The 264,379-nt window shown below is 36.2% G+C and overlaps 52 protein-coding genes, 2 long non-coding RNA genes and 1 pseudogene across 84 annotated transcripts in view; 36 read left to right on the plus strand and 19 right to left on the minus strand.

Annotated features, from left to right (window-relative positions):
• Positions 1–2,721: 2,721 nt before the first annotated feature.
• On the plus strand, positions 2,722–5,334 carry LOC114516352 (homeobox protein EMX1-like). Its single transcript, XM_028535795.1, has 2 exons — positions 2,722–3,047; positions 4,880–5,334. Exons 1-2 carry the CDS (start codon positions 2,798–2,800, stop codon positions 5,113–5,115), a joined length of 486 nt encoding a protein of 161 aa, XP_028391596.1. The 5' UTR covers positions 2,722–2,797; the 3' UTR covers positions 5,116–5,334.
• A 3,299-nt stretch (positions 5,335–8,633) lies between these two features.
• On the plus strand, positions 8,634–22,753 carry LOC114516049 (disintegrin and metalloproteinase domain-containing protein 9-like). Of its 4 annotated transcripts, none has more exons than XM_028535403.1 (31): positions 8,634–8,733; positions 11,342–11,440; positions 11,659–11,792; positions 12,151–12,221; positions 14,750–14,816; positions 14,940–15,022; positions 15,340–15,403; positions 15,479–15,533; positions 15,707–15,771; positions 15,840–15,905; positions 15,991–16,053; positions 16,221–16,396; positions 16,487–16,568; positions 16,669–16,753; positions 16,821–16,872; positions 16,953–17,049; positions 17,150–17,221; positions 18,589–18,687; positions 18,852–18,932; positions 19,096–19,146; positions 19,221–19,290; positions 19,450–19,558; positions 19,643–19,759; positions 19,969–20,041; positions 20,187–20,270; positions 20,398–20,515; positions 20,746–20,922; positions 21,165–21,221; positions 21,308–21,404; positions 21,886–22,049; positions 22,132–22,753. In XM_028535403.1, exons 2-31 carry the CDS (start codon positions 11,377–11,379, stop codon positions 22,161–22,163), a joined length of 2,625 nt encoding a protein of 874 aa, XP_028391204.1. In that variant the 5' UTR covers positions 8,634–8,733; positions 11,342–11,376; the 3' UTR covers positions 22,164–22,753. The 4 variants fall into 4 exon arrangements, with proteins under 4 accessions (XP_028391204.1, XP_028391205.1, XP_028391206.1 ...); XM_028535404.1 differs by lacking the exon at positions 8,634–8,733 and adding an exon at positions 10,939–10,992; XM_028535405.1 differs by lacking the exon at positions 8,634–8,733 and having other exon boundaries at positions 11,190–11,440; positions 21,168–21,221.
• Positions 22,754–23,584: 831 nt separating this feature from the next.
• On the plus strand, positions 23,585–25,989 carry LOC114516055 (homeobox protein Hox-C6-like). Its single transcript, XM_028535414.1, has 3 exons — positions 23,585–23,809; positions 23,937–24,256; positions 25,383–25,989. The coding sequence occupies exons 2-3, from the start codon at positions 23,992–23,994 to the stop codon at positions 25,643–25,645; spliced, it is 528 nt and encodes a 175-aa protein (XP_028391215.1). The 5' UTR covers positions 23,585–23,809; positions 23,937–23,991; the 3' UTR covers positions 25,646–25,989.
• On the minus strand, positions 25,919–29,304 carry LOC114516053 (polycomb group RING finger protein 5-B-like). The gene is made up of 9 exons (XM_028535408.1): positions 29,116–29,304; positions 28,089–28,200; positions 27,253–27,355; positions 27,097–27,152; positions 26,931–26,987; positions 26,696–26,810; positions 26,466–26,595; positions 26,316–26,396; positions 25,919–26,230 (listed from the first exon to the last, which is right to left on the minus strand). Exons 1-9 carry the CDS (start codon positions 29,128–29,130, stop codon positions 26,177–26,179), a joined length of 723 nt encoding a protein of 240 aa, XP_028391209.1. The 5' UTR covers positions 29,131–29,304; the 3' UTR covers positions 25,919–26,176.
• A 97-nt stretch (positions 29,305–29,401) lies between these two features.
• LOC114516054 (polycomb group RING finger protein 3-like) lies at positions 29,402–36,003 on the plus strand. 4 transcript variants are annotated; one of them, XM_028535413.1, is made up of 11 exons: positions 29,402–29,690; positions 31,079–31,131; positions 34,146–34,263; positions 34,374–34,470; positions 34,660–34,715; positions 34,809–34,868; positions 35,107–35,224; positions 35,291–35,318; positions 35,393–35,491; positions 35,615–35,695; positions 35,811–36,003. In XM_028535413.1, the coding sequence occupies exons 3-11, from the start codon at positions 34,158–34,160 to the stop codon at positions 35,856–35,858; spliced, it is 693 nt and encodes a 230-aa protein (XP_028391214.1). In that variant the 5' UTR covers positions 29,402–29,690; positions 31,079–31,131; positions 34,146–34,157; the 3' UTR covers positions 35,859–36,003. The 4 variants fall into 4 exon arrangements, with proteins under 4 accessions (XP_028391214.1, XP_028391211.1, XP_028391213.1 ...); XM_028535410.1 differs by lacking the exon at positions 29,402–29,690 and adding an exon at positions 31,200–31,232 and having other exon boundaries at positions 29,864–31,131; XM_028535412.1 differs by lacking the exon at positions 29,402–29,690 and adding an exon at positions 29,865–30,924.
• A 387-nt stretch (positions 36,004–36,390) lies between these two features.
• Positions 36,391–44,937, plus strand: LOC114516048 (zinc metalloproteinase-disintegrin-like jararhagin). Its single transcript, XM_028535402.1, has 28 exons — positions 36,391–36,568; positions 36,870–36,994; positions 37,252–37,328; positions 37,943–38,003; positions 38,124–38,209; positions 38,494–38,557; positions 38,632–38,692; positions 38,868–38,938; positions 39,019–39,084; positions 39,405–39,467; positions 39,734–39,909; positions 40,061–40,142; positions 40,215–40,299; positions 40,402–40,453; positions 40,736–40,832; positions 41,071–41,142; positions 41,228–41,326; positions 41,408–41,488; positions 41,573–41,626; positions 41,740–41,803; positions 41,911–42,013; positions 42,166–42,279; positions 42,687–42,762; positions 42,843–42,932; positions 43,061–43,196; positions 43,335–43,476; positions 43,604–43,731; positions 43,797–44,937. Exons 1-28 carry the CDS (start codon positions 36,502–36,504, stop codon positions 44,378–44,380), a joined length of 2,976 nt encoding a protein of 991 aa, XP_028391203.1. The 5' UTR covers positions 36,391–36,501; the 3' UTR covers positions 44,381–44,937.
• A 714-nt stretch (positions 44,938–45,651) lies between these two features.
• Positions 45,652–49,053, plus strand: LOC114516051 (annotated as a pseudogene).
• Positions 49,054–49,885: 832 nt separating this feature from the next.
• Positions 49,886–51,163, minus strand: LOC114516056 (transmembrane protein 128-like). Its single transcript, XM_028535415.1, has 4 exons — positions 50,999–51,163; positions 50,745–50,910; positions 50,493–50,654; positions 49,886–50,303 (listed from the first exon to the last, which is right to left on the minus strand). The coding sequence occupies exons 1-4, from the start codon at positions 51,075–51,077 to the stop codon at positions 50,201–50,203; spliced, it is 510 nt and encodes a 169-aa protein (XP_028391216.1). The 5' UTR covers positions 51,078–51,163; the 3' UTR covers positions 49,886–50,200.
• LOC114516050 (Hermansky-Pudlak syndrome 1 protein-like) lies at positions 51,140–54,844 on the plus strand. The gene is made up of 9 exons (XM_028535407.1): positions 51,140–51,495; positions 51,632–52,014; positions 52,110–52,545; positions 52,705–52,893; positions 53,068–53,232; positions 53,319–53,632; positions 53,817–53,998; positions 54,085–54,241; positions 54,341–54,844. Exons 1-9 carry the CDS (start codon positions 51,238–51,240, stop codon positions 54,516–54,518), a joined length of 2,262 nt encoding a protein of 753 aa, XP_028391208.1. The 5' UTR covers positions 51,140–51,237; the 3' UTR covers positions 54,519–54,844.
• Positions 54,845–55,006: 162 nt separating this feature from the next.
• On the plus strand, positions 55,007–56,894 carry LOC114516372 (cathepsin Z-like). Its single transcript, XM_028535826.1, has 4 exons — positions 55,007–55,324; positions 55,774–56,009; positions 56,101–56,301; positions 56,389–56,894. Exons 1-4 carry the CDS (start codon positions 55,194–55,196, stop codon positions 56,739–56,741), a joined length of 921 nt encoding a protein of 306 aa, XP_028391627.1. The 5' UTR covers positions 55,007–55,193; the 3' UTR covers positions 56,742–56,894.
• Positions 56,895–56,960: 66 nt separating this feature from the next.
• LOC114516371 (rho-related BTB domain-containing protein 1-like) lies at positions 56,961–60,587 on the minus strand. The gene is made up of 4 exons (XM_028535825.1): positions 60,485–60,587; positions 58,545–59,981; positions 58,009–58,216; positions 56,961–57,622 (listed from the first exon to the last, which is right to left on the minus strand). The coding sequence occupies exons 2-4, from the start codon at positions 59,892–59,894 to the stop codon at positions 57,387–57,389; spliced, it is 1,794 nt and encodes a 597-aa protein (XP_028391626.1). The 5' UTR covers positions 59,895–59,981; positions 60,485–60,587; the 3' UTR covers positions 56,961–57,386.
• Positions 60,588–60,783: 196 nt separating this feature from the next.
• On the minus strand, positions 60,784–70,013 carry LOC114516370 (leucine-rich repeat serine/threonine-protein kinase 2-like). 2 transcript variants are annotated; one of them, XM_028535823.1, is made up of 16 exons: positions 69,926–70,013; positions 69,369–69,583; positions 68,999–69,279; positions 68,472–68,823; positions 67,607–68,296; positions 66,760–67,423; positions 64,750–66,662; positions 64,477–64,681; positions 64,102–64,336; positions 63,807–63,993; positions 63,438–63,733; positions 63,149–63,370; positions 62,710–62,904; positions 62,363–62,617; positions 61,910–62,146; positions 60,784–61,803 (listed from the first exon to the last, which is right to left on the minus strand). In XM_028535823.1, exons 2-16 carry the CDS (start codon positions 69,574–69,576, stop codon positions 60,826–60,828), a joined length of 6,918 nt encoding a protein of 2,305 aa, XP_028391624.1. In that variant the 5' UTR covers positions 69,577–69,583; positions 69,926–70,013; the 3' UTR covers positions 60,784–60,825. The 2 variants fall into 2 exon arrangements, with proteins under 2 accessions (XP_028391624.1, XP_028391625.1); XM_028535824.1 differs by lacking the exon at positions 69,926–70,013 and having other exon boundaries at positions 69,369–69,658.
• Positions 70,014–70,163: 150 nt separating this feature from the next.
• LOC114516373 (polycomb group RING finger protein 1-like) lies at positions 70,164–72,194 on the plus strand. The gene is made up of 10 exons (XM_028535829.1): positions 70,164–70,253; positions 70,355–70,454; positions 70,601–70,697; positions 70,796–70,851; positions 70,930–70,998; positions 71,097–71,205; positions 71,281–71,305; positions 71,379–71,477; positions 71,586–71,666; positions 71,749–72,194. The coding sequence occupies exons 1-10, from the start codon at positions 70,248–70,250 to the stop codon at positions 71,866–71,868; spliced, it is 762 nt and encodes a 253-aa protein (XP_028391630.1). The 5' UTR covers positions 70,164–70,247; the 3' UTR covers positions 71,869–72,194.
• Positions 72,195–72,278: 84 nt separating this feature from the next.
• LOC114515919 (MMS19 nucleotide excision repair protein homolog) lies at positions 72,279–76,167 on the plus strand. The gene is made up of 18 exons (XM_028535237.1): positions 72,279–72,397; positions 72,494–72,542; positions 72,793–72,896; positions 72,969–73,054; positions 73,142–73,286; positions 73,374–73,435; positions 73,515–73,578; positions 73,667–73,728; positions 73,825–73,911; positions 74,003–74,077; positions 74,187–74,264; positions 74,342–74,371; positions 75,306–75,362; positions 75,450–75,498; positions 75,587–75,670; positions 75,755–75,825; positions 75,902–75,974; positions 76,109–76,167. Exons 1-18 carry the CDS (start codon positions 72,280–72,282, stop codon positions 76,165–76,167), a joined length of 1,353 nt encoding a protein of 450 aa, XP_028391038.1. The 5' UTR covers position 72,279.
• A 158-nt stretch (positions 76,168–76,325) lies between these two features.
• LOC114515920 (MMS19 nucleotide excision repair protein homolog) lies at positions 76,326–82,021 on the plus strand. The gene is made up of 15 exons (XM_028535238.1): positions 76,326–76,363; positions 76,451–76,551; positions 76,634–76,801; positions 76,870–76,935; positions 77,829–77,951; positions 78,042–78,151; positions 78,243–78,299; positions 78,395–78,508; positions 79,974–80,046; positions 80,209–80,291; positions 80,393–80,560; positions 80,631–80,690; positions 80,830–80,930; positions 81,016–81,609; positions 81,930–82,021. The coding sequence occupies exons 1-14, from the start codon at positions 76,344–76,346 to the stop codon at positions 81,041–81,043; spliced, it is 1,272 nt and encodes a 423-aa protein (XP_028391039.1). The 5' UTR covers positions 76,326–76,343; the 3' UTR covers positions 81,044–81,609; positions 81,930–82,021.
• A 1,629-nt stretch (positions 82,022–83,650) lies between these two features.
• On the plus strand, positions 83,651–85,158 carry LOC114515983. The gene is made up of 3 exons (XR_003686259.1): positions 83,651–83,856; positions 84,719–84,850; positions 85,072–85,158. It is a non-coding gene; the product is annotated as an uncharacterized LOC114515983 (long non-coding RNA).
• LOC114515982 (arylsulfatase B-like) lies at positions 83,861–86,434 on the minus strand. Its single transcript, XM_028535312.1, has 8 exons — positions 86,190–86,434; positions 85,748–85,853; positions 85,495–85,654; positions 85,314–85,426; positions 85,043–85,189; positions 84,782–84,952; positions 84,350–84,519; positions 83,861–84,238 (listed from the first exon to the last, which is right to left on the minus strand). The coding sequence occupies exons 1-8, from the start codon at positions 86,210–86,212 to the stop codon at positions 83,872–83,874; spliced, it is 1,257 nt and encodes a 418-aa protein (XP_028391113.1). The 5' UTR covers positions 86,213–86,434; the 3' UTR covers positions 83,861–83,871.
• Positions 86,435–86,582: 148 nt separating this feature from the next.
• On the plus strand, positions 86,583–90,396 carry LOC114516259 (E3 ubiquitin-protein ligase KCMF1-like). Its single transcript, XM_028535683.1, has 6 exons — positions 86,583–87,108; positions 87,753–87,920; positions 88,061–88,200; positions 88,352–88,459; positions 88,685–89,100; positions 89,372–90,396. Exons 1-6 carry the CDS (start codon positions 87,093–87,095, stop codon positions 89,634–89,636), a joined length of 1,113 nt encoding a protein of 370 aa, XP_028391484.1. The 5' UTR covers positions 86,583–87,092; the 3' UTR covers positions 89,637–90,396.
• Positions 90,397–90,649: 253 nt separating this feature from the next.
• LOC114516289 (clarin-3-like) lies at positions 90,650–94,683 on the plus strand. The gene is made up of 4 exons (XM_028535720.1): positions 90,650–91,206; positions 93,063–93,242; positions 93,482–94,502; positions 94,592–94,683. The coding sequence occupies exons 1-3, from the start codon at positions 90,924–90,926 to the stop codon at positions 93,751–93,753; spliced, it is 735 nt and encodes a 244-aa protein (XP_028391521.1). The 5' UTR covers positions 90,650–90,923; the 3' UTR covers positions 93,754–94,502; positions 94,592–94,683.
• A 208-nt stretch (positions 94,684–94,891) lies between these two features.
• LOC114515922 (39S ribosomal protein L43, mitochondrial-like) lies at positions 94,892–95,550 on the minus strand. The gene is made up of 3 exons (XM_028535239.1): positions 95,456–95,550; positions 95,267–95,373; positions 94,892–95,133 (listed from the first exon to the last, which is right to left on the minus strand). The coding sequence occupies exons 1-3, from the start codon at positions 95,548–95,550 to the stop codon at positions 94,910–94,912; spliced, it is 426 nt and encodes a 141-aa protein (XP_028391040.1). The 3' UTR covers positions 94,892–94,909.
• Positions 95,551–95,818: 268 nt separating this feature from the next.
• On the plus strand, positions 95,819–106,093 carry LOC114515811 (titin-like). Its single transcript, XM_028535128.1, has 40 exons — positions 95,819–96,157; positions 96,959–97,021; positions 97,200–97,258; positions 97,354–97,419; positions 97,546–97,583; positions 97,745–97,785; positions 97,886–97,948; positions 98,038–98,124; positions 98,701–98,773; positions 98,851–98,904; positions 99,710–99,789; positions 100,002–100,062; positions 100,405–100,467; positions 100,567–100,706; positions 100,883–100,904; positions 101,099–101,163; positions 101,242–101,281; positions 101,394–101,443; positions 101,621–101,648; positions 101,756–101,781; positions 101,943–101,967; positions 102,335–102,381; positions 102,470–102,503; positions 102,601–102,650; positions 102,725–102,758; positions 103,016–103,065; positions 103,138–103,180; positions 103,263–103,303; positions 103,449–103,538; positions 103,688–103,721; positions 103,888–103,913; positions 104,008–104,056; positions 104,134–104,434; positions 104,530–104,569; positions 105,043–105,073; positions 105,168–105,196; positions 105,358–105,447; positions 105,612–105,700; positions 105,840–105,891; positions 105,966–106,093. Exons 1-40 carry the CDS (start codon positions 96,089–96,091, stop codon positions 106,065–106,067), a joined length of 2,445 nt encoding a protein of 814 aa, XP_028390929.1. The 5' UTR covers positions 95,819–96,088; the 3' UTR covers positions 106,068–106,093.
• A 424-nt stretch (positions 106,094–106,517) lies between these two features.
• Positions 106,518–107,508, minus strand: LOC114515812 (transmembrane protein 53-like). The gene has a single exon (XM_028535129.1). It carries the CDS (start codon positions 107,490–107,492, stop codon positions 106,548–106,550), a length of 945 nt encoding a protein of 314 aa, XP_028390930.1. The 5' UTR covers positions 107,493–107,508; the 3' UTR covers positions 106,518–106,547.
• A 174-nt stretch (positions 107,509–107,682) lies between these two features.
• LOC114515810 lies at positions 107,683–113,269 on the plus strand. Of its 2 annotated transcripts, none has more exons than XM_028535126.1 (8): positions 107,683–107,830; positions 107,932–108,070; positions 108,298–109,304; positions 109,391–109,774; positions 109,895–110,116; positions 110,220–110,669; positions 110,753–112,551; positions 112,868–113,269. In XM_028535126.1, exons 1-8 carry the CDS (start codon positions 107,695–107,697, stop codon positions 113,171–113,173), a joined length of 4,443 nt encoding a protein of 1,480 aa, XP_028390927.1. In that variant the 5' UTR covers positions 107,683–107,694; the 3' UTR covers positions 113,174–113,269. The 2 variants fall into 2 exon arrangements, with proteins under 2 accessions (XP_028390927.1, XP_028390928.1); XM_028535127.1 differs by having other exon boundaries at positions 109,391–109,773; positions 110,038–110,116.
• Positions 113,262–113,722, minus strand: LOC114515814 (small integral membrane protein 8-like). Its single transcript, XM_028535131.1, has 2 exons — positions 113,606–113,722; positions 113,262–113,503 (listed from the first exon to the last, which is right to left on the minus strand). Exons 1-2 carry the CDS (start codon positions 113,714–113,716, stop codon positions 113,360–113,362), a joined length of 255 nt encoding a protein of 84 aa, XP_028390932.1. The 5' UTR covers positions 113,717–113,722; the 3' UTR covers positions 113,262–113,359.
• A 68-nt stretch (positions 113,723–113,790) lies between these two features.
• On the plus strand, positions 113,791–114,820 carry LOC114515813 (transmembrane protein 53-like). The gene has a single exon (XM_028535130.1). It carries the CDS (start codon positions 113,855–113,857, stop codon positions 114,710–114,712), a length of 858 nt encoding a protein of 285 aa, XP_028390931.1. The 5' UTR covers positions 113,791–113,854; the 3' UTR covers positions 114,713–114,820.
• Positions 114,821–114,951: 131 nt separating this feature from the next.
• LOC114516023 (succinate--CoA ligase [ADP/GDP-forming] subunit alpha, mitochondrial-like) lies at positions 114,952–117,700 on the plus strand. The gene is made up of 12 exons (XM_028535371.1): positions 114,952–115,023; positions 115,427–115,539; positions 115,621–115,737; positions 115,932–116,075; positions 116,163–116,231; positions 116,309–116,366; positions 116,470–116,553; positions 116,632–116,709; positions 116,959–117,099; positions 117,180–117,229; positions 117,337–117,408; positions 117,503–117,700. Exons 1-12 carry the CDS (start codon positions 114,996–114,998, stop codon positions 117,527–117,529), a joined length of 981 nt encoding a protein of 326 aa, XP_028391172.1. The 5' UTR covers positions 114,952–114,995; the 3' UTR covers positions 117,530–117,700.
• A 2,755-nt stretch (positions 117,701–120,455) lies between these two features.
• Positions 120,456–121,358, minus strand: LOC114515925 (coelenterazine h 2-monooxygenase-like). The gene has a single exon (XM_028535242.1). The coding sequence runs from the start codon at positions 121,356–121,358 to the stop codon at positions 120,456–120,458; it is 903 nt and encodes a 300-aa protein (XP_028391043.1).
• A 3,951-nt stretch (positions 121,359–125,309) lies between these two features.
• Positions 125,310–126,720, plus strand: LOC114515926. Its single transcript, XM_028535243.1, has 4 exons — positions 125,310–125,373; positions 125,424–125,770; positions 125,888–126,017; positions 126,102–126,720. Exons 1-4 carry the CDS (start codon positions 125,310–125,312, stop codon positions 126,551–126,553), a joined length of 993 nt encoding a protein of 330 aa, XP_028391044.1. The 3' UTR covers positions 126,554–126,720.
• A 489-nt stretch (positions 126,721–127,209) lies between these two features.
• On the plus strand, positions 127,210–132,271 carry LOC114515726 (protein O-GlcNAcase-like). The gene is made up of 15 exons (XM_028535009.1): positions 127,210–127,401; positions 127,496–127,547; positions 128,050–128,147; positions 128,393–128,523; positions 128,613–128,784; positions 128,881–128,979; positions 129,248–130,042; positions 130,153–130,412; positions 130,504–130,678; positions 130,841–130,932; positions 131,002–131,109; positions 131,200–131,291; positions 131,422–131,560; positions 131,692–131,850; positions 131,941–132,271. Exons 1-15 carry the CDS (start codon positions 127,296–127,298, stop codon positions 132,133–132,135), a joined length of 2,673 nt encoding a protein of 890 aa, XP_028390810.1. The 5' UTR covers positions 127,210–127,295; the 3' UTR covers positions 132,136–132,271.
• A 206-nt stretch (positions 132,272–132,477) lies between these two features.
• On the minus strand, positions 132,478–133,705 carry LOC114515927 (melanopsin-like). The gene has a single exon (XM_028535244.1). It carries the CDS (start codon positions 133,703–133,705, stop codon positions 132,620–132,622), a length of 1,086 nt encoding a protein of 361 aa, XP_028391045.1. The 3' UTR covers positions 132,478–132,619.
• A 1,045-nt stretch (positions 133,706–134,750) lies between these two features.
• On the plus strand, positions 134,751–135,752 carry LOC114516247 (spermatogenesis-associated protein 24-like). Its single transcript, XM_028535670.1, has 5 exons — positions 134,751–134,864; positions 134,984–135,046; positions 135,138–135,268; positions 135,361–135,431; positions 135,514–135,752. The coding sequence occupies exons 1-5, from the start codon at positions 134,751–134,753 to the stop codon at positions 135,720–135,722; spliced, it is 588 nt and encodes a 195-aa protein (XP_028391471.1). The 3' UTR covers positions 135,723–135,752.
• A 104-nt stretch (positions 135,753–135,856) lies between these two features.
• On the plus strand, positions 135,857–151,084 carry LOC114515724 (cilia- and flagella-associated protein 46-like). The gene is given in 64 exon segments (XM_028535006.1): positions 135,857–136,117; positions 136,330–136,461; positions 136,596–136,660; positions 136,809–136,973; positions 137,394–137,517; positions 137,648–137,742; positions 137,816–137,989; positions 138,111–138,207; positions 138,325–138,423; positions 138,491–138,568; positions 138,641–138,753; positions 138,893–138,989; positions 139,074–139,205; positions 139,337–139,513; positions 139,516–139,586; positions 139,716–140,037; positions 140,130–140,260; positions 140,427–140,639; positions 140,719–140,932; positions 141,056–141,205; positions 141,285–141,392; positions 141,520–141,701; positions 141,784–141,921; positions 142,046–142,223; positions 142,317–142,447; positions 142,625–142,834; positions 142,924–142,999; positions 143,095–143,202; positions 143,276–143,371; positions 143,450–143,510; positions 143,592–143,797; positions 143,906–144,001; positions 144,102–144,182; positions 144,351–144,416; positions 144,487–144,635; positions 144,715–144,813; positions 144,985–145,207; positions 145,307–145,360; positions 145,433–145,540; positions 145,647–145,769; positions 145,855–145,961; positions 146,031–146,103; positions 146,183–146,407; positions 146,508–146,654; positions 146,751–146,821; positions 146,897–146,975; positions 147,097–147,180; positions 147,293–147,442; positions 147,567–147,656; positions 147,721–147,810; positions 147,936–148,112; positions 148,244–148,344; positions 148,565–148,650; positions 148,721–148,914; positions 148,991–149,041; positions 149,123–149,199; positions 149,301–149,464; positions 149,586–149,692; positions 149,768–149,828; positions 149,970–150,105; positions 150,216–150,328; positions 150,395–150,476; positions 150,553–150,689; positions 150,790–151,084. Coding segments are annotated over 64 exon segments (8,091 nt in total). The 5' UTR covers positions 135,857–135,955; the 3' UTR covers positions 150,975–151,084.
• Positions 151,085–151,160: 76 nt separating this feature from the next.
• Positions 151,161–157,847, plus strand: LOC114515725 (histone-lysine N-methyltransferase NSD2-like). 2 transcript variants are annotated; one of them, XM_028535007.1, is made up of 8 exons: positions 151,161–151,661; positions 152,336–153,773; positions 153,888–154,093; positions 154,167–154,279; positions 154,365–154,620; positions 154,741–155,049; positions 155,140–155,301; positions 155,533–156,755. In XM_028535007.1, the coding sequence occupies exons 1-8, from the start codon at positions 151,343–151,345 to the stop codon at positions 156,429–156,431; spliced, it is 3,702 nt and encodes a 1,233-aa protein (XP_028390808.1). In that variant the 5' UTR covers positions 151,161–151,342; the 3' UTR covers positions 156,432–156,755. The 2 variants fall into 2 exon arrangements, with proteins under 2 accessions (XP_028390808.1, XP_028390809.1); XM_028535008.1 differs by lacking the exon at positions 155,533–156,755 and adding an exon at positions 156,770–157,847 and having other exon boundaries at positions 151,190–151,661.
• Positions 157,848–158,360: 513 nt separating this feature from the next.
• Positions 158,361–164,950, plus strand: LOC114516331 (deleted in azoospermia-like-B). Of its 3 annotated transcripts, none has more exons than XM_028535774.1 (8): positions 158,361–158,510; positions 162,469–162,501; positions 162,829–162,900; positions 163,271–163,362; positions 163,558–163,732; positions 163,833–163,884; positions 163,961–164,046; positions 164,124–164,950. In XM_028535774.1, exons 2-8 carry the CDS (start codon positions 162,499–162,501, stop codon positions 164,247–164,249), a joined length of 606 nt encoding a protein of 201 aa, XP_028391575.1. In that variant the 5' UTR covers positions 158,361–158,510; positions 162,469–162,498; the 3' UTR covers positions 164,250–164,950. The 3 variants fall into 3 exon arrangements, with proteins under 3 accessions (XP_028391575.1, XP_028391573.1, XP_028391574.1); XM_028535772.1 differs by lacking the exon at positions 158,361–158,510 and adding an exon at positions 159,670–162,105; XM_028535773.1 differs by lacking the exon at positions 158,361–158,510 and having other exon boundaries at positions 162,155–162,501.
• Positions 164,951–165,776: 826 nt separating this feature from the next.
• LOC114516390 (U5 small nuclear ribonucleoprotein 200 kDa helicase-like) lies at positions 165,777–177,329 on the plus strand. Its single transcript, XM_028535851.1, has 46 exons — positions 165,777–165,944; positions 166,255–166,418; positions 166,500–166,731; positions 166,814–166,940; positions 167,011–167,066; positions 167,189–167,281; positions 167,412–167,795; positions 167,881–167,949; positions 168,033–168,209; positions 168,327–168,620; positions 168,700–168,921; positions 169,024–169,236; positions 169,336–169,517; positions 169,593–169,800; positions 169,901–170,062; positions 170,182–170,284; positions 170,454–170,545; positions 170,640–170,726; positions 170,847–170,999; positions 171,074–171,154; positions 171,449–171,532; positions 171,611–171,717; positions 172,015–172,233; positions 172,305–172,549; positions 172,630–172,803; positions 172,881–173,041; positions 173,115–173,213; positions 173,290–173,418; positions 173,497–173,598; positions 173,673–173,762; positions 173,854–174,032; positions 174,102–174,159; positions 174,245–174,349; positions 174,433–174,530; positions 174,638–174,788; positions 174,869–175,016; positions 175,088–175,164; positions 175,293–175,380; positions 175,514–175,635; positions 175,705–175,848; positions 175,926–176,015; positions 176,085–176,171; positions 176,264–176,347; positions 176,423–176,499; positions 176,580–176,711; positions 176,834–177,329. The coding sequence occupies exons 1-46, from the start codon at positions 165,900–165,902 to the stop codon at positions 177,030–177,032; spliced, it is 6,393 nt and encodes a 2,130-aa protein (XP_028391652.1). The 5' UTR covers positions 165,777–165,899; the 3' UTR covers positions 177,033–177,329.
• Positions 177,330–177,403: 74 nt separating this feature from the next.
• On the plus strand, positions 177,404–185,297 carry LOC114516391 (poly [ADP-ribose] polymerase tankyrase-1-like). Its single transcript, XM_028535852.1, is given in 34 exon segments — positions 177,404–177,734; positions 178,420–178,488; positions 178,696–178,851; positions 178,931–179,026; positions 179,096–179,132; positions 179,227–179,302; positions 179,376–179,470; positions 179,549–179,615; positions 179,690–179,760; positions 179,838–179,953; positions 180,030–180,151; positions 180,381–180,551; positions 180,626–180,809; positions 180,981–181,212; positions 181,310–181,376; positions 181,480–181,578; positions 181,650–181,743; positions 181,816–181,862; positions 181,938–181,992; positions 181,995–182,015; positions 182,094–182,203; positions 182,280–182,402; positions 182,521–182,586; positions 182,712–182,919; positions 183,011–183,096; positions 183,203–183,326; positions 183,472–183,569; positions 183,637–183,711; positions 183,804–183,860; positions 183,960–184,008; positions 184,091–184,168; positions 184,234–184,342; positions 184,482–184,638; positions 184,710–185,297. Coding segments are annotated over 34 exon segments (3,492 nt in total). The 5' UTR covers positions 177,404–177,547; the 3' UTR covers positions 184,800–185,297.
• Positions 185,298–185,357: 60 nt separating this feature from the next.
• LOC114516290 (protein FAM160B1-like) lies at positions 185,358–190,015 on the minus strand. The gene is made up of 20 exons (XM_028535721.1): positions 189,281–190,015; positions 189,106–189,206; positions 188,934–189,002; positions 188,696–188,800; positions 188,504–188,626; positions 188,309–188,416; positions 188,130–188,240; positions 187,961–188,043; positions 187,777–187,885; positions 187,563–187,639; positions 187,386–187,465; positions 187,187–187,320; positions 186,734–186,954; positions 186,567–186,657; positions 186,427–186,490; positions 186,283–186,359; positions 186,067–186,207; positions 185,866–185,972; positions 185,705–185,759; positions 185,358–185,618 (listed from the first exon to the last, which is right to left on the minus strand). The coding sequence occupies exons 1-20, from the start codon at positions 189,420–189,422 to the stop codon at positions 185,565–185,567; spliced, it is 2,052 nt and encodes a 683-aa protein (XP_028391522.1). The 5' UTR covers positions 189,423–190,015; the 3' UTR covers positions 185,358–185,564.
• A 160-nt stretch (positions 190,016–190,175) lies between these two features.
• Positions 190,176–191,115, minus strand: LOC114516237 (nuclear receptor-binding factor 2-like). The gene is made up of 4 exons (XM_028535659.1): positions 191,074–191,115; positions 190,908–190,992; positions 190,790–190,830; positions 190,176–190,679 (listed from the first exon to the last, which is right to left on the minus strand). The coding sequence occupies exons 1-4, from the start codon at positions 191,092–191,094 to the stop codon at positions 190,179–190,181; spliced, it is 648 nt and encodes a 215-aa protein (XP_028391460.1). The 5' UTR covers positions 191,095–191,115; the 3' UTR covers positions 190,176–190,178.
• Positions 191,116–191,236: 121 nt separating this feature from the next.
• LOC114516216 lies at positions 191,237–220,401 on the plus strand. Of its 4 annotated transcripts, none has more exons than XM_028535633.1 (12): positions 191,237–191,352; positions 197,870–197,921; positions 205,945–206,046; positions 207,084–207,149; positions 212,160–212,829; positions 213,031–213,285; positions 216,760–217,186; positions 217,387–218,231; positions 218,317–218,419; positions 218,502–218,554; positions 218,652–218,749; positions 218,905–220,401. In XM_028535633.1, exons 5-12 carry the CDS (start codon positions 212,788–212,790, stop codon positions 220,310–220,312), a joined length of 3,231 nt encoding a protein of 1,076 aa, XP_028391434.1. In that variant the 5' UTR covers positions 191,237–191,352; positions 197,870–197,921; positions 205,945–206,046; positions 207,084–207,149; positions 212,160–212,787; the 3' UTR covers positions 220,313–220,401. The 4 variants fall into 4 exon arrangements, with proteins under 4 accessions (XP_028391434.1, XP_028391435.1, XP_028391436.1 ...); XM_028535634.1 differs by lacking the exon at positions 205,945–206,046 and having other exon boundaries at positions 212,160–212,407; positions 212,626–212,829; XM_028535635.1 differs by lacking the exon at positions 205,945–206,046 and having other exon boundaries at positions 212,160–212,273; positions 212,626–212,829.
• On the minus strand, positions 191,627–204,347 carry LOC114516215. Of its 3 annotated transcripts, none has more exons than XM_028535629.1 (3): positions 204,209–204,347; positions 199,381–199,442; positions 191,627–195,561 (listed from the first exon to the last, which is right to left on the minus strand). In XM_028535629.1, the coding sequence occupies exon 3, from the start codon at positions 195,388–195,390 to the stop codon at positions 191,959–191,961; it is 3,432 nt and encodes a 1,143-aa protein (XP_028391430.1). In that variant the 5' UTR covers positions 195,391–195,561; positions 199,381–199,442; positions 204,209–204,347; the 3' UTR covers positions 191,627–191,958. The 3 variants fall into 3 exon arrangements, with proteins under 3 accessions (XP_028391430.1, XP_028391429.1, XP_028391431.1); XM_028535628.1 differs by lacking the exon at positions 204,209–204,347 and adding an exon at positions 202,507–202,670; XM_028535630.1 differs by lacking the exons at positions 199,381–199,442; positions 204,209–204,347 and adding an exon at positions 202,507–202,670.
• Positions 206,331–211,598, minus strand: LOC114516217 (GPI ethanolamine phosphate transferase 1-like). The gene is made up of 8 exons (XM_028535636.1): positions 211,212–211,598; positions 210,750–211,034; positions 210,262–210,624; positions 209,991–210,170; positions 207,728–209,905; positions 207,478–207,589; positions 206,916–207,039; positions 206,331–206,761 (listed from the first exon to the last, which is right to left on the minus strand). The coding sequence occupies exons 1-5, from the start codon at positions 211,585–211,587 to the stop codon at positions 208,326–208,328; spliced, it is 2,784 nt and encodes a 927-aa protein (XP_028391437.1). The 5' UTR covers positions 211,588–211,598; the 3' UTR covers positions 206,331–206,761; positions 206,916–207,039; positions 207,478–207,589; positions 207,728–208,325.
• A 1,509-nt stretch (positions 220,402–221,910) lies between the features above and the next one.
• Positions 221,911–223,963, plus strand: LOC114516031 (BRISC complex subunit Abraxas 2-like). Its single transcript, XM_028535380.1, has 10 exons — positions 221,911–222,015; positions 222,089–222,179; positions 222,447–222,483; positions 222,577–222,643; positions 222,722–222,833; positions 222,899–222,995; positions 223,140–223,265; positions 223,335–223,419; positions 223,488–223,611; positions 223,699–223,963. The coding sequence occupies exons 1-10, from the start codon at positions 221,944–221,946 to the stop codon at positions 223,941–223,943; spliced, it is 1,056 nt and encodes a 351-aa protein (XP_028391181.1). The 5' UTR covers positions 221,911–221,943; the 3' UTR covers positions 223,944–223,963.
• An 80-nt stretch (positions 223,964–224,043) lies between these two features.
• Positions 224,044–224,922, minus strand: LOC114516032 (28S ribosomal protein S18c, mitochondrial-like). The gene is made up of 6 exons (XM_028535381.1): positions 224,786–224,922; positions 224,622–224,701; positions 224,472–224,546; positions 224,334–224,400; positions 224,207–224,266; positions 224,044–224,135 (listed from the first exon to the last, which is right to left on the minus strand). Exons 1-6 carry the CDS (start codon positions 224,898–224,900, stop codon positions 224,077–224,079), a joined length of 456 nt encoding a protein of 151 aa, XP_028391182.1. The 5' UTR covers positions 224,901–224,922; the 3' UTR covers positions 224,044–224,076.
• A 222-nt stretch (positions 224,923–225,144) lies between these two features.
• LOC114516038 (triosephosphate isomerase-like) lies at positions 225,145–226,467 on the plus strand. Its single transcript, XM_028535388.1, has 6 exons — positions 225,145–225,314; positions 225,413–225,536; positions 225,670–225,754; positions 225,817–225,949; positions 226,014–226,187; positions 226,286–226,467. Exons 1-6 carry the CDS (start codon positions 225,197–225,199, stop codon positions 226,402–226,404), a joined length of 753 nt encoding a protein of 250 aa, XP_028391189.1. The 5' UTR covers positions 225,145–225,196; the 3' UTR covers positions 226,405–226,467.
• Positions 226,468–226,925: 458 nt separating this feature from the next.
• On the plus strand, positions 226,926–234,932 carry LOC114516379 (STE20-like serine/threonine-protein kinase). The gene is made up of 23 exons (XM_028535837.1): positions 226,926–227,315; positions 228,615–228,779; positions 228,878–228,926; positions 229,102–229,160; positions 229,255–229,348; positions 229,418–229,490; positions 229,590–229,647; positions 229,714–229,850; positions 229,950–230,031; positions 230,161–230,268; positions 230,509–231,472; positions 231,561–231,613; positions 231,778–231,929; positions 232,099–232,222; positions 232,301–232,429; positions 232,724–232,786; positions 232,894–232,974; positions 233,050–233,179; positions 233,388–233,512; positions 233,588–233,776; positions 233,852–233,977; positions 234,154–234,267; positions 234,356–234,932. The coding sequence occupies exons 1-23, from the start codon at positions 227,166–227,168 to the stop codon at positions 234,518–234,520; spliced, it is 3,390 nt and encodes a 1,129-aa protein (XP_028391638.1). The 5' UTR covers positions 226,926–227,165; the 3' UTR covers positions 234,521–234,932.
• A 428-nt stretch (positions 234,933–235,360) lies between these two features.
• LOC114516382 (ubiquitin domain-containing protein 2-like) lies at positions 235,361–236,686 on the minus strand. The gene is made up of 3 exons (XM_028535841.1): positions 236,512–236,686; positions 236,135–236,362; positions 235,361–235,831 (listed from the first exon to the last, which is right to left on the minus strand). Exons 1-3 carry the CDS (start codon positions 236,588–236,590, stop codon positions 235,443–235,445), a joined length of 696 nt encoding a protein of 231 aa, XP_028391642.1. The 5' UTR covers positions 236,591–236,686; the 3' UTR covers positions 235,361–235,442.
• Positions 236,687–236,750: 64 nt separating this feature from the next.
• Positions 236,751–242,890, plus strand: LOC114516380 (bromodomain-containing protein 8-like). 2 transcript variants are annotated; one of them, XM_028535839.1, is made up of 28 exons: positions 236,751–236,834; positions 236,905–237,001; positions 237,352–237,436; positions 237,616–237,665; positions 237,752–237,783; positions 237,876–237,966; positions 238,174–238,254; positions 238,405–238,514; positions 238,637–238,724; positions 238,808–239,117; positions 239,189–239,341; positions 239,548–239,724; positions 239,878–239,944; positions 240,085–240,233; positions 240,407–240,467; positions 240,565–240,596; positions 240,664–240,702; positions 240,777–240,885; positions 240,963–240,991; positions 241,059–241,097; positions 241,230–241,393; positions 241,471–241,557; positions 241,693–241,761; positions 242,024–242,066; positions 242,143–242,228; positions 242,356–242,404; positions 242,506–242,578; positions 242,671–242,890. In XM_028535839.1, the coding sequence occupies exons 1-28, from the start codon at positions 236,813–236,815 to the stop codon at positions 242,688–242,690; spliced, it is 2,412 nt and encodes an 803-aa protein (XP_028391640.1). In that variant the 5' UTR covers positions 236,751–236,812; the 3' UTR covers positions 242,691–242,890. The 2 variants fall into 2 exon arrangements, with proteins under 2 accessions (XP_028391640.1, XP_028391639.1); XM_028535838.1 differs by having other exon boundaries at positions 238,402–238,514; positions 242,671–242,889.
• A 31-nt stretch (positions 242,891–242,921) lies between these two features.
• LOC114516381 (histone RNA hairpin-binding protein-like) lies at positions 242,922–244,390 on the minus strand. The gene is made up of 5 exons (XM_028535840.1): positions 244,161–244,390; positions 243,780–243,962; positions 243,598–243,690; positions 243,334–243,501; positions 242,922–243,242 (listed from the first exon to the last, which is right to left on the minus strand). Exons 1-5 carry the CDS (start codon positions 244,244–244,246, stop codon positions 243,071–243,073), a joined length of 702 nt encoding a protein of 233 aa, XP_028391641.1. The 5' UTR covers positions 244,247–244,390; the 3' UTR covers positions 242,922–243,070.
• Positions 244,391–244,476: 86 nt separating this feature from the next.
• On the plus strand, positions 244,477–247,217 carry LOC114516383 (serine/arginine-rich splicing factor 12-like). Of its 3 annotated transcripts, XM_028535843.1 has the most exons (8): positions 244,478–244,632; positions 244,708–244,812; positions 245,785–245,888; positions 246,053–246,104; positions 246,562–246,585; positions 246,666–246,695; positions 246,769–246,980; positions 247,133–247,217. In XM_028535843.1, the coding sequence occupies exons 1-7, from the start codon at positions 244,565–244,567 to the stop codon at positions 246,965–246,967; spliced, it is 582 nt and encodes a 193-aa protein (XP_028391644.1). In that variant the 5' UTR covers positions 244,478–244,564; the 3' UTR covers positions 246,968–246,980; positions 247,133–247,217. The 3 variants fall into 3 exon arrangements, with proteins under 3 accessions (XP_028391645.1, XP_028391644.1, XP_028391643.1); XM_028535844.1 differs by having other exon boundaries at positions 244,477–244,632; positions 246,053–246,095; positions 246,769–247,213; XM_028535842.1 differs by having other exon boundaries at positions 244,479–244,632; positions 246,769–247,213.
• A 702-nt stretch (positions 247,218–247,919) lies between these two features.
• On the plus strand, positions 247,920–251,600 carry LOC114516153. The gene is made up of 8 exons (XM_028535552.1): positions 247,920–248,071; positions 248,990–249,056; positions 249,162–249,325; positions 249,695–249,890; positions 249,960–250,079; positions 250,393–250,515; positions 250,846–251,067; positions 251,141–251,600. Exons 2-8 carry the CDS (start codon positions 249,003–249,005, stop codon positions 251,189–251,191), a joined length of 930 nt encoding a protein of 309 aa, XP_028391353.1. The 5' UTR covers positions 247,920–248,071; positions 248,990–249,002; the 3' UTR covers positions 251,192–251,600.
• A 41-nt stretch (positions 251,601–251,641) lies between these two features.
• Positions 251,642–254,653, plus strand: LOC114516155. Its single transcript, XR_003686274.1, has 3 exons — positions 251,642–252,244; positions 252,359–252,406; positions 254,361–254,653. It is a non-coding gene; the product is annotated as an uncharacterized LOC114516155 (long non-coding RNA).
• A 265-nt stretch (positions 254,654–254,918) lies between these two features.
• LOC114516154 lies at positions 254,919–256,527 on the minus strand. 4 transcript variants are annotated; one of them, XR_003686272.1, is made up of 4 exons: positions 256,468–256,521; positions 256,172–256,254; positions 255,686–256,099; positions 254,919–254,961 (listed from the first exon to the last, which is right to left on the minus strand). XR_003686272.1 is itself a non-coding variant. In XM_028535555.1 (4 exons), exons 1-4 carry the CDS (start codon positions 256,514–256,516, stop codon positions 255,834–255,836), a joined length of 312 nt encoding a protein of 103 aa, XP_028391356.1. In that variant the 5' UTR covers positions 256,517–256,521; the 3' UTR covers positions 255,082–255,833. The 4 variants fall into 4 exon arrangements, 2 of the variants coding, with proteins under 2 accessions (XP_028391354.1, XP_028391356.1); XR_003686273.1 differs by having other exon boundaries at positions 254,957–255,042; positions 256,468–256,527; XM_028535555.1 differs by lacking the exon at positions 254,919–254,961 and having other exon boundaries at positions 255,082–255,905; positions 255,992–256,099.
• Positions 256,528–256,979: 452 nt separating this feature from the next.
• LOC114516159 lies at positions 256,980–258,427 on the minus strand. 2 transcript variants are annotated; one of them, XR_003686275.1, is made up of 5 exons: positions 258,054–258,427; positions 257,885–257,967; positions 257,707–257,787; positions 257,455–257,594; positions 256,980–257,303 (listed from the first exon to the last, which is right to left on the minus strand). XR_003686275.1 is itself a non-coding variant. In XM_028535558.1 (4 exons), exons 1-4 carry the CDS (start codon positions 258,221–258,223, stop codon positions 257,572–257,574), a joined length of 357 nt encoding a protein of 118 aa, XP_028391359.1. In that variant the 5' UTR covers positions 258,224–258,427; the 3' UTR covers positions 257,337–257,571. The 2 variants fall into 2 exon arrangements, 1 of the variants encoding a protein (XP_028391359.1); XM_028535558.1 differs by lacking the exon at positions 256,980–257,303 and having other exon boundaries at positions 257,337–257,594.
• A 699-nt stretch (positions 258,428–259,126) lies between these two features.
• LOC114516136 lies at positions 259,127–263,908 on the plus strand. Of its 7 annotated transcripts, none has more exons than XM_028535522.1 (8): positions 259,127–259,648; positions 259,763–259,857; positions 260,158–260,197; positions 261,264–261,419; positions 261,724–262,793; positions 262,923–263,056; positions 263,400–263,575; positions 263,739–263,908. In XM_028535522.1, the coding sequence occupies exons 5-8, from the start codon at positions 261,746–261,748 to the stop codon at positions 263,764–263,766; spliced, it is 1,386 nt and encodes a 461-aa protein (XP_028391323.1). In that variant the 5' UTR covers positions 259,127–259,648; positions 259,763–259,857; positions 260,158–260,197; positions 261,264–261,419; positions 261,724–261,745; the 3' UTR covers positions 263,767–263,908. The 7 variants fall into 7 exon arrangements, with proteins under 7 accessions (XP_028391323.1, XP_028391320.1, XP_028391321.1 ...); XM_028535519.1 differs by lacking the exon at positions 259,127–259,648 and adding an exon at positions 259,943–260,052 and having other exon boundaries at positions 259,657–259,857; XM_028535520.1 differs by lacking the exon at positions 259,127–259,648 and adding an exon at positions 259,952–260,052 and having other exon boundaries at positions 259,657–259,857.
• A 253-nt stretch (positions 263,909–264,161) lies between these two features.
• LOC114516137 (HMG domain-containing protein 3-like) overlaps positions 264,162–264,379 on the plus strand; it is a 1,496-nt gene continuing 1,278 nt past the window's right edge. The window contains exons 1-2 of one of the 2 annotated variants that reach the window (XM_028535527.1): positions 264,162–264,229; positions 264,335–264,379. The exon at positions 264,335–264,379 is cut by the window's right edge and continues 81 nt beyond it. In XM_028535527.1, the coding sequence (XP_028391328.1) occupies positions 264,341–264,379 (39 nt within the window). In that variant the 5' untranslated portion in view covers positions 264,162–264,229; positions 264,335–264,340. Of the gene's footprint in view, positions 264,268–264,334 lie in introns of both variants that reach the window. The other variant, XM_028535526.1, reaches the window with a different exon arrangement.

The following is a 264,379-nucleotide window of genomic DNA, read 5'->3' on the forward strand; positions in this document are numbered from 1 at the left end:
CTTGCTAAGTTCTCGCCAGGAACTTGGTATGTTCTGTATCTTCTGCAATCAACAGGCTCTTGTAAAAGTGAGACGTTGTGGTTTCTCCAGACTTTTTACTTATCGCTCCCACGCGATACAGCTATAAGTTTCAGCTTGAAATCAACAAATTCACAAATCTTGCTAACCCTCGTAACAAGAGCACTAAAGCAAGATAAGAAGAAATTGTTTTGAATGTGGCTCACCAACGTGATTGTGTTGACAAACATTCATTGAAATTAACTTGTGTATCGCGCTTCACGCGTTGCTTTTGTTCTGTCTCTTAGTGTTTGAATGTTGTATGGGAGATTTTAATATCCAAATCTCGAGAAATATGCTGAAGAAGCTCCGTTCTCCGTTTCTTGCATCAAATGCCATCATTATTGTCTGCTCATTGTATCGTATTTGAAGTGTTTTTAAGTCCAGGAGAAACGCAGATAATATTTCCTCCTCTTAAATTTCCCCCACCGGAAATCACAATTGACCTTCCGTGTTTACGTCACTGTTCTTTATCTTAATATGCTTCCAACACGCAATTTATGCAAGAAATCTCGTCAAGTGTACTTGGTCGTTTCCCGCGCACTTGTCGTGGGATTCAAGACCCGTGTCTTTTTGCCCATTGACATTATACAGACCAGGTCTTGTATTTTGTATGGAGGCGTGTAAATCCTCTTCAAAAATTATCTTGGAACTGGAGACCACGCAGATTTATAATACCCTTTCCAAGTGCAAGAATATCTTTCGTGCCATCTCGAGGAACATATAAATGTATTTTTAAGAATTTTTTTTCTTTCTCGGCACATTGATTTCCAGTAAGGAGATATCTAATTGTGTTTCATTGTGCTAACACCTTAACATGATTAGTAACAGCGTGAAATGAAAAACAGGCTTAAACAAAGTATAGACACTCCGCCATGCAGGTTAACCTTAAGAGCAATTAACTTGCTTTGATGTACTTTATAGATTGCCTTTTCACTTCAGATTATAATTGCCTGAATGGCCATTTATGTTCAGATATGGTCATCCATTCACCTTTTCCATTTCATTGAGGTAGCTACTGCTACGAATTGATTATGAGAAATAAACTCATAGAATTTGGAATTGGAATTTGTTGAAATTGCATAACACCATTGACGATTTGCACTTTAAAGTGCTATGCAAAATAGTTATACAAATCAGAAAGAGGTATAGAAATCAAGAGATATTTTTAGACAATTGATAATATTATGTTTTAAAGAAGGAAATTGAATCTCCTAGTTTTACAACAGATTTTCAAAGGCTTTTTTGCACTAGCTGAGGACATTTTCCGGGTAAAGATTATTGTTAACACGCTTATTAACGGACCAGATGCTGCTAAAAGTGTGCTTGTATCATTCAAGTCTCCGTAATTTGCAGCTGGGAGAAAAATAGAGAACAATTCCGTTGCGCTCAGCACTGCTTGGAAACGTGTATTTTTTTATTGATCAAGGATCTCTTGTCTATTTGTTCAAAAAAAATGTAATGAGAAAGTCAGATGAAATGCAGGGAAGTATGCAATTATCGAAAATTTCTGAACTATATAAGTGATATTGCATGCCTGCAGTCGCCTAACTAACCGCTTGTTCTCGCAAGTACGCGATAAAATTTATGATTATAATTCTTCTTGACAGATTGTGGCATTGATGTGAATAATATCGTTCACCATTTTGGCAATATTTGCGATAAATTGCGCTTGTAAAGATCAGTGAAGATATACAAAGAATTTGTATCATTTTGAGAGGATCTAGTGCAACGCATTAATAACATTTATTATGATAAGCACCACGATAACTGTAAAACGACCTGATCATTTGAATAATGCGTTCATGCCATCGGCATGTGACCTTGTGTTCACAGGCAAGTACACACACCACGTGTATTCTTACAACTCTGATTCCTAGCTCTAATACAATGAACAGGAGATAACATTATCGTTGGCTGATCAAGATTTGGCTAAAGTCCAACAGCAAATGAAGATAGACTTACCTGTTAAAGAGTTAGGGAATAGGGATTACTGATTGATTTAAAAAGATCATTGTCTGCATATAATGCACAGTCTCTTAAAATTTCACCAGAGGCTAGTCTACGAATCACTTAACTTTAGCAAAAATTGCCAGATTTAAATCTGCTTGTACGAAGGGAGAAAAAAATAGGTATAGGCTTTTACCGTAATTCATGCAGAAATTGCATTGATTTGTTTAAAGTTGCGCGTAACTTTATGGAATATATTACGTGTTATTCCCTGTGTAAATAAAGGGAAAACAATGAGAGTCTATTAATGATGAACAAGAACAAGGAACAGTTTTTGCGTCAGAATGTGCCAATAAGTGTGCGTCAGTTCTCTATGGCCTTGTTTCAAGGTTGTAAACAACATTCCACGCAATGTTTCAAGATTGTATGGTCCACCCACATAATATAGTTACATTGAAAACCATTGACGTCTTGTTGATGGATTGCTCATTGCTTTCTACAATCATTTCCCAGGGTTTTTGTGCCTGAGAAGTTCGTAAGATTCGGCAAAAAATTGGAAAAAGAAGAATTATTTTGGACGAAAGCTTTCATGATTTTGGGTTCCGCTGCAGCGCATAGATAACCGGAACCGGTTTTTCACTGCTCTTAACCCACCACGATCAGGCTTGATTGATTACATACCGTGCACGAGGGGTATTTAAGCTCTTCTCGCAAGCGATTCACCTACTTTAATTACTCCAGCTGTAACAACGAAGGTCGCTACATATGTAAAAAGCATTATAGAGAATTTATGACGGATAAACGAAACATTGATCACAAGAATATGCGCAATTCAGAAAATGATTACGTGCCACCACCAGTCAAGAGACCAACGGTTATATTCTTTCATGGACTTAATGAGAAACCGATCGAGTTGGATGCTCGAGAGATCCTAGCTACAACTCCAAGAGGAGTAAAAAGATTCTTGAATGCACAAAATGAAGAGTTGACGAGGAAAGATGAACGGAAGTTAGATGAAAATACAAAAATATTCACACGAGGTGAGCAGAATTCAGTATTTAATGGTTTACTTTATAGAGTGTGTACTCTTTACGAACCAGTTGTTTTGATTCAATGGTTATTGCACTTGCATTCTAAATAAATAATGATGTACCTAGACACAACGAAGCATGAATAAAATCGTTACTATTATTATAAATTCACAGAAATTTGATTGCAAAGGTTTTAGTGTAGTGTACATATTTGTTATTGTACAGGTTTACTATATTGCGCTGGTAGAAATGATAAATTATCAGGGAATCCTATGCTCTGTATAGTTCCAAGTTATTTGTCAGTCTTGTCTGTTCAATGTCAAACAATAAGCTCGTATATAATTCTCTCTATTAAACAGATACTGACTTGAGGTATGCAATATTCTATGAATACAATGGAGATTGATTTCATTGCTACTGATGTTTAGAATAATCCAATAGTAGGCCATACAGTGATATAACATTGGGAACAAATTATGATGTTTGTTAAACGTTTGCTAAACGAATCAACTGTGTTTTGGTCGTTATGTTGAAGAATAAGATACAAGAAAAAGATCAGATGATTTGTAATGGCAATTGTACACAATGAAACATTGTACGCTGTATGTATATCACGCTTTTATGACCTCTTGTGGAGCCTTTTGCTTCGGTGGTTACAAGCAATGCGAGAGAATGGTTCGATAGTACATGCTGTCAAACCTTCATTTAGTTGTTCAGAAGTCGACAAGTGTTGCTCAATTTTTCTGCAGGCTAGAAATGCATGACTAAGAGGTGCGTCTTCTGAGCCCATTATAACCCCATATTGGTCACTTCGCTGTATTCACATCAAGCGTAATAATCAATGTCCTATTTCTTTCATATAATAAGATAAGTTTTCATTGCTTCAGCACTCGACAAGCATTTTTATCCACACGACGAAGTAAAATAACGTAGAAGCTAAGTCGTAATTTTGATCCTCCATAAGGTACAAACTGACGTGCCTCACCGTAACGACTGAACTGTTTATCACTGGTGCTTAGCTTGTGGGGTTTAAAAGCCATTTAAGGCATTGGTCAACATATTTTTCTGAAATATAAATATTTGTTTTAATAAAAATATCTTGAGTAAGGCTGCTTGACAGTATATTGTGTTTCAGACTTGTATAGTTTTGACTATATATATTATCGATTATAACAGAGCAATGCTTGGTATTTTTCTAATTCTATGGATCAGTTCTGCGATAGATATTCTCCCGTCTTGAGGTATGCTCAAGGTTATATCACGAGCATATGCATTGAGTTAAATGTCATTTATACCATGCAGTATCCTTAATTTACCATATAAACATGATTCTTACTGTGAATCTTGAGGCGAAATCAAGGTCCGCAAATTATGTTAATGTTGCAAGTATTTACATGATTTGGGAAACCCGCAAAATTTCTACGAAGTCGATCAACTAACGTTTAACAATATAACTGAATAAAATGTTTTGTAGTTGATTCATTTGTAAGTCTAAAAATGCATTTGTAATATTAAGCATTCGCATATATCTGTAGACCCTAAAACCATATAAATATCTTAAATTCTTGTATAAGCTGTTGTCTAATACGTTCCTTGCCAACGGTGTGACTTACGTTTTTGATGTCGTTTTAATAACGTTGTATATCTGCTTTCAGGATAACCCTTGTGGCCTCAAAACAAATTGAAATCAATTTCTCACTTCTATAAATCTATTAGTTATCAACCCGCATTAAACTCGTTAGAATATTAGTTTATATGCATGATTATAATTCAACCTGCTCCCGCGACCTCTTCAGTAAATTATTTGCATTTTAGATAATTTAAACATTTAATCTTTTCAGATAACGAATATTCGGAAATGGAGGAAGATTCCTTACGCAAACGTCATCGAACGTCGTTCTCCTCTTTCCAACTGAAACGACTTGAGGAAGAATTTGAACAGGACTGTTATATCGTTGGAATGAAAAGATGGCGTCTTAGCGAAGAACTAGAAATTCCTGAAAAACAAATCAAAATTTGGTTCCAAAATAAAAGAACAAAAATGAAGAAACATTGTATAAATTGCGAGCATAAGTGATATGCTGTGCTCCCGTAGATTAATTTGAATAAAACGCTCATGATAAATGAGACGGTTTAGTATATATACGCCTGTAAATTATTGTATGACACCAGAATGCCTCATGAGCATCCTAATTTTATTGAGCAGCTTGCTTTCATTTATTAATTGTTATAGATTTTTGCAAAGATTTTGAAGGGGTTTCTCCCGTTGTGGGAATTGTGTTTGTAATAAAGTTCAACGATACAAAATATGTCGTTTTTGTGTCAAAAGGCTTATGTATAGTTGCGTAATATACAATAAACAAAACCTACCTGTAACACTTTCTGCGTGCACAACTACAGAAGTGTTCATATTTTATTTATATCGTAGAACGCAAGTGCCTTGAATTGCGTTTTCTCGGTATTTTTGCAGACTCGTATACGAAGTTGTTTCTGTACGTGCTCTTGGGCCCAAACAAACACAGGAAATTGCATTGAAATGATTGGAACATCGATTCAGAATCAGCTTGCATGGACTCGGGCTTGTTCGATCATATGCATGCATTCAGAGATGAATAAAGATAAATAAACATTTGTTATAAAACCCCTTCGTACAATCCGTAAGTGAATGTTTAGCTTTTGCAAAATTACGCAATGCAATGGTAAAATCTACTTTGCTAAGAGTGTATTAACTTCTTAAAGAGCATGGATGGATAAAAAGATGAGATACAAAATGAGTGGGTGGGAAAATATTGCACAACTGGAAATCTCATGACTCTATTTGGTTAAAATCCGCTACCAAAAGCATGGAATTTTTATGATTAATGAGAACCCATACAACGCTGGGGCTTCAATTTAAGGCCCTCACTCCAACGACTTTACTCCTACGCACTCAGCAGATGAATCGAGTTAATGATGTTCACATAGTTGAATGATTTGTACCATCAATTAGTTCGGTTCCATAGCGGGTTCGCCGACCAAATGTTCATTTGCAGCGCGTTTTGTAACCCAACAAAACTGCAAAACATGTGTCCTGCGTCAATAACAATAAACAAAAGCAGACAACAACGCATTAACGAAGATATCCACGGATAAGTTTGAAATTCTTGAATTCATCACTTAACCACTTACGATTCTTATAAGTACACTTGCATGTAAAAGCTGGTATCATCCATTACGTGTAGAACGCCGTTAGCATTCTAGAATCCAAATGTTTCAATTTTTAAGTAGCTGTCATTTAATTTGCGCACATAAAATATGTATGAGAACGTATGACCACAAGGTCATACCCCTGTGAATAGTTCTTATAACTGCTTGTGCGCGTTGAATGCGAATATCCAGTCGCAAGTACTTTACTTGGAAACTAATGCAATGCACTAAAATCTTTGCGCGCTTTTGCGCGTTCAAAAAAGCCATTTGCTTGGTAAAGCATAATTTGCGCCGCACGTCCGGTAGCTTGTGTAGAAATTACTCATCATGCAGTATTATTGCTGTACTAGTAATAGTTATACTTTATCTTCCAAGAAATGGAACATGCTTCTAGTGTTTTATGTGCACATACAGTGAGGTCAACTTGCAAAAGGTATAAACCAAATTCCAGTTATTGAGATGCGCTGCTGGAGCCATCATTTCTAAAATTAGTACGAGATGTCATGGTGTTAGCCTGTTTATAAATAGATCAAGAATGTACAGGACCATGCACGCTGAGTTTCCTGAACCAATTAACGTGCGCAGTTCCCTTATTTGCGCAGTGTATGTAAATGAGACGTGAATATTTGCAAAATTTCTTGGAGCTTGCGCTCCTGACATGGCTGGCGACGAAAGCTGACGTCAAGACGTCAAAACATTTTTCCCCTGCGGGTAATGTGTGACAAAGTATTTGACATTAAGCTCGTATATCGTTGAATAGAAAAACAACGGTGGTACAATGCATCTTTTATGAACTACTTTAACCATCACAACCCGACTAATGGGAAATAATATTCAGTACTGTTTCAGACATTATATTTCAGAGCTTCATGCGGTCTTAGCGTTCAATGTTTTTCCCTTGAGTATTTCAGGAAATGATTGCTTGCAAAAAAAGCTTGCAAGTGTTGTGTTGAAAGCTTTTCGTTCTACTTTTGTGCTCATAATTCCAGAAATCGTAGTGTCCTATTTCATAGTGTCTCTAAGTTGAAATGGGGCTGTAAGCTTTGCAGCATGTTGAATATATCATTCGGGGTTGTCGAGTACATTCATTTGCACCATCAGGACATCAGCCTTGGTTTAGATAATTTATGACCACATTTCATAAATTCCATTCTCACTCGTAAACAAAATTCCTTTCTCTGAAAAGAAATAGCGTAATTGTCTCACCGTGTTATCTTCAGATTAGATAAACGCCTTATACCACATTACGTTTGTTGATAGATAAATAACGCACACTTTCAGCGGTCTGATAAAACACAGCTACTCTCCATTGAACGAGTTATGTGGAAGGCAAAACAAAGTGCATAATATTTTTGTTTGTACTAAATTCAACATCAACCTCAATCATCATGCAAAGATCTCAAGCCTGCGGTTTTGCCGTTGTGAAAGTAGCATTGCGAAAGTGGCTATCAACTTCGGGTCTGCATAGGATCAATCTCTTAAAATATGAGAAGAATCTCAACGGTTTAAGAAAAGGTTCTTCGTCTGGTCACATCTATAATGTTGTACATGAAGTTGGAGGGTAACGCATAGCGAAACTTCGTTTCTGTTAAAGAGACGCTTTCACCAGGAGTATTTTACCAGTAGAAAAAAGCACGTCGACCCTATTAACTCCGCCCATTTTGTTTGTAAATCCTACATAAAGTATAACATTGTGTGCTAGTTGGAGCAAGGATTGAAGTGAATTGCATTGATGATCTACCAATCCCAATATTGCAATAAAAAGAGACCTTGTGGAATATCATCTAGAATTTCTATAAATCCGTCTGATATAACTTCTCAAATAAAAAATCGAAGAGCCCCATTACTGTTCTACAATAAATTATGTTTGACACATTCCAATAGCATTCAGAACATTCACATTCAAATGGAATTTCATAGAAATTTTCATTGCTTTGATTAACATCTTCTGTTTGATGACAATCGGACTGGCCACGGGTACACTAGGACAACAAGCAACATTAAAATTTGTGGAATGACCGCTTCTGCAATCAATTAACATTTCCAAGACATGCACCATGCTTTAAGTGGTAGTTCTAGGAATTTTAATTAGCAATTGACTTGTCATTCTCCCTGATTCACGATTGATAACAGCTGGAAAGCAGCTCGGCAGCTCCAAGGAGTGAAGAACAGCTGTTTCTATGCCGAACCCCAGCAATGACATAAAAAAAGATAAAAGATATTTTATCTTTTCCAAATGTCTCATAGAGGTGATTTTCAGGTCAGATTTCTACAATTGCCAGCATGTTTTATCTCTTATTTCAATCCGGCGCGCAATGCTCTGGTTTACGCCCTTTGAATACGGTTACGCCAAAAAAAATTTGATTTACTTCTAGAAATTGCAATTGTAACATTTCTCTTTCCAGAATGTTCAACGCCGTGAAATATGCTAATACATCTTCGTACTTTTATTCCGGATATGCGGTGAATGTTCCAATGTCGACAAGGAGATTCCTCTGGAATTTGTCTGGTAAGAGACTGGGGAAGAAATACCTGTATACACGGAGTTTAAATTACTTAGGATTAAAATTGGGATTATAGGCAGGGCCGCCGAAAGGAGGTGTGGGGCAGGGAGGACAAACCTGAAGGGGGCCCCCGAGTTAAGAAAGAACCTAAATTTAAAGCACCATTTTCCGGCGAATTCGACCATGGTCGTATGAGCCGTTTTCCGGTGGACTCGACCAAAAACGCCGGAAAACGGCGTATAGGCACTAACGAGAATGCAGAGTTGACTGTCTGAATGTCTTTTTTGCTGTTTTACTGCTCTAAGGTTAATGAAAATGTTGATAATAAATGTTTGACGGTTTATGAATGATCTCTGGTATCGTTTCTTTCAGAGACTCAGCCATGCAGAGACTGGGGAGAGTATTCAGGGGTTAATTAATGTGGTTTTTAGTCGATATAATTTTTTTTTCGAACCCTATTCGGTCCATATATGTTTAATAACAGCATTTTCTTGTATGTAAAAGAAAAACTTGGAAAGCACGCCAAAAAAGAAATTTGGAAAGAACGTAAAAACACCCAGCAAAAGAGATCATCCAGCCTATGCCACAATCTAACCTGGTTATACAACTGGCTGCAATATTCAGCATAGTTACAACTACGAAAGGTGCAAGGACAGTTGCTATAGGAAGAACTCCCCCCCATAACTCACATCTTAACGGCCGTCTAAGGGGGAGATGCACTACGGCCCCCAGACCATGATGTATGTGCACCTAACCGTTACGTCTCAGTGAGAAACAGAGTATGCATCGCCACAAGCCTAGCGTCATAGACGAATCAGCTACAGTGGCTAGCCCTGAGAGCGAAGATAAATTTAACGTATTTAAGCTTTTCCTGGTCTCGGGGGGCGGTCCCTGACAAGTATATGCATAGAAAACGACTAATAAGACACACGCTTGGAAATGTCAAGATTTAAACGCCTAAACGTTTTTTAAGTGATTTTAGCGAGAAATTTTAGTCTTTTTATATTCTTTTAGAAATTTTAGTGTTTTGAAACAATCCTTGTTGGTTTTTAACGTCCAAATAGTCATTTTCTCGAAAGGAAACTCAATATAAATGACTGAACGACTTAGTTTACTAAAATGGTTTTTTTTACTGATTTTGTGTTTAGTATACGCCGACCATGTTCGAATACGGCGTTCTCCGGCGGACTCGACCATGGTCGAATACGCCATTTTCCGGTGTATTATTCGCACACTAGTCGAAAGTACGAGTGACAGTCATTGTTATTTTAATTTCTAAGATATGTTGATATTATTTGTCCCGGGCCCCACAATTTCTCTCGGCGACCCGATTATAGGGATTACGATTTAGGGGGTTTCGCTTTGAGCAAGGTTAGACCGATAGGGACGAGGAAGGTACATTTTGGGTAAAAGCGGTCAGGACGGGATAGAATGGAGTGTTATCCCCTAAAACGCGACAGGTATATCATGTTACCAACCTATAGTTAGCCTTCAAAAATAGGCATGTAGCTATAGTTATCCTTTATTCAGACTTCAGAGCGATTTTGCATTTTCATGAATCGTGGATGCTTAGGTAGATATTTATGAATGCATTGGCAAGCCTGATTCGACACTTCTAATCACATTGTTTAATCCTAAATCAAGATCTTATTATCGTTCGTCACTACTCTGAAACTAACCGTCTAAGACGACTACGTGTTAGTACATGAATACGGAATACCATACATATGATATGTGATATCTGAAGTGATCTCTGCAGGCTACTCGTGCCCATGTTGTGCGCTGTCTGATGAAGTTAATCCAGGTTTGGTTAAAAGCAGATCCCAAAACACAATTTAAAGTAAAGTCGGCCATTGACAGTTTCGTATATTGACTCTCATTTAAGATCTTCTGTCTTTTCGGAATTTTTTTTTTAACTTTTTTAAATTGTCGCCTGCTCCTGGGTTTCAGCTGGGTTTTTACTCAATTTCCGATTAATATTTGTATTTTTGTCAGCAAACTTGAATGTTTAACTTGACTTGGTCTATAGGCAAAAATTAGTATTCAAAGTTTCAAAATTGGTCTGTTCAAAATTCCTTTCTTGTCAGATTATTTTTTGTATTTTTTTTACTGCATTCATTTTTAATCTCGGTCCATTGCATCCGTTGACGTTGCTAAAGTATTTAATGATATATCCATGGATACCCTGAGTTACGGGGTGACGTTAGACAGGAACATGGACTTGCTAGTTTGAAAACAATTCTTTGAAAATGATTTCCCTTGAGGTAAGATACGGAAATCTGAGCAAGAACGTACCTGCCTGTTCATATGCGAAACATTCGTCCATTTAAATCACGTAGCTATGACTGACTATGTATAAGTAATGTGCCACAGTTTCCCAGCAGGTGTCAAAGACGTGTTATTATTTTACAATACAAATTACCACAGATTGTGTTCAGTGTTATTTAATCTAATTCTTATGTGCCCATGCAGTCATAACAAAATCGGAACTACAGCGTGATCCTGAAATGATCTGCGACGAACAGAAATTTATCAAAGTCACGCGCGATATTGCATGAGAACTTAACGTCCCTAAGTTCCGCTTAACTTTGTTTACTTTTTGTGCTTTTAAAGCCTGAAATACAAACACCTCAACCTACGCAATACAGATGGTTCTTGATCGCTGGAATATGGAGAACTCCGTGCTTGTCTGCCTTTGTATTCAAATTCTTTGTAAGTAGAATCATGGTTTTCTCAGTGAGTATTTTGAATTAATCGTACCTCAACTGTGGCCTAATTCAATTGGCATATCATCTATACAGTCATATATAGTTTCTGACGTTTAGAAGTGCAGTATCAAGTACCCTGAAACATATATCCATAACTATTGAACATAACATATTTTTCGACGATGAATTTCACCTTCAAATATAAAATAACTTAAATTTTAGGTGCAATATTTACCCATGGAGAGACTTTGCAGACGAAAGATCAACAATTCATTGACAGCCTACAGCAATATGAGTTTATTGAACCAATGTTTAGTGAACCTGTGAAAGATGAGATCGACGCTAACTACATCACGGTATGTTTAATTTCCCGTTTGTTAAAACAGTGAAAGAATTCTTTTTTATTAAACATCCAGACTACATGAATGTTCAGCTCAACGATTGTTCTGCTGTTTTGGTTTTATATAATGAGGATTTTATTATAGTCTTTTAAATTATTGATCATATGATGAGACAAATGAAATTCCAATAACAATTATGCTTTTCAAAATATTCGTAAATCTTTCATTGTTTTATTTCACGAAAGATAAGGAATGATATTCATGGATTCATAGATTGTTGGTTTTAATTTCGTTGACAACAAGGTTGCAAACCTCACTATCCAACGCCCCAGAGCTCAGTGATGACAATCTCTTTGTCGTATAATCAATTTAGGCCGAAGAAAAGAAGGTTCTCTCTTTCCGTTTTCAAGGACAGATCATTAAACTACTTTTGACGCTTAAAAGGTAAAATGATGAATTTCATTTCATTTTCGTTTTCAGTTTACATGGGCCCTGCCTTTGCGTAAGGCGTGTTCCTCATTAATCCTGGCACCTGATTATCCATCCCACAATATTTCACAGGTCCAATTTTAATAAGTTAGTTAACTATAAGCGGATATTATAAAGCTGTGTTTATCTAACAACAATGTTTGTCTTCGCCCAGATAAATATTTACAAAAATAAACGAAAAAAGGCACCAGTATTCTGTAACAAACTTGATGCTCTCATTACTCTGCATCAGCAAATCATTTCAGAATTTCTTTCAAGTTTTTTTACCGGGACTAGAGCCACCTGCATGATTTTTTGATAATCTTCTACGTGTTATATGAAGGTGTTTGTAAGCATTTGTCCTGAGAGTCTGAGACCAAGTCATATGATTGTTATAACTCACGAGAATTCCTTGGTCGTTTGGGAAGAATCAATTTAAGACACGGTCAATCGTAAGGTGCTCATTCGTTTAAAGGATTAACGTTTATTTATATACGTGATGAAATGAAATCGTTTAAAATGAGTCTTTGTTTGTTTAATCCCGTTAAAGACATTTTAAAAGCACCCCACGCCAGAGTTTTCGCATGACCTCATGAACTGCGCTCTACCGTTCAAAATATTTCCAATCCATGCATTTTCCAAATTAGAAAGTCAAGAACTGGTTTATTTAACTGAGGCATATTATTGCCGAGTCTGGAACAAACAATTCTTTTTTGTTTTAAAGCATAAGTCAAGATTCGACAAGTTGAGAGAATTCTCCAGCGTGTCTGGTCCAGCTCTGAGGAGAGTTTTCTCAAATAGAATCTGATGTATTCCTGAATATAAATTGGTGCATTTTAACGCGCGCTGGTAGACATATATATGATATACAAAAACTGATTTAATTTCGAATTGCTTATGTGATATCATAATTATTAATCCTATAAGCCTAATCGTTTACGAAACAAAGGATTGGCACTAGTGTTAAGTTTGTCGTATTGAGAAAGGTCTAGCTAATATAGATCACAATATATTATTCATATATTGTCGGATATGCTCTTGGCTGGTCTAATGTGGCCAAACTCATCATCTTGTGGGTTATGACCTGAAGACCGGGCGAAGATCATGTAGGGACTAAGACGTACATGACAGGGTGCATGCTAGTGAGCTCAGATTAACCGTAAAAAGAATTAGCACAGAAAAGAAGGAACAATTCTTTAAGTATAGTGACGTGTTTTAGCAGGAAAATTGCGTTGGTTATCATCCTGGTTATGATATGAAGGAAGTTCAGTTTTTAATAAATTGTCAGCCTCGAAACTATTTAGTTTTAATTCTTTTCAAGAATTTTTACAACTGTTGAAAAAATCCGCATCAGGTGGGAATAGCGCTATCAAGTCCTTTTCGCTTAATATACTGAGTTTTCACGTAGTAATTTACTGCTTTCATTTATCATCTCCTGAAAAGTGACAGAAGCGCGGCATTAGCTAATTTAGCTTGCCAAACAACAAACAAATTGTTATTTGAAGAAGTGGTCAACATCACGCTGGTTAATCCATATTCATATATAGCTATTAGCTGAACGAAACGTCTTAATTGGAATTTGGAAGCAAAAGTATATTTTATACTACATGACATATTGGCAGGTCACTAGTACATCATGTGCCTTATTCTTAACATTCCTGAATTCATGAACATATCAACCAATTTGAAACCATTTAAGAGATTGTCAGCGAATATACCAGTTCAAAAATACGTTTGTTTCGTTTCCAGAGTGTATAATACGCATTTAAGACATCATAGTCCGCCTTCAATGCCTTCAAAGCATAAAATCCTCCCAGATCTTTTAATCTTCCGATGAAATTCCATAAATAAGGTTTTGTTATGACGAGTTATTTTATCAGAATTATCGTCAAACAACGCATAAATATCAAAACAACACGTCCATTTAAATGACTATTAAATGTGACTGTTTCAAGTGGTGTGTTTGAATGTTTTTTTAAATAAACAAGTCGTTTTCAAATTTTAAAAACGTTCCCAAGCTTCTCGTATTTCTGTTGTCAATGAGAATATGTTTTTAAGTTTAAGTTTTCAAATTTCCAAGATATTTCCGCATTTCCTTATTTTGAATAACATTGTCCCTTCCACACTCTTTAGCATATGGCTATTAAAACCTGCCTATTCCAACATGAATATTGTTTAAATGTTCTCAATCCATCATTGTAGAGAAATATTGCTTCAATCTCTCACTAAGGAAGTAAAAACATTTAAAAGCTGACATGCGCCATAAGCCATAAGCCATGACGCGAGCAAACGTTAAAAGTCTGATATCATTGTTGTGTCATTGGGCACATCAGTTCCGTGTGAGGCAGAAATTCCCAACACAATCAATACAATGCATGCCGAGTCATGTATTGCCAAGAATACAAATCTTAGATCACACAGGTTTAATTTCATAGTCATGAAGTGGACGAGTAGGTATGTTTGAGGTGTATTTTAAAGGACATTTCCTACATCTTCTCTTTCAGAAATTTGTTTTCTCCAAACTTTTTTGAAAGATACGTCACTAAAGATGGATACGAGATTGTTAACGAGGTGTGTTATGCGTTATACACAGGTCCTTCTCAACGAGTTGTGTGATAAACAACATTGAAAATAACCGAAAAAATCAACTTCTCAGCAAAGGCATGAAAAACAACGTGTTTGTTATTTTACCAGGTCCCACGAAACTGCTATTATCACGGACATGTGGATGGACACAAAGATACGATTGTAGCACTTTCCACTTGTCATGGGATTGAGTGAGTTTTCTTGTTTTTCTTAACCTGTTTATTTTTGGGTTACATATGACGTCATAGATTGCAGTGATGGTAATTCCAGACTCAATATAATTGAACTGATTAAGATCTTGACTTGTGTGTGTTGTCCTTGTTTGCGAATATGCAAAGTTTCGTGTCAATAGTTGCTCTGTTGCATAATCGTCGAAACATTTCAGGCAGATCATCGCTCCAAAATCTGATTAAAATTTTGAGACCCATTGATAGCAATGAGGCATGAAAACAAACATTCCAGTCTTCCTTCTTCTCTGTATTTGTTTTAAACTGATTTTATTTCCCAGAGGTTACTTTACGTTGAATGACAAGACATTTTCAATTCATCCTGTGGAAACACTAGAAGGCGAGGTAAAGAGTTTTCCATACCATCCTCCTGTAGTCACTTCCTCACATGCAATTATTTTATTGTCATCGTTTCTTTAGAAACTGCATATTGCGTTTGAAACTGATGACCTTGAACTGCCAAAATATACCTGTGGTAATGGCCAAGTTTCAATCTTTGGTGTACTTTTTTCATAAACGGCCAAGTTTCAATCTTTGGTGTACTTTTTTCATAAACTGACAAAACGAAGTCGATCGATATACAGCATCTTCTCAGTTTCCTGATTGATCAATTGTGATGAATCATACCAAACATTTCTTTTCATTTAGACCACCACAGAGAAAATGTGTCTCGTGATACTTACGAGAGAAGTATTTCGGTAGAAAGACATCGGGTATGCATAACTTGATACAACTAAACATCTTGAAATCCACAACCTAACTCACTTTTCAATCTTTCCAGGTACGTCGCGATGTTTTAAGTGAAACCAAATATGTTGAACTTGTGATAATCAATGACTTAAGTCAGGTAGGAAGATTTCCTGTTGCAACTCGCACTGTTTTACTCTCACTTGGATCATATTTTTAAATGTCTTTATTTCAATATATTTTAGTACCAAAGACGTGGTTCGGAAACATCAACTCGTGCAATTAAAATGGCTAACTTTGCAGACTCGGTAAGAAGCATCCCTGGATAGTTGTACAACGTATCATCTGCGTGAATTTGTTGAGCTTACGACATGAAATTCTTCGTGAACAGTACTATATCTTGAATAAGATTCTTTGTCTCAAAAGTTCTCCCGAAACATACAATATTTTTTTGTTCTGCAAACTATTTTTCTAGACGTATCGCGTTCAAAATATCCGAGTGGTTTTAGTAATGATTGAAACTTGGAAACATGCAGATCAGATCGCCAGTTCCTCAGATAACGATCAATTTCTGGCGAATTTCGTTGCATACAAGGATAAGGTTTTGGATAAAAATGAAACAACTCAAAGTGATCATGCCGTATTAGTTACGTGAGTGACAGAACTTATTCCCTCGAATCAAAAGATTTTTAGCTTTCAATACATGCAGGAGAAATCTCACAAGCTTTTCTATATTTTCAGTCAAAAGAAATTGCAAAATGACCGCCATGGGTGGGCGGTTATTCAAGGAATTTGTTCTCCAAGTTCAGCGTCTTTACTTTATGTAAGTTGTCATGTAGTTGGTTTAAATAGATGTATACCCTTCGGTTGCTTGCATTGTGATTGGCAAAGATATCACCCAGCACTACATTTTGACGTTGCAGGATGCTTACGACTCCACCAATCTAGCTGGATCAGTTATTGCGCACGAATTAGGACACAGTTTTGGTTTCACACACATTTCATCCAGTAAGATGGTTTATTTTTCCCCCCATTTCACGTCGTATCAAAACTGAATGTTTTATTTACCCAACAGCTTGTTCTTGTGACGCTGAACCTTCAAAATGCCTCATGAATGCTGATGTGAGGTACGGTCAATTGTTCGGTTCTTCAGTCATTTAACTTTTAGTTTTAACAAAGAATGCTCTTGTTACTTTAATTACAAAAGCTATGGTCCGTTAAAGTGGTCAAATTGCACTAAAGCGAAGTTAAAAGATGTTTTGCTAAGAGACTATGGAACCTGTTTATTTAATCTGCCAACTGAAGTAAGTTGAAAACGAAGATCACGTAAACTTCATTCAGATATTTCCAAATCAACGTGAGTCGCATTGCTTGCGTCTTCGTAAGAACATCTTGTTTCTTTAGCATTATATAACACCGAAATGTCAAAATGGTTTGGTTGATCCTGGAGAAGAGTGTGACTGTGGAACGAAAGAGGTGCGTACAGTTTGACATGGCCGCCGAGAGAAATTGTGGGGCCCGGGGCAAACAATATCAACATATCTTAGAAATTAAAATAACAATGACTGTCACTCGTACTTTCGACTAATGTGCGAATAATACGCCGGAAAACGGCGTATTCGTCCATGGTCGAGTCCGCCGGAAAACGGCTTATTCGACCATGTTTAGCGTATACTAAACATAAAATAAACAAAACATTTTAGTAAACTAAGTCGTTCAGTCATTTATATTGAGTTTCCTTTCGAGAAAATGACTATTTGGACGTTAAAAGCCAGCAAGGATTGTTTCAAAACACTAAAACTCCTAAAAGAATATCAAAACACTAAAATTTCTCGCTTAAATCACTTAAAAAACGTTTAGGCGTTTAAATCTTGACATTTCCAAGCGTGTGCATTATTAGTCGTTTTCTATGCATATACTTGTTAGAGACCGCCTCCCGAGACTAGGAAAAGCTTAAATACGTTAAATTTATCTTCGCTCTCAGGGCTAGCCACTGTAGCTGATTCGTCTATGACGCTAGGCTTGTGGCGATGCATACTCTGTTTCTCACTGAGACGTAACGGTTAGGTGCACATACATCATGGTCTGGGGGCCGTAGTGCATCTCCCCCTTTGACGGCCGTTAAGATGTGAGTTATGGGGGGGAGTTCTTCCTATAGCAACTGTCCTTGCACCTTTCGTAGTTGTAACTATGCTGAATATTGCAGCCGGTTGTATAACCAGGTTAGATTGTGGCATAGGCTGGATGATCTCTTTTGCTGGGTGTTTTTACGTTCTTTCCAAATTTCTTTTTTTTTGGCGTGCTTTCCAAATTTTTCGTTTACATACAAAAGAATACTGTTATTAAACATATATGGAACGGATATGGTTCGAAAAAAAATTTATATCGACTAAAAACCACCTTAATTAATCCCTGAACACTCTCCCCAGTCTCTGCATGGCTCAGTCTCTGGGATCATTGATATACATCAAACATTTATTATCAACATTTTCATCAACCTTACAGCAGTAAAACAGCAAAAAAGACACTCAGACAGTCAACTCTGCATTCTCGTTAGTGCCTATACGCCGTTTTCCAGGGTTTTTGGTCTAGTCCGCCAGAAAACGGCGTATTCGACCATGGTCGAGTCTATCCGAAAACGGCGTATTGACCATGGTCGAGTGTACCGGAAAATGGCGTATTCGACCATGGTCGAGTGTACCGGAGGTACAAAATTCATTCTAAAGGTCATTCCTCATTTAACCAAACCTCTCGGTTATTAAAACGCCTGGCCTTTATTTAATTGTTTGCCTTACGGAGAATGCTTCTTATATTTTCTGGAACCTGGTGAACTTGTTTGTTAGGAATGTGAAAGAAAGCCGTACCATTGTTGTAATTACACAACTTGTAAACTTCATCATGGGAATGAGTGTGATAGTGGAATGTGTTGTGACAACTGCACGGTATGATATTATTAGAAAACATTGTTTTCCTCAAGTTCATAGGTTAGTTCATAGAGTATCGTATTTTTAATCCTATTATACCCTAGAAGTGATTTTTCCCTCAGGCTTTCACCCTAGAATTCCCCGTGTGAAAACAGACTATAGTGATACAAATTATTTGGCAGATAAATGCAAAAGGTTCATTGTGTCGAGATAAGGTTAATGACTGCGACCTCCCAGAGTATTGCGATGGAAAGCACTCAATGGTAATTAAGCGTTTTGTGATCATTGCACTATATGTTAACTATTTTTACTATCTTTGCAACTAGTAAATTTGCGTAATCTTATCATTCTTATGAACTAACCTTACTGATTATATGATGTTATATTTTTCACCTCATGTTTCTACCTCGTTTTATTTCCTTGTAGTGTCCTCCCGATATGTACGTTCACAATGGCAGATCGTGTAGCGATGTCAATGTATGTTCTTTTACATCTTCGCTAAATATTTCAAAACGTCTTTATAAGTCTACATAAATTTTCGATGTTTTAAGGACACAAGCCTCTGCTATTTTGGAGTTTGTCACACTCATAACAAACAGTGCGAAGCATACTGGGGGTCAGGTACACTCGATGATAATCGTTGAAACGATACGAAATGATATCATTCAGTAAACTGAATGAATAGTTAATGAATATGTTAGATACGCTCGTTACTTTGTCTTTATAATAGAAGTATTTATGTTCTGAAAGGCTTTCTTGTATTTTATATTGCTTGTTTAGATGGATTTTTTTCCGAAAGGTGTCATAAAAAAATTAACATATTAAAAAATACCAAGTATGGATTCTGTAAGCTTCTTGGTGAAAACCAATACGTGAAGTGTGCGAAATCGTAAGTGTCGGCTTGCTGTGAAAACTGGGATATACACATGTGTAATGTATTTCCCCTTTTCGTTTACTCTTTTCCTCTTCACAGGGATGCTCTCTGCGGAAAGTTACAGTGTGAAATGAAAAATGAATTTGAAGACAGAACAACATTGGATGGTAACGCCGCAATTTATATCCAAGGAAAGTCCTGGTCACACAAGTGTTGGTATGTTTTTACGCTCTAAATTAAACCATAAAGGAGCAAAATGGCAGCGAAGAATTTTCATCAAATGTGAATTATAGAACGTTCTAACGTATACAAAAAACCGGCCTCTTGAGCCGTAGGTCAGAACGTCGTGAACTTTTGTGGTGCATCTTAAACACTTGCCTTGCCACATTTATTGAGAAGTTTATTTTGTGTACGTCTCTTTTCAGGAGTGGAGAGTTAGATCACCGTGTTCCACATATTGGTATGGTAGAGACTGGGACAATGTGTGGTGAAAACAAGGTATACGTTTTGCAAATCAAGCCACTGCCCTTGAGGAATGAAAACTATTAAACTATCGTTTTCCTCTATCATCGGCGCACGTTCTCTTTTCTAATGTTAAACACGGTGTTTTATTTGAAAACAAACACGATTGCTTATTTTTTAGGTTTGTTTCAACAACACATGCATAGATATAAAAGAGGCCTACGCAGATCAACCTGAATGTCCAAATAACTGTTCAGGAAATGGAGTGAGTGTTATACTTCATTTAAAACGACTGTTAGATGAGTCTTTCTTCATACCTGCACGTTCTAGATTTAAGTTAATTTCTAAGTTAATTTGTTTAATTGATTGAGTTATGAATCATCTCTATTTAGATCTGTAATAACCTTGGTCACTGTCATTGTAATCCTGGTTACAGCTGTCCTAACTGTTCAGAGAGATGTAATAGTACTGGTGGCAGCATTGACAGTGGCAATGATTGTTATTGTCCAGGTTGGTGCTCAGTCCCATGCATATTCTATAAACAAGTTTGACTAAAATTTCATGCTTGGAAAATCGACATAGGCGTGCGGGAAATAAAAAAGGAAACGGCAAGTTTGTAGTCTTTTTAAAAGCCGGCTTCCTGGTATAATAACCTCCTAGTTCGACGTTTAGAAAATAAAGCAAAAATGTGTTGAACGGAAGTAACTTTATAATCACTCTTTCTTTCTGTTTCACACAAGTTGCAACAACCACTGAGTCGACACAACAATCTACTTCTTCGATGACTGAAGAAGCCAAAACTACCTCCGCTGGCAATGAGAATGGTGAAACATCAACTTCACAAACAATTGAAACAACTCATAAAACTACTGGAGAAACAAGAGAACGTTCTTCGTCAACTAAAAAAGCCGCAGAAGGTGAGTGCACGTCTTTTTCATGTAAGATGATTTAGGGAGTTTGTCAAATGAATTTTTTGTTTCATGTCATTTTATCTTTTTCTTTGCGTCGACGAAACACGAAAGAACTCCCCACTTTCCAGAGTGTTGATAAGTGTTTTTGCAATGCCGTTTGACGTAACAACAAAATAAGACACCAGCCATAAAGATCGCTAAATTTTCATCAGCGTTTCATCAGTTTATTTAACCTTTTTTGTTACAAGAAGGTACAAAAGCTAAAAAAGAAACAGCAGACAGCGAATCCCAAAAGCAAAGCCAAGGTATATCCGCGTATTCATATTCGAATCAAGCAAGTGTGTTCTTCAAAATTTTTGCTTGAATGTGGTTTTAATATTTATTTGTGTAGACGACGTTCTAATTATTGTTCCTACGGTGATTGGTGGTTGCATTGTTCTTTCCTTTTTACTGATAATTTTGATCCGCCAAAAACGAAAAAAATTGCAGTAAGTGTTTTTAACTGATCATGATCAAGTAATATCAGTGCTAGATTGATAAATTTGTCTGATTCTAAATAACGCACTTCCTTGCTGACGGATTAGCAAAGATATATCCAGGGAAAAACCAAACCTACTCTAATTTGCACTAGTCTGATTCGTAACTATAGTTAACTGACTAGCTCCTGCATGGTAATTGTCTTGTTTACAGAATACCTGGAAACTACTTTTCCAATGTCGTTGTGACACTAAATTCTTCTGTAGGGCGCATTGTAAAGAGACAAAGAAACTGCCTAAATCTTGGCACCTGCATGCTAGCCCCTCCACTTCCGAGCAAAATTAATTGTCGTACCTACGAACAGGGGCAAAACCAAGCATTCTTATACCTGTACCTTAGTACTTAAACTTGCCCAACCGAAGTAGAGCTCTGTCGACTTATCCTTTTCTGCTCTTAATGTGTGGATTTATATATGAATGTAATTTTTACTAGAAAATCACGTTCTAATCCCGGTGATCCTCGCGTTGTTTTCTCACAATGTGAATTGGATGCAGGAGAATCCTTCTCTCAACATAATATCATAGATCAAGGGAAAGAGTCTGGAGATAAAAATATTCAGTTCACTTCGTTGTCTATTATGCCTGAGAGCAAAATTGGTAAGGCAATGCCCAGGATTTATTATCCTTGTGTTTATTATTTTTTCATCGTCTGATTTACCAAATATGCTTTTATCCACAGGTTCAACAAACACCGGGTCCTCGGTGTCTTAATGTCAACTAGAATCTTGATTAAACTATAAGATTTATGACCTGCTATGATGTTCTACCAACGATGTTTAACTGGACTGTTACAAGCTGAAAATTCAAAATTTTCATGCAGGATGCGATTTTGAATAGGTATTAAAAAGTAGTTGCTTTCCAATCATTAGTCGACCAGCTAAAATCCGATCGATTCTGCCTGGTTTTAGTGAAATGAACCAGAAAAAAAAGAATTTTATAGTTTTGTATGATCAAGCTGTATAGTATTTCTTACAACATTCGTAGTTCGGACATTTTTATGTCGTTAAATAGGGATATTAATTTATTGGTATTGTGGAAAAAATACTTGTAATTTTCTTAGCGTGAAACGCGATTTGTTACGCTTATTTTTAGCTGTGTGTTAATACTCGTGTCCCAGTAGGTGTCTGATCTAGCCTTTTCATTGATACAGGTATTTTCAGCGTGCAGTTTTGCCTATTTTTGGCGATGTGAGTGTGTAAACATTCTTCACATCTGTAACAATTTAAGAGCATTTCGCCCACGTCTTTCGCACAACTCCATTTTTAATGATCCAGTACGCGAGCTCTAGCAACACTCTCCTTCCTGTTTACGGTAACTGTAATGTTGCTAACTTGTCCAATTAAATGGGAAAATATTTTCAAATAAATCATGATAAGAACACTTCATTTACACTTAGTGTGTTCTTTATGGTAAATAATGGTCCTTCGATACCACTCATACCAGCCAGATTTGTTTAAAACGAATTCTTTCTTTGTTTGCAGAACAGATACAAAATGAATTAATCATGCTAACTTGTAGTTTTTGGCAAAAGGCGCAAATATTTAACATTTATTAGTTGTTTTTTCGCTGGGCGAATGAGTTGTGATCTATTCTTGTTATGCGTGGGTGATTCAAAAAATGATTCAAAATGTGGCTTAAAAACAGCCGCGTCCCACCTTAATTACGGCTCATCCTTGACGTCACTCCTCCGCTGGTGCTGACATACTGTGTCTCTCTGGTGTTTCTGTTTAGGACGATGACGCATGATTATTTTTAGATGAATACGTTTGAGGACAACTATCTAACTCTGATGCTATAAATTCCTTAAATAAATACCAAGCCTCTTGGAGACGCACCCATATTACAGACAGTTTCCAATATCTAGTTACGTATATTTGCTGCATATGTTCTTTTAAACCTTTTACTTCAACTTTTTACTTCTCTATCATATTAGAGAATAGACTTAGGAAATATGCATTCGTGACAACGCCCACGCGTGTGTTTGACACGGCCTCGATGAAATTTGAAGAATGGTTTTTTGCTGACGAGCAAAAAACCTCCCATTTCACTGTCGTCATAAAAACAACAGAATTCTCTTCCGTTCCATGTGCACACCTTATTGAATCGTGGAAAACCAACTGAGAGTCACGGAAACCGCGATTTATTCCGCTTAATTAACTTTGCGCGTTCGGCGCATGCAATCCTGAAGCCTTGCGTGCCTTATGCTAAATAACATCTCGAGATTGCTTTGCAGTATTCTCAACTGTGTAGTCTGTGTTAATCTAAAGAACAGTTTCATTATTGGTTTGTTTGTTGGGAGAACTAAAGAAGCGAAGGTGAATACGTCTAACCAAGTTAGTAATCAAATCTGTCAAGAAGTAAGTGCGTTCATTGATGATATAAATTTGGCTCTTTTCGTGTTATTAATTTGTTGTATTATTGGCTCTGTCTCGGGGCACTTCCTTGTTTAAAACTAACAATAGGTTTTATTAATTGTTTTCCCAGGGAATTTAAACGAACCGCAAGGTACAACTAACCAGTGTCCATTTACTATCAGAGGATGAGCTTCAATAATTTTCAACCAACTTGGTTTTCTTATCAAGCTCAGATCAGCGAAGACATGAGCAGTAAAAGTCTTATGGTCGGTCCAGATTCCGCAACAAGTCCGTTTATAGACCTTCAAGCTGTTGGAAGACAGACGAACTTGGGTCAATGCTTAGGAAATTACTCTAATGAAAAAGGAGTAGTTTATCCGCAGTGTGAGATGGAAAAGTCGAACCAAGAACCAATGATATGCTTAACGGAATGTAGCACTCATACAAATGGTAAGTTACCCTGAATTTTGACTTATATTCTTGTATAAATATTTACTCTCTGGAGTATCTGCCGTCACCTCAAACGTGAACGCAGTAACGAGGCGCAAATCAGTAAGTTATCTGAGTATTCACTCTAAGTTATCCTAGTATTGATTGACTTATTGCACGTTCAAAGGTATCGCGTGATAGTATCAGACATGAGTTTTCCTTTTTGCTAAGTATATGTTCCGGATTCATTATCATGAGCACGACCTTTACCTGTGTAATTCTTCTTTTTTAGTTGTAACTCGCTATTGAGTTGTTTTTACAATGAAACACTGCGATATTTATAAGAAAAACTCCTCCGTTTGAGAACTTACGTTTATAAAAACAAGCCGAATAATCGTGTGCGTCATGATGAATCCTGCAAATATTTAAATGTGAGTTTGTCTTAGAGGAGCTGTCATCACAAGCCGGGCAATAAAACTGCGGAATAAAACAGACCAGTTAGGATTAGATTATTTTGCAAGGAAAGGAAAGTGAACGAGTTCACAAGACAACCCAGCCAAAACATGGCGTTCTCTCAAAACATGAAGCAGGGTTTAACTTCTATCTGTTGTCAGGAAGAACTGATCTATTATTCTTTGGCCGAGACAGCAGAGAAAACTCATGAGTATTTAACTTGTCTTCTGTCGTAACTGATTCTTGGTCGTTGATTAATTGAAATGAAATCTTAGGTCAGTCAAATTCAAAACAGAGCCATGCGAAGAAAAACATGTTAGACGCATGTTATGTAAATAATTATTTGGTAAAAACCGCGAAATCCATAACTCTGTTTCCAGCTGTTTTCTTGGCTGGACATCGGAGACCCCCGCGGTGTGACGTCATACCACATGCCGCCTGAATTAACCCGCAAACAGCCACGCCTTATACACCGCTTCCCTTGAATGTTAAGAACGATCAAACCACTGCGTTGCGAGCGAAGGAGGCAATCGGTCGGAATGACTCAATACAACATTGAATATTAAAAATGCCTGAACACTTGTGCAAACCGTCCAATTTTCCAAATATTTTACTAAATCTACGTTATTTTCGACCAGGACGTCAAATCAAACGTTGAATTACATCTTCTGATTCTGTATAACTGATTTTCTAGATCCTAACCAGCTAAAGCAAGATTCACCTCGAAAACGTTACAGAACGACATTTTCTCCCTCGCAACTGAAACGTTTGGAAGGAGAATTCAGCTGTAATATGTACGTTGTTGGTTTGAAACGACTGCGGTTGGCTCAAGAGTTGAAACTTGAAGAACGGCACATCAAAATCTGGTTCCAAAACAGAAGGATGAAGTACAAACGAGATCAGAGATTGAACGAAAGAAATGCAGGTTTGGCGTTTCAGAATTATTGCTTCTATTGACCAATTCTGGACACCAAGTTTGACATTGCAAAATTGGAACTAAGATTTTGGAAAACTTAGTTGAACCTTGATGCAAATGATTTTGACGACCCTTCAGTGGGAAAACGATATGGTCAAGAATATCGACATTCAAGAAGACGTGTCTCACTGGTTCGAGACCATCTCTGCATCAGACTCGCAATTTCTCGCGCAATGGTAAAGGTCGATCTTGTGTTGTGGCTGGTCCACACTCAATTTATTATTAGACCTCAAAACTACGATTCGTTTAAACCATATTCATATATTTGTTTATACTATATTTCATTGATCTATACTATACATATGTCATACAAAATTTTTGGATTACTATTTCATAAAATATAAATATTTATAAGGTTATCTACAGCGGGCTAGAAGACTCAGGTAATGGGGAATAATATGGCAGTATTTATATCGTCACCGCTGCTCTTACAAGCTAAGCTCAGTTTGTAACAAACGCTAAGCAAAGATTATGAGCGGGAGTATATATTTGAATTACAATACAATCTTCGTTCACGTCAAAAGAACTTCTTGTGATCTGTATTGCAAAGTTAGCAAATGTTCACTCTACTAATTTAATACAAAGACACGGTGAGTTAGTTGTATGATGGTGTGGCATAATATGCATGCTAACTGAATGATAATTGTCCACCTTCAGTCTCCATCTTGTCATGTAGATAAATTCTAATGTGTGATCTTTACCCATGATTTCACCATTGCATAAAATATCAACCTGAAACAGCAATACATCAAGTTATTGTAGTTGCAGCCAGAAAAATAATGAAATTCATCTTACGCTTACTTCTTTCTTGTGAGGAAGATTCAGTTTTAGACGAAGATATTTCTTAAGATGGCCGATGGTCAGGCGAATTGACGTTTTTATGAATTTCTTTGCAAGAGGTTGAATATATTTGCTCGAAACGTTGTCATTGCTGGAAAGAAGGAAATATTTTGTTTCATTCAAGAGACAAAATTGCAGGTTTCAAACAGTGTTGCAGTTTCAAACGGTGCCGTTTTAAACAGTCAACTTACTTTATACAATCCAAACAAAATGCAATCTGTGGGTCGTTACGATGGTCGCTGTATTGATGCTCATCTTGAGTTCCTCTTTGTCGTTTATACGCCGGTTGTTGATCCGACTCATCTTCTGTTTTAAGAAGTCAGTTTTGAGAAGATTTTCTCTTGATTGGGCAAAGACAAAACGAGGAAAACAACAAGCCTAGCTCTTTAATCTGGTTTTATACGAAAGTATTTGAACTGTTTTTACCTTTTTCTTTCCTTCTCTTCTGAGCAAGATTGAAGTTAGTCTCACGTTGCTTCTCACCTAGTTATTGTAGATAGACTTTTGTGTTGATTCTAGACGTCTCTAGTTTCAAGGACAAAATCTTAACAAAAGTTTTGACATTAAATACAAGACATACACCAATACATACTTTCCTGAAGGTGTGGAACTAATTTAAAAATAATATCTTCTAGTGTTTGGTCAGCTCTAAAATTCAAAAAATTGCCAAAATATAAATTTCAGTAAAAATTGAATCTTTCGTAAAAACTTTGTAGGTGAAATATAAAGCAAGAAGACTTTTTAATACCTGAGAAGTTCTAAAGGGTTAGTTTCATGAATAACTGTGCTGCATCTTGGACACTCGTTTTCATCAGAATCATCGAGATATCGTACGATGCAACTCCTACAAACTAAGAAACAAGAGCCTTGGCAACATTTTCACACGCAAGAACAGCTTGATACCGAGGCATCCAACTCGCTAGGAGCCTTCATTTGGGTCATGAACGAGGCATTCTAGTTTGAAACTTGCATTCAATCAGCTTTTGTGCGAAATTGAGTGCGTGATATGCTAATATATATTACTTTCAATATGATATTTTATTTTTCATTGATAGTATTGAACATCCATGTTTCAAACGATCCTAATTATGATAATCATAACCCGCTGTTCACTAAATTGATCTATTATAATCTTCTCTTTTGATGTTTACGTTTTCTGGGTCAGCTGCCATTATGAGGTGACAGAGGTCTGCCGACATGACGCTTAACACACAGTTCCTTTAATATTTTACTCCTCATGTCGTTGTGTTGAGCCTAATTTCTCCGAAACTATCACAGCAAAATGAAGACAAGATACGAACTCTAAAATTCTGCCAAACATTCGTTATTCATACAAAAGACAAAGAGTTCAATATCTTCTACCACTTGTTATTACAAAAGCCTAAATTATCTATGCATACAAAACATCTGCTCTGTTTTGCTCAGGGAGACGCTTGCTTGACAACAAGTTTCTTTTATATTATACCTCTAAACTTAAACGTAACTTATCCGATCTAAACATAAAGTAATAAATAATATATTTTGCTAGATATACGACTGCATGCGGGTGATATTTTATTATCATCGGACTAGAGGTCAACTTACATGTATGAAGACATTCGGCGATAGTTGTGGGTCGGATCCAGTAACCTTTGCATAAGTAACACGTCAACAAGTCGTTCAATTCACGAAGTTCAACAGTGATTGTTTTATTGGACTAAAAAACGAATGTAAGAAGATTTCTTCTGAGTGAGTCAACAGACTCGACACGATACAAAAAAAGTCAACATGTCATTGGATTCTTACGACATTGTTTTTAAATGTATATACATTACATGATACCGGCGCGGAACTTTATTAAACTCGTAGTTATAATCTGCACAGAAATATATCTCCCAGTTGTTAAAAGAAGATATTATTTCGTAGTTGTTGTGCTTTTCGCCTTAGATGAATCAGCATCATGCAAGGTTATCAATTTATTGCGACAATTTCTCGCGATCTTTATTACACCAAATTAGGAATCCGAATCAGATCTGTTAAAACTCGTTCAGTTGAAGATAAGTCTATCTTTAAGTTATTCAAATGATTATCGCGATCACGTCTCAACGAATCGTTGTTAAGTATGGATTAGTATAGTTTACTAAAACACTCCATACTGAAAGACAGTTATATAATCCTAGATTTAATGCTTTGTTCATCTTTGCTGGGAACACTATCGACTCGTGAAATCATATTCTACGGACTGGAATGTACTGTTGCCTTATTCAAAACATTCATCAAGTCTTAGGATTGCAAACATCATTATTATATTCCTTTAACTCAAGGGCTATTTTGCTCATTCAAGACTGACGTCTTATTAAAAAAATTCTCATAAATGTAATATTAGTCGTATGTCTATTGTAACATTCTCATTGCCTGATCAGTTAAAGACGCAATATTTCTCGTATTTCCTGATAAATTTTACCCAATCGCTAAAGCGAATTTCAAATACAAAAGATTATTTATATATTAAAGTTCCTAGACAATGAGATATGCTAAATCAAACCGCATTTTACATGGCCTGAAGTCATACAACGTCTTGTGTGTTCTTTTGTTATACGAAGCTTCATTCTTGGCTTCTGTCCCATATTACCTGCAGAAGATCCATTGTTCTTCACCCGTGTCTACTTCCTACACTGTATGTCTTACTGCCAATGTCTGTAATAATGGCGTCAGTCCTAGGTCCAGTGCCTTCGCTGTTATTTAACTACACAGCCACAAGACTATATCCCGGATGTCAGCGTCTACATTCATTTGTCAATATTGTTGCGAGTGGTCCTATAATAAACTGTCAATCATCTTCATGATTATAATCGAGGGATTTCATGCACACTCCCGTACCCCAAACCTTCTTACTAAATACAAAGTCTGGATTAGATTTTCAACACCGTTTTTATAAAGGGGAACAGCAAGGCAGCTTCTTCAAGCCATCTTCTTACGAGGCCACGAAGAAAATACAAGAAATCTCCAGAAATGCTTCTTGAGATTTCGACGTAAATCTTGCTCTCTGTCAGAAAAGGTGACTTCGCTCGAAACTACAGGCAGTGGCTGAACCAATTTAATGAGAACAAACGTGAAAATGATTCACTGATTCGTTCAAGCACTCCGTGCCAAGAAACACACCTGACTGCATGTTGTGCCGGGTAAACTAAGCATAACTTGCTCTAGGTAAGTGTGATATCAGTGTTTCGTAACGAGTGGAAGTTTAGAACGCAACAATTGTTTCTACTTAATCACAGCCACATGAAGAGCTTGCTCTGAGAGCTTGTTAAAAATTCCTCTTTTCAAGATTGGAACAATTGCAATTCAAAGAGTGGGTGTGTGTTGGGTGTGTGTAAGGCAAGTCAAGTGCTTGAAGTTTGCTATGCATGCTGGTCGCGAACTCGCGGTCAATGGCATTGCGATTGTGTTCAGTTATCAGTTCACTCTTTGAAAGATTAAAACAAGATAAGATAAATAAAAGGCACATTTTTTTCATTATGTAAATTCCACGAGCTAATCTCTCAATAAATATATCAGACATGCCTACAAAGACACGTTTATTTTCTTTTTGTGTTTCATTATTTCAATATTAATCCTATTGACTGCCCTTCCGTGTTTGGAATTAAAAGACCAAATTTCACCGATGGTGCAACAAAATAATAAATATATCTAGAAAAAACACATATCAAGACCTTGTCAACTTTACGATGACGATTAGGTCAAAACTATACAGTTTAACGCGTCTTTCCAGTGAATGGCTGAGAATTTGTCCTTTCATGAATCATGATCAAGCTTGTTAAGTGATAAGTTGAGTTTTTATTTTTTTACCCCGTAATTTAAATGATTTTAGCCTCTCTCTTTGACTCTTTAGATACCTTTGAGCTAACACAAACGAATCTTTCCTTGTAGCTAAGAATTAAGATAACCCTTGAAGACTGTCATTTTGCCTGTAGGCAATACCCCTCTATATAAACTATGATTTTTAATGTATATTTGCAAGTGTAGAAGCATATCGTACGGACATGCAGGTATAAAATTATGACAAGAGGAAACAGTTTTACATGAATGAAATGGTACCAGAACATCTTTATAGGATTGGAATTTGCCAAAATTAATATATTTCAGTCTCATTCTGATTTAGAAGATGCTCAGAGTGAGTGTGAATTGATGCGAAGTGCATATTGAACTGACGAAACAGTTCGTTTGCATATCATTTCGGCTCATCATTAAAATATGATGAACGGAGTGACGATAATCCTGAGTTATCCTGCAATTTCTTAATGTAATGATTAGTAATAAGGCATCCAGCAGATATTAGTTACGAGTATATTACGAGATGTCTTGATGTCAGCCACGGAAAGTGATATAAGAAAAGCTCTGGCAAGACGCCATAAATACTTGAAATACTAAAGGTCAATAGGTGCGACCTGAGGTGTTTTGAAAAATTTTCTTCACTTCCGATTAATCTGCTTTCAAACAGAGAGACACAGCTTGAAACCACGCAACTACGACAAGCACTTCATGGCGTACTAAAGTTGTCTAAATTTTGTCTATTCATTTCTTAATAATCTCAGGAGAACCATATCAAGATATTAAGAAGACGCCAAGCTAAACTCAAGATAGAAAGGTAAATATATTGTGTGATAAATAAAACAAGAATTGAGTCCTAAATCTAAGTAATTTTCATTTCAATAGTCTTCCTAAGCATATGGTTTAAAGGCTAAACAGGTATACTATAACAATTACTCCACGGAGTATAGACGCAATTGAAGCCAAATTATATTCACATATTTATTGTTTGTATTGATACATGGCATTTTCACGACTCGGCTTAATGCCGCATACATACAGCGGTTTGTGTCTGAAGAAATTCGTACAACCGTATACGACCACTCTTGCAGTTTACATTTTGAAGTGTTTCCCTGTAATTCGTGCCACATTTGGCAAATCTTACGTCCCTGTCTTTCTGTTCTATACCTTTGCCTCAATGACAGGATGAACCACTTAAACATACACGGCCGGCACTGAATTTTGCCTAACTGCATGTAAATAGCATCAAATCCATCAATAGCAATTATACCAGCTCATTTCAATCTTACTTAAATAAAGACTGCCCTGAAGGATATTTTGGAAATCCATTGTAAAAATTCAGCGCTACCCTATGACAATTTTCGATTGTAATAGCCGCTTACACCTCCGGCAACAGAATCCACCGAAGATGTATAACACCAAGTCGATTACACTAGCTTTGAGACCAGTGCATTTCATAAAGACCACTGAATGAAGTTTTCTCAAATGGCACTAAACGAGTTTACTTTCTTTACAGACTTGTCATGCACTGCTTAAAAACCTTTTATTAAAAATCGCGAAGTTTTAATTGCAGTGATCTGAAATCTGAAAGGCTATATCATTTGTGTTCTGCGATGAAAAGACTTATTCTCATATATAGCTATACTAATATTAATCCATATTCAGTATATATCACGCAGACAACAAAATCCCATCATCATGCACTTTTAGAATTGACTGTCTTTACATATGGATCTATTCTCTTCTCGAGCTTCTCTGAAAATGTCATTCATCTCTGCATGAGTCGATATGTTATAGATTTTAGTCCTATCGATCTAATACAACCTCTTATCAACGACCCATTCCACTTGCTCCGATATGCTCTCGAACTTATTTAACTTTAACGCTTTACATTCCTCAAAAGAGAGCTTTGATTATAGCTTATGAAAGGTTGATAAATCTTCCTCTACTGTTCTACAAACTTCAGCATCAGACTGGACTGAGTTAATGAAAAATGTTTTAGCAAATTTCATGGCACTGTAGTCGATCTGCATGAGGTACTTTACATCAAATGTTATGGATCATGCACATCGCATTTTAACCACAGCTTAAACGAAACAGATTGACAACAAAAAGAGCTTTATATTATCGTTATTATACTTCAAAAATACTAGTCGTTAGATCAAGTTGAACACCATTCATATGACATACACCAACAGTCGTAAGAAAGACTCGACTTGACTGAATTTATATACGGTATTTAAGTGCCTATTTAAATCGTATTTTATATTAGTCTTGCCTGCCTGATTGAACTGATTCGCAACATATTTTCTGCTGTATCACCATAGATAGCCTTATATTGTTCTACTGTATATAAGCAAGAAATGCCAAGAATCATAGGGATATAATTAAACAAAATTATCAATTAGTTTACAAAATATAATCATTTTGACCGACCTACGACATAAAACTAACCATGCAGGCGTAGTTACCAGACCGTATATTTAAAAGGCGACCGAATGTGTAGTGTATTGCGTTGTTAAGTCATATATATACAGTTGAATGTTGAATGCTATATAGGAAAAAGTCTGTTGAAGAAATTATTTAGTGGTTCTGATAAAGTGTATATATATATATTGAAGATATTTATTGGTTAAACCATGCCTTAGCTAAATTCAAGTCCAAAATATTGATTTCTGTCTCCTGTATAAAGCTGCTTTCAAATACGTTTATTTAATAAACTGCATGCATGTATACTTTTATTGCATCCATGCCATTTTCCTTCATCTCATCTCCGTGTCGAGGTAATATTTAGCCGGATAATTAAAATAGTATTATGGATAAACTGCTGTTCGTGAGATATGCGCCAGTCCTTGTTTCTATATCAATGGTTCATTGAATGACGAGACAGATGAGTGTCTTCGCTTTGAAAAATTTTTACTGTATATATATATGAGAGTTTATAAAACTATACATGTTGATCATATGTAGTGAAGATACATAGTAATGATTCATATACGCAAATCAGTTGTCCTGGAACATCAACTGATGCGCATTTTTTCAAAATTCGCCATCATTTTTATCAGCTATAACATTTGATTTTAAATGTATACGGAAACATAGTTCAACCCCGTACACATGCACTACAATACTGAGTTATGAGTTTACACAACTGATTACAGATTATTTTCTGCATTATAAGTTAAGTCTTATAAGTACCGGAACAGTGTGTTTCATAATCTTCACTAAATTTTAAAGGATTATCTCTTGAATGTCTACAGTATGTAAAGACATCTGTCCCAACAAAGAAACAACTCGATTCATCAGTCATTATAAAGTTGAATAATTAAAGCATAATTAATATCTTTCACTGCCCAAAAATTCACGAGTAAAACGCTACAGTTTTTGTGCTGTTTAACTAACTATTGAAACGACAAAATATTTAATATTATACCTCTTTGGAATTGTCTTGGATAGAAGAGTCTAACAGAACAACAAAAAGGGATAAATGTTTCCGTCGTTTGAAAGTTTGACGTCAAAATGAAGGAAATGTCCACTTGAAGAGCTAGCGCGACACACGTCATGTTTTCATAGTTCATCCTGTAATCCTTCACAACAATTTTATGGTTTGCATTGTAGCCGAAACAAAATAACTCACGGATGAAACGCATGTAAAGTGGATAATATTGTCAGGAAACTGAAGATTACATGCCCATTAATACCTTTAATCTAGGTTTCTGCATTAAGAGTTTGCATGTACATATTATATACAAGCTGTGTTTAGGTTTTTTTTGGAAAAACATTGCTTTCTAGGTCTAGATATAAAATTTGTATGCATGCATTATTCTTAAGACCTGCGACGTGATGGAACAAAGAATGAAGATGAAAGAACTGAATGAATTCATAACATGTGGCATTTGTTCTGGGTATCTTATCAATGCATCGACAGTCACAGAATGTCTTCATACATGTAAGTTGTTAATCAACTCTAGATCTCCAAGATCCTTTCTAATTCTACAGCTTTGTCATGCAATTGCAATGTTTGTCTTCCTTGTCATTAGCAAAACGTATGCTTTTTAGTTTGTCGTAGTTGTATTGTGAAACACTTAGAAGAAAACACGCACTGTCCAAAATGCGAAAAGGTCATTCACCATAGCCATCCAATGAATTATTTAAGGTTTGCGCATTCTGTCTTTATACCTTCGTTATATCATTCTTCGCAATATTATTTTTATCATGATTATACAACATTAAATAATTATTGCATCAGTCATCGTCACAATTTTGTCTCAACATCTTTCACCATCACAGATGAAGACGGTGTTTCTTATCAATCTAAGTTAGTTATCTGGTATATTTCTTGCAGATTAGATAGAACAATGCAAGACGTAGTTTATAAACTGGTCCCTGGTTTACAAAACAGTATGTTTAATTAAGTTCTTCAATCAAATAATCATCCAGCTCTACGGTTGTATACGAGCCATCCACTGGAATTTTGCATTTTCAACTTTTAAGGAGAGAAAAAGAGGGAAGAAAAATTCAAAAGAAAAGCCAGTTCTACTGCAAAAACTAAAGGTATGTATGTAGGACACAGACAAGAATATCTTACGTTCTCGTAATGATCCGATTGTGAAAGCCGTTGGGCTGATATGTAAGATTGTTCATTTGTTGAAAAGCATTTAATACCAGTCAAAACTTCGAAATAACTTCTACTTTTCATACTTTTCGCATGCTTTTTGGATATTCTACCCTATGAATGACCTTTTCCCCCGTCCCTCGCCTTGAAATCGTCTGACGACGGCTCATTCTTCAGTTGAAGGTACAACGAAAAGCCACAATTCTTCAGTAAACAAATCCAAACGCAAATCAAAAGTAGAAAATGATTATCACAGAAATGATGAACAGGTTGCAATCTGTCTGGAGTGCCAGAGGTACGACATCAAAACCATAAGAATGCTGCTTGGTTCTTTGATCTAATGGTTCTGCCTTTCTTGTAGGTTGCCTGAGCACAAGAGATCAATACAGGTAGAAATCTGTCTTTCTTTGCTTTAAACTGATTTTTATCAATTCACCGACAAATTTCGTTGTTTTTATTTTAGCCACTGAAAAGAAAATACCTGAGATTGTCTTCTCAAGCAACTGTACAGATTCTACGAAAATATCTTGCGAAGAAATTGAAATTAAAAAGTCATACAGATGTAAGTGTGAAATCATTGCAATGATAATTTTTTTTCTCTGAAATCAAATGCACCCTCACAAGTGCTTTGGTCTTCCACACGTGTCAGGTTATTTGAAAGAAGTTTTTTGTTTTTGCTGTTCAGATAGATATATTTTGTAACGAAGAACTCCTTGGAAAAGATCATACGTTGAAGTTTATCGTTCTCACTCGATGGAAGTTTAAGGCAAGTAAAATTCTTTCAATTTAAGTTTTTTTTTTGAAAAATCATCCTTCGGTTGTCATCATCTGTTAGCATAGTTTACTCTGATGATTTTAATGCCAGTTTTGAATGTTTTTAGAAAGGACCACTGATGCTTCACTATAGATCAAGTCTCAAACTGGTTTGAATCGTCATTCAGTCATACGACATTCTTGCACTGTAGTAATATTATAGATAGGAATATTTAAATCTTTTTATTTACCACAACAGATGAAAAATATTTGGGTTGGGTATGAAAATAAAGACAGCTGGGTTAATGAAGTACAATTTTCTTTGAAAGAGGGGAGATAACAGCCCGCTTCAGTCTACCATGAAGGGCAATCTCAAAATTATTTTCACTGTACTCTAACGGGATCCGAACCATCATCTTCCAACCAGCAGGGCCTGTTCATATGAGACGGGTCAGCCCGTTTAGAACAATCTTATGTCTTTTACGTCATTGTGGCTGAAATTTTGCAACTCATAATCTCGAGATGGGCTTTTCTCCAAACATCAAATAAAACTTGAGACATTTTTTGTTCGTGCGCAAATGCATAAAGCGCGCAAGAGCTGGTGTGCATTCGTCATCCGATCACGTACCGAGATTTATCCGAATGGTCTCGAGAGTTCTAGACAATGGCTTACCATATATGGATACTATTTCCTGTCGGAAACAACACTTGATCATGCTTGGATGGTAAATTATTTGTTGTCAAAAAGATAGGTTTTGAAACAACTACAGATATCTGTTCATATATGTTGCCATTCTTTACGAAACATTGCCAGACATAATGGGGTCTTCTACACTATATGCTCTGTGTATTTTCCTACTTATTGAACTTATAAAGCCTGAAATAGGTACGTAAAAATACAAAACTAAATTTATGTCAATGTGCTTTAGGCTGATGGCTTGTTTGATAATTTAAACGTAACGCCTTGAATTTCACTGTATAGGGACTTCGTGGACAAAAAACGTGTTTATTCATTTATTTCGTTATTGTATAGTGTCCACAGATCATAATTAGTATCACAATTCGCAGTAAAACTCAGTATATTTGTTATATAATATCAGTGATTATACATCAAATTCCACAACATTTGACATACACAAGTATAATTTCATTTTCATGTTAATGAGAAATTTATAATATCTCTTTAGAAGCAAAACTAACAGATGATCTTCTACATCACAATGCAAAGCTATTAAAAAACATAAGATCTTACGAGGTTATTAAACCATACATTGGGGAAAGATTGAAGCGTCATGCAAGTACAAGAATTCCGGTATGTATTTAATAATTTAAAGACTAAATTTAAAGACTTTAAAGTATTTAAAGACTTTAATTCAAATATGCTTTAGTTTATTTCTCGAAAAGTCCATTTTACTTCCCTATATTTATCCCAAGGTCCAATATATAGTTTGTAGAGAAATAGTATGAAAGGTTAAATATTAACTCTTATATGAAATGCAGTTAAATATAACTGATATTAGTTAAGGTAATACTCGTTGTTAATATTGCTTCCTATTTCTTTTGCTTTAGTCTGGACATCTCCAAGAAACAACGATTGTGATAAACAGTAGAAAACGACGTTTTGACCTAGCAGTATCCTTGAACAAGTAAGTTTTAATATGAGATAAGATGACATTATTCTTCCTTCGGACATGACAGGATGGAATTGTCTTCAATTTTGCCCTGAATTTACTATTCAAACTTACTAAGGAAGGAAACATTCCCTATGGCGTGCTTCCTGTTTTTGTTATCTAAGGTATATTTAAAAGGTGATTTAAAGTGTTGGGTTGTATTTTCTTTGTATTTAACCCCATGCTGAACAATCGTGTGCAGTATTACATATCAGATCAACCTTATAACTGATCATGATTTAGAAAATGTACCAATTTTGACCACAAGTGAAGTAGTAGGCGGGTCGGATCTGATATTAGATACAAGACTTTTTTGGTCCATTGTCTGCTCAATGACTTCATCCATTTGTGCTCATCCATCTGTGCTCATCCATCTGTGCTCATCCATCACTCAATTGCGGAACTCAAATTGATTGTAATTATTTTTTAGTTTGTAGGTGCACCACATGCATTTATTTCTGCAAAGTTTTCTGTCCATTAAATACAAGCCTTCATGAGCATTGATATTGGAAATTCGCCATATGCAAAACAAGAAAAATATTAATACTTTAGCAAACTGTTTCCAACGCATTGATTTGTTGTATTTTTAGGGGATTGTTTAAACCAGAATTTGAGGAACATTATGTTTCAAATGATCATTCAGTGAAAATGGTACATCAATATTTTATATTTCTTGTAAATGTTTAAGAACAAAATACGGTATAAGTTACCAGTTTTTCAGTATTTCACAGTGGCAATGGTTTCATTTTTTAACCATTTCCATGTTGGTAGGTGCCTCATGAACATTGCTATTACCATGGTGTTGTAAAAGGAGATAAAAACTCTGATGTTTCTCTGAGCACTTGTGATGGAATAGAGTAAGTCTCTAATGATAGAAGAATTCAGCCAACAAAGATTCCACATACTAACTCACTATGATAACAGCCCAGATGGACATTGTAATGATTCTATACATTTGATTGTATACATAAATGTCTGTGTATAAATGCATGAACAAATGTCTGTGTATAAATGAAAAATCATACAATAAATTAAGACATACAATTAATCACATAGCCTTTGTCACATTAATGTTTCAAAAAATAAATCCAGAATATATACAGTATATATTCCTCAGTCAATTTGTAATTCTTATTTATAGGGGAGTTATCAGAACAGCTGATGGTACCTTCTTTATCGAACCCCTAAAGTCTAAGGATGGCCAAGTATGTTGATAAAGAAGAACAAAATCTTGATTGTAAATAGTGGATTTATGCATTCTTATAATTTCTTTTGTTAGGTTCTGGATGATCATATTATTTTTAATGCTGATGATGTTGATGAGCAACCAGCAACTTGCGGTACTGATTGTAGTTGATCTAATGCTTTATTCTTAATATAATGCTGCTATTAGAAAGTGTAATTTGCATGTTTGTTTGTGGCGTTCAAATGTAACATGTTATATCATATTGGCTAAGTTATTAAAATGAAATAAATGTTTAGGCCTTGAAGACTAATATGTAACCTTCAATATAGGACATGGTGATCACAAAATATCACTCCAAAAAAAAATCAATCATAAAAAATCAGTTGATCTCAAAAACAGGGTAAGTATTGCTAAATGATTGAATTATACAGGCCTTTTCAGACACAGATTTAGTTTTTTTAACCTAATAAATTTCTCTAGGTTAAAAGAAATGTTGAAACAGAGACCAAATATATAGAATTATTTATTATTAATGACAGGAGACAGGTATGAGATTTGAACTGCTCGATTGCTAAGCAAAAAGTAAATAAGACTGTCATACATGTTGTAAATAATTTAACTTTAATCTGATATGTTATGGGTAGTTGTATTTTTTTATTTTTAACAAAAACCAGGTATTTTTCGGTGATAAGTATCCAGTCTTGCTGGGGTTTTTCAAGTGCTATATGTGGTTTAAACTAACAGACTTTGAACAACAGGTCCCAGCCTAGTTGGTTTAAGAATTTACTTAGTAAAAGTGGTTTAAGCTGCAATGTTAATGAAAGAGAAAACATAACTTAGAGTAAGTTTCTATTTTTCACTAATAGTATCAAGAATATCAAAAAGGTACAGGGAAAAGAGCAAAGGAACTGGTTAATCATCTTGACTCAGTAAGTTTTAAAAAAATACACTCTCTCTTGATGCATCAGCTAGGAAATTAACATGAGCGACAAGCAGTTATATATATTACGAAAAGTACTAGTATCAGTTATCACTACTCAGGAGTGGATCCAGACTGACACGACTTATGTGATTGCATACCTTTGGTATCATGTGGTATCATGTGATACCTTTTTTCAGTTCATTCGACCATGGTCGAGTGTACCGTTCTTTTCATCAGAGCGAAACAATACAACTTAATTGTTTTACATCTTAGACTTTTAGACACCGCAACATAAGAGTGGCTTTAGTTGGAGTTGAAACATGGACAGACAGAAACCTCATCTATGTTGATGTAAACATTACAAAAACTCTCAACAATTTTTTGGAGTATAAGAGGAAAACTCATGATCACTTACATGGAAAACATTTTGACAATATTCAACTAATCTCGTATGTATATTTTTATTTCAGTGTAGTACGTTAAATTGTAGCTGAAATGGTGATTTAAACTAAGGCAGATACAGTATGCATATCTTGATGGAAGAAAACTGGCTTGCATGTTGCATGTAATGATTGATGTAAATTTATATTCTTTTCCCAGGGGGCTAGATTTTTTAGGATCAACAGTGGGCTATGCTCCGATACAAAGTATTTGTGGGCCAAGATCTGCAGCTGTTGTGCAGGTTTGTGAGCTCTGTGGTTTCCAAATACTAAATTATTTATGTTCTTGTTTTAATTTAAAATACTTTGTTTAGGACTATGATAAGAGAGCTGCTCTAACTGCTTCAACAATGGCCCATGAGCTTGGTCATAACTTTGGTATGAAGCATGATGAATCCAGTAAGTGAATCCTCATTTTATCAATTAGGTCGAAAACATTGGAGACGGTTGTTGAATGTTGTGATACTACTGTTTCTAATCCTGTATGATATGTGTTTTCAGATTGTGAATGTCCAGATCCTAGCAGCCAGTGCGTTATGAGTGCATCTTTAAGGTTTGTTGGAAGTTTAAACATTAAACATTTACACCACTGAATAACAAAGGCTTACATAAATCATCAGTTACCAGATGAAACTATATTAACTCTGTGCTAATGAAAGGATGCTGTTGTGCCCAGCTGTGAAAGAGTGACTGGTACACATCACATCTTGTGGACCAGAGTCAACTTTGCCATTTTGCAAACTAGCTTGTATATGATAACCTTGTCTACGCAATTCTTTGTCATGAGGATCTGATCAAATATGCAATTACTATATTCAGTGTCTTTCCTCTGTAGTGGGGCTGCTACAAGATTCTCATCATGCAGTTTGAAAACTCTGAGAGAAACATTGAATGGTGGTTATGGAACATGTTTGTTTGATGAACCAATAAAGGTTTGATATATCTTTGTTTATTTGCTAATCGTCTTGAAAAACTGAGCAAGAAATATGACCATGCAGAGCTGAGGCTCAAGTCTCAGTTAATTCCTCTTAATGTATTTTGTAAAACCATCTCCTTGTATTCAAGTAATATACTTTTTGGTTAAGAGGCTAGCAAGATTGAAAACTAGTTGCATCTAGTGTAAAAGTACGGTGCATGCATCAGTATGACAAGGGTATTGTGTTTTTGTAGCATTATGGTGATCCAGTTTGTCGTAATGGTGTCGTGGAAGAGGGTGAAGAATGTGACTGTGGGACACAGGAAGTACGTCATGTTATATATTAAAGTTGCGTGCAGAGATGAATCTTCAGTAGCTTACTAACGTATTACTGAACTTTTATTTCATTAGGAATGTGACCATTTTAAACAACACTGTTGCAATACAACAACTTGCACGCTTATACCAGGAGCTGCTTGTGGTCATGGTGAATGCTGTGATAATTGCCAGGTGAGTCAAATTATGAAGACACTTACTTCTGCATGTTTTTCATTGTTTTTTTTTAATGTCCAACGTTTAAATATCTTGCAGTTTAAACGAAGAGGAGCATTGTGCCGAGAGCAATACAATGAATGTGATCTTCCAGAATTTTGCACCGGAGATCACGGAATGGTAAATATTGATCCGTTTTGTTGTTTAATCATTATCAAGAGTTCGAAATTTGATGCTTATTTGCATGGTCCCTGGTGTGTTTAGTGTCCCGAAGACACCCATATTCATGATGGTCTGCCGTGCGAGACACACCAAGATGTAAGTTTAATACTAGTCATTAGAGAAAACATCCTTGGAAAATTAACATTTTGTAAACTGAAGATATGGAACTTGGGGTTTATGGTTTCAAAATTTCCTCACCGATGTTTCAGGGTTATTGTTATGGCGGTGTTTGTAGACATCTTCTTCTGCAATGTCAAAAGCTTTTTGGGAACGGTAAGTATTGCTTCCTTCAATTAAACAATTTTCAGAAATATAAAGGAGAGTTACAAAGATATCTTTTTCTTCAAATGTTATTATAAAAGACTGTATATTTGTTTCAGATATTAAAGTCGGTGGCGACAACTGTTTTCATCGGAATACCGAAGGAGGCTCATTTTATAATTGCCCAAGTGAACCTGGAAAGTACATTCGTTGTGCTGAGAAGTAAGTGAATATATATTAAGACACGTTTACACTTGCGATTTTGCATCTAAAATTGATCTTTGGCTAAACTGAAGGCCTTCCTGCCTTGTTGTATGCATGGAATCGAGTTCAAGTTTTGGAAAATAAACCGTTTATGTTTTCATTCGTTTTAGGGACGTGAAGTGTGGTAAAATTAATTGTTTATCAACGAGGAAAGATCATAGACCAATTCAGGGACAGCAACGATACCATCATTGGATTTCATTCAAGACAGGAGAATATTGCATGTAAGTTTGATATCACTTCAGGTAATCTTGCGCTTATATCGTAGCCAATCACCGCTCAGAATGCTTTTAGAAATAGAAATCCATTGTACAGAATTTAACGGATTAGATTTTTCGACATTCGTTGTTTTTTTTTATGAAATAAGCCGAAATTTTGTGATTATGTTTAGTTATAAAAACTATAGCTCTGACATAAATTGTTGCTGGCTTTTGTCGTGGTGTATAATTTCATGTCCAGAATGATTCTAATTCTAGTCCTTGATTCTAATCCTTTATTATAAGTACAGTAGTTGGGTAAGGATTAGGATCAGGTTTAGGATTAAAACTTAAAAAGTTGGAATTATATTCGTGGATTCTGGACATGAAATGATTAGCAAGAAAGATCTGAAGATCTGAGTTTAATTTTGTAGAGTTCCCGCTTCCACGTGGGGTGATGGTCTTGATCCAACATATGCTGATGATGGAACACCGTGCTCCGAGGGAAACGTATGAATTGCTCAACATTTTCTGGTTAAGCTTACTCTGGGTTTTTGCTTTAAGAAAATCTGATTCCTCTTCGTTCTTAGATGTGTTTGAAAGGCAAGTGTATTCCTGTTAGTGAGGCCATCCCAGTCTCCTCCTTTGGCAAGTGCACGAATAATTGCTCTGGAAATGGGGTAGGTAACATTCTATGGGTAGCAACCTGTAGGTGATACTCTATAGGTAGTAATCTCAAGTTAAGAAGTTTGTTTTACTAGTACAAAGTTTGCTGTAGTTGAAGTTGTTGTTTTTTCTTGTTTATTAGATATGCAACAACAAGGGTAACTGCCATTGTCATTCTGGCTTTGCATGTCCAGACTGTAATAGTATTGGGCCAAATCAGGGGGGTAGTGAAGACAGCGGCCAGGGATGTCAACTATCCGACAAGAAAGATTCTAGTTGTAAGTGTACATCTGACTTCAACTAGAGAAGTCTTTTTTTGTGCAAGTAGCTACTATCAGTTGTGATAATCGTGTCGTGTGTGGGACGAGTTCACCTTTCTGATATCAATCCCAGATCATTTTATTACAACATTTTAGCCAGCACCAGGATCAATGTCGCTGCCGCTGTTCTTATTCCGCTGTTTCTGTTGTTGTTGATCGGGATCGCTATTCTTTGTTACTTCAAACGAAAAGCAATTCAAGAACGTCTTCGCCATTACAAGTTTGTTCGAAGAACCACGTGAGTTTTACTCGTTCGTTTTTCAAATGAAAGAAAAGAATGATAAAACAGAAAGTACGATCGAGCTATCGAGGGTTCTGATGTGTGACAGTTTTAATGTAAACCAATCTATTTAATGATGTTTTAGGAGTCTCTCCTCAAACAGTCAACCTGCAAGAAAATATCAAGCTTCGGCTGGTTTGCATGCTGGACTCATTTCTGAACCAAGCCCCTCTCCTCAGCCAGCAGGACAGGCGGCTAGAAGGGCACCTACAGGTGGGTGTAATCTAAACATTGTCATATATTTGTGATATTAAATGTCGTCATATTGAATGTTTTAGTTCCGATTAAAAACAACGAATCATACCCGCAAGTTCATAAACCTCCTCAAAGACCACTCACACAACCTGTTGCCGCTGCACAACCACTAAATGTTCATCAGTCCGTGGCGTTGTTTCCACCAAGTGCTGCTCCAGTCTCTCAAGAACCTGCTAAAAAACGGCCACTCCCTCCTACTCGTCCTTTGATAAAGTCAAACCTACCTAGAACGCCATCCGCCCCACCAGCCGCACCAAATAACAGACCTCGACTACCACCCTCTCAACCACCTCCTAGTTATAAATCTGTGCCAGACATCCCCGCTGCCGCAGAAGAAAAGACTACAGCACCCCCGAAAAAAGGGCCGAGCGCGCCGGTTCCCAAACCGCGAAACATCGCCCCCCGGCCGGGCCACCAGTCAGTCCCACTTTTTAACTTGCCTGAAAATGAAAATGACGGGGGGTTTGTGAAGCCGTCAGCTGTCAAAGCTACGCAAGCAAAACCATCACCGCCAAGAAGACCCAGAACAAACGAAAATCAAGACGATAATCGCGTAGACTTTCGAGCTGCCCTCAAACCTGTTCCCAAACCATGGGAAAAAACTTAATCAAATATTTCAATATACAGGAATTTTAATGTTGGATATTTTAACAGAAACACTTGCCAACATTACGAGCTGTGGCTATCTTGTCAGTTGTCCGTTCAAATTATCGAAAATTAATGGTCAACTCCCATTGCAGCTAAAACAATTTTGATTGAAGAAAAACAGCGTTTTTAATTTTAACATTTCTATGTCATGTTTGAAGAAACAGCTGCCAGTCTTGCTGACCACTTTTAGACATAACGAAGCCTCTCCTTTTTATTCAAATATATAGATAAAATGGGGGAGTTTGGCAGCAGAAATCTGCAAGCAATATTTGTGTTTATATTTTATCAATTTTACCATGATTATCGACATCCTGATCATTCAGAAGAGCAAGGCTGTAATATAATATACTATTTTTCAATCATGGATTGGTGTTTACCTACCTCCTTGTATTTTAACAGTGGTTTACTGTTCCTGGATTTCATTTGTAGCGTAAAATCTAGCTTGTTGTCATGAGCTTCAGTATGATTCCTTAATAATTATATCCACACACTTCAACTTTTTTGTTCACAAGATGAGGACTTGGCGTTAAAGTATTTTGCGCCATCTTCACACCGACAATCACGGAAAATATTGAAGTGGATGATTTGAAATATTTGTTATGTCATTCATTGCTTGCCCGGGCTGCTGTGATTTTGTCCAGGCAATGCTAATAATAGCCTCATTCTTGCCATAAATCATAGTTGGGATAAGATCTTTGATCTAGCCGTTCCTGTAATCCATCATTTCATGCCTAATTAGCAAATCCAGAGATAAAAGGGAACTTCTAGGCGATAAAAACTATAATAAATACATAGATATAATAAAAATCATACTATAAATGCATTTGTATGACCTATCCACTTGTGTTTTATCATAGGTTGGCTAAGGTAGCCCAATGGTTTTATTGAAACAGAAGATGAATGCTAGTAGTCTATCCTTGATATTTGATAATTTCATAATGCAGTTAACTTTAAGCTCGTTTATTTTTTATTAATGTTACGACATCCAGAGCGAATAAAACTGCCAATTAAATCTATCTTTTATTTTAAATCCTTTGAAAATATCGTATTGCATCGTCAGACGCAAGGATTGAATCAGAGGACACTTCCATAGATTGAATGAAAAGTGAAAAATAAAGAATGATGTAGTTCTTCGTCGCGCGCTACAGAAGTGAAAGGTCATTGCAATGGTCACGCAGTTTTATCGTTCGTATTTCAAAGTTAAGACCCTGAGTGCAGTGTCTACAAGTCCTTTCACATATGTCTTTGTTAATACAGTCTACCTATTTAACCTCTGGGTGCAGAGGATTACACAGTTTGTCATAGCGGTAATGATATAGAAGCACAGGTCAGATTACTAGATTTCACAAAGACGCGTCATGGCAATACACGGCATCAAATACACTATCCGGTATAACCCTGTTTGTTAGCTTATGTTTTGACTTTATTAAATATTCATGTCTAGATCAGGCCTACATGAATATGGAAATGATCTTTAAAGATGCAAATATCACACAACGTGTCTTGTTATCAACACAAGGAGACTATAGTCAGTGTTCGCGGGTATGAGGCTGACCAAACGAAAGACATTTGCTTCTTTACTTTTCTGTGGTTTGGCATTACTTACTCTTTACCTTTACTTGCTGTCTCGCAATGAAAACTGCTCGTCTGGCTTACAATGTCTCGTTGTTGGGTGAGTTTGTGTATAGTCTGCTAGTCTTGTAATCAGTCTTACATTTGTTGTATGTTATTCAAGGCATCATGCAATGTATGGCAACCGTCTGTGAATTCCTTTCGTTTATGACAACGTCAGTGACCTTACAGAGTATCGTGTTAAATCTTTCAAATGTCGATTTAAAATAGGACAGGAACTTTGAATATATTTTGTTGAGAGTATAGACATCCCGTGTTTAATATTACGTCAAGTGAGTGTGGTGCGAGCAATGGAAGGTAATTGATACTTCAAAGTGCTGACAACTACTTTTGTCGCAATTATACGACTAAAAACAATCACACTTCGATTCTACGCATTCAATTTCGAGAAAAATCCTTAACAGGATTTTAGTTGATCAAAAATATCAAGCATCTCTTGTTTGAAATAAGGAAAAATGCAGTTTGAAGACTCAGATATTACCTGAATTTTTATCTCGTTCAGACTTCTTGCTGTTAAACAATGGTGGATTTTCGCTCCATGCTGCACGAACACTATACAATATGACAGCGGGGTTGAATCCATATGTCTCAAAAAGAATTTTTTGAATGATTTTGTCTTTAAGATAACGCAGTTTGCTTATTATAGACTCGTTGGATTCGCTGAAGGTTTGATTCGAAGCCGGACATGTCAAACATAGAATTCAGTTTGTTTCATTTACCTCGGATTTTATCAACAGGCATTGATATTTTCATCAGTCAAGATTAAATATTTGAGAAGCACTTGACGACTGTTTTGGAATGCGGGATTTCCGATTTTGCCTTGTGGCATCCTGCTAAATAGTTTAAAATAGCGTCAGCTTAGATCTATCTATTTATCTCTTCCTTCTGTGGTTTTCTTGATCAAATATTGATCATGTAAGAGTTACAATCTGCTGTAAAGTTATCATTGCTGATTGGGTAATTTTGAAAAATTGGCAATGATATTGTACTAATTACTCGTTAAAGGGTAATTGATTATACTAATTACTTCTGGACGACATTTTATATCCGAAATATTGTATCATTCTTTATTTTATTAGCGATTGATGATTATATTTCTATTTGTTCTCTCAAGTATCCAAGCAATATATAATTTAATACGGTCACAGCGTATTTGCCAATACGCCTCAGTTTCTGTTAGTTTGTTTGTTGTAACCGTCGTAACATCAATAGAGAAGCTGAAGGATTTGAACGGGTTCCAAGTGGCCCACAGGTGTTTCCGTTTTCATATCTTTTGAGATATTTTTATACAAGTTCTCTTTGGTGATCCTCAGTGTCGGAGACTTGCATTAACGAGTTTTTAATTTAGAGGTTCTTATTGAGAGACATCTTCGGTCATCTCATCCACAACTCAACAATACATTTTGCATCTCACCTTTGAACTCATCTGTGAGATGTGTCTAGGCAGTAAATTAGGATTTGTCTAACCTGTGAAAAAAAATACGCTTTATCTGTCATCATTAAACTATACCTTATTGTTTTAGCAACCAACGTACAGTCAGTTCAGATGAAAGTCCAGCAATCTGCGTCCTGCCTCAAATCGACCCATTTCACGAGTCTGTCAAACATTTGATTAAAAACTATCCAAATGATATCACTGCCGTTTGTGGAAAACCAAGTAAACTTTTTCAGCTGGTCAATGGGAGAATAAAAATTCGTGATAATTCTTTGTTGACAAATATTTCAGAAAGAACAGCAAAATATGAAATTGTGATTCGTCCTCGAGGCGAAGACAACAGAATTATTTATAGCGAGAAGGTTGCCATTTCCGCTGGAGAAGGTCAAAAAATTGACGGCGATTTTACGAAAGTGAGTTACAAGTTAAAAAATGGCAGTAGAAGAGTTGAAATGTTTGCACAGATTGTGGAAAAACTGCACGTCTTTAAAAGAAAATCGAATCCAAATAGATTCAGGCCTAACGTTGTTTTAATGGGTTTTGACTCAACTTCAAGTGCAAACTTCAAACGGAAACTAAAAAGAAGTTATAAGTATTTAGTTGAGAAACTTGATGCGTTTGTCTTTAATGGATATATACACCATCATTGGGGACGGAACGACACCAGCATTAACTGCAATTTTAACTGGTAATTTACTCAGTTCAATGTTGGCAAAGAATCACACACATCTGGAATCATGGCCATGGGTGATGAACAACTATAAACGAAGAGGATATGTTACGTTATACGCTGAAGATGATCCACAAGTTGCAAGTTTTGTCAAATTAGGAAATTTTCGTCATCAACCAACAGATCATTATATGAGGCCTTTTTGGTTGGCTGCCGAGCGCCACGGTATTGATGGGAGACGCAGAAATAAGTCAAATTCATTGCAACGCGTTTGTTTGAACAACGAACCTTTACATAACATTACGTTCAATTATTTGAAGGATTTTCTGGCAGCTTATAAAGGACTTCCCAAATTTGCCTTTCCCTTTTTCTCGTATCTTCCCCATGGAACTGGAGAGAAATTGAGCCTCGCCGACAATGACTTTTTATTGTTTTTGAAAAACTACGAGAAATATCGCAATAATAGCATCTTGATAACCTTTGGTAAATGATTATTTTTATGTTTTATCATTAGCACGTACAGTATCCATCTCTGTTCTGTTGACAAATTTCCACTTATTTTAGTATCCTCTTTTATTTTATTTAATTTACCTTTCTTTTCTCCGAGGGTTGGTAAGTGGTTAAATAAAACTTAGTTTTATAGTTTAGCAAAGAAAGAAACTGGAATACCTCGGAAACTGGAAGAAAAACCTCGAAGCACAGCAGTAAACTGACCATGCAACTAGTCGCAATCAAGTAAACTGACCCTGTCATTTTTGTATTCAGATATTATCTCCTGATTCTTCAACCATCTTCACCCAACAGGCGACCACGGAGCAAGAGTCGGAGCCATTCGCAACACAATTCAAGGCACTTATGAAGAACATTTACCATGGTTATCTATAGTAGTGCCACCGTGGTTTAAACAAGAATTTCCAGAACTGGCAGAAAACATGATAGCCAACCAAGACAGAATTGTTTCAGCATTTGATCTCCACCATACTCTACACCACATTCTCAACCTGGATCGACAAGCGCCTGGTACAAGTTTGATGTCTGAATTAAATCCACTACGAACATGTTATGACGCAGGTACAATCATCTTCTAATTTCTATGTCAGAAGTCAGCCTCGTCTTTTTCGAATCTTAATCTATTAATTTTTTGAACGTTATTTCAACTTCTATTCTATTTAAAAATATCCAGGTGTGACGGACGAACACTGGTGTCCGTGTATAAGGTGGGAACCAGAAGATGTAAACAGTATTCCAATAAAGAAAGCTGCGCAGCTTTTGGTCAATCATATCAACAAAGTTATTTCGAAAAAACAAGTCTTTTTAAACTTGTGCTTCACCGTTTATCTGGTTGAAATCATTCTGGGCGCAAGATCCAAGACAGGAAATATTGTTTATTATCAAGTAATCATTAAAACTAATCCAGGCGAAGGGCAATTTCAAGCAACTTTCAGATATTATCCTGATTCAACTCTCGTGATGACATCACACGTTAGTAGGACAAGTATGTATGGAAGAAACCCGTGGTGCTTGGATCGGAAACATCATTTTATGAGGAGATTTTGTACATGCAAAATAACCTACAAAAAACACTCCAAAAGGAAAAGAATCGCTGAAAAAACGTGAACATGTAAAAGAGATTTACTGGGTCAACTTGGTAAGGAAGGGAGTGTATAAATCGCAGTCTTTATGTCTGTATAAAGCATTATATTGAGTCAATATATTTGTAACTTTTTTAATTTTTATACTTGTACAGGTCAAACTTGTATTTTACATTCTAATCACTTTGCTACTGGTACAAAAAAAGGAAAGACTGAACATTTTCTAATTGAAAACACATTATTAAAAATTGACAATTTACTATTTGAATTAGTGATCGCAGAAATGTAAAGTATGTACAACAAAACATTAGTCAACCCAGTGGGTATGTCATATGTCAAAAAACACAAGATCTGTAAGCAAGCCAGCGCAAGAGAATGTATGATAAATCACTATAATATGTCTCTAGTTTGAAGTTTACAGTCTGTACATTACATGTACACTACACTTCATTAAATTGGTATTATTGTGAGGAGAAATAAAACTCCCATAAATAATGTAAATAGAATAAGTGGTGTGAAGAAGCCCCATAATGGCCACAATGCATATGTGCAGCTAAATAGAAAAGAAATTTCTTTATTAGAGACTTTTGGAATGATTTTAAAATAAGTTAGAGAGGGACCAACTAGAGAGAGACCTAATTAGAGAAGTATTAGGAGGGGGCTTGCTACAGAGCGTATTTTTAGAGATGGGGGCTTATCTGAGAAATGACATATTTGAGCATATATTCAAAGAACATCTCACCAAATCATTCCAGCAATGAACGCTGCAGTTGCCACGGGCACTGCAAATGGCGCGTATTTATCCCAATCCTGAATATTCTTATAATATGAGCACCAAAATATGAGGTAAAAGGCTATTGTAAAATTCACCAACAAAAAAACACAACCAACATAGAGCCATAACCTAAACAATAGCATTCAACGTATTATTGATAGAACTAAACAACGAAAGCGTTCGGTTAAACGAAGGCTGGTTTTGTACTAGGAGCAGTACCTATAAACTCTAGGGTCAATTTTCACTGCCATGTAAAAATCTGTGTAATAAAAAACTCCCATCGACGCAACCATCCAGAAGACCATGTGAATATTTAACATGGCTTTTGACTTATTCTTGGGATCATTCTCTTCCAAAATCTTTCTACCTTCTTTCTGGAGTCGATCTGAAATTTCCAAACATACTCTCAGTACAAGCGCTGCATGGATAGACATTACAAATCACGATACACTCTCCATCATTCGCAAGCTTACCATCTAATTTTTTATCATATTCTCCGCGACGATGTTTAAGAAATGCTTCTTTTAAATTTTCATCCAATTTGAACGCCATCTTCGTTTCTTGTTTATGTTGTTGTTTGCGGATACTTCATGTTAAGATGATTGTGAGATGACTGTCCTCAGCCTTTAAATTACTCGTGATTTTCTTGTCATTATTCAACTTTAATAATGACTATTTTTCTGTATTTTTTTAAGACGTAGCCATTCTTATCATGAAGAGCGTTGTTGTTACAAGCTCTTTACCAGATATTGTATATTTCTGGGCGGATGAAGAATTCAAGTCGCACTTGAATAGTGTGTTCTTGAAAGACGGTGTCATCAGCCAAGATGATGATCCAACTAACGTTGACTTGAATGCTGTCTTGCAGTATTTTTCACCTCTGATCTTGTCACAGAGGTGTATGAAAAGAGAGAATTGTGGTTACAAATCAATCACCCTTGGAAATGGCATTATCATTGTCATTGATCAGGTATGCAAATCTTTACTAACCTAATACCTGTGTAAAATCATTCCTTCTAAGAGGTAACTTGAGATGATACTGCAGAACAATCAAGGTAATACTTCTACAACATATAATTTGAAATTCTTCACTGTTTAATCGACAGAGAGATGACTATGTGTATCTTACTCTAAATGGTGATGGACAAGAGTCTGAGGAGTTTTTGAGGCGGAAACTCAGAGTTTTTCAGTGCCTCATAAGTTTTCATTTTGGACCAAATACAGAACTTTTGAAACCTGAAAGTAGAGAGGTGCGAAAAGATCTGTGGGAATCTCTGAGCCATATTTTAAAGACATATTGTTTTCTTTGCTCTCAACAGCAAGGTTTTCTCGTTGAAGCGAATGAAATGATTCAAGTAAATCAGCGTGTGAATGAAATGAGTATTCATTTACTTGAATCTGTCCTAAGCAAAGCAAACAAAGAAGGGGATCCACAAGCTAAACATGCCATGCTTTTTGTTAATTCAAAAGTTCTTGCCCTCTACTCACAGTAAGTAGATATTTTGCACAGTACCCAGTGGAATTTGAGCTTTAAGATAAGAAATATTTACTCAATGTCTAATATGTACAATTTTCATTTTCAAGCAATAATGCAAGTAAACTTCAAGCTCCTGATATCATGTTGCTAACAACACTTGTTTGCTCCAAGTTTTCTCTTCCTCCTCAATCAATCCCCCTCTCTGCAAACAGAAGTCCTCCCCCCCTGGCACATGATATTATCAAGTTTGACAATGTTCAAATCAAAGCAAAAGACTGTCCTTTTGAGAACACAGATCAAGACTCCAGCTCACCATTTGGGGAAGTAAGATCAACCAGTTTTGAGATTGTATCTCCTAAAAACACAACTCCCTCGATAGAGGATACTACAGATACTACAGATACTACAGAGCAAGGCTCTTCAAGAACAGAAAACAATGAAACTTTTGAAGATATAAATAAAGGAAAGTGCTCCACTGATTCCGTAAGTTCCGAAAGGTACTACACCCCAGAGGAAGATGAAAAATTTTTCTCAGAAACTACGGTAAGTTGACCCTTACCCAGGACTATAATGTAAAGCATGATACATAGGCATCATTTTCCGCTCTGTACGGACTAAGTCTCAACCATTGCTCGTATACATTGTGAGATTTCAGTTAGAAAAGGCAAGATGAACAAATAAACGAACTAATTTTCGTTTCAGGAAAGTTTTGTAACGAGCAAAACAAGATTATGGGATGAAACAAGTAACAGCAGTAACAGTTTTGTTGATCAGGATAATGAACTGTTTCGTAGACGAATATTCTTGAAACCAAGACCTGGGATCTTTGTTCCACATACAGTACATGGGCTACAAATATCTCCTGGAACAGTCCTGGTCATCATCAGTGAGGTAATGACTCCCAGAACAACACTCACAGAACAAAACGACGTAAAAACTTGAAGGTTCAAAAGACAGTTTTACCTCGTCGTCACTTCCGTCATAGGACAATTTTACCTCGCGTGTACAATTTTATTTGGTCGCTTAGCGAGTATATTCTAGTTAATGTCCATTGTATTATTGCAGGTGAGGAAATGTGAAATTGCGAAAGAGATTTGTAGCTTGATTTCGATTTTATCTGGTTTGCTTGAAGTCAGAGTGAAAGATATGGCAAATATGATGGAGAAGATGGAACAACATATGAAGAAAATTACTGAAGTCTTCAAGAACAAATCCGCACAAGCCAAGGAGGTTTTTAAGAACTATAGTTTAAAAATTTAATACTCCCCTGTTAACAACTACACTAATATAATCGTTTTTGGAAATTTGTACTCTAGAAAAGCGTAGACGTGCGCGTGAACGCGCTCCGACAGAAATGGGAGAAAGTAAAGTCAAACGACTTGCTCAGTTATCTGCAAGGAAAAGAACGACAATTGTCAGGGAGACTTGAAGGAGCTCTTGTAGACATGTCCAGAGGTTTGCTGATGTTATTTGGGACTGCTTTTTGTGCTGGCGATCTAATGAAAGGTCCGTCCATCAGCATTCACCATGCAAAAACGTTGTACAGAATACAAGAAATGGTCCAGATGGAGTTGAAGGATTATAAGGGGTTTTTATCAGTCAAAGGAGAACGTAATATCACCATGACAAGATATCCTTTTTTTCACCTTTTTGCATGGCTTTTAGAAACCCTTTGTTAAGTCTAACCACCTCTATGTTAAGTCTGTTTTCACTTAAAAACTATTCGGGAAACATTCACAGTTCTTCTGGTATGATGCCTCGGAAAACTAATCATTTTCAACTAAAAATGATGATTTTCGTTGACTAATTTTCAGATATTTAGAAGAGTTTCCAGGTCTTATTCATTTTATCTACGTTGATCGCACAGCCAATCGTGTGATCGCGCCGTCGATAAACACAGACGTTTCTCAAGTATTCAACCATCGTGATGCTGCACATTTTATTAAACAGAGTGTTTGGGATGGATGGAATTACATACAGACATTTCTTGTACAAGGTTAGTTTATATATTTCATTATTAATGCACAATCATTATGAAGAAGTTGCCAAATTCCCTCTAATGACAGTTAGTTTCTTTCAAAGGTTACATGAATGTTTCTGTCCGTTATGGAGATTTTCTCTTCACGTACATTTTATGGTTTGAAGACTCTTCGGGAAATCAGAGAAACGTCAAAGATACCAATGCATTTGTGGCTGAATTCCCAGAAGCTCCTGGAATCATTGGCTCCTACTTTTACAGGTACAAACTTTGATGGTGTTTCGCGCGATATCCCCGCATTTCAGTTGCAGAATTCTGAATTACTCGCGTTGAATACGTCATATTATTTATTATTCGTAGTGAGTTAAAGCGACGCTGTTTTCCGTCCACCCCCCAAGACAAGATTTGTTGTCACGAATTGTTCTGTATGCACTTGGGCGTGTTACCGCTGAGTCAAGCAACAGGGCATTCTCGCAGGCTCGCTGCCATGATGTGGGAGGTCTCGGGTGGAGCGATGGTGGTCCCATTACTTGCGTAAACATTTTTCAAATTACGTGCGATTTATAAAGCGATTACGCATAAAAACGCGAAAAAAACGGTCAAATAAATTGGCAGGCACTCTATTTTTAAGGCCAATTTTTTATGGCAATAATTTGATGTGGAACTTTGCCAGTGGGTTGTCGTTTTGGCTTGTTTAGGATTCGTCTAAGACGTTTACACAATAATGATATACAACGGTCAATATCATAATATGAAAGAAATCTGTGCTGACGTAACAAATATAGTAACTAGTCGAGTATAAATTTCGATAGAATAATGAATCTGTATTATGATCGTTTGTAAAATGAAGTGATTACGAAAACCACTGGGTATTTTTATTGAATACAAAACAATGATAATTCCGAAACCATTTCTCCACGTTTTTACCTTGAACTTATTAGACCGGAATATTCTGGATGACGTCATTGTTTATTGTTTGCCCTTTATTAACCTCAAACAAAAGAAAATTTCTAAACACGTCTGTTTTCATATCATGTGACAAACCCGTGCGGCTCACATGAGGAGACACGTCTTTATAAGCGACGTTGGGTATTATCATAAACTAATATGTTTATGAACTTGGAAGACCTTTCGTCTTTCGCGTGAGCAAGTTTCTTTCGAGACGCACTTTTATTGTGAACTTTGTGTGATCGTGTCAAGCAATTTCTTCATAATGGCGATGATATACTGGTGTCTAGCGCTCGCCTGTATTTACGTGGTCCAAGGACGCACACCTCAGATCTTCCTTAAAAGACCAGCGTGTTATCTCAACCCAGAGCTGGACAAGAACAGTAAAGAAGTAATGTATGTCATTTTGATTTTTTATTGCATCAAATCTAGAAACCCTGGGCCCTGGGGAAGGAAACAAAGTGTGCACTGTATCAGTTACATCACTGTATCATTCAAATTTTCGCTCGAAAAACAGTAATGAAGCGTTCATCGCTAAAGTTTTCCGCCTAAAGTTTTTAGAAGGAAGTGCGACAAAAGGGCACGAGTTTTGCGGCATAATCTCAATTCATTTTAGCGTAGTTGCCGCAGTTGCAAATTTTGCTTTTGTGAAAAGATCGTAGTATCGTATTTCACTTTACGTATAAATATCTTGACCTTCTTGTGTTATTAACATAATGCCCCGACAACCCCTCTGGATATTGATTTCCTTATATAGTAGGGTATGATAAGGGTGGGATATGGCCTGATCACGCTACCCTCTTGGTAGGAGCCAATAGTAACAATACAATCCTGATTTCTGACAGAAAAACACCAAGGCCTCATGAGTACATCAATATCAAAGATCTACCAGCCTCTTTTGATTGGAGAAATGTTGATGGACAAAACTACGTGAGTGTAACACGTAATCAACATATCCCACAATACTGTGGTTCATGCTGGGCTATGGGAACCACAAGTGCATTATCTGACCGAATCAACATCCAAAGAAAAGGAGTGTGGCCTGTGAACTACCTTTCAGTTCAAAACGTCATCGACTGTGGTAAGTTAATTAAACGAAAATGAACTTTAATAAGTCGTGGCATATGTAGCGGAATCCCTGACCAAAATGGTACCATTTATTAATTTTCTAGGAAATGCAGGCTCATGTAACGGCGGGAATATGATTCCTGTGTATGAATATGCACATACTGATGGGATACCTGATGAAACTTGTAACAACTACCAGGCAAAAAACCAGGATTGCGATACGGAACATCAATGTAAAACATGCTCACATTCCGGCGAGTGTTACGCTATAAAGAACTACACTCATTATAAAGTTAGCGAGTACGGTAAGACAGATTTTAATGCTTCCTTGTGGTATTTCTTGAGGTGTTTAATATACAACAATGCAATGTACAACAAACTTTGTTGTTCAGGTCGTGTTAGTGGTTACGACAAGATGAAAGCGGAGATCCACGAGCGAGGTCCCATTGCTTGTGGGATAATGGCAACTGTGAAGTTGGATAAATATCTTGGTGGAGTATACTCAGAATATAACAAGGATATTTTCATCAATCATGTCCTGTCTGTGGTGGGGTGGGGCGTCGAGGACGGTGTCGAGTATTGGGTTGTCCGCAATTCCTGGGGGAGTCCCTGGGGGGAAAAAGGATGGTTGAGGATTGTGACGAGTGCATATAAAGGTGGTCAAGGAAACGACTATAATCTTGGCATCGAGACCGGTTGTGCCTTTGCTGTTCCTATTATTCCCCCTGAACTGACCGCAAAATGATTTTTGGATTACCTGGATTACCACTGCTAAAGAAAGGCCGGAAATTTGGACTGAATATGTAGCAAGTTTACAACTAATATTGAACTTTCATTTTGACCTGAAATATTGAAATAGATTGATTTAAATACCAAATTATAATAACTTTTAAGTTTCTTCCATTTTTTTAATACATTTCCCATTTCAACGTAACTTTAATTATTTTTAAAGCACGGGTAGACATATTTACACTTTATGTTGTGTTTTTAAATACAACCAGTTCATACACCCATTTCTAACTTAAAGTAAATAATATAAATCGATTAACTTACGCAATTTTTTTAGACGAAAGTCTGCACATGCGTACAAAAATATTTTCTCACACATACATATATATCCCCAGATATCCCCTGGTATTTCATACCCACTATAGAGTCTAATTCCCAAAACTTCATTAACGACTATTTATATCAAAGTATCAACTTTGTGTCAACTTTCTGTTTCTTTATGATGACACACAAGCACTCTAGTAAAGATGCTCCACTATACTTTATAACTACAATAATTCAGAAGAACAGCTACTAACAAACAAGTGTTATCTTAGTGCGTGAACAATCTTTCACTTGATCAATGAACGACGACAGTCCATCTGAGCTTCCTAAAATGATATTACTTTCGTTTCTTTTGCACTTTGATATTCTCCTTCGTTGCAGCCTTTATGTACCAATCATTTTCAAGCAGATACCAGACTGGTGGCCATCTCCTGGATTCCAGGCTCCTTGCCGTGTTTGCCGGAAGCTCGTTCAACGCAGCTGCGTTGACTTTCTCAAAATTGACAATGATGTAATTCTCTGTCCATGCTTTCAATTGTGTTGCGTTGTGCATCTCGGCGGCGAGAAGATATTCTGAAATAAAATGATATTTCTTAGCCTTAGGTACAGGTTCCTGCAAAGCAGTGATTTCTCTCTACGAACACCGAGGGTGGTACTCTATGCCTGGTAACTACCGGGAAGAAAAAGGTGGAATATTTGATTCCAAGAGGCAAGACCAAGGTGAGCTTGCTCTATTCGCAAACACCTGGAGACAAGGAAGAAAGAAAGGCAGAGGATTGGTTGGGAGAAGCCAGCTAGAGAGCAGAGCAGGCTGTTTCAAAACGGTCTGTTGATGATCCTAGCTGTTACCCAGAACGACCTTTAACGATGCAGTGGGATTCTGAGCTATCTAATCAAATTCCGAATATTGCAAAGTGACTCCGAAATCAAAGTTCTTGTGAGTGAAAAGTGATACCTACCAACAACAGTTTTCACATTGAATATATCCGTTTCTGTCTCTTCGACAATCAGTTTCTCATACAGAGCAACCAATCTTGGTAGACAAAAGAAATTTGCTACAGCCATTGCAGCAACCTTGTTGTCCTGGTAGTTCTTGCTTACTTCGTCAGTGTAAAGATATTCCAACACCGCTAAAAAAGCTTTCAAATTCATGTCAGGAAGTTTGACCTAAAAACACAGTGAAATCCGGTTAACTATTTCCTCTTGTGTAAACACGATAGACCTTGCGAGGATATAGTTTGACTCTTCAGTTCTTTAATTAATTTGCGCAAAAAAAGCTTGAGATATGGTTCCTTGCGTATTTCGAATATCGAACGTATTATCCGGGTTCTAATTTTCACGTTTCTTAATTAGAATAACTAGAATGCCTGATTAGCATAATTTGCATAAACTAAGACGTACATTTTGGTCACTATGTGTTCAAAAGTATGAAAGAAAATATCGTTCCAAAAATACAATTATTTAGAAATATCATTGTTTTAACTTAGTTTCTTACTATTTGCCTGTTTGCTTCTTCAAAATGACCTTCTTGAAACATCGCGGCCATCATGGGGCAACGTGACATTAATATGGCTTTGTGTGCAGGAATAATATTGTCCTCGAGGTCAAAGAAAATATCTGCAAATACGAGCTGTTTCTTAAAGAGTAAGTTTCGCATATTTTCTACAACAATCGTCTTCCACAAGATGAAACTGTTCGAGGAAACGTCTTCGCCACTTTCAATGCATTTGACAATAGTTGTGTTTAAAAATTTTGCAGCCTCGAGAATATCTGGGGTGATGTTTGATAGCATGGAACCTGAATAAAGAAACTGAAGAAGATGGTTTAGTGCATCAAAGGTAAGAGATGAATCAGTGTTGATGATTGTCACAGAGTGGCTGTCCGCATGAATATGTTGCGATTCTATCAAGCATTTGTCGTCATCCAATGATTTCATGGCAAAAAGGTTTGGCATTTTACATGCTGCTGCAGTGAGGATAGCTTTATGGGCTTTGATTTGTTTGCCCTCAACAATAAAAACCACATCGTAATGAAACTGACTTTCTAGGAGAGATGTTAAATCAGTTTGGTAGGTGGAAGGTGGGACCTCAATCGCTGGGGTTTGGGGTCGTGGGGGTTTTTGCGGCACTTGCAATTGCGGTGGTAACACTTTTCTTAGTTGCTTTGACAACAATCTCTTTGCTCTTTGGTTACAAAGTGCTGCCCGGATGATATTGTGAAAAACATCTTGCAATCCAGACATGGAAAGGACGCTGCATTCATAGTAATATGCTCCAATTTCTTGAGCAATTTGTCTACCCATTCTAGGCGCGACAATACTGCATTCTCGGAGGGTTTGAGAAAAATTTGTCCGCTTGAACGGATTCATTTCCTCTGGTGGTTGACCCTGTCTACAGTCCGACTTAGTTCCAACTAATATAATTGGCGTTCTTGGACAGAAATTCTTTATTTCATTGTACCAGAAGTAATTCACACTTTCCAAAGACTGAGGGCAGTTGACAGCAAAACACAGGGCGACAACGTGAGAATTCTGATATGCAAATCTTCGATTCTTTTGATGGTCTCCAAATGTGTCCCATAGTCGTAAAGCAACTGGGACACCATCAATGATCATGTTGCTTCTTGCTTGAATCTCAGCAGACTTGTAATACTTGTCAATTGCAAATACTGAGGGTTTGTGTGAGCCATGAGCACATTGCAGAAGTGTACGTTTAGGTTCAAGTTTAATAGATTGTCCGAGCGCTTGTGCACAAATGAGCTTTGTTTTTCCAACACCACCATCTCCTACGACCACACACTTGATGAGTTCTCTTGTTGACTCGCCATCTGGTAGTTCTAATGCCATCCTTCACAAACAAGCTAGAACCCTCAGCTTTTTTGGGTAGAATATTTGGCTCTCAAAAATCCACATTGACATGAAACATTCTTACATCTAGAATGTAAACATACATGTGTGATTTCACTTACACAAATTTACTTTTACATCTTAATGGTTAAATAATTTGGTGTTAACTAACTCGTTTACTGCAAATTGTTGCATCTTCGTGCGATATTAAGTACTTTTATATCAACAGAAAGATGGCAATATCGCATATTACGTTGCATGCGTATTGACAACGGTAATGAAAAATAAATATTTATTGGACAAAGTGGCAATTGTTTCTTACGCAAAACATACAAATACTGCAGAAATTTAAATTCAGTCTGTCTAAGACCATTATTAGCGTTTCGTAACGATTATAACAGCTTCAAAACATACAGATTTGATTTCATCTACTACAATATCGTTGACTTTCTTCCTCGAGCTTGAGATTTGAGTGCCAAAAAGCGGATTTTGTTGCAAGTGCAAGATCTTACCTAGCACGTCATTTTTAAAGAGGATTTACGGAAAGATAATAGCAGGACCGTTTCCTAAATGCATAGCAGTAGACTAACCTTGTCAAAACGTGAAATATTATGGTATTTTCTGCGCTCCAAAATCCTTTGTTTACCTCCCGGCAGCTGACATACTGTGCAAATGTAAACAATCTTTAAGAATCATGCTCAGTCCCCCCACGTCCTCCACCTAAATGTTGCGTGACTTTGTGTTCCTCATTCTGGTCACGCAAGTGACGCAAAATAGCATCAACTGTTATCTTATCATGGTGTTTATTATGGTGTTTATTATGGTGTGACCAGTGAGCGTGACTCACAAACAAAGATTCTTTTCACATAGAAAAAGTTTTATTTGCATTTGTAATCTTACATTAAATCTTGATTACATAAGATTTTGAATGTCAAAAGGTATTGTGGTTCAAATGCCATTCTTGTCTCCGCTTATTATATTCATGAAGATGTTCCGACTCTTTTTGGATTCCAGACTCCCAGACGAGCACATAGCCAAAGTCGCGACTTGTAGACTCACGGGAAGACGACCAACGTGGGACAAATCCCAGTCCTCCAGATAACACGACAGAGATTTGTTTCCCGTCTTTTTGAAGAAGTTCAGCAGACAACAAACAACGTACAGCGGTCTTATGTCGGCTCATTGCCATGAGCAGGGAACTGGATCTAGTATCAATAAGTAGTATGTGTCCACCCCCCGTCCCCACCCAAAGAATATCATTTTGTATCAACATACTAACAACGCGCATGCCTCGGGTAGAGTTCTCGATTGTCTCCGAAATCGGAAAATCATCACAGTTCACAACTGCGCGACGTTCCTTTGACTTCATATTCCACAACTGAATTTTTGTGCTTCCTTTCGTGGAAACCCAAATGCCATGTTTATCAACTATGATATTCGACACTAGTCCTTTGTGCGGATCAGCATCAGTGGATACGCTCCAGTGGGATTCAGGGAGCATGTCAGGTAACCCTAGTTGAAACACAACGATATTATGTCCAACACCACAGAGCAGTTTCTTCGAGTATTTGGTCAAAGCAAAACACAACATTGGAACGTCACGACAACAAACTGAGCCTCCAATATCTATGATTTTCGTTCCTTTGGGTGGGCTTCTGAGATCCTCAATGCTATACATCGCTAGTTGGCCATTTGCTAGTCCTGCAAACACACGATCAACACCTCCTACGCATGCGTGAAGCAAACAAACAACAACGTCTGGGAGTTTGCTCATGGCGTGTGTGAAACGTTCTTTGGCAGCATCATACACCCAGATATGACCAGTTTGTGTTCCAACGAGGATGAAGTTTTCACCAACTACGGTCAGGCATATGATTCGACCATCTTGCAAAATGGTTCCTTTACAACCCTAAACAAAATTAGTACAAAGTTGAATTCTTTAGACTGTATTCATTATAATTCCCTAAAATACAGCTTGTTATGCAATTACACTTCTGCTGGGAAAGATCAATTACCTTGGGTTTTGATGAGCTCATGTCAACACGTGATAGTTGTGACGTATACGTTGCTTTGTCACTGTTGTTTTTCGTATTTGTCCAATCAAAAGCTCCACTACCGATCCAGACCTCCATTTTCCTTACGCCTTCATGAAGGTAATATCGGGTTGCCATACACTCGACAGCTTGTCCCTTACACACAGCAATGTCTTGTTTCAATGAGATAAACTCCGCGTCACTAAGTCGTTGATAAACCTAAATCAAGTTGCTGCGTTTTAATTTAGTGTTGCCACCAGTTTTATTGAGCGAGATATTGATGACATCGACTGTGATATACGCTGAATATCACTAGCAGTAGGATGAAGCTTGATGTGGTTTAGCAAAGTAGGAGGATCAAGTCTTTTTAAACTCAGAACCTGATTGAATATTTTTGCAAACTTACTGAATGAGGAGAACAATTTCAGGTCTTACCTGGTCAGCAGTTGGTCTTTCATCAGGCTCAGACACCAGCATATTATCCAGCAGATCCTGCATATCTGGCCAGGGGGGTGCACCCGCTACCACAATTGGATCAATTGCTTTCCCAGTGATAACAGCCTCGTCATATTCACTACGAAATTTCAGATCACTAAACGGTTGTTTTCCTTCTGTTGCTAGTTCATACAGAAGCATTCCTAGCGAGAATATATCTGCCTTCTCGTTGTAAACAACGTCACCACGAGCCACCTTAACAAATCAGTCGCATAACGTATCAATGGATTGCTTTAAGTAACATGAAGTAATATGCCGGGTTAACAAAGCAAGGTTATGGCAAATACCTCCGGGGCTCGATAGCCGGGCGTTCCTTCAGGCGCAATAAAACCACATGGCGTTGCATATCGACAACTTCCGAAGTCAGAGATCTTAGCATTAATAAGTGAGCCCGCAGCAAGAGAAAATATGAGAATATTGTGTGGTTTGAGGTCTCGATACACGATGGTATGATGATGTAGATATTTTAGCCCATCTGCAACCTGAAACGAAAAGGGAGAGAGGTTTATGAGAGAGGTGTCCTTTCGGAGGTGTCTTTATTAGAGAGGTGTCTTTATTAGAGAGGTGTCTTTATTAGAGGGTGTCTTTATTAGAGAGGTGTCTTGATTAGAGAGGTGTCTTTATTAGAGAGGTGTCTTGATTAGAGAGGTGTCTTTATTAGAGAGGTGTCTTTATTGGAGAAGTGTCCTTATGAGAGCGGTATCCTTTTTCAAGGGATTTCCTTACCTGCATCGCAATCAAATGTTGAACACCACGACTTAATGGTTTACCACTACGAAAGATCATATTAAGTGAGCCAAGTGGAGCTAGTTCAAGAACAATGATGTAGCGGGAACCACAACACACACCAACCAAATCTATCACACTTGGATGACGTAGCTTAGCCAGAAATATCACCTCTTGTTCCAACAATAGGCGAGGATCTGATTCGATATTTTTTTGAAAAACCTACAACATAATCTATTATTTAATAAATGAACTAACGAACCATAAAATGTCATACCATAGACTATACCTTAACAGCCACGTTCTTGTGTCTATATTTCGCTCGATATACAATTCCAAAGCCTCCTTCTCCTAACACAGAAGCACGATTCTCTTCAATATTCAAATCGGTTTCGTCAATGATGAACCGCTGATCAACATGGGCCAGCAATAAGTCTGGGACCAGCTGTTTCAACGGTATCAGTCCCCCCCCGGTGCACCTCATAAATGACGTAATACAATCTTCCAGGGGAAAGTCGTGTTCTCGACAAGTACACAATGCTGTCTTCTGTATTATTGGTCGGCTGTGAAGGTGATCAATTCCACCTAAAATTGTTCAGTTAAAAGGGTGTATTCTATTCTTACTATGATCTCACAGAAAAGCCTCAGGTTTACTTACAAAGATCTGGGTACCACTCTTGCAACAACGCGTCAATATGGTAGACAAGGTTCGCCAGAATAACATGGCCTTGACGACTCTGTGGGACAAAAATATCCAAGACATTTCCAGATATCTTCACCGTAAAGTTGACTTCTGATGACCAAAATGAACAGAATTCGCCAGACCAAAATTGAATACTTGAATCCTAGTTAACAAAGACAATCTTTCGCAAAGGTGGACACTTCGGGATATCTGGGAATTCAGATTTTGCACTCGGAGTAATATCATTAAGAATCCTACTCATCTTGAGTACCTGCGCAATCTCTCTGATCAGCGGTCGTTGACCTCGAGCCATTTCCTTGCGATACAACAATAAATGTGTGACGAGACGGCGCCAGAATCCCTCGGGGGCATAGGGCATGATATACCTGCGACGAGGCATTGTGTCTGTGTTCACCAAGACGGAGGGTGGAGGGCGGTCGAGGTTTGACGTCAGTAAATACTTGCATGCGCTCACTGGTAAAGCTAGTTCAAAATCTTCCAATAACCTTAAATTAGATTACATAAGTCCTGACAAACACTCGGCATTAATTAACTTACTGGATCTGCTGATGCTGTCAGATGGGAATGTGGTAAGTAAAGATCTCTCTAGTAATAAATAACAACAATAAATAACAAAGTATCCTACCTTAGTATCTGCGGTACATGTGACTCAGAAAAATTCTCACTAACGATAAGGTTAGACAGTTTCTCCCTAGTAATCAGTTCCTTCGAGTTCACAGTGTTTACAACGAACGCCACAACTTTCGCAATCAATGCAGCTAATTTGGGAGGGGATAAGAAAAATAATTCGTTCAACTTTGCTGCAGGTTTAGCGTAATTCACCAAAAGACCTAAAAAAATACAAGAAAGATGATGAATTAAGTAAATATTTTAAACACAGATCATCTCGTAAACCTACCAGACTGACGTAAGCATACAACAGCTTCGTGTAACTCGTCATCTTTGATATCAAGTTTGGAATCTTGCACAATTTTTTTTATGGAGTTAAGATGAATGACGCCGCCATCGTTCGTTTCATTTCTTACATTGTTCTCGATTACATTCTGCAACATGATAAAGCTTTTCGGCATCTTGTGAGTGTGAATTTGATTTCCTCTCGTATTGCAAGCCATGGCAAGGTTTAACAATCGTTTTGCCAAGTCGTCTACGTCGAAATTTTTACTTCCCCCGACGAAAAACATTCCTCGTAACACCGGAATTCCTGGAAGTTTGCGAATCGTCTGGATTCTGCTCCTGATATTCTCCAAGTGTGTTTTTCTTCGCTTAAGCGAGATCTTTTCAGCATGAGTACCAACTAGGATGACTGTTGAACCAGGACATTGGTCATGGATATTGGCCAACCACGGTTTCACGTTGTCAACTTCTTCAACATTTCCACTCGAATCAAAAACGACAATATGAAGATCTGTTTCGTTCAAGAAACAACGATGAACGTGTGGACTAGCATTGGTTCCTGAAAATTCCCAAATTCGCAAGACGAGACAGACAGGCTTCTTTTTACAACAATCACAATCTCCTTTGACATCGTTGATGATCCATTTCTGGACATTAAGGCAATCAAAAACACTACTCTTTCCCTTTGACTTTCGACTTTCGTTTACACAAGGTTTCTTCAAAGTCTTATTTGAGGCCAGCAGCCGTAGAACAGTTGATTTCCCGCTTCCAGGAGGACCACAGACAACCACTTTCCTTTGCGGGTTTGAAGCAGATCTTTTGAGCCTGGCGTGAAGATGACCAACCAAATCACGAGTTCTCCCGCGCAGGAGAGAAGAATTGAGATCGAGTTTGACTCCTTTGTGTAAAAACTCCCACAGTTTACTTAAATATCCCATTTCCTCTGGTAGGATATTGATTCTAGTGTTTCCACTGATATCTAGCTGTCCTAGAGACTTTAGCTCGCCAATACCTGCAGGGATTTTTCTCAAATTATTATCACTTAAATCCAGTCGTGTCAGATAAGACCATTTTGTCCCAGCTTCACTAAGGTCGATACTTCGAATGTCATTGCCAGAAATATTTAGATCTCTCAAACGTTGACTTGTCCAATTTGACGGCGACGCGATTGACTTAAGGTTGTTTCGACTTACATCAACTGTATGAACATTGCGAAGAAACACAATAAACTTTGAAACAAAGATTGGATCTTTCTCCACTAGATTGTTGTAAGAAAGCTTTACAACCCCCAACTTTGTCAAAAACGGTGCAGAGGTATCTGGTAGGCTTTTCAAACCGTTATGCGATGCTTTGAATGTTTCCAAGTTGACTAGGCGAGACAAAAACGAAGCTGATACAGTTTCAATTTCATTATGACAAAGATTAAGGGTCTTTAGGTTGCTAAGCTTGACGTTCAGCCATGATTCACCTTCCTTAACACTTTCCAACACGTCGTCACTTGGCAAATTCTTGATGTGATTATGGCTCAAATCAAGATGTGTTAGAAACGGAAATCCTTCGCAAACACACTTGGGAAGATCTTCAATTGAGTTGTACGAAAGATCAAGATGCTGGACGAAGCTCGTGACATGATTTCCCGGCGTCTCGACGTTCTTAATGTTGTTATGAGAAAGATCAACCCACTCTAGCACTTCGCTACAGGTGAAAACACAACTTGGAAGATTTGTGAGATCATTGTGGCTTAAAACAAGTTTTCTTAACTGTTGCATGTTCTGACTCAGACCAAACGGTAGTAAAGCTAACTTGTTGTGACTAAGATCCAGGTTTTCAAGACGCGAAAGATGAAACGAAATTGTGCTTGGCTGTTCTGCTAAAATATCAACATTTGAAATCTCGTTTCTGGACAAGTCTAGACATCTAGAAAAATCAGAAATATTACAATGTTTAATATGACCTGCTATAACAAAATCATCTTCGTTCAGTTACTCACCAATGGACTGTAACTGGTACTCACCTCACCATGTTTTTTCCTGCATGAAGTGCAGAAACATTGTGGTCAATTTCAATCATGCTGCTCGATTTTGGCCGAGGGAGTTGCCGTTTCTTGTCTCTGGGAGGTGTAGATCCATGAAATTGACGATTTTCAACCTTATCCAAGAAGCTAGAAGAATCGCTGAAACATCTGTTACGAGAATGGGATGACATCATAATGGTTTTCTCCAAAAATGCTTCATTCAAATTTTCTCTAGATTGTGGTAGAACCAGACGACTGCATTCAGCGACTGTGATCATCCGTGACTCACTGACACTGTGACCCAAAGATAAACGATTGCGCGACTGTCTTCTGGATTGCTTATGGATAGGGATATCGTAGTCAAGGAAAAAATCGTCGCTTTCCAGTGAAGCGTCCTCGTGATTACAGCTAACATTGCTTCTGGTCACTCTGGGACTTTCCCCTTCTGACGTCATATCTTCTTGTACACTCACGTCTGTGGTACTAAGTTCCGTCAAAATATCCTCATCGATATCTGCGCTACCGATTGTGCTGACACTCAGACGATGTCGAGACTTTCGTATTAAACTCAACCACTGTGTTGACGCAATATGGAATGAGTAAGTTTCACTTCCTATCAACGCAGGTGCCAACCAATCTTTTCTCAGAGTGCCAAGTTTCAAACCTGGTAAAAAACGAAAATGAACAAATGATTCGTCTAATGTGAAAGAAAACGGACCTGGTTGTCTGTTAACGATCAGATGCAGGAGACAGATCCGTTGACTAAATGCATAAAGGCTTAACTCTTCAGAAAACCTTGGTCTAGGTAAGAGATTGAAAAAGTCTGACCAGTTTTATTCGTTCTAACCTGTTAATGATATGGAACCAGCGTCTTCATCATGACCCATACGTTTCAGAATAAATCCTGCCAACCTGTGACGTTTTTTATCCTCTAAACACAACGTTAACGAATGGTGCATGTCCGTTACTCCTTTCGTTAACAATAATTGAACTACATCTAAGTTGTTGGATTTGCAGGCGACGCTCAAAGGGGTATCGCCTTCTTCAACGTAATTCACGTCAGCTGATAGTTGAATAAGAAGATTAACTGCCGTTGTGTTACCAGCAGCACACATTTCTAATAACATCACATTCTTTAAATTATGTTCACAGGCCAAGACGTAGATGCAATCTGCAGCCATATTTAACACCGAATCGTCTTCAAACTTCGCGAGAATTTCAAATAATAGTTGATGCAGAGGACCCTTTACTAACTGCATGGATAGTTCGTGGTTTTCTTTGACCAGATGAAATATCATCTCACAACATTGTACCTGAATGTCACTAGAGTCTGGATGAGCTTGCATAACTCTCTTGATCTCAGGCATGAGTTTTGTAACAACATCTTCAGATGATTTTATCAACCTTTTCAGAGCGGCAAGTCCTATTGTTTGAAATTCTGGGACTTTTCTATTGCTTCTCAATAAGTTACATATCAGATTAACACATCCACATGTTAGTAAGATATCTGCAATACCCTCTGTTTTAGAAAACACACCTAAAAATTAAAATATATTCAACTACATTCGCCATCAAGCAATTGAACTTAAAATCAAATAATCATCAAAATCAGCAAGGATAGCAGACTATGATAGACAGATATCAATACTCCTGTGGTTTTCTTGTGTTTCATTTTTTAATCTTTGCTAACACTGTAGGCAAAAAAGACTCACCTAGTGTTTCAATTGTCACCTCAAGAAGTGATAAGCACTTTCTAAACTCTTTCAAAAAATGCAATAATGTAAGGTGAATTTCGTCAACAATGCACTGATAAGTTGCCAATGGATAGTCATCTGCCAATGTTCCTAGCAAGATAACTGCTTGTTTTAACACTTCACAATCCCCACAGAATACTTCAAAAATGTGACAGATATGTGACAGAATGTCCTCTTTCAAGAGCTTTGCTTTAAAATTGGAATTATCATGTGATATGTACACCAGGACTTGAAAAGCTTTAACAATCTCTGTGGTTTCCTGTGAGGTTAAGAGCTTTGACAAAATTGGCCCATCCAGTTTAGCAAATTCCTATTTAAACATATCATATATAGTTGAAGTAAACGACAGTTCAAATCAGGTGGTACAAATCTGGTGGTCCCAGCAAAGTAGGGCATCTTCCAACTTCCAAGATGGAAGAGTGCTATTAGGGAGGTAACTCTATAACTATAAATAATTTACCACAATAGAATTAAACATTTTCCACCTTTTGCAAACATGGCTCATGCGACAGGATCATTAAGATGATGCCACAAACACTCTTGAAAACAGCTGATTCATTTGAATGCCTGGCCATTGCTGAACAAATATTGCTTGCAAGGGGTAGCTGTTCTCTCTCGGTACCAATATATTGACACAAAGAAGGACGTTCTTGTAATATCGCTGCCAAACATCGACATGCAGTTTCTTGTATAGATGAAGATTCTGGAAAGGTTTCCATTGCTGTGTTTATATCTTCAAGCCATAACATCTTGCTAAAATGTTTTTCTGAAAATAAAAATTCTCATAAGTTGCAATTATTCTATTACATACCACCAGTTAATCAATCAAAAAATTATCGTTCTCATTGCCATTACCTTCTTCTTTTACATTTGCATTGTGTAGAATGTCATTTGTGATCTGACATAATGCTTCTAATGCATTAATTTGCACACTTTCCGTTGTTCTATTGTTTCTCAACTCAACCAGGAACTTCAATCCCAGATCACACATTTCATTGCTTGAATACGAGATTTCACAGTCTTCAAATGTTCCTGGTGGTTCTTCATGGATAATTTCACTCATTGTCACTCTATCAAATATTCAATGATGAAAAGCAGATTGATAGCTTAGTCATCAGTTTAGAACTACTAGCACAATAATTTCACAATTGTTATAATTTTTTACCAACACAGCTTAATGGTGATGAATGGTTATATAATAGTTCATGGTTAACGATGCAATATGTAGAATATTTTTTATAATTATGGTAGTTGGTAGACATGTGAATCAAATATGAAGTGCAATGCACAAACATTCAACGTGGATGTAAAATTAATTCAAAGTTTATGAGTTTATAATCAATGCGCAACATACATTCCTATACTTTTTTATATATTATACAAATATTTCTATATTATTTTCATATCCTCACCGCAAAATCAAAGTATAAGTTTCCGTTTTCTATGGCAGGATTTTGCGAGAAATTTGCATTCCATTCGTGCTGGATAGTCGTTGAGAAAGTATAATGGTTTAGATCGTCCCAAAGGATGGAGAAATTTAAATGAAATACAATGTAAATGGCTACAATAACTTTGATTCACTTCCGTGATTTTGGATCAAATTACGCTGTAATTTATTCAACATGGTGGGAAATTCAACTTGTAGTGTTTCAAATATTTGCGGCAATCGTGGTTTTATCTCAATGTAAAATGTAATCACTAACAAAATTCTTGAAGGTTGCAGAATATATCTAAATGGATGTAAGTCTACGTAGCATTTCTTTGCGTTTTAATATGTATTGAGTCAAGAATATATGAAAAAGGAAACGGTTATGTTAAATAGTTAATAAACTTTCTTCTAGAAAGTTGTTAAAATTCGAGAGATCAACCCACATATTGTATGCAGTCTTTGTGCAGGATATTTTATTGATGCAACAACAATTACTGAGTGCCTTCATACATGTAAGTTTTTACATTTTTTTCCATTTAACAGAAGTTGGAGTTCCTGTTAACAATTGGATAATGTCTCCTAGAGTATTTTACCCCATGAAATGGAGTTAATGAAATTTTACTTTATTAAATGACATGTACCATGTTCTCTCTGATAGTTTGTAGAAGATGCATTGTCAAGTATCTTCAACTAAGTAAATATTGTCCCACATGCAACTTAAAAGTTCATGAAACTCAACCTTTACTTAATGTAAGGTAAGATAGTCTATTGCCACTTGTCATATCTTTGGCAAGTTCTTGTCAGACAGCCCTGACCATGAAAAACAAACATCTTTATCTATGTTACGTTTTAGTTTGGACAGGACAATGCAAGATATTGTTTTTAAAATTGTTCCTAACTTGTTTGAAGGTAATCCTCAAGGTGTTTGCTATTTAGTCTTCAATAGAGTTTACCATGTTGTATGGAAGATCTTTTCTATTTTCACAGATGAGGAAGCCAAGGAGCATGCATTTTATGAAGAAAGAGGAATGTCTGTACCAAAGAAAGAGACAGAAGGTTTATCTTTGTTTGATATTACTTCAATTAAATTAATTTAATTTCAATTCATTTCAAGTCCAGTAAGGTGTTTATGAGTTGGTATTATTTTCTTTTAGATTGTGAAAGTGATGATGGAAGTCATTCCCCAATAAGAAATGATGTCACAGAGTACTTAAATAATTTCAGAGATGATGAGTTGATTTCACTGTGCTTGAAACCATATGAGTGAGCATTTTTTAGTGTCAAAAGTAAACATTTCAGTGTACAAATATTTGACAAAATATTGTTCTTTATTTCCAGATCATATGAACATGATGACAAACTAGTATGTTTAAGTCTTTTAATGCTCAAATTTTATTATTTTTATACAAGCTTTACTTAATCACTTGCTCGCCCAGGTTTTATCACGGAAATATCTGCGCTGTTCACATCGGGTATTAATTTTACATCTTGCAAAAATTCTCCAAAGAAAAATGAATCTGCCCCAAGATACGCAGGTAAGAAGCAATGCTACAAATGACATCTAGTTTGCCATCTGTATATATTGGTCTGTTTCTTTTGTTTGTTCATTACAAATTGTATTTTGTATTGCTTAATTTCTGTAGCTTGACTTCCTTTGTGAAAATGAACTTGTTCATCCAGCCTGTTCATTGAAACAGATCTTTGTTGCAAATTGGAGACAAAAAGTAAGACAAAAACAAAAAGCAATTCAGCTTTGAGCAGGACTCTTTGTGAGTAATTTTTTTCTACACCTTTATCTCTCTGCAGGCATTGCCCATGTGTCTCCACTATCAAATTCATTTACCTACCCTGGCCACACAAACCATTGAAGAAACAGTTCCTGCAGAAGAAAGTATAGAGCCTATGACAGAAGATACTTGGTTGTGAATGTTTAGATCAATACCAGAAAGCAAGATTTTTTCTAATTAAACTAGGACACATTTTGTTTGCTCTGTCTATGGTTCGAGTCTAACTAAGAGCAGTTTTGGACGACGATTTTCATTGTAAATGATACATGTAAGATTAGGTTGAATTACAATAATTATAAGTTGTTGTAGTGGTATGATCATGGACCACCAGGTGAAATGCCGAGGTATGGTATATTTGACCTATACGCCAGAATATGGTATATTCAACATCTGTGGGATCAAATGTACCAGTTTATTTATAAAGTTAGTGAAATGGTGTATTACATTATAATAAAGCTCAATAAAAAGTGATATTCTTACACTATGTTGAATAATTATGTCGAAAAATTTATCGCGTTTAAATTATCTCGCAAATTTGGTCAAATTCAAGATGGCAGCTGGAACCACCAGAATGGAGGTGCAGGATTTAGCTGCTGGTTTGATCGAAAATTATATGAAAGCTGAATTGGAAGATGAGCGAACTCAAAAGATTAACAACATTAATAAAGGTAAGTAGCTGTAAATGCCTTTTTGTAAGACAAAATGCCGATTATATATGTTATTAGATAATAATAGTAATTTGTGGTTTTATCTGGGTTTTGTAGCGATCATTGCAAATGATCTTAGTCTGGTTGATATTGTGGAAAAGTTGGGGTAAAAATGTGCTGCTTCTTTGTTGAATGGATTGCTTAAGAAGATGCTCAGTAAAAGAAATCAAACCTAACTGCAGTTCTTACTTGCAATTAATTAATTTTCCGTACCCCAGACTCACTGCAGTGGTACTCCAATGGTTGCATTGGTACCCCAGTGTGCCAACAAGCATGGCACCTTGGAAGCACCCTGGGTGTATGCATTGAGATTTTCGTTTGACTTGTATACAAAATAACTTATTGTCTCATTTTAGACCATATCTAACAAACCCTGATGCTGGTGAAAGATGTAAAGGAACAGAATTATTACAATTCATATTACATAGGTTGCTGTCTTTTAAACTGAACGAAAAGGAAGGTAACTTTGATATGACTTTCACATTAGAAGTGAAAGCATTGATTTATGGACTTCTAATCTTTTGTTTTCTAGTCGCCGTCTTGGTTGAGTTCTTCTGTGTTCGCATGAAAGATCACTTCTCAATCATACCACATGTTGTGTCCGGACTACTGGCGTTGGTGGGTTTTTGCATTGTTCGAAATTACAATTCTGCAATAATAATGTTGAAAACTACAATAATACTAGGTGATTATATTTAATTTCAGGTCAGTTATCAAGAATTACCAGAAGATTTAACAATTAAAATTGTGAAAGAAATAGGGACGGGAATCCGTATTCAGTCACTACTACAAGCAGACCGACACAACGTTTTCACTTTGTTTTCTGTGCTATTGAACAAAAAAATGGCTGGTATGAACCACGGATATAATTATTTTGATTAAAATATAAATGTTTTTCTCTTCTCTTTATTCTTTTTTATCTTTATCATCTTCTAAGAACTCCAAAAACTTGGTGGAGATTTTGTCTTTTGTTTCATTCAGAGCATGGATGGAGAGAAGGTTGTTATGTTGATCTATGCATGTGCATACCTTCAGCACATCAAAATATTTGTAAACCTATGTAATATTTCAATTTTAGGACCCCAGAAATTTGCTGCTTTGTTTTAATCTTGTGCAAGTCATTGTAAAGAACTTCCCAATCAGTAAGAGTCTCTTTATGCAAAAAAACTATCATTATTTATTTCTCTTAACGTTAACTCTCAATCGTAAAATTCTCCACCTGTGTTTTAGCTCTTTTTGCAGAAGATTTATTTGAAGTTACCTCTTGCTATTTTCCAATTGATTTTACGCCTGTAAGTTTTAAACCATTTATTAAAACTACTATATCAACTGCACCATTTGTATTAGAACAATTGTAATTTGATCAATGGTGTACTTCCTTCTTTCAGCCACCAAATGATCCAAGTGCAATCTCACGAGAGCAACTTATCTTAGCTCTCCGTAATTGTCTTGCTTCTACATCAGTATTTGCACCAGTAAGTAATAAATAGTTTAATTGATAACACATATTTGTACACACACAAATAGCTTGACAAAAGACCTGAAGTGTCATTATTTCCTGTCTAGTTTTGTCTTCCACTTTTGGTTGAAAAATTATCCTCAGATGTTATTTATGCTAAAAGAGATGCCTTGTTGACTCTTGTGAGTTTTCTCTAAACTATTCTAGATACCCAATTGTGTTACAGATATATGCATTGAACAGTTGAACTGCAGTTAAAGGAAAGTATAGAGTATTATATTTTGTTTCTAGGCAACATGTGCAAATGCTTATGACTCAAGATTCATATTTGAATACAGTAATACATTGTGGGATCACATCAAAAAAGAGGTCAACTGAATTTCATAATTGCTTCATTTTTTTCTCTAACTTGATTTATTGAACAAAATATTCCATTTTCATTTCAGATCTTCGCATCTTCTGACCACTCAATTGAGGTACCAAGTGGTAATTAAGATTGAGTAAATTAGTGAAATATACTGTACTTAGTATCCTTTACCAGCTGATAGTTTTAGCACATATAGAATTAAAGTAATTCCGAAAAATGAAATCATAATACAAATTTTATTCTGTATATTTCGAATCAAGATCGATTCATCTTCAGCAGACTAGTTTACGTTTACAAGAAAATGGCGTATTCAACCATGGTCGAGTTCGCCAGAAAATGGCAAATACGACCATGGTCGAGTTCGCCGGAAAATGGCAAATACGACCATGGTCGAGTTCGCCAGAAAATGGCAAATACGACTATGGTCGACATCGCCGGAAAATGGCAAATACGACCATGGTCGAATTCGCCGGAAAATGGCAAATACGACCGTGGTCATATTCGCCGAAAAATGGCAAATACGACCATGGTCGTATTCGCCGGAAAATGGCAAATACGACCATGGTCGTATTCGCCGGAAAATGGCAAATACGACCATGGTCATATTCGCCGGAAAATGGCAAATACGACCATGGTCATATTCGCCAGAAAAATGGCAAATACGACCATGGTCATATTCGCTGGAAAATGGCAAATACGACTATGGTCGAATTCGCCGAAAAATGGCAAATACGACCATGGTCGTATTCGCCGGAAAATGGCCAATACGACCATGATACGACCATGGTCGTATTCGTCATTTTACGGCCAATACGACCATGGTCGTATTCGTCATTTTACGGCCAATACGACCGTGATACGACCATGGTCGTATTCGTCATTTTACGCCCAATACGACCATGATACGACCATGGTCGAATTCGCCGGAAATATACAGAATGAAATTATTATTATGCTTTCATTTTTCGGAACTCCTTTAACTCTATATATACTTAGTATCATTAGGGTATTTTGATTGAGCATTTGTTGCCATATTTTTTTAGATGGCCTGTATTGAAGCAATCAAAAGTGTTGTCAGAAATTTGTCTACCGCAGAAGAGGTTCTCTTTTTGAATCTAACCAATTAAGATTTTTGACTTATTCTTCATGAAAATTCATCATTACTATTTTCTCTTTGTTGCATTCAGCAAAATCAAAATGGAGCTTTGAAGGAAATTCTAACAACTCTCCTTAATGGTTTGTGTCTTATTGTTTAATCTTTTCTAATAATTGTGTTTCCTCCAACATGCATCCCATCAGTCATTGTGATCGTTATTTTTATTAGATTGCAAAAGTCATTTACTGCAACCTGATCATAAGCTGATGAGAACATCAGCCAGTTTATTGCAAAATGTTTCAATGGCTTCTGGTATGTTAAAAAATTTATTTCATGGAATGTTTGATTAGGTAATTGTTCCAGAAATCTGGTGTGATATACTCTGGTGTTTTACAGATATGTCATGTGCTGAAATTACTGATAAAGTCTTTCCAATTCTCCTAAAACAGTTTGAATGTGAAAAGCAGGTTTGTTATAACTTATACTTCCAGTACTAGCTATTAACTTCTATTATAAACCTTGCAATTTTTTATTAACTCTCAGATAAACAATCAAAAAGCAATCTTGGACGCTTTGCTTGGCTTTCTCCAGGTTGCAAAGGATTTCCAAGGCAGAGGTAACCTTTTTACACAGCCTTCTTCTGATCTTAAAATAGTTTGTTAGGGTCAAAACTTGTTAAATTAGCGTGTATGGAAATCTCGTGAAACTAGTATTTGTAGAACGGTGAAAATATCTCTGCTTTGCGTTAAGATTCTGCGAGAATTTTGGAGAATTACAAGGAATCTCTTCTGGCCTTTCATGCTCTGTGAACCATAATCCTTCATAGAACGCGGGGCTGGTTGGTTGCCATGGTCGCTACACTTCTGTTGAACAAGAGAAATTAATCAAACGCGTAGGCTTACTGTTACATATTCCCGCAAATGACCACTTTTTAAATCGGTTTATTAAGGTGATCATTCCTAGATCACTTGGTTTGATCATTTAGATGATAAAAAAGATAGTCAGGTAAGCGAATTTTGTCTCGAAGAAATTCTTCATTTTTTCTAACAGACCCACGTGCACATCACGTGTGACATGCATGCTATTTTTTAGACATGAGGCAAAACTTGCTTTGGCCTATCTCTCGTCCCAGTTTCCCGTTCTTGTTCGCTCACGGGTGGTAGCACAATTGAGTGAAAAACTAACGAATAACGGTAAAATTGATTGACGAGGTTCATTATTATTAGTGAGTTACTATGTTAAAGATAACGGTCTCATTACGGTACTTTCTTATAGATGATTCAAATTTAATGGAAACAGAAAAAGAATCTAGCAATACCCCTGAACGTCATCATATTAACCACGAGTACCTAGTTACCACGTTAGCCACCTTGTGTACCTCACAGGAGAATGTGGAATATATTGTACCATGTTTGGTTGAGAACCTCATGATGCTTTGTCAAAGTATGTTTTTTGCTGGGAGTCTTGAACGTCTGTGTTAATTTGTTAAAATATGATAAATTATTTTTTAGATATTAGTAATACAAATCGAGAGAGGGATATGTTTGTGTGGATTGTTTTGCAGAATATATTTGAAGGTAGGATATGGATGGTCCATACATATGGCATGGTGCTGTAGGTATGGTATAGTGTGGGATGGTTTATTGGGTGTATGTTATGGTAATGTGTTAGTGTACTGTATTATGTGTGTATTTGGTATGAAATTTATAAATTTATATTTAGGCGGCCTTAGCTTTAAACATATGGATTATATAAAGACGTTATATTCTACGTGTTTTAAAACTGCAGTCGCCAATTCACTGGACAGTGAGTTTGATATCGTTTTGATACATTTGTACCCATGCAATACCTATACGGCATTGATAGTATGCTATACGCTTATCTTTGTCCAGAGCAAGAATTCGTTTTACATCGGATCCTGAAGGGTTTCAAAAATTCTCAGAAGTATTTCCGCTAAATTACCTGAAATTACGTAAGTTCTAGGAATTCTAAGGACAAGGTGTTTCAGTTGATACTCAATCTGTGGAATTTAAGGCAATTTCTTACGCACTTAACCAACATTTTGTGCGATGTCTCAAACCATCATCATTTGTATTTTTTTATACAGCTCCTCTGATTCGATTGTCTCAACAATCGGGGAAATTTTTCTGGATAGAAAACTTGAACGAGCCAATTGTTCCGCCTTATCAAATGGACAAGATTTTGACGTATTGAATGTAAGAAAAAGTTGCCTGTTTAATGAAATTTCTTTATTCGCTAGTTTTTTTTTCGATATCTATTTCGAGTCACTCTCACACTTCATAATCTTCTCGCTTTTTCCAGGCCTCATCACCATGGCAACAGACACGGCTGGTTATGTTAATTACAGCAACACTCTGTAACATTTCAAAAACGGTAACTTACAACTCCATTGGTTGACCGAAGAAATATAAAATATTGTAGTAAATGTCGTTTAATCACTGTTTTTTAGGCTGTTATACCTCGTTTAGACAGCTGGTTCTCGTTTGTTTTCCTAAGTACAGAGTCCACTCACAGGAAACAAATATTGAATCATCGAAATGTTTAGCTGGTCTTATCAACAGAATACCTGATGGTAGGTCTTGTGTACGTCTCAATACTTACCGATCATAAAGATGAAAGTGGTTAAGTTGTATTTTCGATTGTTTTATGGCTATAAATAAAGATGTTAAAGTCGAAGAGGAGATAAAAAAATGTCTTGAAAAGTTGGATCCATTGTTGCAACAAGTTACTGATGAGGACCGGAAATGGCGCGCGACAATTGTCTTAATATGGGTGAGAGTTTTCATGGGAAACACACACGTATCTTTCTTTAACTTCATAGGACAGTTTCAAGCTGTAATATATTATCTGTGCTGATTCGTAGGTAACAAAAGCTGTGTTGATACGAGGCCACAATCTTGGATTGAAACTACTTGAGAAGGTGCGGTGTAAAATAACCCTCTGTTTTGAATACTAAAAAATATAAATTAATCTTCAGTGACAATTATTGTATAAAGAAATTATATGTTGTATTAGTTGTTAGGTTTATTTTGTGACCCAGCTATAAACCAATGTGCCGCTGATGGTTTTTATATTATCATGTCCACCCCTGAAGATGTTATGAACAATTCATATAGTGCGAATATTAAGGTTGGTATTGTGTTTAAAAGTGATGCGTTTCGTTTGAAAGTGATGCGTTTGTTTGAAAGTGATACGTTTTGTTTGAAAGTGATGCGTTTTGTTTGAAAGTGATGCGTTTTGTTTGAAAGTGATGCGTGTTTGAAATTGATGCGTTTTGAAAGTGATGCGTTTGTTTGAAAGTGATACGTTTGTGAAAGTGATGCGTTTTGTTTGAAAGTGATGCGTTTTGTTTGAAAGTGATGCGTTTCGTTTGAAAGTGATGCGTTTTTTGAAAGTGATGCGTTTTGTTTGAAATTGATGCGTTTGTTTGAAAGTGATGCGTTTTGTTTGAAAGTGATGCGTTTTGTTTGAAAGTGATGCGTTTTGTTTGAAAGTGATGCGTTGTGTTTGAAAGTGATGCGTTTTGTTTGAAAGTGATGCGTTTTGTTTGAAAGTGATGCGTTTTGTTTGAAAGTGATGCGTTTCGTTTGAAAGTGATGCGTTTGTTTGAAAGTGATGCGTTTTGTTTGAAAGTGATGCGTTGTGTTTGAAAGTGATGCGTTTTGTTTGAAAGTGATGCGTTTGTTTGAAAGTGATGCGTTGTTTGAAAGTGATGCGTTTTGTTTGAAATGATGCGTTTGTTTGAAAGTGATGCGTTTGTTTGAAAGTGATGCGTTTGTTTGAAAGTGATGCGTTTGTTTGAAAGTGATGCGTTGTTTGAAAGTGATGCGTTTTGTTGAAAGTGATGCGTTTGTTTGAAAGTGATGCGTTTGTTTGAAAGTGATGCGTTTTGTTTGAAAGTGATGCGTTGTTTGAAAGTGATGCGTTTTGTTTGAAAGTGATGCGTTTGTTTGAAAGTGATGCGTTTTGTTTGAAAGTGATGCGTTTGTTTGAAAGTGATGCGTTGTGTTTGAAATGATGCGTTTTTTGAAAGTGATGCGTTTGTTTGAAAGTGATGCGTTTTGTTTGAAAGTGATGCGTTTTGTTTGAAAGTGATGCGTTTTGTTTGAAAGTGATGCGTTTCGTTTGAAAGTGATGCGTTTTGTTTGAAAGTGATGCGTTGTGTTTGAAAGTGATGCGTTTGTTTGAAAGTGATGCGTTGTTTGAAAGTGATGCGTTTTGTTTGAAAGTGATGCGTTTTGTTTGAAAGTGATGCGTTTGTTTGAAAGTGATGCGTTTGTTTGAAAGTGATGCGTTGTGTTTGAAAGTGATGCGTTTGTTTGAAAGTGATGCGTTTTGTTTGAAAGTGATGCGTTTTGTTTGAAAGTGATGCGTTTTGTTTGAAAGTGATGCGTTGTGTTTGAAAGTGATGCGTTTTGTTTGAAAGTGATGCGTTTGTTTGAAAGTGATGCGTTTTGTTTGAAAGTGATGCGTTGTGTTTGAATGTGATGCGTTGTGTTTGAAAGTGATGCGTTGTGTTAGAAAGCTTTGCGGTGTGTTGTGTGGTAATATTATGTTAAGGAATTTAATATCAAGCATGTCTCTCATTATTTAGCTCATGTACAAACAACGAGTGTTTATCCAAGTCTCGCCAATGCTGACGAAACTCTTTCACTCCAGTTCAAACGGTTTGTTATCAAAAATTATTTCATTTCGTAGATATATATTCAACGTTCCACTCAGAACCTGTCCTAGAACGTTGCCAGTTTGGGCTCAAGCCACTTTAGCCAGTCTCACTCGGCAACAGTTCTCAGTACGCCTTGATAGTTTGTGTGGATATTTTATTCTAGAAACAAAGCATCTTTATCTCTGTGCACTTTCACATATCTTACATTGGCTGCCCAAACAAGTTCTTCTTAGTGAAATACCAACAGTAGGTTAAACTTTGTCCACAATTTCTCATTTTATGCTCTATACTGCTCTACTTTATTTAACTAAGACGATTATGTTCATAATTTTCTTAATATTTTATAGTTGCTGCCACTGCTTGTTCAGTCATTATCCTGCGAAGAATCAAATCTTCAACTCTCAACTTTAGAGACATTCTACTCGTTAACTCATGACGTGCCCAAGATTATCTCGCAATATGTTACGTCACTCGTACCCAGGTACATACACCTGGCACAGAATGCGACGTCTCTGGTGAGAATATCTCAGAACAGATATTATCATTTTTTTCTTTCTCTCTAATGTTTGTTATATTTTTCTCCAGAAAATACGATGTATGTCTCTGAAATGTCTCGGAGTTGTGTCTGTTTTACCTCATCATGAAGTAAGTTATTACTAAGTATTAACTATAGGCTAGACCAGGGAATCTTCTTCAGCCTCAGACTTGTTCAAACAAGTGCAAGCTGTATTTTTTGTCCAGGGTAAAGAAAGTATTTGAAGAAAGTATTTCTTTTTAACAACAGGTTTACCCTTATAAAAAGAAAGTGATAAAAGCCTTAGCAATGTGCTTAGATGATCATAAAAGACTGGTGAGAAAGGAAGCTGTTCTCTGCCGAAATGAATGGTAATTGAATTACTTGTTAGCCTGGAATCATCACGATTACTCTGATATGATGATGTCTGATTTAGTTTGTTTTAAAATTTTCCAGGTTCCTGCTTGGCTTGGCTGCAGAATAGTGTCCTGCAAGGCGGTGAGAAGATGTAACTTGTAAGGCAGGCAATAAGACGTAGGATACGCTGGAAAGGAATCACCTCAAACCACCACTTGTGCGTGGTTTAAACCTAAAACCTTTAACCAAACAGGGGCAATTCATATGGTGAATTATAGTCATGGTTTTAAACTAACACACTCCCTTGTTTCTCGTCTCGACGAGAGGACAGCTGAACTGCTTTATGGCTTGATTTTAAAAGGTACAAATCAACGTTCGTATTGGTAGATGAACTTGCTGATCTGTAACATTGACCTCTGAACTATCTTGGCTTGATGTGTTGTGATTTAAACCTTACTTAATTTAGGGAACGTTACCCATACACACAGACGATTACTGTATCACTCAATTATTTCGTGTATTTGCGTGTGCGTCCCGCGTGACGTACCCAGGAAATAAATAAAGTAATCATCATTGTAAACACAGCGACGTAAGTTAAAATGCAAATAGAAATCATAGTAAATATGTACAAATTTGAAAGATTTCTATTTTTTTATTTTGTGATTTTTCTTGGAGAGGTGACAAATCTAATTGGTAAGTGTCTGATATTGCTTTTTAAAGTATTTTAATTCTTTGCTGCATCACGGATGCATTTCCGAAACACCTCATAGTTGTTCTCCACTTAAGTTGTCTTTTATAATTAGCAGTTTCACCGTGAATATTAAAAGCTAAGTAGCATATGGATATTAGTTTAGTTTACTAGTAATAGTCTTGTTTAACAACGTTAATCTCATCAGGCGTTCATGCCTACTGGGCCTGACAAGCCAGCTGTTGTTGCATCAATTCATGCAGGTGTTAAACCGTAATTCTGCCTTATCACTTGCAATGTTAGCTGATACGTGTATTAATTTCAGGACAAAATGTATACTCTGTTCCTGATGTGATGATGTTTGAAAGCAATGATTTGATCTATTTTCATGTCATTCAACCAAAGAAAGTTAGTTATGTATTCAAAGCACGTTTGGCCCAGGATTTTGGAGACTTTTTTGTAAGTTTCGTTTTTGAAGAAAAATTACCAGCTTTCTCATTCACTTCATTTTCTTGCTTACATGCAATAAACATGAGAAAAACTGTTATTTTCTTCCTAAATTTATAGGATATAGTTTATAATAAGATAAACTTGGTACCAGTGGAACCTCCCCTTGGCTGTCTGGATATTCAAAATAAAGATTTGCTCTCAGGATCTATTGCTTTAGTTGAGCGTGGGTAAGTAAACACCTCTCAAACATTTAAGGTTGCTCATGCAGTTTCGCAGCGTATCTAGGTTTGGGACATGTCTACTTTCTGTTATTCTCTAAAGGAAATATTTATTTTCTTTAAAGAGAGTGTTCCTTTTTAACCAAAGCGAAGAATGCAGAAGATGCTGGTGCAGTTGGTGTATTAATAGCAGATAATAATTTTAATAATGATCGAGTATCTGTCAATATGATCAAAGATGACACAGATAGAAAAGTGAATATTCCTGCTGGATTTATGTTGGCAAAGGACAGGTAAATTATGGCTATAGTTTGAAGAGCTGCAATACTTAATTTGATTGATTATTTTTTATATTCTATGAATAAATGAACACTTGAATAAACACTTAATGGGGTTGAATTTCAAGTGCACCTATATCTTGCAGTAAACATATCAAAGATGCTCTAAAGATTGAGGGAATGTATGGAGCCATAATTACTATTCCAGTGAATGTTACCACCTCACCAGAACTGTTTATTAAGCAACCACCATGGTCATACTGGTAACATTAATTATCCTTAATAAATGTAATAATTGAAGATCAAAGGGAGAAATATTTTATTTTATTAGCTTAAAGCCTGTGTCATAATGACTAATTTGAGTCATATGTCATATTTCAAATACAACTTTGTGTTACAATTTTTTTTCTCCATTTTTCAGTTTTTAAATACCTTGATAAAAAGGTCATCCAAAAATGATTTAGCATTTGTTCTGACATTGTTTTCAGGAATCGATGATTTTTTGGATGTTTGTTCTTTTTTAACATGATTTATTCCATTATAACATTTGTTGTGTGGATATGGAATGTTCTTGTTGGCTTTCTTTTGAAAGTAATCGTTTTCCAGCACTTGCCAAGGTGACCAGGTACCATTAAATAGTTTAGGATTAGCAGTTGCCTCACGATCTGGATTATAGACTGCTCTACCATGTTGCTGGTGATAAATCAGCCGTTTAAACATTGCTGCGGCTATTTTCTGCTTTCGAGAAAACAGGTTGTCGTATTCACACGGATCTAAATAGAATAATCAAACTCAACAACCAGCGTCATAAAAACGTGAGTACAATCTCTCTAAATACAGATGCTCCTCTAATACGGGTGTCTCTAAATACGAACATCTCTCTAAAGCAGGTGCTTTTCTCATAAAGATGTCTCTAATACGAACACGGATACGGGCCCCCTTAAACGGATGTTTCTCGAAAACACCTTTTAAAAGTCCGAGATCGAGTGTTGAATACCTGTCTCAATGTTGTATAGACACGGTGAGATGGACGGATCGCAGTCGAAGGTTGAATCCCTTTTTTCAAACTTTGTGCACAGTAATTCTGCTCCAGACAATACTTCCATCTTTAGAACCTTGAAATCATCGTCTGGATCTCGTCTCGACTGGAATCTCTGAACGAAGAAATACCAGATGAACGTGTTTGGTAAAGAAAAGTTAACAACATCGTGATCGTTCGGGAACACCTCATTTTAGTTGCAACGTGAAGCTCTTCTCTTCTCTAAACAATCATCATCATTGAAATAGCATCAGCGGAACCCCGATTGTAAGTATGAAAACTTTACCTGGTAAACCACGATGAATAGTAATTCATATTTTGATTCACGATCAACTTGTATTCCCCCATCCGGATTGCAGCAGTTTTAGTGACTGGATCTATATTGTGGAGCACTTCTTTCCGGGGGGAAGGCTTACTAAATGATATCATATCCCACATATTGTATCCATCCACTTTAACCTTGAAATTATCCAAGTCTCCGCCGGCCGCGTGGTAGAGAGTTGGTAACCAGTCAGTAACGTGCATAACTTCTTCACTAACTCGTTTGTTGTCAATCAAGAGGGGACTGTGTACGAACGCTAGACCACGCACACCTCCCTCCCATAGTGTATGTTTGCCTCCTCGAAGGGGATAGTTGCAGCCCCAATTTCTATGGAACATATTGAGGAAAGACAATTGAGAATCTCTGACTCTGAATAACTGTGTTTCGATTAACAAATTAGAATACCCGCAAAGTTCACCTCACAAGCGTTCCTCCTACCTTTCCATTCCGTTTGGCGCCCCTCCGTTATCCGTGACAAACACGATAATGGTGTTGTCGTATATTTTCTTCTTCTTCAATGCTTTGGTTACCTCGCCGATGGATTCATCCAGTGAACTGACCATTGCTGCATACGTCCTTCGTTCTTTGTTTGGAATGTGCATGAAGTTCTGAAAGAAAGTATTTTATCAATACAAAAAGAGGGATAGTTGGGCGTCTGGAATACTTAACCTACAATTAGAGTGGATTTAGTTTAATCTTCCTCTTTCCTAACACTAGATCAATAAGAGATTATCCTTGATAGACTTCTGGTAGTAGATTAAGATCAAGAGATTTACTAAGAAATCTATGCTTTTCTTTCCCCTGTAGTAATATGGATTAACATGGAGAGGAATCTGAGAGAACCATTCGGTATAAGCTGAGTTTCTTCACCTTGATAAGTTTATTTGGAGCTTGCAATGGATCTTCAGGATTTCCTGTGTGAACAGCTTGATGTGCAAGGTATATAAATAACGGTTTTTCTGTATCGTGCTTCTCTATGATATGAATAGTTTCTTTTGTGAACATGTCTGTAGCATAATGACCTTTTTGATTTTCAACTATCTACAAATAAATAAAATTAATAGTTGACTTTTTGACCCATTATTACGACGGTAAATTGTCAGTGTATTCTACTCAAGATATTTAACAAACCTTGCCATTTCGTCTTAAATCTAATCCAGAATACTCTTGATGGACTCTATGGTTCCAATAGTCTTCTTGACCGTTATAAAAGCCAAAAAATGTGTGAAATCCTCGCTTCTCCGGCGTGTATTGCTTTTTGAAAAACCCAAGATGCCACTGCCAAGAAATATTACAAGAATATCAGCGTATTTACAGTCGTGAGATAACTTCACAGCTGGAATTGCTGTGTAAAGGGATTCACCCTCCGTAGCGGCTTTAACAACATGAATTAAATCCTTACCTTTCCTACACCATGAGTAACGTAACCAAGTGGTTTAAGATACTGTGGAAGTATTATTTCCTCCAGAGGCAAGCCATATGGTTGAGTGCTGAATATGGACCCATGCTGAAGACCTACAGCGGAAAGAATAGTTGGATTTTTGGTCGGATTCAGCGGCGATCGTTCTGCGCAAAAGACTGACCTAATTTAATCGGGTGTTTTCCAGTGAGAAGTGCAGCCCTAGTGGGTGTCCCTGTTGGTGAGACATAGTGACTGTTCAAAATCACTCCCTCGTTTGCTAGTTTATCAATATTCGGAGTTGGAATTTGGTTCGAGCCATGAAAACTGACATCATCCCATCCCTAGAAAGATGAATATTGCATTAGATGCGTCGGACTTTGGAAATTAAAAATTGCCTCGATGTTGCTTGAGTCGAAATGATCGAACTACTTTACCAAATCATCTGCCATGATAACCACTATGTTCGGTCTCTTGGAGTTGGATTTGCATTTCTTAGCAGAACTTGATAGCAAACTCAACAGCAATATTGATACAACAAACCTAAAGTTTCAGTGAATATGCGCATGATTAGAGCTTAGCATTAGTTTATATAATGGCTAAACTGAATTGATCTATTTTGATACAACTGCTGGTGGTTGCATTTGGTTCAGTTGGATTGAAGACGACATCAAAAGATATTTATTTACATGTGTATTGCAGTGGATTCACTTCATTTGAATTGCTGCCATGCTTTTTATAAATTATAATTCAATTCATAGAAATAATCGGTTTTTTACAAAAACTTTACTTATCCCCATGACGCCGGAAACATTGAATTATTCTGACCTCTTTTACCACTGAGACGTACTAATAAGAACATTAATATTTAAAACTTACCGAAGAAAAAGACTTCTTTCCATTTTTAATATTCTAATTGCGCGTTCGAAGAAGAGTTTTCAGCACTCTTCTCCCCAATTATTCAATTTAGTTGGTAAAATAATAAAACAGCGACATTATAAAAATGTTTGAAAATGCTAGTCAAACGGTAATTAATTACTTGTACTACCTGCTTGTTTCAAAGTTAACTGACACATTTGTTTTGAAATGTTTGTTTTGCATCGATTCATTCAGAGGAAACAAAGGAATTTGTGTGTAGCCCGCATGTGTGGCTGGTTATTTCAGGAGAAGGTCGTCTTACAGAATTCAAAACGGCGGGGTACATAGGATAGGACTAACTATTTTAAATAGTTAATCCTATCCTATTCACCCCGCCGTTTTGACATTAAAATGTCATCCATCCAGAAAAAACAACGAGATGTAAAATGTTCATTACGATGCAGCTTGAGAGATTAAAGCCACGGACATTTTTAGGAGTACAGGAAACATTCTTTTCCTAACGAGCCATATTTCCTAGTGAAATTGCAGTATTCATCGCGGAAGAAATGCTAATCAATTTCCCGTTTCTTTCACTTGCCGTGATGTATTCTGGGAAAATCCTTGGGAATCCTTGTTCCCAATCCTCGCGCGGGGACATGTCTCATGTCGGTTCGAAACTCCCAAAACGAAAATAAATCGAAAATGGTTTTACCTTTGACTCGCTTTCTGCTATGAAAATAACATTTTCAGACAGCGGAGCAGATACATCTAGATTCTACATTACTGTATATCGCTTAAAGTCACCAGGCAAGGCGAAAAGAGTGAGAAATTACAAGTCAAAGTACCGCTTGTTTGATGTTTATAGAGTTTGGAATATTCAAAACTAGTGAATGTTTGTGATATTTTACCAAACAAGTGGTCGAGATGTCAAGACACGAAGGTAATATATTGTTTTCTTGCATTGAATCGTACTGTTCCGTTTGTTTTTTCAACGTTTGTGGTTTAATTGTTAAGATATTTATTGAAGTGTACTACCAATTATCAATATAGTTTGTTCTTTATGAATGACCAAACCAGACTTCCTTGCATATATAACTTCCTTGCTCATGTAGTATAAAAAGTTCATATTTATTGCCATTCTAGTCAATATTACTTCTGCAATTTATGCAGTGTATTTGTTGGGAAGATGTGTTGGGGAAATGTATGCTATTACCTTATTAGCACATGAGTTATAAAGAAGGAATTTTAGTTGAAAGAAAGTATTGGAAACTATTGATGCACATTTTCACGTCCTGATTTTTTTTGCATGCATTTTATCTCCTTGCTTTGCCACTAAGCAATTGAAAACAGCTTTCATGAATATGCTTATTGGGAACTGAGCCAACCAGGTTTTTTGAGTTGAAAACTTTAGTGTCTGATTCTGTCTAATGACAGACCCATGCTTTCACTATCAGTTGCATATTGGTACCTCTCTTAATTCAGTACCTGATAATCAATCTAAATCTAGCCCACAAGAGGCATGTCATTCCTTTGAAAATATTGTTGCATACTTTTTAACAAATTTTTTTGATGTTTCATCATCAGGTGTAAGCTGTGACTCTTGCAGCAAGAATAATTTCCATGGGAAGAGATTCAAATGTTTAATATGTTATGACTATGATCTCTGCGCTCAGTGTTATGACAGTGGTGCATCAACCACAAGACATACCAAGGACCATCCAATGCAATGTATCTTAACAAGAACCGATTTTGGTATGTTAAAAATGGCTGCATTATGATGGACATATCAGATGTCTTATTGTATCATTCGCACTTAGTGCTTTCTTGAACAGTGTTTGTGCTTACCGTTAGAAAGTTTATGTACCTGAGCAGTTCTGTTTGTAATAATTTAGAGCTTTATTATGGTGGTGAAGCATTAACTGTGGATCAACCTCAATCATTTTGTTGTCCATTTTGTGGCAAGCTTGGATTAACTGAGAGTGGTTTACCAGAACATGTTACAGCAGAACACCCAGATTCCACTTCTGAAGTTGTAAGTTTCCTCTGGTATCAAATATTGTATCAATTAAAGATGCTCTATGATTTAATGAAGTGTTGTATCAATTAGAGATACTGTATCAATTAATGAAGTATTGTATCAATAAATATAATGTGTCAATTAATAATGTATTGTATCAATTTAGGTTTGTCCTGTGTGTGCTGCTTTGCCGCGTGGTGACCCGAATCATGTAACTGATGATTTCATTGCTCATTTGACAATGGAACATAAATCACAATCAATAAGAGATTTCATATCCTTTTACTTCAAAGTACTGTGATTTATATATATGGTAGTAAGCTATCTTAGTTTATGTCCAAACTATCTGAGAAAGATATCTTCAATGTTCTGGTGCAGTGTAGGTATCATTCTACAATAAGCTGTCGTGGTTTGTATCTGAACTACTACTTAGGGAAGGCACCTCAAACATGGTGAAAAAAAGACTTATTTCAACAATTTTTCCTTAACTTCATTTCACGATGAACCAACAGGGAGTCGAGTCAGACGTATTCTTCATGGCGGCAGGAGCCTGGGGCAAGCTCGTGCTAGGAGAGCAACCAATCAGAGTTTAGGAAACTCGACATCAACAACGCCGCAACTCGTTTCTAACCCTGCAAATGTTCGTGATACAATCGATCCAATTGCTGAGTTATTGTCGCAGCTCTCCGGCGTACGACGAAGTGCGCAACAATCCCAGCAGTCTGTGCAATCCCAACTACAACTCTTGCAACAACAATTACAATTTGAAAGACAACAAGTGCAACAGACTAGAGAAAGATTAGAAAGATTGCCAAGACGACCAATGAATTCAGCAGTCGGCTCAGCAGCGCAAGCTTCACAGCCACCTCGAAATGAGAATACTAATTCTTCAAATTCTGCTTTTCTATTAACAAGGTGAGATTGGCTGAGATCATTGCCTAATCTAGATTAAGTTTCCAGTCAGGTATAACTGGGGGTAAGTCTGTATCCATGGGGATATGTCCTGCTTTGCAGCAAGCATTTTTTCCGCTCCCTTCGTACCTTGAAAATAATTTTTCTGTGGAAATCAGGTTTGAAGTGCCATAGAATGGTAGGTTTTTGAGTGGCTGAAGAAGGGGAAATATGTTTCCTTGGTTCGTGTTAACAAATGTTACGATAGTTTTCAATGTATTTGTCTTGTTTAAAGATGTTACGACAGTGAACTAAAGGCGAACGAAATGTCTGAAGTGGAGGAACAACGAGCAACCAGGAGTCTTTTTGTTCAAGATCTCTTGGTGTCAACCCTCGAGTCTGTAACGTCAGCACGGCCAGATGAACTGTTACCCATTGAGGACCAGACCTTACTAAGTACTGCTTCTGATACACCAGGAGGAGATGAAGTGAAAAATGAACGACTTTCAGATGATTTAGAGTTGATAAGTCTAGACGATGCGGAAGAGAAAGAGTTATAACCATTTCCTTACAAGGAAAATAGAATTTGTAGGTCAAATAGGAAATGTTTTATCGTTTTCCAATACCAATGTTTGAAATGCAAGGTATAATCTTATCAAGAAATCTTTAAGGTTTCATGATCCAAAGATTTTACTAGGAATACCCTTGGCAATAATGTGAAGTGGTGCCTGGTTAATAAATGAAATTAGTTTGGTATCATAATGACCCAAATCTAATTCTATCAACATTGAGATGCGTACAGAAGTTGAGAACACGGGACAATCGCTCAAGGGAGGATAGAGCGTGTAAATGACTTGCTTTGAACTATCTAACTAGTGTGCGGGAGTATCTTTTTTAATTTTTTGTCGTGATTGTCGGTTGCGTCTCTGTCTGAGTCTGGTTCACTGTAAGAAACCTTATCCCCAGGACTTTCTGGCGAAGCAGCGTGCGCTTAGCAGGTAGCCCTGGTTACGAGCTCTATCACGACATTATTTGATTTATTACACTTGCGATATTTTTACAAATGATAGTCGGCGCTACAAGAGTAAATATTGTAGGAAAATTGAACAAAATGTCATAAAACAGTTGTTGTGATTTGTAACACAAATGTTTGAGAATCTTGTATGCATTTCTGATTTTAATTTCATTTTCTCCAAGTTTTAGTACTTAATTATCATTCTGTTTTATTTCATTCTATGCATTGTCTCGCAGATTTTATTAATGCGTAAAATTCGTCATTCTAATACTTTAGCAATCGCCACAAAAAATGTACAGAACCATAATCTTGAGTTTATTTTAGACAAAGCTAGAAGTACATATATTTTCTCACAACAGGTCTAAAATCTTCATTTGAACTTTTTCAAACCTTTTTGCAGTTTTGAAATTTCAATAATGATGCTTGGAGTCAAAACATGTAGTTTTTATTGTACAAGAGATGCTTAAAGCATGTAAACGTATGTAAATTTACGTTGATTAAACTCCACGGGGGCTGAGAAATTTGTGTAGGATATGTTCAATTGTCCAATCACCTGCTGACTTCAAGAGCCGTATTTAGCAGCTGGCTTGCGAGGTTAACCACTTGCCGCGTATGTTTTCATTTTAGATCATTTTGTTCTAACTGTAGTTTAAAATACGTTAGCAACGGTTTTATACCTTGCTTTATTGAGGTCATATTCGGCTTTGAAAGATATATGGTGAAAGTTTGGTAAAGGTATATTTACTGGAAGACTGGACTATAAATGCTCGGCAAACATACAAGTGTAGTTCTGGATTAATATTTGTTGACAACAAACAAGTCTATTGTAAATATGAGTAAAATCTTTCGAAGAAAAGGCTTAGCATTTCTATCAGGACTTATTTCACTTCTTACAGCTGCGATTGTTGTGACGGTATTGATAAATGATCCTCATAAACCAGAGACTCGTCCTTGGTCTTCCTGGGTTCAGGCAAACTTTACGCGCACAATACAAGTGAACGGAGCAAGACAAGTTCTGGCGAAGACTGGATGGACTTATTTTGGTTTGTTCAAAGGTTACAAAGAGAAGTCATATTCCGGGGACTATCAAGGATTGAGGAAGGAATATTTTGATGGTAAGTTGCCTTAGCGGAACATAAAATGTGTTAATGAATGTGTTTCAAGAGATGGAGGAATGCTAGTTGCCTGGAAGGTAAATAAGTTTTAGTTCTTCACAAGCGAGTTACAGGTGACGTGGAATTGATGGAGAAATAATTTGTTTCATAGGCTTTCAACTGGAAAATTTAAGTAAACTATTTGTCGTCTGACACTAAGAAATTTGTTATTCAATTCAAGGCAAGTTAGGCTGAGGAATATTTGTGATGCTGAAAATCATGTAAACCAGCATGAATATTTAGATTTGTTCTGATTTCTTGAGTTTTCTGTCAGGATCCTAAGCTTTTCAGTTATGAAACGCGGAACAACAACTACAATGAAACGCGGAATGTTCTCAATAAAAAGTTATCGTAAGGTATAAAAGACTATTATTGATAACCGCGGAAGGATATGAATTATTCATTTATTCAGGTGTTGAAATTATTCCATTCATCCTCAATTATCGACTGAAATATCATTCTCTTCAATTTGTTTCACAACAGTAATTCAATGTGGGCACATTCCTAATTTAACGCCTTGATGCGAGCAAAAATTTACTAGTAATTGGCTTCAATGAATCCGTGTTATTCGCAAGTTTTCCCTGTACTGCAAGTTCCACACGATACAGAATTCAAACTGTGTGACTGAGCCTGAGGTTAGCTCAACTCAGTTGGCCGACTAGAGATTTCTAAGGCACGAATGGTATTACTACATTAGTTCGGTATTATGTCTTACGTATGATGATTTATGCATGGAACCGACGAAACGCACGTATATTGTTGAAATTTGATAAATAGTTTCAAAACTGTCTTCTTCCCTTGCTCAAAGGAATAAACTCCATCTCATCATTTCAAAAAATATTTTGTGATAACTCTATTGAACTGAATGATTGCTGATCAGAGCTAATTTCAACAATAGTTTTAGATAATGATTATTCAAACTTAAACAGGTCCATAGAAAAGATTTTCTATGTACACAAACCTGTGACTGTTACCAAGTTACAAGAATCAGATATTCAAATGAAGCATTATTGTCAGTGTGAACCTAAAAAACATTTCTGAAAGCAAACAAATTGAAAGATCGTTTAAGGGCTAACTTTATCTTAAATTGGGAGCATTTTTGGCGATCTACGACAGGAATTCGTCTTTGGTGTTTTAGTTTAGCGATCGTGAATTTCTGTAGTTGAGATGGGCAAAATTTGTCGAAGAAATTCATTGTTCTTCTTTGCTGGCGTACTTGCTCTTTGCGCCATTGGTTTGATAATATTCGCTCTCGTTAGTGAAGACTGGGTCCATTGCAAGATTAAGCGGCGATCGCCAAAAGGAAATCAATCGGCTTTTGTCACTTTTGATACGGGTTGGAAAAAGTTTGGATTGTTTGAAGGATGTAAAAAATTAAGAGTCGGAATGTTAGACAGCGTAAGAGATGAGTGTTTCGAAGGTATTTATAATGGCTGGACTGGATGAGGAAGTCCATACAATCCAGTTATAACAATAATACGGCTAGAAATATCATAAATAAATATATAGATGAAGTTGCTAAACTGCGTGAGATTTTATACCAAATGAAATGCCCGAGGTCTGCGTAAATTAGAAATAAAATATATTTAATGAAATAAGCAACCACATGCAACCTTAATTTAGCCGAATATCTAAGAAAGCGTCCTGTCAACTAGAAGACTTATGGCGTCGATGTGGGATAAGTTATTGTACAAAGATAATTTCAAATGCATTCTAACCTGTTAGCTTTAGAATGTGGTGTCTTGCGGTCAATACTCTAGGTTCATGCATGCAGTAATCTATACAACAGATTAATCCTTAATCTTTGCTTCTTGCAGTGTTCAAGGAATTCGATGGTGTTTTTAATCTGAAGATCCTCTACGCTGTGATTGGATGCTTGGTAGTCGCTGGGATTGTGTTAATAATTTGTGCTGGACTCAGTTTTTACAACGAATTCACCAAGTCATCATACGTCATCCTTGGTTCACTCGGCCTTTACGCCTTCAATGCTCTCGCGTGTGAGTTCTAAATGATTTATGTTTATTCAGATATATTCCACTTCAATCGATACAAGGGTTTGTATTACTATTTACTGAAGAATAATGACCAGTTGGTTTGGACCGCTTGTCCACTCTAGATTTAGAGAAAGGTCCCCCTCTTTTTGAAATATTACGTGGATATGGATATAACTCCTCTGCCCTCTGGTGGTGAAATACATAAAACAATCCCGTAATTATTTCATATGAATTTATTTTAGTTTTCTTCATGCTGTGCGCTGTGGGCCTATTCTCGGGGCTTTATCATCAACAAATACGAAAAAACGTTCTCACAACCGAAGAACTAGACAAAGGTTTCGACAGCGAGGACAACACTTCCCTCAAGTTTTCATTCTGGATTCTGGTTGGTGCTTGTTTCTTACCACTGTTAAACATGACGTTAACTTTCTTGAACAGTGCAAGAGCGAAGAGTTACTTCAACAAAACAACTACGATACCCACCAGCAATGTTGATGGGATGATGCTTTACTAAAAAATTATGCAAGAAACCTGCTGGGATGCCCTGGATTTTTACCAGCTTCTAGTTCTGTATTGAGGAATCTGGAATTGTAAAACGCTATCTTTGATATTTGAAAGTAAATGACCTTGAGTATTTAAGACATTTAATAAAATTTTATATTTCTTTAGCTGAAAACGAACTACACAGGCTATAGAGTAGAGTATAGGCTTCTAAGGGAGGACAATGAAGATATCTTTTATTGCTGCAAAAAACCCGAAAAAACATGATATAAAAATGCTTTTATTTAAGCAATCATGTAAGGTATCATTTAGCCATCAGTCATGTAATTAGTATTTTATATTTAGCACTATCTAATCACCTTGGCACGCGTGCTTTCTGAAAGGAAATGTTGGTATAATATATGTTACAGTTTTATTGATCATTCCAGGAATTCAACCTCAACGTTTCTACCCGCATTCGACAGTTCGTTAAATCACCAAAAACATTTGGATACCATTCCAAAAGACATGTTACAGGGGGAGGGACACGCTTAAACGCTTTTTCCATGGTACCATAATATCCACCCAGCTTAGTCACTGATCTATATAGAACATTGTAGTGTACCTTTTTTGCGCATGGGTACGATGCTGTAGCCTGGGTACGAGGCAAAAAGAAAACAAACTTTATGATTTGAAAATTGAAACTTAAAGAATGTTCACTTAATTACTCTAAAATGTGCTTCAAAACAACATGTGGAATCTGTGGCAAAATCACTTGGAAAGGTGAGGTTCACATTTTATACAAAAAGAACTTAAAATGTGTGAATTCCTTGCTTATATTGCTTCTATAATGGAGTTAAATATCCTTGTAGGGTGTGGAAAGCATGTTGATCAAGTGATGAAAGATGTACCCAAAGCAGAACAATGTACATGTCCTCGAGATAATGTTTAACTGCAATAAACCTCTGCAGTGAAATGAAATAACTTAGACAACACAATGTTATAACACATAGTTTACACATACATACTAATTGTTACAGAAAGGGCAACTATTGCTCAACTGACACTAATTTACACTACAAGCTGATTAAATTTTATAGTATTAATGTTAAAATTTGTGTAATATACATGTAGCAAATATCTTGTATACAACATGAGTACTAACATGCAATATATGTGAACAGTGTCTTTTATATCCCTAGTTTTTCTCTAGCTTTTTCTTCAAGATCTAAGTGACAAGGTGAGTTGTTTAGGAATGGTGTCCATGTTCCTTGTATTGAAGGATTATCTGTGTACCAACGTCGAGTATTTTTTTCTAATTTCTTTCCAGACTCACTTTGTAACCTATTTATCCATTTTTCTATATCTTTTGTATCAGTATTTTTGAGTGAAATCACCTTACTACTGCCACTTACTAAATTGAAAAAATATTATTTGTATTTTTGTATTTGAAGATGTCTATACCAAAAGCAAGGTAAAGCCATGAATGCATAATTCAATGAAATGAATACTCATAAATGGGTTAAAAATATGCTTTGTGCACTTACAATAATTCGCAACGATACGCGGATGCCTCCCTGGTCTTTCGACGATATATACAGCGATATTTGGATTACTCTCTGTGAATTTTATCACCTTTTTATCAACAAATTCTCTACAGAAAGCAGTTTTAAAGAGACGTTGGGTGAAAAAGTAAAGTTTCACAAAACAGTTTAAACGTTTATGTTTCAAAGTACCTCATTGCTCTGCTACTTCCACCGACAGGACAAAAATTAAACGTTAATCTTTTCAACTGGCAAATATACCTACCAAAGGCATTCGCGACCGCCATGTTATTGCGCAATATCTTCACAATCAAAAATCAAAAATATTTTTGATTTGATTAAAACCCGCAAAATAGCAAATAAAATAATAATAAAACCGAATTTTCACATAGTAAATATGCATAAACATAGCAAATTTATATTATTATGTTTGTTTGAAAATGAAATTAATACCAAAAATGCAAATCATCACAAGAAATGTACAATATCGTAAGCCGTAAGCGTGACGCAAGGGTACTTGTCGTATTGTGATGAGTAGTGATACAAACAGCAAGTAAACTGCATAAAAATACGTTTTTTGCAAGCTTGGTTGCACGTTTCATAAAGTTTTGCCGGAACTCCTGGAACACAGTTCCGAGAATTTTGTTTCCGACCTTCGGAGAACTTGCGAATTATTCTCGCGGAAATTTGCGCGAAATAAAATACAGGAAGAACTTCATGCATGTTTTATTATTTGAACTTCCGCCATGTAGTTACAAAGCGCCTTGATCAGAATATTTTTTTGTTTATTTATTTTATCGCCCGGAGTATAAATACCAACGAGCTATGCACTTTCCTACAAGAACAGAAGTCCTTTCATGGAATGAAAATCAAGTTGCCGACCTGCTTCGTGAAGTAAGTGACTCTATTTCAATTGTACAGAGCAAGTGCTTTTGAGTGTCTTACATCTCAAAAATATCTTAAACCGTTGTTTCCTAATATGTTGACATCAAATTTGGAAGAATATTTCGATTGATTTATATCCAAGGAAATGTTTTCTATTTTAGTGATATATCACTAACAGTGTTTGTTAAAAATATTGCCTTGAATATCATTAGAAACTTTTGTCCAGCCTCACCATAAAATCTTTAAAAGGAAGTTACTCTAGTTCCGTATCATATATTTTATAAATATTGTTTACGTCTGTTCGTTGGTTTTTTATTTTCGCATATTTTGGTTAAATTATTAATAAGTCTACTGTATTTGTTAGTTGTTTAAACGGTTCCCCGTTTTCGTATTTTTCTGCGAAGCAAAGACGCTGTGGTTTTATGTATTATTAAAATCAAAATGTTTTGAAGAACGTTGTATGCGTTCCGGTCAGTTAATTTAATAAAGATCAAAGATTCAGTGCTCTTATTTCATCGATTATTTCTACATTTGAGAAGTGATTTGCTTACAACTTTGCTAAATAACGAGGACCTATTTCTTCATTTTCTTGTAAAGATAATTAAATTATCCATTTTGCATTGCTTTGATGGAATGTTTTGTCAGCAACACAGCACTGGAATGTGCCCATGTTGAACTGTTCATTCAACATGATCCCATAACACCTCCAGTTATAATTTCCAAAAACTAACAATCTCTGTATACATTGCTAACATTAGAATGTGTTCAGGAAAACTGAATGTCGCTTCTAACAAATGTATTTTATTGCAGCACAAATTATTTGAATGTGTTGATTGTGTTTATCAAAGGCATATTGATGGACAGAAGTTGCTGGTAGGTTATTTTTTTCTGATACAAGTCTACTACAGAATTATTTGCAAGGTTTAATATTGATGCTTCACAAATTTTTCATTATATAAATGTCACTCATTTGTCTGCTTGTCTGGACTTGTTTATCTGTCTAAATTATATTAATGCAAAATATTACACAAAGTTTTTCTAATTCTTTTAGAATCTAAAGGAGGGCGATGTTTTGTTTTTCTTGGAAATTCATGACCCAAAGAATAGAGAGTATTTTCATTTCTTTTAAGCTTGTTGTGGTTTTCATTTTTAATTAAAAAGGCAGTTCTGTTAGGAGAAAGTAACTTAAAATGCATTTTCTGCAGGAAATTCTGGAATATTGTGAAGAGGATTACAGAAAAAAGTGCTGGCGGTGTTCACAGTTTAATGAAGTAAGCCAGGAATCAATAATGATCGAGCTGTTGGAATTGCTTTATATACCATCATTTGTCATTAATTTTGGGGTGATATGAATCACTTGTGAAATATCTCATAACCATCTGTAAAAACATATTTAGCAAATTTCAAGATGGGTCTGGATGGAATAACAATGCAGGTATATAATATGCTTCAAAGATTGTGAATATACTGATGTGTATTGAGGATGAAATAAGATGGATATTAGGAAAACCAGAGAGGTATTAGGATATGTAAGAGAAAAGTATCTTGTTCTTAAAAATTAATATGTAATGCAATTAATCCTTTTGACTATTGCAGATGATGATGGCAGAGACGATAGAAATGAATTTTCTGAATCTGTAAGTTAGAATATATTTTGTTTTATTGATAAAATCTATACCATTTTTTTCTGCTGGAAACTAATGGCTGGTACAAAATCAAGTAAATTGGATCTTTCAGGAGGATTCATTTAGTGATTCTGATCATTCTGATAATTATGATGAACCAGAAGAAAATAATGGGGTATGTTACCAAACAGAGCTGATGTAGCTATAAACATGATTTTTTTATTTATTATAATTTAAAATGTCAAATTTTACTATTTCTTTAAGGTTTCTGTAGAAAGAAGACTAACAATTAGAGATAGACTACAGAGCCTTATCAAACAGCCTGCTGAAACACAACATCATGTAACTGATGTAAGTACATTGATTCATGCTCACAGTTTGTTCTTTGCTCATTGAGGCACCCTGTATATCCTTGTAGCACCCTGTATATCCTTGTAGCACCCTGTATATCCTTGTAGCACTCTGTCCCTGCAACACTCTGTTTGTCCCTGCAACACTCTGGTTGTCCCTGCAACACTCTGTTTGTCCCTGCAACACTCTGGTTGTCCCTGCAACACTCTGGTTGTCCCTGCAACACTCTGGTTGTCCCTGCAACACTCTGGTTGTCCCTGCAACACTCTGGTTGTCCTTGCAACACTATGTTTGTCCCTGCAATACTCTGTTTGTCCCTGCAACACTCTGGTTGTCCCTGCAACACTCTGGTTGTCCTTGCAACACTATGTTTGTCCCTGCAATACTCTGTTTGTCCCTGCAACACTCTGGTTGTCCCTGCAACACTCTGTTTGTCCCTGCAACACTCTGTTTGTCCCTGCAACACCCTTAGCTTTTGTCCTTGCAGAACCCTGTTTTTCGTGCAGTATCCTGCAAATGTGTCAGTAAGACCACAGTTTAATTATTGACTGAAAATTATTGAAATGTATGTTCCAGGATACTGAAGATCCTGATGATCCTGAAGATTATCCATGTGATGACATTTATGACATGCCTGAGGAAGGATGTGGTAAGAATCATCCACAGGTTCAATGTCATGTTTTTTGTTGGAATCTTTTTAAAACTAATTAACGACTTCGTATCCAGGAGAGCCTGTAGAAGAAGATATGTATGATGTACCAAGCGATGAATCTGGAGGAGGTCTGCGTAATAAAAATTTTTTTATTTGTTAGTTAAAAATTACATAATTCTCTCGCTAATTTCTGGTAAAAAGAGCAGAATACTAACAATGGAATTGTGATTGATTTATCACGGGCAGGATCTGATCACTTTCTGATCGGATTATGTTGTTGTCTTAAGTAGCTATGTCATTAATTACATCTAATGATAAGGAATGAGGCAGCGTGAGATTTATGTCCGTGTAATATGAAACCAATACAAGTTAGGAACGCGGAACTGATGCTATATATGCTATATATGCATACCTACAATAAATTCGACCTTCGAAAGATTTAATAAAAGACGTTATAATCTATTAACTAAGCGCTTCGTGTGTGCTAGTTTCGTATGTTCGCATTGAGGAGAGTAATATTGCCGGGAACAAGTAGGATAAAAATGAACTGACAAATGTGGACTGTCAGAGCTCAGTCTCACCACAGAGGTAAAATATATTCCAAAAAAGTTGGATATGTCCAAATTCATATTTCTTACGAATCTATTGCCCTAAGTTCTGCTTTTTGTGCATTGAGGCAGATAATGGGATTAAACTATGCTTTTGATTGAAATATTAGCTTAAAAAAAGTACTGAATACCTAGGCAAAAGGTTAATCTTTTGTATATACAAACAATATAAGTGTTATTTAAGTACATGCCTGACTGTGTTGTTGAACATAGTGCTCGATGGGTGAATGAAAGAGATGTCACGGATATATCAGGCGCATGAAACATCCATCTTAACACAACATTCGTCTTAAAATATGGAAATATTCTTTTTTGTCTTCTGCAGGAGTTGTTGGTCGTCGACCTCCATTAGAAAGGAAAGAAAGCGAGCAATATCTCATACCAGATGATACAAAGCTTAAACAGGTGAAGCTGCTCGAGAAAATGAGTCTTTTGTTATTATTCATTTATTTTACCCTCGTCCAAGAAGCAGTCCGTTTCAAGCTCTCATCATGGATCATGAATGAATCAATTCTCAAGTCATATAAGTTTAACTGCCGTCAAGCAATTAAAGAAAAGCGGACGTTTCATCATCAGGAATAATTCAAAGTAAAATTTCCGTAATTTTCTTTTCTAAGCTCTCCGATGTCGAAGACGAGGAGAACTATGAGGACATGGATGGTGGGAAACATCCAATGGGTAAGATGTCGAAAGAGTTGCAAAGAAAACTGGGAATATGCTGTTATTGTAGGAGGAAAATTTCGCTGCATGCGAGAAAGAGTTTTATAGCTCATTGCCTGTAATTCAATGAGTTTTCAAAAAATATCAAGAGCAGTGGTATGAGATTGAGGATGATTCTGCGGCTTGCAATCCTTCCAGAGTAATAATAAAGCGTTTGAACGATTTTTTTTAAGTAGAGAATAAGACACGAAATCAACTGTTTCGAGAGAATAAGACACGAACTTTTAACTGTTAATGTAAACAGGAGAATTTTGAAAAGGCAGTTTTCAGGACACGCTCCTTGACTTCCGTTTTCTTTAGGTGATGATGATGACGAACCGCAAGATGATTATGTCGTTCCGGACACAAAACCAACGTCAATAGGTTCCTACACTCTTAAATTCTATGAATTGTTTACAGCTATGATGAAAAACGCCTCTAATACCTTCAAGTCTGCAAGATACCTAATTTATTATATTCTAGTTCCGCCTCGTCCACCCAAGGCTACTAATGTTAAACCTGCTCATTCCTCGTCTTTGGCAAATGGACACAAGAAACCCGCCGTGCCGAAGAATAACGCAATCAAACAATTACAAGCAAAATTCCTTCAGGAACCTAAGAAGGTATTAAAACAGAATTAATGAACTCCTTTCATACCCAGTCATCCTGTATGATCCTAGTAATATTATCCCAGGTAGTCCTATATTATCCCAAGTAATCCCATATTATCCCAAGTAATCCTATATTATCGTAACTAATTCTATTTTATCCTAAATAAATGCAATATTTCTATCTTTAGGAAACTCCTCAGCCACCGAAAGGTGTGTTATACTAACAGTATACCTTGCTATAACTCATTGTACCATATTGTACCTCAATGTACGGTCTGTACCTTGTATTAGTTGATATCACGTCATACCAAACTGTGGCATACAATACCGCACAACGAACATTGAAACCCTACCAAACTCTACTTTAATTCATCTATCAATCAAGTTGTTGAATGTTCTTTCAGCTTCCAAAAAAATGCCACCGAAGCCACCAAATATCTCCATACCGAGAAAGTCCAACACTACCAAGGTTAGTTTCATATCTGAATAGTGCATGGCCATCTAAAATACGAAGAAATGAAATTTGAACTAGACTTGATCTTTTTAGATGAAGGATCAGCCGAAAATTCCCGCTCAACCACCTCGAGGTATCACCACATTTTAATTGAAACGATATTAACTAAATCTTTATAATTCGGAGCATCTCATGTCTACTCTAAGAAAATATTCACAAAATATATTTTTTCAACTTTATTTTAGTTCCTACGAAAGAAGTGAAAACTCCAGATACTCCGGATGAACCAGATCAGGTGATGTTTCATCTTTATCTACATACCTCGGTCCTTCGCATCCAATGTGGATTAACAACTGACTAAAATACACAAGAAAGAACTTCTCGGGGAAGTGTTTTTGTCTATTTTAGGCATTTGTTTAAATTTTAAAGACACCATGAAACACGTTTTTTTCATTTACTAATTTTTATTTAGGAGGAATACGAGCTTCCGGATATAAAACGTAAGTAATTTCATGATAAAGAATTCATGTTTTAAATACAAATTATTTTGCTTAGTGTTAGTTTTACGTCTTTTTTCAGGATTTAATTGCTTTGTTTTTTCTTTTAGCATTTAAAGCACCGCCATCTGTTCAGGTAAAACCAATTTTGTTGGATTAAGTTTTTGCGTATGAATACGTGTTTGGATGAACATAGTTATTCTATTAGATCTCAATAACTGTGAAAATTAATGGTGAAAATTTAAAACTCGAAACCCTTCTATTACGATGGTAACTTCTTCTGTTTTCATTATTTAGCAACCCCGTGTTCCATCCCCCTCGGGCAAGTATCTTAAATTTCCTGTTGTCATACCATACGATTATCATACCGTACCGTAGTACCATACCATACCATAACATACCATACCATACCATACCATACTATACCATACTATACCATACCATACCATACCATACCATACCATACCATACCATACCATACCATACCATACCATACCATACCATACCATAACATACCATACCATACCATACCATACCATACCATACCATACTGTACCGTACCATACCATACCATACCATACCATACCATACCATACCATACCATACCATACCATACCATACCATAACATACCATACCATACCATACCATACATTCTCGTGATGCTCATTTCAATTCTATGTCTGTTAAGTAACCAAGAAACAGAGCAATCTCAGGAAAGTCCCTGAACCAGAGCAGGTAAGTAACTGAAATCTTACCACCAGAAACCCTGTAACGGCATATTTTTCTAAGAATTATTTGTAAAATTATTCTCGTTCTATTCTAGGAAACGTACGAGCCTCCAGATCAACCACCACGACGTAAGTTCTCAATCTTAAATGTTCATTTTCTCAGGTTTAGCTGCAACCGACAGAAATACATTAACGATATCTTATTGAACTCCGCTCGATTTTTTAGCTACAAAGAAACCACCAAATACTCAAAGAAAGGCTCCAGAGCCTGAACCGGTATTGGAAACTGATTTTCAAAATTTTTTCTTTATTCACGAGTTGTAATGTAGATATCTCTTTTTTTTCTGCAGGAGACTTACGAGCCACCTGATCAACCAGCACGCCGTAAGCTCTCTATTTATTTTCCACCCAAGTACTAGTGATACCTGAGAATATCGTACTATTGTACAGTACCATACTATACTGCTGTACCTGAACTATACCACATGATATACCACCACATCGTTACAGACCGCTGCTGGTGTCATCAAATAACATACATAACCACATTATTTATTCTGATGATATATTGTCCTACCTTATACCTTACTGTAACCATTCATTGGTGATACCATTTCATTGGTGATTCCATTTCATTTCAGCTCCTCCAAAGCCACTATCAAAACCACCACCGCCCATGGAAATGGATCAGGTAAATCTGCGCTAATCAATCAGTCACTGAACCAAAGTTTCTTACAATCATAAAAAATATCTTTCGCTTTAGGAGGAATATTTGGCCCCAGAGAGACCAGAGACGCCACTACGTGGTAAGTTGAAGGATTTAACTGATAAATATTGAGCTTCATTTTAAACCTGAGAACCAAGATTTAAAAGCTATTTTTTTATTAGCTGGTAAGAAACCGCCGAAGCCTGCCTTTTCTCAAGAGCAGGTAACTCGATTCATTTTTATATTCCTATATATTAATCCTAATTATCGTGCAAGATATGAATATTGAGTCAAATTCAGACCGGTAAAATCCAGCGATTCATGGAAAGAGTGGTTTGGAAATGAGAAGAATGTTCGGTGTTTTTTAGGAGAATTACGAGCCTCCAACACCGCCTAGCAAAAGTGTCCAAGGACGCAATCTTCCCAATCTCCCCAATCCTATGACTGGAAATGATCCTGTAAGTAAACATCTATGTTCACGTTTATCTAGCTTTAATATACTTTTTCTTAAAACCTAAAATTGCTTCTATCGCAAGTCGACATGCAATAAATGATCATTTTGCATCTCACTTGATTCATATATTCACTATATTCATTTGATTTTTAGGAAGAAAATTATGAAGATCCAAATATGATAACAGGTTCTTACTTGATTTTTTTGTACAAGTTCCCCAGCTATCGTACAGTGTAGATACACTGTAGATACATCTATATATATTAATCATATCCAATAAATCCCCTTTTTTGAAATATTTGTATATAAAACCCATTCTAAGTCTTTATTCGACAGTACTATATATTTTTCAGGCGAAGAAGAGTTCGATGATGCTCCGGTAAGACGAGAAACAGTTGAAGCGATTTCATCGTCGAGCTAAAGAGATTTGATAATGGTTTCTGCTTTGCAATGACTACATTGTTTTTTTTTAGCAAGAAGATTACGAGATTCCAGATACATCTGACGTACCGCCTAAACAAGGTAATCTATATCTGTTTACCTTAGAGTTTGAAGAAAGAGGAAAGGCGTTATTTAAAACAATAATTTGCTATTTCAAGTTGCTCCTGAATCGACCAAGAAATCACCTTTGAAGAGCATTTTTCATCGCAGTCCTTCAAAAAAAGTCGGTTCTGACCTTGCACCTAAGATTGAAAAAAAGAAAACATTTAAAAAGGAACCTCCAGCAAAACCTTCACCATCCGTGCCTGAAACTAAGCCTCCGTCCAGACAGGGTCCTAATTCTCTTGGAAAGAGTGTCATGGACAAATTTAGGCGAGATAAGAATAATGATAAACGAAGCTCAATGGCTTTGCCTAGTTTACCAACACCAAAAGATGATGTGGACTCCAAGCTTGGAAGGTACTTGTCGTAATGTTTGAAGTTTGTTTGTGTTCAGGATTTTCTTCAGTGGAAAGTAACTTCTCAACTTAATATATTTCAACTTTTTTAAATAGTTCAAGTCCCTCGCTACCTCCAAAACCTCCTCCAAAAGAGGTCAGTTTATCCTCAAGAGTTGTAGTTGTATCTCTTAAAGTAGGCGACTGTATCCCGACATTTATCCCGCTGTATCCTTGAGTGTAGGTGGCTGTATCCCAATATGTAGGCAGGGAAATGGTCCAGGTGTATCCTTTAGTACAACCAGCTTTCCTTCTGACGGTAGCCGGCTGTATCCCGCCCACTCTATCCCTAACTGTGTAGGCAACTGTATCCCAACGTTTATCCAGCTGTATCTCTGAGTGTAGGCAGCTCTATTCCTGACCTTCGGCAAAGATTAATACACAGTATTAATCTGTGGCTTAGGTGGCTGTATCACGACATTCATCCCGCTGTATCCTCGACATTTATCCCTCTGTATCACGACATTTAATACGCTGTATCCTGGACGTTTATCCCACTATATCCTGACATTTATCCGGCTGTATCTCCGATTGTGACTAACTGCATGTACCGTACTTTTCTTTATTTAGAAACCTGCCCCAGTTCAGCGAAATAAACCAGGTATGACATTATTTACCCCTTGTTTGACCTCAGGCTACGAGCCCTCGTAGAAAACGCAGGAAACATTTCAACAATCTTTCTCTCACTTTCCTAGAACCACCTGTTGCCAAACCACCTAAAAAAGTGAGTATATCGAGTTACCTAACTCTGGTTCATGGTATTAGTCTCAAAATATGAAAAAGACCAATATCATGGAATGAATAATTTGCATATATAGCGCAAACCTAAATATATCGAAGCAGCGATGATGGCGCACATGAAAAACGAGTTTTGTCTGTATTTAGACGAAAGAGCAGCTTCTCCAAGAACAACCATGGTTTCATGGTTCAATATCAAAACTACAGGTCTCCAACATACTGAAAAGTGCGAAAAAGGTTAAAAACATTCACCTTTTTTTTGTACTGTAACATTGTCAAAACGTATTGTAACAATTAAAACAAGGGTTTTTTTTCCACACCTGGAGAGAAGGTCTACCCTAATTTCTAATATACTGTGCTTAAAATTGAAAATACAAACACCAACTATTTTTTCAATCTAGGATGGTTCATATCTTGTGAGAAATAGCTCCAGGAATCCTGGAGAATATACCATGTCCATTCTGTATAAGAATGACATCAGACACCTTAAGTAAGTACCATAAACATAAGCCATAATTCACAGCTGTTGAGTGAAATTTTAATCACATTTACTGATAAGAACATTTTCTGGTAAAAAAGTCTATTAATGGTTCACATATATATACATTTGCTTCGTACTTTTTTTGCAGTATCCCTTGCGATAGCAATGGTCACTATCGTTTGGGGACTAGTGGAGTGGAGGTCAGTTTCCCTGTTCTTATTGCATTAAAATTTACTTAGATGTACAGACTGACTATTTAGGTTTTTTTATGTAGAGATTCAAAGATATCCAGGAATTGGTGACTTACTTTCTCAAACATGATGTTGAGTTTAGTGCAGGAGGCAAGACTCCTTTGACACATGCTTGTCATAATTAATGAGGTTTGAACACAACTCATCAATTCTGGCTACAACATATCAAAGATATATCAAAGTTGCATTGCAAGTTGCAGTAAGCCTTGTAGAGTTTGCATTGCAAGTTGCTGTAAACCTTGTATTGTGTTGCATGGTGTCAATAGAATGGTAAACTTCAATGAAACAAAGGCAAGGCTAGAGCAAATTTGAAAGACGAAGAGATGAAGGAGAGATCGAGAGCATGAATATACTCATGAAAGGGATAAACCTAGTTCTAGAATTGGTTAGTCAAGTTGTCCTGATGAAAACCAGTTTCCACAGTGTTGAAGGTATATGTAGTATATAGTTATCATATGATTTTTTTTACAACAATCTATTTTTCTTGCTAAATCTTATAATCAATGTATTTTCTCACAACATATTTTTGTAAATAAAATATAACTATATATGAAATATCAAATGAGAATGTAATATTCAGTGAATAAAATGTAATTTTTCAAATGTCATTCCCTTTCTTTTAAACACATTGTAACAAACTCTTGAAGTAATTTGAGATATTCCTCTGGGTACTTTATGTAATGTTGAACATGTAGTGAGTCGTCCCAGCATTTGCTGAACACCCTGACACCTTGTGCTTTACGATCTTCTATATGTTCCTCTATATCATCACAGTAAGCTAAATAATCACCCTTTGAGTAGAGAAACAATTGTGGGGACTTTAATGGTAGTTTACCAAGGTCATCAAAAATGCGATGCAAAAGAGGGGTTGTTTTGACCAGAAAAGGTAAGAATAATCTCACTGCATACCAAACTATTGAGCGAAGAACTGAATTCTTCATTTGCTCTGTGATGGATATTTGAACTCGTTCGATACTCTCAATGGTTGGTTTGTTTGGGCAGCTGTCAAAAACAGAACCAACAACATTGAATGAATTATAAAACTGACCACCAGGTGTCGTCAATGCTTCTGTGAGATGGAAATAAACAGCAATGCCACCATTACTAAATGAGTACAAAAACACAGGTTGGTCTTTCTCTGTCTGATCTTTTATAACCTCTGCTATATATAATCCAAGTTTCTTGACTTTAGTTCCTGTTCTGAAGAAGGTGTTGAATGATTTAGCAGGCAGGCATATGGTTGACCATCCTTTATCTTCAAAAATATCACTGTATTTCTTTAAATGCTTTGGTTTACAGTCATTCCAGCCAAGAATAACAACAAGGGGTTTTAAGGAGTTGTCTTCCAGAGGTTGAGTCATTACTGCACCGTATTTAAGCTGCATGGAAGCATATTTGTTAGAGATACTTGATGTGCATAGTGGCTTCAATCCTGAAAGAAATATGTACTTCTGCCACACATTAGTAGCTTGAAAATTTGTAGGTAAACATCTTCTTAAAAGTATTGCCATTGTTATTTGGTAATATATGTATTGAGTATTTTTTTTCATAGAAATATTTTCATAGAAAAATACGTAACAGTTATCATTGCTGCACGAATCTCGGTATTTTTAGCACGCAAAGTGAGAATTCCAGCACGTAACGGAGTAAACGTGAGAACGCAGGAGGCAAGTTCGGGCAAGCCTGCGAAATATTCTAAAATCAAAATGGCGCGAATGCTGAGATTGTTTACATCAAAAAACCGTTCATAACATGGACATGTCTGAGGAAATTCCAGATGTATCGCCATGTTTTATCGTACCTAACTCGCAAGCAAGTGAAATGGAAGTTGAAGAAAACCCAGACGCTGTTTTAAGAGGTTTAACCGCGCTCCAACCCGACCAAACAGGTGATATAATTTATAAATTTGAGTTGTATATTAAACTTGTATTCATATAGTTTTTAACTAGGATGTGACTGTGTGTTAAAATGTTATCAATTTTTAATCAGTTGCTGGTGAAAGTTCTGAATCTACCTTGCCAAGTTCATCATCTAGTGATACTCACTCGCATGAAACATCATCATCATTGACCTCAAGTAAAGAGGACTCAAGTGGAGAAAAACATGCTTCAAAAGAGCATGCACTCTAGTAAGTATTAACTTGAACTGAATTGCCAAGTAAAACTGATTCAACAATCATTTAAAATCCCCTACTCTCCATAGCAACCTTTCTTTCTACTAATTTCCATAGTCCTTCAATATAGCCTCCCCCCCTTTCACAATAAGCCCTCTTCCTTAAAAACCACCCAAAACTTGTTTTCTTCCTCCTTCTCCATATTTCTACTGCATCCATATTTGTTTTTCATTTTACTCTAGCATCACAAGATTTGAACGAGGAACCAGCGTTACTCGTAAAAACATGTTTCATACTTCCACCCCAATGGTATCAAGTGTCCTTTCTCCTTGCCATACTGTTGAAAGGCTCACTCCAGTTGAACATAATTCCACTAATACAACACCCCAACAAGAAAAAATTATTTTAGAAAAAGAAACATCTAGCTCTGACGATTTTATCTCACCTAGCGGAAACATGGTGGTAGAGGAGAGTTCTGTTGAAGAACCCAACAAAGATGTGGTAACAGACTCGGCCGGTGATCAGAACTCTGCTGGAAAAGAAAAAGATCGCAAGATCAATTTGAGATCTGTAGATGAGAGCTCAGCAGAAGAACTAATACATGAAGGTGGTGTGATAGACATGGCCAATGACCAGAACTCTGCTGGGAAACAAGAAGATGTTGTGATTGATTTAGCCAAAGATGGGAGCTCAGCAGAATGTGGTGTTGTAGACTTGGACAAGGACAAAAGTTCTGTGAAAGGACTAGAAAGAGATGATGTGATAGACTTGACCATTGAGAGCTCTGCAGAAGAACAAAACAAAGACCAAGATTTAGACATGGCCGAGGATGCAAGCTCTGCTGAAAAACAAAGCAATGATGAACTGCTTCAAGAGGAAGTTGATGCAGAGCACAAGAGCTGTAATGATCAACTTCCGAAGTCAAGTATTGATGAAAACAAAGATCAGACATGGAATTCTTTACCACGATGGGTTCAAGACATAACTGGAGGAGAAAAAACATCACCATCGATTGAAACTTTGACAAGGTCTTCATCAGATGCTTCAACAACCAGTAGCAAAGAGGTTTTATCACGAGACTCGTCCATACATCAATGGCAGTCAGAGAATGATGTCATGATTGAAACAAACCAGGATTGTCTACCAAGTGCTAATAACCAACAGGCATCTTCAGTCTTTCAACAACCTGACATGAGAAGTTTTCCACCACTTGTGTTATCTCAAGATATTTTTCAACCAAAGCCAAAAGGTATTAAAGTTATCTTTCTACATTCTAATTTTTAACATTTTGTTCACACGAGGACCAGAGGTAAACGTATTGTATGTTTTTTGCAGCAGTTATTGTTGAACGGGCAACGACGGGAGAGAAAAGCCGTCCTAGTAATGAGAAATCAACGATGGGGGAATCTTCTGAACCTTTACAAGCGCAGCGAGACCCTAGTCGTACAGATGACGTAATCTTGACTTCACAAGAGGATCTATTTTGTTTGTATCTAACTGAGTCACAGTCCAGTTCCAGTTCATCTCAGAGACGAGCCCGAAACGAGAAACAAACCTCCCCGTTAATTATGGACAGACTGGGACAAAGAGAAACGGAAATTTGCGATGTAACCCCGCCTCTTATTAAATTGAGTAATACTGTCCTTGTACCAACACCCATAGGACACCCAAGTACTACAGGCCACCATCAAGACATCGCTGAGAGTCAAACTGTCGCAGGTGAAGATTACTACTTTGATTTTTCTGATAGTCGTTTTCACCCATGTGGTCAAAATTGCTCGATCATCTGAGCTCTGTATATTTTTAAATTCAGACGCAAATCTGCCGGTTTCCTTTTAGATAAAATAATCTGTGTTTCAAGCGAAAATTCTGATTTAACAAGAGAAAACATTTCTGATCCCAGTGATGCCACATCAGGACCTGACAGCAAAATGAATGAAAGTACGGAATCAATAGAATCTGGTGTTGTTGGTTTTCATTTCGCCCCGCCTGCTATGCTGTTGAAACCTGTACCCAGGTCCTCCGCACCCTCTTTAGTGACGAACGTAGAAGCAATTCAAGGTAAGTTATCCACAATTGATATACACGGGTCACAGATCGATATATATGGACACAAATACCTCAGCGCTACCAACTGTTTTTTTTTTTAATTTATTGTATTTAGAGGAAATTGCAAGTACTGCCGAGTTTCGTCCGATTTCACCCGATGTGATTACGACTTCGCCAGATCGTTTCACGGCCGTATCCGAAAAGGCCATTCTTGGTACCAGACTCTCTCTATCGGCGCCAGTTCCCGATGAAGAAAGCAGTCAAAGCACGGACGAACAAGAATTTCACATCAAGAAAGACGCGTTAGATAATGATAACATTCCAATTCAACCAACACCTTTCGCGAGATCGGTTTTTACCAACGTTCGAGAGAGGTTTCAACCTACAATGGCGAGCTCACCTGATGATGAAATTGATCCTTTTGAGTTTGCAGACGAGATTCGTACGCCACCATTGCGTAAGAGGAAACAAAAAATGAGAAGGGAAAAGAGTAGCAAGAGAAGAAAAACTAATGGTAATGACAGGATAATGGCTGGTAATGAGGATCAAGTGGGGGGAAATGCTGGTAAGTTGAGTTATAGTTGTGAATACGGTGTTTGCTTTTTCTAAACTTGCAACTAAAGTTCGTAATTTTCTGTTTAAACTTAGGAACCAGCTGTCTGGATTCAAATATTCAAAAGGTGTCAGAACAGTCAAATAAAGAATGTTTCTGGAAAATTGTTCAGACAAAGATCATTACAAAGATAACTAAATCGATCGAGACTGAGACTAAGATTCTCTACACTGCGCAAGATGGCACGGTTATCAAGGAAGCAATTCTACGCGAGAATAGTCCGCCTACTTTTGAAACAACGACAGAAGAGAATGAGACGAAAGAGGAAGTAGATACAATACAAACGTATATTCCCTTCCGTAATGATTCAAATGATGAACTTCACAAGACAGCGAGGATTGGAACATTATCAAATACCACAAGTCCACCTTTATTTCCACCATCAAACTCTTTCTCCACGAGTACGAGTGAGCTCACAGCAGGAAATATCTCCAATCCTCGTGATATGATATCTTCGCCCGCAAAGAAGTACAAACGATCATTGGTTATTGATAATCCGAGAACGTCGCGTAGATCATCCAATTCGCCGCTTGTGTTGCATGAAAAGCCACGCATGTTACAAGAAGGGACTCGCGTGTTAGCTCTCTGGTGTGATAAGCATTATTACCCTGGACGTGTGATTTTTAAATGCAAAGATGATGCAAAATTTCGTATTAACTTTGATGATGGTGATTGGGCTGACATCCAGGAACAATGTATTATCGTTGTTGATTATTTACCATGTGACCAACCAGTGATGTTTTGCGAGAAAGCTGGGGGCGAGTATGTTGATGGCGTCATCAAAGGTTTTTACAATAACGTTGATGAGAGAGGATATAAAGTGTTAAGAGGAGATAAAAAAGTAATATTATGTCCAAGAAAGAATGTGATGCTTAGTAGAGAGCAAGCAGCGATATTTCTCTCGCTCAGAGAATCCGCTTTGATTCAAAAGTCCTCAGAATCTTTCGACAATAGTCCTACATCAGGTCGTCAAAATGTAGTCACGAAAGTTGGACGAAAGTCTCACGAGAAAACGACGACGACGACACGATCTCGTCAGAAAGATCCTCCCCGGAAACCACTTACTGATAAAAATAGGAAAAGAAAAGTGCAAAAAAGGAAGCCTCACAAAAGAAATATTGGTAAAGTTTTGCCTGGGAAAGGAAAGCTAGAAGAGAAACACAAGAAAGAAAATGTTGTAAAATTCGTGGAAGAGAAACCATCGACATCAGAAACGCCAAAATCAAGTCGTAAACATTCCGGGGCGAAATTTTCCACTCAATCAATTGATAATGTTGGTATCGAGGACAAAGAAGTACATGCAAGTCATGTGCGACGTCGTTTATCCACAGTTATGAACAGTTCTCCAGATAAGACCCATCCTATCCCTCTCCGTTCCTCTCCGAGAAAACTCAACTCAAAAGTGGTTAAAAAGGAAGATCTAATTCTACCCACGAGTAGAGATTTATTTCGTGGTTATGGGTTTATTCTTACTGGAAGTGACGTTATGAATGTCGAAAATGAGAACAGTCCTCAGGAAGAAGATCATTTGTACGTCAGAGAACATGTTCGAAATCAAATTAGAACAGGCGGTGGAGAAGTATTGGAACAGTTTCTTGAAGATTACCCCAGCCAATCCTGCTTCTTGTTATCAAATGCTTGTCAAACAACAGCCAAGTATTTCAACGCTCTTGTCTTGGGTGTTCCGTGTTTATCTCATGCCTGGATTCGAGATTGCTGCCTCGAGAATAGATTGATTAGTTATAAGAGTTACCTGCTTCCCGCAGGAAAAGATCTCATCACTCAGTGTTTGGTGGAAAAACAAAACTACAGGAACGCTCTCACAGGAATCAAGGTATGAACAATTGGCTGTCTTCAATAGATCAGATCACATTGTCCTCAGTTTTGTTAGCCAGAGTAAATCCCCCAGGTATCCTCTTGGCTCTCATAAGCTTCTAGCGACGGCCTTGGGCGAGTATCACCCCCTCTCCTCACCCTCCCTGCGGCTTTTATAACATCCTTCATTCAACACATATATTATTAGTTACATCAACATTGCTTAAGGGGAAGGCGGGGTGATATATAGGCGATAATGGACGGAAATACGTTGATTTTTCGAATTTATGTTCTTGTAAAGACATCGTTCTAAATTGTTGTTTCAATTATTGCAGGTTCATCTGGCTGGCGAGGAAGAATTTCGACAGAATTGGACTGAGGTTTTGAAGGATGCAGGCTGTGAAATAATAAAAAAGTTACCAGCCAATGTCCTACAAACCATTCAACGTGGCGAAGACGAGCGTGTCTGCGATGTTATCCTTGTTGGAGATGGTCATGTGGTACACAGTACCATACAAAAGGCGCGATTACTGGGAATTCCAACCGTCACGATTCACTGGGTGAAGCAGTGTATTTTAACTGGAGCAAGAGTTGATTTTAACGCACATGAAAGTTTTATTTACAGAGTACAAGACAAATAAGAGAATACTCCTGGGTTTTAGTTTAGAATGATAAATATGCTTTTACAAACGAAATACTTTAGAGAGAGACAACGTGAATGCATGAAAAATATACAATTTTATTAATCTCATATTTATATTACATTTAGCTATAGCAACAATAGTTGTAACATTTACAGTATTATGGAACAAGACATTGCTGGCGACTTAGTCCCATTTTGATCTTTTTCTTGATTCACTTTTGACCGGCTTTGTTTGAACATGGACTGGTTTCTGATCAGAATTCATGTATGCCAGGCATATAACGCAACCGGTCAGCATTATTAAACCAACACCCATCACGACTTTATTCTATAGGATTAGAGAAGCAGAAATTGTCAAACGTCATCTTGTCGACGTATTTCATGAAAACACACTAGCTGTGGTGGTTCGTTTCTCGTTGTATTTACTTACTGGACGGATAAAGAGCTCAGGATTTATCATTCTTGACGCAAGAGTTCCTCTTGTAAGTATATTTTGAGCCACTTTATCCTCGGCATTTGGAATTTTCTTTTTGTCCGCCATATTGTCCTTAGTCACCAGACTGTTGCATCTCAACGCACGACCAATATGTTCAGGTGAGATTTGCTGGATTGTTTAAATTGGTTAATTAATTAAACAGATTTAATTGGTTAACACTAAAAGGTTAACAGTATAAGAATTATGTTGAGGGTAATATTGAGATGCCATTGGACAAGGCCCTTGGTCCACACAAACCGTTTGAGGATATTCTGGCCAGTTGAAACAGTCTGGAATGTGAGAGGTATATCCACCCTGATTGACACAAAATATGGTGCGCTTGTCTCAAAGGCTGCTGTGGAAACACCAAACACACCGGTGGTGGCCATACTTGGCTGGAATGATGCTAAGATGAAAAATCTACAAAAATATAGCAAAATTTTTGAAGAAAAAGAGTGGACAACAGTATGCCTGCCTGCAACATCATTTAATACTTTTGCTCGGCCAGGCAGTAAAGTGAGGACCATCAGTATGCATATGGTTGATGTTTTAAAACAGCTAACATCTAAAGGAAACCCAGTTTTTCTATATTCACTGAGCAGTGGGGGGTGTACTGTGTATTATCACATAGCTAAAGCTTTAACAATGGAGGGAAGTCCAAATTTTGATGCATTTAAGGTTATTGGTGCTATTTTTGATAGTTGCCCTGTCAAAAATACAAAGGAAGGTGTTTCTCGTTTGCAGATTAGCGTCACAGAAAGAGTAAGCAATCCTGTGGTCAAAAATTTAATCTGGTATGGCGTTTATTTAGTTATGCCATTTGCGATGGCACTTGATCCTTTGATTGGGACAATATTTGATGAATTAAAAACATTGACCTTGAATTGTCCTGAATTATATGTTTATTCAAAAGCAGACAAGTTGGCACTCTATCAGGACATTGAGGACTTTGTACTAGAAAGAAAATCTCAAGGAGCCACTGTTTTAAGCAAACAATGGGATAATTCACCACATTGTTCCCATTACATGAAGTATCCTGAAGAATATCTTCGAATTGCTTGAACAATTTCTTGATGTCTGTTTGCCGCATGAGAATTAATTTTAATCAATTGAATTTGATGTAAATATTATAACTTTGCATTGCTTTATTTTTGTACCATAATTTTTGTATGCAAGCTTTTGATGTATTGAATATAAAAGTGTGTGATGGGGTCATTGATATGGTGTTTTTTCGTTATGTGTTTTGTGGGGATGGGGGCGACTTTACCCTACGACACCATTTGATATTAGGGTACATTTAGGGTTATTTAGGGTAAAGCAGGTTGACTGTCCTCGTGAATCCAAGATGGCGTTTTGGCGTTGTGCAAGAAAAGGTAAAAATCTAAAGTAAATAAAATAGAATAAAGAGGCTAGTTTTAAAAGATTATATGGCGTAAAACAATAGTTCTTCTGCTAACGTTTGTGAGTGCAAATTTTTAGTCGGTTTTCACGAAACGTCACCTCGCTACAATTTAATATTACAAAGTGATTTATATGGTACAAATGCATATTAAATGTACTGTACCTGAGTAAATGCACATATGTTTAGCCGTATTTCGTTCACTTTTTAAGTGCGTGTATATACCTCTAGGAAAACGTGGGTATATTCAAGGATATCCTTCCATGTACTAAATTATCAGTATTTGCTGTAATGCATACAGCAGTATTAAACAGCATACTTTCAGCAATGGATTGAGTGAAATATTTGCAATATAATGAATTTGACTTTACTTTTAGCTGGCAGTTTCCTGCAGAAGCATGGTGTTCGATATTGCTATAATGAAACCAGACCAAACCTGGGTATCAATAAAAATACAAAGATTATTTGTCAAGGTTTCACTGGAAAACAAGTGAGTTGAATCTGGTTGAAAAAAGGCAAGATATCTGTTAAACAAAACTTTCTTTAATTCTAATGATTTGATGGTTTTTAGGGCACTTTTCATAGTGAACACTCAATTAGATATGGTAGTCGTATGGTTGGTGGTGTGTCACCTGGTAAAGGAGGACAAACTCACCTTGGGTTACCTGTGTTTGATAGCGTTGCTGAGGTATTACAAGTGTCTTGACCCACATATACTGAAGTTCATCAACATTAGTACTTTACTCTGTCTAATGTTGCTGTGGAATAGTACTAGTGCAGATGAAAAGACTAGTAATGATTTTAGTTGCAGTAAGTTTAGCTGTAGACCTGTTGCCTCAGGTTTTAGCTATTCTACAACCATTTGGTCATTTTTCATGTTAGGCAAAGAAAGAGACTGGTTGTGATGCTACAGTTATATTTGTTCCACCAAAATTTGCCAAAGATGCCATTATGGAGGCAATGGATGCCGAGATTGGTCTGATTGTTGCAATTACTGAGGGAATACCGCAGCAGGATATGGTTAAGGTTCGGTACAAAATCAAGCATGTCATCTACAAAATGTTTCCTGTCGCATGGCTTGAAAATCTTTAGAATTTTCTTCAATAATTTTAGGTAAAACACCGGCTGGTTAGACAGAATAAAAGTCGTCTTGTTGGCCCTAATTGTCCTGGTATTATTAAAGTAAGCAGACCATGTTTAATGGCTTTTTAATACAATATTTTATCGTTTTTTTAAATGGTTTATCTCCTTTTTCTTAGCCTGGTGAATGTAAAATAGGAATAATGCCAGGTCATATACACCAAAAAGGTTCAATAGGTTTGTAAATCTTCCAAATGGTAAAACACCTGGTATATTAGAGGCTTCAGTATTAGTTTGTATCAGCTGTAAATCAATGTTACCTGTTGGATATTTCTAACAGGAATTGTATCAAGATCTGGAACGCTAACATATGAGGCTGTCCATCAGACGACTAAGGCAGAGTTGGGGCAATCGCTTTGCGTAGGTAATGACAATCGCTTTGTGTTTCAAATGCAAGTTTCTCAATTTTTATCATGTCTTAAAAATGAGGCATTTTCTTCAGGTATTGGTGGGGATCCTTTTAATGGCACAAACTTTATGGATTGCTTAGATATATTTCTTAAAGACCCTGAAACTGAAGGTAATCTAATGTTAAATTTATTCTGAAGAAGAGGAATATGTTGTAATCTTTTGTGTGTGTGCTTGTATTTAAAATTGTGCGTATGGTCTATGTACTCGCGAATATGGAAGTGTTGGTCTTTCAGAAGGCGTTATTCAGGAGGAATTTGCACCCAACTTTAATAGCAACTGTGAAACTTTGATTTGAGCAATGAACGATTATTTTCATACGATAATATCTGGTTTCCCATGTACTTAATATTATCCTTAGGTATTATTTTAATTGGTGAAATTGGCGGAGGAGCTGAAGAACGAGCTGCTGAATTTCTGTTGGAACATAACCAAGGAGAGAATGCTAAACCAGTCGTATCGTTCATCGCTGGACTCACAGCTCCCCCGGGACGACGCATGGGTAAGGTTTGCTGACAAATACATTGAGATAAAGGCAGACAAGAAGAGAGTTATTTAAAATATGAATAACATAATTTCCAGGTCATGCTGGGGCTATCATATCAGGAGGGAAAGGCGGAGCTGAGAATAAGGTAAGATTCTTGTTTCGTTTCTGGAATTAAAGAGTGTTTGTCAGCCAAGCAAAGTGCTCCTGTAGTTGGTACCGTTAATGAAACCAATTGGGTTCTTGTTGCTGTAGATTGCTTGTTTAAAAGAAGCTGGTGTGATCGTCACAAATTCTCCTGCGCAAATGGGAAACACTATGAAAGAGGTATCTTTTAAAAACTGATTTCTGTTGAACTTCTTCAAAACTATTTTACCTTTCTTTGCGTATTTTATACAATCGTGATTTCTTCTTTTTCAAGGCTTTAGCTGGAAAGATCGAGGCATAGAATGACACCTGAAGTGTTGAGAAAGAAAACATATCCTTCGAAATATTTGCTTTGCGGCGCCAAAAAAAGGAATGAAAACATCAACGTTGCGAATTTTATAGAAACATTGTGGTTCTAATTTCGTGATTTTTCCTGTAAAATATTCTGATATATAAGAAATTATTCTTGAAATTGTTATTGAAATTTATTAATCAGTGATTTCAGACGTTCTGGTATATTCTGTTGGATTTATTTCGTTTTTGATACGGGTGGGTTGGTGTCAGGAGTCACCCCATAGTGAAGGAAACGCATCTTCAGTTTGTGATTAGTTGGACCAAAATAAAATGCGTACATGAAGTATGGATTCTCCAGGCTTAAACTTAAAGTATTGCAAAATATATTTTGTTAACAGTTTTAAAGTGATCTTTTTAAGTTTGTAAAGCAAAATGAGTTGGATATTTCATAAAATAGCTTTAGTGAGAAGTTTTGCGTCTTTTGGTACGAGTGTTCTACCAAATATATCACAAAGTTTTGTGAAACAACCGTGTGCGCGAACGCCATTTTGGTCTATCACACGTTGGGTTCAATACGGCAATGAATACAAGGCAAATAATTTACAAAGGAAGAGAAAACATGGTTTCCTTGCTAGGAAACGTAGTAAAGCTGGTCGGAGGATATTGAAACGTCGCGAGGACAAACAGAGGAAATTTTTATCACATTGATCATCATCCTGCAAGTATAATGGTAAGTCTAATTGCTCTCTTAGTGTGGGTGTTTTAATACGTAATTTGTGATAATGGTGTATAAGCCAGAGGAAAAAATATTGAACGATGATAATGTTGTCCTTATTTGGTTGAGCATGACTGTGTAAATATAAACAACCTGGCTGAGAGAAACAAGCACTTGATGAATTGTCTTTTATCATAGTCACCTTGTATGACCATACAACATGCTGGGTGATGCAAATTAATTAGGCACTTGGTCTGTGAAAAAAGAGGTCAATATATAATATGCTATTGATTGAGAGATAGCCTCACAAGATAAGCCTGACTAGATATGCTGAACTGATATCAGTGTTATTCTGATTCATATGTTATATGATATATTGCTGTTTGATATTTTGTTAGTTAATTAACGTTGTAGGAAACTTCGAAACTTCAAAGGCAGGATTGGCAGCAAATGGACACCGTTTGATAATTAATTCATTTTAGTAGACAAAATATCCAGACATTGCTATGTGTGCTAGTAATCAAAACTCTTAGAACCACAGAGCAAATTATCTCTTGAAGATGACAAATATGACAATTTAACAGATCTTCACAGAAAAAAACATCTGATTGAAATCTCAACAAATTTTGCATTTACTGAGACTAAACTTAGAGCAATTAAGTAAGATAAAAACTGTCTATTCTGGGGTCTTTATTCTGAAACTTCTGGCAATATTCCACTGCAATACAGCACAACCTTTAGTATCGTGATTGATTGAAATGATATCTAGACTGAGGTGCAAGTTTTTGAACCAATAAATAGAGCAGTCTTCTACCATGCTGCTACGTTGGCCAGCCATTGAAACAGAAGACGGTTTTGAGCCTAAGTATTTAAAAACAATTTACTGCAATTATTTGATGAAATTTTCGTAACTTCGCTTGATTTTTGCGTGTTTTAAAACAAAAAAATTCAAGAGTTTCTTTGTTGCGCTAAGATAGACTTCGTTAGCAAAGTCAATCTTTATGTACGTAACGGTTTTCCGGGGTTCACAGTTTATGCACGCAACACCAAGCATCTTTAGTTATCAAATCATATTTTTATACCATTTTTACCCCCTGGTTGCCCGACTTTTCCTTAAATAGTGCCACTGGACAATGCTCATGGTGATGCATTCTTCTAATGCTAAAAATATTGTAACCTATCGGAATTTAACACTTCATTCCTTCCAAAATAGGTCTGAAAAACCCACTCGCTTTAAATATCTCTTCAAAGAAGTGAATGATATACTAATGATTTAATAGGTTTCCTTGGAGAAATGTTCATTGAATGTAAGTTTATTTTGAAGTATATATGAAGGATTTCTATTTTTTCTTTTACCTTTTAAAATAGAGTAAGGATTTAAAAACGGTTTCGGTCATTTGGTTTGCGTTTGAAGAGTTTTACATACGAACAGCGAGAGCTCGTGCAACAAAGCTTTACAGCTCTTTCATAACAAGAAGACGTTGTTCATGATATTGCAAGATTAACTCAAGTGCCTAATTCACTTATCTTTGTTCATCAGGAAACAATCGAAAGTAAACCACTGGTTTTCATGCAAACCCATATTTGAGGGTCAATAGCCGGATAATTTCATTAACTGTGATCGAAATAAAATAACGAGTTTGAGCTGACCAGGAATTGTAGAAATCGTGTTGAAATGGAGCAAGGATACTATACTTGATTCATAGCCACAATTATCATATAATTGTCAGAACGATCACAAGTTTTTAATAATTCAATTATTAAAGAACAAATTCCTGTATATTTTCAAGACTAAAACAAGGTATTCGTAATTTGGTAGTTATATTACAGTTCAACTATGTCTGTATATAATGATATCGAATAAAGCCTTGCTACATTGGAATGTTAATTGCGACATTTACATAGTCGTCGACTCGCTATTGGATCTAGTGGTTTCCAGCGATTAAAAAAATCTATTTGCGTCTATAATTAAACGTTGATAACTGCTTAGAATGCATTATAAAGATATAAATTCTGACGAGTTTGAATGATTTATGAGAAAAACATGCACAGATTCTAGGTAATTCTCATTATTAACCTAATGTAAATCCTTTTTCGAATTCACCTCATCCTTGCAGCACAAATGCGCTTTACTCCTGACTTCGAAACTCATTGTTCAGAGAGCGCGGGGACGAAGAACCATATTTCTCAGTGTAGCATCATAAGAACTTCACATCTTTTATGAATTAGTGTGGTGGACTTCTTCTAAAAATTCCGTTATGGCTTTACCGATCTCGTATGGCGAGTCCTCTTGTAAATAATGCAAACCCTTTACCTTAACTGTTCTGGTGTTTGGCCATGACATAGCTGTCTCCGCAATAGCTTTACTGAATACGCCAGGGTCTGCTTCGATGAATAGTTTTGGGATTCCTTCACTTTGCTTCATGAACCGACCATAATCTTGCACTATTTTCAGGACATCATACGGTCCTTCGCTTTCGAAAGGAATCTCTTTTGGCCAAGTGACCATGGGTCTCCTGCTTTCGCCTTTTTCGAGAAAAGGCTGTCGATATGCGTCCATTTCAACTCTGTGTAACTTCCTCAAAGTGTTCGCAGGAATGAGTCTTTCAATGAAGAAATTTTTCTTCAAAACCAATTTCTCGCCGGGTTTTTCTCGCAGGTTTTGGAAAATGAGTTTCGGCATCATTGGCCATTGCTTCCAGGAAGTTGCTGGCATCACAACGCTTTCTCCATGAACAAGTGATTTCACTCTTTCTGGGTGCATGTGGCACCAATGAAATGCTATTCCTGAACCCCAGTCATGGCAAACGATGGTGATCTTCGTTGGTAATTTCATCGCGTCAATCCAAACTTCAATGTACTTGTAATGATCTTGGAATTTATACGAACTTTCAGGCAGTTTACCAGACGCTCCCATACCAATCAAATCTGGGGCAAGACAACGATATTTTTCTTCAATATGAGGAGTAATATTCCTCCAGATGTAGGAATAAGTTGGATTCCCGTGCAGGAATACAACAACTTCTTTACCAGCTGTATCTGGAGCAGAGTCATAGTAGCTTATTGTTGAATCCAACACTGGAATTTGTTTACATTTGCTAAGCCATTCATCTGCTGACATTGGATTGCTATCGTCCCGACGCTCATGATTCACAAAATGTCTTAGAGAAGTATGACATTGGACAGTCAGTGATAATAGAGAGCCCATGTTCTTTCCCCCGCAAGGTCGTAAGAAAATACATAGGGCAGAGCTCCGTTGAGCTCCTTATAAATGCGCGCGGGTCAGGCGGGAATTCTGATTGGCGGAGATACGGACACCTCCATATTAAAAAATGTTCGGGGCAAGTAAGGTCGCTCGAGGAGACTGGCTATTGTTTGCTAATCAAGTCATTTTTTGAAGTTCACTTTCGTATGTATCGCTTCAGCGATTATCTATAGACTTTGTACTTAGGAAATGTAAACATCTTCGCACGCGTCAGGTCCGTGATTTGAGAAAAATTCACTGTATTGCCTTCCTCAACCATTTGCTACACGCCGCAGTCTTGCACGTTGAAACATCTGCGTTTATTGATTGTCCGACATGAAAATACACCATGCTTGCATTTGAGTTAACAGATTCCATTTTAATAGAATAATCGTTTGACGTATTGTTATTCATTCTTAGTAAAATAAAAATAACTTCATGTTTGCTCATGTCTATATAGCGACCAGAAGCTAAATAGTTTTCTTAGGCTGTATGAAGTCTCTCTAACTAAGTCAGTATTTGGAACTATATCTATAGTATGAATTGTCTATATATCATCTCTAGCAATGAACCTTATTAAAAACACTATCAGTTCATATTTCTTTGTTGAGAGTTCTGTTAGATTCAGAGTTATTCGGGCAGGATAATTTGCGCAGTGTCACGACTCTGCCACATTGTGGTTGACTTGTATCGGTTGATGCCTAACACTGGTCTTTGACCCGTAGGGAATGTAATTTACCCTAAAGATGAATCTTTGCGACATGTTCTTATCCGAACTTAGACAAAGACATGTCTCTTCCTGAAAGCAGTATAAAATAAAACTGACTGTTGGCCTTTGATGAACGTGTTGTTACGCAACTGATGAATGTCATCATACTGATCGATTTTGTCATTTTTTAGCTGGTATTTCTGCACATTAATTGCCCGATCCACTTCCTTATTGCTCATTATAGATCAAGGATTGTACTTGCCTTATCCGGAATTAACAAGTACTTGGTTTGTAGAATCCAACCGCAAGTCTATGGGAACGTAATATAATTGGACGGTCTATATAGCTGCCTGTATTAGCTATCAGTTTTTAAAACCAGAGCGAGCGTTTACCATGCCTGGATCTGGAAATCTTAGAGTTAGATTTCAATGATGTACATGGAGAACAATATTGAAGTGTATTCGATCTCTTGAATTCACTTATACAATATTCTATAATACTGATCACCCGTATATATGTCAGTCAAGGAAATCCACTGTTTGTACATGAGTCTTACATTCAAGTTTATTTCTTATGCTGTTTGTTTCTAGTACTATATGAGACAAACCCTTTTGAAATGAAATATATATGTATGCATGTAGCTTAAGTTGGAATCACTCTAAACTCTTTGTATATTGCCTGGTAAACATTTTTTTTAATATGCCGCTTTGAAGCCAGATCTTGTTACTTGTATAAAATTCTCGGGTATAATTCATGGTGAAGTGCATGGTCAATTAAGGTATCTAATTATATAATGTGGGTGTAAACCTTCCATAAGACATTTGCTAGAAAAGTGTTCCACTCCAAGTCTTGGCCTAATTTAAACGTCATAAATATGTATAACGACGTCAATGATACAGAAGACTTTGCTAAATATCTTTGTTTCTAGCACTTAACATCTCTTTTACATTTTCCAAAATATAATTATATCTTTTTTATATTTATAGTTGCAAGATGTTTGTGCTAAAATTCGTTGGACAACCCCACCACACACACACACGCGTGCTGACGTATTGGAGTCTTCTATTTACGTGAGTTTAGGTCCGAGCTCGTGCATCTCCTCACGAACAAGAAGACAATTAAGATTTTGATCTAAGTAGAAAGTTGGTCTAATGTTGCATGAAATCTTGTTTTAGCCTTGAGGCTATAGTCTCTATTGTTAAATCTATATCCATACAACATTTGAAACTTATCCGTGTACCTAAGAAACCAATTTCAAATGCGCAATTTCCAAGAATGATGGAATCTTAACAACAGTAATACACTAAATGTCAAGGAGTCGTTAATGTTTTCTTTTAAAAATATTTGTTCACGTGTACAGAGCGTGATATGAAAATATAATGACTGTTTTTACTTACTGGCAATCTACAACAAACAGAACACAAAGGCAGTAAATTTACTTTTTTACATGTATAGCAATTAGGTTAGACAATATGAAACTCTATTATGGCCCCATGTAGGGGGAACACATGCTATGAAACACACATGGACAATAGCCTGTAAGAAAATCTGGGCAAATAGCTGAAAATAGTATCATGTCAAACGTTTACAACTGATGCATGGATGCAGACTGCAGCGATTTAATGTTTCCAACAAGTTGCATGCTGACAGCATATAGCTCGCGTGATCTAAGAAACTGAAAGAAATACCTACTGTCACAGCAGTCCCTATAAAGCCTAGAAATGGATACACGTTAATTTTGTGTATGTGTTTATAGGAATTTAAATTGCCACATGAAATAGCGGTCTGTTTTTTTCAAGAATGTTTCGCTATACCAGCAGGACTAACAAAATAATTAGATTTCCTATCATGTCTAGACGAGCGTATATGTAGCAAGGAAAATATCCCAAACTGTCATCGAGGGGATGAAAAAAACTTGATTGTTTTTTATCACCTGGTGTGAACATTTTCACATACTTGCTGAGTTAATTATCTTCGTTTAACCTTAAATAAAACGTGCCCTTCAATATCCTTATGTTCAAAGCTGCACATGCCCGGGCGTCCGTTTCATTGCTATTGTTTAGCTTTACCCAATATGCACTTATTTGTTTTCCATACCATTCATTGTGCTTATATAGTCTTTTTTAAGACCAGAAGAGCAACATTGTGCATATAAAAATATTGCGGAGTCAGATAAACCACAGTCCATCAGTGCAGGTTTTATTTACATGTCATTTCTCAAATCTTTGTAAATATTTTCAACTGATATTTTGATTATCATCCTGTTTGATCACGAATAATGCAGAAATATGAAACTTGCCCCCCACTTCAATGTTTTACAAGGGCACAAATGCTTCCCTAAAGTGATTCATGCCCCAATGTTACTCAAGGTCAAAGTTTTACAAGGGTGTCATGCTATGTGTTGACACTAAAAATCATGTTTATTATTATGTTAAAGAGATTTTTGAAATAATATTATTCATGCAAAAAATTTTCATCATTCTGCGTGTTTTGCGGTTTTTTATTGAAGGAAAAAACACATTCCGGACAAGTCTTTGAAATTTGTTACTAAGCATATTATGGCCGAGTTAATGGCAGGAAGCCAGAAGCCTACACGAGACTAAAGTGTGTCTAAAACGTAATGTGATTGTAGAGAATGGCAATGAATGTTGGTAACATGTTGCTAAGATTGGCTAATAGCTTCGTAATAGATTACACCCTAATTAACCCCTTGATTAACCCAAAATGCGTCATATCCACCCACATATTCCTCCTTATTTGCGTCGTGCCTTGTTTTTCGTGCCTGTGTGCAGGCTAAAGTTGGTTGTTAAGGAAACTGTTTTTGGGACAGGCATTTTATGAAAATAATTCTGCATTAAGTTTACTTATAAACTGTCAAGATTTGAAAGATGAAGTTATGTATTTTTGCTGTCCTTTTCTTTGCTTTTGAAGTAGTGTTCCACTCGCAATACGTAAGTTAGTTGAATAAGTTTTTGTGAAAGTGTTAATGATCATGTTGGCTTTTTATACTTGGCTATACCGGCCTTGACTGTTGTGAATAACTACAGGGAAGATGTATTGCGTCTGAATCTGAAGGGAATGGTCATCATCGAGCAAAGCGTTCAACCAGCCCATTCAGTATGTGTTTTGAGATCTTTTCAATGTTTACAAGAGTGGATATCAACTGTAATGTACACTATTATGGTAATTAGAAGTCCCTAATTGAAATTTGAACCTGATATTCAATCTTCCAGGAATTCCACAACCGACCAAAGAATTTCCATTGGTCTTATTTGCTGGAGATAACTACAACAATGAAACTGAAGGAATCATTCATAGATCAAGACCTGGTGAATATCGTGTTTGGGCACAGACTCTGCCAAATGCTATTCAAGAATTTGTGTTTCGCTCGCTTCTTGTCTTACCAGGCTGGAAACTAACATTTCAAGCATGTTGCCCTTCAGGAAACAGGTGGACAGCATCTGTATCAAATGTTAGTAATATCTCTAGTCTGCATTATTACATGTTTGACCATGTGAGGATTGGAGAAGGAATTTTTTATACTCAATGGCTGCATTGGGATCAAGAATTCTCAGTCAAGGTTAGGAACTGTTAATTTTTCTCTAAAATATGTGTGTGATAGTCATGCTATGGTTCAGTTATAGTTCAGATTAGCTCTATAATGTAAGATTGATTCATGAATTTTTCTCAATGTAAGGTTGATCATTGTGAGTTTCCTGAATTGTGCACAAATTTAACATGTGCAAAAACATGTTATTTTGGTTCTTGTGGATTGGATGGGACATGTCAGTGCAAGGAGGGATATTCTGGAGAAAGCTGTGAGAAACGTAAGTCACTAACTGCATGATTAAATTCTATGGTCCAAACAATGATGATATGATTTTCATTAATTAATAATCTTTGTTGTGTAGGTCCACTTGTTTCAGAAGTCTACCCCAATCTTACGTATCCATTACTTCTGTTTCCACAAGCATATTTTCAAGGTACTCCAGTCAAAGTTGCAGCTGGTGTCTATCAGGAATTTGCCAAGAATGCAGAGAATAAAAGGACATTTATATATTTATCAGCAAGAGTTTTGTATACAAGAACTATCTCATTTTCTCGTAACAAAGAGACCGACCAAGTTAATCAAATTTCTCCTGGATCTGATATTGCAAACTTAGAGTTCTTCTTTGCATCAAATATGGATTTTGGAACTCCTCTTTGGTATAATTATGCCAAGACCATTGACTCTATTTTTTATATGAAAGTGGCTGGTGAGAATCAATGTGCCAGCTGTAGTGAAGAGGGTGGTTGTTGCTATACAGGTCAGTGTGTGTGTTTGCCAGGATATAATGGGACATTTTGTGACCAAAAAATGTGATGAAGTCATGAACTGAAAAAACTTTCATACATTGTACATAAATTATTTAACTGTTGTTCCTACTTGTAAATTTTAATTTATCTGTGAGTTGAAAGTAAATAAAGAAAAGGTAATTAAAACAAGCTTGGCTAATAATCTTTAGCATGGCAAACAATAATTTTTAGTCATACATTTGTAAGTATAGCATATATATTACAAAGGTTGTTATTGCTGTCTTGTATGCTAGGTAAATACGCTTTACTTGTGTGCAGGAGGAGTGAATTTCTGATTAGACTTTCTTAGCTTAGTCCTCCTTACACCAAAAGGACAACTAAAGGGCAACAAGAGGAAAACTAAAGGGTAACAAAAAGAAAAACTAAAGTTCGCTACTAGCAGTTTACTGCACCCTGGTTCTGAGTTTGTGATCTGAATCATCTGGTTCTGAGTTGATTGAATTTGATGTAACTTAATAAGCCTTGATGAAACTTGATCCAGAACGAACAGAACTTACTTATGTTAATCATTGATTTCCAGTCGATCGGATGAAAGTAGAAACTTTGCGTAGTTGACAAAAAAATCTTGGAAAACAGGTTTTCTGCAATGTTTGGGTTCTTTTTTTATTTCTTAATTTGATTGGTCAATCAGATAAATTTCTGCGCATTGATTGGCTATCAGCTTTGTTCTGTGGACGTCTGTGTTTACTGTGACTTCTCAGCCATTTTGACCGACATTTGGAAAAACTTTAGACCAGATATTTCAATTTATGGTGCCAATTCCAGGCAACTGTTGTCTTAAATTCGGTAGAGAAGACAAAATATCAATGAATAGGAATGAAGAGGACGGTGAATTTATATCTGGCGTTGTTGAAGGTAAAATCCAGCTAGTATTTTGGAATATTTTACGAATAAAATCGAGTTCAATGTGCTGTTTGTATGACTTGTTTTCAATGGTGTTTTTTAACAGGGTTTTACGGTAGGCCATGGACATTTGATCAACGTAAGGAATTATTTAGTAGGTAAGAAAGTACTATTGATTTATATAGAAATAAGATACAATGGATATGTTTTTAATAATATATAAATAAACGACATAGTGTCAGATCGTTCCTGATTCTTACCTGTTGTCGAGTGTTGGATGTTGAATATCTATGATAAAACAAAGGTAATCATCATTTTGCGGTAAGAAATTCTACATTTGATTAATTCTTGGCAATGGTAGGCCACTGGGTTGGCTAATTAATGCCTGATTCTTCCTTCTGCAAAGTAAACTTGTCTGGCAATCCTGGCATAGACCATTAACGGGCCAGATTAAAAGTTAAAACTTCCTTGGTAAAGAAGTAGAAGATCCAGAGAAGCTAGATTACATGGCTACAATTGGTTTACATCAACCTATAAACTCAGATTTGAAGTGTTTTTCATTGCATCCACTATTGTTAAGAACACTTAAAATACCTAGACATTCTATAAGTTCCTCATTGCTAAGCAGGAAATAAAATGCATTATGTTTTGTCATTTTAGGTTGAAGAAATTAGGGTTAAATTTTTACCTGTACGCACCTAAAGATGATATTAAACATCGAGCATTATGGAGGGAACTATATACCTCAGAGGAGTTAGGTATGGTTCATATTACTAATGAACAATTTTGTTACCAAATGGTAGTTAATCCAGCAAGTGCTGTATTACTTCACTTCGCAATGGACTAACTGCCTTTTTGAGGTCAGCCAAATGGCAACACTTATTTGGAGTGCAAAAATATTTGCTTATGAACCTAGTAGTAGAACCTATTTCTTAGTAAAATATGATAGTCTAATCTTAAACCTGTTTACTGATAGATGTTTTCATTTATTTTTATCTTAAAGATAACCTGAAGTCATTAATAAGTTGTGCAAGAGACCATAATATAGTCTTTATATATGCATTATCACCTGGCTTGGATATGGTGTTCTCAAGTTCCAAGGAAGTTGACACTTTGAAAAAAAAGATAAAACAGGTACATTGTTGCATCAGCAGTTATGACAAAGGATTTCAATTTGTATTTCACATTCAATTCATATTCTCATCTACCTTTGTTTCATTTAGATAGCAGATCTTGGTTGTATAGCATTTGCTTTGCTTTATGATGATATAGATCCAGAGATACGTCCTGCCGACAAACACGCCTTTCAGTCATTTGCTCATGCACAAGTTACAGTAACAAATGATGTGTTTAAATTCTTGGACAAACCCAAATATTTTTTAGTCTGCCCTACAGGTATGTGAAAACTATAAAGTATTTGTCCTATGAATGATAGCATTGAAGAACTGTTTCGCAGAGGATTTGATGTGTTATTTTCCTGGTATCATTTAGAGTATGCAGCCTCACGAGCCGTCCCAACTGTTGATAAATCATCATATCTTTCCACTTTGGGAAATAAACTTCATCCTGACATTGATATCATGTGGACAGGTCAGTATGACACTTGCAGATATGACCCTTCTGTCTAATATAACACATAATATGACCCTCCTCTCTAAGATAACACCCTCTCTAAGATAACACCCTCACTGTAATATCACACTCTTCTCTAATATGACACCCCTTACCCTCTCTCTAATATGACAACCCCTCTCCAATATGCTCCTCTATTGAATAGCACCTCTCTTAAATTTCCTATCTATTTCCTATATTTCTATATAATATTGATGTTGAATGAACTCAAAATGCTGTCAAACAGGTCCAAAAGTTGTTTCAAAAGTTATCACAACACATTCAATCAGAGTTGTTACAAATGTTCTAAAACGTAAACCAATCATTTGGGACAATATACATGCAAATGATTACGACCAGCGACGATTATTTCTTGGACCTTATGACGGTCGTCCAATTCATTTATATACACATCTTCGTGGTATTCTTACAAACCCTAATTGTGAATTTGAAAGTAACTTTATTGCAATACACACTTTGGCAACTTGGATCAGAAGTGCTCATGTGACTTTTTATGGTGAAGACGATGAGGAGAATTCTTCTAATACAAAGGAAAATAAGGATGTTATTGAACCAATGGAAGATGAGTCTGTTGTTGATTCAAATTTAAATGACAACCAAACAGAAAGCAAAGACTTAGATGTTGATTCAAAAGACGAGAAATTAGACTCTAGTATGGAGACTGACACAGAAGTAGAAACAAACACTACAAATACTGAAGTTGTTGAACCAGTTTTACCAAAGTCTATTACAATTCTCAAAGCTTATGATCCTGAAGAAGCCTTAAAGCTTGCAGTTACAGAATGGCTGCAGGAATTTAGTAATCCTAAAAGCGTCATATTTAGTACCTACGCCAAAAGCGGGGCATTTTCTGTCGTGAACAACTCTACACCTGTTCAAAGTACATCAAGCATACCGGCTAAGACGGACGTAACAAGCACGATTCTTACAGACTCAGTTAAAGTCGTGGCAACGCCATCGCCAATCAAAGCAGCAAAGGAGAAAAGTAGAAATAAAATTAAAAAAGACATGGAAGCTGAACGTAAGGTTGCATCTTTTTATGATTTTTTTTCCAAGTAATCCATTTCCCATGCGAGGTTCATAGAAAACCGTATTCTTCTTCTTGTAATTTCTGTAGCTCCTTTATTTTAGATGGTCCAACAGCAGAAGCAAGTGTTGGTGAAGAGATGGAAGTTGTTGAAGCCAAAACTGAAGTTAAAGATGAAACTGAACAACAGAAACATGAACTACCATTTCGATTAACTGTCGACGATCTTCTCTTATTGGTTGATTTCTTTTATCTTCCTCATCAGCATGGCAAGAGAGCACTCCAGATTCTTAATGAGTTCCGATGGTTGAAGGCAAATTCTATCAAGTCAGATGAGTTGTCAGACACAGAGAGCGCTAAGAAGGTTTGTTCCCTGGCATTGTGAGAATGACAATCGGAGTGAATTAAAATATATTTACGTTATGATGACTGATTGCAAATTCTTTTAAAAATAGGTCGTAGAATGGAAGCAACGAGCGAAGCTGTTTCATGGTTATGTCGAAAATGTTTCACAGATGTTCATTCGTCTCTCTGACACACCGAATCGTGCAATTCTTTATGATTTATTTCCATACGTTTGGGATGTGAAGGAAGTTGTGCTTTTGCTTGACTCTTTTGTGAACTGGCTTGGTAAGCTTTTATTAATTTATAGAGGGATATTCTAGCTATGACCGTTACTGCTGAGTCACAGGGTTCTTCGGAGGTAGAGAAAGGTTCACGATTGCTAAGAGCGAGGATTTCAGGCCAAATAAGGTAACAAAGTGTTTATCAGGAAGCGTGTGTGTTTTGCAGACTCCAAGACAAAGAAACGAAAAGAGAAATCGTTTATTCCAGATGACCCGGAACCTTGGGTAATTCGAGGTGGAATTTGTGGTGAAATGCAGGTAATGCTGTATATCCTGAGATTTCCAATACATCTTTGTGCTTTTTACCAATTTCTCGTTACATTTCAGCGTCTGCTTCCAATGTTGGAAGGTGGAAGTGATTTGTTTACCCAAGGTGCTCCACAGGTTCCAACATCGAGTGTTTATACCATACGACCGTTTACTGTTGCTGATAAGGTACGATCCTATAATATCCCAAACTCTTCTGTACGACTCTCCTTTGCTTCCTAACTTATCCCTATTTGTTGCTTATTATCCTCTCACCAGGATGAGCTGTACGACATTTGCCTCTCGACTTGTGATGATGGTCAGGACGGACATGATTTGTTTCCCAACGAACCAAACATGGCCGGCGATAGGTAACAATCCTCATCAATTTATATTATCTTATAACTTTATATCAAATATGCTTGGGTAATTGAAATATATTACGCGCAAGTAATCTGCTAGTAGACTATAATTTGATCCATAATTTATTGCATTCTCCAGGTTTATAGGTCCGTACATGAGTATTTGTCCGGAGACAGTTTTTGTAGTTGAAGATAAGTTTGGTTTATGTGGTTATGGTGTGGCAGCCGCCGATGGACGGAATTTTTATGATCAGTATAAAGACGAATGGTTGCCAAAAGTAAGGACAGCGATGTTTAGTGATAAATAGTTCCTTGAGGGGCTTTAAAAGACCAATTCGGTTTAATTTTAAATCAAGTAGTTTAGTAGAAATAATGAAGATGGGGTTTAAGTTTATTATCTTTTGTTTAGATGTGTGAAAAGTACAGTAAACCCAGCGGTGATCCAAGTGAATTTCTTTATTCGGAACAAATAGCTGACAGTTTTCACAACCCTTCTACATTTCTACCTGATGAATTATATAACAAATATCCTGCCCTTGTGAGAATTGATCTCTTGTCACGAGCACATGTAAGTACATGGTGTATATGACCATTGAGAGGAAAGATTTCTGAAAAAGAGAGAGATTTCTCATATAAAACTATCTTATTTATTTTCTAGAGTCTTGGTATTGGTAAACGTCTCTTGGCCTGCATCTTGTCCGTTTTGAAATCTGAAGGTTGTCGTGGAGTTTATGTTGAAATTGCAAGTACGAACAGGGATGCTTTAGACTTTTATTCTGGATTGGGTTTTGCTGACGTTCCCTCGTTGAAAAATATTCCTGAAGATATTGTGGTGTTAGGAAGAACAATCTAATCTAGTTGCACGAGACTGATTTAGTTAGCAATTTTTTGACATAGAACTAATGTGAATATAGTTTGACAAACAGGAAGTTTGAAGTTCGAAATTGTATTGCAATATAGTGACCTTGAATAATCATTATTTGCTGTCATACAGCAGAGTTATTGATCAACAGAATTTTAAACTGGTCGGTTCCATTCATGAGGCTCGGCATATACAGTAAGTTATATGTGGATTTGAAAAACATTGCTATTTTATTTAATTCGACTATTGTATTTTATTCGACTAGTTCTCTAAGCAGTTTTCGCACGTGTAGAACGCGATTTACATCAGACTGTAGTAAAGAATTTTCAGTCTAGTTCAATACTAGTTTGTTTTTCTAATTTGCGCATGCGTTCCCTCGAGATGCGCGCGCTTCTGGTATACATTAGTCCACTCGCGAGGCTGACACCCGAGGTGCAGGCGAGAGATGCCAGATATGAAATATCAGGATACTAAACTACACAGCTGTAACACAAACAGCTGCAACATCATTTGCATTCAATTCATGAAAATGAGCGCGACTTGTTTGTTGATATGTTCTAAAACTTGATCTCATGTCGGTTGAATCGTAGTTTCTGTTCCATCGACGTCTTGGGCCGTGCGAAACATTTCTTGGCTTCCAACAACAAATATTCTCCCAGAATCCTTTTCGAAATTGTCTGTTAACTAAACCGTATATGATAGGGCTGCATGTCGTATTCAAAATCGTTGTCAAAGTTAAAAAGGCGTCCACGCCTTGTGGTATAGCACTTTGTATAGATTCAAAGATTAGGTTTACGCCAAAATATGGGAACCAGGAGGCCACAAATATAATAAACAATGTCCATATAAGTTTTGTGACCTGATAATCTTTAAACAAAGATTTAGAGTAGTTTTTCCGTCTTGGAGTATACACTTGGCTGATACACACAATTCTGTACAGTTTTAACATTCTTTCATGCGATCTTATGTGTTTGTAGATCTTGTAGTAGATCCCGATGATTGCAAAACTTGGGATTATGAAAACAGTTAGGGTGATGAATATCGTGTAGGAAAGAGAGTTACGCCACATGGATACACACATCATTTTACCTTTACTTTCAAGAAACTGTGACCAGCCCATCAACGGCGCTGAAGAAAGAGCAATCGCGAGCAGCCATGTGATGCACAACAGAAACAAAGTATGTCTTTTACTGAAGATTGCTTGGAAGGTGGTCGGTCGTAGTATGCACCAGTAACGGCTACAACTGAGAACGAGTAACGAGAACATTGACTCAAACAAACAAATTGAGTTCATAAAGCCATTTGCTTTACACGCTCCTGCAGGTAATTCATCATCCAGGGCGAGGTAGATTAATGACAAAGGAATATTAAAAAGACAGTGAAATATTGCTGTTATTGCCGTGTTAATAATGATTAGGTTAGTTACAGTTTGCACCAAAGAATTTTTACGATACGTGTGACACACTGTAGCGTTACCAATTAATCCTACGATGAACACCAACAAGAGCAGCGTGAAAAACACTGCCCGGAATTCCACGTCGTCTTCTTCAAAGAACGACATTTGAAAACTCCCCAAGCTCCTTACGTGTAGTTTGCATATACACAAGAGCCAAGCAGCTGTTTCCAGTCGCTTTACACTTCAAAGTGTCAGATAACATCTAGACACACAAAATGACGATGATGAACAGTAAATTAAGACCAGCATATATCTTTAATGCAAATTGTGTTCGCTTTTTTTTTTTCAAAATATAACTTTTTTTTAACTAGGAGAATAGGACTTGGAATATCGCTTCGCTTAAGGAGATAACTTTTAATGCGCGTCTCTAATGCGTTGTTAATGCATTTGTTAAATACTTTATTGAACTGACAAGATGGAATTATCTTGAGTACAAATATTGCTTCCCTATTTTTTGGAATGAAGGAGAAAACCATGAAACATTGATTTCAAAAAGTAGACATATTTTCATCTGTCAACGCAAAGATCTCAGAACATTTACACGCAACCTTTATCTCGCAGCCATGTCTACAATTATAGAGTAATATAAAAAACAAAAGTAAACATGAAACGAGAAAACATATGAGAGTATCCCACATAAAATTTCAGACACGATTTGATCATTTTTACATGTTTTAAACAAAGTGAAAAACAATTGTAGTATTTTTAAAAAATATATGAATAATATAAACTGTCTAGAGTGCTATCTTGAATTATTACTTGACGAAATGAATTATTTATGTTGACCGTCGGTTTCTTTGGTTTTTATCAAGACGCAGCCGAGTTTTAGCATATTTTCCAACACCGGTGTTCCTATGAGAAATATAAAGCTTTTAAGATATTGCTTTAATTAATATACTTTACTATTTTTAAGGAACAGTTTTGAAGAGACTCGATCTTCATAAGAATGCTTGTAGAGGCGTTATTTAAGGCGTTGTTGGGCTGGCCTTGTATAAATTATATGTTTTTGTTTTACTAAATTAAATGTTTGTCAAAGAAGATAAATCTATATAGAGCGTTTCCGTCTTTTTTGTAGGCGTGGTTTGATATGACAGTCCAGTTTATTCATTTTATGACAGTACAGTTTATCCTCAATGGCGGGATATTCAAAATGGCGGATGACCAGGAGCGGGTTTCTCAAAGTCCTTCGCATATCGTCGTTAACAGACAACTACAAGATTTAGTGAGAACACAAAACACTGCAATTGTAAAGCTACAATGTATGGTGAGCAATATTTCACTGTTTGATATCCATTAAACGCTACAAATATGCTCATTTTATATTATATTATTTCACATAATATTTAAACTTTCTTATTTATTCACGAATTTTATTCTTCCAAGTTGAAGCAAAAAGATGCCACAATTCCCAGAGAAGACTACCAAGCCATTGTAGCCCAGTTGGATGTAAGTTTTTTTATTTTGCATTTCGAAAAAAAGAGCTTATGGTAGTGTTTTATAAAATGTGAAGTGCCTCAACTAGATACATAAATTATAGGAAGAACGATTAGAACACATGAGGACAAAGACAAAGCTTGCTGAGGAAACTGAGAAATTACAATTTGCAGAAGGGCAAATAAACATGTTAAAGAGCCAGTTAGAGCGTGAAAAAAAAACATTTGAAAATGCGTAATACTTTTAGTTTTGATTTTTATATTATTACTTACCCTTCAGCCATTATTTAAAAACTCTCATGAGCATTGTGAATGATACTATTTCAGATTTCAGAAGTTGAAGTCAAAGGCTATTGGTGAAGCTCAAAAAAATGATGAGCTGTACAACAAGTGTTTAGGTGATTTTTTAAGTTGCTGGAATTCTTGTCAGTTTGAATTTTAATTAGGATAAAATGCTAACTTTTTTAATAATCCTTGCAGAAATGGAAGGACTTTGCAGTGAAAAAGATGATGGTCTAAGTTTTCAAGATGCAAAAATCAAGGACTTGAGGTCAAGAATTGCAAAACAGAAACAGATGCATAAACAATTAGTTGCTAATCTTGATATTGAGTTAAAACAAGAACAATATGTTGCACAACATTTACAAGGAAAAAAATCTGCCCCAAAAAAGAGAACAACAAGAAGATAAATGATTATTGAATAGGCTATCAATGTTGCTGTAATGTTTTTAAATATAAAATGTAGTATTTTTGTCAAAGTCCTCCAGAAATATTATATAGTTCAGTGGCTCAGTGTTCTTGTTGTCAATGGCAACAGGAGCAATATGGCCTCCAAAAATGTAGTAAAAAATATATATTTACTTGAGAATACTTTTACAGCTCTTTGAACTATTTTATTTATCACACACGGTATCTTTGAGCAATGGACAGTAGTATTAGGTCACTTTTATACAATTGTCGAGGCGATGATGAGCCTAAAAGTTTAATTAAACCGTATGAGAAGTTGAAACAGCTATGCACTGGAGACGCAAAAGTAAACGTTGGGACTGATTTATTCGTTCTTTGTGCGGAGATTGCTTGTCTGGTAAGTTAGAGTTTTTGCTAGAGATACGCAGAATTAAAAGAAGGAAGAAGACAGGTCAAACTGTACGTCTTATACCCAAAATTACACCCATACCTAACTTTGCCAACTTTGACAGTATGACAGTTTGTGACAAGAGTTATAGACTTGTAGTTATTTGTGGTTTAATAGACCATGCTGTGTCTAGGTCTGATTTTTTCTCTATGTTTTCAAAGCACAAGAAATTTGAGATGGCAGAAGATTGTATCAAGATGTATTTTGCCAACTCTCCTCCAGGAAATCAATTTCTTTGTCGAGCGTACATGTGCCAAGCCTTGATCCAAGCTCCATCTACAACAATGAACCCAGTAAGTTCTTATACAAATGAACAAACTTGCTTGAATCAACCAGCAAACTACTGTTTTGTCCAATCCCAAATACTATTGTAAGTGAATTGACCCGGTAATGGCTGGATAATTGTTGAAATAAATATCCTTTTTAGGAGCAGATTGATAAAGCATTCCTTTACATACTAAAAGCAATCAATTTTGCTAAACAAAATTCAAGGTAATGAATTGATGTTTCAAAGGATTGTAAGGTAGTTTCGCAAAGCTTAGAACCAGCTTGGAACCACTCCCTGAATTTGGTACCACTCCCTGAATTTGGTACCATATAATTTTGACATACATCTGTGGTAAATAATTTGTGTTTTTAGATATTATTTTTTGATATACAATGCTTCAGTTTTATACTGGCAGTTTTGTCGTATCTTCCTCAAACCAAACTATAAACGTTTTGTGGCAAAGTCACTACATCAAGTTGTTAAAGCTTTAGATGACATTGATGATGCAGATTATGAATGGCGTGCTCAATTAATGATGTAAGCGCTTGATTTAATCCAACTAAATCATATTTAAAATATTGCTCTATTCCTCTCTAATTGTGCCCGCTTCTCCATTTGTGCCTTCAATTGTGCCGTCATCTCTAATTGTGCTGTCCTCTCTAATTGTGCTGTCCTCTCTAATTGTGCTGTCCTCTCTAATTGTGCTGTCCTCTCTAAATGTGCCCTCCTCTCCATTTGTGCCTTCCTCTCTAATTGTGCTGTTGTCTCTAATTGTGCCATCCTCTCTAATTCTGCCGTCCTCCCCATTTGTACCCCCCTCTCTAATTGTGCTTTCGTTTCTAATTGCGCCCTCCTTTCTAATTGACATTGCCTTCCTCTCTGATAAATTGTGCCTTATTTCTGTCTACTTGTGCCCCCCTATTATGACATAAGTGAAAGGTTTGGGTTTATTCGCAGATCATTAATTGAATGTCACATTGATGCTGGACGAAAAGATGATGCAAGCCAAGTGGCCTTCACTGCTGCACAATTTACAAAAACGAATGTCCCAAATCTTTACAAAAATGTTCTAGGACTTCAGGTAAGTCCTGAACATTATCTAACAATGACTTGAATATATGAAACAGTCTTATATTGTCTTTCTTACCACTTGCTATCTACGCCAATAATTCTTTGATATTAAGATTTTTGTTGAATGCTACGTACTGTAGATCCAATACAGACTTGCTGAATATGGAAAATTGTCAAAAGAAACAAAAAGCTCACCAGATGTACATTTGTTTTTCAAAATCCATCGTTTGAAAGTGTAAGTGGTCAAACATGAGCAAGTAACCTAATATCAGACAAAAGTTCTCACATTTTTTGTCTGCTTTTTCCAGTCAGCTTGCTGAGGATGATAAAGCAGATGTTGCAATTGATTTCTCCAAGTTTTACAAACAACTCACAGGACAATCTGGCAGTGATGTTTCTAGAAATAGCACAGAGTTTTCTGAGAAATCCAGCCCAAGTGCAAGCAAGACTTCTACTCCAGTTGCAATGGAAAGTAGTGACAGGTGAGAACCGTAAATGCATTGTTTCACAATTATCAAGATAGAAAACATATCTGACATGATTAATGCTCATCTCATCATTAAGATAATCAAGCTGCTTCTTTACTCAGCTCTTGTTTTTTAGGCTTTCACTAATTCTAGAACTGGCAAAACTCTGCATGTCATATGGTGCAAGTCATTTAGCAGCTGACTGTTTGGATTATCTTCAAAGAGAATCAAAGGTTTGTAACAATCAGAGAGTAATTGTAACAATTAGAGAATAATTGTAGTCAATATTACAGCAATTAGAACTAATGCACCATGCATGCATGATCGCTGTGAATTTTTTTCCGCTTTAGGAGCCATCAGTTAAACTTATTGTTGAGTTTTTAAGATGTGAATTAATGGTTAAGTCGTTAGGGGATAAACAAGAAAATTATTCCCAATCAATTGTGCAGGTATGTAACTTTATTAATCTGTTACAAAAGATCTACAGGAACCTGTACAAATCACTCGTTTTTCTAGATACGTTTGCAAGCGATTGAAAAACTAGAACAGTATTTAATGACAGCGCTACGGCTTGGTGACCAGCATGTTATTGAGGTGAGTACCATATTGAAATGATTTCTTCCAATGAACGTAATTCCAGTAGACATATTATTCTGATTATTCCAGGTTGGTTGTACGACAATGTGGAATCTTTGTCTTCCTTTACTGCAGTTTAATCTACGACATCACGTGCGCAAGCCTTTGAAAATAATTGCGGATACTTTGGAAAGTGTAGACAGGTGAATGATCCGTCTGTTCACTTCTCTTATTTGTGTCGTGGTAACCATTAAATTCGGTTTATGGTGGGAAGAATGTTGTGTCTATTTGGGAAAATCTTTATTCAAAATGAGGGGTAATTTTATATTATTCTATGTTTAGTCTCAACTCGTTGCTTCGGTGTCAGATTCACACAGAGTTGGCAAAATGCGAGGAGGGTCAGGAACAGGTGGAACAAGCGATGATTCATTTGAAGAAGGTCACAGAATTATAGATATTTCTTTCTGGAGTTAAAGAAGGGTTTCAAGACAATCGAGCTAACGTCGAGACTTGTTTCTTACAGGCAATGATGTTGGATGATAACGGATTGTACACAGAAAGATTAGGAACATCGTTAACAAGACTTCAACTGCGTGCGTCGTTGTATAAAACTCCTGAACGACCAGAAGATGTCGCGGCTATGATTATTGAGCAAGTAAGATTATTTCATGTTTATGTGGTAATTATAATAATGTCTTCTGTGAAAATCAAGATGGGGGTTGTTTGGTGAAAACTATAGTGGTAAATGATTGTGTGATAACTCGTGATAATTAAATGTCTTCTTAGGCACGAAGCAGCAGTGATTCAGGGACGTCAAGGATGAAGCGTGCATCACTAGTGAAAGCTGGTGATGCTCTAGCTCCAGATGCCTTTATAGTGGTGTTAGAAGGTGAAAGTAAAGATCTATCATCACATGGTAAACAACCACCCAGTCTTCTTTCAAAACTAGCTGCTAAAGCCGAGCACGTTTTGAGGTGGCTGTCGGAAAAGCAGCAGGACATCTGAAAAGACTAGGAACACACAACGACCAGGAGAGGTAAGATGCATTTGAAGAAACAATTTGTTTTACCGTGTTTATCTCTGAGCAAGCCTTGATAGAAGGCCTCGCAATATGAAGGATCAGAAAAGACCAGTTCTTAAGCTTGTATCAAACGTTTATTCTTAGGGTGCGTATTTGGGCTGATCTTACAAAAACCGCGAGAAAACAACAAATTTGGGATGTAGCCCGTGTTGCTGCAAGGTTTTGTTTACTCTACGACGACGAGAGATGGTCTTTGAAACGAGAGACTAAACAAACAGGAGAGGATGAAGGTGGATATATGGAGGAAGATAGGGGCACAGAGAGACGTTCTTCATCAGGTGGGGGATCATTAAAGAAAGGTGAGGGACAATTGAAGAGATCTTCGTACGTCAACGATGAAGCGAAGTATAATGTGGAGAAAGATTTGTTACGAATTCTTGCTGAAGTTCATTTTATCAATGCGGAGGTTAGAAATGTTTACATCTCATATGCTTGATTGGATTTCTCTCCTGTGTCGCCACGATTATCAATTGATTGATGTCTTTATATTTATAATAGGCTCTTATACAATACCTCAAGAGTCAAAGCGTTGCGTTTTGTGACAAACCTACATTCCCAACATCTGAAGTTATTTCACCTCAAGAGTCTGCCATGGCGACTGAAGATTCTCCTCAGTGGATGATATATTGGTATGTTTAGTTTTTGTTAGCTCAAGAGAAAGAGTTATTAGAGAGGACATTATCGGAGACAGGTCATTATTAGAGAGATGTCTGTATTAGAGAGAGAGGTAATTATTAGACAGAAGTCATGAATATCAGATGTTTTTCAATGAATCATTCTCTCTTCACTATTTAGTGACTGGATTTCTTCTCTCTCTCAAACTGCCATCTCTGAATTCCAACGTGCATCAGCATTAGGCAGTGATCTACAAGAGAAATGGCTCGTGTGCAACTCCGCCGTTTATCTTCTCAACTACACAACACACCTAGTGGCGCAAAAACGTCATAGAGAACTGGTACCCATCTTGACATCTGTCTTCAAAAATATGAGAAATGTTGGACATGTGGGGTGAGTTCATCGGTTCAACTGTTCTTTGCTTCTTCCTCCAGCAAATTATTTGTAATTTTTATTTGTGATGTGTTTGTAGCGAAGGAAGTTTGATGTGTCACATCAGCAACATCCTTGCAACAGGTTTGATGCAACCATGGTATCCAGTCTCCGGCAGTAAAACATCAATCTCAGGATCTCCCAGCAAGAAAGCGGATGGAAAGAAGGACAAAGCTGCCGTAAAGGTCGCTCCAAAAGTCACCACAGGAGGCTTTGATTCTGATGCAATTGCTGAGCTGAAACAAGCATTAGAGGTTTGTTTCTCTTCACCTAAGACGTGACGTCCCAAAACAACGTATTGTGTGAAAAATTACTAAAAATTGAACGAGACATTTGAGGGACCTGCAGAGTATTCATTTCTTCCCTTTTGTTTCTAGTATCTCGATTACGCTCTGCAAGTCACAAATGGAAATGATACAAGAAATTTGGTTCCGATATCTGTTCGTCATTCAGTAATCAAGACCTGGGTTCATTGTAAACAACTTCTTTCTCAACAAATACCAAAGAACTATGGATTCGACTCAGATGTAAGTATAGTATTAGACTTTGAAGATTTCTCTGTAAAAATGATGACACTGTGTATAATACTTGCAATCTCATCTGCAGGATGTCAACAGTCAAGGCCCAATGAGCCGTTGTCTTTGCGCTGTGGAGATGTTATCAGTGAATCTTTATGGACTGAGCGATTTCTCATCATCGCCGACAATACAAGAGGTAAAGTTTAGTTTGGCCTGGCCTTTGGATATGCCATTTAGAAATAAGACAGTTTGACGTTTTTCTAAAGATTTAGCACTCGTGGTTATCCATTGCTTCAAAATGTTGTTTAAATTGTTTTTTCCAGGTTGTTAGAATGGCTGGTAACTGTATCTGGAGTGATGATGCAGTTGCGTTGGAAATATGGAGTCGTTTAGCTGTACTTTCGTTTAATGCTGACAACCATCAATTGGTGATGGAGTGCGGGCAAAAAGCTCTGGCTTTTGAACTTCAACACAACAAAAAAGAAAAAGGAAAATTAAAATTAAGGTAACCTCTCTTCATGGTTCAAGTAATTTTGTGTTTTCAATCCTATTTATGTGCATCTGTGATTGAAATTATTTCGCTATAGTTCTGAAAATAACGAGAAAAGCAAACAATATTTGCTGTATTACTCTTGCGTCATCATGGGGCAATCTATCGTCAGGGTGATGAAGGGACAAGTAAAGATGAGACGGGATGCCTTGGGATATTTTGTGAAGGCTTGCAGGTTGGTTTATTAGGTAGTTGGATACATAAACTGTTTTTTTGGTAGTGGTCCAGTGAGGATCATCTCTTGGTTTAGTTTTCTCTGATTGTTAGTTCCACCAGCGTTAATTTGTTTTTTATCCCAGATTCGGTGAGTTGGCCAAAAGTTATGAGTTTGTAATAACGGCTGCACGTCATTATTGGAACACTGTGATGCCGTTGGTAAATCAACCATTGGAAAGGCAATTGTTGAAAGAACCTCTTCAAATTGTGTTGCGATGTTTAGCTGCAGTGAGTGAGAAGAATATCGAGAAGGGCGATGAAGTAAGATTTCGTTAAATCAATCACCATTTCGTGATTTACCTTGTTGATAACTACATGTCAACTAGAATCAATGCAACTAACTCATTTCTTCAGGAGGATGACGAAGATGAAGAAAGCGAGGAGAAAGCTGAAACTAGTGTGAAAGAAAAGAAGAAGAAAGACAAAAAGGAAACTGTAAAGAAATCAGGAATGAAAACTGATCAGAAAACGAAGCCTGCAAAAAAGTGAGTGCAATTCACCTTAATTACAGACTAAAAATACTCCAGAAAATCTTCAACTTTTGGGCGAAGTATTGTCCACTACCACCAGCTAACAAAATACATTCCGTTTGGAGAGTCTCTGATGTTTTTTATTGTAAAACGTGGACACTTCTTATCACCTGTAGTGATATTTCATTTCAGGTCCAAAGCAAGTGAAGAGACAATAAAGAAGAAAACATCAAGTCTGGTGGCGGTAGTCGAGCCTGTCAATGTGTATGAAGATGATCTAAAAATGCGAGCAGCGATGTATGGGGTGCTTTTTGAAGCTTTTGCTGACCAGAGTCAATGGGAGGAAGGTTTACGAACAATGGATGAAGCTGTGCGAGATATGCCACGAACATCTCATAGATTGTATGTTCATATTGAATACAGATATTTTAATTAAATGAATGCAAATAACGTGATGGAGTATTAGAACTGTTTGTTTGTTTGTTGTTTAGACTTATCTTCAAACATCGAGTGATCACAAAAGCTAAACTTGGCAGAGATGTTCAATTTGACATGGGCAAATTTAAGGTAAGGTTTCATATAACACACTCACATTAGATTAATAAATTGTTATATTGTCATATGGACAAGTACAGTATTAAACATTGCACGTTCATTTTAAGAACGAAAGTGAGCTCGTGATTTCTACATTGTGGCATCTTGTTGCATTAAACTCTTGTGATCCTCGAGAACAACTGAAAGCTTATCAGAAAGCAATTGACGCTTTGAAGGTATTTCAGTTTCATTGTCTACATCTTCTTGTTAATGAATTGTTTATTCATGATAAATTATAATTCTGTCCAGGAGGATAAAAGTGTTTGGCAAAAGGTTGATTTTCTTCTTGAATTTGGCGAATGGTTGTTTGTGAACGAGTTTCCTGTTCAGGACGCTTTAGATCAGGTTGGTTGAGTTCTTCTGTGTTGAAACATTTTCTTACAACAGATTGAAAATTGTACGAAACACATGTGTTCTTTGTAGTTTATAGAAGCTGTTGATATTCTGCTGAACAGATCAGACAATACTGAACCCTCTGACCACGGTATGAGGATTGATTTCAACAGAAACATGTCAACTTCTCAAGTATAATCTAAATTTTCAATGTTTTCTTCTCCGTTGTCAGACGACGTGGAAAGTGAACATCCGAGTCGGTCATCGTCCGGACTTTCTTCAAAAAATGGCACTCATTTTTGTCAAATCTCGGACGTGAAGACACTGGAATATTTGATGCGAATTTATATCATGTTATCTCAACTTGTTGGAAGAAAATCTTCACAATTTACTGACTACTCTTTGTGCGCTGTTGCTTGTGTTCAGCGCATATGGAAGGTAAGATTTGTTATTTTGTGCAAGTTTGATAATGCAGGAAGCTGTTGGAAGATATAGGAAATCTTCAACATTCCGTGAACTGTAAGAATGTATGTTCACTGTATATAGTTATCGCTGGATTTCTCAGAAACATCACGTGACGTAGCAAAGGCTGGAGACAGCACACCAACGAAGAAAGGAAATAAAACGAAAGAACAGAAAGAAGTATAAAAATGAAATATTCTCTGGTTTAAGTTTTCTTTTTAAGTAATCCGGGTTTAGATTTTCCTGAGTAAGACATTTAATTTTAAAAGTTCTGTTCCAGGTGAAGGGTGAGAAATCATCAGGCAAAACTTCTCTTCCAACAACTTTACACAACTGGGCGACATTTGAACTTCCAGAAAAGGTAACTCTTGTTTGTAGTTGCGCTTGGTTTGTTTTGCTGGTTTCCACATTGTATTGTGAAATATGTTTTTCTACACCTTAAATATTTTGTGATGCTAAAACAAATCATTGGCAAACATGTTGTTTGAATTCAGCGATAGTAAGCTGGATATTAAATCTTCAATTTCAGTGCGTTGAAATTTTCAAAAATGACGAACATGGAAACGTTATAAGCAATATATCTTTTGCTCGTCCAGTAAGTGTTTTGAGGTATCTTCAGTTGTGAAATAGCATGCAATTTGATGACGTTTTTCTTTCATATCCAGGCAATATCTGTGCATTATTTGAATATTTTGTTGGATAATCTTTCTTCTATTGGCTATCATCATACGTGTCTATCAATCACAAGCTTGTTACGATGTCTGGCTAAACATGTCATTGAAAATGAATCGTTGCTGAAATACATTCATTGGAGGTTGGTGATGATCTGAGCTGAATTTTGCAAGGATGTTTTATGTTTCATCCGAAGTTCATGCGAGCATTTGTTTTTCTAGGACGATGGAAGTCTGCCAGGAGTTACATTTGATGGAGAGTGCCATGCACCATGAAAGAATTGCCAAAGATTTTGAGAACCAGAAAGATGAGATTGCTAAGTATGCTTAGGAGAATAATATCGGATGTTTCTGGGGGATGGAGAGGGCGAGGCTTGATAGATACGAGAGGGGAGGGAAGGGACTTGATAGAGAGGTGGGGCTTGGTGGGATGGAAGATAGAGCTCGGTACGTTTACGGAGGCTGTGAGTTAAACTGATATTTGGCGTTTAGATCCAAAGAGGAAATCGAACTATGGAAAGAGAAACAACGTCAAGTTAAAACAGAAGAAATGAATTCTAATTTGAAGACGTTGGGATCAACTGACGAGAGACGGAAGATATCTGAACAACTGACCGCTCAAGAGAATAACAACTGGATGACTGGAAGACAGAAATTACTTCGGATTGAGCGAAGAGAAATATGGATACAACAAGCGGCCATTTTAATTAGACAGGTTTGTGTAAAGTCATTGTTTTAAGGAAACTGAAATAATTAATGTCGTGATTGTTTGCATCATTTAATGAAGACATGCACAAGATATTATCATGTTTAGGGTTATTACCAAAGTGCGAGAGAACTACTGAACGAAGCGAATAGTTCTGCTTTGGTAAGTGAATTATTTCAGAATGTTTCTGGGAAGATTTTCTGCTGACATGATCTTATTTCATCTCATATTCAGGCATTTAATGATAATAAAATCCGCGCTGAAGTGTTGTACCATCTTGCTTTGCTTGCATACCAAGAATCTAACTGGGAACAGTCAATCACTTTACTGCACGAACTACAGGTATAGACATTTTAATTAAACTGCGAACTATTGTGAACTGATTCAATGGTAAAGTCTTTCAATTGACAGCCGAGAGAAATTTATTGAATGAATTTGTCTTTTCAAGAATTTCAGGGTGGATCAAAAATTTTGGCTCAAGTCAGTTCTCCTTTTGGCGGATGCTATATGTGAGAAGAAGGATAAACACGATCCATTGGGGATTTGTGTGGATAAACAATCTAAAAAGAAGGTATTCTAGATGACGCAAAATCGATCCAAAATGAAAATTACTATAGAATGGAGGAGTTTTTACATGAAGTATTTGTTTTATTCAGGCAATGAGAGTTCTCAAGCAAGCCACAGCAACGTTCAAGTGTCTCTATGAAGACAGTCCCAACAAAGCATGTATGGCTGAATATGTTCTGGCGAAACTACAGGCAAAGTAAGTCTATAGAGATCTTCCTTTCCATTACCAAATCTTGCTTGACTTGATCGATTTTCTTTATTTCAGGCTGGGCTCTGTTTGTGCCAAAAAAGTTGTGGATGAAACGAATGAGACGTCATATTTGGTCGAAGCTTGTGAGGTGAACTTTTCAATCACTGCTCCATTTGAATCTCGCTATTATGATATTCTTTACTAAGATATGTTTGTTTTATCTGTAGCATCTCCGGAGCAGTGAGAAATCTTTGCAATCCTGTGGTTACAGACAAGAAGCGATCGATGTAAGATGTGAAAGAGCAGCAATGTTACGACAAATGGCCGCAAACAGTAAAACAAAAGCTGATAAAAGAAACCTTTACCTGGAAGCCTTAACACTTTTGAGATCAACTATACGTTCGTGTGATGTTTTATCCACTGAGGTTTCCTCTCATTGCTCACCTGAAGAGGTTTGTTTTCACGAGGATTTTTATAAATATCCATGATATCTGAAATTGAGAGCGCCTGGATGAAATCTTTATCAATTTGAATGTTATTTTTTTTATCCAGCTTTCCAGTGTGAGCTTGGCAGTAGAAAGAACAAGTGTTGAAAGCAAGCTGTGTTTTGGTCAACTTGCGGTTGAAATCATGAACGAACATGCTGTTGATGAAAGATCCAGACGAAATAAAGACGCAAGAAAAAGCAGCGTTGAAAAGGTATACCTCGATCTAACCACAACGTCAAATCTTTCTTGCATATTCATCTTATATCAAGTTATTGAAAACAGACTATTTTTATATTTGCGTTTAAAGTTGATCGACGCGTTCGTTCAAGACGAGCCAACGATGACAGAACAAGAGAAACAATGGAGTGCCGTGACGAAGTTTGTGAAACACGATGATTACTAAATCAATGATTACTAAACTTTTGTTCATAAATAATTTGTTTTTCATTTTAGGACCATCGTTGATGAAACTTTAGTTCATATGACAACAGCCTTCCATCATTGTTCATCTGTTCCTTATCTCAAAGCAAAAGTAAGCATACCCGAGCACACCTCTACCTGAACATTTCTTCCTCTCGTTCTTACATATAGCGCATGCAGACACAAACCACAGCAGTTCATTTCAATTAAAGGTTCACTTTTATCGTTTCTAGTGTTATCTTGTGCTTGGTCAATGTTTGAGGATCATTTCATGCCTTCTCAATCCTGATGATGAGCCACAATGGAATATTCACCAGGCAAGTTAAATGTAGATTTTACTCTTTATCTTCTGTTTTATGATCATCCCTGTTCTACACAGCATAAAATGTTGCCTGATCCAACAATTGTTATTATTTAAATATATTACAGATTCCTCCAGTGCAGATGACTGGGCAAACAGTACATCCTACGTCAGTCGATGACGATGACGACGAGAATGATCCTGATGACGAGTTAGAACAAAATTCAAATCACTTCAAGACTTCATCGAAAAGAGCCAACGTCGCTGATCTTTTGAAGGTATTTCATGTTTATGTCTGTTATAATCTTCCCTTGCTTGTTACCGTTTTCCCTGACGAAGAATTCCTCACGCTAATGCTGGCTTTTGTTTAGATAGTTGATTCACATTTCGTTTTTGTTTCAGCTCGAATACAAAGATTTTCAGCGAGCTACAACTCAAGCGGTCGAATGTTTAACTCATTGTGTTCAGCTGTCGTTGAAATATGGATTTAATGTAAGAGACGAATGTGGATGACTTTGTGTTTTTTATGTCATCTTAATGTCTTTCATGTGTTCAGGAAATTGCGTCAGAAAGTAGTTATTTACTGATGGATATTATTGGGCGACATGATTCATCAACGTCCAGTTTGTATCTAGCCTTATACCAGGTAGAGTGAGTAAATTTGTATGTCTGGTGTATTAGTAAATGATCGGTATCTCAGAAGAAAACACGTGCTAACAGAGTTCAAAAAGACTAAAAAAATAACGCTTCTCTTATTTTCTCATATTCCAGAGTTGTTCGATGGCGCAGACATTACACTCGCTTGTGAAGAGAATTCAAACGGACAGTTCTTTATCTCGCCTCGCTGCTCTCATGAAACAGAGAGATATTTTAGCAAGAAAATTTCTTCATCAAGAAGCGATATCGTCCGTTCTTGCTTCAACAGCTCAAACGTTGGGAGAATTCGAGGTAATTTTAAATGAAACTACCTCACGCAATGGAAGCAATATAATTCAGCCTTTCTGCAAAGTAGTTTTTCGGCAGAAAATTTTTCACACGAGGGTATTTCTCGTGATATTTCTTCATCCATTTCTCTTCAGGCGTGGCGTCGTTTGAGCGTCTCAAAGAGTCATCTTGATTTTGTTAAAGAATTATCAAGTCCAAATACATTGTACCTAGTTCTCCAACATTCGAAAGACAGGTGAATAAGTATTTTACTGCCAACTCTCTCTTCTTTTATCAAGTGATCGTCTCTAACTCCTGACCAAAGCCTCTGGTTATGAGATGAGCTCTACTCTAATAAACAACCTTCTCTAATTACTACTGCTGTTAATGATTTTCTCCATTCCTCGCTGCTTCTCTCTTCTAGTAAATATTCTTCTTCAATGCTGCAACCGTTTCACTCTTCTCTTTTGTTTCAGATCGTGTCTTTACGCAGCCACTCTTGATAAACCACGCTCGGGTCTCCCGAGTGCTAAGCCAGGAAAACAAGCAGCTCTCAATCCAGGTAATATTCAGTCTTTCTCAAATGAGCAAGAATGAAGGTGAACGTATTGAAGATTTGATTCATCTTTTAGTTTCGGCTCCTAAACCGTTGATATGTCGGAGTAAAGTTGATGCAGACGACTTGAAGCAACTTCTGAACATGATGGAGACATTCCGAAGTGATCAAGCAGCAGAATTGATACGACAAACTTATTTACGACGTCATGTTGTGGAGACGCAAAGCATCCTGGACAATGTTGATGAGGGAAGTTTGAATAAAAGCGAGGTAAAGAATTGTTACAACAGTAAATTCTGTTGAAATGAATTGAGAATAACGAGGAATGACTTGTATTTTACTTTAGGACGTCCTTCAGAACGATTCAAGCGTGTTGAATAATGAAGAAAGACTCCAGGTAAATGAAACTGAAATTGATGCTTTTTAAGATCATCACGATTGTAATATCTCACTGTGGTATTTTCTCACAAATTTTTAGAAACAATATTTATCCCTTGTCAGCGCACTGGAGTCGTATCTTTCTCCTGTAATGGAGCAACTCTTGCCAGCTCTTGAGTAAGTATTTCTGTCTTAAAAATTCGTCTTCAAGAGCTTTGTTTCAATTTTATTTCAGATACTCATTCAACTAACCTTTCCTATTTTGTTCCCTGAACTAGTGAAAAACTCCTTCCAGAAACTGTGGTCATTCTTGCTGACGAGAATCTTCTTCGCCTTCCATTGGAATCTCTGTCAGTATTCAAAAGTTCTCAAGTGCAATGTCTGGCCAGAGATCTTTCTCTTCAAATGCATTTTCATCGCTTTCACAGCACTGATAATTCAGGTATTAAATATTGGTCAGTTAAGACACGTTTCCTTTTCGTCTTCTCTTTGCCATTTAGTTCATATCAAGTTTAATACAGTGACTACAGTCATTGAAACTACGTGAAATATCTGTGTTTAAGGTTCAGAGAGTAAAAATGAAGTTAAGAAACCCGCAGGAGGCAAGAAGGCAGGTAAAGGAGATGCTCCGACTACCGCGAAATCTCAAGATAAGAAAGGAGAGAAGAAGGTTTGTTTTTATGCTCGAGAAAGATTAAAAAGCTCTTGTATTCATGCATGATTCATAAATGTTTCTTCCCTCTAGGCCTCTAAAGAGCAAGGCATACCAAAAGAAGGAATTGCTGTCGATATTTCTGCATTAAGATGTATCCTTTAATCTGTAAGGGTTTGCTCAATTATCGACCATATTTACAGTGCGTGAAAACTAATTTTGATGGCCGTTCAAGCGATCTTGTAGGCCAGTTTTGCCTTCAGTTTGTTTTATTTTCCTTGACGTTTTCATGAAGATATTGTTGATCCATACAACGAATGTTCAAGTTACGGAAATTACAATCCAGAGAAAGTTATAAATGATCTTATTTCGAAATACCGTACCTTGTCTTCAAAATGGACTGGCGTCGCTGGAACAAGTCACATCCCCAGGTAAAATCTTTGCTATAATGGCTCGTGTGAAATCAAGCAATATTTTATCTTCAATGACCCTAGCTTTTCTCAGACCAAAAAATCTAGAATTTGCACGATATTTTCTATAGTATTGGAGAGTGGCAGAAATTCCTGAAGGAGAGTTCCGTCTTCCTATTTTATGGCACTGAGAAATGCCTTAACTATCTTCCACCCAAGCTTCTCCTTGCTTCGTCATTACAAGGTAATTTGAGTTGCCAGTTTATGCACGAATCACAACTTTCCCCTAAATATTCTTATTCTCTCTAAGAATGCAACATCATGTTACTTTTGGATCACGTTGAAACCAACGATAGTTTTCTACGACAGGCATCTTTAGATGCACAGAAAACGTGAGTTTTATTTCAATGATACATCATCAATGGGACTCAATGATATATCGAGAATAATTGGTTTTGGTGTTTTTAGTTGTAGTGAAATAAACTTGGAGTTATCGTTTGAGTCTGTTGCTATCTTATCGTTAACTGGAGTTAATTCGGCCATCGCCAACCAGTGGAGTTGTAAACTCAAAGAAAACAAGGAGAAATTGGTTCAAATCCTTGAAGGTATTGTGGTGGCAAATTGATTCTTCCTTGGAACTGATTAAAGCTTGTACTTCCGAACTGTTTTTATTGATCTAAACTAGTGGTTTACCTTACTTTTCAGTGTCAATCGACGAAAACAAGAATATTGGAAATGCTTTACGTATGTTTGGTGATGCTAAACCTGACATAAGCGTTGATCCAGATACTTCGACTGCACCGCCCTCCACCGAACAACCAACTGTTATTGTTGCAGATAATACAGTTTTGTATGGTCTACCATATTTTATGCTTAATCCTTTAAAATGATACAGTAAGTGTTTATCTTACTTTGGAACTTGTTATTTATTGATAAATTGTAAAAATTTTTTTGTCTAAAATTATATTCACTGTCCACCGGCAGTAAAAGCCATTCTTCCGCGCCTCGTTATCCGCTGTTTTACTCATTTGTAAATAACGTTCCATGTTTTCAATTTTAAATATTAATGAGGTGATTAATTATTAATTAGAGCACGTGAGGATCCGAAATTATACGAAATTTCTCCGACAAAAACGCCGCCAAATTACATGTGCAAATTTGAAAAGAACCAATGAGATTGCGTTGTTCTGCTTGCATTTGCAAATACTTCGAAGGGTGATCGAAGATGTCCTGATCTGTAGTTTTAGAAGATTTTTAAATGTCGACTCCAGAGGTTTTAGCAGCCGATCAAGACGGCGATAATTTTCTTACAAAGGTAGAGAATGCTGTTGAATTTTCTGCAGATAGTTTACAGGTAATTACGCCTCCCGAAAGCGTGAAATTACGTTGGAAAATAGGAGATATTGTATGGTCTAAAATACCTGGCCATCCGTGGTGGCCATCCCTGATAGCATATGAACCAAATACTGAAGTGTATTTCAAGATGAAGGGAAGAACTAGATACTATCATGTACAGTTCTTTGGTACAGAACCGTTGCGAGGCTGGGTTACTGAAAGAAATATCTTGAAATATGAAGGTAGGTCACTCTTCAATCCCTTTTCTCTTCCCTCCAAATTTTATAATATATCCATCAACCGCATGGTTTAAAAAGTATGAAATTACCCTTACAGTACCTTTAGATATTCCCATATACAAAATATGCATGGTAGGTGTTAACTTAAAGTGGAGATTTAGTTTTTTATTCAAAATAAATTGCACATGGGAAGTGTTGCTCTCAAAATATTTGTGTTCAGCCTTGTCCAATATGGCGGCCGTAATTCAAATAGATTTCATAATTTTTTCCACATTTTGTGCCAATTTATTTCGGTATTATAGGTAGGTATGAATTTAGGAGTCACTCACCAAAGATTCAAAAATATATAAATATAAAATGGTGTGGTTGTATGCCTTGCAATTTATGAGTGCATTTCCAGCTGAAATGGGGGTTATATTAAATAATGGAGATTTTCAATTTTATCTATCCACACCACGCTTATGGCAAACTATGAATCTTTATTTGAGGTAGGTCCGTCCATGTTTTCACCAGGTAAGCATAGATCATTCAGTGTTAACTAATTCATACCTGCCAGAATGTTTTGAATACAAATACAAAAAATGAGGTCATCATTCTAAATATATTAAATGCCTGTAGATAGCAGTTAGCATCCTTGTTACTAATGCTTTGGTTGTCTTCTTTTTATATATTTTCAGGAAAAACGCATTTTCTTTCCTTGCGTCTCTCTATTCATGGTAAACCACACAAGATTGGAACCAAACAGCTTCCAACTTGGGAAAAAGCAATAAAAATGGCGGATGAGACTATACCACTAGACCATCAAGAACGGCAAGTGTGCTTTAACTTTTTCAATGTAATTGAAACTCCAAGCCCAGCCATTGAAGGAAAAGGTGATGAGAGTCTAAATTCATCCAAAGAATGGTCAAGTTCTCCTCAAACCCACTCTAAGGAGGTGTCGAGTCCTGAGGGACCTCCAACAAAGAAAACTAAAGTTGAAAATGGAAAACAGCAAAGTAAAACACAGGGCAAGAACAAAAGAAATAGTGTTAAGCAGAGAACTCCTAAACGAACATCAAAAACACCACCTGGTAAACATGTCAATAACAAACTGCCAGAACAAATGAATAACAATTTGGAGAAACAAGTCAGAAAAGAAGGTGGTTTCTATGTTGTAGAGCCCTCCCCAACGTCTTGTGCATTTGATATGAATACCAAGCCAATAACACCTGAGAATGGCAAACGAAAACGAGGACGTCCTAGGAAAGATTCAGTGCTAGTTGTTGGCAGCAAGGAAGATCAGCAAACTGTCAGTCCGGCAAAGAAAACTACAAACGGAAAGAGTCTGACCAAGATAAGTGCTTTGCCAAACAATCTTAGCAGTACTTCTGCTGAAAGTGAGAAGTCTGATGGTGCAAGTGATACTAACAGTACCTCTAGCATTGACACTGAAATTCGTAGGATTGTCTTAAAAAATAAAGATATCTGCACAGTTTGTGAAAAACCTGATAACTTGTTAACTTGTGAAGGAGTCTGTAACAGTTCTTATCATAAAGACTGCTTAAAGAGTGAGGTTCCTTCTGAAAAATTTATCTGTGAGAAATGTTCAACAGGAAATCATACATGTTTTATCTGTAACAAGACAGACAATGTCATAAAATGCTCATTTCAAAACTGTGGCAAGTTTTATCATTTAGATTGTATCAAAACCCTTGATTCTAAGATTAATGGTGATAGTTTTGTGTGTCCTCTTCACCACTGTAACGTTTGTGGAGTAAGCAAGTCATCTAATTCTAAAAAACGCCTGACATGTTGTGTCAGATGTCCTGTGGCATATCACACTGGGACCTGTATTGTAGCCGGGTCAATGCCAATAACGCTGCAGTATTTGGTTTGCAATCGACATTTCTCGGCTGATCCAAAGAAGGCCCATCATTCACATGTCAATGTCAACTGGTGTTTTGTCTGTTCCATTGGAGGAACTTTAATCTGTTGTGAGAGTTGTCCAGCAGCCTTCCATCCAGAATGCATTGAGGTCACTGGTATACCTGAAGGACACTTCTTCTGTAGAGATTGCAAAGATGGAAAGGAATTGTTGTACGGTGAAATTGTTTGGGTCAAGCTTGGAATGTACCGGTATAGTTTTATAATTTTTATTTCTTTTCCTCTGTCATTCCTGTGGTATTGGTGGTGATTTTTTTTAAAAAACATCGAGAGTGAATATACTGTATTTTTCTTTGACCTTATCAGATGGTGGCCAGCGCAGATTTGTAATCCTAACAATATTCCAAACAATATCCAGCGAATGAAACATCAAGCTGGGGAATTTCCTGTCCAATTTCTTGGTTCTCATGACTACTATTGGATTCACCGTGGTCGGGTTTTCTCTTACCAGGAGGGAGACAAAGGCTCAATTGGAGGTGGAGGGAAATATCTCGGAGAGATTTTCAAGAAAGGTTTGTCATAATCTGTTTGATAAGTGTCATTCAATTGACTTTTGAATAAAATTTAGATTGATACTTTCTCCAGCTCTTGTTGAGGCCCAAGACAAATATGCAGAATGGCTAAAAATTCAGGAGGAAAAAGCTGAGAAAGATTTAGAGAAATTGTCGAAGAAACCAGCTGCTTATAAACATATCAAGGCGAGTAATCAGTAGAAAACAATGTATGAGATGAACCATAAAGTGTTCTTGATTCAAATGTATTGTGTTCAACTGTTTTCTTCAGGTCAACCGCTACACCACAGCAACAAAATATGAAATTGATGAATCAGAACTATCCACATGTGATTGCTCTATCAATGATGAAAATCCCTGTGGTCCTGATTCACATTGTCTTAATCGTATTCTGTATGTTGAATGTTCACCATTGAAATGCCCTGCGAAGGAGAAATGTCAAAATCAATGTTTTGTCAAAAGACAGCACTTGAGTGCTGAACCATTTCGTGCTCTTGGGCGTGGCTGGGGTCTGAGGGCTAAAGCTGGTACGTTGAACAATCTGGTGTTTCACGGATGATGATGGGAGCTATGTAACTAACTGCAAGTTGGATCTGCATTTGTCAGCCTCAATGCAAATCTTATTGTGTGTTTCTCCTTTCTTTTAGACGCAAAGAAAGGACAGTTTGTGAATGAATATGTTGGTGAACTTATCAACGAGGAGACTTGCCGTGAACGAGTTAGAAAAGGCATCAACGAAGGAGTTGTTAATTATTATATGTTGACGATTGATAAAGATTGCATCATTGATGCTGGTCCGATGGGGAATCTCTCGCGTTTCATGAATCATTCTTGTGATCCAAACTGTGAGACGCAGAAGTGGACAGTAAATGGCGAGGTTCGAGTTGGTTTGTTTGCCAAACGAGATATCAAAGCTGGTGAAGAGCTTGTGTTTGATTATCAACTGGACTGTTTGGGTGAGTCCTCTCAAGAGCTTTTTAATCGTGAAGCTTCCCTAATATGAAGATTCGTTGATATATAACTCTTTTCTATTTTACTATGACCAGGTAACGAGAAGAAAAAGTGCAGTTGTGGGTCAAAGAACTGTAGCGGCTTCCTTGGAGTTCGTCCAAAGACGCAACATGCTTTAAAACTTCAAGAAGAGAAGAAGAAAAGCCACGAGTCAAAGAAACGAAAGAAGAAAACAGGAACTAAAAAGAATATTGATGGTAAGTTTAAGATCTCAAATAAGAAATTAAAAAATCCACTCTTTTAAAGTAAAATAATTTTATTAAAAATATCTAAAACTTTTGAATAAAACGAAACTATGGAGGATACCAAAATGAGGCGATTCGGCTGTCAGACATTTGGTGGTTTAACGCTTGTCCATAAAAACATTTCTTTATGTCTGACGATAAGAAAATGAAATGACTAAATACGCCTGCAACCTGTTCTTTCAGGTGCCAGAGTGAAACCACAAGCACACGGTCTGGTACCTGAAGATCTGGGGAGCAGTGAGTTTGAAGATCTAAAACATTTTGATAAAACCCCAGAAGCATTTCAAGCCTCAAAACTAGAGTCTGACGAACACAAGACTGCGATTGAAAGAGTTTTAGTTTGTAATAATGACAAGCAGTTCACTAATATTCACCTTAAGACACCCAAACAAACTATTTTCAAACGAGATGTAGAGTCTTTGAGTGAATATTGCGATTGCGAACCAAATACGACTTCAAGTGATTCGGTATTTCTGAACGAAATGATTCCTCAAACATCGTCCATTTCTGCAAATGATCAAATCGACTCTGAAGAAGGGAGGTCAGTCAACGAAACTGCAGGAGTCACAAGCAATCCAACAAGATCGCATTCTTCACCAAATCTTGCGACTTCTATTCCCGATTCTTGTGACGTCATTCCTTCTGTGGAATCGCTCTTTAATTCACAATGCAACCAGAAAGCCTTGCTCCAAACGAATGCCGTATCAGGTTTTTGGAATTCCTTAGATCCTGTTCCATCACCAGAGCCCTCCATTTCTCCACTCTCTTGTACGACGACAAACTCCATACAGGGCAATCTTGCATCCAACTTCACGAGTCATGGCAATCCTTCCGTTACAAAGTTACCCAGTTTATCCTACGACGTTCCAACTTCGCAAGTTCAGAGATCCTTCCAGAATACAACTCTATCCCAGTTTACCCCTAAAGATACTTCTGTTGTGACTCATGCCTTCCACAACCTTGGACCTAATTTCTCAAATACACGAAATGGGACACCTTCAACCCCCAAAACACGCGACATGTCTTCGCCACGTGTTTTGACCCCCAAAGTTCTGGGTGAAGAGAGTGACGCAAGTCTCTAAAAACGCTGGACACAAACACACAATTATTTACAGTCCAAACAAAAGATTATTTAAAACTTTTAAAGTCGGCAAAGCCTGTAAAATTTTAGTTCCTTCTAAGTTGTTAAGCATGTCTGTGTGTTGAAGAACATTGTACATAAATCGTACATGTTTAGGTTGCTATTAAATTGTAAGAATTTGTCAGTTTTTAGTTAAAAATTATATTAGCGTGTGTCATTGCATGCAGAGACTGTGGTTGCCAACTCAGTCATATGGGTCTGGTTCAACTCCTTCAACGGTCAAATAAAACATTTATCACTCAAAAATTAGTTATGAAAACCTTATGTTTTCTATTTCAGAACATGAAGACGAGTGTTATGATTGTGGTGATGGTGGTGAGTTGATAATGTGTTCGAAAACAGGATGTTCCAAATGTTACCATCTTTCGTGTCTCACTATTGATAAAATACCACATGGAGATTGGTTATGTCCCTGGCATTTCTGCGATGATTGTGGAAAGGCAGCCATGATACGTTGTCAGGAGTGTTCAAATTCTTTTTGTTTGGCACATGCCCCAGGGCAGATCAACAAAACCGAGGGCGGGAAATATGTTTGTGATCAGCATCAAGAGAGAGGGCTGGTAACCAACGATAGAATATCTGATATCACTTCCACCAGTATCCCTAGTGATGACAATCTACATCAAGATACATCTGAGGATTCCATCGTTGCACCAACTAATCCAATAAATATACCTGCAACACCCTTCGTTGTTTCCGCTGAGCCTACCAATGATGTCCCTACAGATCCAACGAGTGTCCGTACAGATCCTGACAATACACCTCTCAGTCCTACTATTGATCCTACAAATCCTGGTTGTGACCCTGATACGGGATCTGCTGCTACACCTATAGATCCCCCCACTTTTGACCATACAAGCCTTCCCAATACACCACTTGATCTTACCAATGTCCCTAAAGATCCTACTCTCACACCAGTAAATCCTTCTAATGACCTCAATGGTCACGCAAACTTACATAACGGTCCAGCTGGTATTTATGAAGATCTTAGCAAAGAGGAGGAACCCTGAGCTGGCTCTATGACTGAACTATGTACATATTTTTATAACAAGATTTCCAACAATTTTAGTGTGAAAGTTACTTATGAACAACGGGTGTATTTTTATGGGTATTTCTCCACGCTTATCGTGTAGGAATTTTTTAATTCATACTTCTCTCCCAGAGCTGAACTGGGATTGCTGTGGCTGTAAATGACAGTATTTTTACTCAACTGTTTGGTGTGATAGAATTGTTGAACAAACAAAGAGAACGAGAATAATCCTGTTATTGAATCCTTTAGACAATGTAAAAACAAAGATGTTGTGAAATCGTCTGACACAAGCTTACTTTTTTAACAATAAACGAAAACATTACTTCCGTTTCTCGTAAGCTTTTATTCTTGCGGGTTGAAAATACTTGTATGTCTGTCTGTCTGAAGCAAACTTACGCAAATATTCATGAGCGATGCTGTAACCAACAAGTTGTTCTCGTGAGTGACAGGCTTGTCGAAGCAATTGCTACATCCGCCGGTCCGCATCTGATAACCCGTATGCTATTATAATCTACGCCTGATCGATGCAAGCCTCCAGCAAGTAGTGCCAATATTTTCGTGATATTTGGTTAACAGGAACTGGGCGTTGTCCACATCTAAAGTAGACTAGATGTCGTGGTAATCCCAGGTGTCTGATATTTTACCTCTACCAGAAAAAAACTATATTGCTCTAATTTTTTTATCAATTCGTCCTGTTCACTATTGTTTGGTTTAAACATTCATCTTATGCTTTCAACATTAACTTCCATTTCGTCTCTTATCACATAAGTGATGTTGCACGTTTTAAAATTTATTTATTTTGTAATAAGTACGATAGGAAATGGTTCAGTAGATTGTCTGTCAACGAGCTAGCCTTGATAAGCCTGCATTTTGACACTAAGTTCATAAGGCTTGGTTCAAATCATAACTTAGGTACAAGATTCTCTAAATTTTTCTAGACGCCTTTATACTGGGGAACTCTATCAACCTCAAGAGAAATCTGATTGAAGGGTGAGTTTAAAGTTGTGTTTTATTTCATGTTAGCAGGTTTTATCAACATCCAAGATAACCTTAAATATTAGTTATAGACGTGTTGCGGATTATAAAATAAAACCATTATGAAATAGCCGTAATTATTCATATTTCGTCTCCTTCTTTAAGCCGCTTGCATGCTGTAATTCTCAATTTCTGATAACCGTGGTTTAAATAGGTTTACTGTGTTGATGGTAGATATAAATACGATCAAATTGGTTCATTTTAGAAAAGCCCAAAGGGTCCATTTTAACCTCTGTAATATGAACTGTTAACGCAAGTATTTGATGCGAAATTTTAGTGATTATTAAACGTTCACGTTGACCTCTATTTTTGTTCCTATATATAGGTCTAAAACTGCGCAGCTTATTTGATATTCTGTTTATATAAACTGTTTAATTAAACAGATTGTTCGCATTTGTGGTGGGTTGGTGCTAATGACAAGATATCTGGCTAAAATTACCACATAAACAGTTCGATCAGTTAGGGGCATTTATATATGAGCCTATATAGAGCGCGTGCTGTAGCGTGGTCAGTGAAAACAGTAAACCTACTGGTTGTGAGGAGTGATTCTGTAGTCTAATTGAGTTTTTCGCCGTTTTCCATCGACTGAAATTGTACCATGCGCAAGATTTATAGAAAATCATGAGGTCATACCCTAGTCTCTTTTTTATATGAAGGTCAAGCTCTTTATTGATCTCAGAGGTTTGATGTACCACCAGGTGACAGTAGATTAAAGACTGTTATAGCTTTTCAATTCTCCGCATTTGATTACAAATTTGACACACACACGTTATATAAATCCTAGTATAGTCAGTAAACCGGTCATTCATTGCCTAATATCTGTGCCTAATATCTGTGCCTAATTGCAAAACTGTAATCCTCTTGGAATTTTTTGGTTCACCGATCTGGTCCCACCAACCTTTTTGGTTGACGAGTGTCAACTCGTAACCCACTAAACCTGTTTATGATCTTGTGGTCTTAAATGAGGTAAAAATAAGCAAGGTACGAAAAGTAGAAATTCGCGTGAAGTTTGGATGATTGTCAGTAAACATCAACACTAAGCTTATTATTTGTGCTATTTGCTCTTGAGTTCAAGTGTGTATGTCCTTCCTTGGCCAATCTCTAATCCCTTTAATCCTCTTTGTCACAGCCAGACGAGCATCTTTGGCGCGCAAACTAGAAAACAATGAATATTTATTTTCAACATCTTTAATGCTATAGAATGACACTTTCGTAGCCATTTCTGCATCCCACAGCTGTTGGGGTTGCCTCAGCTGTCAGTGCCTAATGTGATTTTAAATGATGGAGTAGAAATACGTCACCAAGTCGCAGCCAAACTTTTTCATTAGCGTCATATCTTATATGTCGTCTGCCCAATTTGTGCGCACGAACTGGATAGCACATATTTATACATGAAAATGGCTTTAGTTGTTTACTGTGAAGCAAGAAAGATAATGTTCAATTGCCAATCTCTGTGGCACTTTTTGTGTTTTGATGATACGCGCAGATTTAGGCACATTGTGTGGTAAAAACTCCCTGGAGGTATATAACTGTTATCAAGAGCCGGGTTCGTCCAGAGCCAAGGTTCATGACCCGCTTCAACACATACAGCGGGATCATTGAAAATGTTTATTTTCCGCGTTCTCATTGAAAAATGTTTTTCAAACATCATATTTACGACGATCACTAAATGTTCTCTTGAAGTGTTTACCGGATGTCAAGTTTCTCCATCTAAACCAACATCGATACGATGCATTTTGCGTTACGCGATATAGCCTAAATGCACCTCAAAAAAAATGCGCAAATCGCACAGATTAGATCAAAGCCTCAGGTTTAAATAAATACTGAAACTCTGTCATTAGTAAGAGCTGCAAACTAGGCCAAATCTGCCATAAAGATCAAGCTAAAGATACTCTATATATATCAAACGACAGATCTCATGGCAGGATGATGTTTCTTAGGGACGCCAGAGCGATGTTTGCAAAACATTTCCAGTTTAACTTTATAGTTTTATCGCTCACCTGTTTGACTGTGTTGTATATAAGAAAAAACATACTCCGAAAAATAACATCTTGTAAACTCAAGATATGAGCTATAAACAACAAGACAAGAATTTCAAGGTGATATTTCGACTTTATTTCAAAGTCCTTGTCGAACGAAATATCATCTTGAAATTCTTGTCTTGTTGTCTTTAGACTATAATAGCTCACATCTTGAGTTCTACAAGCAAGATGTCATTTTTCGGAGTATGTTTTTCTTGTATTTTATCAAATTGTTTGCTGGTAATGGTATTTTGTTATATATTGTCCCCAAGTTTTTGTGCTATATTCTTGAAGCTCAGTGATTGTATTTGCGTTTTCTGAAGCAGATTTTTGAATTAATTCCAATTCTTTCAACGGATAAAAAGTGAGAGACATATCCCCACGTTCCTGGACGATTACTTGCACGTCTAATCAAATTAAAAAACAGTTTGCGGCAGACGGCTATAGAAGTCAAAATAGCGGTGTGTTAGAGGTCTTCTTCTGTACTTTGTCGGGCTGATATAGTGTTAGTAGGATGATGGTATGAAATGACATAATCATTCATACTGTTTTACCGCGGTGTATATTTTTTACCGCACATCCGTTTATGGACCCAAAGCGTAAGATTTCATCCAAAAGTGGTGCATGCGCTGCCGACCTACACTGTAATATAAACAAGGAGAACTGCCTCTTCTTAGGTCTAGAATATTTATGTTTTTTATGATAAGTTACTGGAAGACTTTGCCAGCATGCTGCTCTCTAGTTATTTCGGAAGGCAACTAAACAGTCAATTTTTCTGCAAGGTTTTTCTGAGACATAAATTGTTTGTCTGAAAAACAAAACATACAGTAATGTTTTTTAAAATCATCCAACCTAATGTAACTGTATGAGTCATCATTTGTATTTCGCAAACATGACGTTATCATTATCCGTAATGATCATATTTTGCACAACAAACAAACAATACCAATGCCGACAAAGCTATTATGCAAAGTGTGACAAGCGGTAACCTGTCATTTCATTACTAATAATAACTGTTGCATACGCAAATGGCCGTATTACTAAAATGATTCTTTCAATAAAACCTAAATAGTTTTATTCTCCTTTTTATTAATTAAACCAATGGATATAAATTACAGGTTTTATTGATTTAAAGTAGTTTTAATTGAGGAAAGGTATCTCAAAGTAGGTACCACTATTTTACGCGGATTTACGAAATCTGTTTGTTTTTTTAATCTGAACATTTCATCAAAAAAACGAACCTAAACTATAATCATATATCCATGATAACACGGCAGTGATTTGATCGTTTTTCAAGATACATGTCCACAGTCACTTACACTATTGATAAAATAGCATATTGTGCGTGCAAAATAGAAATGGGTATCTGCGCAAATTGAATTACGCAGCTTGGACCACGAACGAGAAAATAAATTGTCACGTGTGTATCAACACGTCATTTGGAATCCCTTTAAAAGCACGAGTTCGATACTGGGCGTGTGCTGTGCAATTGTGTCCTTACAGTTTTTATAAAACACTGCTGAATTTGGGTGAGTTGTGATGCTAGTTTTTAGTTTATTTGCAGATAAACGTATTGATACTAAACAATGGCATGTGATGGGTAATTGCACATGATGTGATGTGTAACATTAGATAGAATATTTTTATTCTCTAAAGAGAGCCGCGAATGTCCTTTTTCTAAAGCTATTGTTCTGGCAAATTTGATAATTTGTATATGCATAACAACAGACATATTTGAAGAGTTATTTGTTGCAGATATCGAGTGGTGAAGAGTCTCTTAAGCACTTTATTTCCGAGTAACCAAAACGTGTATAATTTACATTTTGGTGGAGCAATTGTAACATCGCACAGAAATATTGTCGTAAACAAATTATTTGTTTCCAATTTTGTAGAGAGATTCGTATAAGAAAAACTACGTGAAAATGGTAAGTATATTCATATTTATTTAGTATGTTTCTCTTATCGCATCTTTGTCTCTCGTAAAAGCATTAGGTTGAATGCATTTCGTTGCTTTTAGTGCGAATTTATAACGGTATTTTGTTAGCATGGAATAGACTTATTATGATTTTTTGCTAGTTATAAATGTATACATTTGCTTGTCGCATTCAGCTTAAAGTTTAGAAAAATAGCGGCCGGGTTGGGGAAGTAATTGCCAGAGTGTATAAAAGCATTTCCGTCTATTCCTGTTACCGATTTTGGGGGTCTTTACAGTACACGTGGGCTGTTTTCGAGTTAAACCATTTCTATTTTAGGCCGAAATTCAAACTTACTTGTACGGAAAAAAGTTCCCGAACAGAATCTTTGTTGGAGGTTTACCAATAAATGTGAGTATGGTTTATTTTGCCTCATGGTTGTACGATTTACCGTTTTAAAATCGATGTCCCGTCCAACGATCCTTATTAAAAAGAGTGTTTGATGTCATAACTAAAAAAAGGCATTATCTCTTCGAAATTTTTCAAACATAGTTGAAAACCGGGGAAGTCTCTTTGAGTATTTTTGAATTATACAGCGTTAAATTTGGTGATTACAAAGACCGCACAAGTATTAGCATAGACCTAAGGGTTTCCGTCAAAAAGAGGACAGTTCCTTTTAACTGTGATATTGTATCCCAATTTTAAGTCGAGGTTTTTTATAAAACACTTATGTTGTCTGTCCTGCTTCTTTTCATCAAATCATTTGCATTTTGTTTTTTAGACAAGCGCGTATGAATTGGCCGATTTTTTTAATGTTTTTGGCCATGTGATTGAGAGCAAAATAATCCTTGATGATTCGGGATTATCCAAAGGGTACGGCAAATAAACCATTTTCTTGTGTATTTTACTTACAAGTATGGGCGTATTCGTGAAAAGTAGGAATATCGCTTGACAATACAACCATCTGGTTAACTAATTAGCCGTGTAAGATCTAACTATTTATACTGCTTATACAAATCTTAAAATCTTCACAATGTAAAATTAAAAAATATGATCATTATATTTTAGATATGGTTTCATAACTTTTGAACATAAAAGTACAGTGAAAAAAGTGGAGTCAATGGGGATAATATATTTCAAAAATAAAAAAATCAACATTGGTCCAGCAGTCAGAAAAGAGGCTTCTACTGTTCAGCCTGAAATGGTTATGTGGGCACAGTCATCATTACCATCTGGTCAACAGGTAAACATGCTTTTGACTTGATAACCTCATTCCTTTAATATACCATCTAAAATAATTTGTATCATTTGTGTATTCATGTTTTCTAATTGTTTTTTTATAGACTCAGCAATCAACACCATACTTCAACCCAACTTACATACAGCAACCCTTAGGTGCGTAAAAAGTCACATTTTCCTGAGTTTATTTGTCCACTTATATGTGCTAATATGTTATTTTTTTATTTCACAGATCCGTACAATCAAGTATATACCAATGATGGTGTTTACTATATGATGTATCCTAACTACAACCCAGCTGTTCTAAACCAAAATTATGTAAGTTATGGTCTTCAGTTTGACAGAGATATCAGAGTTTTATATAGTATCTTATATTTTCCACTCTGAATGCATAGATGCAGCCATACACTGTGTCAAGCTATCATGGGAACTGTAGTGTGTACAGTGATGAAACAAGAAGTAAAAAATACACATACAATGCCAAGAGGAAAAACATTCCTCCAAGATTCATGAAGAAATAATTCACATACCTGCGTCAGCTCTAAATGTGCCTGCTTATATGATCAAATCTGACAGGAAATCATTTCTAGTTGGCAATTTAGTATGCTTGTACAGATAAAGATAAGCAAGAGTGCTCGTATAATTTTTGTCCTGTCATATGTAATTATGTACCTACCAATGGACTGCTATATATTGTCAATCAAGGAAATTATATTATAGTTTAATGACCCTTGAATCATAACAAGATATAGAACCTTTCTCTATATATTTATACATATTATAAGTTATACACTATTATACACTGTCTATGTGCAATTTTTTTGCATTTCTAATGTTTGTCATAGTGTGACAATATACTAGTAAACACATCATGTTAAGATAAATATTGTTTCATTGGAGACAAATCAGGGTACATTAATATATATATTTGGGTGTTTTATATTGAGGTTATGTGATGCACCACATGCGGGATTGCATCAAACAAAATAGCAAGATTTATTTCTTTATAATGTAAATAATTAGTACAGTTGTGCACAGTATAGGAAATTATAACAGCTCGTCCACTCAGTTTACAAGTCTGTATTTGCATGCATACAGCATTGGACATGTTATGGACAACTTATTTCTTAAGCTGTGGGCAATCAATAAATCTATATCATATGTAGTGTTTTATAATGTGTTTTAGTATAATAGATCATATAGGTCATTAATGTATGTCATGTTAGGGTTCTATGCATATTTGCTTAATAAATGCTATTTATTAACTTACAGTAATTGGTTTTAGTTCGGGCGAACATTGTTGGCCAGTCAACAGGTGGAAAGGGTGGGTTGGGTAAGTAACAGATAAAAAGTCAAATAACAATATTACTTATTGAATTGAAGTTTATGAGTTCACGGCAACCAGGTATATAATCCATCGTAATTATCGCTACTCTGGTTTTAGTAAATGAAAGTAATCACCACACAAAGATTAACTTTCACGACCCAACCGGAGTGTCGAAACGTTGGGTCGTGAAAGTTAATCTTTGTGTGGTGATTACTTTCATTTACTAAAACCAGAGTAGCGATAATTACGATGGAATATTACTTATACACTATCATCACTGATAACCATCCAGGTCAGTGGTCTGTTCTAAGTATAGAAAATACAGAATGATTCCCTATAATCCGTGAACTAAACGTGGAAGGCTCTAGTGGAACCCAGTGGTCAGGGCTCTCACATCCTATTGTTTAGAAATCCTTAGATTAAGGACAAAAATTCCTCAGATTGAGTAAAATTTCCTTAAATCTCCGGGTTCCCAGATATGAAGCCTGAGACCTAGTGTAGTTTACTAAAAAGGCGGGAAAATTGTTTTGGCTTTATATTAGTTAAAACTCAAACAATTCCTTAAAAACCCTCAAACAATTCCTTAAAAAGGTGAAATAAGATCAAAATTTCCTTAGTTTAAGGAAATTTCCTTAAAAGTGAGAACGCTGCCAGTGGTGGAACCTAACCAGAGACCAGTAACCAATAACCAGTGTTCGGTTAACCGTCGTCCGTCGTCGTTGACCGTCGGATCACGAAGCGATTTCAATATGGCTGCCACTGTGATGCTTTGAAAACGTTTGGAAGATTCTTTATTTTACGTCCTAACTTTGCTGGTAGAAAGGAATTTACGTTATAATACACGATGGCTGATGCCACGGCAAGGTCGCTGCAATATGAGTACAAGGCTGTAAGTGAATATTTGAAATACGTCGTACTCGTTCACTTTTGTATCGTTTTTTTCAATAAGAAATAAGAATGTTCCCCCCACCACGTGTGTTGATTTTCATATAAACTATAGAAATATTTACTACAGAGTTTATATGGTTACAGGTTTTTAGATAATTTTTAGGAAAGGTTTTATACGTTATAGTCCTAAGTGGGGCAAAATGAGTGTTTTTAAGTGTTTGGGGGGTGCAAGACAGTGAAGACACTGGCAAGACATATGATTGATAAAGACAAGTCATGTGGTTAAGCTATGGATGTCTTTATTTTTGTAGAATTCCAATCTTGTTTTGCAAGCAGATCGCTCTTTAATTGAGCGTCGTGGTCGAGATGAAGCAACAGGAGAGGTTATGAGTTTGGTTGGGAAATTATCAGGAACAAAAATGGGAGATCGCTTCCAAAGAAGTAAACCTGAAGTTTCTGAGGAAAGAAAATCAAAGTATGACTACAAATTTACAATCCACTTCTCAATCCATAGCCTATAACTTCATGATCATAGATTCCATGTCGTGTTTTTTAGGAGGAGAAAAGTACAAGAGAAAGAAGAATTTACGAAAAGCAAATCAACATTATTATCTGATGATGCTGAAGATCTTGCTGGGATAATTTATCATCCAAAAACCCGAGAAACAAAGTCAACTTACGAAGTTTTATTGAGTTTTATCCAGGCGGCTATCGGAGATCAACCTCGGGATATTCTAGCTGGAGCTGCTGATGAAGTTTTGCATACGTTGAAGAATGATAAAATCCGGGTTAGGTTTCATCTGACAGTTAGAAAGTTATCGTTACTATGTTCATGTTTTCATTAATTGATGTGTTGTGTTTTAATTTTAGGACAAGGAAAAACATAAAGAAATTATTGGTTTGTTGGGCAATATGCCTGAGGAACGTTTTGCGTTACTTGTTAATCTTGGCAAGAAAATCACAGATTATCATGTTGAACATGACAAGATGGATGAAGGTAAATTATGACATACTTAATTGAGATTTTATGTTTTGATAGTTGACTGATTGTTTTGTTCATTTTCCAGATGAAATCATTGATGACACATATGGTGTTGCTGTGCAATTTGATGAGGATGAAGAGGTATTTACATTAGTCTTTCCATTTATACGGCCGCCTTTATTTAGATTCCTTTTTGTGAAGAGTAGAGTTTGAGATACATATAACAAGTGAATGCATTTTATTCTCATTTATATTGCTGCCAGGAAGAGAAAGATTTTGATATTATCCAAGATGAGGAAGAATCTGGAGATGAAGGAGGAGTTGAGGCTGACACAAATATGACATTACATGGTTGGGTAAGTTCACATCAACTGGATAAATTGCTGGATTTATCATATGCTATTCTTGCAATCTGCTTTGAACTGCTTGAAAACAATCAGGCACAGCCTTTGCAACTAATTGTATAATTTATTTCCACTCTAATAGCAAGGTTCTGGCAATGATCAAGCCTTGCAAGATATCCTTCAGCCTCGAAGTATTGATGCTTTCTGGCTTCAAAGAGAACTTGGTAAATATTACACTGAAGCTGAAGCATCCAGAATGAAATCAGAAGAGGTTTTGGAAATTTTGAAAAATGCCAGTGATGAAATTGAACTTGAGAACAAACTTATGTTGCTCCTTGGTCATGACAAATTTGCATTGATAAAGTTATTAAGAAAGAATCGTATGACTGTTTTATATTGTACGTTGTTGGCAAGTGCTCAAAGTGCTAAAGAAAAAAAAGATATTGAGGAAAAGATGGAAATAGATCCAGACCTGGCACCAATATTACATGCTTTGACAGAAAGTGTTGAAGAAGATTTGATTCAGGTAAATATTGTGAATTTAGTTGAGAGTTGTACAGTTCATTACCATTCACCAAATGAATGATATGTTTTTGCTCTTTGATTTTTAGGAAGAAAGAAGTCGTAAAAAAGCTGCTAGAAATGCTCGAGTAGCTGCTAATCTTGCTGAAGTGGAATCAGTAAGTATTTCAGAGAATTTTTGTGGTTTCTTTCTCTACTCATCATCCTGGCAGTGTAATAATATACTTTGCATTTCCTATAGTCTCGTATTGGAGTTCGTAATGTGCTAGATCTGGAGGAATTAACGTTCAAAGATGGCAGTCATGTTATGGCTAATAAAAAATGTCAGTTACCTGATGGTTCCTTTAGAAAACAGAGAAAAGGCTACGAAGAAGTCCATGTTCCAGCTTTGAAACCAAAATCTTTTGATGAAGGAGAGGTGAGCTTCAGCAAATATTGTTCATTAGAAATGAATGACAGTTCTTCAGTCTATGTTTTCTTTTGCAATTATTTAACAACTGTAAGCTTATGTTCTCAAGTTTTTATAATCTTTCAGGCGTTAGTTCCAATTTCAACTCTTCCTCACTACGCCCAGCCAGCATTTGAAGGTTATAAAACACTGAACAGAATACAGAGTCGGTTACACAACACAGCTCTTCATCAGGATGAAAATCTTTTACTCTGTGCTCCAACTGGTGCTGGAAAAACCAATGTTGCTTTGCTTTGTATTCTTCGAGAGATCAGTAAACATATCAACCTGGATGGAACTATTAATGCTGATGAATTCAAAGTGATCTATGTTGCTCCAATGAAATCTCTTGTGCAAGAAATGGTTGCTAACTTCAGCAAAGTAAGCAATAATAAACCTGTATATGAAGTTATTTTGTCATTCTTGAAAAAACTTATGAGTAATTTCTTCTTTTTTATAGAGGTTAAGTACTTATGGTATCAAAGTGGCAGAACTGACTGGTGATCATCAGTTGAACAGAGGACAGATCAATGCCACACAAATCATAGTTTGTACACCAGAGAAATGGGACATTATAACAAGAAAAGCTGGCGACAGAACATACACACAGCTTGTGAGATTACTAATCATTGATGAGATACATCTATTGCATGATGAACGAGGACCTGTGCTTGAGTCACTGGTTAGTATCGGCTATTGCTGAGTGTATTATCATCTTACAAAATATATTGCAATCTTAACAAGGCTGGAAATGTTTGACACAAACATCTGCAAATACTTTCAGGTGGCAAGAACGATTCGACAGATTGAGACTACCCAAGAAATGGTTCGATTGGTTGGCCTAAGTGCTACTTTACCAAACTATGAAGATGTTGCAACTTTCATGAGAGTAAACCCCAGCAAAGGATTGTATTTCTTTGATAACAGTTTCCGTCCTGTTCCACTTGAGCAGCAGTATATTGGAGTAACAGAGAAGAAACCTGTCAAGAGATTGCAGGTAGGCATTTTGAAAGAACACCAGAGCTCTTGATTAAGTTGAAAACAGCTAGAGTTTCCTTCTGTAAAAATCTTAAAACTTGCAAAAATATTTCAACAGATAATGAATGATATTGTGTATGATAAAGTAATGGAAAATGCTGGTAGAAATCAGGTCCTCATCTTTGTCCACTCAAGAAAGGAAACTGGTAAAACTGCACGTGCAGTGAGAGACCTCTGCTTGGATAAAGACACTCTTGGTATGTTCTTGAGAGAAGATTCTGCAAGTACTGAAGTTCTGAGGTACGTACAAGTTTTCTATTACATATATTATGTTATATTGAGGGTCCTTATGGTAAATATCTCTAACCCTTTTAGAACTGAGGCTGACCAAGTAAAAAACACTGAATTAAAGGATCTTCTTCCATATGGCTTTGCCATACATCATGCTGGTATGACAAGAGTTGACAGAACATTGGTTGAAGATCTTTTTGCCGATAAACATATTCAGGTTCTGGTTTCCACGGCAACTCTGGCATGGGGTGTTAACTTGCCTGCTCATACTGTGATTATCAAAGGAACACAGGTTGGTTTAGCACAAAAGACTGTCATGCTGTTTAATACTAGTGTTCATGTCTTGTTTAGCTATTTTGTGCAAAAATTGACAGTTTGCTGTATTTTCTCAGATCTACAATCCTGAGAAAGGTCGTTGGGTGGAGCTAGGAGCTCTTGATGTTCTGCAGATGTTAGGTCGTGCAGGAAGACCTCAATATGATTCAAAAGGAGAAGGCATTTTAATTACTAGTCATTCTGAACTGCAATATTATTTATCTTTAATGAATCAACAGGTATTTACTAAACTGTGATCTGATACTGATCATAATCATTTAAAGTTTCAACTATGAACTGCTGTTATAAAGCAACTAAAATTGGGTTTAGTGGTACAATATATTATCTTATTTCCTAGCTACCAGTTGAGAGTCACTTCATAGAAAAGATTGCAGACAGTCTGAATGCTGAGATTGTTCTTGGCACTGTTCAAAATGCCAAGGAGGCTGTGAACTGGTTAGGTTAGTATATTTCAAACTACTAACGTCCTCAGCCTGTCTCATAGTTACTTAAGTTAAGTGTATAGTGGCCATCATACATACAGTCGCACGTTATTGCATTAATTTCATCTGCATTTTACTAATCATTGAGTGTACTAGATGCTTACTGTATCTGTATTTCTCATCACAGGTTACACATATTTATACATTCGAATGCTACGTAATCCAACATTGTATGGTATATCACATGATGATTTGGAGAAAGACAGTCTTCTGGAACAGGTTCGTTTATTCCGAAATGCAATGTCCTTTCTTCATTTTTTTACAATACCAACTGAGAAATGTTTTTTTTAAACAAAATTGATTTAATTCTTAGCGTCGTGCTGATTTGATTCACTCAGCTGCTAGTTTGCTGGACAAGAACAACCTCGTGAGATACGATCGAAAAACAGGAAATTTCCAGGTGGGAGAGTTATAAGATGTTGTTCATGCTCAGTGCCTTACTTTAACGCAAGCAGTCAGCCATTATTTCGTACTCAGTAGTGAAAAAAACGCCTAATTTATTTTATCTGGTGTGGTTTAGGTGACAGAACTGGGAAGAATAGCGAGTCACTATTATTGTACTCAGAATACGATTGCTGTTTACAACAGTTTACTCAAACCAACTCTGAGTGAAATTGAGCTGTTCCGAGTCTTTTCTCTTTCGTCTGAGTTTAAATACATCACTGTTAGAGAGGTGAGTCTTCAGTTTCTGATGGTGGTATTCAGTAATTTCAGTTGCAGATCCTAAACCTTTTCTGTGTATTTCAGGAAGAGAAACTTGAGTTAAACAAGTTGTTGGAAAGAGTTCCCATCCCTGTGAAAGAAAGTATTGAAGAACCGAGTGCAAAAGTAAGAATAATTTTAGGATTATTACGTCTTGTTTTTCTTCCATCTTGAAATGAAGAGCAGCGTACGTTGTCTTGTATTTTACCCTCTTAACCGCTTACCGCAGTCACAAAGCATATTCCTTGTGTCTGTATAATATAAGAGGAAAAGTAAATAAATATCTTTGAACAACCAGATTTTCCTCCACGTAGGTTGATCTGATTGTATCCAAAGAAACAATAATTGTGATTAAAATCCCGTATTGTGACAGTGTGTATCATGAAAACGTCTTATTCATTAAATCATTTTCTTCGTCAGGTGAATGTTCTGTTACAAGCATATATATCTCAACTGAAGCTGGAAGGATTTGCTCTGATGTCTGATATGGTTTATGTAACTCAGGTAAGACTAGATGAGGTTTAACCAATACTTTAATTATTAAAACGTTAAAAGTGAAGAACGCGTTGTTTCATCTTCTAGTCCGCTGGTCGACTCATTTCTGCCATCTTTGAGATCGTCGTGAACCGAGGCTGGGCCCAACTTGCTGATAAAACTTTGAATTTATGCAAAATGATCAACAAAAGAATGTAAGTTTTGTTCATTAAGCAACTACCTTGTCAAACAGTTTCCTTTCTCTTCTGTTGATGTATTTACAAACCAGTTATGTTATGACCTTTGTTAACTTATGCAAGCATGATGTGAACTTCATGTCTGTGGTGAAAACGGAGGAAAAGCTAAACATCTCTCATGTCACAGTCATATCTTACCATGTAGATATTTCTGATCGCAAGAGAGAGACATACACCTCACCATCGTGATTTGTAGAAATTATTATATCTCTCTGAGAAAGAATGTTGCTAATACTTTGTGTCCTCAATCCTCAGGTGGCTCTCCATGACTCCACTTCGTCAGTTTACCAAGATCCCAATGGAAGTGATCAAGAAAATTGAGAAGAAAGATTTTCCTTGGGAAAGATTTTATGATCTTGGCACAAAGGAGATTGGAGAGTTGATTCATATGCCAAAAATGGGCAAAACTTTACACAAGTTTATTCATCAACTTCCAAAACTGGAGCTTGCTACACACATCCAGCCGATTACGAGGTGAGATCACCGCTGGGAAGATGAACTGAGAAATTCTTCGTGTTTTATTTAATGGATTATTATTTATTTAGATCAACGTTGAGTGTTGAATTGACAATCACACCTGACTTCCAGTGGGATGAGAAGGTTCATGGTTCATCTGAAGCGTTCTGGATCTTGGTTGAAGATGTTGACAGTGAAATAATTTTGCATCATGAATATTTTCTTCTGAAAAGTAAATACGCAAATGATGAACACGTTATTAAGTTATTTGTTCCTGTCTTTGAACCACTTCCTCCTCAATATTTCATCAGAGTCGTGTCCAACCGTTGGTTAGGTGAGTTTTTGGTCACTTCTTCCTGGTTTCTTCATTAGTTGTTGCATTAAATTATCGTCCTTTTCTCATCTGTTCTCCAGGCTCCGAGACCCAGCTTCCTGTGTCATTCCGTCACCTCATTTTACCAGAGAAAAACCCTCCATTAACAGAACTATTAGATCTTCAACCATTACCAGTCTCTGCTCTAAGAAACGCTGATTTCGAAGTTCTGTACAAAGACAAATTTCCATATTTCAACCCAATCCAAACACAAGGTACATTGCACAAGACAAGGCACTAATCTCTCCAATATGACTGAAGTAAGTTCATTTATCATTTGTATTTGTTTCAGTGTTCAACACCCTCTACAACTCAGAAGAAAATGTCTTCATTGGAGCCCCCACTGGAAGTGGGAAAACAATATGTGCTGAGTTTGCAGTTCTTCACATGTTTGCAATCAATCCCAATAGCCGCTGTGTCTACGTCACTCCTCTCCAGTCTCTCGCAGACCAGGTTAGCAACACCACTTTTTAGAGTATGAAGTCGATTTCAGAGCCTGATTGATCTTTGTCTGACTTCTCATCAGGTATTCGCTGACTGGCACAGTAAGTTTAGCCTTCAGTTACAAAAGAATGTCGTTCTGTTGACTGGAGAAACAAGCGCAGATCTTAAACTATTGGCTAAAGTACGTAAAACATCTCTCTTGTTACGTTTTAGAAGTTTTTTCGCTCTCTTGAGCTAAGAGGTTCTTCTTTACGCAGGGTAATGTCATCATCAGCACACCTGAGAAGTGGGATGTTTTGTCTCGTCGATGGAAACAACGAAAAAATGTTCAGAATGTCAATGTATTCATAATGGACGAATCCCATCTTATTTCTGGAGACAATGGGGTATGAAGAGTTAATATTTATTAATCATTTTCTTCAAGTCTGGAACTATCGTTCACGATTTGTGACTCTTTATTTCAGCCTGTCATGGAAGTCATTTGCTCGCGTATGCGTTACATTTCCTCACAAATTGAAAAGAACATTCGTATTGTTGCCCTGAGTTCCTCTCTTGGCAACTCCAAGGTATTTTAACATTCAAACTAATGTTCTTTTACGTAGCATCACAATTGTTTTACGTAGTAAATATTCATCTTTAGGATGTGGCCCAGTGGTTAGGAGCTCAAGCGACTGGTTTATTTAACTTTCATCCAAACGTTAGACCTGTTCCATTAGAATTACATATCCAGGTGGGTTATACTGTGTATCGTGCCCGGGGTACGACAGACATGCCGCTTTCGATGGAATTCGTTTGAGATTAAACTGCATCACTTTCTTTAGGGTTTCACAATCACACACACTGGCTCAAGATTAATTGCAATGGCTAAGCCGATATACCAAGCAATTATGAGACATTCTCCTAAGAAACCTGTCATTGTGTTTGTTCCTTCAAGACGTAATACTAAACTTACTGCTCTTGATTTACTCACTTTCTCAGGAGCTGATAACGACGCACAAAGGTACGAGTAGTTTTAATTTAATGGTTGACCATCTTCAGAAATATCGTTGATACTAATCGTCTCTTTCAGGTTTCTGCACTGCACAGAAGAAGATCTGAGACCATTCACAAGTCGTCTTAACGATAAGGTTTGTTGCTTTACTGCTGTTGAGAAATAACTCTCTTCCATTTTAAGAAATAGTCACTGATATCAGACTTAATCACTTTTCATAGACCCTGAAAGAAACGCTGACATATGGAGTGGCTTTTCTTCACGAAGGATTGTCTGATACAGAGGTCAAGATTGTTGAACAACTGTTTGTCTCAGGCGCTGTCCAGGTTAGTGAATAATAAACTAAAAATTTTCCTGCTATGATGCATTTGGTTATTGCGTGTATCATTAACTTGATTTTCGTTCCCAGGTGGTAGTGGTGTCACGCAATTTATGCTGGGCGATCAGTGTGAACGCGCATCTTGTGGTAATCATGGACACGCAGTATTACGAAGGCAAAATACACGCGTGAGTATGACTATTTGCACAATTGTTTGAAATCAAGTCCTTGGTTTCTATTGATTCTTACGGTCTTATAAACTGCATATTGTTTTAAAACTGGTATTGTTTTAAAGTTATGTGGACTATCCAATCACGGACATTCTGCAAATGGTTGGAAAAGCCAATCGTCCTTTGCAAGACGATGTTGGTAAAGCAGTCATTCTTTGTCAGGGATCTAAGAAGGAATTTTTCAAGAAATTCCTTTATGAACCTTTACCAATCGAGGTGAGGAATTCGAAACAACAAATGTGTTTGATTTATCCATCATGATGATGATAAAGAAACATTTTCTTTTCTTCATTTAGTCCCATCTCGACCACTGTCTTCACGATCATTTTAATGCTGAAGTCGTTACAAAAACAGTTGAGAACAAACAAGACGCTGTCGATTATCTTACCTGGACATTCTTGTATCGCAGAATGACGCAAAATCCAAACTACTACAATTTACAAGGTACAGAAGTAACACACTTTAACGAGACTTTAATAGATAAAACGCTGTTCTCAAATTCATTTCTTTTTCAGGAGTAACTCATCGTCATCTTTCTGATCATATGTCTGAGTTAGTCGAGAACACGTTGAGTGATTTAGATCAATCAAAGGTAGGCAATGCTTAAATTTTTAATGATACCAAATGAAGCTTTGCGTTATCAATCACAACTTTGATCTCTTCATTCAAATGCAGTTCGTTTTCACCTTCTTCAAATTTCATATTCATTTTCTTTTCTAGTGTATTTCTATCGAAGATGATGTCGACGTTTCGCCGCTCAATTTGGGGATGATCTCAGCATATTACTACATCAATTATACAACGATCGGTAAGTTTACACAAAAACTCTGCTTAAGAGTTTATTTTAATCTCAGTTTTGTAAGAGTCTACTGAGTTCAAAAAGATGTTGTTTCAGTCATGTTCCATCAAGATACTTAACGTTTATTCTGTGTCGTTTCTAGAACTGTTCAGTGTATCTCTGAATAATAAAACAAAGCTCAAAGGTCTGATTGAGATCATTGCGTCAGCTTACGAATACGAAAACCTTCCCATCAGACATCATGAAGACACTACACTAAAACAGGTGGATGAATATTTCTGATTTCTAGCGCGTATAACGATCATAATTTCTAACGCATATTACTATCAACAGCTATCCACACGTGTTCCTCACAAACTCGCAAGTCAGAAGTTCAATGATCCGCATGTCAAAGCGAATTTGTTACTGCAGGCTCACTTATCACGACTGCAGTTGTCAGCAGAGCTACAGTCAGACACCGAGAATATTCTTGGAAAGGTAAAGAGTTGAAGAGTTATATTACTGAAGATATTTTCCTGAGGTAATTTCATTATCAAATATTCCTGGTTATTTAGGCAATGCGCTTGATTCAAGCTTGTGTTGATGTGGTCAGCAGCAATGGCTGGTTGTCCCCAGCCTTGGCAGCTATGGAACTTGCACAAATGGTAAGTCTCTTTAAAATGATCGAGTCTCATGGTTAAGTTTCTGACCATTCACTGTTTGCTTTTCTGCAGGTCACACAGGCGATGTGGAGCAAGGATTCGTACTTGAAACAGATTCCTCACTTCAGCAATGAGTTAATTAAACGTTTTACGGAGAAGGTGCGTTCAAAACTAGACGTTACATGTTATAAGAGTCTTCTTTATTCATGCAGGGTTTTGACTTAACGGTTTGTCACATTTCGTGTTTTCAGGAAGTAGAAAGTGTCTTTGATGTGATGGAATTAGAAGATGAAGAAAGAAAAGATATGTTGAAGATGGAAGATAGTCAAATGGCGGTATGTTTGTTAATTGATTTTCTTACTACATTTACTGTATATTTCTGACTATAACCTTTTTCTATGTTTCTTCAGGATGTGGCAAGATTTTGTAATCGTTATCCTAACATTGAATTGTCTTATGAAATTGAAGACAAAGATAACATCAAAGCGTGAGTCTAATATTTGATAGTTTGTGACCGTGCAAAGGTTTTTCTCTTGCAATAATTTAAAATTGCTTAAATGTTGGTAGTGGTTGGCCCGTGGTTGTTCTTGTTGATTTGGAGAGAGAAGACGAACAAAGCGGCGCTGTCATCGCACCATTTTTCCCTGGAAAACGAGAGGAAGGCTGGTGGCTTGTTATTGGTGACTCCAAGGCAAACAGGTTGGAAACCTGTCATTTTCATTTCAATTCTAGAACCAGCTACACAACTACTTTCATATCATGACCCTGGCTCAACAGATCGTTCACTGGTTGTTTGACAATGATTTACACGTATTTTTTAGTCTGATTTCGATCAAACGATTGACACTACAACAGAAAGCCAGAGTGAAGCTTGATTTTGTGGCACCATCACAGACTGGCAATCATTCATACGTCTTGTACTTCATGTGTGATGCATATCTTGGATGTGATCAGGAATATACGTTTAAGATTGATGTAAAACAACCTGCTAGTGATGAGGAGAGCGAAGAGAGTGCTTAAAATTGTCCTATACAACTGAAGATCTAACCAATCCTCCGGAGTAATCCGTGGAGTTTGGTGTTGATAGACGATGCTATTGCCGATTGCTATGACACACACCAAAGGTCGTCCAATATGTAGTGCCTTTGATCTATGCTTGTTCAGACAATCCTGTGTATTTTTTTGTACTTATATAATACTAGCAGATCACTGTACTAGATTTACGTTCTTAAGAGTTTTACATCATAGGAACTCCCAGTGTAGGTACTTCTGTTTGTGATTTTCAAAATACCTGAACAATATAAAGCTTTTTTAAAATGTACACTGTTTCAACTGTGAGCTGTGTTTTAACCAAAGGTGAAGGGCACTAAGACGAAGGCCAAAAAGAGATGGGGACCTAAGTTTATTCGTGCTGTTATTTGCTAAGATATTCTATCCAGTTTTTTTAGATCAGCTGTTGTGAAGCTCTTATCTGCAAGTGGAAGCACGTAAGAAGAAGAAATAATATTGAAAGAATATTAGAAAGCAGCTATATAATGGCGTGTAGTAGAAGTGTTTTAGATTCACCTTTTGGAGAGAAAGTTAGCGATGAAATACGAGAGATATTCGAAATATGCAAGAATGGGGATGTATCTAAAGTACGAAGATATATAATGAATGGTTTGGACCTCAATATAAGAGATACAGCCGGCCGAAAATCATCACCGCTCCACTTCGCTGCTGGTGAGTATTTGCCATCCAAAATTTCTGTCGCTTTTATTGCAATTCTTGGTATGTTTTGAACAATAATATGTACTCATAGTGAATGTAAAGGTCTGAGAAGTTTGTACTACGAAAAATTATCAGGTTATAGCTTTATCCTGTTTTGAAAATCAATATATTTTATACCAAATATTTATGGCGTCGGGTATTCGATAGCACAAAGTAATTTAGGTGTAGTTTTAATTCATGCATCTTTCACCTCGTAAAATTGTCAGTCTTCAAGCTATTGTTCTCAATAGAAGCACTGAAGCAGGAACAGTTCAATGATTTTCAAATATTTTGTTTTGATTGAAAACAGTAAATGTTTACAGTAAGATAATATGATAGCTTGTGTGTGTACTGATACATATTATGAATAATGTTGTCACTTTGTTTGGTTACTACCCTGGAATTTCCTGAATTGAACTGAGTCCTTACCTCCAGCAAATATATGCCTTAGTATTACTAAGTGTTGTAGTTTATAGTTTTGCTTAGGAAGGAAAGGAAATATATTATAACATACATAAGGAAATCAATCATCAATGTAATACCTTGGACTTTGCTATTTTACTAGCTCCCTCCAATGCCATTTTTTCTTCTTTTTTTTTTCACTTATTTAACCATACGTGAGACAAGAGTCTTCCATAAAATATCTTTGTGTTTTCAGGTTTTGGGAGGAAAGAAATTGTAGAGGTTTTACTTCATAGTGGAGCTGATGTTCTTGCGAGGGACGATGGTATGTCTTATTTAATTTATACAGTCATATATGAATATGTTTCTTAGGGCTTTGTGTGGCAATGATGACTTAGGGTTAGGGGGAATTATTTTCCATGATTAAAATACACCTTACTGAGCCAATGCTTCATATTTCATGGAATGTATTTATTGTTTAATCTATTGTTAGTCAGTAAACCATTCTCAATGATGCTTCCATATTTTTCAGGTGGTCTTATTCCCTTGCATAATGCATGTTCATTTGGCCATGCTGAAGTTGTAAAACTGTTGTTAAAACATGGTGCAGATGGTAATGCAAGAGACAACTGGAATTTTACTCCTTTACATGAAGCAGCAGTCAAAGGAAAAGTGGATGTTTGCATTGGTACAATTATCTTGCAAAGTTTGAAAAGATGCATTTATTTGTTGAAATTAAAACATCACATTCAAATTTCATTCTTTAGTTTTGCTGCAGCATGGTGCTGATCCTGGGATAAGAAACACAGATGGTAAAACTCCACTGGATGTTGCAGAGTCATCGTGCAAATCTGTTTTAAATGGTTTGTTATTCACTTCTACATTTTTGCCTTGCATGCTTCACCTGCTCAATAACTCTTTTTATTTCACAGGTGATTACAAAAAGGATGAATTATTGGAAGCATCAAGGTTGGTTTGTTGTCAGAAAGCATGTGTGTAGTTGGTTTATAAGCCATATTCAAAGTGCAGGTTTTGGAATTCAACTCATGTTATATCATTTCAGGAGTGGCAATGAAGAAAAGTTGATGTCGTTACTTACACCTCTCAATGTCAACTGTCATGCAAGTGATGGACGCAAGGTACATCACAATTGCTCGATATTTTTAGCATTCACCCAAACAGTTTTCATGTTTGATTGCTTGTGTTTTACAGTCAACTCCATTACATCTGGCAGCTGGATATAACAGAGTGAGAATTGTTCAACTTCTTCTGCAACATGGCTCAGATGTTCATGCTAAAGACAAAGGGTACATCATCTTAGTGTAATGATTACCACATCATTAATAGTATTTTAGCAATGCATTTACTTTTTTTTTATTTAATAGTGGTCTTGTGCCTCTCCACAATGCTTGTTCATATGGACATTTTGAAGTGACTGAACTGCTTATTAAGGTTGGTATTGAAAAAAAATAAATTTCATATACATAATGTGTGTATTGATTCTAATAGTCGTATGCTTGTTTTAGCATGGAGCTAATGTTAATGCAATGGATTTATGGCAGTTTACTCCAATACATGAAGCAGCTTCTAAATCAAGGTATTACAAACATTTATACTCCTGACACTATCCTGTAAAGAATGCATTTGTATATGATATATTTTTGTGTTTTATAGAGTGGATGTATGTTCTCTACTTCTGAGTCATGGTGCTGATCCTAGTTTGTTGAATTGTCATTCTAAAAGTGCTGTGGAAGTTTGTCCATCAGATGATCTCCAGGAGAAATTACAATGTATGGAGATAATTATTTCTTTAATGAAAGTGTTGAAAAGTATTGAATTAACCGTATTAAAACCTTATTTCTTTAGATGAATTCCGTGGCCATAGTTTGTTATCAGCTTGTGTTCATTGTGATGTTCTAAAAATAAAGAAAATTTTGGCTGCGGACATTGCAAGTTTTCAACACCCATTCTCTTTAGATTCACCATTGGTAAGCTCTCATCCTTTCTTGCGTAGACAATGAAGTAGTAAAAGTGATTCACTGTAATTTTCTTGGCTTTGTGGCAGCGATGATGATAGCTGATGAAATATTTCTTCGTGATTACTCAATAATACGCTATACTGAGCTGAAAAATATCTATAGAACAGCAGGTTCCTATTTCCTAGGACTATTGACAATCATTCAATGATTTTTTAATCAGTATTTCTCTTCTTTAAAGCACTATGCTGTAGCAGCTCCAACAGCAAAACGAAAGACAATGGTTGAGATGTTGATAAAGAAAGGAGGTGATGTGAATCTTGGAAACAGAGATGGTATAACAGCCTTGCATATTGCTGCAGAAAAATCTCATTTGGATGTTCTTGAAATACTGTTGAAGAATGGTGCACAGGTACGGATGTTTTGATATCCAATACGCTTGTGTACGATGGACTATGATGCAATAGTGTTTTCTGTATGTTCCAGGTCGACACAACAGATAATCTTGGTCAAACACCACTACACTGTGGTGCACATGCTGGTCACATACAGAGTTGTAAGATGTTGCTATGTGCTGGTGCTGACATAAATGCGCGATCACTGCAGGCTCTTACACCAGCACAAATTGCTCCTGAACCTCTGCAAAAATTACTCCAAGGCACAAGAGAAGGTTCGTTCTTTGATGTTTTATATTTTCAGTAATCCATTGCGGGAATCCAAGATAAACCTAACACGTAATATTTTGAGCCAAAACTTGTGCAATAATCTCGGTGACATATCCAATAATGGGGGGGGGGGTTTAGCTGGGCTTATTTCAGGCACTAAATTTGAATATTTGCAGAAGAAGTACAAGAGACCAGCGGTGATAGAGATGACACAAGGAAACTACTAGAAGCAGCCAAGACTGGTGATCTAGAAACTGTAAAACAATGTTGTAACACCAAGACTGTCAATTGTCGTGATCTTGATGGTAGACACTCTACTCCCTTACATTTTGCAGCTGGTTATAACCGAGTGTCTGTCGTACATTTTCTTCTGGAAAATGGTGCTGATGTTCATGCAAAAGATAAAGGGTAAACCTCAAATTTATTAGTTCTACACTGACGTGAATCTCTCTGGTGTTTTATCTGAAATGCTTTGTACAATCGTGTGTGTTCATTTCAATCCTAGTGGTTTGGTACCTTTACATAATGCATGCTCTTATGGACATTACGAAGTCGCTAATTTACTTGTCAAGGTATGTATGAATCATGAATACAAAAGCTGCGATTGAAATTAGAAATTTGAAGTTAAGAAACGTGTTCAGGGCGTTTATAACAGAATGGAATATTTGATTTTAGCATGGTGCTAACGTGAACGTGGCTGATCTGTGGAAATACACGCCACTTCACGAGGCTGCCACGAAAGGAAAACTTGAGATCTGTAAACTTCTATTACGGGTAAGAGATATCATATTATTGCTTGGCGCCATCATCTTCAGCATCAACGCTAACATTAAATGATTATTTAGCACGGAGCTGATCCCTCGAAACGTAATCGCGACGGCCAGACTCCTTTGGACTTGGTTAAAGATGAGGATAGCGATGTCTCAGATTTATTGAGAGGTGAGATTTCAGGACAATTTTACTCTGTCAACTATTCTTAGAATGCTAACGTGTTTTATGCTTCTTTCCCAGGCGATGCTGCACTCCTGGATGCTGCTAAGAAGGGAATTTTAGCTAAAGTATGTTTTCTTTATCAAATACAAAATCATTCAAATATATCGTAATTTTAAGTTACATAATTATTCTATCCCCAGGTTGTAAAGTTAGCCATTTCTAGTAACATCAACTGCCGTGATAGTCAAGGACGAAATTCACACCTTTGCATCTTGCTGGTACGATTGAAATAAAGAGTATGTATTGATCAGCAGACCTTTGGTCATGGATGATGTAATGTTTCTTTCATTATGTAGCTGGTTATAATCATCTTGAGGTGGCCGAGTATTTGCTGGAGACTGGAGCTGATGTGAATGCTCAAGATAAAGGTGGTCTGATACCACTACATAATGCCTCATCTTACGGGGTAAGTTGTGTCATGTGATTGTCTGAACTGATGATAAAGAGGTGTAAAATATGAATAAATTTTTCTTCGTTCATAGCACTTGGATATCGCGGCGTTACTGATCAAGTTCAAGGCAGATATTAACGCAACTGATCGCTGGCATTTCACACCACTACATGAAGCTGCGCAGAAAGGAAGGACGCAGCTTTGTGCTTTATTGGTAAGATCATGTACACGAGAGACCACTTTATCTCGCCATCTTGTTTTGTAAACTCTTCTATAACCCCACCCCACCCCCCTACACTTCAGACTGTTCCAGTTTTTTGTTTGTTTGACAGCTGGCGCATGGTGGTGATCCGTCTATGAGAAATTTGGAGGGAGAGACACCGTTGGACCTCGCTACAGTGAGTAATCTGACTGGACAGAAAATGAAATTGTTGTTCGTCAGGAGTGGCTGCAAGTGTAGTTGCTGATATATGAGATTTCAACCTTTTTTGCAAATGAAAGTAATTCAATTTCTTTCCTTCAGGCTGAAGACGTGAAGGCGTTGTTAAGCGATGCAATGGTGCATTGTACAAATAAACCTGCCGCCGTAAATAAATCAGCTCAAGCGAGTGTGAAAGCAGAGAGCGGAGCATCGCCATTATCTACAGCTAACTCAATACTTCTCGCAAGCAACTTACCCGGCTCAGGTGACGGAGCGTCGACCGAAAGACCAGTTATGGAGTTACCAGCAGGTGAGCGTGGAAATTGAGGATGAAAAGTCATGTTGCTGAATGAAACTAGAACCGTATTAATAATATGGTCATTTCAATTTCTTCTATCTAGTTCATCCTGGTCTTGACGTGGATATTGGACAGTTTTTGAATAGTTTACAACTTTCACATCTCAATGAAATATTCGAACAAGAACAGGTTCGTAGTTGACGATGATCATCACATGTCTAGTGCTGCACCACAATATCAGGTGCCCTACCCGAGTCTTTGTTTTGCCTGCAATGGATTGTTTTTTTTTCTTTAGATAACCTGGGATGTTCTTCTTGACATGGGACACGAGGAACTGAAAGAAATTGGAATAAACGCTTATGGACATCGACATAAAATACTTAAATCCGTAAAAGAAAGGATAACAAACATGGGATTAGGTTAGAATACGATTTAATTTTGTATTTACAACATATGACACCTGTTGTCAGTTATAGGCTACTTCACCTGAATCCATCAGTGATCCTTAACCTCCCTAGGTGCACTCTTGATGAATAGTAATTGTAAACGCAATATTTTTGTTAGGTAATGGTCCATTTACAGCGTTATCAGCCACAAATCATGGCACAATACTGCAAGAATTATGCGGAACAGATAAAGATTTTATATCCGTATCTGAAGAGGTATCAAAGATTTGATATTCTCGGTGGTAAATGAAACAGTAAATTAATTTTTTGGTTTATTTCATAGATGCAAAGTACAATACGAGAACATCGAGATCATGGTCAAGCAGGAGGGATATTTAACTCGTACAATATTATCAAGGTTGGTTTCTTTCTCCTGAAGTTGTCAAATGGAAGATGAGGTTTTACAAGAGCTAGTTCTCGATATTTGAATGAAATAATTTGTGTTTCCAGATTGAACGAGTGATCAATAAGAAAATGTGGGAAAGATATTGTTATCGCAGACAAGAGGTCAGTCTCGTGTGTTTCAATTCCCCTTTTTAATTCATCTTTGATTCGTATAAGTCATTAAGTTGTTGTTGAAAAACATTTATTATTAATTGTCTTCAGGTTGCCGAGTCCAATCATAATCACGCAAATGAAAGAATGCTTTTCCATGGTAAGATTTCAGGATGTTGTTGTCACTTAGTAGACTTACTGTTTGACGACATCTCATTGATGGCAACTTATTGATATTTTAGGTTCGCCGTTTGTCAATTCAATCGTTCAAAAAGGATTTGATGAACGTCATGCTTACATCGGTGGCATGTTTGGAGCAGGTAATGAACTAATGCAAGATTAGTGTCGTTGTAGCTTCACTTCACTTTTAGTTCACTGTTTTTAGGTATCTATTTTGCCGAGAATTCATCGAAAAGTAATCAATATGTTTATGGAATCAACGGAGGAAGTGGTTGTCCAGCTCATAAAGATCGTTCATGTTACGATTGCTCCAGGTAAACACCTTGATGTTACCTTTGCCTGTTATGAATGCTTAGATAAGTGTGCGAGACTATCAGAAAATAATGTTTGATCTGGCCAGCTCTGACATTCGTTAGTTACAGGAGTTATCATTCATGTATTTCTTTCTTTTAGACAAATGTTACTTTGTCGTACAGCACTTGGCAAACCATTTTATCAGTTCTCTGCGATTAAAGTCGCTCATTCTCCCCCAGGACATCACTCGGTCATTGGCAGACCAAGTGCAGGGGGGTTGTCTTTTGCAGAGTATGTTGTTTATAGAGGCGAACAGGTAATGATTTTAATAATCATGCTTCATTTTTATCTCGTTCTGTTGATCTAAATGTTAATTATCCTTTGCAGGCGTACCCTGAATATCTTATTGAATATAAGATAATAAAACCAGAGACACGAGACAGTGATTCTTGGCTGTCGTCTTCATCATCATCGTAGCAGGTACTAAGTTTTTTACTGGGAGATATTGTACTTGGCTGGAGCTGGTATAGTTGAAGCAATGTAGTCCCCGACCATTTTCAATAAACCAATGATGTGAGTGGAATTAATGAACATTTTATGACCTGGTTGTACATGAATAATTGAAGACTTGCTGAAAGATTTTAAGACGATATTTCCGTCTTGAGACATTCTGAATACAGCAGAATTAAACTAGGGTGTGCGCGATGGCTACCATGCTCAATCTGAATAGTAATTGTATTCGCTAGCGTCATTCAAATAGTATGCGAGTTCTTTGAGCACTATGGAACACTAGACGTTCAACCATAGCGATCTTTTATGACTGTCTCAATAAATGAAGGCTAATCAACTGTATATACAATTGAACACTAGAGATATTGGAGTGTATTTAGAAAGAATATCAGGCAATATTTGGTAGTGATGTAAATATTAAGATGAGGGTGAAAAGACGAAATTATAAAAACAATATAAATATATGGAAACAAATATAATTTGAAATTATAAGATTTGCAACCAAATTGATTTTTATTATTTCGATAATTCTATACACATTCATTTGCAATTTATTACAAATAATATAATTATTTAATACAAAACTATTATAGCATTTAACATAAACCTATTAATTTCAATTGTCCCTCTATTTAGTACCTATTTGTAGCCAACAATCCAGTCTTATATATAGCTGTACACCCATGTCCCACAATGTTAATTCTTGTATAAATTTTGTTTGAATTCGGGCTGTCATCTTTCTTTTATCGTGTTCGTGGTTTTCACGAAAGCAATGGCTGCTAATTCCTAAAAGAAAACATATTTAGATATTTTGGATTATATTTTGGATTTTAAAGTTTTGGTAAAAGTGATGGTGTAGAGGAGCAGATTACCTTACAAAATTCCTCCAGTACAACAACGCCTTGTAGTAAGTTCAGTTGTGGTTCACTAGAAATTATTACAATACACGATTGCTGAATTTAAATACGGTTTTTATTATGTAATTTAACTATGCAATCAGGTGAGGTTCTCTTGTGATGGTTGTTTTAAATACCTTTTATTTTCTATCGATTGTAAGCTCATTAATCTTTTCCTCGTGTGCAGTAATCTCTGTTTGAAATTTGGCAATCTTTGTACACGATCTTTTAGATCTTGTGTCACCTGGATCAGAAAGAAATTATTTTTAGCGAATCAACTACTTTTGTTCGTGTGTTTTTTTCATAGAATTTATCCAACATCTATTGATTGAACATACTTCTCGTAATATTGTGCTTAGTGACGTTGCATCAGGTATGAGGGATAATGTAGGATTCAGCATGTACTCATGAAGATATGGATGAGGAAATTGGGATATGAGAGCCAGTATTGAGGTTACTTGTAGATTGACGTCGTAAGGCTGAAATATTTGAAGCATTGTCAGTTTAGGTACGTTCCTATGCATTTGATAAAACTTAACATTTGAGAAACTTGCCTGGTCTAATATATTTCTCAATTTTTTAAATACGATATTTAGAAAATCTCCTTCATAAAACGGACTTTCAGATGATACTGAAACAAAGAGAAAGATGTTAGCGGAATAAATGAACAACAGAATGAAAAGGTTGAATATGATCACCTTCAATTTTCGTTACAGATTTTGGCCAGTGGAAGGCTTTGCATTGATTCCGTCGTTCAGAACACTGTGTTATCAATAAAAGATGACTTTAGGATCCTCCATCAAGAGACCAACAAGGAAGAAGTTCTCTACATACTTACTTGTCTATGAGCGTCTCTGAGATACGAGTCATAGCCATTATCACCCAACTCTGCAGAGGATTTAACATCGCCAGGCAGGAGAAACAGAAAGCTGACAATTATATAAATATTTTCGTGGTAAATCTCGTGCATCTTTCAAGCACAACCTTCATCCCCCGGCAACTAACCTGTTGACGATTTTTTCAAGTTCAATACGATCCAAGTCATTAACGTCGCTGCCTTCTTCATTACGCGTTGCAGTGACATCATCACTGACGTCACCATTCTGTACCGTATTTTGCTTAAAATATCTGCGATCTACGAGATTTTTCAAGACAAGAGAATCCAAGATTGCTGGTACAGGTTTCTCCAACAAACACTCAACTAGTCGAAGAGTTTCAATTGTTACCTGTAAGTAATAACAGTATATAAGATCGTGTATTGACATGGTAATATTTTACAATATGTCCCCATGCTTTCTTCTCTGACTTCTGAGAAATTCCGGAGTGAGATTATGATACCATTAAGATGTCGTGGTTTGTGTCTAAATTACCTGAAAGGGATCATCTCAAACGTGGTGATCCAGTGTAGTTAACATTCTCTACAACGAGCTGTGAGGATATATATATATATAGACTTACACTGTCTGAAATGTGATTACATCTCTTTATAAGTGTCTCTATTAACGGACTGTTACCACAAGGATTTTGTTCAGGATTCTGTTCAGGTTTTTCATCGTCTTTGCTCGAAGTGTCCATGAAGAATGAAACGTACTCTAAAATATTTTTAGCTAAAATTACCATCTTTCAAGGTCATTATGAAAGCGTTTTTAAAACATACCTTCCACTGTTTTTGGTGCGTTCACCATTCTAAGACATTTTGTCAGCAGAGCTGTGATGGTTATCACGCGTGATTCTGATCTAAATTACGTATTCATCATTAATTAAAACATTTCTTCTCTAGCGTTTACCTACTACGATGACATGCGAGAATACCTCTGCCTCCGTAATGACTTACATCTCTAGTAAACTTGGTTTAAAAACAGCTTCAAGACATCTTTCTCTCAGCGCGGACGACAATGCTTTACCAATGAGCTAGGTGAGTAATTTGTAATATTTAGACATTTGAGAACGGTTTCCAGGGAAAATGATATATGAGAATAGGCTAGCTCAGGAAGATGTTGCACTTGTGGGTTGTGGCTTCCTTGAGCAGGTTTAGTCTGGATTATTACCTCGTGCGCCTCTCGTATTAATTGATCAATATAATCCAACCAAGACAGAAAAGATAGGAGAGCTCGTTTTCCAGGAAATTTATGAGTACCACCTTCATTTCTGTCTAAACTATACCAACAGGAGATGTATTATTTTAATATTGTTTATTGATTAAGGAGAATTAAGATATAAAACAAAACTAACCCCCATTTAGCGACAATATTTGCAATATAAGCTGGATCCATTTCCTTTGGTAGGCTTTGAAATAAACCAGTTAGACAATCCACCTGGGAAAAGAATTGTAGTTTGCCAAATCTTGTATATCTATCTCTGTTCTACTGTAAAGAAAGTAGTACTAGTATATTTACTGTACCATGACTTCACAGAATGGTGTATATAGTATTATAACACTTGCTGCATGGTCATCTGGGATGGAGGAGCATAACATCAGACCTTCACATGCTTTTACTGCAATCCGTCTGTCCTGTGGAAATTGTCTCAGTAAGTCTAACCAAAATCTTTGTTTTCTTTTATAAATTGCAGTGATTTTACCTCACTTTTGCTGAGTTTTAAAAGAGATTTGACAAGACTGTACTGTGGCTTCTCAGGCTGTCTGGGTTTCGAAACATCTTCAGTGTTTGAACTGGCTTGGTAAGGCATCTAAATGTGATATAATTCAAATGGTAGAAACAAGAGTCTATGAGACCTTGAATGCTGGTCCTTGCCTAGTCAACTAATGCAAATTACCTCCAGGAAGAAGTTAACTAAATTTGGATACATTCTTAGTTTGGCTGCGACAGTACATAAGAACTGTACTTCTTCATTCTCTGAAGGTGCTGCCTGAATTTGCCCACAGACATGAATCAATCTCTAAAAAACATTTTGCAGTGTGAGCTGTATATATAACTAAAGCAACTTCAAAACTTCTCGATGACTTACGTGTACTGGCTTATGGACGTTGACATGAGGTAGCAAAGGTGTTTTGATCTTTCCTAAGAGATTTGTGAAGAACTGTAGAACTTGTTGTTTCATACCAGGTGGACACTATATTGGAAAAATATCCACAGTTAAAATGTACAGCTAACCAAAGGTTAGGTGGTGTGATGGACAAAATAAACTCATTGGGTCAGTAAGAAAACAATGTTAATGAAAAGATGCAAAGGTGAGATTTGATTACATCTGCTTTTCCAAGAGTATGTAGTGTCTCCAATATTTTATGTTGAAGCAAATATTCCAAACAAGGACCCTTAAAAATACATAAATTTATTAAAGACATGTTGATGGACCAATCACATTATCAAGGTGGTGTGACACTCCCAGTTACACAAAGCTTCAATTTTTGTACGTACAGCAGTACTTCCACCATTATCCTGATCTTCAAGTCTCAAAATTTCTAGCATATGTTCTAAACTGTATGGAATATTGGTTGACTGGACAGGAACTTTGTCATCTAGAAAGTAAAGATATGACCAGACAGTATGAAATCCTCAGACAGAGATTAAAGCTGAGTACAAATATATTTACCTGTGGATTCAATGAAGTAATTAGTCACAGATTTCCAATGAAAGACAAAGTTCTCGTGAGATGGAAGCTCAGGAGCTAACTTTTCAAATGAAAATATCACAAAAAACCCATTTACTACGTCTTCTAAACCAAGTGCGAACATGAAAAGGTTGCATTCATTACAAAATCCAGTTTGATTTGTGTTAATACATGCATAGTAGCAATTACCTCAGGTAAAATAGCAAATTGATAAAATTGCAATATTGATAAGACAGTTGACAAGCCGGGGTTTATGTTGTGTGTACAGAATACAAATATATAAACAATGTAATCTGCTGTTAGATACAGATTTGGTATCATAATATAAATAAAGTTAAGTAAACAGAGGGGATAGTGTTAAGTGTTTGTTATCATTCCAAAGGTTTTGTTAAAAAACTACTTTTATTATGCCAGTCCTATCCCAGATATTGATAACTAGTGCCATATTTACACATACAAAAGGTCATTATTTGCATTAGAGGTGATTATAAAACAAAATATTCCCCTGGAGCCAATAATTTATAGCAATGTACACGTAAATATATGGTAATTAATATATGAACGTGGGTTAAATTACTACATACAGCATCCACAGCATTTTTAATAACTGCTTGTAGTTTATGAAACATTTCGTCTGTGACCTAAACCATCCGATCATCGAGATTTTTTATAACAATTTCATTCTTTTCTTATTTTTTTTTCGCCATTTTCACTCATGCCCAGTCCTCGCGATTTGAAAACACGTATGATTAGAAGATAAGAGATGGGCCCAGTAAGGGGGGGGGAATCAACCTTGTACGAGGTTGGGGAGTGTGAAGGAGGGTAAGAGAATGGGGGACTTCAACAACACAGCAAAACATGAAACATTTGTTGTATAATATTAGTCAGGTGAATCTTTTTGAATGTCAATATTGCTACACTGTGATGTTGCAATTGGTTCTGTTTCATCCTCTATCAACAATCCTTCAATTTCGTCTTGTGTAAGACCAAATTTCTCATGTAAAATGTCTTTAAAACGTATAACTATATTTCTCAAATGATTATTTTCACGGTTCGAGTCTTCCAATGCTTGCGTTAGAGTTAACACTTGCATCTGTAAATCCTCAATACTAGATTGGCGAACAGTTTTCTCTGATTCAGTGCTGTCTGTTTGTATTTGTAATCCTTGGTTTGACTGATGAGGTAGATCATAACTTGAATCAATGCTTTCTTGGTGTAGAACATCAGAGTCATGCTGTTTGTCATTTTTCTCAATTGTCGCCTTTGATTCTTCACAATTCTCTGACTTCATTTTTGCACGTGCTATTCTTTCTATCTTAACCTGAAGCAACTTTTTCTTTCGTAAGTGGTCTTCATACTGCAACTGCATTGAAATTAAAGCCTTAAAGAGAAATGGTAGAAATAAATGGTAGCCATGGTAGCATCCAGTGCCTAATTACATGTCATCTTAATAGTAACAATATTGCAACATTGAGATAAAAACATTCTTACCTGTGAAGCCGTGGTTGCCTCCATTGCTTCCATGATGTAAGCTGTAAAAAATCAAAATAATTGATTACCTTTCAGCCAAGATACTATGACCATTATCAATGGGCAGAAAAATACAAACCTGAAGCAATTTCATAACAAGCTATAGCCTCCATGTATTTCTTGTTAGAAATAAGTTTTTCTGCTTTCCTTTCTTGTTGATGGGCCTGGTTTGAGGTAAAAAAAAGTGTTTGTAATGAAATAAACATTAAACCGTCTATCTGAGTTAAAATAGCTATAAAACCTACCCGATTTAAAGGTGAATCCATGCTTATATTGTAAATGCTATAATAAATACTATACTAGACTGGATGTCAGTCCGGACATTTAATGAGATCAGTGGTACTCTCTTCTGATTGGTTATAATTGAGAAATATTGCACATGGTCAACATGGTGGAGAAATACAAAAATGACATTTTTGCAAGTTGAAATGAAATAATATACGATGAAATCTTACTATAAATTTTTTATTTCATTCAAATAATTGTTCATATCTATCATCTTGGCATAAAGAACAGCCAGACAGGTAGGATACAAATGGTTGTAGTGTGTTTATTGTGCATTAGGCCATTAGCAGCATAATTTTACTGATTTACTGTACAGTAAAAGTACAACGAAAGGATGGTTAACTTTTAAAATATGTTACCATCTTTTAATTCCATGTTAAATATCTTTGGTTTAACTTGCATGGAATGCACCATGTAAATTTGTTCAAGTTGGGCTGAGTTAAAGGTGTGGTTTCAAACCATGACGAAATGAACACCACCTTGCCATGCCAAGGTTGCCAATGAGTGAGACATATAACCCACATATATTTCCCCCAAACAAACTCCACATTAAAAAACGCCTTCAAACTTAAATATTTTAAAGGCTTTAATAAATATTTTACTTATCTCTTCATCTAAGATGCTTTGTAGTATATTGCTTTTATATTCTGAAAACACCGTAGAAATGAGTTTTGTACAAAATTATATACAGCTTAATTTTGTCCAAAGTCCTGGGTAAACCACATAATGTTACAGTAAGGACTGATTATGTCTGCTATAGTTAATTGTAAAACCAATTTTGCCATCAGTATTTTTATATTATATATTAATATAGAATCTTTTTAATTATGAACATATAGTTTAAGTTATGATAAATCTGAGATTGTGTTCACTATCCAATTTATGTGTTTAGTCACATCAGTGAAAACACTATATTTTATACTTTTTGGATGTCGCCAGCTAGCAATTCCACCAAGTACCCAACGATTCTTTCGTTTTCCTTCTTCAAGAAAAACAAAGCCTCCTCCACTATCTTTTTCTTGAAATCCACGTCCTCTTTTCTGAAAGCCAGCACAAAGCATTTTATTTGTTACAGCATATCTATTTTCTTGATATGCTTTTTTACATTCCTTTAGTCCGACAACAGGTAGTGTTATTTGTCGCAGATTGGAGTCTTGGTTTCCTCCCCACCCAACAAATACGCCGGTTTGACGAGGGCGCGTTAGACGTTTTCTCCTCCGTGTTTTTGGCAAACAAACTGGATGCACATACTTGGTTATGGAAACCTTTTTTTCTAGCTTTAATATGGCAATATCAGATGAATGATTAATCCAATTATAATGATGGTTATGCACTGTTTTATTCACATAAATTTCTTGTACTCCTCTTGAATTTTCGTCATGTTCTGAATTGTACGTGCCCAATTTTACCTTCATACGTTGAAAATGTTCTTTGGTATCTGGATCAAGAACACAATGGGCTGCTGTCAAAACCCATTGATCACCAATCAATGAGCCCCCACACTTCACTGTTACTTCCATTGGTTTAAATATAGCCACCTGCCATGGCCATGAGTCAGACAGGCTTCTGATGATTTTCTCTTTCTCAACCATCCGTCTTTTTGTTTTATTTTCTTTGACCTCTCCACAATCAGGCACACAATCAGCAGGCTCTCCAGACCAGGTACCATCATCTCCACAGAATCGTATCGTACTGTGTGCGCGATTTCGATAGTAATCATTACATTTGTACAGAAGAAATTTGTGTGCATCTCTTTGTTTCTTGATTGTGTATTTACCATTCTTTGGCATTTCTGGGTTGGAACAGTTTGCAAATTCCCCCAATATAATAGGACCCTTGGGTCTCTTAACTTCTTCAGGTGGTTTACCTTTATCATTTTGGATATCATCAATGCATCTATGTTTATTACATATTTCTATATTAGTGGTATCTCCCACACATGATTGTCCATTGTATTGAGGTTTTGGTTCAGTACATGAGCGGTTTCTTTGCCTCATCCCTCCATCACATGGCTGGTCACACTCACTCCAGTTGCTCCAAGAGCTCCAACCACCATTTATGGGACATGGTTCTGTATTACAAACTGCTTTACTTTCAAGATTACCAGGACATGGTTTTCCAAGAATTTTTGTAAGACAATACCGCCAACGTCTTTTCACACCTCCAGAACAACTAAGAGAACAGGAAGACCAACCACTCCACCCAGACCATATTGGTTGAGCATTACAAGATAATGGTCTGCAAGTTCTATTTTGGATATCAAATGTTTTATTGTTGCATTTATAACCAGATCGACCAATTTCATCTCCACAAAATCTCCAACGAAACATATTTCCCTGGTAACATTTTCCCATGCATCGAGTCCATGGTGTCCACTCTCCCCAACCACCCTCACACTCCTCCCCTTCACAGTACCTGTACTCTTTATTATTTCCCAAACACATGTCTACACCAGTCTTGGGATCTTGCCTTTTACATGACCTACGACGAGATTGAAATCCTCCTCCACATTGTGAAGAACATTGACTCCATTCTGACCATTGTGTAAACTCGTTTGTATCTTTACAAATTTTACTGATGCAAATATCCACCTCACTCTTGAGCCCTAGACATTCGGCCCCACCATGTTGAGGTGTAGGGTTGGAACATTTTCTTTGTCTTGTGTTGTACCCAAACCCACATGTTTTGCTACAGCTACCCCAGGGTTGCCATGGTGACCAGCCTCCATTCACTGGACATGGCTTCGTATTGCAATCTCTCAACTCTGTATTATTCCCAGGACATTCTTGTTGGGAACCATGTACCTTAACACAATCTCTTGTACGAGTTTGTTCCCCTCCTGAGCAGTTCCTGCTACATACTGACCATGTACCCCATTCTGTCCATTCAGCGCATTCTGTAATCTTACAATCTTGAGTTTCAATGTTAGCTCCAGGACAGACCAGCCCAGAATGTGGAGCTGTACATTCTCTTGTACGTACTCTTGTTCCATGGCCACACAAAGCGTCACACTTGGACCAAGATGTCCATTCAGTATATAAAAGACAAGGTCTCCTTGCACACGTTCGTACTTCGGATTCTATCTGTCGTTGGCACGGCGTTTGAATACCGCAATGTGTGCTACGACTGCGTGTTTGAAACCCAAACGTGAAACACGAAGCACTGCATGGTGTCCACACACTCCATGGGCTCCACTCTGGCCCACACCTGTTCAGGCTGCATCGCCTACTCTCAAAGCGCCTGCCCTCGCACAATCCTGTTTTACATTCTCTAATTCTGCTTTGTCTTCCATGATTGCAAGCTCCTGAACAATTATTCCAGTCACTCCACTCCGTCCACTCGTTTTCACAGCCAAACTCGCTGTCTCGAACTTTTAGTAAACCTCTTCCATGCAATCTTGCTGGACCGTCACATTGTATCAACTGTCGATTAAATATAAACACATTTTTGGTATTGCGAATAATCCAATGCTTTAACCACTTCAGAGAACACGTGCATTGAAATGGATTTTTATAAATTGATAAGAGACGCAATGACTTCAAATCCCGAAATATCCCCTCTGGTAGCGTTGTAATATTATTGTTATTCAATTTTAATCGTTCTAAATCAGACATTTTGCTAAATGAATCGTGCTTCACTTGAGCGATGCCGTTGTGATCTAGCAAAAGTTCAACTAATGATGTGTAGTTATTGCTAGGTGAGGAAGAAGTGTTGAACTGTTCATCACGAAGACCAAACAACCTGTGTGACAAAGTGTATAATTTATTGCTATCCAAATATAATCTTCGCAGGGATGTCAAACCTTTGAAAAAATCTTTCGGTAGATTTTCTAAGACATTTCCATCAAGATATAATTCTCGTAAAGAATTTAGTCCATTCAAAAGGCCTGAAGGTAATCGTCGTAATTTGTTTCTAGAAAGGTTTAAAGATTCCAAGCTTGTTAAACCTACAAAGATATTTTGTGGTAAACTTTGCAGTTCATTTGACGCTATATTGAGATATCGGAGATCTCGTAGATTTTCAAACGCTTCAGCAGATATGATTGCAATTCGATTTCCTTTCAATGTAATGCGCTGTGCGTCAGCTGGAAAATTGCTTGGAACAGCTCTAAGCTGTTGTGTGTTTTCTATGTCACAGTATACTGTTCTGAGGATGCCTTCCAAAAGGCATGTACATTCCTGCGGGCAGTTCTCAGCTTCCCATCTCTCTGGTAGACTCCACGCAAAGGTTAAAAAAATCACAACGAAGTATAAGGGGTACATATCCGGTGTTTTCATGACAAGTCAGTCCGTCTCCAAGTGATATACCAGGTTTATACCGGGTGTAATGGTCACCGGCTGTTTTCTCTAAGCCAATCACATCTTTCCAAGGTCATTTATTTAAAACAATTACTTTCTCTTTGAAGTTCACCGTAATCTCTCAATCAATGCCGACTTTACGACATTTCCCTAAAATAAAAACACAACTTCAATAATTGCTCAATTACCCTCGTTAAGAAAGATCCACACACGTGGGGGGCATTGTTTCTCTTTCGATGACAGCAAAACATGAATTGTTTTATCATTTCTCTGTACAAAAAATGTTAATTTAGTCCTATTTCATACAAACCTATCTTTAGAAAGGTATTTGATCACCTCAGAATATGTCGGGGCAATTTACAAATACCTTATCCACGTTTAAAACTCGTTTATGCTTACTTTTATATACATATTGACGTACAGTCTTACCAACTTACTTTTTTGTTAACTGAACGTTGAGAACTGACTAGTTTTGTCAAGATAACTTTTTATTTTCATTCAGATTATGATGTATATTCCTCTTCTTTTGTTGTGTTAGTGACCGTATTCAAGTATCATTTATGTTCTTCATGTTCATTTTATTCGCCTTTTAAAAGCTTTTAAATTTTATAATTACGTCACTTATATCGTTTCCTAAAGGCGTGAGTTTATAAACTCGTGGGCTGAGTAAGAAAGGGCTTGTCAGATATCACTTTCAAGAACATTGAGGAATATTTTGTTATATTGAGTTGCAAGTCTGCCCAGCTTTGATTGTTCAAGTATACTTCAAATCTACTTTGATATTTTAAAGTAGATTACACAGTCAATGAAACCCAATATTCTCTTTAGAATGTTTCCCTACGTTGCCCTTTTACAGATCTAAAAACGAGGTGTATTTTAGTGCATTTCCCCATGCAACATACAATACATGCATACAATACATACATACACACATACATACATATATTATGAGGTAAAGGTTTTCCTAAGTAATGCAGATAATCTTTTCAATGGAGGAATCAAGTAACATACTCAAACAAAACATGGATTGTGATATTATTGTTCGCTTTTCTCGTCATTTATTAAATGAATAATATAAATGTTTTATCTCGCTGTTTTAACATAGTCCACGTCACCTCACTACGTCAGATGATGTCCACAGCTAGCGAATGTAAACTATTTCCCTTTTAACTAATATTTCGTCGATAGAATATTACCGTTAAGACTTTGGAAAGAAAACTGTTGTAAGATAAAAATCGAAACGTGCTTTATGGAATTCACCAGGAGCAAAAGAAACTTTGCCAGAGTTATAAATAGTAAAAATGTTTCATTGTAAGCGAAGCTCTCTGACTATTATAATTACATCTTTCCTGTTAATGAAAGAAATGACTGACCTTACTTACATCATGATGTGAGTCATGTATGAGACATGCATGCTAAACAACACGAATTATGCATCCTGTTTTGCAAAAAAAGTGACTGTGCAAAAAATATGTGTATTGCTCCGGCCAATCCAATTCTGTGTACTTAAGCTTAACTTAAGAATGTTAAAGAATTTAACATCATTCCAATCTTACTGCCACTATCAACATCTTCACTGCATGGGTCAAAATTCTTAAGAAGTTATCAATCGTTCTTAAAAACGGTATAGAGCTATTTGAACAAGCTGCCAACTATATTACGTCATAGCTACGTTTTCGATCATGACTGTAGAACTTGGGTGTCGTTGAAGTCAGTATAAGTCACGTTACCATTATTGTAATCTATCGCTTTCATCATTTCTTAATATCGTTCTTATCATCATCAACTAACCAAACTAAGCGAATAAATATTTACACTTCCTTTGCTAACAAAAGGGCTTGTTTCATTTTGATAGAAGTTTTCCGGTAGATCCTATATCGTTAATCAGCAATGAGCAAGAAATATTTAACTTAGTCTAAGTTGTCCTTGTGATTTCAAAGGACAGGAATTTTTTACCTATAAAATTTGAGTTTATCTGCAAAGAAATCGTGTAATTTGATAAAATCATTTCATAGTATAGATTGGCTTGGTTGCTTCAATACGTTTTGGCGGTTGAAGTTGCGGTGTTTCAACTACAATTTTCACTGTGGTTTTTTAGTTTTTGCGCGAATTACAGATATAAAACTAGCGAATTTCATCATAGACTGTTTGCAGTCCCTCTATTATCTATTATTATTCGCTTAAATAATTAGGGAATGATAAAATGATAAGCGAAGGATAGACTAGAATAGAGAAACTGCGAGCAGCAATTTCATCACAAATCTCCTAGACTTATTTAAAATCATCTTTAGCTGGTTCCAATTGTGCATGCTGTAACAATTAAATGCTGAATATGGACCTTCATATAAGTATGTTCTGTCTTCGGAAAGTCCAAAAGAATATCAAATATATGCCTTTAGGCATATATCAATTCTATAATAGGTTAGTAAAAATACATGTTTTCTTTCTTATTATTTAGAACCAACTCAAATTACAACTTCATCAAATGCACAAGAAAAACAAACGGAGTGGTAAGTACCTTTATATTCTTACCGAGAATAAATGCGTGGTCCGTTATCAGATTGTCTACCAGATGTTTATACATCAACACTCGCAAAAAACCTGCATTTTTAGTTGTTTGTGGTTGTCCGACTTTTAAAACGCCCACATTCGCTAAAACAGCACTGTGTTAAACCGAGGAATAACTGCTTCATTGCAATCGTAATTGTAGTGACTATAATCCATTATACGAATGTCGATACGAAAACGAACTTCGCGCGTTCTTGTTGTTCCATCCGCCGTGTTTGATAATGCGTTAAAATAATTACAAATTGAAAAGCAAAAAACAACGTTATAATATCAATAGGTTTTTTAAATTTCCGGTTTTTTATCCTATGATTCTTCAATTTCCTCCCAATTTAACCTGTTCAAGTAAAGAAACTCTTTCTTATATATACATCGGCCTCGAGAGGTTAATGAAGTTCAGCTCATTTTTTCCCATTTACTTAAATTTTAGTGGCTATGAATAGAATATATTAGTGATATAATCGCAGATAATACACATTATAATTTGTAATTTCTTCTATATAACATATATGTCTATTTTCATTAGAGCCTTCGGGTGTTTGCGTAAATATATATTGTAATTAAATCATTTTCTCAAGTGAAATTGGTTAAAAATGTGTCAGCGAAAGTTAATTTATAAACATGTCAAACAAAATTGAGGTTAATCCTGAGATCAGTTGTTCATTGAAAGGTCTTATATATTTCACATGATTGATCAGTTTCAATTCATAGGGTAGGCTATATGTATAATTATTATATATATATGCTCTGGCAATGAACAACATTATTAGCTGTCAATATAATAAACTGTGAACAGTGAAAAACTATTGCAGTTGTCTTTATGACTATAAGAAATTTTCGATCAAAATCTGCATGTCAATTGCGTGCGTGAGCTGATACATCCACCGCTTTCTAAGAAAACATTCAGGTAAATGTATCAAGTGATTCTCTCAGAACGACGACTCATTGCTTACTTAACAATGTATAGAACAATATACACAGCTGGTGAAGTGGTTTTATACGAATGATCTAAAGATAACGATTACGACGAAGTAAATTATAATATCATTCCCTAGCTCTATATGGATGGTTTTCGTTGCAAATTATCACCAGATTATATTTTATAAGATAGATTTTCGAGCCCAAAACCAACCAAAAGGCGTGTTTGTTGGTTGAGAGAACCCAAGATATTACAACGGGAAATACATAACGATTATATTAATGAAATAAACAAGAGCATTCTTGACCTTTATAGTTTATACTGCATGGCAAAACGTTGTTAGGATAAGGTGATGCATATTATACAAAAATTACTCCGCAAATTTTGCCAAGAAGCTTCTGCATACCTAACATATAATATATGGTTAAAATATTTCTCACTATAAGGTTGAATAGTAATTATTGATATTTTATATAGTTAATTACCTTGTTAGAACAAGTATTGGAACAATCACACACTTTGACGAAATGTTCTTCAGAAGAAATATCTAGAGAAAAATATCATAAATCTTAGAGGAAGGCATGCGCCTGAGTTAACTGTTATTTTCATTTTTGCGGTGTGGATGTTTTAGCATTCCTTTGGGTAATTGGCGTGAGTTATTACGATGCATCCAATAAGCGTGTGTCTTCAGATGAACGAGCTATAATTAGCCTGTACTTGTAGCTTGACAACATCTTAAATTCAAGGTTTTCATACGTGCCCAAATGATATAATTATATACTTAGAATATTCTACGCTTAACCTGCCCGTCTCTCCTTACCATCTCTAGAAAAGAACTTGCAAATTAAAAGAAAGAGGTTCAGTCTTTATGTGGTTAAATATTGTCACACAACTTTCCCACCATTGCTTACTATTATTAGGATTTCTCTAAACTTTACTCCAACTCCTCAACTCAAGCGTACGATAAACACAAAACTATTCCATGAAAATAACTTTAGTTAGCCTGACGATTTATTGGTGAAATACTCGATAATATAAATAAACTGATTTGCACATATCTATAAATAACATTTAAGTGCAGCAAAACAATCTATTTTCATTGTGATTGTTATGAAAACATTCAAAAGTATCCCTGGAATGTATTTCTTGTAAGATCAGGGAATCAACAATTGTCGCTTAAGCTATTATTTTAAGACGGACAACGAGACTGAAACATGTTTAGGACTTGTTTCAACCTAACATGAACATCAAATAATACCAAGGTAGCAATAATTATTTATAATAAGTAGGCTTCATCCCAAACATTTATGGTACGTAGGTGCTGAAGGATTCATTGTATGCTATTACTCCTATGTATCATTTACGTTCCCTGTCTTATACGTAATGTCACATCTTTTAGAATCTGGAGGTTCTTCAATGATTGTATATATGCAGGCTAAGCTTCAGGCTAGTTTACATTAATTACTATAATATTTTTTTGTCGACTTTGTTTGTGTATGGAGGTAAATAATATCTCTGGAGCAAAGCCGCTAATTAGCAAAGGAAATTTGTTCCATCGATGGCCAGTGATAAGAAAGAGAGCCTCTCATTTTTCAACACATATTTCCTTGTAGTATTCTGCTTTGGCGAAGTAATCTTATTAATATTCTCCTCCTGGTGCAAAATTGCATGCTTTCTATTAGTTGTTAAGAGATGAGCCGATGCAATGCAGAAATCGTAGCTTGCTGTAGATTGGAATATTTCACTTTCTATTTAAACTCTATAACCGGAGTTTTGGTGTACATTAATCTCCTTAATGTACTGTATGTACGGGAAATTGGTTTGCAAACCACCTTCATGTGTTCTTTTTGTAAAGGCTATGTGTATGCAGCTAGGGTTTCAAAGGAAGGACGTGACCTCAGCAAGGTTTAGTAACGTTGGCGGTTGGCATCACTTTACACTCACTTTACCATTTTAATCATAAAAAAGAACTAATTATTTAATTATTGACTACCATGTAGCAATTATATCGAAATTTTGCGCTGTTGCGTATAAACATAGCGTCCTCATGCATCAAGTTAGTTCAGAGAATAATTTACAAACAGATAAATATTGCATTTGATATCTAATACTTTAAATATATAGTTAACACTTTCACAATATACACAAAAAATATGCCAATTATAAGCGTATAACGTCGTAAGATGATACCGCTTTTTCGTTGAAATTAAATTGATAAAACATGATGCAGTGTTCGTCGTAAAGGGTTTGAATCGTGGAAGTCTGTTTGTTTATCTTTATTTTCATGAAAATATGATCTCAGTGTGTAAACGATAAGGAACGTTCCTCTGTCTAGCCTATGGGAGTATGGCTTCCGTTTGTGTCATTCAAGCATGCTATGAACGCGATTCTTAATACATCAGATTAGTTGAAGATATGAGATCCTGTTTTTACGCCACATTCTTCTATTTTGTATTAAAATTCATCAAATATTCTAAGGTCATATTTCTCCGCATGATTTTTTTAGATAATCTATTGTATAGATTTTCACAAGAACCGCCACTTCGTTGTGGTTTCAATATAATGCTGCTGCTAACTCTGCTCTCGTGTTTGTCCGCGCGTTTTCACCATAATTAATACTCGCCGCACGGCTGTTCATACTTCGTATACAGCGCATTAATCTTGGATGAACTGGAAAACAGTTTTCGGGAATATATCTTTTGGGGTCTGCGTGTTTCCTGCTCTAGCTAATCGCATGCGACTAATCTAAGATGTTTACTCAGCGCGTTCCTCTGATAAAAGCTTGCCAAGGATATTTATTTAGTACGCCATCTTCTCAAGGTGGCCTGATACTTGTCATCAGGAGCTAGCTAGAGCTTGCCTAACGATTTTGTCATCGCGTTGTTTAAATACACTTAGCAGAATTATTTACGCCGTTTACTACCAATAAAACTTGCGCATCAATAAAGTAATCTTTTACAAGGAATGTGTAATTTCATATCCCAACATTATATGGTGTGCGATCCACAACCAAAATCCCTAAAATATTCTTCTACTTTTGATACGACATTTTGCTACCAATTGAATCAACAAAGGAGAATATAGTTCACGCTATTCCAAATACGACACGCCGCACGTACATTACACCAGATTTCATATTGTGATTGAGCTTTGCTGTACTGTGAAACAGTCAGCCAGCAATGAGCAGTGTTCGTTTGAAACTCGGAATATACCTCGGGATATACATCCCAATGTTCACATTAGCAACTTGCTTCAAGGTTGCTCTATCTTAGATGAAGTTTTAGTCTATTTGTGTTTTTACAAGAGTACAAATGAAAGCGCGGGTGTAGATTTTATATATGGAACGGAACGGAACGGAACGTCATTTTCCATCTTATATTGTGTTTGTACTGTACGTTCTTTGTAATGTATTTTATGAACACTGTTTATTCAAGTTCATATTAATGGTTTTTAATGCAAAATATTAGTGATGAACAAAATTTCTGTGTCTGCATCCGTCACATATGTTGCTGTAATAATCTATGTTAGCAAAGCCTTCAGTTTATTTGATTTAAAATCATTGCTAGTCATAAAAAATATCGAATGTGTAAATAGGATTTTTGAATACTCACATTTACTCTTGATAGCTGTCCTTATCTTTAAGATACGCACTAAATGTTAACACCAGCGTCATTAAAATATCTTGTGAAGTATACAGTATAAGCTACAGCGGCAAGCAGAAGGAGTTTAGTTTGTTTGTCCTTACCAGCGGTTGCGTCATACCCCCTACCTTGTATCCCACCGCGTCAAGTAAGAACCTCATGTCCGCTGGAAACAATCGCAATAAACTTATCTGCCCTAAATTATTAATAAGCTGCTATTGACACTTTGTCTTAAATTCCATGCATAATTTCATCTGCTGTTGAGTGGCGATAAGAAGAAGTTAATATGAGATGGCGCGACAAATTAACCCTCAAGAACTGCAGTCAAGTTTGCATTTTTTTATCACATTCATAATTTGACAGCACGCGACTTGCATGTCCACCGTGCACACATTCATGCAATATCTGGTGGGTGGGCGCTTGTCTTCTGTAACTATCAGTATAGCTTTATTATTGTAACCTAAAACAACATTTGACGTTTATCAATATTGTAAAAAAATCAGATCATTACGCAAGAGAGAGAACATGCTACTGGACACTAGTTTCTATTTGAACAGCGATATTAAGGTATCTTTAGAACTATTTTATTTCCAACGTTGAAGACAACCTTTGATAGTTCAGTGCATGACAAAGCCCTACCCAAGCGTTGTTGGAAGAAGATCAAATTTCCCTCAGTTTTATCCTTGAAATTGTTTACCTTCTGCAAGTTATATGAAACCAGTATGGTTATATCCCTTACACAATTTGCTTTAGAGATATACTGTATATACCAGGGTATAGTATCATGAAAACATGTTATTTCAATTTTTCAGTTTTGTCGGTGAGTTAAACCGTGTCTATATAGTGCATCAAATATGCACGTCACTTCAATATCAAATGGCTCCGGAACATCTGATCACGTCCGCCAATGTAACAATATAGTATTAAAATTGTTACATTCTTTAATTACTATACCGGTAAATCAGGACACAATATCATATTCCGTCTTTTACACCCCCTTCAGATGCTTTTATATAATGTGACTCTTGCAGTCAAAACCCAGAGCCGCGAGATCGCCGGCAAGGATTAATCACAGCAGATTTATGAAGTGTGTACCGATTGCGACAGTGGTAACTGCCGGTCTTGCATGTTGTGTTTCTCCAGTTGCGGCCGGGTGATTTTTCGTATTTTAAGGGAAATAATTCTGATATCAAATAAATCATTGTAATATTTACAGCATATATTGTGTGGCGTGTATACATTTTATGCCTTTAGTCTACATAGGATGCGCGAATGTTCAAATATTTCAATGAAACGTGCTGCTGGCGAGTCCTGTTACAAAATGAGAATTTTTTTATGTCCTAACTCGCTCCTATACATAGATACTATACTGCGTGTGCATGGATAGCAATTAGATATTGTTGCTTGTTTCTGCGTATACCAAGTTCAATCATTAATAAATAAATGGCTAATTCGGACAGAGCAGCATCATACAAAAGTATAATAATTGTATGATACAAAATGTTGAAAAACTCTTCTTTGATGTAAATAAAATGTCCTTGGCGTGAAACAAATTTATCGCGCACAAAGCCTTTGTTTGAAGGCAAGGCCAGTTTACGAGCAACGACCTATTATTTCAAAATAATGTGCCTCTTTTTAAAGCAATGTGCAGTATTCGTTGTAAGTAACTTACCTGATCTATGCTCAGTCTATTACAACGCTGTTCCTTAGCGTAAGATAGTCCCAGATATTACTGGTATCTTTTTAAAGCTAGATTTCTTTCTTGATATGCTTTCAATATTAAAAGCTACCCTTCACGTTTGATGTATTTGTCAAAGTTAATCCATGTCTTTGTCTTGTCATTTTGTAACAGCATTTAAATACAATAAGAAAGTTCACTTTCCATGTTCAATTATGACGTCATTACAATGGGAGCTTGCACAAAGATGAACTAATCTGATCGCTGCCGCGTACTGAGAGGGACGACCTCATGCAATTATTGTTGTCGCATATCTGGTGTATTTGTCAATCTAAGCTGTTGTTAGATGATTTGTTAGTAACAAGTTACATATTTTTGTTGGTCAGAAATACAGCAGCTGCTGTCGAGTTTTGGACCTCATTCAAGCCAGTACTATACAGTCGATATGTCTGGTTGAAAACAAATAATAATCGTTGTCACTGATCATGCTAGGAGTCACCGTAGGCTCTTTACATAACAACCAAACATGAAAATAATATAAGGTTTATTAAGATGGAGCACAGTTCATAGAATTAAGGGAGACATATGTGTAGAGACGATAATGAACACGTTTCAGAAGGCTGTTCACACCGTCTGATTTGTTGGGCCAGATTCTTCTACTTATTCTCCGTTTATTTCAGTCGATTTACTGATAAATTATTACCTCGTTTATGGACAGATTTTTGCTGCTATTTTGTGGAAAGTTCACCTGACCACATTTCATTCATCAATTTCGTATCGTGTGAACGTTTTAGAGTAAAACTCTCGAAAAGTTATTTGCAGGCATTGGTTTGATTTCATAATTGGATTATTGCTTTTATCTGTAATCTGATCAAAGATTATCACCCATTCGTAAAACTGTCCACTAATCCTAACGATTGATACTTAAAGTTGCTGTATAAGAGTGCCTCAAAATATTCTGCTGATATTGAATTATGAGTTAGGTCAATATTTTGCACATATTACTGATACGCATCACGGCTGCGTTTTGTCCTGGGACTGATAAGCTGAACTGTCGACTTTGTCATCTCTGGTGCAAACAACCAGCTAGCGAAATCGATATTCTCATTCACTGTTACAGACATTAAGATTAGAAGACGATAGTATTTTTAACAAAAGTATCTTGAACTATCTTCAGCAATGGTTGAAGGTTTTGTCGACAGTTTCGCTGCATATCTCATTGTTAGAACTAAAATACGTTTCTGTACACAAAGATAATAAAGCTACTCAAATGAACTTGCCTGTAACGTTCAGACTGACATTACTCGTTGTGAGTCTAGTAGCCACTCTTAGGTACTCTTGCTCTTTGTTGAGAGATGTTTGTTTCTGATACAGACCGACTTGGTGTATTCTTTCTCATATCTGATAGTGAACTTCTGAATGTTCCCTATATAACTGACAACGTCTGCCCCACCTAACCTCGCCATGACGTCACCGTAGTGAGATGACAAATAGAAAACAGGAGTAATTGATAGAAAGGTGGCGATAATATCTGAGAAATTCTTACATTCTGATAATTGATATGTAGTCAGTGCTTTAAATATCTTTGCACGTCTCGCTTTGCATGTAAGTATATAGAATAGTATTATAAAAACGTCTTCGTGAAATAGGGATATAACGCTGCTGTACATACGTTTGGGATACGAGCAGTGAGGGAAAAAATAACGAACTTTTTCTCTGTTCCTAAAAAGAACAAGAGTTTTCTAGATGTTACTGAATGACACAACAGCATTCATTCAAGTTATTAAAGAGCTGTGGCAACTGACCAGTCCATTGATTAAACATGCCTCGAGGTAAATAAAATGACGTACGTTGAAAAGACTAATTTTCATGTTCACCTCCAATGAATCGGTGTATAGATTTTACAAACTGCCAGCCTTTTCTAATTTCTAACCAAAATGAATTCAAAGCTTGCAGAACTTATTAAAGTGATGTAGTATCGTATTGTACAGAACTTTTTTACGATCCATTTTGAAGGGGATTACCTCAAGACGCTAAAAATGTTCAGAATCTCCTAAAAAGGAGGTCTTCGGCATTTTGTTACATTTCATACAAGTGATTACTCACTGTGGTGTTGTTGCAAAGATACCTTATTAGAATGCCAAGCCATCTGTTTTTATTTCACTTTCATTCAAGCTATTTCACCAGTGTGCAATAATTATCAATGAACTCTAATCTTCCTGTTGAGTTTGTGTTATAAAATAAATCTAGCTGCATGTGTTACTCATTTTCCTAACTAATTGTGATGTCTCTATCAGGATCGTGTGGTCTATTTTTAAACGATATCCCAACGAATGCTGATGAATTCTCTAGATTGAGTTTCATAAAAAAGCACAAAAGTGACCATACCAGATAGTGAACAACAAGCTGGATATCTTTGAAAAGTATCTAAATATATTGATAATGCCTTTCGTGACAAAACTTGTCCTTTTCTTTTTTTTGTTATTTTATAAACCACTACGGCCTGCGTAAAATGCTGTCAGTCTTCGACTTTGAAGATATTGGTAGCTAAAGAAAAATAAAAGTTGTTTTGGGAAGATCGTCAGGCTAATATTCGGTGGATCTCCAGGCTACACTAATGCTACCACAGATTTTTTAACTTTGAAGATTATCATTTAGTGTAGTTCGTTATTAGTTTCTGTCTGTGATAGTAATGAATCACCTCTTTGCATTGTCGTTGTCACATTCATCATGATCTGCTCGTTCTTTATCTACAGCCCGTGCCCAGTCCTCAGGATTCTCGTCGGTGTAACCAGGACCCTCGCACCAAGGACGACGTCCGTGTCCTGTGACAAAAATGCAATTTCAGCAAATTTTTTTTCTAATTTAGTACTCAACAATGCAAATGTTAATCTCAATGGCACGTTGATAGAAACTTGTTGAATGAACTGCATTGGTGAGTGACAATTTCCTTGTTTATGTTGATAGCGTTTTTTGAACTGTTTCGATATTAATGAGTATGTTAAGGGGGGGGGGAGGTGGGAGGTGGGGGGATCTCTGCAGACACGGATATATCTGAAGGTATTGGAATAGATCTGTAGGTATACGGATAGTGTTCCCCTGTATATTTGTATAAGCGTATTAGTGAATACCTGGAAATTTTCTTTTCGAGTATGATGATAACTCGCTACATTTATGTGGGGTATTAGGGGATACTGTACTGAAAATATAGACTTATTGTAATAGCTCAGTACATTCGTACGGGATAGTGATGTACAACTTACTACATTTATGTGTAAGAGGACAGCAATGATGTGAACATAGATAACTGTTGATGTTACAACATTTACACTCTAGTCCTTCGCTATACACTTGCAACTCGCATCGTCTGGATATCTGCAAGGACAATCAAATATTCATTTATAGACCTTCGATGACACGAATTTACATAGTTCAGTGGAATTAGAATGTAAGAGATTTCATGCCTTTGTATAACCGTAAAAATCCACTCAAGTGTCAATGATACTCACTTACCTGAGAATAAGAAAAGTTGATAAAGAAACAAAGAACAATAAGTGCACTTAGACTCTTCATGATAAAACAGCTTTTGATAATTCTGTGTTCTAGCTAAGTTTAGAAAGCAACTTTCGTTTTACACAGTGTAAGAGCCAATGTTGAGTTGTAAATGCCAGTAAATATTGTGGTAGAACCACATTTGTAATATTCGTGTCTTTTGTCTTTATTGTGAGGAAACATGCAATATATGTAAGCAATATCTTTTAACAAAGGAAAAGACATAATATCATGGTTTTATTACAAAAATCTCTATAACATACTTCAACATGTTTTGTTGCTAAGCAAAATAAATTCTACTGATGATTCATTCTGTTTGGATCTGACATCAATCCTACATTATAATTTCACGTTATTTTGTGATGGAATTACTAATAAATACCAATTTATCTAATATATGAACTAAATATATTCAAGTATTAAATAACTTAGGAATACAAGCAGTCAGTGAAGTCATTACGGGCGTTAATAGTTCAATACTGCAATATCACCAAAATTCAAGCGTGCGGCTAATAAGAAGAATAACACGTTTTTGACAGTTCTTCATTTAAAAGATTTCTTATTGAATATGTGTTTTAACCGAGCTCCACAGTGTATTTCTGGTGAAGTATCTGGCAATACCAAATATAAAGAAAAGAAAGATGATGAACGATAACATGATAACGAAATGACTTATGCTCGTCCCAATCTCTAACCAGCTACCATAATCTTGAACGAAGAAGAAAAACTGTAACGCCATAAAGTCAGTCATGATCAAGACTAACAGGAATAACCGGTTTACAGGAACTCGGCAAACCACGTGAACAGCATCAAACATACACGTGACTAGGATAAATGGAATTAAGATTTTGAGAATCAAGAGCGATCCCATTATGAATGGAGAGAAGACAGTCAAGAAACAGTATACTGCGGTTGGATCAAATGTATTAATACTCGCGATATTTCCAGTTCCGAAGAATGCGGTAATGATGAAATACACAAAGAAGAAGGCACAACGCAGATCATCAAATGATACTTGTCTTGTGTCGCTCTCCCGCGGGTCGTGAACTGGTATTTGCGTTAGTGAATATTCCTGGTTAAATGTGGATAACTGGTGTTCTATAGTCAACCATAGCGCCATAGTGGAAGATAATACAAGAAAAAAGAGCGACTCGTAGGAAGTGCTCAGTAAGAAATACACTGACCATAATGACATGGTCGTACTCAATAGACGCAGAACAAGCTTATCTGTGACCAACGTTGGTAGAATAACGCAGAATATCACTGTTAACCAACTGAATATCTGGTTCACTCGTGGCAAGCCTCGTTTTAAAGATAAACTGTATGCAGTATGGTTGAGTACAACAATGGCCAAAACCAGAATCAAGAACTGAACCCCATGCACCAGTTTTGTTGTGTTTATGAAAGTTCCATCATTCTTCTTGTACAAGTACAGAACCACAAAGGCTCCAACAAATGAAAAAATCCCAGCTAGGGTTACCAATAGATAAAAGGAATCACGACCAACCACTGGCAGTAGTGGAAACACAGCAAGTGTTAAACAGTGTATGATCCATAATGCAACTGTGACCACGTGTGTTTTTATCAGCGGAGTTGCAAGAGGCCATGCGCCTAAGAGGATTAACCCAACAGACAGAGTATATCGATAAAAGAAACTCAATATGAGAACTTCTAAGCCTATTGTCACTACAAGAAGACTGAAAAGAACATAGAGGATATTGTTGAATGATGTTATACAAAGTATCTTTATAGTATTCCAATGCTGTGCAACATAGTTCCAGCACATGAGTGGTAAGACACAGTACAAGTAGTGTGTGATAGGAGCCTTCTCAATCTGCAACAATATCACAGCAGTGCAAGCAAAACCAAAGAATAGTTTATTGATGAACCTATTCCACTTTTCATTTTTCTTTGACTTTTGAAATGTTTCTGGGAAAATGTGAAGGGCGATGCAGGTAATCCATCCTACAAATCCTAGTGTGACCATGCAGCTAAGAAGGACACGATCATATCTCTGGTAATAATTTAGTCCTTTCAGAGAAAGATTGATCAACTGAAGACTTAATTTGGTAGCTTTTGGGTAATCACCAGATTTCATTGAAACTGTGATATCACGAATCAATGCAATTCGCTTGGAACCTAAAGATAGAAACGTTTTATGGATAGGATCAATTTTTATTGATTGGATGGATTAATAAAAATTTTTTAGCCAACAATATTTTACCTGTAAGTTCAGGAAATTGTTGGAATATCAATGATGTTTCCTTTTTCATCCTCTCCTTAATTTGATATTGGGCCAATATTTGTTTTGCATTTGTGAATATGTTCTCAGTTTTATACATTTGGGTATTGTCAAGATAGTCCAAAGGTAGAATTCCAACTGAGTTCAAAGGGAATGGGACACCTGAAATTTTAAAAAAACTCATTAGAAAGTGAGAACTTTCCGATTCCTAGTTTTTGCTCAATTTTTATAACAGTTTTGAAAGCATGCGTACCTATCAAAGAGGACATCAAAGGAGCAATATCAGCTTGAGAAACATCACATCGTTTCAACCCAGATAGCCCCCACTGTTCCGATAATCCATCATTGTACCCATGTTTCTTTACTTGCTCTGGTCCTTGGAGTCCAGCTCCCCAAGCAACAAGTGGTGTAAGTGTCTCATGTGTATGTCCAGCGCCATGTGCACCCCAGTCAGTCATACCATGATCAGATGTCATTATGTATGCTGTAGAGTTGTCATGATTGAAGTAGTCTTCAAATAATTCATACATTTTCTTTATACCTCTGTCAACACTCTCGATGTTCTGTAGATATTCCTCAGACATCGGCCTGTGTGCATGACCATTTGTGTCAATACCTGGTTGGTTTTAAAGAGATTAGTTAGAATACCATCTTGATCAAATTAACTTGCTTTAATGCGGTAAAAATATCTTGTAAGACAATGTGTGATGCATAGTAATACTTTCTGTATAAGTACTTTACCAAGTAGATGCAAAAAGAATATATTCTTATTAGTTCTTAATTTCTCCTTAATAGTATCATTTGCATTTTCCAAAAAATTTTGAACTTTCTCAAACACCCATTTGTCCAATTGTGAGTGATCTTTGGCAGCAAAGTCTTCTTGTTCAGCATCATACATTTCTGTTGAAACATGGCTACCACTTGCTCCCTTGGCAAACATTGGTAAAATATCTGGACTACCCCAGGACCATGTCTGATGGCTTTCATTGAACACAGAGTCAAACTCCACTGGATTCTCTTTCCAACCTGAGAAACAGAATATCGCCATAATTATTTTGCACTTATTCGGTGGAAATTTTAAACCTGGACTGAGCAAAGATAATTAACAAATACTACATGAGAATATTTGTCTTCTACAAGATGATAAAATCTGAACTTGTCAAACAATATTTTATATCTCAGGGTATCAATGAAATATCCAACCTTTTGCCACGGCACTGACATCTTCATAGAAGCCTGCAATAATGGCGACATGGCCAGGTCTTGACTCAGTTGGTACTCGTGTATGAGACACACCCCAGCGACCTGTGTTCAAAATTATGTCACGTATGAATGGTGCTCGAGAAGAACTATTTTCAAACAATTTATCAGCACGTAGTCCATCAGCTACGAACAGTACAATTCGTTTAGCAGGAGGTTTATGCGAGGAACGATATGGTGTCATGCCATGAACTAGTGGTGTAGTGAAATATATATCGAATACTGAATAAAGATAAATAATATGAACTAAAATACCAAGTAAGAGAACTGACAGGGACGCCATATTAGATTCAAACTGGATAACAATGCTAAACGTCATGTAATACAATATTATGCAGCACTATACAATACTATACATTACTATTCGCAACTATACAATAATATTCACTTTGAATTAATCTGGGGTAGTCTAGAGTACTGCATTGTGTTGTATAATAATGTATTACATTATTTTGAGATATATCCGTGATTCCGTGTCAGAAATATTATACAATAACCGGAATATATGCGTAGTTCCCTGGATTTTCCCTGTCACGCCCCCCCCTGAATAGTCTCTTCAATTAATGTCCATTTTTCTGGAATAAAATTTATTTCCATTTTAAAAAGGAAATTTATTAATCAATATTACAATATTCCGTATATATAAATTCATTCATAATATCAAAATTAACCCAGCTAATCTGGTGAAAACCTACTATTTTCCTAGTTATTATCTATTTACGATTTATGTTGTGAAGATTTATTTTTATAGCTAAAGTATTTTATCAATGAAAAATTATCAGGTGTCAAATTTCAATCCATTTTTATGTCGCAAAATACGTTCAATATTTACAATTTTCTATACAGATATTATATAATTATTAAGTTTTATTAATCGCAGATATTTTTTAGATGTCATTTTGAAAAGATATTACGACGCAGATATCTATTCTATATCGGGAAAGAGAGCTAGAAATCGGAGCTCGAATGTTTGGTACAATTCTGTAAACAAAATTCCTCAAAGAGGTGTGTTTAAGGTGATATTTCATTGGATAGGTTATAAAACCACTTCCGTTACAATCTCATTCACGGCATGAAAAATAAAAACGCACAAGAAAATTAGTAAACGCGCAGTCTAAAAGGGACGCATGAAATAATACGTAAGTAAAATAAATTTGTTAGGAGGATAGTTTGTTAAAACATCAAGCAACATAAGCACTTTGCGCCCACACTATGTCATCAAAAGCTGTAATGATATATTGAGTGATGGGCGGAAATTAATAACAAATAACTGCCGAAAATTTTGCATTAGATCTCGACCTTACGCTTTTTTATGCAATATATCTGGGGATACTTTTCTTTTCTATATTATTGGCAGATTGTTTTCATGCTTGTGCCTGATTGGTGTATTTCGAACGCTGAATAATGACACACACGTGCTTGCTTTTGTGTTTTGAATTCCAATACTTGGTATGACGTCACAATAGGTCACGTGACTTTAAACAACTGTGGTCATCTTTTATCATGTTGAGATTTATAGATGTTGATTATAACACACAGAATGTCGGAACCTGTTGTCGAGGTATTTTTAATTGTTTTCTTTGATTTTCGCCAAAAATATCACAAATTATAGAGAAAATTTAGAAAATGTTGTAGCATTTTATGCGATAGTTTTTGAGGAGTTGTATGTTGCCGAGAATGTAATCCGTGCAAGTATTGTTTTAATATATGTCATCCACGAGGAATCTAGCAATGTCAATTTGTTTAAATTTTTAATTTTTAGTGGGTTGGCTCAAGTTGTGGGAAACACGGAGCTTACACGTTTTACAAAGGCTTCAAAATAACAACAAATGGTGAATCAAGGGAATATTTATTGGGAGATTTCTATTTTATACGCAATTCGAAGGACAGACCAATTTGCATTGCTGAATTTCAACTGCTGTGGCATGATGCTAATACTGATAATAAACTCGCATCAGCAAGATTATATTTTAGACCTGAAAGTACTCCTGGTGGACGGCAAGGCTGCCATGGGAAGGTAAGAATTAAATAAAAATCTAGTATAATTTGTATTTCTTGCATGAGATAAAATTTGAGTTAATAATACCATCAAGTTTTCAGTAATCTGTTTACTACGCTTCATCGCATTTTGTTACAAGTGCTTATTTTTACTCGAATTCTTCAATTAGAACAATTTGAACTTTTTATTTCGTTCTAAATTAAATAACGAACTTCTAATGTAGTAGCAACTCCAATAGTGTTAAATATGAGTATGTCTGTATTTGCCGTTATTTTAAATTGCGGTCTCCTTATCTACAGTTTATTTGTAATCAAATTATTTTTGAATTTTGCATAAAAGCAATTTGAGTTCTTTGTATGCCGAGATTAACAAAAATACCGTTTTTGCTGGCCAACACCGATTACATAGTTTAAGAATTTATCGCGTTTTGGAGGAACAAAAATGCGACAAAAGTATTTAGAAATTTGAGCCAATTTTGTGTTGTAATGGAATCTTCCGATCAATCTGGCAATATGTTACGACACCTTGTGACTTGTTTGTGCCTTCAAATATTAATGTATACAAAAATCTGTCGTTGTTTTCGCAAGTAAAAAACAAATTACCCGCCAAAATTGCAACGTAAGTCAATTAATCGCAAGAAGGAATTTTTTCGCTGGCGTTCGAAATTTTTAAGAACGAATAGTGTATTTTTAAAATTGCGATTTTAAATTTGGCTACGCGCCATCGATTTCGCCTTGTAAATTAATTTCTTTTCAAAAAATATTTCACCAATTTTGGTTTTAAATATATGGATGTTAAAATTTCTATCCGTGTGTAATTTTTAAATGCGTGAGTAAGTTTGAAAGTGTGAGAAAAGCGGTGTACATGGTTTTATGGAGTGCAGATTTAGGTTTCGCTCTGTAAACAATGTATATTGTGGCGTATCAATTTGCATTTTGACTATTTATCAATAATCCAAGTCTTGAATCGTCAAAACACTTTGTATTGGGAGATTATCGTCCAAATGTTTGTTTCGTCTTTCTCAGGTGTTCGATCAATAAGAAACTCATTTTAGCCGAATAAAAGGAAAAAATATTAAAAAATATCTCAATTTTTTTGAGGCTCACAATACGTTAATTACGCAAATCTCTTTGATCCTTATTTGGCATAATGACTTGACTTCAATGATTATATATAAAAAGTCAAACATTCCTAAAACCATCTTCATGATAGTGAGAAATAAATGCCATGCGTTGTATCGAAAGTAATTTTAAGTCGCGTATGGATATCTAGTTACTTCACACGAGAACAGTACAACACTCTCAGTTTTTGCCGGATATACTGCATAATGGTCTCCAACAATTTCCTTTCTAAAATTAGCGATGTCAAAAGGGCTTAATCACAGCAAAAGAGAAAGATTTATCAATGTTTGTGTTTTCCGTTTGGAACATAGAAAAACTTGAAATCGTTTTACGGAATAACACAAATTATAAAGTGCGAGTTCAAAAGCTCAAATTTTGAAATAGTTTCAAGAGAAATTGCCACAAACCGTACGAAAACGACGGCAGGATCAAGTTACATTTAGGCCACATGTTGACAATAAAAAATGAAATATTTATAGTGAAATAAACCTTAAATCCTTACTTATTTGAAAAGAATATATGCAGAAATATAGATATATAACAGTAATAATTCTATCTGTCAGGTCCAATATTACAAGAACAGCCTGCTAGAATTCCCTTTCGAGTGAAATATGGTTTTTATGTAACTTGTCATGGAAAATCGTCTTTCAAATCTCCTAAGATTATTTCCATATGTGCATGGAACAAATTTTATTTCTTTTTTACACTGTTAAGGCATAGAGAAATGGTGATATTTTTTCTTTCCCTTTGAGTCTCAAAAGATCGCACTTAACTAACGTAACATGAAAACTCGTCGTAGATCAAATTGTGACATCTTCATACAATATTTTAAAATCTCTGCTAGCGTCATAAATGTTGCAAAATACCAAATGAAATGTATCTTTTATAATGCTTATTTTAGTGGTACATGTGCATCATATCTTGCGGTCAAAACAAATTTAAAACTACATAGCGGTCGTATATTGTCTCTCATTTTACATAAATTTTGAATGGAAGTAATCAGAAACATCTGATTCTCTGAATGGGAAAATCGAGTTAACCAATGTACGAAAAAAATCAAAATTTCTTTCTTGATATGACGACTGTTTTGTATCGGTTGATCGTTGCCAGAAAAATAATTAATTTGAATGTGATATTTGCTGTTTTAAGTAAGCTTCTTATCTTCAAGGAAGTCGGCTCTTCTTTACGTACATAACCGTGTCCAGTGTCAATGATTATGAAAGCTAGTTAAAGTGAAGGGAAAACAATATTTGCAACATATTTTTTTCTATGCCAATAATTAGAATGAAGAATGTCTAATTCTATGTTTCAATTTTTGTATTTGTTACTTTGGTATGTTTTAAAGAATTTTCAGTATGTTTCGATGCGAATTTCAGCATGTTTTTATTTCAACATCTGGTTTATGTTAGCGGTATCATTGCATTGACAGAAAAACGTGGATAAATTTCTTGTCATTATGAACAATTTAGATAGAATTTGAAAATAAAGAAAATCTTTACAATTCCACTCATTATTTCATTATTTTCGGCAACTATTATCTCTCAGTAATATTTACGTGCATTAAAAATAATACGAGCATTGTCTTATCTCAAGACCGCCTGCTGCTAATGAAAATGTCCTGTTGTTATATCATGTTTTAGGCATTTGTAATTTTCTCTTAGATTCGTCTCAAATTTCTCTGTTTAGTGATTTGTATATTGATTTACGTTTCTTTAATAGAGAAATATTTTAGCTATCATGCTAGTGTTGTATTGTTCAATTTTTTCTTGGTTTTGATAAATATTGTTGTCATTTTCTAAAACAATGAATATTGTGAACGCCGATTTTTTTATTTTCGAAGCTATTTCTCACCACTGTGAGATTTCGACGCGCTGGTTTAAGGATTTTTCCCCAAACATTATCTTGTGTTTTTCTCTGTCTCTCTGTTATGATCGCTGATGTGACAGATTGTCAAAAGATACAATATGCTATGGTCAAATTATTTTCAAAATGCAAAGATAATTATTTCCTGTGGTTTATTATGGATGAACCCGATACGGCTGTTGGTCTGCATGCAACCGTAAAATATAGGAAACAAATGATTTTGAAATTGAAAATGAAAAAGTTTAGTCTGATTTCCAAAGAATATAATTCCGTGTACTTTTATTTTCATATAAATTAATTTTATTGAATCTATTATACTTTTCCGGGGGTTGACCTACAAAGCACAGTCTACCCGCAAGGCGAAACACCCGTGAGCTATGGTCGAATAATTACAGTGCAAGGAAATAAACACTGGTTATTACTGCTATTTAAGACCATCTAGTCTTAGTAAATGGTTGTCCTCACTTCACTGAACAATCAATCAATCAAAGTCTGGTATCTCTTTTAGGATGAATTACTCTACACAGATGAAAAAGTCGTGATAAAATGCAGAGACATGGTAAATTTAGAGTACGATGGGACTGGATGGTCATACGGGGTCAAAGCTATATCGGAAATTTACCTCCAGGAAGTCGCACCCTCGGACAATATTGATTCGGAGGATACAAAAAAGTTTCGCTTGCTTAAAAGAAAACCAAAAACGAAAAAGATGGTTCCAAAAGAGCGAACAAAAATAGTGATTTTAAGTTTTCCGGCTTATTGTCGATTTAAGTCGTTGCTTAAAAAGTTATTTGGTGGTCTTGTGATGACAAAGATGGCGATGAAAGCATTTGGCGGAGTTCTTCAAGCCAATGATTCCACGTGGGTCTCTTTTTCCAGAGATTGTTTTCACCATCCTGGATTAACAAAGTTTGATATGTTTTGTCAAAATAAAGGTAGGCACTCACAGAACTCTCCTGAAATAGTCTCTAGAAAGTCAAAGACTTTCGCTACTTTCTTCGCTGCCTTTTTTCAACTGAACAATTAGATTATCTTGGAATTCAAACTGCCGTAACCTGACTGTGCTTGTTAGTGTCGTTCTTGTAATATCTTGCGATAGAACACATAGATTAATTGACACTCTAAAATATTTTAGCACCTGTTCTAAAAGGCCGACCTCGGAAAAAGAAGATGTCTAAAAGAACTGTTTCCAAAGATGGGACGAAACAAAATACTGCAAATGTTGATCAACAAACTGCAAACGCGGTTGAGAGCTCTGACGATAATCAAACTGACACTTCAGAGACAAGTTCAGTTCAAGAACTTCCATGTCCTCCAAAGCTTGTGGCCAACATTAAAGAAGAAAAACCTTTTGAAATCGGAGTTATTCGATCTGTTAAACAGGAAAACGATTGTAAACTTTTAGCAATTCCACCAGTTCCAAGGTTGGTGAAGATTGAACGAGAAGAACCAAGCCCTAACGGTCAGTTCCGACCGTTTACCGAGCCTGCTATGATGTACAGCGGTCAAATATCCAGTCACCACATGGAGAAAACTGACCCGTTAAAGATGCTGCCTTCCAGTTCAGTTATATCAAGCGGTCAGTGTGAGTTTAACGGGCAGACGACAAGAGAGAAATGTATTGAGGTGACGGTAGACGAGAATTGTTCCTTGGGTTCATCTGCGACTATTCACCCGTCTCTCGTGTCTCACGCGGCAACGATTACAACGAATCATCACATTCAGCCCAGAATGTCAACAATTATTCGCACTCCTATTGCAACTCAAGAAGAAGCTACGAAGAATGAGGCCAGAGTTGAGCAACCTTTGAAGAGAAAACGAGGTCGACCACCTGGAAAGTCAAACAAATGTTTGAAATTATCTGAAATGAAAATAGCTCCAAAAACATCTTTAATAGACGATGATGAAGTACAGATAAAAATTGAAATAATAGATGATAATAATACATTTATGACGGAAAATGAGGAATATAGTCCTGAGGTAAGTGTCTTGAAGAATCTAAACTTCTGAACTGTACACTTCAATGTCTATTGCGTTTTGTGAAAAAAAATTGTTTCTGTTTCAGCCACAGAGTGAGGAAGAGCGGGAATTTATGAAGAATTTAAAAATATTCATGAGAAAACGAGGATCACCAATTGAGAAGATTCCAGCTTTGGGTTTCAGGAAAAGTATGTGAATTTATTTATAAATTATAGTTCATCTACCTCCTTATTTTTTGAGATATTAAAATGCTTTTTTTTTTGGAAACAGTTAATTTATTCAAGATGTATGAAGTTACTCGGTCGTTGGGCGGATATGATCAGGTTAGTGTTGATATTTAATGTGAAAGTCAGAAAATTGCAATGTCATTGTAAAGATAAAATTTTCATTGCTGAATAAATTGTCCTTTTTGATTTGTAGGTGACGAATAAGCGTTTGTGGCGACGAGTTTATAGCGAAGTTGGAGGAGCTCCGAGCATTACAAGCGCCGCCACAAATTCAAGAAGACATTATGAAAAGTACGTTAATTTCATAGATTGTCAACTTTATTACAAAATTTATTTTGGGTTTCTTATATTTGAATAAACCGTAGACATACTGAGGCTATGCCTGTAATAAGTAATGAAATGGAGGACAAGGTGGGGGGAAATTTAATATAACTCTTTGTTTCTAGACTGTTGCTACCATACGAACGATATACAAGGGGCGAAGAGTATCTACTCGATGGAAAAAGCTCTGATTCTCAATCTCCATCACCAGACCGCCTCATCTCACCTCATAAAGACAAAAATGGAAACGTTGTTTCTCAAAATGAGTCATTTCTCCTCTCGACAAACAAACAAGAGAAACAGTCTCATCCCGGGGTCACAATATTGGATACACACAGCAATTCAATAGTCCGTCAACCTATGGTCAAGCAATCGAACATGCACAGCAAGTCAATAAATATTGGCTCGGAACAAAACGAACAACTAACTGGCTGTAAACCATCTATAACTGCAGTAATAAGTCAACATGACTCTCGGTTAAAACCAGTGGTGTCTCGTGTGAAAAGCCAGAAAGACGTTCGGTTAAAACCGGCAGTAACTCTTGGGATGCAAGATACCCGGTTCAAACCAGTTGGTACTGCAGAGGGGAGTCATCAGAAAGATGGTGTCCCATCGAGTCAACAACATAATGTGTCAGGTCGTTTGATGCAAGACAGACAGAATATTTCTCATTTGACTACCACGAAACCACAAAACAAAGGAAATACAATCCATCAAGATAGGACATCGCATTCTGTTGTTAAGACTGAACCAACAGTCAGCTATCAGAGACTGCAAGAAAGACGGTCAGTGGTGTCGTATTCAAGTACACAACACCACTACAACAAACCAGCGGACTCACCACTTGAGATTATTACCAGAGGAAGTCGAAGTAGTCCAATTACGATGTATTCAACAAATACAGACAATTTGTCCCCAACATATACAGCAAACTTTTCATATGATTCACAGCAAAGTGCTCGCCAGAATACCTACACCAGTGAACGTGTAAGTGCAGATCCAATACGTCGTAATACGAAGGATTGCATTACTGAAGGTTATCCAGTCACGTTTGTACCCCATAAGAAAATTGATGGGAAAACGTCGGCGGAGTTTGAACGTAAACCAAAGTATCTACCGCATTATGATCCTGTGAACGAGTTTAGTGTTCCTAACGAATACCACGTGGAAGAGTCGCGAGAAATGCGTAAACACGCACGAGGAGATGAGATACTTGTGACAAATGTTATACCAGGAAAACGCGCACATAGTCCACGTGACGTTATGTTCTCAGTACCAGTGTTTCAACCGTCACATTATCCACACGGAGGTTTTGAACTTTATGATTTACCAAATACCTTCCCTGTTCGTGCTTCGTCACGGATATTCATGCCTCATCAAGTATTCCCTGCCCCTAGTCATCCGGGATTTCCACCTTACACACCCCATATCATTGCAACTATAGGAACAGATCCCAACACACTGTACCAGTTACCAATACCAGGTTATTATCAACAGGAGATTGCCTACCCCATGGATATACTCCACAGTTAATGGTGAGTGGCCTTTACTCGGCAGACATTACCACAAGATTCGTTTTTGTAAATAGTATAGATTTTCTATGATGAAAGAAAATATTTTGCGTCTAGAATTATTTATTTTGTAATGTTCTGTAACAGTTGTTTCGTTATTAATTATATTAAACGTATTTTATTGTATTGCTGTTTCGACTTTTTTAAATTTCGGTGGTGTCTTGGTAATATTAGCAAATATTAGCATGATACGCGGGGAATGTGGATAATTGGGTACATATTGTTCCACATGGGGTTTCGTTGAATAAGACCAATATTATCCCTAATGTAAACAAACAATCGGTGGAAGAAGCAGGTTCGAAAGTAAATGATGGCTTTATTTTCAAATTGGTTTGGCGAGGATCTTTATTTACAATATAGAGAGAGAATATTTTACGAAGAAAGTCCTTATCTTTACTATGCCTATCGTCTGGTTTCAGGGATCACCGTAGCAACTCTGGCAATATTGATAAATATTATTTTGCATTTTGTGTTTAAAGTTTGTCGAAGAATTTTAAATCCGTGGTCACATATTGAACAAGTTCAGTTTGGAATGGATGTCGTCTTTGGGGCATATCATATACTGGCTACTGCAATTACGGCTTATGTTTCTGAAAGGAAGATAAGTTTGCTGTGCGAGTCGATACGGGCTGAGAAATAGCATACACTAAGTGCATTCACGTATGTCATGGATTGGATGTATAAAAATGGAAATTTGCTCATTTTGGAGGGTGGCCGAGAACCTCAAATAAAGTATGAATTCCTGCAAATTCAATCCTGAAAACATTTAGCTTTTCACTTCAGGTGAAACTAACTGGGGGAAAACTTGTGTTGTTGATGTTGTGACCAATGTCCATCTTCAGCACTAAAGCAATTGACAATTGTATAGTGTAGAAATGAATTATGTAATGTAAATTATTAACAATTGTACGACAATCTGTTCCATTGTTAGCTTGGCTAATAGAACTTCACAAGCTGTGAGCTACTGTAACCATTTGTATGGGTAATATACCATGAAGCATCATTTGAAATGGTAAGGCTCTCTCTCAATATATGCTATGTAAACAGAAATATTATGAAAATATAAATTTCCTTATTTTACTATTGAGATGTTTGCAAGTTTTCATGTTGTTTGTATATGACAGACTGAAAATAAATATATTCATAGCATATATTTTAGCTGCAGGTTGCTGCTATTGCAAAAACCCCAGAAATTTAAGGGGGGTGTTTCATCAAATGCAAAAAATCTCATATTGGTTTAGGGTTGAAGAAACAATTCTGTCATCACCCCTTCTAATAGACTTCAGTAGGTTTCTGCAAACATTTCCACGGGGTGCAACACAGCATTGTTAGTTGTTACATGCACTGGGAAACATGAACATTTTAGCCATGTATTGACGAACAGGTTTCCTGAGGGATGTAATGAGCAATATAATCCATTCTGGAATACTAGTTCAAAACAGGTTTTTTCATTTTCTGATGTTTTTGGGAGAAAAATAATACACAAGAAAGGACATTAACATAATAATAAACTGGAATGCTGTGGAATAGTGTGCTGCCTGAAAGCTTCTTTGAATGACAATTGACAATACTTCATGTAAAATTGTTTCCAAGATGGAAGTTCAAATTTCGGGTTGTGTTTTTTCTTCTCTATTTCTGGAACTCGCAAACAGCCAGGGAGATGTAGTAAGTTATCACTGATTGTGAAGTTCAATATAAATATTTTGTCTATTTTAACCAGGCAGTTCATCTCTTAAAGGAAGGGTTTTTACTGGGAGACATCGAAGATGTTACGGAGACTACTGTCAGTGATACTCAGGATGTAAACATACAACATAATCGTATTTTTGGTGGGTTTATCTTGTTTTATTTTTTAAGTGTCTTTGTGGGCATTTAAAAAGTTAATTTTAGATTGAAATTGTATGTTTAAAATTACATAAAAAACTATAAATTTCAATTAATATTTTTCAATATTTTATAAGGAATAAATGACGTCATAGGTTGAAAATAGAAGCAGTCAAATTCCAAATTAACCCTAATATATATCTTATCCATGTTGGTATATTGGAAATTTTGTCTTTACAAGGATTTTGTCTTCGATGTGTTTGTTTTTTTAGCCGTCCAAGAGATTGCAGTTTGTCAAGGATTGTTCAGGTTATGAGTTGTCCAATGATTACAATTCTTTATTTCCTGCATCATTTTACCATGATAAAAAATATTCAAATATAATACTTAAACTGTTCCCAGTTTTTATGATGGAGTTGGACATGTGCATTCAGAGAAACTTGACAGAATTCTAGGAAATAAAAGACAGGTATTGGTTTTAGAAATTTTTAAAGTTTGACTTCAGAAAATATTTCTGATATAAACCCTTTCCTTCACATCTCTTTAGGCTGCATTAGGATGGTTTAAATTTAGAAGAAACACAAGGCTTGGTGTGTCAATGAGAGAGAAAGCTGTTCATAAAAGTCTGTTGGAGCAATTTGGAATTGAGGATTCAGAAAGTAATGACACTTTCTTTCATTCGCAAAATATTTGTCACTTGTGTAATATATTTTACTTTCTTTAGATTTCATTTTCTCTGTTTTCTCATCACAACACACCGACAATCTAGCCACCCATGCGTATAATTATTTAGCATTTTACTGCAAAACCCACCATAGCAGGTAAGCTGTTATTGTTGAAACAACACATTTCTGCTATAAAAACCTAAATGGGAATACTCTTAAGATCTCTTTTGTTGTTTTTCTATTGGATAGTTATCACCTAATGTAAAATGTCCGATATTTTTATTTATATATTATCATCAGAGGTTATGAAGCAATACCAATAAAAATCATAAATCTTGGAAATACTGCCCAAACAGAGTATAAGCATAAAGATGAGCCAACAACCTCCACGTCAAAACTGTATCAGAATGTCATTGGTTCATTTCGGTGAGTACCTAATGGTCACTGTTCACCACACAATATCAAAGGCAACTAAATGAAGTTTAATTGTTTCAGTGATGAGTTCCTGGACAATGTAGGGCAGTTACAACAAGTGAGACATGCACGTTCAATGTACAAAAACATGTTGATAAAAATGAAGGTATAATCATTCTTGATACCATAGCAATTTTCACTGACTCAAGAAACTCAGATCAATTTATATTTCAGGGTTTAAAGAAAACTGTCCATAAAAGTGAAACACAGCTGAAAAACTTGTCAGATGATATTGAGATTCTTAAAGAACAACTGGAAAGAGCAAAACAAGAAAAAAGATCAAGAAAAGAAGCAAGAAGTAAATATTTTTGACAAAATACATTTGAAAAAAATATGTTCGGCTATTGAATACAAAATAACAATATACTTATTTTTTTTTTGTTAGTTGATCTTATTGTATTAGATGATGAAAGTGATCAAGATTTGATGTCTTTTGAGGATGTGGATACACAAGATAAAGGTTCAAAAAATCCAACAAAACATTTAGTTGTTGCAGGACATATTGATTCGCATAGCGTGCAAGAAAAAGACTTTGTGGAAATATCTGCTAATCATGTTAATACAATGGAATCAAATGGGGACAACAAGCTTAAGACGTATAACCTTCGAAAAAAATCTCCACAATATTAAGATTAGTTCAACTATGTGTGACCATATTTTGGTATCTAAACATATGGAAACATTCCCAGTTGTAAGTATCATACATGTGTAGGTAGCTTCTAAATTTAATATTATGTTTTACAAGAACAAGGAAAGTGATGAATCAAAATAATTTTGGATCTTGATGAAAGGCCAAGTACTTCATTGTGTATGGCATATAACCTGAAAACACGTTTTGGAAATTTCATTAATTAATACCCATCTTTATTAAGAAAATCAATTAACAGGCCTACCTAATGATCTAGCACGATGGATAGCTTTCTTTATTTCGTTTTGTTTAAATTGACAAAGACCTAGAAAAGATTGCAACTGGTTATACTGTGTCTAAATTATTATTATAAATTGCTGTTTAAACACCACCTGTGGCTTCTTTGCTGTATATACGACCAGTGTGCGAGGATACAAATTGGGACAATAATCTCACATTCTAAAAGTAGAAAACAATTTACACTATTCAACACAATTTCACTTTTTTCTTGGAACAATGAAAACATTTACTTTGTAGTCAATAGTGATATCTCCATGTTTTGGGCAAAGTAAACAGCCAGTTGGTCTGTCTTCAGGATCCATTTTCTGTTAACACAACATCACATTACTTATGAAATGTGAACAGCTATTTTTTTGCAATTAAATATTATGCATGCCTACCTCTAAACGGGCTTCAAGTCTAGTTCGTCTCTCTTCTTTCAATTTTCTCTTCTTCTTGACATAATGATATTTTCCACATACTTTATGAATAATAGTGTATAATAGTAAACCAAATAGTTCCATCAAAGCCATCCAAAACAATATTAGATTCATAAAATACTTGCCTGAGGAATTTAATGTCAAGTTACGAGAATTTGGAACTCCAAATCCATTGTAAGAAAATAAGTGAGTTTGTGAACGCCGGAAAAATACAGGGAAAAACAAATGAAGTGCAACCATTTCGAGTATACCCAAGTCCCAAGGTTATCCTCTGAAGTCTGAATTAAAAAAAAACATCGATGGAAAGTATAATTGGATCATTTTTTTGTTCTAGTACCAGTTTGAAATACATTGAATCCTTTCTATTCAAACAATGAAAAACCATGCAGATATGCTTCAATTTAACTCTAAATATATTTTGAGAACATTTCCACATTCTATAATAAAGATTATTTTGGAGGATGTTATTTTGTGATCACTTAGTGGCTCCAGCGAAGCCTTGCAAATATTTTTTGAAGCTTTTATTTAACTAAGTCATGGCTTCGTCAAGAAGGTTTTTTGTTGGAGGAAATTGGAAAATGAATGGAGATACTGCAAGCATTGGAAAAATTGTGGATTTTTTAAACGAAGGAGTGAATGACTCAACAACCACAGGTCAGTTTTGCCCATGCATTGGTTGATATAAATTGATGAAAATAATTTTTTTGTATATTCTGACATTTACATAGTCGTTTTTGTTTTACTTTATTTAGAGGTTGTAGTTGCACCACCTGCATTATATCTAACACAAGTTATCAAAGATCTTACAAAAGATGTAGCTGTGTCAGCACAGAATTGTTATAAAGTTGCTAAAGGAGCTTTCACTGGTGAGATAAGGTTAGTTCTGGGAGTCCGATATTGCCCTGTTCAAATCTCACACCATGGCATGTAGATAAATTTCCCCCCTAAAAATGTAATAAGTTAATATCTTGTAATTTGTCATTAGTGAACAAGTGTAGTGGTTTTTTAGTTCAGAAATGATAAAGAATGTTGGTGGTAAATGGGTAATTCTTGGGCATTCAGAAAGGAGGCATATATTTGGTGAAAAAGATGAGGTACCAAAACTTGTTTAAAAATATTGATTGTATAAATACTGACATTCTCGTTTGAATTGCAGTTAATTGGCGAGAAAGTTGGCCATGCCTTGTCAGCAGATATTGGTGTGATTGCATGTGTTGGGGAACTGTTGAGCGAAAGAGAAAACGGCACAACAGCTGAAGTTGTATACAGACAAATCAAGGCTATTGCAGGTAGAATTGAAAAAGTGATGTTATTCCACCACAAGTATGCTAAAATGTTGAATATTACTTGCAGCGAATATCAGTGACTGGTGCAGAGTGGTAATAGCTTATGAACCAGTTTGGGCCATTGGTACTGGAAAAACAGCGTCACCTGATCAGGCGCAAGAAGTTCATGCCCTTATTAGGAAATGGTTAAATGACAATGTTTCAAATGATGTAGCTAATTCTGTCAGGATCATTTATGGTGGTAATATATCACGTTGTTGGCTTTGCAAATGTAGTTGTTGAACTATCGTGGTGCTATAAATTAGATTAGATTCGTTAAACATGTTTCATCTTTTCTAGGCTCTGTAAATGCAAAGAATTGTCGGGAACTTGCAACAAAACCAGATGTTGATGGATTTTTGGTTGGTGGAGCTTCTCTGAAACCTGAGTTCATTGAAATCATTAATTCCAAGTCTTAATGTGTGTTGAATGGAGTTATTTTAGGAATATCAGCAAACTTTAATATGTAATTTCCTTCAAAAGTGTATAAATTCTTATTTGGTTTCCATATATATTTATTGTGTTTTGTTTGGTTATATCTACTTTTGGCTTAGATTCACCTCTGGATGCCAAGAGGCAGGTGCTGTGCTAAAATGGGGAGCGCAAAAGGGGCAGGTTTTCTTCAAAGGGTGATCGATTTTGTTATTTGCACTTCAGTGTTCTGTGTCTGGTACTTTTTCACTGGATGATTGTTACAATACTTTGAGGCTGGTCAGTTGCATCTAAAGCAGATTTGTTAATGAACTTCAATGTAATCCCTTAAACAGAAAGGGCTTTCTACACTTTCAGCTGCTGTAAAACTGTAGGGGGGGGGCAGGGCCCTGCTGTCCCTGGTGTCCGGATTCCCCAGAGGATTTATTTTTGCGTACTATTCGATACAAGAGAATAAAACTAGTAATTAGCTGCCTGTTCGCGGGTAATTTTATTCTGACTCCTCAGATGACGGCCAGCCGGGCCAGGAAAGGATAGAATTATGCCTTGGTTTATATATGCTCTTTGTAGGAAATTAAATATCTTTATTATTTCTTTTAAAATGGACAAGGAAAGGATTTAGAAAATATAGATACTTATCAAGGAAGAAACTGACTTCCAAGGACAAGTGGTTTTGTAAAAACTACAACAAAAACGGGCGTAGAAATTCGCTACAACACGAACAGTCAGGCGCCGGGAATTTGCAACGATGTCTTTTTGGAAAAATATTTTCCCGTTTAGTCTGAGTAAGACGAAGAAGAAAAAGGAATATCCAAACATTATATTGAATATAGATCCAACTAGTTTATGGGAAACGACAGGCGAGTTAGGCGACGGAAGTTTTGGGAAAGTTTATAAGGTGTGTGTACAAATGAATTTTGATATATTTATATAATATATCTTAAGATTTAAACACGTCAACATGGTTTATCTGTCTAATTTTGAGCCTTGAAGAATTTCATTCGTATTTAATGAGAAATGGTGAACTTAGCTTAGTGATATTTGCGTGACAGCTTTTATAAGGTGGCTTTGTCTAGAGTATTTTTAACAAAAATTAAATCAACATTTAGTCACAATTTAGTTAATTGTTTTAAAGTATCAATTTTGTAGTATTGCTTCGGTATTCAGTTTTCATATTTTGCTGACCAAAAGTAAGCATATTACTGTAAGGTATCACCAGTATTTCTTGTGTTGTTGATTATATGTTTTTGTTAGAAACTAATGATGCAAGGCAGTAATTGCAGTGAGACTTCCTCTTGGGGAAGAATAAGCACATAGTTTGCATGAAAAAGTGTTCATGAACACTTTTGGGGTTGAATAAAACAAACTTAAAATAATCTTGTTACATTCAATTTACATTATACAGGTTAGCATTACGTAGCTGTATTTTTAGCTATGTTTATTTGTATTGTTAATCCATATTAAGTCAAGGTTAGATTGACCCCTAGTGTTACACAATCTAACATGTTTCAAACTGACCTAGGTCAAAACCTAATCAAGGTTAGTGTTAAAGTCATAAGGTTGAAACCACCTCTAAAAATTAATTCACAAATGCCAACTTGTATTACTTCCTTCAGTTGTTTTACTTCACAATTTTTATTGGTCACATCAAACAGGAAGTTGTGAAATGAATTTTTGAAATAATTATCACATTTTTAGGTCTATTTTTTTCATCTCTTTAACATGGGATGTTCTGTTTGGATTGTAAATTGTTTCCTAAAACCCTAGAATAAAAAATGTAGGAATACTAATGACAAAAGTATTGTAATATACGACATACATACACAAGTTATGATTTTTGGCACTTCACACACTTTATAATAAATACACAAGTTATGTATTTATTATAATGTGGTTTTGTTGGAGTATGTTTATTAAATAAATAATGAAGGATCAAAGTATGCCTTTTGCAGAAATCAGACATAATGATGGGATAACTGATAGGCTTATCTTTTCTGTGGCCAGTAATGTCTGCAATAAGTCTGCTTTTTAATTGGAATTTTGTGTCCAAATATCTGTTTATCAATGATGACATAAATGGTAATAATTTCTAAAAATTAGGTTATTTGGAATGATATTTTTGGTTTCAATAAGTTTCTTTTTTAGATGAATGTTTAACCATTGTACATGTTGAACCTTAGATTTCTGTTCTCTATAGGCAAAACATCGTGAAACTGGTGCAGAAGCTGCAGCTAAAATTGTGGAAATTCATGATGAAACTGAGTTAGATGATTTTATGGTTGAAATAGATATTCTAGCAGAATGTAAACATAAAAATGTGATCAATCTTTATGAAGCTTACTATTTTGATAATAAATTGTGGGTATGTTTAAAACTTACTAAACATTTATCAATTCAAAATTATACATGAAAGAATGCCTTACTCATTTAGTGTTATGTTTTTGAAAACACTGTTTTTAGATGTTAATAGAATTTTGTGCAGGAGGAGCTTTGGATGATATTATCCTTGGTGAGTTTCAAGCCTGTTGCCTTTCATAAGTGTATTATTACCATATAGACCATATAAACCATATACCAAACCAACTGACTGTTGTATTATAGCTCTACCAGGATCTTATAAGAAAGTTCTATTCCCATCTCTGTGATTATCATGGAAAAATTAAACATTTAATTTATATTTTTAGATCTGGAAAGAGGTCTGGATGAGGCCATGATTAAAGTTGTTTGTAAACAAATGTTTGAGGTAAAGAAAATGTTTAACCTGTACCCCTTGGTTGAAAAGCAAATAAATTCAATTTACACTCAAGACCTATTTTGTTTTTATATTTATTTTCAAGGCACTGGCATATCTGCATGCAACTGACAAGGTTATTCACAGAGATCTCAAAGCTGGAAATTTATTGCTGTCAAACGATGGAGAAATTAAGTTGGGTAAGTTATCATTGGAGTATAACAATCAACATCTGATCTTGTTCTAACTGTACCTCATTTTTTGTGCAGCTGATTTTGGTGTTTCTGCAAAGAACAAAAAAACTTTACAAAGAAGAGAAAGTTTTATTGGTACACCATATTGGTTAGTTTAATAATATTCACTCTACAGTATATTCAAACATTTGCAAGCTCTATTTTTGTTTTATCTAAAAGCTCCAATATTTTGTGTTTCTTTTTGTAGGATGGCTCCTGAAGTTGCTATAACAGAAACCTGCAAAGATGATCCATATGATTACAAAGTAATTTAATGAATCATTACTTACATAATTAGTAACAAAACATTTTCAACAGTTTTCTTCTTTTAGTGTGATGTGTGGTCTGCTGGAATTACTCTTATTGAACTAGCAGAAATGCAACCACCGTATCATGAAATGAGTCCAATGAGAGTTCTTTTTAAAATCCCAAAAGCAGAACCACCATCTCTGAAGCAACCCAAGCGATGGTAGGCATTAATAGATACAGTGTTTTAGGCTGTTTTCCTTAAAATTTGCCCATTTAAATAGGCAGGTGAGATTTCTAATAATATAATCTCTTTTTCTAGGTCTGTTGACTTCATTTCATTTCTGGCAAAATGTTTAACTAAGACACCCAATGATAGACCAACTGCAGCTGAATTGTTAGAGGTAAAAAACTATTTTCACAGGAGAAATTCTCATCACCAGAAGCACTTAAGCTTATTACCCTAGACACACCTACCACTAGATTGGATGTAATTTTTCATAAAAAAGAACTTTCTATTTTTATATTTTTAGCATCCATTCATCTCAGGGGTGTCGTCAACAAAACCTTTGAAAGATTTATATAACTTAGTGAAGGCTGAAGTTGTTGAGACGTTAGAAGACCTTCCCGAGGATCTACCAGTATGTCATAATTCATCGTTTATTTTTCCTAAATTTCAAGTCTAGTTCTCAGAGTTTTTTATGAAACCATCTTACATAAAAAGCCAACATGCTGAGTTGACTAAGGTTTTTGGCGGTGTGTTGTGGACCAGGCCTTAAACAATAAATCATCTTTTATTTTGCCCCATGAGTCAGCGACTGAAAAAGTCGTTTTGAAGAAGAATAAGAAAGATATTCTAAAGCCAAAAAATTCGTTTTTAGAGTGAAAAAATGAGGCAGAGCTCGGCTGGGTCACTCGATTCCATACCTGGCAGTGAATCAAGCAGTCTCTCAGATCATTCTCGAGATTTAAGTAGATCTGAAGAAGCGAGTATTGATAAATCTAACGAACAATCACCAGAGAAAGACATTACGTCCCCTGAGGAAGCTGGCGATGATGTCATCCTACATAGCGACGAGCCTGGGAAGGATGACGTCATTACTTTCAATGAAGAGGAAAAGAAAGATGTCGAGACGGAAGAGGAGCAATCGAGTATTAACAATGAGAGAAATATGAGGACAGTAGAAGGTGAAGAGGGGATAGTAGATTTAAAAGAAGGTGAGAAGGGAACGATTGATGAAGATAAGGAATTAGTAATAGATAAAGATGACGCGCTTCAAGATGAAGAACTAAAAGAAGATGAAAAGAGTGCAGAAGAAGGTGAAGAAACTGTGTCTGATATAAAAGATGTTGAGAATGATAACGAACCTGTCGTCGAGGGTTTAGTTACGTCACCTGAGGAACATTCTCGTGATGTCAGTGTTGACGATCAGATTACCACTCATGATGATGTTGCTGACCATGATGACGTCACTGGAGAAGATGACGTAGGAAGAGATGACGAAAGAAGAGATGACGAGTTTAGCAGCGAGATGGATGTTACTGGAGATGTTGATAATGAAGTTTCCGTACCTCAGGAAGAGGACACAGATAAATATTCATCAAAGTTTGATGATATTCTTGACAAATTAGAACAAAGTGAAGACAATTCGGGTGAAACGAAAGAAGATAATGAAGGAGAAGTGAATAAAACACAGGATGACGAAAAACACGATGAGAATATCGCCAAAGATGAGGAAATGAACGAAAGATTATCAAGAATTCAAGAATCTAGAAGAAATGAAAAATTAGAAGATATAAAGGAAGAAGGAAATGATATCCCCACTAAACAACCACTTTCCCCAAGTAAGAATTTTACTAATGTTAAACTCGTTGGTAGAAATGACCATTTGATTGATTAATAATCATATTTTATTTTTCTGTGTTAATAAAGGAAAACAACCGTTATCCAATGGGATTGCTGAGAAACCGTCTCCTGCTAAACAAGTAACTGTTTATATACTCTTTTATACACTATATTTCGATGGAGGTTTATGGTATATGCAGATCGTAATTAATACCAGACCCTCATTAACTGGCAGTAAGAAAAATAGCGCATGATATAGAGTTTAAAGGAAGTGTTGTGTCATTTTTTGCTTGTTTTGTTGTAGTCAAATGAAGATGAAACGCAGCAATATAAAACCTTAACTCGGACCAGAAAGTTTATGAAAGATGGACAGGTTGTGACAGAAGTGACGTCGCGAGTTGTAGACATTAGTCAACAAGACCACAGAGACGCCAAGCGAAGAGAACAGCAATTACGGTAATATTAGATTTCGTTGATCAAAATAGCAACTAAAAATGCTTTGTGCGAGTGTACTAAATTCCCTCTCAAAAATCTCTGAAACTTTGTTATTAAAAAGTACCCAACTGAGAGTGTTGTAAGGCAGAAAGTTTAGATATTTCACGAGGCATTCGCGTTTTTTTTTAAGAAAACAACATTTTCGTGAAGTGAAGCTTCTTCAGCGCGAGGAACAGAAACAAGGAATGGAGTTGATTTCAAAAATCAGACGACAATGGGATGCACAAGAACAGAAAATTGATTTTGAAAATGCTGTAAGTTTAGTTGATGAGAAATACAATAAAAAATATATCATACTTTAGTCGTTTATTCTTCATTTTTGGAATTTATAGGAATTAGAACGCAAATTTGATACGGACTTAGAAAACATGGCGAGACATCAGAAACGTGAAATTGAGAAACTGGAAATGGTTCAACAGAAAGATTTAGTTCATGCGACTAAGAAACTAAAGAGTGATCAGGTTCGTTGACAGAACAGTACAGGCAGGGCCACCGATTTTCCGGCAGACTCGACCATGGTCGAATACGCCATTTTCCGGTACACTTCGACAATGGTCGTATTTGCCATTTTCCGGCGAACTCGACCATGGTCGTATACGCCATTTTTGCCTCGAGCCCCAAAATTTCTCTCGGCGGCCCTGAGTACGGGAACATGTTTTTGTTAATATTGTCTTTGGTATGTGTATCAATTTGACCCTGAAGTCCTTAATAGTAAAGTACAAACTATTTATTGTCTAAATACAAATATTTTCAAGGAAAAAGAATTCAAGAGATTCAAAGAAAGCCTGAAAGACGAAGCAAAAACAGAAATGAAGAAGGTGCGTTGCTCTTCATTTCCGACATAAACATGTCGCTCCTGTTAATCGCTGGGAAATAAGACGAACCTGGTTCTTTAATAAAAAGAAACTAACTTTGTTTCTTGTAGAGTGATAAATTACCACGATCTGAGCGAAAAGAATTTCAGAGAAAGAAAAAAGAGGAGCTGGAAGTGACACGGCAGTCCAAGGTAACCTGGTTTCGTCTTAATCATTTTTAACAGAATATATCTTTCAATGTGTATCTTGAACTGTCTTCTGTCCAGGAGCACGACTTCCTCGCCCAGCAACATATTGACTATGAACAATATCATAAACAACTTGTTGAACAACATCGAGAAGATATGGCAAAGAAAGAAGTGAATTTCTTGTCTGTTAAACATGATTATATAAGAAGTAAGTTATAAGTGTGTTTAGTCTATTTCCCAAATCTTATCTATGCCAGTTCAATTGTCTTCCATGGTTTCAGGAATCGTACTGCTACAATACATATCTAGTATTGTCGTAAGAATTCCGATGTTTTCATCTCTTCCCTGGCCCTTTTTGATGTAGAAGAGGCTACGTCTTGGTTAATTTCATGTCCTAAACTTACTGTTTGTTTTAGAGCACGAGTCTTTAAAATGGGAAGTAGAGGAGAGACAACTACGTGAACGACATCTTATGTCTAAAAGTCAGTTAAAAGAGACGTTTTTCTTACAAAGATCACAGATGGTAAATCGACATGACAAGGTAATATGATTAGGCATCATCATCATGATATATTTTTGTATTTTTCGCACTTTGGTGACAATCTTTTTATTATAGGAGATAGCGCAGCATTTGAACTTGGTGAGGATGCAGGAAGAAGAACTCAAACGTCGAATAGAATTGGAAAGAAAACGTTTGCCAAAAATGCAGAAAAACGATCTGAAGACTAAGTCACAACAGTTCAGAAAGACGTTATCAAAAGATAAGAGAGTGACGATGGATGTTGAACGAGAGAAAATGAAGGAGGTAAATCATGTGTTACTGTATCATGGAACAATGGCATCCTCTAGCAATACAGCTTTATCTGTGTTTTCTTTGCAGTTCCATGACATGGAGGCAAAGAGAGCAAGATCTGAATATGACAAAATGATCTTACGACAAGAATTGGAGGAAGAGGAGCTTCGAGTATCCCAGGATGCTGCAATTAAGGAATTACAAGTATTGCAGGTACAAAACCTTATTTGAGAGTATTATTGGTAATGCTGATTGATTAATATCTCAACAAGCGAAGTGTTATTGCAGGTACAGTTTGCTGAGATTACAGGACTGTGATTTAACCTTCTCAGGGAATTGTTACAGCTTATACAGACCACTCACCACAGATTTTGTTATCAATGATTTAGAATGAGAAGAGATATATGCTAATGGATAGCGAGACTGCAAAATTAAAAGAACGTGATGAGAAGTATAACGAACAAGTTATGGAATGGAGAAAATCACTAGGGCCTCGCAAGAAGGTATGTAGATATGATTTTCCACCTGGGATACAAGGTTGACCATTTTCTTCTTGCAATTAGTGAGACTCATGTGTCGATGATTTTACAGATTTTAGAGGAAAAATTTGCCCGTGAGAAGAGAGATCAGCAGTTATTTTATGCACGAAATCAACACCCTGAGGAATCTTCTTTACTGCATCAAAAATCTGAATCTAATGGTCCTGATATGCATCAAGGAACACCACCTTCAAACAATGATGCACTTGCATATTAATGATTTTATTTTTCACATAAATGATTTGTAATCATCGGGGACAATTACAGGCATACAATGATGAAATCGCCAGAATTTGATCATTGCTATTCACATTTTATTGCATACAGTTAGAAATTATAGCATCGGTCTTTAAGCCTTTTACTGCAGCAATGTTGCATTAAGGTTGCCCTAGTTATCAGCTTGTAGGAGCAAAAACTAATCACTGAATATTTTCAGGTATTTTTCAATAAGATAGAATATAGATTCTTAATATAATGACATTTGATTCACAAGAATTATATCTTTGTTGGATGACACTGATCTTAACAATGTATTTGAAATTTTATCTCATATTTGCTGTGAATAGAAATTATTTTACTGCAGTTTACACTATGAATTCTCACATTGCAAAATAAATCATTCACAGATGTTTGTATCTAGTTGTGAGTTGTTTAGTTTTTTAAACTTTAGTTTTTAGAACTGTGATGGGGCTTAAAGATTGCAGCTTGATGGTTACTGCTTTTGTGAATGTTAAAGGTAATCAAGTTTTCTTTTTATCACACATGTTTTGGTATTCATTGATAATTTTTACCTCTCAATACTGTACATATTTATCAACATTTGGGATAGTATTTTTTTTAGAACATTTCACAAGGTTTTAAAGGTTGCATTAAATCAAATCAGCATTCAGGTAGTATTGTTTTAATAAAAAGCTGTTATTGGTGAGATAACTCTTTACTGTTACTCTTGCTTTCATTAACATAAGCATATACCAAAATGCGTTTGAAATACTTTCGAAGATGCTATTTTTGAAGAAAATTGTTTGTCATAATCTTCTAGATCAATGAAGAAACATGGTAAAACTTTTTAGCATTGATGAGATGTGCTTCAGGTTGGCTTACAACAATACTATTTCAATCTATTAGTCAAATATTAGCAATTAGCTTTTGTTCTCTTCAGAAACAATGATTTGCACTACATAACCCTTCTTAATATCTGCATCCTGAACAGTCATTTGATCTGTTAGTAGTCGCCCACTATAAAACCATCTCTGTCTGGACATTGCAACTCCTTCACGCTTGTTTATCATTTTCTTAAGTTTATGAATTGTATCAGAAGGATAAATTTGAAGTTTCATTTCCTTGCCAGTTGACAGTCTAAATTTCACAGGATATGCTTCACCAGTTGGTACATCTTTCTCTTCTTCGTTATCATTTGTTGCCATTTCACAAATATCATCATTTTTTAGCAAGTTTGATGGTTTGTTTATACAGTATAATGGTACTTTGTAGTTGTTACCTAATTCATCATATGCTTCTGTTAATGAACCTAGGAAGAACAAAAGTATTTTTCAATGCTGATATATAATTTTTCCCAAATATTGTACTTAACTTCCGTATTACAAATGGACAGGAAATACATTTAAGAAATTCTTAAAATTTTCTTCAGATTTCTGGTTTCAGATTGAATAAAAATTTACATATTTTTCTTTCTAGTATTCCCCGTGTTACATATGACAGCACACTATAATAAACAAACTTGTTAAAATTATGAAAATTAAATTGACAAGTCAGACAGATGATATTAAACATACAGCCCATGACAAATTATCGTGGTTAACAGAAAATCTACCTGTTGGAAGAGTTATATTAGCACTATCAACAATTGCTTGCGCCATGCTAACATCGTCCTGTTCAGTTGCAGCTTTTAAAGCGTCCCATATTTCTTTTCTCCCCTCAAACGCCGGAGCTGTCTCCCAAAATTCATCTCTCTTGCTACGGAGTTGTCCCTCTGTCATAGGTACCTCTGTACTCCATTCTTGTTTCTCGCGGTTTAATGGTTGATTTCGCCCAATGGCAACTATAAACGAAATTCTTACACATCAACAGTTATATGTGTAACTTCATAGAGGAATAAAGAAAAATTCTTAGGAAAAAATTCGCTCTGATGTTGGATCTTCGCCCACACACAAGTTACAGATGCTTGCAAAGAAGTTATCATTTCTCTACCTCCTGTTGACGTACTCAAAGGATCTCCAGAGCCTACATTAACGCTGGGCTCCCTGGCTGTACCCATACAGCCTCCCATGATGATTTTTTATTGATTTACTTCATGTTTTCGACGTTGTTTTCATTTGAAACTCTTTTCGAGATATCAAAACACCTTTCTTCGGCAGCGGAGGAAAACAATGACGTCACTTACGACGCCCCTGCCGCTGCGCAATCACTAAGTAAACCAGTACTTCATTTTATATAGACCAAATGCGTATATCATTTTGGAGGATTGAAAAGAACGGAACGCAGAAAAAAGATGGCGGCCAACATGGCGCGAAGTAAGTATTAATATTGTTGTTTATAAAAAAAATGCTGGGCAGCTGGGCTCTCATACATCTTGTTCTGTAGAAGTAAAGTCGTCTTCAGTTGGTGGTCAGGACGAGTGGAGTGTAAGAGAAAGACTGATTTTAGCGTCTTCTGTACTACGTAGCGGAGATCAAAATTGGTAGGTGTATAATTTTCAGTATTTGACTATTTGAACTTCAAAACCTTTTGCGTACAAATCCTAAAGTGTATAGTAAAATAAACCACAAACGCTATACTTAAAGGTGGAACTTAGACACTCGCACCTTAACTTTAAATCTTCCCTGCACTTAAAATTTCATTGAAAACTGACCATTTCAGGCAGATGTCTTTGAATATCACAAATTGTGAGTTACATTCCATGTTTAGGAAATTTTCAAACACAAAATAATAGTAATATCCAATCATAGGCATTGAGTACATAGAACTGACTACATAATCTATTCTAAAATTGTCAATGAGATCTTTAATTTGTTCGAAAATTCTTTGCAGGGTATCAGTAAGCCGAACCGTAAAACCCATTGCGGATTCAACATTTGGTGTAAAACCACGTCCTCCTGACTTCTTTTCCCAAAAGGTACAAGTTAATAGCCTGTTTATGCCCTGAGTAACTTTGTTGACAAAACTGTTAACCAACTATATATCCTCTGTTATTTCAATAGCTGTGACTAGATGCCTTGTCTTTTAGTGGAGCTATTTCATAGATTTTAACCTTTGATTTCACCAAAAGCAAATTTATTTCTGTTATATATATAGAGTTGTGCTGCTCAATATTCAGAAATGTTGGAGAAAGTATCTACACCTAAGTAAGTTAATTTTAATTACATCATTTGAAAAAATAGATAACAATCCTTCTCTTTCAGCGGAACACAAAATTTTTCATTTATTTTAGACGAAAAAGAACTAATGAAGCTGGAGGCACAGGTAAACTTTTGCCTGGATTTTTGGGTAAAAGATTGGTTTTCCAGCAGTGTGTGATGGAAACAGTGTTGATGAGTATTTTCTCATGATTATAGAAACCCCAGGAGAACAAATTGTTAGAACACTTACGTTTGAAAGGATTGATGAGTTGAAAAAACTTATCAAAGATGATCAGATGAAGTATAGGTATGTTGAAAACACCATCTGGTTTTATAGCTCTGGTGAATTAATATTAGTTGTGACAGTGATACTTTGAATTACTAATAAGGCAAGATGAAAAAGATAAATCTCATGAATAGTCCAGTTGGGAAAGCATTTATCTTAGCAAATCAAAGGTCACAGGTTTGATTCCCCCTGTACATGTTTAAATTGATTGTACTCTTCTTTTTGCAGAAAGCTAAAGTCTGAAATTGAGATGATTCTAAGTGGGAAATGTGATGATAGATTGCCAATAATTTATGAAAGTTTGCAGAAGTATGTTTTTTAGTAATTATGCAGTATACTTGCTACTTACTTTGTGCTTGCCTGTACCAAATACTGTTATACCAGATTAGGAAGTCATAGTTACCTTTTTCCCATCTTTTCCTTGGATATTATAGCTCATTTTTTCTCAATTTTCAGTAGATCCAAACCACAGATGGAACCACCATCAGGATATAGCTCTGCCCAGCAACGTGAACCAATGAAACTTCCACAGTATCCTCAACATGTTCCACAATCATCATCACTTTCAGGTACAATGTTTTATATGTATCTGCTTTAGTCTTGAAAAGGGCAATGCTGTAAAGCATTATAGTTGCTTAAATTGAGAGAATATAATAAACTTTAACAAAAAATATTCTTTTTTCAATTTTAGCCACACCAGCTCAACAACCATTAAAAAGTCCTATATCCCCATCACCTCAAAAGATGAAGAATCTTCGAGTACCAAAACCTACAGAAAGGTTTGGAACAAACATATTGGATAATCAAATAGGAGATTGGTTGTTTACCAAGTTGATTAAAGTCTCTAATTTAATGGTTTTAGATTTCAGAAGTATCAGCAACAGCAACAAGCCCGTCATGGACATACTTCATCTCAAAGCCAACAGCAATATAAACAGCAACTTAATGCATTAGAGCAACTTCAAAAACAACAACAACTTCAACAATTCCAGCAGCAGTTACAACAACAGCAAATGCACCAACAACAATTTCAACCACAACTCCCACAACAACCCCATAATAACATGATATCCACAGACGGACCATCTCCTGTAATACAGGAACACGCTCCAACATCACAACAGTTTTTTCGTTCCAATGGTCAACAGGAAATGGCACTGCATCAACAACAGGTAAAATTCTTCACTATAATAAATAAAAATAAGTTAGAGAAGATTAAAAAAAAGTTAATACCTTTTTTTAGCCACAACTCATAACACCAGCAGTTCCAGCAAGTTTCCCAAGTAGTGTTCCTGATAAAAGTCATCTAACACATCTTGTACAGCCAGGACATAATACAGTCAAAAAAGAACTTAATGATATCATAATGGAGATAGATGTTCCTTTTGATAAACAAGTAAATGATATTCAAATTTATTTATCTTTCAACTACAACAGTATATTTCCATCATATATTTCCATTACAAAATGACAATATTCTTGTCACACATGTGACATTGCTGTTTCTTCAGGCTTCATATTTTGCATGTAACAAAACATTGAATAGCATTGTCATGTGTGTGACTAAAGAATCACCCTAGCTCATACATTATATTTTTCTAGACAAAACATAAAGTCAGTCCAAACATGAAGGAAACACCCTCTGCCCAGGAACCTATAATTGACAATGGTGTTCAAAGTCCAGCTCCATTAAGTGGTGCAACATCATCAGGGCTGTTATCCACCTTGTTAACTACACCTGTTAAAGAAATCAAACATGTTGCTGAGACAATTAACCAGGTATTACTCATATAAACTCAAGTGAAACTCAGTTTCAAAGAATGATTTTCACAGCACTATAGCAGGAATGAATAAATTAATATCAGGATATATGTAATTTATAATATAATTCATGTGTATTGAAAGTTACTATAGTGAGACTCTTTTTTGTAGAGTTCTGAGCAAGAGAGAAATGAAACAATGTCACAGCAAAGATCAGAAATTTCAATTCCTTTTTTAGGTACAGTAGTAAGAATTCACATCAATAATTTTAAAATAAAAATTTTGTGGACAATCTTACTAAAAGAGAAGGAAGTAATGCCTAAGCTGCTTGCCTATATTTTAACTACTTCATACTAACTAAATATTGTTCCTTTACAGATGAAAGTATTCCTGCAAGCAATGCTCAGAATTCAAAATCAAGGATAACTACACCATCAGCAACTGAAGTTGCACCAACCTTGTCCAAACTCCTCACTACAACAGCTTCAGTTAATGGTAAACTGCAGTCTTCAACTGAAACACCCCAGGTAACAGATAGTATAATGTAGTTCTTAATTATCTCAATTGAGTCATGTTTCATTTAGCCAATTTCTGTGTTCTGTAATATGTATTAAAATAAGATTCTAAAGCATTATTCTTGCTTTAAAACATTCTTCTGGTACAATTTCTAATATGTTTTGTTATTAATGCATAATTTTAGACTAAGAAACCTTCAACATCAAAGTCTGATGAAACATTGCTTGTGCAAAAAAATTCTCTTGGTAAAGAAAAATTCAAAACAATTTTAAAGAATTCATGCACTCATTGAAATCAATTTCATTTATTTTCCTGAACTTGAATTTAACCAATTTTTTACAGAGTCTGCACCTAGGAACCAGAAGCCATCAGAGGTTAGTTACATTTTAATTACAATACATATTACTTTTCAAATAAGCAAGATAATGTGTTGTATTTCAGGATGATCCACTATCAGAATTATTGACAGACAGCATTAAGGTGGGACCAGTTCAAAAACTAAAGTTTGTTGCACATAAAGTAACCTTCACATAAATGAATTTTATTTGTTTTAGGAAGAAGCTGCTAAAGAACAGTTTGATAAAGAAATTTTAGATCGACCTACACCCAAAGTATTGGTCAGTATTGATGAGGTGAAGCCAAAACCTGAAAAGAGACGGCCAGGTAAGTCTTGTTTACCAAAAAAGGCCATACCAATCAGCAGAATGTTCCAGTGTAACCATTTAATTGTATTTTTCTAGGTCGTCCAAGAACTAGAAAACCACCAAAGGTTAAATCTGTTTGTCAACCATGCAAACATATTCAGTTAAATGATGATGTAAAATTTGTTCCTTTAGGAAACTGAAGAAGATGATGCAGAAGAAAGTTTCAAAGAGGTTTGACAATGAAATGAAAACAAAATGAGATTACTAAATAGAGTACTACATTACTAATTTACTATACCAAACTATTATTTTTAATACCCAGTTGTGTGTGAAAGAAGGTTTCCCACTGCTCTTTCTTATTAGAGTGTGAAGCCATCGGATACAAAAGTTGAAACAGATGAAAGTGAAGAAAGATATAAGAAATGTGAAGATGATTTAAAAAAAGAAGATAAATCTGAGCTTAGTGTTCAAAGTAGTTTTGGTTCAGAATCCATACCAGATAGTCCAGCTTCGCAAGTATCACAAAGGTAAGTGAGATTGTACAGGAAATAATGTATTGGCTTGCAAACAATATCAATTTTGTTCAATTTTGTTTTTATTTCAGTGGCAGTGATGACTTGGAGTCATTACAGGCACAGAAGAACTGGAAAAAGTCCATTATGCTTGTATGGCGAGCTGCTGCAAATCATAAGTATGTGCACATTAGACATTGGAAATATGGTATATTGTCAGACATGGAGAGAAATGTCTGTTTCATTATTATGGGCAGTTAAGACAATGATTCAAGCATGTTAATAAATAATAAACCTAATTGTGATATTTTTAGATATGCAAATGTGTTTCTTCATCCTGTCACAGACGATGAAGCTCCTGGTTACCACAATGTCATCTACCGGTATTCTATATATCACCCTGGGGCTGGTTGTATGAAAGCCGGATAGCGCTATCCACCCGATAGTGATTTTTTTCATTGCTTTAAAATCACCCATTGTTTGATATAACTTTGATTTAATCTTAGTATTCCTAAATTGAGGATCCTCTTTAATAATTGTTGGTTCGCGCTATCCGGCTTTCATATAACCATCCCCTGTTCTTTTAGATCTTCCTGCATGTTTTAGAAATTAATATAGAATATTTTTTATGATTTTTGCTAATAGACCAATGGACCTATCAACTATCAAGAAAAACATTGAAAGTGGTGTATGTATCAATGTTTTTGATCAGGTTATAAATAATCTGCGAACTTTACTTCAATTGAATGTGTCAAATTCTTAAGGTGATTCGTACAACAAGCAGTTTCCAACGAGATATGATGTTAATGTTCCAGAATGCTTTAATGTATAACAGTGCCGATCATGATGTGTATGTATATTTGAATAACAATGTATAAAAATCTAAAAAATGAAACAGGGAAACCTCAAAAGGTTAAGATTAATCCCTGCAGGAAAAATATGAGGGTTGAAATTCTATTAATTCTCTTATAACCCAGATATCGCATGGCTGAAGAGATGAGAGAAGATGTCATGGAACAGATCCAGGTAAATTATAATTTCATTTTTGAACATTTCAATATGCAAAGAAGAACATAGCCAAATTCTTAAAAAAATCATGTATAAACATGACTTTGTTATTTTATTAGTCGTACATTGCCACTCAACTGATGGTCCAGTCAGACAGAGAATCTAAAATGTTGAGAGGCCACAAAACAGATGGTAAGTGTAAATGTTAACATTTTTTCATTATCAAACTCCAAGGCATTGGAGGGAAGGATTTGTGAAGCAAAAATGAGTTTTTGTCATTGTAGTGTTTCATTTCTCTCTGTAACTTGCCATCAGAAAGGCATATCAAGATGGACCATGAATGGACTCAAACACAACACATGTGACAACTTTAAAAAACTATAATCTTTACAATTCCCACAAATTTGGGTAACCTCAAAATATTTACAAAATTAATCTCAGCAAACTTTCATAGTTTTTACCAAGGATCAACATTGTGACAATAATAAACACACTTTCTCCCTAAAAATGTCATTGCTTAATTCTTCAAAGAAATCTTAACCTTATCAATATGTGTGAAACATTCATTAGTTGCAGGTGTATTCATTCTTTTAACATTGCCATAATCCTGTGTTGTAGCTTTTTCAGTTTTTAACAGTAAATTAGCTCAGTGTAGCTGTAGGCTGTAGCGCATACTGGCACTTATTAATCAACATACAATTTTGATACAAGTGAAAAGATATCATCTTTTTGTTCACTTGGAGGGTCCCATTCATGAAGTTTCCTTCTCCAACATCGAACCTGACCAGTCCATGATCTTGTGCTGCAACTTTGAAATTTATCCGGAGTTTTTGGGTCTTCCACACTTCGACAGTGACTGAAAATAAAAACAATATATCTTTATAAGGTTTCTATCTAGAGTAAATTGCTGCTCACTATTTCATATCCATAAGACCATCACCACTCACCGTGGTTTTTCTGTGATATATCTACCATAAGCTGATGTGTTTTTACCATAGTCGATTTGTTTCTGCCTTTGAGCTAGACGATGCTCATCAGTCAAAATGGGTTTGTGTTCTTTTGTCTTTGTATTTTCAGAATCACTTTTATCGGAAAGGAGAAGCTTTCTTTTAAAGCTGTGTAAAAAACAATATTGCTTATCCACATTTCAATCAAACTTTAGGATTCAACTAGCCAGAAAATCACAGCATGTAATGGAAAGTCTTTCATACCGTTGCTTCCTATCAAAATTATTTCTTTTATTTTCTTGCAATTCTTCCTCATCCATGTAATCTGCCCAATTTTTTATTGGTTCAGGAGTATACCTGTAAACATCAAATTCTGAGTGAGCAACAACACACAAGTAGAGATATTTTTATTCACAACTTTAATATAGTAGTGCAACTTTACTGACCATGGATCAAATATATCATTATTAGTCAAAGGAGGAAAGTCTTTGCCATTTTCTTTATTGGTCTGAGGACTTGATTCATTTGACACTGTTTTCCATCCTTTCCACGGTTTTGTAGAATCTGTGCTTGCATCTGATGCAGATGGCAGTAAAGAGGTATACTGCAAATTTGGAATGTCTTGTAACCTGATAAAAAATATTAATGTCTTAGTATTTACCAAATTATGTGGCTAAATTCTGTACCATTAATCTGTGTGGTTACCACCAAGCGACAAGAATGATGTAGTCAGACACCTGCTGTATCAGAAATCTACAATTTCTGCCAAATGCGAATAAAAGATTGCAGCATAGTCGAGGTATGAGAAAAACCTCACAAATTAATACCTGCTTTGTTTGAACCTTTTACGCTGTTGTGAGTCATTATAAAATTCCCTTTCACTCGCTGTTCTATGTCTTCTATCAACAGGCATGTTTACTATGCTTAAAGGCCGCGACTTTCCTTCAAATAAACGTCGTGAAAAGAAAAAAACGTGTGCAGGTCTCAGTTGTTAACAAATTCTGGCGGTAACAACACTATTATTTCTTTCCAATCTGGCGCGTCTTTCTAAATGACGTAATTGTTTCTGAACCAATCAGTGGGCAAGAATTTAGAGAGATCTTAAATAACAAACTGGAATGATAATGTATCCCCAGAGCCTCTTCGCGCAGAACAACACGCGGTCACAAGTCACAACGCGGTCGTCCATTTTGTTTTTCCTCTGTCGAAAGAAGCGTTTCTTATTTTAAGTATGTCAGGTCGCTATACTCGTCCTCCTAACAGTTCTCTTTTCATCAGAAATGTCCATAACGATACCAAGTAAGTTTTTTTATTGCTTACAAGGCTTTTCAGTGTTATTTGTGTTAATTACCAATCTACTTTTGAATATACTAGGCCGGAAGATTTGAGACGAATATTTGGGAAATATGGTCGAATTCAAGACGTCTACATTCCTCGAGATTATTACACAAAAAAAGTCAGAGGATTTGCCTACGTACAGTATCCTTTCTATTGTTCAAATCTAGGCTATAATCGGTGAAATCATTAAAACAAGAGTAAAAATTTTATCAAGGTGTAAAAGTAGCCATTTTTAGGACCAAACTAATGGATGTTTTGTGGATGATTAAGGATACATAGGGGTAAAATTAAGTTTATTTCGCATATAACGGTTTATATTACAATGCTGTGAATACGGCTGAGAGAAATCTGTTTACAACTGTATTAATATTGTGACCTATTTCTCTTGTCCTTCTTATCCATAAATTATCCTGATATTCTCATAGAAAACCAGATTATTATTACATTTAGGTATTTAGGTGAATTAAATAATTGATTTATTGTATTAGCCCTAAATCAACATTAGTGCAACATACTTGTGGAGTGTTTAAAAACATAGCAAATTTTCTATACCTATTGAACCAAACAGTTAGAGAACTGAGCATTTTAATGGAAGGTTTTCTTGTAGGATTGGAGAAAAAGATTGTAAGTTAAAGCAAAAGCTGATAAAGATAGTATGTTGGCAAACTTATTTTACTGCCAAGCAAGTCTTTCAAAAGTGAATGTAAAGACAAAAAGATAGAGTAATGTTAGATTTGAAAAAGGCAAAGCTTAAAGAACCAAGTACATGTAAGTTTAATGGCAATGTAAAATGTGTTAAAATCAAGTTTAAATAGTAACTTTCTTTATAAATAGGTCGATAGGCTTTTCCTTATTTTAAGCTGTTAAAATCACAATTAACAATATTTGCAGGGTATTCGCAAGCAAGTAAGGCCATATGTTAACAACTAGTCAAGCTTGGTTTATGGTTTGAAAAAGTTTAGCTCCCAAAAGTAGCCAAGCTACGGAACAAATTTATCAAAGTTATTATCAACAAGAAAAAATGGGTCATTGTGAAAGAGTTAAACAAGTGAAAGTTTTAAGGAAAAAGTGTTTGGGTGAGTTCTAGTGTAGATCGTTCTTAACAATGTAAAGATTTGAAGATATCCGTGATGCAGAAGATGCCTTATACTACCTGGACAGAATAATTGTGCTTGGCCGGGAACTAGAGGTTCAGTTTGCTGAAGGAGATCGAAAAAGTAAGTATGTGGATAGTGGCGTGTGAATTATTTTTGTCATGTTCAAGAATTAAATTTGATGCAGCCACAATGCAAAAGAAATGCTGGTTGTAAGAACTGGATAATTATGGATATTTTCAAAAATAATCTATAGATGATCTCATATATAGTTTCCATCTGTTTAGCTCCAAATCAAATGCGATCAAGAGATCTTAAATCTTCTTTTGGGTATGAGAGGTATAAGATATACAAGTAGTTTCTTATAACAAGCAGCTTATAGTGCAACTATTCATTGGTTGAGAGCTAAACTATCTTTTAATCTCCTCAAATCAGCAGTCATGTGCTTAAGAGGTTCAAGATATTCTAAGCATGAACTGTTAATTAAAATTCAAATGGCGCTGAAATTTTTAATGCCATTAGTCAAATGGTGCTGAAATTTTTAATGCCATTAGTCAAATGAAGTAGACTTTTTTTTTAATTTTTTTTTAATCTCAAACCAAAGGTTCTATATACATATTTTATAATTTTTTATCAACATATTGTAAATAACTTTTATTTAGAATTGTAAATATTATCTATCACTTTTTTTATTAACAATTGCCACAAGTATGTAGGAGCAAAAAATAGGAAATAATAAGTTTTTTTGCTTAAAAAATTGATCAATATTCTGATACTCACTCATTTGTCATTGCAGAAGATCAAGAAGCCGAAGTCCCAGGTAGATTTAACATCATTGAATGAAGTTGCTGTTAAGGATTTCAAACTGGTATATATAACATAAATTTTTGTTTAATTAAGGTCAAGAAGATCAAGAAGTCGTAGTCCCAGGTTAGTGAACTAATGTTTTTGAAAGTGGCTTTGATATTTGAACTTTAGGCATTAAGCTGATTACCATTTACAGACGATCAAGGCATCCTAGACGTTCATACTCTCGCTCAAGATCTCGTACTCCAGAGAGGAGACGTGGAAGAAGGTCATCAGAACGTCGTAGTCTAGATAACCGTCACTCAAAAAGTCAGAGCAGAAGTCCGTCTAGATCCCCTGCAAGATCAGATGGACAACGTGATGAAGAAGGAAGTCCTAGAAAATCTCCGGAGTGACGTTATGGACAAGGTTTTATTGTGTGTCATTGAACAGTTAAATTGTCTTGAGATAGTCATTGTACTCCATTGTATATAAAAAATAGACATCCCTTCTATACATGTTTAGCTATAAAAATAAATGTAGTGTTAGAATATTGTGACATGTACTTTCTCTCACCTTAGGGGCTTCCCTGCTGTATTATGGTACCTTTTTACATACATTGTATTCTTATTTGTGCTAAAATAAATTTTTTGCCTCCCAATGGAGAAAGTAAATAGTTTTGTAGTCAATGACTGAAGTTTGTTTTGTGTAATTTAAAGGCTTTTTGAACAGCCTTGAGGTTGGTAGGGTAGTTTCTTTCTCTTTTCACAAAACTGTCATCATTATCATGAACTGGCCTACATAACATAATCAATTATAGTAGCTCTGTACAGTACAGTTGACCATGCAGGAAAAACAAATATATAATGCAGCATATCTTCTTAAAAAGTTTGGTGCAGATCTATCATGCCTGAATGGAAGGTAGGTCTATAGCTAGCAAGACTTGGCACAAATAAAAGTTGTGGTTTTTGTAATGTTGGTTGCCGATGTAAAGATATATTGTGGTTGATTTTTGAAAACCAAAGTGTTTTATACCTATTTAAGGTGTGATCTGTAGAGGGTGGGGGCTTGATTACTGTAAGACTGGGGGTGTCTTGCCACACTCCACTAGTTATACATATTCAAAGATTAATCTTTGATACTGTGTATCTGTGGATGGCCTTTTTTGTTTACCATTTTAAAATTTAATGCTAGACACATTTGTGTTGAGTAGCTTCTTCAATAGCGAAAAAGCAAGAATCTCTATTACAGTTCTGAATTGAAAACTACTATAGTTACAGAACCATTTTGTTATGAACTGGTTAAAACCCTTGAAACAAACAGGAAATGACATCATATTACGTCAAAAGTTATTGTTGGGGTCCGGTCTCGATATCGCATGCAGTCAAATGACTCAAATCGTTAAAGTTGTCTTGATGCGAGGATTCTTTATTGCGCTGATTTTCAAAGCTGGGTTAGGGATCTTATGAAGAGAAAACATTCGCTTTGGTTGTGTTGTTATCGTATAAAGGCTATTCGAGGTTTGTTCGAGCTATTACTATATAAATCAAAGTAGGCGTAGATAACTGATACACAGGGTTCGATATGTTTCTAAAATCGTCCGAACTTGGACGAGAGTGTATATAAAAGCTGTATTAAAAGCTGAATATAGCCTGGTTCTCCTGGCCAATTTACGTAAAAACACGGGTGTTTTTATTTCCTCTCTTCTTAACATTTCAGCAAAGTTGATTTATAAAATAGTGTGTAGACATTTCTCTGTTACATTTTTCCTTTTTGTGAATGAGGCTGTATTTTTGTTTATACTGGTTTTAATCCAAAAGTATTCACAGAGGTTCTGAAAGACATTAAGTCCACACGGTTAATTGTATATTCTCATTAGAGAAATTTTAGGGTTGTATTTGGCTGGTAAACTTATCTTTGGCTGATTAACATTAAACAAAACTATTAAAACGTGGTTGCACTATATGCATATATTCTATTCAAGCCATGAGATCATTCCTAGTGTGTCTTGTTTTGTCAGATGCTAAGAATATGAAAATAGATTGATAGCTTCCCAATTGTTATATTTTGGTATAATTGACGCTATATTTTGTCTTTTACTACCCTTATGGTAGTAATTTCACATCATGCTGTTTTCTTTCAGAAAGAATATAGATTTCCCTCACTTATATATTGTACCTATAAAACAGTGTGGTTTTGTCATCTGTATAGACGTTTACCCCCTTTTTACCTTATATTATAGAGACAATTAGCTTGACAAGTTTTTTGAATCTTCAAGAAATATCTGTGAATTTATAAATTGAATTAAATGGAGAAACTAAATTAGGATATATGTGCACTAGATTACTGTAGAATTTTTAACCTAGATGTCAAGACATATTTGTCATTTTAGCTCTCTATCAGAAGTAGTAATAGAACCTACTGGTTGTCTTTTATAGACAGTTATATATTATGGCTAGTTCATCGTCACAAGAGTTTTTTGGCAACTGTCCTCAATGTTCCAAGGTAACGGTTAACTTTGCAGCATAAAGAAACCTTTTGTGAAATATTGGAGTCAGATGTTCCAGAGAAAATTACAAAAATTGGCAATAATTATTATTTGTTTTTTAGATGGATGTTAAAATCTTTCATTGTCCAACACTAGCTGGAAGAGGCCAACATTATTTAAACCTTCCTGGGATGCCATTGCACAGCCATTTTACTTCAAGATCACCAAACCAATGCTGCCCAGCAGCACTTCCAACATATCCATCCTTTCCAATTAGATTTAACAGGTAAGAATGCTCAAGCGACCACAAGGGAAGTGAGCTTTGCATTACAGCAAAGTAGCACCTACTAGCTTTTAAGAGTGCTCAACAGCACCGAAGTGAAGTGAGAATAGTAATGGTACAAACTGCAGATATGCTTCTTTCAGCTTCGTTAGTGCAGCTTGGTACATCCATACACAAGATGACAAGCATATGTTGCTCTCAAGAACCATACATGGTTCAATGCAGAGCTATCTATATATGCAGTTTTTCTTTACCAAAAATGGTCCACTACAGTCTGTTTTATCCTATATGGATTTTTGGTACATGTATTTATGTATTGTATCTGTTAAATGGATGTTAGATGATGAATGTAAACTGTATTTCATTTTATAGCTTTTCTCACTGCTCAAGATCTAGAACAACAAATGTTGAACATAGTCTGGTAATGAGTCCACACATGAGAGTGAATTCATGCTGGCTTAGTCCAATGGAAATTCATCATACCAATCTAACTACAAATATCTCAGCAAATCCTTTACACCAACGTGGTATACCTCGTAGGCATGTTGGGATGGCAACTATTGCACAGGTATGTTAACAAGTGGGAGTTTATTATATACAGAGCCAGCAAAAAGTAAAAATAATTTTTTTGTTTCAGTTGGATGGATTGACACCAAATTGCATGTCATTATATCATCACCGACACTTCCATCATTACCATCACCATACACAGTCAAGAATTAATGTCCATCCATATGCATCAGCTCTTCAACCTAGGGTAAGGTGAATTTTTTTATGTTAAAACTATTTATCAATGTTAAAGCACTTCCATGAATGGGGTTAGATCACCTTTATTGATATATTAAGTGATTTTTTGTAACAAGACTTTGATAATGAAAAAAGTAGATTTTCTCTTACTAACTGCTGGGGTACTTGTGGAAAATTACCCATAATGTTATCCAATAATTATTTGTCCTATGGAAAAGTGGGTGGTCTACAGGTTTCAAGTAGATGTTTTCTTAGTTATTTGGAAATGCGAAATGCAAAATTTATAAGATTGGTAAAAGAAATATGTCAAAAACAATTTTCAGTTTCATAGACAAGCGGCTCACATCTCAAGGAATAGTGAAGAAAATCCAGATCCTAATTTTATACCAGTAATGACATCTGAAACACAACTTCCTTGGGAAAGACTGGAAACCAGACAGATAGAGGTTGAATGCATATTTTTTTGTTGATATAGATATGGTTGTGTTACACATTTTTGCATGCTACAGAAAACCCTGACCTCTGCCAGGAAACCCTGACCTCCATTAAAAACCAACCTTTAATATTGTCTAATTATGAGCAACAACAGTTGTGTGGGTGGAAGTGGGACATTTGACAGTCTAGTATGGAGCAAATCTCTTCTCAGTAGTAGACAATAAAAAAATGGAGACCACTTGTACTTTAGCTGCAGAAAATAGGACTTACCTGTTATCTTGGGTATCTTGCTTCATATTCTTTCAATATTTTGTTTCAAATATTTGAAATATTTTTTGCAGAATGTTGTAAACTTGGAAGATCTGATTGTTGATGAAAAACCAAGAGGGATATCAAAATCCGTTTTAGACAGTCTTCCTACATACAGGGTTGCCTCGAAAGTTAAAAATGTTTGTGAATCACATTGTGTTATCTGTTTGATGGAATTTGAACAGAAACAACAAATTAGAATATTGCCATGCCTCCATGAATATCACAGCAAGTGTATTGATAAATGGCTTAAGGTATATTCTATTAGAAGACATTACAAATCTTAGCCAATCACCAATTACATTCCATGCCTATTTTATAATCCAGGGTAGCAGATCATGTCCAATATGCAGAAAGGAGGTTAAAGCAGTTGATTAAACAGACTACTTGCAGTTTTTCACGTGATGTGTGCAAGAATCACCAAAGTGAAATGAAGAATATACAATGAATGAAAGTATTACCTAAAATATTATTGTACACACTCTTAAACATGCATAATGTTTATTTGCACATTGTCTTGAAATTATGCTCTGTGGACAGAAGCCATTAATATTATACAGGAACGTTTCAAAATCTCAGGCTTGTAGATACATTCAATATTGCTTTGCCTGTGCTAGAGTGAAGTTGGCATGTTTCTATGTTTTAATTTCATATAGAAGTTACAAAAGTTAAAGATTATTTTCATAAATTTGTATATTACTTATATAAAAAACAGTAAATGTTTCCATGCCAGAAAGGGTTTAAAGTATTACCATTTTACCTAGTTGTAGACTTGTGGTATAACATAAAAGTAATATAATAAATGTAGTCATGTTGTGTGAGCATAGATTGGTGAGGTGAGGTGAAGGAGTGATGGTGGAAAGCATGGTGGAAATCATGATGGAAATGTCTTAATGTTTATGTAATTAATGTTTTTGTAATTGTTTTTTTAACAGCAAAGGCAAAGCTGTATGAAGAATAGTTAGTTGGCTGGATTGTCATTTGTTGCCTTCTCCATTGGAAATGATTGAGCGTGATCAAAGTAAAATGCTAGATGGAATGTGGGTAGGGGGCAGTCATGGGGCAGTGAGGCTATTTCAGATCTGTCTGAGCACCAATTTTTGCGAGGTTTATCAAGAATTTGCTTAAATTTGTTCTGTTTTAGGTTGCAAACACTACCAAACAGAGAAATAAAGATAGGAAACATTATCCCACTCAAAAATAGGTTATAGTCCAGATGAAGAATCGAATTCACTAGTGCATAATAAATACAGGTCAGTGGTCTATTGCATTGTGGGCAATGTGGTGTGACCAAATTAGCCAATCAAAAGCTGCAGTTTCGGTCATGTGACAGTTTTTGACAGATTGAGTGATTGACAGTCAGTTTTCAAGACCATGTGGACAATGCGGTGGCAAGGAAATTCGCTCTTCGTTGCAAGAAAAGAAAACCAGGTGTGTGTATCTCTGAATACTCTGCATAAAAAGAACGAAGATACTATTCAAACAATGTTTCAAATATTTAAATAGTTATTAAGCACTTTTTTGTCTTTTACTGTTTCATTTTAGGCCGAAATCCGTCGACGAAAGCTGGATTCAATGGTCGTGAATTGTACAGTATGTGTTAAATAGTCTCTTATCTGTTAGTTATTGAACTAAAACGTTTATCAGCCAGGCTAGAATGGTTCTGTCTTCAGTATTCGTATCAATAAGTGTCAATTATTAAGGCAATAAGTGTCAATTATTAAGTGCAGAAAATTAAGTGCAATTTTTCAGCGTATTTAAGCCGCTGCTAGGCGCTTTAAGTTTCCTTGTTGTAAGCAAAGTTAGAATAGCTTCAGCATAGTATTCGTAACGATTTCTACTAATTTGCAGGAGAATTAGGTCCACATTTTCAGCGTGTTTAGCGAGTTTCCATGTGTTTTTGCAACGTCGGTGTTTTTCAAGTTTGTGGTCGCCGCCGTTCAACTTTTAGGACATTTTGTTTAGTTTTTAAAGCTTTCTTATATTGTAAGCAAAGATAAATTAGTTCTGTCTGAGTATTCGTATAAATTTGCAGAAGAATTAGGTCCAAATTTTCAGCGTTTCTAGCGAGTTTCCATGCATGTGCGTGTTTGCAACGCCGGTGTTTTTCAACTTTGTACTTGTAGTCGCCGCCGTTCAACTTTTAGATCATATTGTTTAGTTTTTAAAGCTTTCATTTATTGTAAGCAAAGATAAAGTAGTTCTGTCTAAGAATTCGTATAAATTTGCAAGAGAATTAGGTCCAAATTTTCAGCGTTTCTAGCGAGTTTCCATGCATGTGCGTGTTTGCAACGCCCCGGTGTCTTTTTAACTGTTGTAGTCGCCGCCGTTTAACTTTTAGTTTTAGAGCATATTGTTTAGTTTTTCAAGCTTTCTTATATTGTAAGCAAACATATAGTAGTTCTGCCTGAGTATTCGTACCAATTTGCAGAAGTATTAGGTCCACATTTTCAGCGTGTTTAGCGAGTTTCCATGCGTGTTTGCAACGCCGGTGTTTTTCAACTTTGTAGTCGCCGCCGTTCAACTTTTAGATCATATTGTTTAGTTTTTAAAGCTTTCATATATTGTAAGCAAAGATAAAGTAGTTCTGTCTGAGAATTCGTATAAATTTGCAGAAAAATTACGTCCAAATTTTCAGTGTTTCTAGCGAGTTTCCATGCATGTGCGTGTTTGCAACGCCGGTGTCTTTTTTAACTGTTGCAGTCGCCGCCGTTTCACTTTTAGTTTTAGAGCATATTGTTTAGTTTTTGAAGCTTTCTTATATTGTAAGCAAACATATAGTAGTTCTGCCTGAGTATTCGTATCAATTTCCAGAAGAATTAGGTTTTTTTTGGTGTATTTGGGCCGCCGTGCGGGGCTTTAATCTCGCCGCTCGCCGTCTTCTTTTTAAATGAAGGTCTTGAAGCACGCGGCATTTATATTTATACGATAGATAATGGACGTTTGCAAGTGATATCACTGCAGTAAGGTATTGATATATTATGTTTATTCATTTAAATGCGTTTGATTTAAATCACGCCTTCTGCTATTTGATCCCGTAAAAATGTGAATTCGCATGTGCTTCGTTCCATTTGCCGGTGTTCATTCAGGCAAATTAGATTAAGAATATTTAACTAAAATTTACTTGGTGTGTTAAAAAGATGAAAAAGGGGCGTTTAAAAACCCCAAATGACATTATATAAACAAGGCCAAATGACAGCACCATAAACGTTTTTTACCCACACAAAGCCGGTTAATAATCAGCAAGTGTGTAATAGACCTTTTCGGTAAAAACGTCACAACATTATCGTTTTAACTTTTAAATTTAAACTGCTTTGTATTTTACAAAACTTACATTTTCTCTACCTTGTCTTTTTACTGAGTGTTTTTTTTTATTGAAATGAATACAATAAAGCAACATGAGAGACACCTATTGTTGGTTACTTATTAGAACACCCTGAATAATTCTGTATATTCCATATACTACCATCAGAAGTATGGATTGATAAGCATGTAGATATTGTGCTTATACTGTACTTATTATCACTCTTTGATTTATTCATTTTAGTTGTGATGATGGAGAAATGCTACCATTTTGCATGCAAATACAAAATCTAAAATAAAATTCAAACCAGACATTTTATGCAATAAAAATCAAACCAAACATTTTATGATATTTTGGATTGCACGCAGCTCAGATCCCAACCCTTGGTTACATCTTGCATGTTTTGTCAGGAGTAATGAGTAAGTATAAGTGATCAGGGGCCCGGGTCATTTATACTTTCTGTATGCTCGACTGACCTAGTCCGGCATAGGCAAAATATTGCTCTTGGAGCACACAAAAAAAGAGATGCATGTTGAGATTAAAAGGGGGTAAATGGTCGAGTGTTAAATGTCTGTCCATTTTTGAATGAATGCATCTGTTAAATCTTGCTAAATTTGCATGTAATCGAAAATGCATGAAAATTTGTATTCGCATGTACAATGAGCATCGTGGTGAAGATGATGTGGTGGAGCTCATGCAGGTAACATACCATAGGTGAGCTGTTTCATATCATTTCAGATTAAGAAATGAATCATTTCAGATGATGATGGACCAGCCGACGATGACTGATGATGATGGACCACCCGATGACGATGACCAGCAGACGATGACAGAAGATGATGGACTGAAGACAAGTTTGATGGGTGGTATTATTCAGTTTTCTTGCATTCTATCCTGTGCATGCTTGTTTTCCTGGTGGTCTGCACTTAATGTGTAATACATTAAGTGAAATTCTTATTTCCCATTTTGATATTGATGATAAATAAAAATTCCGGATTGCATGCAGAACAATTAAATTAATGTATACAGCATGTTTGATTCTTTGAAAATGCATGTTCCTGTTTTATCACTTAATGTGTAATGCAATTGGTGAAATTAATGCATGATATTACTGAAGTATCCAATGGTGCGGCTAAAAATGATGAAGCATGAACTTAACTTGAAGAATGGAATTTGTACAGGTAACTGTGAACAAGAACCAGGTACGCATATGATTGTATTTGTTTGTTGGCACATAAGGCATTGGCATAAAAAAATTGCAACAAAATATTACAGTAATGCGCCACAAGATTGATTTCTGTAAGTGCATGTGCGAATGAAAATAGCGAAAATAATAGCATGAATGATAGGTGGTTGATGTATTTTAACAGGTATGAGATCCAAAATTAGCTGTGAAATATTCCAGTTATGCATGCCACAATTTAACATAAAGTACATTGTTCTAATTAGAGTAATTGACTTTCTAAGTGCATGTGACAGCAAAAATAATTCCCAGAATAATAGCATGATTATAGATGACCGTAATATAACTTATCTGAAATTTTCAAATATCCAATCTCATTTGTTACCTGAAGTTAACATAATACACCAAAGTGTTTAAAAAGCGAGTGTCCAGAATGATCTTTGCCAGTGCTTTATGGGCAGAAGACTCTTTCTTAAGCCATGGCTTCTTTCTCTCACTTTCATTAAGAGGATCATGTTCACATTTTCCACCATTTACACCTTCCTCCAACACCCACTCATGCTCATCAACAACATGGTGTAAAATCCAAATACAACATAAGGTGACTACATATTAACACATGTATGTACAGTTTGCACGAACTAGATAAGTATTGCTGCAAAAACCAGTAGTACTTCAATGTGAATCTTACTTTGAGATTTTTTGAGTCATTAGCACATGTTTTTGAACAATACCAAAAATGGTTCCTTATTGATGGTGCCCACAAGGTCAAATCTGCATTGTCTTTAGATTTAGCAGCCTAAAGAATAAAATCAATTCTAAATAAAGAAAGTTTTTTAACTAATTGCTGGTTGATATCTTCAACACTTACAGTAGTGATTTTCTTTGCAATGTTCTTTGCTCCATGCCACACATCATTCTGATGTGTGACCTCCTTATATTTCTCTTCCCTTTCTAAAAAATGCAATAATGCTTAATTAATAAACAAATGCATGTTGTAAATATTCCCTTACTGTCTTTTAAAGGGTAAACACAATTAATTATATAACATTGTAATCAATCTGCAAATGAAGTTGTTAATTATTGAAAGTCTGACAATATTGATTATAACAGGTTGAACTATTAGAGTTTTAGGAATTGCCATATTGTTATAATGTAGATACTTACTCATCAATGCAGCAATTTCAATATGACCATCAGTTACCACCTCCTTCATAACTATTGGTGTGCAAGCAGTGTGTCCATCTTTTCAAACCCAATCCTCTCCATATTATTGCTCTTACCAGCAGCTTCTCTCACATCAACCACATTCATTTGCAGTATGGCACGATCATTGGTATCAGCCAAGCTGTAAGCACAATATTGTGGACTATGGCCAGGCGAGTCATTCCTTCCATCACCACTCAATATAACCTCTTTGTTCTCTCTTTCTTTCCAACATTTCTGTTTGTGTTCTTCCAGTAGTCATTAATGGCAGGGATGATGTACAACTTCTGATACTGATTGAATAATATTGATGAGAAATACTGCAGATTACAGAAGTTGAACATCAACCCCACCTTGGCGTAGGAATTGCCAGAAACAACAAAGCAGAAGCAAGCAAGGTTGCCTGCTCTTGTTGCAAGAGGGTTGAGCTGCCCATCTGCCTCCAACATGACAAGACCTACACACCCCCCCAGGATACGACCAGGCATGTTCCAACATATGTTTTCTTATAGCTCAACACACAGCCACATCCTTGTAGTTTACAAACACTCCCATGTAATGATGTTATCAAAGCTATAAGAGTGTCTGTAAACACAATACACTTTTCCTTCTTGATTGCATCTTCAGGAGTGACTTCTTCCACAGTAGAGATGTATTCTGGTTGAGTCGTCTTATGTTGCTGCTGTTGTTGTTGTTGGGTTCCAACATCTTCTGTGGGCTCATCTCCATCATGTCCACGGATTGTCACATTGAGCAAGTCATTCAGTAATGGCACGTCAAAACCCGGGGGACATACACTACAGTAAAATGGCAGTAAGAGATATATTGGACGAAATATTTTATGCCATATTCAGTGATATATAATGTGTATATTTATGTTTTAAATCAATAAGCATTACAGTAGGAATGTCACAAAGATTATTATTGAGGTTTTGCATCATCACTTACTCAAGAGAATCGTCCGACAAAACCTGGTCTGCCTGGATAGTGTGTTCACCAAAATTGTCATTATCATCATCACTTTCATCATCAGAACTATCATCTTTGGCTGTCAATGTTCGACTGTCAGAAATCACACTCTGACCCGACTTGAGATATAAACACATATTGCGTATTTAAAAAGTAATACTCTCTGCGCGAAACTTTGCATGTATGGGTTTCAAATTATAAACTCAGTAATCACAATAAGTTTCCAATTACCTGATAGAATATGATGTTCTAACATCCGACAAAGCAGACAATGGACGCGGATTGAGTGCGCGCTTGGCGTTGAGGTTTTAACTATAAAATATTTCATACGAATGTTTTATGCGAATATTTTAAAAAAATAATAAATGTTTACGTTTTTTGAGCAGCACTTTAAAACATATGTTCTTACTGGGAGAAGAAAAATATTTGGAAGGTGTACTTGGCGGCATATCCGTTGATTCCATTACTGTTTCGGTTTGCGTGTCTGCATTGCTAAAGTGAGTTCAACACATACATAAAAAGCATTATCAAGTAAACAAATAACACACAAAAAAGGTCAGAGGTTTTATCATACTTACCAAACTATACGATTCATCGCAAGATAGCTGTCAAGAAGCATATCCGCCACATCCTTGTCTGTTCTCAATTTATGCTGCTCCTTAAACGCTCTCCATCGAGGGAAAGAACCCAACAAATACACTTTAGAGGCATCTCTACTAGCATAATATTCTTTTCTACTCGACGACATGACTCAGTGCTCTTGAAAGATTGAGAATTTCTTTCTTAAATTGTCGGCTGGTCATGGTTTTTAGACTGAACAATCCGGGGGATTATCAACTTCGGGTGGAGTCCCCAGGCTGGCGCACGCGCAGAAGCCGTGTCTTTAAAACAGGCAAAAAAATAAGAAATTTCAACCGCTCTTCACCGCAATTTCGGCTCTCTTCACCGCAATTTCCACCGCTCTTCACCGCAATTTCCACCGCTTTCACCGCAATTTCCACCGCTCTTCACCGCAATTTCCACCGCTCTTCACCGCAATTTCCACGGCTCTTCACCGCAATTTCCACCGCTCTTCACCGCAATTTCCTTTCGCTTCTACGCATGTGCGAGCTTTGTTTATATTTTTCGTTTTGGTGTGAATCCATTTCATTTGCGCAACATGAAGTATTCAAAAAACTAAATTAAAATGGCGGACGCATCAAGAGTGAAGAGTGGAGCTTTATAAAACCATTCAACAATTGTCTTTTAAAAGACAACCAAATAAATATTTTGAAAAACAACTACTGGAAGATATCTCCTGTAAGTTTGTCGATTTTATCTAAGTTTGAGATACTGTGTATAATTATTTTTACAGTGATTGTTGGATGATTATTAAATTTGGATAAAAGATTATACTCAGATAATGATTTTGTTTATAAAATACCTTCGTACTCTGTTCTAATATTGCAGGATTCAGATTTATGAGCAAGATAATCATGCTTCTATGGTCAAAGTAGCTCTTCTGAGTGTGTTTCATCATCGACATCAATGCCATGTGGGTCAACATCACTGAATGAAACTGCTTCAATACGAAAGCTTACAAGTGAAGATATAGATAGGAGAGTATAACATCCCAACCTATACATTGTAGTTAAAATATAATAACATATCAACCTCAAATTCAACTAATATTTTGTATGCAATCAAGCAAAATTTGGAAATGCTGGTTGTTAATTTTACTGCAATTATTACACAAGATATGATTACACTCCTTTATCATTACCCAATGCTGTCAGAATTGCTATCACATGTGAATGCAATATAATTTTTGTACACAATCATTATTTAATTATTGTTTTCAGCATAAATTATGCCTTATAAGGCCTTCTCCAGACAATATTTATTGCAAGCTATATGATATTTGCTCCAATATTTGGCTATATTTGTGAAAGATACAGTTGCAAGCTCATTATGATCTATTGCCTCGTTATCTGGTCCTTAACAACATTTCTTAGCACACTACTTAATAAACACCTATGTAAGCTTTTACTGATTTCATACAGTGAGTTAGAAGTCAGATATGTTAAAAACAGAAGGAAAATGGTAGGTTAATGAATAGTTTGGTATGTTCTTGGTTCAAAAGTATCTTCCGCATTTAGTGGTGGCAATAATTTTATTATAGAGAAAACACAGGGTATGTAAACATGTGAAATAAATATGTTATTATTTGATGTGTTTCAGGTAACTCCAATCTTGGGTGTGCTTCTTATCATCTTGGGCTTTATATCTGTTGTTTGAACCTGTCTAGGGGCAAATTGAAAAGAGTCAGGGTGATATTGTTGCAGACAAGGATGTTATCATTCGTCGTTCATGGTTGAATGATGCGAAACATATGTTACGCTGGTAGGTGATTTTTAACAACAGATGTTGCTTACTGCAGGATGAACTGTTTAGAACTGACAGAATTATCCAGTGTAAATATAGTTAGTTTGTGTAGGTTTCCTGCTGTAGTAACACTGAATCAATAAGAGATGATCCAGTATGCCATTCCTTGTTATGCCCTTGATCCTAGCTTCAAAATACATTGTTCTTTCTTATGTAAGTTAAACATGTATACTGAAATTAAAAATCTATTTATTATTTCCGTAAAGACATTTCTATCATATAAGTGTTAGCAATTGTCTTTTTTCTTTGTACATACAGACAGAGCCACAGCATCCGCAGTCCTTATATTGTGGGTTTGGTATGTAATATACAATTTCTTTTACCTAAAGCTATGAATCACCGACACGCCCACTGAATCTAATTATGATGTCACTTCCGTGGCGGGGCTTATTTCGCTACTTCCTTACGCTTTGACTTTTGACTCCGTTTTCATAGGCGTGGTCAGACACGCCCCCTTAATCTAATTATGATTTCACTTCCGGTGGGCGGGGCTTATTTCGCTACTTCCTTACGCTTTGACTTTTGACTTCCGGTTTTTCGATGGGCGTGGTCAGACACGCCCACTTTATGTAATTATGACGTCACTTTTGGTCAGCGGGGCTTATTTCGCTACTTCCTTACGCTTTGACTTTTGACTTCCGGTTTTTCGATGGGTGTGGTCAGACACGCCCACTTAATCTAATTATGACGTCACTTTTGGTGGCGGGCTTATTCGCTACTTCCTTACGCTTTGACTTTTGACTTCCGGTTTTTCGATGGGCGTGGTCAGACACGCCCATTAATCTAATCATGATCACTTCGGTGCGGGCTTCTTTCGCTACTTCCTTACGCTTTGACTTTTGACTCCCGGTTTTTCGATGGGCGTGGTCAGACACGCCCACTTAATCCAATTATGACGTCACTTCCGGTGGGCGGGGCTTATTTCGCTACTTCCTTACGCTTTGACTTTTGACTTCCGGTTTTTCTATGGGCGTGGTCTGACACGCCCACTTAATCTAATTATGAGGTCACTTCTGGTGGGCGTGGCTTATTTCGCTACTTCCTTACGCTTTGACTTTTGACTTCCGGTTTTTCGATGGGCGTGGTCAGACACGCCCACTTAATCTAATTATGACGTCACTTCCGGTAGGCGGGGCTTATTTTGCTACCTACTTACGCTTTGACTTTTGACTTCCGGTTTTTATATGGGCGTGGTCGGCAGTAAGGTCACAGTCCTCAGAACGTGCATTCTAATTGGTTGACCCGTAGCCAATAAAAATCGTTCCCATGTAAACGTCATAGGCGCTCTCTGTATGAATTTATTATTATTCTACACTCGCTTGCTGGGCTGGCTACATCGAATCATTTGTTATTTCCTATAATAGTGTTTTTCGCTTCTACGTTCACTCGCTGGCTTCATCGGTTCTTTCTTATAAAAAGTTCTTTGAGGGACAACTTCGGGTTATATATTATTTATGGCATCTTCCGGCCTTTCTGATGTCGCGGCGGAAGAAGGGGGAGCAGATACGACAAAAGCCAAGGTGAAATATTAATTTTTCTGCTTGTATTAATATTCTGCTTGTAGTAAGTTTTATAATATTTCAAATTATCTTTATTTTTCAATGTTATGAACTCAACTACATTAGAATTGACAGATATAGTTGGATGAACACAAAAAAATTTATAAATACGACAATTCAGACGCTTTTCACGTGCCATTTATTTTGCGTTGATTTGCATCGGGCAGGAGTATTTTGTCAATGCCTATCTAATATATCAGGCCACACTCTGCCTGTTGGGACAAGGCATTGGTAGGTGCCTAAATGTGTATTTTTTTACAATTAGCTAACCTCAGGATGGTCCAAGCATGGCAAAGGTTCCTGTCCAAATTGTGGTTTGCAATATAGTTGCCGTTACAAGCCACCAAGTTGTTCAGGATGCAAATTTTGAGCTTGGAGGATCATATGTCCCTAAAAAAAAGCCTCGTCCATTGGTGCCTAAGTGTACCTTGGTGGTGCAGCCATCAGACGGGTTATCAATCTACTCGGTTAATACCAGTACCTATGATGATCGATGTATTGTGGTTCGTGAAGAGGCTTCATCTATGTGTCAGCATCACCTGTGTAAACAGAATAGAGCCATTCATATTAACAGCCAAAAAGTGGCAAGCTTTAGTTGTCAGCATTTGGAATCCACCAGAGATTGTACAACTCCTCTTCAGACATTCAATGGGATATCAGATGAGGTCATTTCCAGTTATCTCTGTGATGATGAAACAAAAAAAACCCTGGCAGAAGTGGCAAATGCATCAAAGGCACAGTCATTTCCAGTTGTGGTGCATGTTTCTCCAACTATGTATTGCATCTTTGGAATGGCAACCACAAACAACACTGTTGGATATTGCCATGTCAAGGTAACGGAAAAGGAAATTAAATGCTGTTCCAAAGACTGCAAAGGTATGTTGAAGAGCAAGCAGCAAAAGTCCCGAAAAGTTTGCACCCACATTCATCTTTTATTGGCTCTTGGCATTTTTACACACAACGAATGTGTGTCAGCAGATCTTCGCCCACCAATAGTGACAGACAGTTCCTTGACAACAATTGACAGAAGTGGGAGCAAGTCTCGCAAGGCAACCATGGGACTTAAAATGAAGTTAAAGTTGCCATATGTCATTCCAAAACCCATTATTCAGGCAGCAGGTAAAATGGATTTTTCCGTGTGGCCAGAGCAGTTTGAACCAGACCAAACTTTGTGTGATTTGTGTAAAAGTCCTCTTGGTCAGTCCAAGCCACACCCAAATCAACGTGGGCGATCAATCATAATGACCAATGGATGTCCATTCAAAACAGTCAAAATGCTAGTCAAAGATTGCTCATGTTGCTTTGCTATGCACCAAGTGTTTCTCTACACATTAGGTAAGTATATACAGTTCAATATTTTTTTGTAGTATAGTAATTCTATGTTGACAGGTGAGTTTCTATTTCACAGTGTACATGTTGGCTCAGGGACAAAGGTTAATTTGATTCAATTTTATTGCCTTTTAGGTCTGTTTAATATTAGTGACAAGGTTCTGGTGGCACTTGAAATTCTATTAGAGTTCCGAGAATTGTTCAAAAGAGGAGTGCCAATTTCTGTAGCCATGAAAAGTAAATTAGCCTTGATGGTCCAGAAAGTTGAGGTAATTTCAAGATGATTGTGTATGTACTATGCAATAGTATGCTGTACAACTGCCTAGAATCTGTCAGTGTCAGATTAGTCTTAGTATTTACAATAGGACTAGTCTAATAAAATTGGCAAATCGTCTGGTATGGGAATTTGTTAAGGCCCTGTTAAACGATGCAATTTTTCTTGAAACTTGCAACTCCACTCTTGACTGATGTAACATTGGCAAAGTGTGACTTCACGAATTAAAATCTCTCAAGAGTAGCATTGCATTGCAAGTTGCAAAAAAATTGCACTGTGTAACAGGACCTTTAGTCTTGCTCTAAATATTAACAAAGTATCCTGTTGTATTTGTTAAGGAATCGCCAACAGAAAATGAGTTGGAAAGTATTGCTACACATTTATACAATGGGTTTTATTGCTTTGAGGCAATAACTGAATGCAATATGGATTCAGGTGTTTGTGGAATTTGTAGTACTGTTGGTGAAGTGTATTTTGGGGATGGGAATGAAAAAATTGCTGCAGCATTAGCGAGGTAAAGCATTCATGGACCAGAATGGCCACATGAGAATTTTAGTAACATTTTGGTCTTTAGTAGTGTTCAATTATTAAAATGTCCTTGCTGGTCTTTAGCCTGTTCTCAGATCCCTCTGATTTGCCAGAGCTTCTTACACAAAATATTTGCATTTTCATTGTAGATTGATTACTCACCACTACAAGATATAGATTGTGAGGAAGATGATCCTATTTCCCTTGAGATGTTCTTGGAGAAATTAAAATACAATTTGGTGGAAAAAACAACCTACACACGATCGGAAAAGGCCACTATCCACTTTTCCACCATTCCACCAGTCATAGCCCCATCATTGAGAGGTAAAAAATTGTTCAACACTGAAGGGGAAAAAAAAGTGCTTTTCTCAAGCAATATGGCAAACCTAATGAAGGTTTGTAGCATTACTCATAGTACAATTTAGCCATTCAATTAAAATAATATATGCTATATAATACAGCTTGTTTGTGACCATGAATGGTTATTTGGACCAGAATTGATTTTTTAAGTGAATTTAATTATGCATCTGTTGCACAGGTGATCCAGCTCTTTTGCATCATTGGATATCATCTCAAGTAGTTGACATGAACACAATTGAGCAATGCAGTGTCGAGAAGCTGAAAGAACTTTGTCATTTGTGTAATATAGCAATTTCAGGCAAATCAAAGATATTTACTGTAATTTACGATTGTGACTTGGTATTAATTTGCACGAAATAACTTGCATTTTATTTCTTTCCGTCAGGCAAGAATGCTCATTGATTTGCAATCATTGTATGAAACCTTGCTG

Source organism: Dendronephthya gigantea, unplaced genomic scaffold (genome assembly GCF_004324835.1).
Source record: "Dendronephthya gigantea isolate DGI-Jeju-01 unplaced genomic scaffold, DenGig_1.0 000005F, whole genome shotgun sequence".
NCBI classification, from domain to species: Eukaryota; Metazoa; Cnidaria; class Anthozoa; order Malacalcyonacea; family Nephtheidae; genus Dendronephthya; species Dendronephthya gigantea.

Coding starts and splice junctions, on each gene's coding strand:
- LOC114516352 (XM_028535795.1), top strand. CDS start 2,798: ATGACGGATAAACGAAACATTGATCACAAGAATATGCGCAATTCAGAA. Junction 3,048..4,879: donor TACAAAAATATTCACACGAG/GTGAGCAGAATT, acceptor TAATCTTTTCAG/ATAACGAATATTCGGAAATG.
- LOC114516049 (XM_028535403.1), top strand. CDS start 11,377: ATGGTTCTTGATCGCTGGAATATGGAGAACTCCGTGCTTGTCTGCCTT. Junction 14,817..14,939: donor GATACGAGATTGTTAACGAG/GTGTGTTATGCG, acceptor TTATTTTACCAG/GTCCCACGAAACTGCTATTA. Junction 18,933..19,095: donor GCGATGGAAAGCACTCAATG/GTAATTAAGCGT, acceptor ATTTCCTTGTAG/TGTCCTCCCGATATGTACGT.
- LOC114516055 (XM_028535414.1), top strand. CDS start 23,992: ATGAGCTTCAATAATTTTCAACCAACTTGGTTTTCTTATCAAGCTCAG. Junction 24,257..25,382: donor ATGTAGCACTCATACAAATG/GTAAGTTACCCT, acceptor CTGATTTTCTAG/ATCCTAACCAGCTAAAGCAA.
- LOC114516053 (XM_028535408.1), bottom strand. Junction 26,596..26,695: donor TTTTGTTTGGATTGTATAAA/GTAAGTTGACTG, acceptor CCTTCTTTCCAG/CAATGACAACGTTTCGAGCA. Junction 26,231..26,315: donor TGACAAGATGGAGACTGAAG/GTGGACAATTAT, acceptor TTAAATTAGTAG/AGTGAACATTTGCTAACTTT.
- LOC114516054 (XM_028535413.1), top strand. CDS start 34,158: ATGGAACAAAGAATGAAGATGAAAGAACTGAATGAATTCATAACATGT. Junction 34,471..34,659: donor CATCCAATGAATTATTTAAG/GTTTGCGCATTC, acceptor TATTTCTTGCAG/ATTAGATAGAACAATGCAAG. Junction 34,716..34,808: donor GGTCCCTGGTTTACAAAACA/GTATGTTTAATT, acceptor TCAACTTTTAAG/GAGAGAAAAAGAGGGAAGAA.
- LOC114516048 (XM_028535402.1), top strand. CDS start 36,502: ATGGGGTCTTCTACACTATATGCTCTGTGTATTTTCCTACTTATTGAA. Junction 42,933..43,060: donor ATAATTGCTCTGGAAATGGG/GTAGGTAACATT, acceptor CTTGTTTATTAG/ATATGCAACAACAAGGGTAA. Junction 43,732..43,796: donor GGCTAGAAGGGCACCTACAG/GTGGGTGTAATC, acceptor TGAATGTTTTAG/TTCCGATTAAAAACAACGAA.
- LOC114516056 (XM_028535415.1), bottom strand. CDS start 51,077: ATGGCGTTCAAATTGGATGAAAATTTAAAAGAAGCATTTCTTAAACAT. Junction 50,655..50,744: donor ATTGACCCTAGAGTTTATAG/GTACTGCTCCTA, acceptor GCTATTGTTTAG/GTTATGGCTCTATGTTGGTT. Junction 50,304..50,492: donor TTCATTGCTGGAATGATTTG/GTGAGATGTTCT, acceptor TTTTCTATTTAG/CTGCACATATGCATTGTGGC.
- LOC114516050 (XM_028535407.1), top strand. CDS start 51,238: ATGAAGAGCGTTGTTGTTACAAGCTCTTTACCAGATATTGTATATTTC. Junction 51,496..51,631: donor TTATCATTGTCATTGATCAG/GTATGCAAATCT, acceptor TTTAATCGACAG/AGAGATGACTATGTGTATCT. Junction 53,999..54,084: donor ACAGACATTTCTTGTACAAG/GTTAGTTTATAT, acceptor TTTCTTTCAAAG/GTTACATGAATGTTTCTGTC.
- LOC114516372 (XM_028535826.1), top strand. CDS start 55,194: ATGGCGATGATATACTGGTGTCTAGCGCTCGCCTGTATTTACGTGGTC. Junction 55,325..55,773: donor AAGAACAGTAAAGAAGTAAT/GTATGTCATTTT, acceptor GATTTCTGACAG/AAAAACACCAAGGCCTCATG. Junction 56,302..56,388: donor TTATAAAGTTAGCGAGTACG/GTAAGACAGATT, acceptor TTTGTTGTTCAG/GTCGTGTTAGTGGTTACGAC.
- LOC114516371 (XM_028535825.1), bottom strand. CDS start 59,894: ATGGCATTAGAACTACCAGATGGCGAGTCAACAAGAGAACTCATCAAG. Junction 58,217..58,544: donor AAGAAGCAAACAGGCAAATA/GTAAGAAACTAA, acceptor CTGTGTTTTTAG/GTCAAACTTCCTGACATGAA. Junction 57,623..58,008: donor CAATGTGAAAACTGTTGTTG/GTAGGTATCACT, acceptor ATTTTATTTCAG/AATATCTTCTCGCCGCCGAG.
- LOC114516370 (XM_028535823.1), bottom strand. CDS start 69,576: ATGAGTGAAATTATCCATGAAGAACCACCAGGAACATTTGAAGACTGT. Junction 62,147..62,362: donor AAAGACCAACTGCTGACCAG/GTAAGACCTGAA, acceptor AACTTGATTTAG/GTTTATCAACGACTTAGTGA. Junction 61,804..61,909: donor TGAGCTCATCAAAACCCAAG/GTAATTGATCTT, acceptor AATTTTGTTTAG/GGTTGTAAAGGAACCATTTT.
- LOC114516373 (XM_028535829.1), top strand. Junction 70,455..70,600: donor TACTGAGTGCCTTCATACAT/GTAAGTTTTTAC, acceptor TCTCTCTGATAG/TTTGTAGAAGATGCATTGTC. Junction 71,478..71,585: donor ATCTGCCCCAAGATACGCAG/GTAAGAAGCAAT, acceptor TAATTTCTGTAG/CTTGACTTCCTTTGTGAAAA.
- LOC114515919 (XM_028535237.1), top strand. CDS start 72,280: ATGGCAGCTGGAACCACCAGAATGGAGGTGCAGGATTTAGCTGCTGGT. Junction 74,078..74,186: donor GAGATGCCTTGTTGACTCTT/GTGAGTTTTCTC, acceptor TTTTGTTTCTAG/GCAACATGTGCAAATGCTTA. Junction 75,671..75,754: donor AAATGTTTCAATGGCTTCTG/GTATGTTAAAAA, acceptor GGTGTTTTACAG/ATATGTCATGTGCTGAAATT.
- LOC114515920 (XM_028535238.1), top strand. CDS start 76,344: ATGATAAAAAAGATAGTCAG. Junction 78,300..78,394: donor GATTGAAACTACTTGAGAAG/GTGCGGTGTAAA, acceptor ATGTTGTATTAG/TTGTTAGGTTTATTTTGTGA. Junction 80,047..80,208: donor CTTTCACTCCAGTTCAAACG/GTTTGTTATCAA, acceptor ATTTTATTCTAG/AAACAAAGCATCTTTATCTC.
- LOC114515982 (XM_028535312.1), bottom strand. CDS start 86,212: ATGGAAAGAAGTCTTTTTCTTCG. Junction 84,953..85,042: donor ATTTAAGACGAAATGGCAAG/GTTTGTTAAATA, acceptor ATTTATTTGTAG/ATAGTTGAAAATCAAAAAGG. Junction 84,239..84,349: donor GCGCCAAACGGAATGGAAAG/GTAGGAGGAACG, acceptor TATGTTCCATAG/AAATTGGGGCTGCAACTATC.
- LOC114516259 (XM_028535683.1), top strand. Junction 88,201..88,351: donor CAGATTCCACTTCTGAAGTT/GTAAGTTTCCTC, acceptor GTATCAATTTAG/GTTTGTCCTGTGTGTGCTGC. Junction 89,101..89,371: donor TCTGCTTTTCTATTAACAAG/GTGAGATTGGCT, acceptor TCTTGTTTAAAG/ATGTTACGACAGTGAACTAA.
- LOC114516289 (XM_028535720.1), top strand. CDS start 90,924: ATGAGTAAAATCTTTCGAAGAAAAGGCTTAGCATTTCTATCAGGACTT. Junction 91,207..93,062: donor GAGGAAGGAATATTTTGATG/GTAAGTTGCCTT, acceptor TGCTTCTTGCAG/TGTTCAAGGAATTCGATGGT. Junction 93,243..93,481: donor CGCCTTCAATGCTCTCGCGT/GTGAGTTCTAAA, acceptor AATTTATTTTAG/TTTTCTTCATGCTGTGCGCT.
- LOC114515922 (XM_028535239.1), bottom strand. CDS start 95,550: ATGGCGGTCGCGAATGCCTTTGGTAGGTATATTTGCCAGTTGAAAAGA. Junction 95,374..95,455: donor GGAAGTAGCAGAGCAATGAG/GTACTTTGAAAC, acceptor TGCTTTCTGTAG/AGAATTTGTTGATAAAAAGG. Junction 95,134..95,266: donor GCGTATCGTTGCGAATTATT/GTAAGTGCACAA, acceptor TTTTCAATTTAG/TAAGTGGCAGTAGTAAGGTG.
- LOC114515811 (XM_028535128.1), top strand. CDS start 96,089: ATGCACTTTCCTACAAGAACAGAAGTCCTTTCATGGAATGAAAATCAA. Junction 97,786..97,885: donor GAAATGAATTTTCTGAATCT/GTAAGTTAGAAT, acceptor TGGATCTTTCAG/GAGGATTCATTTAGTGATTC. Junction 104,435..104,529: donor GTGGACTCCAAGCTTGGAAG/GTACTTGTCGTA, acceptor TTTTTTAAATAG/TTCAAGTCCCTCGCTACCTC.
- LOC114515812 (XM_028535129.1), bottom strand. CDS start 107,492: ATGAAAAAAAATACTCAATACATATATTACCAAATAACAATGGCAATA.
- LOC114515810 (XM_028535126.1), top strand. CDS start 107,695: ATGGACATGTCTGAGGAAATTCCAGATGTATCGCCATGTTTTATCGTA. Junction 109,305..109,390: donor TTTTCAACCAAAGCCAAAAG/GTATTAAAGTTA, acceptor TGTTTTTTGCAG/CAGTTATTGTTGAACGGGCA. Junction 110,117..110,219: donor GAACGTAGAAGCAATTCAAG/GTAAGTTATCCA, acceptor TATTGTATTTAG/AGGAAATTGCAAGTACTGCC.
- LOC114515814 (XM_028535131.1), bottom strand. CDS start 113,716: ATGGCGGACAAAAAGAAAATTCCAAATGCCGAGGATAAAGTGGCTCAA. Junction 113,504..113,605: donor CTGAGCTCTTTATCCGTCCA/GTAAGTAAATAC, acceptor CTAATCCTATAG/AATAAAGTCGTGATGGGTGT.
- LOC114515813 (XM_028535130.1), top strand. CDS start 113,855: ATGTTGAGGGTAATATTGAGATGCCATTGGACAAGGCCCTTGGTCCAC.
- LOC114516023 (XM_028535371.1), top strand. CDS start 114,996: ATGGCGTTTTGGCGTTGTGCAAGAAAAG. Junction 115,024..115,426: donor TTGGCGTTGTGCAAGAAAAG/GTAAAAATCTAA, acceptor CTTTACTTTTAG/CTGGCAGTTTCCTGCAGAAG. Junction 115,738..115,931: donor TGTTTGATAGCGTTGCTGAG/GTATTACAAGTG, acceptor TTTTCATGTTAG/GCAAAGAAAGAGACTGGTTG.
- LOC114515925 (XM_028535242.1), bottom strand. CDS start 121,358: ATGTCAGCAGATGAATGGCTTAGCAAATGTAAACAAATTCCAGTGTTG.
- LOC114515926 (XM_028535243.1), top strand. CDS start 125,310: ATGTGTTTTGAGATCTTTTCAATGTTTACAAGAGTGGATATCAACTGT. Junction 125,374..125,423: donor CTGTAATGTACACTATTATG/GTAATTAGAAGT, acceptor TCAATCTTCCAG/GAATTCCACAACCGACCAAA. Junction 126,018..126,101: donor TGGAGAAAGCTGTGAGAAAC/GTAAGTCACTAA, acceptor TTTGTTGTGTAG/GTCCACTTGTTTCAGAAGTC.
- LOC114515726 (XM_028535009.1), top strand. CDS start 127,296: ATGGTGCCAATTCCAGGCAACTGTTGTCTTAAATTCGGTAGAGAAGAC. Junction 130,043..130,152: donor AAAAGACATGGAAGCTGAAC/GTAAGGTTGCAT, acceptor CCTTTATTTTAG/ATGGTCCAACAGCAGAAGCA. Junction 130,413..130,503: donor ACACAGAGAGCGCTAAGAAG/GTTTGTTCCCTG, acceptor TTTTAAAAATAG/GTCGTAGAATGGAAGCAACG.
- LOC114515927 (XM_028535244.1), bottom strand. CDS start 133,705: ATGTCGTTCTTTGAAGAAGACGACGTGGAATTCCGGGCAGTGTTTTTC.
- LOC114516247 (XM_028535670.1), top strand. CDS start 134,751: ATGGCGGATGACCAGGAGCGGGTTTCTCAAAGTCCTTCGCATATCGTC. Junction 134,865..134,983: donor TTGTAAAGCTACAATGTATG/GTGAGCAATATT, acceptor TATTCTTCCAAG/TTGAAGCAAAAAGATGCCAC. Junction 135,047..135,137: donor CCATTGTAGCCCAGTTGGAT/GTAAGTTTTTTT, acceptor CATAAATTATAG/GAAGAACGATTAGAACACAT.
- LOC114515725 (XM_028535007.1), top strand. CDS start 151,343: ATGTCGACTCCAGAGGTTTTAGCAGCCGATCAAGACGGCGATAATTTT. Junction 154,621..154,740: donor GGGTCTGAGGGCTAAAGCTG/GTACGTTGAACA, acceptor CCTTTCTTTTAG/ACGCAAAGAAAGGACAGTTT. Junction 155,050..155,139: donor TTATCAACTGGACTGTTTGG/GTGAGTCCTCTC, acceptor TACTATGACCAG/GTAACGAGAAGAAAAAGTGC.
- LOC114516331 (XM_028535774.1), top strand. Junction 163,733..163,832: donor CATTACCATCTGGTCAACAG/GTAAACATGCTT, acceptor GTTTTTTTATAG/ACTCAGCAATCAACACCATA. Junction 164,047..164,123: donor CTGTTCTAAACCAAAATTAT/GTAAGTTATGGT, acceptor CTGAATGCATAG/ATGCAGCCATACACTGTGTC.
- LOC114516390 (XM_028535851.1), top strand. CDS start 165,900: ATGGCTGATGCCACGGCAAGGTCGCTGCAATATGAGTACAAGGCT. Junction 170,727..170,846: donor GAAAAACAGGAAATTTCCAG/GTGGGAGAGTTA, acceptor GGTGTGGTTTAG/GTGACAGAACTGGGAAGAAT. Junction 171,000..171,073: donor AATACATCACTGTTAGAGAG/GTGAGTCTTCAG, acceptor TGTGTATTTCAG/GAAGAGAAACTTGAGTTAAA.
- LOC114516290 (XM_028535721.1), bottom strand. CDS start 189,422: ATGTTCGCACTTGGTTTAGAAGACGTAGTAAATGGGTTTTTTGTGATA. Junction 187,640..187,776: donor TAATACGAGAGGCGCACGAG/GTAATAATCCAG, acceptor TTACTCACCTAG/CTCATTGGTAAAGCATTGTC. Junction 185,619..185,704: donor TACTGGAGGAATTTTGTAAG/GTAATCTGCTCC, acceptor GTTTTCTTTTAG/GAATTAGCAGCCATTGCTTT.
- LOC114516237 (XM_028535659.1), bottom strand. CDS start 191,094: ATGGATTCACCTTTAAATCGG. Junction 190,831..190,907: donor TTGTTATGAAATTGCTTCAG/GTTTGTATTTTT, acceptor GATTTTTTACAG/CTTACATCATGGAAGCAATG. Junction 190,680..190,789: donor AGGCAACCACGGCTTCACAG/GTAAGAATGTTT, acceptor TTTCTCTTTAAG/GCTTTAATTTCAATGCAGTT.
- LOC114516215 (XM_028535629.1), bottom strand. CDS start 195,390: ATGAAAACACCGGATATGTACCCCTTATACTTCGTTGTGATTTTTTTA.
- LOC114516217 (XM_028535636.1), bottom strand. CDS start 211,587: ATGACGTTTAGCATTGTTATCCAGTTTGAATCTAATATGGCGTCCCTG. Junction 211,035..211,211: donor TGTCAGTGCCGTGGCAAAAG/GTTGGATATTTC, acceptor TCTGTTTCTCAG/GTTGGAAAGAGAATCCAGTG. Junction 210,171..210,261: donor TTTGATGTCCTCTTTGATAG/GTACGCATGCTT, acceptor TTAAAATTTCAG/GTGTCCCATTCCCTTTGAAC.
- LOC114516216 (XM_028535633.1), top strand. CDS start 212,788: ATGTTGATTATAACACACAGAATGTCGGAACCTGTTGTCGAG. Junction 218,555..218,651: donor CGTTGGGCGGATATGATCAG/GTTAGTGTTGAT, acceptor TTTGATTTGTAG/GTGACGAATAAGCGTTTGTG. Junction 218,750..218,904: donor TCAAGAAGACATTATGAAAA/GTACGTTAATTT, acceptor CTTTGTTTCTAG/ACTGTTGCTACCATACGAAC.
- LOC114516031 (XM_028535380.1), top strand. CDS start 221,944: ATGGAAGTTCAAATTTCGGGTTGTGTTTTTTCTTCTCTATTTCTGGAA. Junction 222,834..222,898: donor TGGAATTGAGGATTCAGAAA/GTAATGACACTT, acceptor TACTTTCTTTAG/ATTTCATTTTCTCTGTTTTC. Junction 222,996..223,139: donor TGCAAAACCCACCATAGCAG/GTAAGCTGTTAT, acceptor TATTATCATCAG/AGGTTATGAAGCAATACCAA.
- LOC114516032 (XM_028535381.1), bottom strand. CDS start 224,900: ATGGTTGCACTTCATTTGTTTTTCCCTGTATTTTTCCGGCGTTCACAA. Junction 224,702..224,785: donor CTTGACATTAAATTCCTCAG/GCAAGTATTTTA, acceptor TTATTCATAAAG/TATGTGGAAAATATCATTAT. Junction 224,136..224,206: donor CCATCGTGCTAGATCATTAG/GTAGGCCTGTTA, acceptor ACGTGTTTTCAG/GTTATATGCCATACACAATG.
- LOC114516038 (XM_028535388.1), top strand. CDS start 225,197: ATGGCTTCGTCAAGAAGGTTTTTTGTTGGAGGAAATTGGAAAATGAAT. Junction 225,315..225,412: donor GAATGACTCAACAACCACAG/GTCAGTTTTGCC, acceptor TACTTTATTTAG/AGGTTGTAGTTGCACCACCT. Junction 225,755..225,816: donor TATTTGGTGAAAAAGATGAG/GTACCAAAACTT, acceptor TTTGAATTGCAG/TTAATTGGCGAGAAAGTTGG.
- LOC114516379 (XM_028535837.1), top strand. CDS start 227,166: ATGTCTTTTTGGAAAAATATTTTCCCGTTTAGTCTGAGTAAGACGAAG. Junction 229,491..229,589: donor TTTATTGGTACACCATATTG/GTTAGTTTAATA, acceptor TTCTTTTTGTAG/GATGGCTCCTGAAGTTGCTA. Junction 229,851..229,949: donor CTGAAGCAACCCAAGCGATG/GTAGGCATTAAT, acceptor CTCTTTTTCTAG/GTCTGTTGACTTCATTTCAT.
- LOC114516382 (XM_028535841.1), bottom strand. CDS start 236,590: ATGGGAGGCTGTATGGGTACAGCCAGGGAGCCCAGCGTTAATGTAGGC. Junction 236,363..236,511: donor TTTGAGTACGTCAACAGGAG/GTAGAGAAATGA, acceptor TTTCGTTTATAG/TTGCCATTGGGCGAAATCAA. Junction 235,832..236,134: donor TAATATAACTCTTCCAACAG/GTAGATTTTCTG, acceptor TGTTCTTCCTAG/GTTCATTAACAGAAGCATAT.
- LOC114516380 (XM_028535838.1), top strand. CDS start 236,813: ATGGCGGCCAACATGGCGCGAA. Junction 240,234..240,406: donor CTTCAACTGAAACACCCCAG/GTAACAGATAGT, acceptor GCATAATTTTAG/ACTAAGAAACCTTCAACATC. Junction 242,067..242,142: donor AGAAAAACATTGAAAGTGGT/GTATGTATCAAT, acceptor CAAATTCTTAAG/GTGATTCGTACAACAAGCAG.
- LOC114516381 (XM_028535840.1), bottom strand. CDS start 244,246: ATGCCTGTTGATAGAAGACATAGAACAGCGAGTGAAAGGGAATTTTAT. Junction 243,963..244,160: donor AAAAGGTTCAAACAAAGCAG/GTATTAATTTGT, acceptor ATTTTTTATCAG/GTTACAAGACATTCCAAATT. Junction 243,502..243,597: donor AATTTTGATAGGAAGCAACG/GTATGAAAGACT, acceptor TTTTTTACACAG/CTTTAAAAGAAAGCTTCTCC.
- LOC114516383 (XM_028535843.1), top strand. CDS start 244,565: ATGTCAGGTCGCTATACTCGTCCTCCTAACAGTTCTCTTTTCATCAGA. Junction 244,633..244,707: donor AATGTCCATAACGATACCAA/GTAAGTTTTTTT, acceptor TGAATATACTAG/GCCGGAAGATTTGAGACGAA. Junction 246,105..246,561: donor TCTTCTTTTGGGTATGAGAG/GTATAAGATATA, acceptor TTGTCATTGCAG/AAGATCAAGAAGCCGAAGTC.
- LOC114516153 (XM_028535552.1), top strand. CDS start 249,003: ATGGCTAGTTCATCGTCACAAGAGTTTTTTGGCAACTGTCCTCAATGT. Junction 249,326..249,694: donor TTTCCAATTAGATTTAACAG/GTAAGAATGCTC, acceptor TTCATTTTATAG/CTTTTCTCACTGCTCAAGAT. Junction 249,891..249,959: donor GGATGGCAACTATTGCACAG/GTATGTTAACAA, acceptor TTTTTGTTTCAG/TTGGATGGATTGACACCAAA.
- LOC114516154 (XM_028535553.1), bottom strand. CDS start 256,516: ATGAAGGAGGTGGTAACTGATGGTCATATTGAAATTGCTGCATTGATG. Junction 256,255..256,467: donor TGAAATTGCTGCATTGATGA/GTAAGTATCTAC, acceptor TGCATTTTTTAG/AAAGGGAAGAGAAATATAAG. Junction 256,100..256,171: donor TTGCAAAGAAAATCACTACT/GTAAGTGTTGAA, acceptor TTTATTCTTTAG/GCTGCTAAATCTAAAGACAA.
- LOC114516159 (XM_028535558.1), bottom strand. CDS start 258,223: ATGTCGTCGAGTAGAAAAGAATATTATGCTAGTAGAGATGCCTCTAAA. Junction 257,788..257,884: donor CAAATATTTTTCTTCTCCCA/GTAAGAACATAT, acceptor AATATTTTATAG/TTAAAACCTCAACGCCAAGC. Junction 257,595..257,706: donor AGAACATCATATTCTATCAG/GTAATTGGAAAC, acceptor TTATATCTCAAG/TCGGGTCAGAGTGTGATTTC.
- LOC114516136 (XM_028535522.1), top strand. CDS start 261,746: ATGGCAAAGGTTCCTGTCCAAATTGTGGTTTGCAATATAGTTGCCGTT. Junction 262,794..262,922: donor AGTGTTTCTCTACACATTAG/GTAAGTATATAC, acceptor ATTGCCTTTTAG/GTCTGTTTAATATTAGTGAC. Junction 263,576..263,738: donor ATTGCTGCAGCATTAGCGAG/GTAAAGCATTCA, acceptor TTTTCATTGTAG/ATTGATTACTCACCACTACA.